Consider the following 260,390-nt stretch of genomic DNA (forward strand, 5'->3'; position numbering starts at 1 on the left):
GGCATTAGATAGGATGTGTTCAGAAAATGTTGACTTGCTGCCCTTAATATTATTGTTCTTAATGCAATGTAGGTGTTTTTTAAAGCGGGTGGAAAATCAGCGCCCAGTCTGGGCGACATAGAACGACGCAAGAGTGACAATTCAGTTTATAGTTTTTATTATACCATGGTTTATAGGTACCAGAACGGTCAAGTTGATTAAGCGGATCTTTATTCCTGACAAGCGTAAAACGAAGAGTATTATCGTTGGAGAAGGAGATTTTGAACATTGTATTTCGGAAAAATATTTAAATGTGGAGGTAAAACGAGATGGATCTAAACAGTTTCATATTATCTTGAGGGATCAAATTACTATGTACAATGTATCCGTTGATCTTGTTGTATTCTTCTAAGTAAAGCATTGAACGCCGCTAAATATGGCAGCAAGGAAAGGAGAGAGGTTGGAACTCATGGCTAAACCATAAGTTTGGATATAAAAATTATTGTTGAATTTGAAAAAATTGTTAAAACAGAAAGGTTTAGGAGGGAAGTGATGCATTCCAGTTAGAACCCAAATGGAGACACTCGGTAATCCGTACGCTAGGAAATAGGGTTATGAATCTTAGGGAGGTCATAAATCAATGAACATTTATAAGGAGATTCTTGTAATATAATTAAGTAATGGCTTTACGGTTGTTGAAGACGATAGAACGAACTTTTTTAGAGAAAGTCTGTCAGGGGTTAGTACACAATTTAACAAACCCTGGACTGTAATGAATTCTAATACTTCAGAGACGTAGTCCGTCTTGTTCAAAATAACAGTACAATTCCCTTTGTCAGCTTTAGTACAAAGCAAATTTTAATTGGGTCGATTTCCCCCAGTTTTTTGTTTTGTTTTATGGGACGCAGTTCATTCAATTTGGTTTTTTCTGGTTACAACAAAACTAACCATGATAAAAGCTTGGTTTTGCCCGGTTAAAAACAATATGGTGGAAGACGTCAAGCAAATTCATTGTTATTATAGATATTAACATTGAATAAGTAATACATAATTACTTATTCAATGATATAAATGTAATTTGCTCGTGGTATAATGAATGTAAGGAGTACCTAAATTATATCAATATTTTATTATTCTTTTTAAAGATGATGGGTGTGGTTATTGCGCCCTTCATTGGCCCTCATTATACTTTTTTAGGTATGCTATAGGTTTGGCGGGAATGCGTTTCGTAATTAACCGAGAACCAAAAGTAACTACAAGTAACCACGACCATGGTTCAATGGTTTTGATTTGTGTTACATACTATAAATTAAGAACTAACCCCTTACAGAATTTCTATCGTCTTGAACAACCGTAAAGTATTACTTCACCTAATTATACTCGTAATTACAAGAATCTCCTTAATATGAATCCCAAATGTCCATTGCTTTATTGCCTCCCTAAGATTCGTAACCCTGACATCCCTATCATGCCGGTGGACGGTGGTTAGTTCCACTGATACTCCAGTCACAAAAACCACCTATTGGTTTAACTCCTTATTTAAATGTCACTTAGAATTTTACCTCTCTTTTTCGATCAAAAATTCGTTCGACCTTAGTAATAAACTCAAGAACATCATACTTCCCGAAAATTTTTTTCTTGTCTCCTTTGATGTCTCCAACTTATTTCCTATAGCGTACCAACTATCGAGTGTGTCAATTTGGTTTCTAACTTGCTTTTTACTGACGATCAAGTAGACCTTTCGGTTCAACAATAAATTTGTTTAAATTCAACAATAATTTTTATATTAAAAGTGATGGTTTAGTCAGGGGTTCCAGCCTCTCTCCGTTCCTTACTGAGATATTTATGAACAATTTAGAATCAAACAGCATTAGCAATTTACAGTTTTTAAGGAACTTGTTACTTTTTGGGATCACTATATGGATGACATTCTTTACATCCACACAGCCTAGTCGAAATTTGGTTGACACTTTCTTGACGCATTTAAATAATGTTCATCCTAAAACTTCTTTCACTAAAAAAAGATTTTCGATTCCCTTTTTAGATATTATTCGTATAAGCCCCATAATATCAATTTTAGCATCTTTATAGAAATCCTACCACTTCTGATAATTTAATAGCTTTTGATTCCGCCTACCCTTTTGCCCATAAATTAGCGGCGCTCAATGCCTTACTTAGAAGATTGTTAAAATACCCCTAAACGACCATTTTTAAAAATCAGGAATTGAATATCATTAAACAACTTGCTGTACATAACGATTACCCTTTACAGATCATTGATGAACTTTACAACAAGATGAACAGATCCATTTTACATAATAATTTGGTCCCTCAAGTCAAGGATAATATGAAACTTTTTAGAAGCATCCCTTTTTACACCCACATTTAAATTTTTCCAAAATACAAATTCAAATCTCCTTCTCCAACGATAACACCCTTCGTTCTACGTTTGTCAGGAATAATCAACTTTAAATACGAGGTTATAATCTTTGCTCATCAGATATCTAATTTTTACTTTTGTTTTTTGTTAATTAAAATTATTCCTATTAGGTAAGTGCACTATTTAGGTTTAATTTTCCATGTTTTAGCCCGTATTGATTGTTATTGTTCCACTTGAAAAGGGAACTGGATGCAGTTCTGAAACATGCCATGTAATTTATGTAACAAACCAAGAATTTCAATTATATTTTATGGGGAGATCCTGAACTTCTCCAAATTTCTTCTGAACTTTATTCAAATTTTTCTATTTGGAGAATGAACCATATCCATGTTATGAAAAATGAATTATTTGGATACTAGATCAAAAGTTACAGCCCTTTGAATTTTTTGTCGAAATTGGTTTTTTCCCCATAACTTTTGATTGAGACGTCTAATCGAAAAAGTACGAATCGTTTTGGATTCTACGCACCAAAATTAATAAGAAAAAGTTTTTTCCCGAGAAATTTTGGTGCAGTCGATTTTTGGTAAAAAAGGAAGGTTTAACACTGCCTTTTTTTTTGGCTCGAACAAAAAATTGTCTCAGATCGACCGGAAAAAAATATTTTCTTATAGAATGTGGCCTGTAGAATCCATAATTTCAAACAGTTCCAAGATCGGGCTACTAGATCAAAAGTTACAGCCCTTTGAATTTTTTGTCGAAATTGGTTTTTTGCCCATCACTTTTGATTGAGACGTCTAATCGAAAAAGTACGAATCGTTTTGGATTCTACGCACCAAAATTAATAAGAAAAAGTTTTTTCCCGAGAAATTTTGGTGCAGTCGATTTTTGGTTATACACTGCCACATCTCGTTTTGGGAAATTTATTCTTTTTATTGATTCAACTTTTATTTATTTATAAACACAGACTTCAAATTATATTGCATTGGTCTGTGTGGTTATTCCATGTCATTTCGTTTCCAAGTGTCTTTAAGTCTAGGTCTAGGGCTGTTTAAGATACCTATAGTGGATTCAGCGAAAAAGTTAACATTTCTCATTAACGCTTAGGGGAATTCCCAATATTATTATACCGTTTCCAAATATATTTTTGAATTTGGGGGGTAGTAGTTTCTTCAGCTTGTTCTGCGTAGTTTTAAACGAACATTCTGGGTGGTAGTTTTGAACGAGAATCTTTAAATCAAACTGACATTTTATTACTATACGGCATTGAACTATATACTCGTAACTGGAAGGGAAACAAGCATATTATTAGTGAAGCCAGACGAGTGGTGGCACCTTTATCTCTCTGCCACTAGTAACATTAAATTCATTGACATAATTTTTCTATTTCACTAGAGTCGTATTTTCTGCTTCTATCAGGCGTGCTAATAAACAAACTAGGCGCGATAAGTGTGACTGAAATAGTTATAAATATTAATATCTATTAATGCATTTCCGTTTAGTTAGCTACTGGCAAGTAATGCATTTAGATCTTTCAGTAATATCATTTAACTTTTCATCCAGACATGCACTTAGAGCCTAATAAAATAGACGGTCACCGTTCCTCGGTAATACTTAACGGGTGACATACAATAAAAGGGCGGTTACTTTCTCCCTTCACTTTCGATATACGATAAGTTGCCAATACATAAAACCGCAAATGTAGAACCATTTTTATGTATCATTTTAGATTGGATCAAATTTATAACTCATACATTTTGACCATTTATTGAACAATCATGCACACATGCATATTTTCCTCTCGGAAAATGGATCAGGTGCAGGTTTCCGGTTACTTTAACTCGTTGCATAACAATCACATTCGACGTTCTTTACGTTTCCCATCATTTGAAATATTCATAAAACAATAAACATAAAGAAGGAGGTGGAAGACTGTAGTAACGGTAAAGTCGTCGCCATACATACTTTTAACGTGCTTACCTGGAGTTTCCTTCGGGAACTTAATGGCGACCTTAAGAGACGCTTCAGGATGAAGTGCACGTTAAAATTGCGCACAGCAGGCAGGTATTATAATATAATGGGTAATGAATATTTAAATTTGTCTTCACATTAATGCACTTCAACGTGTACCAGTTTGCGAATTTCATTTTGCTTCGCGACTGTTACAATCGATAAACCCTCAGAGGAGAGTAAGCTCTTTTGTGATGTCTCGCCGTTATTAAATTATAAAAGAAAAGTTTAAATGGACTCGATACTAATGTAAAAGATAAAGTTTCCATTAATATATTTCTACTATTTCACTACGGTGTGATATTTCATCTTCGGTGAAATTTCATATTTATATGGCACTACTACACAAAGGGACATTATGCCGGAAAATCCCTAGGCGGAGGGTATTAATCTGTTAGGTATCGAGGATAACAAAGTTTTGTATCAGGTGCAGCTTCGTGTTTCGTTTAATTGCAGGGGAGTGTGCATTATATAAGATGGGTATTTAATGGCACTATTTCTCGAAAACAGACGACGGTCTTAGCTCTTTAGTTACCGATATGCAAGAAATATGTATGCAAAAAATTATCGACTGTCCATCGAAAAACACTTACATTTTCTGATCATGAAGATGGAGTTTTTCCTATTGAATATTATTAAATTGGAAAGGAAAAATTTGCAAGTATCCAATAAAAACGTCTAAAAGTTTAACACAAATGTCAAATAGGGAAAGGCGAATGTCTTTTACAGCCCAATTTACTTCATAACCATTTCCCATAACGCATTATCTAGATAAACAAACAGAAGCTCATTCTTCAGTTAATTCCATGTGGTAATAACAATCTCTCCACCAATTTGGTCCATTACACTCACCCTTAGTCTGTTATTTGACGGAAGTAACAGCTGCAAAAAACCTTGTTCCATCATTGAAGTGAGTTAGTAACACTTTGGCTGCTGTAACCTTTTTATATTGTTGCCTAGAGACAACGAGTTGTGACATGAACAATCAATTTGCTACGTTTTATTATTAATTTCAAAGAAAACTCGAGACCGAGTTTTCATTATGTAATCACATTTTTATACCCGATCGAGGCTCCACATCCACAAGGACCGCCTAATTTATTCACCATTCTGTAGTTAATGGATACAACGCCATTCCCGACTGATCCCGTAAGTGGGGGATTAATAATTTATCCCGTTCCGAGTGGCCCTCATGTTTTACGTTATACAGCTGCTCCTTACCATAAATTGCCGTAAAAATGAAGCGGCGCAATTTAAAACATTTACCTGAAGCTCGTAATGTACCGATAAAAGTTTCGGGACCGCAAGAACTTTTTATGATAGTCTCGTGTAAATCAAAAACGCGGCCGTTAACGAAATTATGGTTTTTTCCCTTGATGGCAAACTGCTGTAAGAAAGGACTAAACCTTTTAAAAGATAAAATTTCCCTCCAAATAAAATTTACATTGCTGTAATTTTAAACGTGGATAATCAATTTAGGAGGAAACGTGACGTATCGGAATTTACTTAATTTAAATTACGGATTCCTAAAAACATTTTCCTTTTTCATTTTATCGACGTTATGTTGATTTAGCCAGGAAAACAAGATTAATTACCTTCCTTTGCCAAAAAAAAGGGATTCTCCTACCTCTCTATAGAATTTCAACATACTATAGTAGATAATACAGAATTACAGCGCAAAATATTATTTGTAGTAAACACGATTCCCACCCATTGCAGAGTCACACATTTATTTAGATTTCTGTGGGGTATTTCAATATTTTCCTTGTAGGACCCTTTTTAAAACTGTTTGAAAGTTTCTATTATGTGGATATCTGTTACATTATAATGCATATTGCATATCTTTTTCTTGGTATCTTTTAGTTTCTACAAGGTATAACATGTAAGTGTGTCAAAAAATTGAGTAGTGCATAATGCTTAGTTCTTTTCTCAGTAACTATAAGACATACAGAGGTAAGTATGTCGCTTTTGTTAGGATTCGCTTTTCTAGAAATTATTCCATATTTGCAACACAAAATTGCCTACGCCTAAATGGAAGTAGCAGAGAAATTTTGATTCGCTGTCGGATTTCCGGACAGGAAAGCTTATAGTGTTTGGAGCTATGAAATAAATTGTTGTTACTATGCGTGAAAAAGCAATCTTGGTTGCTTTCTTTTTTTATTGATAACAGATCCCGTTTCTTCGAATTTAGCGACCAAATCTTGAACATAGGCATCTTACATTTCTTCTGGGATGTCTCTCATTAAACGTTCTAGACTTCTAGCTGTTCTAAAAGATGATCGATTTTCGGAGCCATAAATGAATATTATTTCCACATGTTCAGTTGTACTGTAAGCGAGACTGTAAGTCAATAAAAGAAAGCAACCAAGATTGCTTAATGAAGCAGCTCAGGGTGAAGTTCTTGACCAATTTGCCATACATCCCTCAATGTCAACATTTAGTTTTTTTTGGTTAATTATTAAATTTTTGTTACATTGTTTTTTGGCACCACTGGAAAGCATTTTTCAGTATAGCTTTCCAACGATGTGTCACAAGTATTTTTGAAGAGGGGAGCTGGAGGGTTAAGGAGGGGGGGGGGTTCTCACTCAAACGGCATTCTGGTTCCCTCTTGATACCCCCGAAACGGTTTTGCGCGATTTTCACTATCTTCTTTGGGAAAATATGGCCGATTGCAAGTTTTAAAATTGGCACCCTGTATATTAAAAATGAGCAAGGTTCTTGAAGAAATTCTTGAGATCGTTCAGAAAGATATAGCAGATGGCCGACCATGTTTTAGTATATAGGCAATTTACGAAGAAATGATATGATCAAAATTTATGTGAAGTACCGCCGATGAACAGAACCAGGCTGTAAAACATAACCCTGGAAAGGTTTTCTCCTCCCTTAAAAAGGACGACAGGTTTCGAAAGAAGGTAGCTCTAATGTGCAGTATAGCTATGAAGGACGTTGTAGAATCCAAGCCCCCTTCGGATTAATCAGATAAAAAATCATCTGATTGCTTAGAATTTGAAACAATCACCAAGCTGATTGGTCGTAATAATCGGTGAAAATAATTCACGTCACGTCTCTGACGCCTCTGATTGGTCGATTATTTTTGCGGTTTCGGGGATCTAATTGAATCAATTTTATTATTTCTTCTAAATTAGACTTTGATTTTGATCAATTCATTAATTATGGCATGTGATTTACGGGAAATGATAGAGAAAAAAGAGAAAGAGCGACAGATGCCATATTGCAAACCTAAGCTATTTGTAAAAAAATGACAAATCATGCATTTCAAATTTTACAAAAAAGAAAGGGCAAAGCGTTCTAGCAAAAAAGGTTCTGTAGTTACATATAAAGTTCGAGAAACGTATTTATCCGCGAAAGGATGTACAGCTCCCTCCACCATTACGTCAATAAGCGCCTTCCGACATGTTGATTAACCTTCCCAAATGGTTAAAGCTAGAAAAAAAACTTGTTATACCTTGTAGGAAATTTAATGAGCTTTCATTTTGCAAATATGAGTGATTATGAAAAAAAAGTTAGTTTTCGAGATATTGAGGAAAAACCGAAACTAGTTAAAACGTGGTCACTCACGACCAACGAAAGCGCATTTTTCCCGCACAGAATCAGTAATAACTCGGAAAGGAAGTGAATCCAAAACATCTTTTGTCGTTATGGTCTCGGTGCTACATCATATAATAAAGAAAGCGGAGGGCTAGTAGTTACATACAATAAAAAATGGCAGCCTGTTGGCGCCCTCAAATATGGGGTTGTTGGATATGTTCAAGAAGCAGGCCCAAAGAACGTTTGCTAATAGCAAAAAAACAATCAAGTGCCAATAAAGCTTCAATTTATTGTATACGTATGACCGATTATAATGAAGGTTTCGTACCTTCAAAGTGTTTTTACAGTACTTGTTTGAGTAGGTACACTTTCCTTGTAATATAATACTTCAGTAGTTGTAATAGTGTCATTCTCAATTTAGGAACTATAAGGGCGCAATGTATCCGTTTATAATGTCAAATTTCTATTTACATTGAAGATTGATTAGAGGAAGTGTAACTGCACCCACTGGAATAGGTACCTTCGTTTTTAATTTAAAGTACATGGTCGGGATGTTAGGACTAACACAGACAAATTAAATATTCTAATAATGAACGTGAAGCTCGCACGCCGCATGTAAATTAGACAAACATTAATTAAAACGGACTCAAATATTTGCAGAAAATGCCACTTAAATGTCTCGAGGATAAAAAAGTTGGGTAACACTATGTACATATATGAAGGAAGAAAACTTAATGTAGCTCAACTCACGTACATAACATGCATTTTGCATAAATTTTGCGCCCCCATTTTCCATTGTACTGTACTTAGCATGCAGGCTTGCAAACGTACAGCTGTGTCCTCCAAGGTTAGGAAGGACATCAGTGCTGGGACCGTTATGGCCAACATGTATAACTTACAGGCTCATCCATTCCACTAATGACTTTCTGCGAGACACTTGAATACGTAATCATACGCTTTATGAGTCCGTAAAGGGCACATCAAGTGTCCATAAATTGGATTAAATAAATCGGCGCTATTAAATGGGATTATGTCCAGCTAATTCTACTTGATTAATGAATCTCCGCACTCAAATTGCAAACAACACCTCAAAAAGTCAAGCAATTCCGTTGTCGATTAGTATTTTATGGACAAATAAACCGAATAGAGCACATAAAGGGAATCAGTCCTTGATTTTTCAAGTATTCGCCGCACCCAATTTCAAATGTAGCTTTCGAGTAAATAATAACATCGTTTACCTCCCTCGCATCATTTTTTCCCGTATTGATTAAACTCGCAGTTAGGACAAGTGTTGAATAATGGGAGGCAGTTTATAAACTTGCAGACACTCGATTTGATTAAGTTTATTAGCGAAAGTTCGGGGTGACAATTTTTCATTTCAAAATTCTTATTCGCTCCATCTAACATCATTTATAATACGACAATATAACTGTCCCCGTCCCACTTTGTCATTACGTTCAAAAAGGGAGAGATAAAAAGTTTCGCAGTTTTCAAAAGTGGTTGAGAATTTCTATAGAATATACGCGATTATAATAATGGAAAAAAACTTACTCATTAAAGGCAAACTTACTGCCAACTTTGAAGTGCTTACCTAAAAAAAGAAAAGAGAAATACATTAGAAGTTTACATAAAAGATACGCCACCGGCGTATTCGTCAGATACGCCGCGTTCGCTAAATTAATGCGTTTCTGAAGACGCAAAGGTAATTACACGGAAAATCGGTAAGGAGATAAAACGAAAAAATGAAATTAAATTATCGGTATTAAATAGGAAGTATTAAACTTGCATTCTGTTCACTCATCCTGAGAGAGTACAGTGAGAATGATTAGGTAAATCATGAAGGAGGTACCTATTCAACAACTAAAATAGGCAGATATGCTGCAGCGGATCCTGAAACCTTTGACATTGAAAGCATCTCAAGGAACTGGGAATATAGGGACGCACATGTTCCTGGGAGATTTTCGTATTTCGTATCGAATTAACTGCTATTTCGAATAAGTTACAGAAGTTTTTTGGTATTTTATTCCAAATTATAGCTAATCTTGGTAAAAACTACATTGTGTAATGTTCATTATCAAAATTATTTTGGTGTGTGTTATTACGATCTCCCACCTTAAATATGCAATTAGCGCTAGTTGTTACTAGAAATCTATAATTTCGTGACAAAAGAAAAGTTAAAAAAACACCCGTAACCTTCAACCTTAGTATAAAACTCGAGATTTTAAACACTGTTTCAGATGAGAACATAATGAAGTACTGTGTATTTGCGCTACTGCTAGCAACAGTATATGGGGTAAGTTTTGGTCAAGTAAGTTTGAAAGTGATAAGACAGTCGTGCAGGTCACACCAGAGTTGGAAAGCCTAGTAAGAGCTGAAGCAATCCGCATGGGAGGCGAATGCAAAGCTGAAATGGGAGCAACTGACGGTAATTTGAATTATAAAGTGTCTAATTATTTATTTTAGCGATTTACCTCTAGACGACATTGAGCCGTTACTGGCCCATTCGCTGCCTACGACCGAGAAAGGGAAGTGCTTTATAGCTTGCATGTACAAAAAGATGGGAGTGGTAAGCATATTCTTATCATGTTTATCAAAGAAGGCACTTGCTGGGCATTTCAGCAAGATTCAGATGGAAGCATAAAATCCGCAGATGAATTTCTTGAAAAAATAAAACCCATTCACGAAAATTATTACGCTAAAGCCAAAATGATTGCTGATATATGCATAGCGTCCGGTAAGTACCCGTAGATCAGTCGCTGGTTTTATAACCCCTCTGGTTTAGATCACGACCACGACGATGAATGCGACATTGCAAGTTCCTTATACAGTTGTTGGCTGGAACAGAAAGCTAAGGTATGTCTTTGAATTTGAATATGTAGCAGTCAGTTAAGTTTACTTGCAGATGGGGCTTCCTAATATCACACTGAAGTAACTTGCACCACTGCAACGCGATGCTAATTCTAGGGGTAGCTTGATGTATAGATATCGCAAATAAAGGTTTACCATAATTCGACGTTATTCACGACTTAGCCCTAGTTGCACCAACAAAATTAAGCCTTGTTTAAAGTTAAGTTAACTTAAAATCTATGGCAACGATTATTAAGACAGTCGTTGCTATGGTATTTAACGAGGTATTTAAGTAATGCTTAACTTTAATGGATACTTAATTTTGACGGTGCAAAGGGGCGGACTGGCCCGGGGGAGCGGGTGGCGATTGCCACCTGACCTGTAGGTCATAATGGCCCGTTGGAAATTTATAAGTATATAGGGCTAGAATTTTGATGATTTTGTATCTTTTTTTCTGAAAGTCTGAGACATTGTTCTGTTATATATAAACGTGTTTCAGGATAAATTGAATCAAATGACAGCAACTTGTTGGTGCATTTTCTTGCATTCCTTGCCATTTTTGAGCAATGGGTCATTTTTTGCTAATTTTTACGGGTTTTTTAGCATTTTTTGTGTGTTTACTTTGAATTTTTTGCATTTTTCAGGAATAGCGCTAATTATGTTGATATTTTACGGTATTTCTCTTGGCGAACTTATAAACCTTTGTTAAAGTTTTATTTTTCAGGCAGTCTTATATTTCTAAAACATAATGCAATATTTTTCTTTTCTCGGTAGTTCCGGGTATCTTTACCTGTTTAGAAATGAAGCCTATAAAACCTCAATTGTAAGCTAAATGCATAGTTTTCATCCACAAACGAATGCCTACTAAAAGGGATTAAATTTCTTTGGGATGCGGTAAGTAAATCAGTACCTTACATACCTAGTTTCTACGACTGGCCTGCAGAGGGTGGAAATGAACCACCACTGAAATTCCTGTCTTATCTTACCTATAATCACTACCCTTATAAACATAATTTTGCGGTCTTATTCAGCTTCATCAATAAATTTATTTGTTATTTAAAATGTCATCTTTTTAAAATTTTTATGTCATTTTTGCGAAATTTTTAAGTCATTAATTTTATTGCATTTTTTATTTTGCATTTTCGCTGATTTTTAACGTCATTAAAATCCTAGCCCTATTTATAAGTATGTGCAAGTTTCTTGCACTATTAATAAATTATTAACACGTTTCTCTTATCAGCTGCAATTAAAAAAAACTATATTCTAATTGATTTTCGAGAAAGGAATACTTTAAAATGCAGCAAAAAAATTGACCCGTAACCTATGCAATTCCACCTGGCCCGTAAGTACTCAGTCCGCCTCTCTTACTATGGTGGGAACTGGGAAACCCAGGCTCTTGCAAGATACTTAAAGTGGGTACCTGGGGCGAAAGTAAAATTTCTCGATTATCCCAAGTAGGGAAGTCGGTCTGGTTTTACCGATGGTTCATGGAAGCGCCTCTAGACCATGTTTAAAAAGATCTTATTTTTCTTTCATTAGCAGATTACAGTATTAATGGATTCAGAACGAGGCGCCGCGAAATATATATATGAACGAATAACTGTAACAAAAGTAACCGATACAATCAATCACTCACTCGTAATTACCCAACCAGTTTTTTCCTTTCTCCATTAATTTCATCACGTTACGGCGCACAAATAAAAATAGAAGATAAAATAAATAAGTTCAACATAAATATCGTAATTCTTTCGGGATAAATGGAATTTATCGAATAAACCGCAGAAGACGTGTTTTATGTTGGTTAATAATACATTATTGAAAACGCTACGGATATGTAACCGCAGAATAGCGTATTATCATGTAAATGTTTCTGAAAAGTTATGGACTGCTTGGCGAAAAATTCTCCAGAGGATTTAATTCCACTTTTAAAGTAAAATTCGTGACATTTAATTTTGAAAATATACGAGTAGATATAGTTTTCCATTTTTGTTCCTTGAATGAACACTAATGGGGTCTCGCTATTTGAGAGTGGTGGTGGCTAGACGCCCCTAATTTGATTTGTATAACTACGATTTCTACAGTTAAAATGTTGACTTGTTTCTAATGTGAGATGTCAGAGCGACGCGACATTTTCTTTACCTCACTTTTGAGTACAATTTTAGAAAAGACCGTTTACGACTTATTGGTCGTCGATTCATTCAAAAATAAATAACCGTAATGTTTTAAATCAGACTAAGAGAATTAATGATATAAGAGAATGGACCAAAAATGATTTAGATGATATAGGTACAGGATGACCAAGGAAATAAAAAGGTTTTAGAAGCAATTATTTAAAAAGTAACTAAACTAAAATAATTATATAAATAACGAAAAACAATTATTTTTTGAAATCTCAGTTGTCGTAGAAAAAAAAGTTGCAAAATTTTTAGCTGCGCCCCCCCGGTGCTCATAGTTATATTTTTGATTTGTCCTCGCAAAAAATGACCTCAATTTGTTTAATATATTTCTAAAAAAAATTGACTAAGTAGTCTGCGTGTGTTTTATTTTACGATATGCGATATGTTTGCCGTTCCTAGAAGCATTTGGAGTTAAAATTGCAGAAAAAATATTTCCGTACATAAGAAAATTGGCATTGGACAAATTAATTGGTAAGATTTTTCTTGTGGCAGACAACCACACGAATACAAAAAGGACGAACTATATTGAAAACTGTAGGAGCCTCGGACGAACGGACAGAGAAAGTGGCTGCAATAGCTCATCTAACTTGGTTGGAAAATGCGCCAAAAGGGGGAGTTTCTGATAAAGCTTGGGTAATTACTGAGCAGCCTGTATAAATTTTTTGAATAGTGATTTCATATGCCTTATTTGTGGACACCCTGAAAATAATGCGCGCTAATCTCGTTTGACTTTTACTGAAGTGAGTGTAGGGTGCGCGGAAACGGTAGAATATCTCGGTTGTCTACGAGGTTGTCTATGAACTGATTGAAAAATTAGATTAAAACTCTAGTCATAGTCATGGTGGCAATTTTTTTTCACTTTCGATTTGGCGGAAAATAACCTCAAATTTAAACAAAGTTAGCATTTAGTAATCTTGCGCATGCGCACATTTAATGTAAGCTATACTCGATATGTTCAGTATTCAGTGAAAATCAAGTATCTAAAGATGCCAAGACCAATTTCCCACGGCTTTAAAGGCTTAATAATTCTGCTAATTTATTATTAGAGAAATCACGAAGTAGAAAATAGGAATTTCGCACTATAGGACATGTTGCACCTCGAACGGGCGGACGGACAGAGAATGTGGGTGCAATAGCGCACCCAACACGAAATAAGCTGAAGGGCGAGGAAGTGCAAACATTTCATATTTAGAGCAAAATTGGGAGTGAATTTTAATATACAGTTCTCCAAAGGTATTGGAATTGATGGGCTACAATACGTAACAACACAAATCCGTCGTGTGGCCGTCGAACTAACAAAGACACAGAAACCATAACGAAGCTTTAGAAAAACGAATGCGTTTCGGCAACAAAGCTATCATCGTCAGCGCGTTTGTAAATGATGATTTTTTGGTGTTTTATTTTCAGTTTCTGTTAATTACATAACGTAAATAAGGTTTCACAAAGGATGATTAAGGTTAATCAATGACTAAAAATACTACCTATAATGAAAAACATCGTTCCTTATAATTAAAGGTCACATTTTGTATACAAAAATAGCGGTGTTCCTTCGGGAAATTTAATGAGGGCAAACAATTTTATTGATGCAGTTAAAGTTGAGCCCAGGGTTTCATTTGAATCAAAAAGTAACGAAAGTAAGCAAAATAACGATACATAAAAAGGAGATCTACAAGCATCTCAAGTAGAAGATACTACTTAATCAGGCATTTTCTGAAAAAGAGGCTGTCAGAGTTCGAATACATGAACGAATCACACAACGAGACATCGCTTTTTCATCCTTGATCCTGATCAAACAAAGACAATTCCAAACATTTCAAATAATTTGTAATATAGGAAAGACATGGCAAGCTTCCACCTTGTTTAAATTGAAAGATAATGAAACAGAAACAAACTGTCTGCTTAAATGTTCGTTTTTGAGTAAGTGAGTAATGCCCATTTCCTTGTAATAAAGAGAGTAAGCCGATTGTGTTTGGAATTAAATTTACATAAAGCAAGCGCCGCTCTATATGTTGAGTTATTCTTTTACAGTTGCGATTTCATCTGAATATGATAATCTGCGCCAGTCTAACAAATCGATTAGAAATGTCGCTAGTTTCCTATCAAGCAGTTAATTATGCTATAAATATCCTCGAATGACTCACGCTTCGGTAATATAAACAAACAGTTTCACTTACAAACCCAGAAATTGAAATAATTACTAACTCTCCTACCTTTTTTTGCACGAATCCAGCTTCGATGAAACTGCAGTTATCTTGCATGTGCTGACGACTTTCTCCTGCTCTATCCAATTAATAGGAACTTTTATTTTTAATTTGTTCGAATCTTTCTTCTTAACACCCGAAGATTTATAACTTTGTAACGAGGGTTTATCCCACCTAGTTAATTGCGGCTTCGCCTTTAACTGTGGCTTGGCACTTTGTTTTAATAACCGGTCGTCAGGTGTGTGATTAATTATTGTTGCTTTCATAGTATCTTCTGTATTAATTTTTCGATCCGCTTTCTCTTCCGCTGCAGCAAAAGGTTTTATCACAGTAACACTTGTCTTTAAATCTGTAAGTAACGGGGCGCTTTGCTTAAACGTTCGCGCGTTGCTCTCGTTCTTATTTAAGTTATTGAAAAACATCACAGCCGATTTAACATTCGGGCTGGCCAGTTGACCATCCATGTCTCTTAAACCTAAACCGGAAAATGAAAGTTTGAAATTCGAAGCACTTCGCTTCAATGGACACGTAATCCGTTACGCGGTGGTAAGAGCGCAAAATTTTGAAAACAGCCGCACGAGCCAATGGAACGTACTCGTTCCGTTAAGTAAAGAAAGTGACTAAAGTGAAACATTAGCGTGGGTTGTTATCAAACAAATAGTTTTACTGATAAGAACAGCTTGGAAGTCATATTCAAGTGAATGCTAGATAAGAATAATCGCACTTATACCGTTTTCGTCCCTTTCTAATCCTTATTGGTCCAGAAACAATAAATGTTGCACTTTTGTAATGTAATGAACGTTGGCAGTTGTGAGAATTAATTATCCGCAATAATCTGATTAATTACGCGATTATTCGATGGCAGTGAGTCAATTGCTTTAGTCAAGACGGGTCACTGGGTTTTACCTTACGAGAAATTACTCCGTGTTTAGGAATACAATGTGGGTCAAGTAAATGAATATACCAAATATCATGGGCAGTAATCTATCACGACAGTTAGGTTTTATTATTAGTACCGTTTGTTTCCATTTAGGGGTAGGCTAGGGATATTGTTCCGTCGAGACATGATGAAGAATTTATTTTAAAATCGTCGATTCAATAGAAAGTCAATTTGCACGTAAAGCATTAGTGATTACAATGGCAAAATGTATGTCAAATCGGCAGGTGCACTAAAGATAAAATTCGAATGACATCAGAATCGGGACAAGACCTACCGTTTCGTTGAACAATTTTCAGAATTTAAATTTACTTTTGTACTTATGATCTCTAGATAAGAAATCCGCCCAGAATTACTAAATGTCTATAAAGTTTCTCATGAACCGTTTAGCGACCGACTACTTATGAGGAACTTTTTTCAGAAACCCAAATATAATACCAGCAAAAAAATTGTAAAAATCTGTAAAGCTTCTCTGAAGAAAGAAAATTGAATCACTTCTGAAAAATACCTGATCTCTGATGAACCTCTGGAAAACCCTGATTAGAACAGAGACCTCTTGGCCATAGTTGACTGCTAGACTATAAGGGCTCCATCTCCATCTTTGTGAGAATAATGAGTTTTGTGCGCTACGGAAAAAATAGCACACATTTCTTAGTCAGAAATTCGATATCGGTTTAACTTCTGGGGCTTACGAATGCTTACTAACTACGTTTTATGTAGGTACCTTTGAAAATTGAAAACGTAATATGATATAAAGAATCATGTAAGGCTGCAGAGATCAATACCAGACAACAGTTCGAATAAATGCTCGCCAAATATGAAGAAACCATTTACTCAAATCTAAATCTCTCGCCCCTCGCCTAAAGCAAAATGCAAACAGATGGATGTTATAGATCGACACCCGCCGCAATTACTCATTAAAGTTCTCAATTAACATCGGGGTTTACGCCAGAGTTCATTTACACATCGCTCGGCGAATGTTCGATTAATTAATCGTTGTATAGTCAAAAGATTACATTGAGTGAGCCCAAAATTGAACAGGAAAATGTGTAGAAAACTGTAGTTTATTTTCGTGCGTTGGACTTTGTGACAAGTAATTAAGCCAACAATTAATAATTTGTAGTAACGCGTTTGTAGTGTTTACCATTTCATAATCGATTCAATTATCTCATTCTAAAATTGTATCACAACGTACTTCAATTCAATCGGAGTTGTGAATTAACTATATTATGTCTTCTTATTGCTAGTAAAGACGGGAAAAATTGAAATGGAGGGCGCTGACGTATAGTATTTATTGATATCGACGTCTAGAGTTCGCAATAATATCAATATTAGCATAGCGTTGTAAGTAAGATAGGCACTGGTTGCTAAAGTGTAAATACGAAATGAATAAATAGTAAAAATTGCGGCATGTAAAATAAACACACCGACCTCATCATCTTTCATTTTTTAGTTAATGTTAAATACCGTCTGCTGTCCTCTTCCTCTATTGCAAACAATAGGTGTACATAAAGGTAAATGTTGGGCTAAATTTCATGGTTCGATAATATTACACTTACAATACTTGGCCGCAAATTGGTTTTCATTGGATTCAGATTGGATTGTAGGTTTATATTAGCATATTATTTTTTTTACTATAGGCAAATAATGATAAGAATTCCACCCCAACCCCTTGAAGTGTTCATGACTCCAAAATACTATAATATTTTGGAGAAGGACATCGTCAATGAGAATGGAATATTACACCATCATTGGTAGTATTTAATAGCAAGAATAATAGTTGAAGCTGGTCAGAAAGTTTGAGGCTTTTGAGTTAAATTTATCAGCGTTTATTTTTAAGTGTGGTTGGACGTATTTAAGGCTACATAATCAGTTTTGAATTGTCCAAATATAAGAATGGAAAATAACAAAATTGATCCGTTTCCTAAACCCACCTCCAATTACCTATTTAATTTACTACAAAAGAATCACAAAAAAAAGAAAACACATCCAGCTGCAGTTGGAAACTACGAAAAAATCTTCAGGAAACGAATTTAATAACCTCTGATATATTGTGAGATGCAACAACATTCAAGTTCACAGTTGTTCAAATCCTCCTTTTCTTAAATTGAAATAATAACAATTGAAGGTCATTAAGCTTAATTTGAGAATGCGTGGACAAACAGTAATTATACTTACGTTGTGATTATTTTGTAAACAATATTACTGTACAAATTTAATTGTTTGCTGCGGCGAATCGTTAGCACCTAATTGAAATTTGCAAAAGTTTGGACATTCTTGATTAAAATGTTTCTTTTTAGCGTATGTTCCCCATAGTGAAAAATCGCTGTTGGCTGCACTTTGTCTTCCGTCCGTCCGTCCGTTACACGTACTCTTTCTACACCACTGAACCGATTTGGGCGATATGGGGCTCATTTGAAAGGGCTTGGTACGAGAATTTCGTGCATACCGATATTTATTGCTTTTGCATGCGCAGTATCAAAAATGTGGATTAACACATGTGTAATGCTAACTTTTTTATTTATGAAGATATTTAAATGAAACTTTATATTTAAACACTACGAATATAAGTAAAATTAACGACGTTTTCAAAATGTTGTTTTGCGCATGCGCAATGGTAACTTTATTATTTATGGCCAGTCATTTTAAACACTAAACATTGCAAAAAATACTGTAAACTTGCATTTTTAATATGTTGTTAGGGACAACCTAGACAGTGTAAATCTAGATTTGCAACCCTCAGAAACGTGAGCCAGCCGATATACAGGGTGAAAATCGAGAAAGTTTGGAACTTTTTTCAGTTTTTCGCAAAAAAAGAAGTAAAGGATTGATCTGAAGAGGAAATGTGTTATTACCACTTTTGAAGCAGAGAAAATTACCTAAAAGACGAGCTATGTGCGAGATCTGTAACCCAATTAGTTCCAGAGATACAGCTATGTGAATATTGACAAGTTTTCCAAAAAAAAGTGAAAATAAAATAATTAATTACATTAGAAATTTTTTTTCTTCATTATAACAACTTAAAATCGAGGTGATTCCAGATTGATTTTAGCATTTTCACAACTCTTGACAAAATTGTTGTATCGATCGCATTATGCGCAGGGGATATCTCTACTTTCTCATGGCTTGCACCCGCCTGCAGAAACACTTGCAGTCTTGCAGGAGATCCGGCTTTTGTAATAAGACGGAGCAGAACTTCAATTTCCCCTGCCAAAAACTGCAGATATGGTGTCACAACCACTTAGTGCATGCAACACCAACACAACTCCACGAGGGACGTCTGGAATTTTGAATGAGAATGAGGAATACTCTGTATCCGTGTATTCTCTTCTACCACTTTTGTGAATGGCATTAATTTGTGAACCTCCGACTAAGCCACTGCTTATAGATATTAACTGTTCACTAATTGGGAAAGGAGGATGGACACCAAAGTAGTCCTTCAGTTATCAACAGTGTCTGTGACAACCAGAGCCTGCCTCGTGTCTACATGTTGCTCCGTTGTACAAGACCATACCGCACTGAAGAAGCGTTCTACTTCGTTACAGATATTCAACATCAACACCATTCGCTGTGACCAACGGGAGAGTACGCTGCTTGAAATTCCTCTTCCATGAGTCAAACCACCTTGGCTCTTCATGGACCTCATCAGCACTTGTTCCATTTGTAAGGTCAGACCACAGACCAGGCCCGAATTTATCAGAGCGACGAATGGTGAATCCTCCTTTCGAGAACATCCTGTACTCATATGGAGTCATTCGTTTCTCAAGGGTTTCCACTCGGGTTTCCATATCTTGTAAATATACTCTAGCACTTTTTGCATAATTAAAACGCCCTGCCGAATGGAAACCCATCCGCTCTGCTTGAATGAACTGTTTCAAAAGCGAGGTCATCCGGGTAGTACTGAATCCATACTTTGGAAGTTGGGCCGTTTCGTTCCAGGTTTTCTAAGACAGTACGGAATTTGGCGGTTAGAACTTGACATACGTCATTTTCTTCTACGATGAGGATATCAACACTACCACATAGAATTTTTTCCATTCCAGCTTTTTCTTCACAGGTGAATTTCAGAACTTGTCAATATTCACAGAGCTGTATCTCTGGAACTAATTGAGTTACAGATCCCGCACATAGCTCACCTTTTAGGTAATTTTCTCTACTTTAAAAGAGATAATAACACATTTCCTCTTTAGAACACTCCTTTACTTATTTTTTTGCGAAAAACTGAAAAAAGTCCAAAATTTTCTCGATTTTCACCCTGTACATCGGCTGGCTCATGTTTCTGAGGGTTGCAAATCTAGATTTATACCGTCTAGGTAGTCCCTAACAACATATTAAAAATGCAGCTTTACAGTATTTTTTGCAATGTTTGGCAAAAAAATTGTCTAATATGACTGGCCTATTATGAAAGCAGTTAAATGAAATATTATATCTATGCACTTTGAACGAAACTCGGAAGGAAACTAAAATTAATAACCGGTTTCCATTACTGTTTACGCATGTTGTATGTTTTATTTATGAAGGTATTTAATGAAATTTCTAATGTAAACAATGCGCCATGCTATTTACGAAAGCATTTAAAAAAAGTTTCATATGTAGACACTTTGAATAAAAGTAAAAGTAATACCCATTTCAAAATTTGTTTGTATTTGTATACTCTCCACTACTTTTCATTAAACTGTATAGACTTCGACCTCGACTTCGACGATAGGCGGCTCATTTGAAAGAGAATCGGGTAACCTACCTATATTGTTAGTTGCAAAAGAAAATATATGATTAAAATTAGGAATAATGTGAAGTTTGACAGTAATAACAACTGATTTTGCGTGTCCAACTACATTTTTATTAGACTGAAGCTATAAAGCAACATCTACTTGACATAGTTATCAAGATACAAAGACTCAAATTTGAGTTCTTTCTAAATTCAACAGCCTTTACCTCGAAAATGGTAAAAAAATTGCCTTAACGTAGATTCCAAAAATTAAAATACAAGGTGTCCCATTTAGAATTTCAAGTTCAGGCCTGCCAATCGCTTTTGAGACGCCCTGTATAAATAATACTACCAAAATTAAAAAATTGTGCTTAGGTCAAACATCTTTTGTATTAAACTTAGTTTTGCAAAACCTGATAGAAAATTAGGTAGAGAGGAGAGGGGGTCAAAATATATAAAATAACCCGCTTCCGCATAGAGTTTTCTTTTAGAAAGTCGGTTCAGTGGTATAAAAGGAGTACGTGTGACGGACGAACGACAAACTGCCGCCAATAGCGATTTTTCACTTTGAGGAAAATACGCTAATTAGTATCCAAATAGCCCTAATAGCTTTTTATTATACAACAGGATAAAGAGATGTTTTAACCATTGTGTGAGTTAACTTTTACGAATTGGTTAGTTTCGATTTATCGTCGTGTATAAGAAAAACCTTTATTCTATAGCAGAAGCATTATAAATCATCATAAACCCTGGGAATTTAATTTGGACGACAAAGCAAAGCTTAGGTTTTCCAGTCGTTTCCATCAAAACAATATTGTTTTTTGTTCTGAACTTTATTTTATTTCATGCTCCGCGTCCGATTTTAAATAACAATGACAGCTGTCATTATAATGAACAATCTTTTGTTTCACTGAATCTGCCCTTGCCGTTAAATTGATCACTCTCACTGCTAAAGTCAAACCTATTAAAATATAACATCTGCTATAAACACAAAAAGGGATTTATTTGATCGTCGCCATTACGTGTACTTCAGAAAAATTATGGGTATAACTTCTCTTAGCGTTACTTAAGGGTCGATATGTGTAAGCTCAAAAAATCGTAGTATAAGGGGCAGAAGGATGTAGACTCTCTCCCATTCGCGACAGGTACGCAACAATATTCCAGACAGAGATTTTTGCCGATCAGATCCTATTGAAAAGCAACCTTTATAACAATCGAATATCTATAACAATCGAAGACATGCTGCAGTAAAAAGTAGTGCTTGAGTCCATCCGAAACAAGATGGAGTAAAATAATAACGTGAAGTTGATATGTACCTACATTTGGTAATTCTGCCACTAGCCGAAGAGGTCCTCATCATTTAAAAAAATGGCATGTGAAATACTGGAAGAATATCTCTGATCAGAGACAAGCCAAGGAGAAAGAAGAAACACCTCTACATGTACTGTGATCTTGTGAGGCGTCCGCTTATATAATACTTTCCTCTGAAGAAGGCCCATGCATAATCTTTCTAATCAGGTTGTTTGGACTCGACCTTGTTGTAGGTAGAAGATCAAACCGTGGTTGAAACGTAGTAATAAAATTCTTATTAACGCATTATGACATCTTAACGCATCAAATAAGAACTCATGCACAATTTAGCTTAAAAAGTATGGCAATCATATACTTATTCACACCTGACCGCTCATAGCGTAGATTATTGTCCCTGCGAAGGTTCGCCTATTTTTAAATAGGTACGGCTTTATCGGTAAATTTAGCGCGTAGGTATATTTGGTTACGTAAAGGTTGTCTGATCATCTATTTACAAAAGGCATATTTTTAGCATCTGCATTCTACCGCATTATCATTTTTAATTGCCATGACATTTCAGATCAACTTCCATTACGATGATTTAAATTTTTTCTTTCTAGAAAAGCGACAGTTCCGTCTTTTTAAAAAATTATTCAACCAATGTTGTTTCTCCATTCAGGATTAGGCTTATGTTATTGATTTCGTAAGTAGGTATATCATTAATGCTTTTTGGTACGAGTATTCTACTGGCTATATTTTAATTTTATTGAAAAAACCAAACCTAAGGGATGCACTAAACTTCCCAAAGAAAATTAAGTATGTTCTTATTAGAAGATAAATCTCGACCATAACCCATCTAAAATCATCTACCAAATTAAAAGTTTGCAATTAACGTCTGTCGTGCTATTGGTTTCGTATTCAGGATACGTTACACAAAATTGACTTCAAAACAGCTGCGGCATATGCTTGAGGGTACCCCGTACTATTTTTTCTGTACAAAAACGACTTCCTCTATCACCTGACGTGATAGATATATTCATCGACTTTCATATAAAATTTTTGGGCGATGGTCTCGAGATAAACGAATTATGAATAAATCTAAGCTCATCAACATAAAGCAGATGTGCATTTTTTACCCTTAGATTTAATCATCTTGATTTCATTCGTGCACATGTTAATAATTAATACCATAAACGTCGCGGATTAGAAATCTTACCATTTCTTTAAGTACCTAACAAACCGTATTATTTATGTAATTTCCTCGTTTAATATCATTTCATCGTCTTTTGCGGCACCCTCGCACGCTTCCATTAATGAAATTAATCCCCCATTTTTTAATTAACCTTAAAAATCTTCGCGTATTTGAAAGGTGAGGATGACTAACGCAACTAAAACACGATTACACTCATTAGTAAACACTTTTCACAATCACAAGGTTTTAATTAGGTCGCGTCATTACATACTTATTCACTGTGTATAGAAAAGCACGTGTTGTTCGAGTTGCTGCGGAAGTCATACTGGTTACAAACCAATGATTTAATATATGTGACGGTCAAATTGGATAACTATTTCCTGTGGAATAATGTAAGCGAATGACCCATACGGGTCACGTCATGGTAATGCATTCAAAATAAAATGCAGCCTCGTCGGGAGGGCAATTTGCCAGAGGAATTTGATACGAAAATATTTTTACGAAAGAATCTCAAGAATTTAGAGACCAATTCGTTGGTATTTTGTGGTTCGCCGCAAAGATTGTGACAGTGATAATAATCGAGAAGAACTTTTGTTAGAATCGCAGGTAGGTCTCGCTGACAAAGAATTTCGTGTAATGTATATCTTCATTATGACTAATTGACGAGTATCTCCAGACTACTAATCTGAACACCCTTGAAAAACCTTCGTTGCACAAGTATAATCAGTGTAGGTGAATAAATTCAGTAACAATAGGGTAATAAAGAATGATTCATCAAAGATACGTTTCTCACAATTCTTTGTGTATTTGGAGGGTTTTGACGAATTTCAACTTTTCGGACTGTATGGGTGAGGCATCATCCAATGAAATCAATAATTAGATCCCCGGCCTGGTTTATGCAGTTGTGTCCGATGGGAATCTCGGAAATTAGCATATACAGAGCGTTAGAGGCAAGAGGTCACATCAAGAATTTTTTTATTTGGCGACCCCCAACAGCCCATAGCTGGAAAACGATGCGTGTTTTTTTTAAAATACGCTTTTTTTTTACTTTTGTTTGTGTTTATTACTAATACTTATTACTAATAATTCATTTATTAACTAAAGTCGGTAAACACAAAGCTCCTTATTTAATTCAATTGGCACGTAAGAATAAGAATGACATTTTACAACTTATCCCTTAAGTAGAGGGTACAACACCCTCATTAAGTTGTCAATGACCTTTTTTGTCGGCGATCTGGTGCAGATGTTCATGTTATTATAGATGGGTCAGGTTTTACTTTTCTTTACATTATTAATATTAACCCAGATTTCAGTATTTAAATCTGTGATATTAATTAATCATTATAAAAACTGCAGTATTTAAACATGTACACAGATATTTTAACATAGGTATTGATATTTTACCTTAACTTCTTTGCATTAAAACCCAAAAAAAATGCAACGAACTAACTTCTGCAATTAATAAACGAACACTAAGCTGCTACATAGTTTTTTCTTTGACATTTTTTTCTGCTTTTTTATAATAAAACATAGCATAATTTTCTTGTAGACTAAAAGAGAGTCTTTCGAATAATTTAATGAAAATATTGCCTTGTTATTTGAAAAAAAGTTGTATGCCGGCGTTAAAAACTAAGATATTAAAAAAAGTTTTACATCATTTATAATGCCTAATGTACATCCGCAAAATTTTAACGAAATCATAGTACCCGTTTTAGGGAAAAAATTTGTTGAGTTTTTTAAATTTGACATTTTTTTTCTCAGTTTTTTTGTAATAAAACCTGGCACAATATTTGTAGGTTGTACACAGAAAAATAAGGTCTTTCGAATAACTTAATAACAGTTTTAGCTTGCTATTTTAAAAATTTCGATGCATTTGCGGCGCTCCAAAATTTTTTTTCAAAAATCGGGCTCGTTATTTTTCGTTTCAGTATGCCTAACATACATATCCAAAGTTTGAACAAAATCCGTCGGTCCGTTACCTCAGAAAATTGCCAACGTACGCACATACATACAGACGGATAAAAATGTATTCTTTAAAAGTTGCTCGGAAACCTCGGCCCCAAAGGAGCCTCGTACTTCAATATTTCCTCGCCAGTAATGTGTCATTTTCCTAGGTAAAATATGAACTCCAGATGCTACGTGCTGATTATCCAGTTTTAAAAGGGATCCCTCGTGGTGTACGGTTTTGAGAAGAATTTTTTCAGTTCTACAGAATATTTCAGGTTCATACTTCAGACTTCAAGCGTGGCAATTTACGAATAAAATCAAGAGAAATGTCAGTAATTATTCTTCATTGGATTATTTTCATAATCTTACCAACATGACACATAAACCTTTATTTCTATGGAAAAGAGCAGAAAGAAAAGTATTTGACGAAGAACTGAAAGGCACAGCTCGTCTTCTCACCTCAGAAGACATCATTGCAGACAAGGATTTAGATACTTTCACTTCTCTCCAACAAAAACACCCTCAACCATATCGCCCTCTTAAGATCCCTCTTTACATGCATTAGCTTCTTTTCCAAATAGTTTTGCAGCTGGAATAGACGGACTTTCGCCAAGTCACATTAAGGACCTAACCGGTGCTTCACTCAGACAAGCTGGTCAAGATCTCCTTATTGCATTGTCCAAACTTTGCAATATGATGCCCCAAGGCAAAATTAACGAAGATTTCACTCCATACACTATGGAGCCTTTCTAATTGCATTAAAAAAAGAAAGGCTCAACCATTAGAAGATGCTGTTCCAAAATTGCATGTAAAAAAAATTAAACAATTACATCATTAGATGAGAAAAAATCTTCTTTCGATTGGTGTCATTATAAACACCCTATTTTAGGGAATATTTATCTGAATGTAAACTAAAATAAAGCTTTCTTAAAACGCCATTGCAAACTCAGTGAATACCATAACAACGATTTTCAACTAATGAATTTTCAAACCCCATTTGCCATTTATTCAAAACGTGAATAAAGTGCAGATATTGACAGACCGTATCAAAAAAATAAAGTTTTACATGAAATTAAAAAATGCCAAGAAATAAGTTGCCATTTTAAATAATGAAGCTACAATTTTCAAAATTGTCGCCATTTTGCAAATGTTACACCATATCAGGTTTCATAACAATCGGCAAATACAGATTAAACGACTTCCCTATAAAAGCTAAAAAAGCTCTCATAACCACCCCAAAAATGTATCTGTCCAGTCCGAGTACTTCAAGACTTTCATCACTTACATTTACACGTAAATGTTTGGAAAGTTTCCGCTATCGCCATAAAGACCTCATTTTTGAGAGATAATTTTATGTTTCTTTGGAAGTGATTTCAATTCAACAATAAACTAATAATAATTAAAAAAATAAACATATCAAACAATGCACGATTTTAAATAGTGTCATGTTGCATCATATGCAAATTTCGCATAATTTACATCGTATTTGCCCTTCCAATTTAAGTAATGAATAAAATATATGCAAAAACAGATCGTTTTCGTAGGGGCGCATTCGCTTTGATTAATTGCGTGCGTTAATAATGACGCGCGACCCTTCAATTTTAACGCGCACCTACCTACTTCAAATAAAATATTTCCGCGCTCAATTTTTTCTCTCCCCGTCCGACTTTTGCGCCGTTTAATTAATTGAACATATTTGTAAGAGTCGACGAGTCGTCTATGAGTTCCCTCCGGCTGTAAAGAACTGCACGGATCCGATGCTCCTCCGTGCGGAAGATTTATGTCCGAGATTTTTTCCTCTTTCTTTTCCACCCTCCTGATACTTCTAAGGGCAAGTTCGCGGCAGGTTCTGTCAATGTGGCGGATCTTCTCTTCTTTATTCGCCAATCTAGATTTTTCAATTCTTTGACCGGCACATTTTCAGCAGCCGGCGAACCTCAACATCCCTTGCTTTTCCTGTTGAAGTATTAGTTTTTAATAATTTAAGTCGCGTTCGCTCGATTACGCAAGGGTTTCTCCGCATATACATGTAGGCGTTGAAATATTAATTTGCCTCTTCCTTTTTTACGCCACAGGCTCCGAATGTAGATTATTAATGCGATTGATTTTCGGCACACTTACCGAGTAGTGAATATAAATGACAAAACAAAAGTGGATTGGGCTATTATGAACGGGATGTGAAAGTTGTGTACCTACTATCAATGGCAGACGTTCCATCAATCTTTGTTTTGTTATGTCATCATCCAGTGCGTTCCGATTCCTATTGGGATTATTTGGAAATTTGTAATGAATTTCATTCCCCAAACGTACAGATTTGTGGCCATATTTCTATTCGATGAATTCACGTTTGTTGCTTTCAATTGGCCGCGGTGAGGGATGAAACATTATTTATTTATTTATTGCCACCAAAGGAACGCGCTTCAAGAATCAATTTGTACCCAAGGGATTGGTAACATGTCACCCTCCGTAAGTTCTTACCTTAGAAACAATTTCTATTTCCCATTGCGTTGCGCCTTGTAATAAACCACAAGTGTTCAGTGGCGTGTTAATATCGCTTAAACCTAAAACTTCCGCTTTAAAATGTCAAAGTGGAGACAAATGGCCACAATTCCGTTACTGGCGCACTTTCAAACGTACACTCGACGGTTATTAAATGCTTTTAATCGTCGTCCATTTTTTTGCTTTTATATTTTTCTACCTCTTGCCCATTGAGAACGCCACTGTCGGTTAGATGCACTTACAATTTTAAGCACGTAGAGCACTGTGGATATTTCCAAGTGGGAAAGTATATCTGGTTACAAATGACTACAAAACATCTCTTCTAACATGTATTCATGATATAAATGAACATATCATGCTTTGTTACCTGATGATTAATCACCTCTAAAAAGTGTATAGTACTTAATTGCCATAAAGGCGTTATTTTCTACATTGCTTTGAATTCGTTTACAAACAAAGAGTTAAAGGATGTGAAATATGAATTAAAAGTGTCCAACCATTTGAGTAAATTCCAATATGAATTTCTGGTAGCGAAAAACTTCGTGCAATTAATATAGGTAATTAATAGGCAATCTTATTGAAATAGTCACTTTTCACCTTTACTGGCTCTCGGTAAATGACCCTATATGAATAAACAAATCCGCCTTGATACCGATAAGTTTAATGGATTCGAGGTAGAGAGTTTATAATTTTGCTGTGTAGCTATGTAGCTCAAAAAATCAAAAATTGAAACAGATCTCGTCTCATATATACCTGACGTTGTTTACACAATAATAGATAATGCCACTAGCCGTGGCCTACGTTAGCTTCAGGCCACCGCAATACTCGCTACGTACGGCGTGACGTCACGATCGGAGTCCTGTCAAATAATGCAAGCGCTGCGCCTTATGTGCGAATTTCGAGTCTTATTTTGTTAGTTTTGTTTATTAGGTGAATTAGTGTCGGTCACAGGTGAGTTCACTTTAGGAATAACCAATTATTTTAGCAATACCTATGTAAAATATTTGGACAGGAAAGGAAAACTTCAAAATGCAAAATTGCTCTTCTGATACTTACATCACTGTTTTCCATTTTCCAAAGGATCAAAATTTGTTACGGCAGTGGCCAAGAAACATTCATGGCGTAAATTTTGTGCCATCAAAAGATTCAGTGGTATGTATGGCACATTTTGCGGAAAGATTTGTAATCCGCGAAATGCTACAAGGGACCTTATTACTTCATTGCCTAGACAGAATCTTAAATTATCTCTCGATGCAGTGCCAACGATTTTTAAAAATCAGCCTAAATATTTCACAACACGGCTTCCTCAAAAAAGGAAACAGCCGGAGGAAAGACTGGAGGAGAAAAAAGACGTGAATTATTAAAGCTGAAAGAACTAGAAGCCATTGGCAGAATAGAACATTTTAAAGATTTTAAAGCAAAATTTAGAGAAAAATTAGATGACCACTCAGGAATTTCTATAATTGAGGAAACAAACTCTATTTATCTTTGGCAAACTGAAAACTTTACACGGTATTCCTAAAGTGGTTTGCTCTCTTTCGATCGAATCCAACTTGTTGGTGAAAATATTTCTACATGACTGTCCAATTGTAATGAACGATGTTTTTATCGACAAAGGCTGTGTTCTTAAAAAGTGGTCGGACTTTGCTAGGTTGATATAGGTAATAAAAGATTCGAATGAAACATTTAAAACTAATGCAGTGCCAAATATAAATTCAGTAATAAGTAACGTCAAGAAAGGTCTGAAGTGACTGTGATAAAATTAACGAGACTGTTAACCAAAAACTAATATTTTTATTAGAGCAAATTGAACTTGCATTTGCTAAAATACCACGATACTCTCCCCAAATGTACCTTTGGGCATTTTCTTATTCGGGGGCTTATAGAATGCTCCGCGAATGCTCTATTATCATTTATCACTATCCCTCATCCAAAACATATTCAAAAACTTTCGTTAAGTCGTTTAATGACGGACGAAGTGTATGTTCAGTCTAATGTAACTTACAAAGGAGGAAATATTGAAGGTATTTCGTCAAACAGTAAGCTAGAAGCTAAAGTACCCCACAAAGTATTTACTAAATTGGCTGATTAAAGGATACTCATGCTTTCAAATTCTAATATCTGAGAGATATGAAAAGGATTTTTTCTATTTCGGTGTCACAATGATGATTTTGTACAACTGTTTTCGGCCGAAAACAGTTGTACAAAGACAGTGATTATAGTCGTTTTTTTTTGGTAACTCATCTCTTAAGTTGACAGTTACTAGTTAGTACAAGTAGGTACTTCGTTGGGTACTTCCATGTTTGAACCATAGAACAACAAACTTAGAATGGAAACTCTAATGTAATGTAAAAATGACGCGCCATCTCGTGTATGTTCTCAGCAGCTTTTGCGTGAATGGCGCCAATTTAAATATTAAAATGTAAGCTACGTCCGCATTATACTGCATTTCTCCGGATCTGTAACAATAACATTGGATTTGACTAGCTGAAACCTAAAAGGTAAATGAATCCAGCCAGTGAAGTCCAATTTTGTTTGTTAGGGATCCAGATAAATTCAGTTTAATGCCGATGCACCTCAACAGTCAGGGGCTTCAAAGAGTACAGACCACTTTATAAGTAACAACTCCAATTAATCCAATCAAAGAGTTATATTTAATTTAATATGGATATACAAGATACAAGATCAACTTCATGGAACTCTACACTTTATGATGCTCTCAAGATCGTTCTAAAAACAAAATATGTAGCAATTTATTACAATTCAATTAGTGTTACCTGCTAAAGATAATGTGCGAACTGCCACACGCTTTAAACCTCTTCGTGTTCCAGGTTCTAAAGCGCAACCAGAAAAATGACGTTCACAAACCAAAAACTGTTGTGTAAATTTCTTCCACATTATATTCTAAACCAATTCTATAAAAACTTCGGGCTCCATTTTTGGGAAACGTCTTCACAATTTGTCACACAACATTTACGTTTTCGATTTGTATATGCATAATTCATTGTAATAATGAATAGTAATTATACTTAAAGCACAACAAGCTGTCAATCAAAATTCAAAATTCAACTGTCATAATGGCGACACGTACTAAAGTCACTAGATTTAGTAACTTTAACAAGCACGCTAAATATGCGCCATCTATTGAATGTTCTCCAAACTAATTATATTTGTACTCAGTTGTTCCCGTTTACGTTTCCCTTCTAAGTTTTTTGTTCTGGGGTTTGAACTTCAAAATGTCAGTCTTACTACGTTGCCAACCTAAAACTTAGCGGCATAAAAAGTGTTCCCAACATAAAACATGTTAGTTCTAATGATCCCTATAGTTTCTGATAATGATTTTTTTAATTAAATTAAAGCACCGAAATAGAAAAAATAGCATGAAAAACGCGTGTTACAATGCTTTATTGTAATACTCCTATCTTGCGGACACTCGTGGCTACGCTTCGCGTCGCCACTCGTGCCCCAAGGTAGTCGTATTACAATAGGTCGCATTGTAACACTTGTCTTTCAATATACTATTGTAAACGTAAATTGCCAAAAGACGTTTATAAAATTAATTCTTGAAGAGTCTTTGGAAGTTGACAGTTCCGACCCTGGTAATTTTTTTCTGAAATTTGTGATAAATGTGGTGTAAGTGAAGAGAAAATTATTCAAACATGTCTTCAATACTTTGCTAATATTTTGCTAAATAATTATTCAAAGACTAAATACCACCAAATTAGGGAGAAAGAAAAAATAATACCTAAGCGACAAGCGCCTGAAAACCAGAAACTGGATTCAAAAGACGCCAAAAAAAGAGAAAAAAGCACCAAAGGAGAAGAATTACAGACTGGAAATAGAAAAATTAAAAAATTGAAAAGTGCAATAATTTAATTTCAGTTAGATATTCATTTTTTGTTACCTCTTACCTGTTATTTTTCGTTCTTTTAGAAATGAATATCCATTATTTATTAATGAATACTTACCCTCATAGAACAAACATAATAAAATTTGTACCTGCAAATAAAATAACCGCCAGGGAAGCGTATGCGTATGAATGACTCCGACTGGCACTAGCAAGATTTAATGCGGTGGCCTGAAACTAACGTAGGCCACGCACTAGCCTACCATCTTATTTTAAAATATTGGTGTGAATTTGGAGACAGGCGATTTGGTGGTTGTATCATCTAATAATTGAGATAATTTCTTCATCGGTCCATCGAAAAGGAAATTTATATCTACATAAATTACTTAAATATGCCTACATACGGCGTTATACGGTTATCATTTCCAATGTCTCCGAAGGTTGCAAGGATTGTGAAATCTGTGAATTTTTTACTTTTAATTTTTATATTGTTTATTTAATTAACACACATAAAAAAATCCAAGTCTTCAAACCAAAACTAAAAATTTACACATACAAGGTGGCCATTTGAAAACGAAACAGAGTCTATTTTGGGGACCTCAAAACATTTACGAAAAAATCCTCGGACCCGTCAATTTTTGATTCAAGGGGGAACCATTTTTTTGCTAGTTTCGCCCCCCTGATGGTGGCAAGCGCCCCCAAAATTTTAAATCGAATGGGGGGTCGAGTGATACCTTCTTTGGAAGGTATTTTTATGTGGATTATAACCCTTAAGTGTTTAATCAAGTAAATGTTGAAAATGTTGGCCTTCGACTTCCATAGAATAATACAGGTTTTGTTCAAACATTTCCCGTACATTTTGAAAAACTTCTGGGGTGATTTGACGACATTCGTCAATTATTATTTGTCGCAAGTTGTCTAACGATGTTGGCTCACTAGCATAAATTTTAGTTTTTAAATGGCCCCATAAGAAAAATCTAACGCACTTAAATCCGGGGAACGAGAAGGCCATTCAAAATAGCACCTTTTCTTCCAATCCATTGTCCTGGAAACGTTTGGTCCAAATATTGACGAACCCTTGCAGCATAGTGGGGTGGCGCACCATCTTGCTGAAATACTAGACTATTTCCAAGCACTCGTTGTTATTTTCTAGTATCTCCACTAATTCTGGATGAATCGTCTTTTGTAATAACTCCAGGTACATCTCTCCTGTTAAAATTCCAGATAAAAAGAAGGGGCCTACGATATGGTTACCAAAATGGCAGCCCAAACATACGATGGGCCTGTCGATTCTGGTGTTGTCGATTAAAGAGCTGGGCAGTTCTATTAGCATTTTCATTGTTTGCAAAAAAAGAGAAATTATTTCAGTGAATAAACCTTTATCACTGTTCAATGTACCGATTTTGCAACGAAATATCTTTATAGCGCTATTTGTCACTACTATGATCTGACAACAGTAATTGACAATCACTATTAAACATCAAAATGCTGCTATAGTAATGCTCTCAACAATAACCAAGATTTGCGTTGCAGAAAAGGCATATGTACTTAAAAGTATTAAAAAGAAGAAAAAACAACAAAAAGTACGGTTCAGAATGTAGGAGAAGAACATTTTTTGTATTTACTGTTGTTTCTATTTTTTGTTATTTAACTAATTCATTTACAAGAATTTTTTTTCATAAGAAAATGTGTGACATATTTTTATAACTTTTATTAGCCCCTGTATCGACTAGGCAAATTAGTAGCGATTTAAAACTTAAAGGTTATAATCCACATAGAAATACCTTCAAAATCAGGTATCACTCGACCACCCATTCGATTTAAAATTTTAGGGGCGCTTGTCACCCCCGCTAGGGCTTTGCCCTCAGGGGGCCGAAACTAGCGAAAAAATGGTTCCCCCTTGAATAAAAAATTGACGGGTCCGAGTATTTTTTCGTAGATGTTTTGAGGTCCCCAAAATAGGCTCTGTTTCGTTTTCAAATGGCCACCCTGTATTAAAGAAAACTCACTCAAAAACATTAACGAAAATGCAGAATATTCCGTGGTCCAAATCTTAAAATTTCATATTTTCATACCTGAGTAATTATGAGAAAAACTACTGCACATATACCTACTCGTACTTGTTAACGTTCATGTAACCGTTTGAAATCGGGGGTTGGCCGATTGAAAACTAGTATAAACTGGAAATTTGGGAAATGCTCGTAGAGTTCTCGAGAATTTATGGGAAATATTCGCTTAAATTTCCGGTGTCGGAATATTCGTTCTTGACAAGGGGAATATTCCCGAATATTTGCGGAAACATGGTAAATTTTGCGGATCACATTCTATCATTCGATAATCAAACATATTTCGTGCAAATACTTTCTTTTGAAATAAGATCGTGTAATCATATAAATTAAAATGCTGCACTTATTCTGCACATCCGATCTATGAAATTTCGTATGGTAGTCAACTCTCTCAATTTGTAGTGTAAAAATAATTGGACGTAGGTATGATAATGATTATGCTGTATTTTAATTGGAATGTTCCTTTTTTGGGTTAAAAATGCCCTTCTTCGCCCATCATACATTCAGCGTAAATTGAAAGCTTGGGTCTGCCACTTGAATGAGTTCGTAGATGAGCCAAATTGGAAAAACGTTGCTTTCGCTCGAATCATTACTACATTTTGATTATATGCAATATTATTATAGAAATTACATATTTTATTGCAACGTAAAATACTACTTTTTCAAATCACTTCGTACATTAACATGAAAGACCCTCGCCTAAAATATAACACCGCATTTCATAATCTCAAGATATGCTCTCTATTTGATAAAGTACCGTCTGGGGTGGTTTCGGGCAGTCTAAATTAACGACTGTAAATTCGAGTGCATAAGGCGCTATATGCATGAAACAGCGTTTCCGATTACTGCACAGTGGTACAAATTTGAACTATAAAAGCAAGGCGCACCCCTCCCGCTATGCCCCAAAGCACTATTCTCATTCTCCCTTTACAAATTTAAAAGATCGCGCCGTGGAAGATTAAATTAAGAGCTGCTTTTACAAATTTCGACACCTTGATTTTTTTTAATAATTTAAAAGCGAAAGTGGCTCAAAAAGAATGTCGCCGCGAGAGCTTTATACGGCCGTCTGAGTTTCGCTATAGCGAAAATGTAAGTGACAAATCTTGAAGTTTGACGTTGACCGTTTTTCTAACGAAAGTAAATAACTGCGCGTAGTTTGAAGGTTTTCCAGGTCGTTAGGCACCCCGCTTGAAACTTGGAAGTACTGTTAAATAAGTAGTACATTAGAAGTTTAGAATAAAGAAACAAGATCCGGTCAGATTTAAATTCAGAAGCCGTAAGGAACGAAAGGTCAGTTTGTGTAAAGAGACGTCACGATCCAAAAATCCGGGGATGCTTTAAATAATGTGCCCGCAAGCTGCTAAAACGACATCAATGGGACTCGGCGCTCGACCGAAGCCTAAATAATGGCCTGCGGGTCTTGAAACCGTTCAATTGATTTTCAACTTGTACTTCTGTTAGGGGACGAAAAATTCCTTCTAATTCAACAAACTGTCTCAATACAACGTAATGAAAGTTGTCCCTTTTATCTAAGCATCCCTATAAAGAAATGTAAAAACGGAGTTCTTTCATATACATACTACCGACTACGTAGGTATATTCAGAGAAGTTTTACGTCATTCTCCAATTCTCTTCTAGATGCATTTTCTAATTCTTGTTTAGTTGGAAGTAATTGATACTTACACTATCCTAAGGTATATATGATGCCGTTTCTGAACTATGTATTTATCAATTTATGGGGAATATTCACGTTTGATAGTGTGTTTCTTATAAAATGAACATTTTATCAACAACAACATAAGGTGAATTATAAAATTGCCGAAAGTAAGCTAAGTGATGGTGATGTCAGAGGGGGTGTAAAATTGTGATTTAAGACTGCAACACCCTTGAACATTTGAAGTGCAAAGATCCGACCCCTTCACTTTCTGTTCACCATCCTACTCCACCAACTAGTCAAGATCTAGTACTTATTATCACTAAAGAAGACGTGTATAATACTATCATGTCTTTTCCAAATGGTTCATCTGCTGGAATGACCCCAATATCTCCAGGATTTGATTGGACATTCTGTTGGGGAAACTAGACAGCAATTACTATCCCGAATAACTAGTTTATGTAATTTCATGCTGTCTGGGACGGACTCACTAGTCTGACCCGAAGGACCAATTTTCAAACGAGGCTAACTTTTGTTTGAAAGTTGATTAAAAAAAAACTGTTCAACAATTTTGTTCCTTAACTCATGACAAATTTCGTGGGACTCTTTCCATTTTCATTATCCGGCCAAGAATTGCAGTAGAATGTTTTTTCAAATTTTCATTCAGATTCGTGATATTCATGTTCAAAAACCCCCAGATACCGAATTTCTTCGAAACACAGAATTTTTTTCGCACCCCCATTTAGGGGTGCGAGCTCTTTCGTGTACGAATTTTGAAAAAAATTTTGCAAAATCGGAAAAGGCATATCCCACCAAAACAAAATTGGACCAATATGGGTTCGGGAAACATCCGAATTATTAATCTACAAGCTTTTCTGAACTGGGTCAATCAGCAGAATGCGGTCCTCGAATTTTGCATACTCAGGTCCATCCAGCCTCTGCACTAGAGAAAAATTTCTTTGCTGTAGAATAGGTATGTAAAAACTGTTGGCTAGTTTTAACTAAAAATTGCGTTCATCCAAAAAATTCATAACCATGCATTTTTAACTTTTAGTTATAAAATTGTAAATATTTGACTTAACTGAGACTTCAGCTTAGTTTGACTTCACAGTCAATTTACACTACTTAAAATTGAGCTTTAGTTAATTTCAATTCGAGTGAAGTCGCGTTGAAATGAAGTTAGGTAGTGGAGCCCTAACATAAAAGATGTAGAATTGGTTGTGGTCTATTGTTTAAAAGAATATAAATAAATTGGTTTAACGTTTATTTTAAAATTTAAAATGTTACAGAATGCTTTTCACAAGACGTCCTAGAAACGTAGACATTAAAAAACACAATATCGTGTCAAATTTGTTATACGCAAGCGACATGTAAGTGTACTTCACCTTTAAAATGTCAAGAATAATACTAAGAAGAAACTTTACTAGCAAAGAGCAGTGTGTGGCGCAATTATTGTTAAATAATAATTGCGCCTTGCTATTTTCCAAGTGATTCGTTCCAAATAAGTGCAACAAATCCCTCGATGTCTGTAAACTTCGTGCACAAAAAAATTAAAACTTGATTTAGTTGGAAACCGTTTTAATATATAAGACCTAAGTTCTGAAATAAACTTTATATCTCTACTTTAGAAAATTAATGCCTTAATTCAAAGGCAAAAGAAAGCTGTTGAATAATTCAGAACGTTCACATTTGATATAAATTCATGTGGAAAAATGTATGGAAGGTATGCAAAGCGAAGCAGCTTCTCAAGGGAAATCCATATAATTGCCAAGAAAATCATTACATTACTCTAAACGTTTTCAGAATTTTACTCCGCACGACAGGTTACTTAAAACCTTATACATGCGACAATCCTATGACATTAGTACGGTTTCGGGTTCTTTTACATTTTCTAATTAATACAATTATAGGGATTGTTCTGCACTCGAAAGAAAATTTGCGTAACTAATTACGCATCGGGTGAGTAAGGTAAATTGCCGCCTTTTACGTATTAGCTTCCCCGCGACTAAATTTTAATTTAATTTTGTAATAGAACCACGTATGCTCAAAGTAAACACAACAGGCAAACGAACCGACACATGCAGGGTTTTATGTGCATAGGGTTTGGTTGAAATTTACCCTCAAAGCCCTCATATTACACCATTCTAAATTTCCCCTTTATCGGTAGGAAGGTATAGAAGTAGGTACTCTTTGATTTTTAAGATCAGATATGTGCTCGTTTCGTTTGAGAAGTCGGCAAATATTGCTAACACTTCAGCAGCGATGTCGGATTGCATTCGCTTAGTCAGTAGAATTGCTAATTACTGCATTAACCCTAAAGGCTGTAAGAAAATCTTCCGGATTACGTATCATTGATCATTAGTTGTAAATTTAATGTAACTAGCAATATGTGGGTAAGAGGTTTAAAGTGATTTTTGGCAATTAAAAACATTTGGAAATGTACGCAATTGTTGCTCCTACGAAAACTCCACTTGAAAAGGTACGAAAACAGGTGCGCATTAGAAATAGAAACACCGAGGTAAGGTTAGGATTAAGAATAAATAAGACTAAGCAAAGAAAGTTGGCAAAACGTTAATTTAATTAGAGGACGGCCGTGTCTACGACCCTTTCTCATAATAGCACGAAAATAGTTCCGAATTGTAATAGTCACAAACAAAACAAACGGCGATCTTTAAATTGTTTGACAATTTTACGTGCATTTACCTAAATTTAGAAAAAAAAGAAAATAAAAAAGTCTCTTTAAAAATAGCTTCCGATCCCCATTTAACTCAACACGTGGTGTTGTGCTGTGCGGTCGTTTCCACGATGAAATATTGATTCATTATAGAGTTCGATCTTGAAGAAACAGAAGCGCCGTTTGGATTAAATCAACGTAACTTCCTTACCTACTTTAAGTAAATAGCTTCCTTTTATTTTTAATCCCATGGAGTGCTTGTGAAAACAAACGGCGGAGGCGCCAAGTGAAATTACATACAGGAAATTGTTCTCAATAAACAATCGATTTGACAGAATATTTGAAAGTTCTCAGATTAGAATCACTAGAAAACGTTCAAAGATCGACAATTGCACTGTATGCAAGTGTATTTTTAATAATGCCCAATACTAGTCGGCATATGTGTCCGACTGTCCGTTTCATTTTGTCATAATGTTAGGTAGCAAGTTGACCACAAGGACCTTACGTATGCGACGAGAAAGATCGTGACACAACCACTTCCGCAAAAAAAATTCGATTCACATTTCGTGTCAAATAAATTTGATCAAGTTATAACCAACATTTTTAAATCAAAAATTTTTTTGAATAGAAAGAAACCTACCCTTTTTGATATATTTAATAATTAGCGTATACCAGAAATGATGTCTATCTCGGAAATCTCGACAGACTGCTGGCCACCTTTTTACAGGCTGTTCGAGATTCTTCCAGAAAGACCGTAGGTAAAATTAAAACGAGAATGGAAAAAGTTTAAGAAAAAGGTTAGGAATGGTAGGCTTTTTTATATCTGGTTGACAATGAAATGCGAGGATCTTGATATTTGAGTAGGGAATTGTTTTTGATTGTGTCTGGATGTCAAAGGTAAGTCCCGATCTATTAAAAGAAGTTCAGTTGGTATATTAACCAAAAATGGTTTTATTTTGTCTTAAAGGGGGGTGATGATGTAATTATGTTCAATTTAAGGGGGGGGGGGGTATGCCCTTTAGGTTGAAATAATGCCGACAATAAAGATATGCCTTCCTGGGTTACTAAACAATGGGGGAATGGGAAGCGGCACACACGTGATTAGGAAACCTGGTGGAATTTATTAAAAATAGCCACATAAAGTTGCGATTTATTTAATTCAAGTTGTAGTTGTAATTATTCTGTAAAAATTGTGCAATAATTTTTTAGCTTGTAATTGTTCTTTTTGTAAGACGTAGAAGTTAAGCAACATGTGGGTAAAGAATGTATTGGATTTTTACGAAAATTAGTTAACAGTTCCTTGGCAAGGGGACTTTATCCAAGTAACATTTAATTGAATGATGCAGTGTAAACAAGTGTTCGCCTTCCATCGGCCTTTACTGAAGACAAAAAACACCATGGAGGTGGTTCTGAGGACTTAAAAAGGGTTACGCGCCGTTTGCCGAGGTGGTTTCGGGTCATTTGATTTAGCATATGTAATATTCCGTTGCGTTTAAATGTTCAAATACGATTTTTCCGGTAATTAGCTTTTGAAGGTTTTGTTGTCTTTGCCAGTTAAAATTGACGAACAAAAGAGAGCTATTTTGCCGATTGCTATACAAGTTATACAAGAGGAGGATTCGTTCATGTTAAAGTTTGTACCCGAGCTTCCATTTCAACAATGTCAAACGTCATGGAACCCGTGCTGGCGATGTAGGAAAAGACAGAAGAAAGTTTATGTACAAGTTTGTGCTTTTATGTTAAAATAATTCTGTGAAAGGGTGTTGTTTTCGTTATACCGGGTGAATATTCCCAAACCGAACATGGGGAATTACCATGGGAAAAAGGTTTTTTGTAGATAGTTGCTCCCCATGTTAACTTAGAGGGTTTATAATGACACCAATCGAAAGAAGATTTTTTTCCCCGTCTAATGATATACGAATTAATTCATTTTCAGGTGTATTTCTCAATATTTTATCAAAAATTCGGCAATATATCCACTTACCAAAATTATGTTAACCCCCATGACTAGTAAGAGAAACAGCAGATTCGAACGTCGAAATCAGTTCGATTATCGATTATCAGTTTATGACAACTGGCATTAATTTTTTTGTAAAATGCGGTTCACTGAGGAAAAAGTATTTATAACAAACAACGTTTACAGCGGAAATATTTACTCTAGTACCTACGCGATATTTGTTTTCCGTGCATTTTAATGAGCGTCCCACTCCGTCTGTGTGAAAACCTATTTCAATTCTTTAGGAAATTTCCATGACTTAATATGATTTTACTAATTGGATTTATTGCCGAATTTTTGATAAAATAATGAGAAATACACCTGAAAATAAACTAATTCGTACATCATTACATAAGAAAAAAATCTTCTTTTGATTGGTGTCATTATAAATCCTCTAAGTGAGTGATAAGGAGCAAAGATCTGCAAAAAACATTTTTCCCATGTTAATTGCCTATGTTCGGTTTTAAAATATTCACCCGGTATATCGCGTCTGTACAGGCGGACTCAGACCAAAAACTTGGATTATTACAACAAAGCAATTATGCATTTCATATTTTACAATGACAATTTAACTCATGTATAAAAAATTGCATAAGCCGCAGTGCAATTGTCACCTTGACAGCGGCAAAAGTTACCTGCAACTTTTCCAGCGATTATTTTTTGACGTTTTTCGAAACCAATAGAAATGTTCAATTTCAGTCATTCATATGTTCTAGCCAATCAATACATTATTATAGTGGGAATAATCTTCCAGCGAAAATTTTTCAATGTACATTGATTTTATTGAATGACAACCACATGAGAACGTATTTTCTTGATCTGACACGAGATCTGACATGTCTGTGATAAATTTTCAAGAAGCTCGTAAAATTAATCGCAAACGTTTTAGTGAATTATCAGTCGATGAAATAAGTAATATAATCATTGTAAGTGCATTTAAGAATCTGTACCCTAATAAGCAACGCGTCTGTTTGGAAACAATTCCAATTGTTTTGCGACGAGATGAGGGACTATAAATTGGAAGAAAAAACATCAACCGCAAAACTATAATCGTTATTTTGAAGAACTAATGGATTCAATATGCGAAGAAACAGAATGGAGAAGACTATAAAGAAAATCTTAAAAGTGATTTTGATTGTAACGTCAAAAAATAATCTATCGAATAGGTACCACACAAGAGTTCGACAAATTAGATAATAATTCTCCAGGTCTTTTCTCAAACTTGTTGCCATTAGAGCTCTCGTGACTATTGCCTGGTAACAAGTTTTCTAAAACCTGTGGAATTATTTTCAATTTATTCTCACTCTCTTGTGATATTATTACAGAAAACAAGAATGGTGGCGTACAAGGTTTGAAAACGTCAAAGAACGGGTTTTCGCCAAAAGAGCTTGTTATTTATACTTAATGAAAATCAGATGGCTCACGTAGTCTTCAAGCCTCCATTTCGTTGGACTGTCTTGGATAGCGAGTTTTAACGTCAAGCAATTTATTTATTCTATTTCATAGGAGATGTAAAATTGACATTTTAATGAGTTTGAATAAGTGTCATTTTAACCGTAAGGGTAGATAAAGTGAAACAAATCATGGTGCATTCTATTGATATCTGCCATTCTTATTAAAAATAGGCCGCAATATAAAATGAAGAATAGAACAAAATACAATATTGTTTCCATAGGAACGACAGGAGAATCTCAGTTTGCTATTTTGGATGTCTAAATGAAATACCTACAAATTTTCATAAAGGCTTCTTATTCTTCTTCTTCTATGGGTTCTGCTATAAAATAAAGTTGTGAGTTATACATGACAATACACATCCCCTTATCGCCTTGTATAATCAATAACTAATATTTATTTTCGGTCTTTCTTTTTTATTTTTATTTCCCAAACTGTTTGTCGCGATGCCTGGGGCGTCGCGGCATTGTTCTCTGTCGATGCGACCATGTCGGGTGAGCGCTGTCATTGGATGTGGGCGGCGGGCCACTGGCGACCTCCCCTCACACTTCGAAAAATATTTTTGATATTCGATAATATGGAGCATTACGAATGTGTTAGAAACCCTTTCCAATCGAATGCACTCCACTCCACTCCAGCCTAACACTTCAATACGAGAAGGACAAACTGTTTGAATTTTTGAGCGCAGTTTCTCATGAACAACATGCCATCGGCACTGCTGCGTCAAAGTTCTATTACCATTTGCGACTTCGTACTTGTACGTTCTGCAGTTTCAGTAATAAAGAACAAGTACAGGTCAAAAAATAGACGTAGAGAAAGAAATGATAGTCGCCATTTCCAAACTGGAGCCCCATTTTAAGAAGCTATGTCCAGAAAAGCAAGCACATCCTTCTCGTTAGCAGAACACAGAAAAATAAATAACTCTTTTCATTTTTATGCTTATGTTTTGGTTTTGTTCATATTTTTTAATAAAAATTATAAATGGTTTTATGATATGGTGCGGTGGTGATGACCTGTTACTATAATATGCTAGTATTTTTGTCCCCTCCATTAAATTGACAGGTCCGCCTGACAAGTGTATTGAGGTTCGATCACGATAAACATCTTATCACCGCCAACTACGACGCTCATATTCTTGAATCGCTCTTTATCATTCCAAAAGCTCCAAAAATTGCGTTTATTTTCTAATTTTTTCCCGATATCCATAAAAGATAGAAGGAATGGCTATATACTTGGGTTTTGGGTATGATCTTTATCCTATTTAACGTTTTTTTTTAATTTTTCCCCGAAGCTCCCAAAATAGGACACTCCTACACCCGAGCCGAGATGCAAAGAAATTTCCGATTTCGAAGTAATTTACCACCCGGAGATCCTTGTATATGAAAATAACAAATTCAAGCGTAGTTTCATAATGACTGAACAATTACGTGTGAGTGATTTCGCTATGATTGCGAGATATTTCGTCGCGAACGAGGGCGAATTCGATGAGGTTGCCGAGGATTTCGTTAAATATCTAGAACTATTACAGGCTCGCCTGGTTTTCCTTATCACCAACGATTTCTGAGACTGTTTTATTCGTAAGGTTTATTAAAGATTGTAGAAAAATATATCAAACAAATAAAAATATGTTACAACCCCGGCAATCGAGGATTTGTAAGCGTGTAAATTCTCTAAAATATTACATAAATATCAAATGTTCAAATTCGTTAGGTAGAAGAATTAAAGTGTAAGTTCTCGTATGTCGATAAAATATTCATGTAACTTCCGTGGCAGTTCGTGTTTAAGCAATTCCCAAGATTTGAGGATTTTAAACTTTCCACCGCCATATTCAATGCATAACTTTGTAAATGGGAAACTCATTGTATATTTCCAAACCATTTAATGCAAATGGGAACGACTTAGTGAAGTTTAACGACGTTTATTATACATACCTACATACTCAAAACATAACCGAAACTCTGCAATGATGTAGATAAGAAGATTAAGGAGTTTGCAAAGCTTATGCACAAAAACAAAAAATTAATCATCATATTCCCAGATATCGAGTTATGTTTTCTCATATGATTATGGATATTTTACTATCACTCGTGCTGAAATGAACTGTGGGAATTTTTATGGTCCATAAAATTTCTATGACACTATTTCGCAGGTTCTTAAAACGCTGATCAGCAAATATAACATTATCTTTCCGAAATGAAAATATCGGTAAGGGGTAGCGAATTGAATCATATACATTTCTAAATATGATTTATTACCCGATAAATTAAATTTTGTCTGAACGAACGCAACTTTTATCCGTCCCCCTCAAAATTTTTATTACATTAATTTACCGACAATAAAATAGAATGTCAAACCGGCAAAGGACACTTTCATCAAATTTTCATGGTCGCTACTACCTGTCTAGCGAAAAAAATCGAAATGACTTTTGATCAGGATAAAGCCCCTCGGGAATAGGATTATACCCCTTAGTGCATTTTATTTCCCGATCAGGAAGAGTAAACCGAACCCCTACATTTCAAAACTGTATTAGAATTTGCGACTTTGATCGACCCTACATGTTTTCTACAAGCCGCTAAGCTTTATTCGACAAATTGATACATGTATATATCGGATACGTGAACATATTTGAGATGAAGTGTTACGGTTACAAAGAAATGGTAACTTACCTGCTATGAAGTTCGTTTTCGGTAAGGCGATCGTATGGGGGCGGCGGCGTCGTACATAACTCATTGAGCATGTGATCCAAATCATTCGCAAGACTCGATAGTAACTGTAAGTAAAATTAAAAATTAATATAGAAAGTTTATTGGGGGATAGGGTAGAACGTAAAGAATTTAGACAAAGGGGTCATTAAACCAAGTAAAGGGACTAAGCGTGAGTCATCACCATACAGAGCAGTCAAGCGTACAAACCCCTACATTTGTATGCCCCCCTTGTAAGGCTGAAATTACTAACCTTTATGTCGGCCAATTTAATCAATAAGTGATCAATAATTGTTTCATTTAATTTGTAAGAAAACTAACAGAAATTGTGAGCGCAACAATGTTTAATCGCTGGAGGTGGCGTGAATTTAAATGAAGGTATTGTTACGAGATTCAATGCATTTTACTATATCCTGCTTGGGTGCAAATTATGGATTCCCGTTGCGTACAATAGAGTTCCATAAGAATAAGGGTTACATAGTGAAAAAGTTAACACTAGTAATCTTGGGTAGCACATTTGGCTAGCACACTTACGTTTTAAAAATGTAAATTTAGTTAATGCAATACCAAAGAGCCATAACGAAACTTTAATCGGGCGCGTTCTAACAGAAAAGGTGTAATCATCAGGAATCAACTAAATGTTCAAGTATTAATCTATCCCTCTTACTGATTGGAATTTCCTGCCAAAACTGCTGAAACCACGTACGGGCCCAATGTGCTTGATAAATTCTTCGAAGCAATATTAAAATGGTTATAACCACTACAATTTTTAAGGAAAAACTCGCTCTTACATGTCAATTAGTCAGGGTTGCAAGTTTGGTGGTGGACAAAGTATTTTCCTTACGTTGATGGATTTTTTGCCATAATCCACGATATAATTACATATAAGAGTAATCCATCTTCGTTTTAGTTTCTTTAAGAAAAAAACTGGCTTCTACGGGACAGTCTCTTCTCAGGGTTGTAATTTTTATGGTGCGTCAAATATTTTTATTTCGTGTAATTATTTTGTTTACAAGGTCCAAGCTACTCTTCAACTGCAAAACGTAAACGATTTACACAAAGCGCATTTCCACATGAATTTTCTATTTAAGAACAAATTAATCACCCCAGACAAATTTGTTTCAGCCATTTAACAAAAAGGACGAATCGTTATTTGAAAAGCACCTTCTATTAAAATTTCGAAAAAATCCGCCTGCAACTAAAAAGATTGGCTTCGCGCACGCACAATCCATTTTTTGACCTGTGTTTCTAATTCATCTTCAATTTAAATATTAGAAAAAGTGGTCCACAAAAGAGAAAAATCGTAAAAAAACATAGGCATTGTATTAAAAAAATAAAAATTGCATCGATTTCCGGTTAAACCAGAAGTGGTACCATAAGTTTGGGATCATATAGATAGTAATGTCGCATATAAAATTATATATTACAAATTTTCCGTATCTCGCGAAATAAAAGAGTGAGGTGATCCTCTTATCTCAAACACACTGTATATTCCCACTTGTTATGTGACGCGCATGAGCCGCTGAAGCTAGAATTGCATTTTGTGCGCATTCATCGATCCGAATTCATTAAACAACAATCGAAATATCAAGATGTCGCCGTACATCCACCAATAATAACGTCGTTATCACCGAGCATTTATATAACACTATGAAGCCGTCGTTTATAATCACCTTCGTCGAAGCTGTCGTTTGACCAACCGCAATACTCCATTTTCGCCTTCGTTCGTGTTAATATTGAGCTACTTCGCAACAACAAGTAAGTCTTTTCATTCATTTCCTTTCGTAATTATACCACAATAAAAAACAAAAGTTGGAAACTCTGATGGTTTCAACAGGATGGTGCATCCGCGTACAGCGCCTTAATCGTGTGAGAATACCTATCACGGACCAATTTCCCGGACAAAGGACAATCTCTCCGATTGGGGCGTTGTGCAGGGGTGCGCCATCCTGTTGAAACCGAGGTTGAAACCAACAGTTTCCAACCTTTTTTTGTGTGTCGTTCTGCTCCATACAGGGTATACTTTTTACGGGTCATATAAAAAATAAAATTTATGATGATTTCTCCGAAACGAAACGTTATATTGAAAATCTCCCAGCGCCGTCTTATAGAGCTGAAAAAGTGGCAATGGGAAAGTGTTTTTTTTCAATTTTTTGTATGTGTTCAAATAACAGCAGAAAACAATTAAAACAAAATCGGCAAATTTCGGTTTTTCTGGCATATTTTCGGAAGTAATCGGAATTTTATGATTTTATTTAAAGCATGATAATAACTGTTGCGCAATTTTTCCCTAATTTGACCATCGTCGTATCTTCTATTGCTTCGGAGATCCCCATGATAGACATCCTTATCTTGGTCATAGTTAGGCGTGGATTTACCAATAGGCCGGCAAGGTCCGGGGCTAGGGGCGCATAGTTCCACAATGAGTCGGTGAGTGGCGAAAATTGAGTTCAAAGTGAGAGTACTGAACGAGTCGAAGATAGCCGAAGTAGCTCGGAAAGACTCCCCGCTCCTCTTCCAATCAGCACGTTCCGTGGTGAGGAACAAGGTTTCCAAAATTCTTTGCCGTTGTTCTGCACCGTGGCACCGTGCAGTTTAGATGTGATGCGTGTAAGAGGCAGTCGACGATTGAAGAACGATGCAGGCGATTGGTCACGGAGCGATCCTGGATAACCCCGAAGCACCGTCATTGGTGAATATATGTTTAAGTGAGTGAGTTATCACTCCCCTTTGCCCCCCCCCTGTCGCTTACAACCCTTTCCAATGAATAGAGGATACATTTTTTCGGACCTAGGGCCGCAAAAGCATTAAATCCGGCCCTGACCATAGTGTATACAGAGAAACAGACAATTTTGATTTACACAGAGCACTTCGCGGACATATGTCTAAGAATTCGTATTTTTGTTTCGTGTAATTTTTTTGTGTACGAGATTATCAAACCACCCTGATAATCCACACATAATTACAACCCCGAGAACAGTTCCCAAGAGTGTAACTATTGTGATGTAAATATTTTTGTTTTGGGAATTTATTCTGTTTAAAGACTGCACACAAAAGTTCGACCCCTTCAAGTTTTCAAATTACGATTTTTTTAAAGGAAACACTGTCTCTAAAGTAAAAATTATCTACTTTCCAGGGTTGCAACTTTCGTGGTTTCGTTAAATATGTATTTTGCGTGATATTATTTTTCTTACAAGGTCCCCGAAGATGAAGATACCCTCCTACTACTTCACACAAATGTGCAACTCCTCCCCGTTTGAAAATCAACAATTTATGACAATCATCTACTCCCGAGTCTTGCAAGCGGTACGTCAAATGTTTTCCTTAACCCCCCCCCCCATGAGAATTGTGTTTTTCCAGTGTTGTAACATTTGTGGATCATCATTGCACAACCACCTCATGCACATTCTTTTTATTTAAATCTCAAGAATGCTATTACTAATTCCATGCGCGTTGAGGAGTGCGCCATCTTAGGGTAGGGGCGAAAGTAGGGATTTTCGAAAAATCAAGAGGAGGTTGTAAGATGTACCTACATCCTAAGCATGATTGCTTGCCGTGGCTAGCACAGATGCGCGATTCTGCCCTTTTATGTCCAACAATATGTGTACCAAATTTGCTTCCAATAGGTTCAGCAATTTATCCGGAAATGAAAGTACAGACATACAGACTGATCGACCACATCGAGATTTTGTTTCATTCGGATTCCTGGTACTTCAAAACATGTATTTCCGTAAAAACTAGTGGGTGGTTACCCCAATGCAATACCTTCCTACTAACGTGCGGGTGGTAATAAGGACCAGGGGCCAATTGTTTTCAAGCTTGAGCAAGACCATGCTTGGAAGTAAATGGTGATTATATTAAAAGCCTACTACTGTAGCGAGTAGAGGCAATCACCCCGATATTGTTCCATGGGTTTTAATTGTCCCGGCAATGAATTGTCGTGGGAATTGTTGATCTAGCCTATACGGGTTTAAGTATAACTATAAAGGACCTTTCCAATACGTGACTTTAACGCATATTCTTGAAACACGTGGTAATAATTAATGATTAAATTATTAGTAATAGTTGCATTGCATGAGTGTTTTTAATATGCGATTACGTTAGGAGCAAATGTGAACTCAAAATTAGATTTTCGGCAAACTCCTCCTCTTACTAATTTCAGAGTTTGTACTAAAAATGTAACACTTAACAAGATTAGAGAAAGTTCTGTTACAAACAATAAAATAAAATGAAATATAAGAAGCATAGTAGAAACGCGCCGTCCTTGTCAGACATGCAGACACACTTTCGTTTCCCTTTGAGGAAATGGAAGCTAAAGTATCGATTACACAAACACGCACATCACAACGGGAAACGCGCTAAATCGAATCTTCTCTTTCAAAGTTCGTTTTTTGCATCTGTTGCGAAGTAAACAATACTTTTTGCACTGGTGTGCGATTGCGCGATTTTGTTTAACAACAGTTGCGATAGCCTTTTAACTTGCTTTTGTAAAAATGAAGACTGACCAATGCGATTAGGTTGAACCGATCTTTTCGTCGACGGTCAGTGCAGGTAAAAATTGTAACACAACCCCTAATTTTAATTACAAATTAAAGATACCGTTACGTACCCCGTAATAATCCCCCATTTCACTTTGTACGTTCATAAACCCTTAGTTGCAGAAACACAAACACTTCCCTTCCGACCGAGTCGCGTTCAAACAAAACGGAAAACTCAGCACATTTAATTCCTAGTTTTACAGGCATACTTTAATAATATTATTTAATCGGTTGTGTAATTATAAATATAGCATTTATAGAGTAAACAAGTTTATATTGCGTGAATCTTCGCCGGTCACCAACAACTGCAGTTGAGTTCCCTTTCATTCTGCTTTGAGCACATGTGCCCGCCAGGTTTGTTGGCACGCGATACTAATTTAATCCGGCAAATGAATATCTTCCTTACGTACACTGGCGCTACGGGCGATAATCAAATCTAGAGACTCAGGTGAAAATTTCCTGATAATACCGTACAACTACAAATGGAGTTATTCAGGAATTTCCATATAAAGTAATATCGTAAATTAACAATGGTTCTTTTGCGGTTCGTTTTGTGCGAGTATGCGGAATTATGGGCAACAGGGGGTAGGTAACGATAGGGATCCATATTTCAAAACTCCAGACTGGTAGCCAAGTATCACTTGTGGGTGCTTTACGTTGATAACATAAGTGTTCTATTTATACAATTATTTAAAATAGCTCCACTTTTATTTTTTTTTAAAGCTGTATTGACTTGCCTGCTTTATTCAGAAACAGTAAAGTTCTCACGTCAATAGATAATTGAAAATCGTTTTTAACGGTACCATATCCATTGATGCAAGAGGGCGCAGACAACCCTTTCAGAATAAAGGGCCAATTTCTCACCAATGATCATACTAAAAAGCAGTCCATTTAGGAGTCATGATTCATGAATAACCCTCTACAGCAACCAGCTTTTTAGGAATCCGCTTCGTCGCTCAAATTTAGATTTCGATTCTGTAATGAAATCGACAGGTGGGCAAAAAACATCACTTTTTTGCACAGTAATTTAATAATAATATTTATTTACGGAAAAAAATCTCCTTGTACAAAATTCGATTATTAAAAAGAATTCTCTTAATATGCATTCTAAAGGGTTCGTTAACTTAGCACCACCATTTTAAATTTCCGGTTAGAGGAAGATTGCGCTAGAATATCTATGGCTAGCGACACTTTGAGTTCAACTAGCGCCATTATAAATGTTGCAAAAAAGCCCTTGACTTTCGGAGGGAGGTGCTATGTTAGCCTTTCGGGTAAAATTTTGACGTTTTCTGTTCTGTAGTGTAGACGTAGCGCTTAAATTCACCTGGCGCAATTACAGATTTTGCAAAAAAAGCCTTTAACTTTTGGGGGTGGTATGTTAACGCTAGCACCACCATTGTGTTCCATTACTACCAAAAGCAAACGCTGCAGTGTGTTCTTTAAACCTAGCGCCACAAATTACAGAGCTGGCGCCAAATCCCAAACATTGCTGGGGGTCCTTTTCATATTACCATCGGATTGTTTTTTTTCGTGTACAATTTTGCTTCTACTGACAAATCTCCAGATAGAGTCAAAATCTTAAGAGTTGGCGCCGCATCCAAGTAGTCTGGGGCAGTTTTTACTAGCTGTGTTACTTGGCGCCACTGAAATATAACAGCAAAGTGTTTAATTGAAGCTGGAGCAACATAAAACTGGATGGGAAAAATGTACACCCAAAAAACGTCCTAGGCACTCCTATATTTAGAACCAGACGCGGAGTTGCTCCAAAGCAATTTTCGGACATAAACGTGCACGGCCAGTCAAGTGGGTCTACTAAGAAATGTATATATCAAAATTTTACACGAAAAGACAACATGGTGGTGCTAGGAAATTATTGGGGGGTGGCGCTAGCTCTACAATTTGTGGCGAACACAGAGCTTGCTTTTGGATCGGACGCAATGGTGGTGCTAGCGTTAACATAGCACTCCCTGAAAGTGAAGGGCTTTTTTGTAAAATCTATATTGACGCTGAACTTAAAGTCAGAAATTTGAAATGGTGGTGTTAAGGTAACGGACTCCATTCTAAATGAATTGAATAAAGCGATGGTGGTGAAAATCCAATACATTACAATGAAAATTACAAACATTCATGATGCGGTTTAATTGAGAATGATAAGTACAAGGGTGGTTCAAATTTGTGGCTCACCCTTGGGATATCCGTAAGGGTGAGCGAGGTATACAGTGTAGGTTAAATGGGGGCAAACTTGCCCCGTTTTGTTAACAAAAAAAGTATTTGCAATTTTTGAAAAACCTTTGAAAATGACTGATATCGAAAAACTGGAAATTTTTCCCTAGGTTAAACAGTCAGAAATGGGTGGTTCCCGTTAGTACCGTCTGTGGGCACCTTTTTTAAGAGCCCCCCCCCCCCCTTTTATGCCAGACAAACACACGCGCCCTTGACAATGATCACCGAACTACGCATAGCAGAACCGCTGGGCTAGTCCCACCATAACTGCTGCTGTTCAGAACCAAAAATCCCGTATATATTTGATCCCCCCTCGCACCCCTATTGTAATTTAACCCAGAGTTTTATATAATTTTTTGATATTATCACGCCTACGTTTTATTGCACAAAATAATGTCAAATTTGTTATTCAAAAGTTCAAATATTGAAATTCTATGTTAAAAAAGACGATTTCGCGTATATAATTTAATTCAAAACTCCTCAGTAAAGTAACACTTGACTCGGAAATTAAAGTACTCGGCCTCATATTCCAATATTTCCTGGCAAGTAATGTGGCATTTTCCTGACTTTCATGTAAATATCTATTACATAAACATACTGAAATGATATAACGTCAAAATGCGAAGCCGCGGACATCTGGAAAATGAGGTAGTTATCTCTTAAAATTCATAATATATTTTTCTACAAATGGAGAACCCGACGACCTGCAGCTGCCCGGATTTTCTTTCGTGTTTATTGTCTGATATTATATTTTCGCTAAATTTCTACTTTTTTGGAAAGTATCTATTCCTTAGACATGCGTTGTATAATTTGTTAATTTTGTTCTAATCCATTTTTTTTATAATTTCGGTTTGAAATTTGTCTTAGAATGGATCTGATGTGTGTAAATTTATTGTAACTACTGCTTTAATATTATTTTCGATGTTTAGTGCACTTTCAAAAAATTAAAAGTGCACTTTTGCGCTCTTAAAGTGTGTCTGTCTGTCTGTCTGAGTCACAAAGGCTCCGAAACTACACCACTTACAGACTTGGTATTGGTGTCATTCGATTAGAAATTAAAAAATATTTCATGTTTGTATTCTCGCTAAGGCATGAATAAATAAAATAAGTCAAACAAACCCATCGAAAAAGTGCACTCTTCGCCTCTTGCTTCTTTTTATTTGTTTATTATGTTATACCTCTTGGCTAGGTCTAAAGTATTCTACAATCTATAACGCAGTAGAGGGAATCGAAAAAGGGATAATAAATCTAACCACAGCTTGAAGTTACTCACGGCGAAATCAGAGAAACTATAGACGCCACATATTTTTATCTCGTTGATGTGCCTGAAAATTAAAGAAGAGCCTTCTGATGGTCGACAAAGCTAAGGAAAAAGGGGGAAATAGGGTTCAATACAAAATAACAGAAGGAAGATCATTTTAATTTCCTTCGGACCTTTAGGCCAGTAACGTACTAGGCAGCCTGGCTGCGGCTCTCAATCCTCCACACGATTGCCCGCACACCTGCGCATGCGCATTCTGCCCAAAAGCTTTTCAGCTCATCCTCAGAATATGTGGACCAAATTTGGTTCCAATCGGTTCAGCCGAAACTGAGAGACCGCCCGACATTATCGAGATTTTGTTTAATTCGGATTCCTGGTGCTTCAAAACGGGCATTTCGGTCAAAAAAGTGGGGGACTGTCCTTACTAACGTACGGGTGGTAATGGTAACAATACGTCTTAAGTTTAGGGAGATATTTGAAGTACGATTTAGAACTTACGTAAATGTTTTCGAGACCGATAAAAAACACTAATTCAAATCTACGGGTGGTGCAAAAAAATAGTAAACTCTTGCGGCTCCAGCGACTCAAAGTCAGAAAAACCACCACTTGGCGAATGATTGAATGGGGTTAATAAAATCTACCTCATTCACGCACAATGGGTCGACAATTATTGGATGGCTTTCGTAAAACAAAATTTAGACCATCTATCATCAAGATAAAAAATCATAAAGTAATGGACACTAAGCAGAAATGCACAAGATACGAAGAATCGCATGCGATTTTCAGTAGGGGAATTTTTTGCCACTAGGCTCGTATTCGGAAACCAGACTTTTGATCCGGCTCATATTCAATAGCACTGATCCTTGAACTTGATTCGCGAAGGTTTGACATCGCTGTCTCTTTTCGTTCTGGAGTTAGACGGGGAACAGACAGACGGCCAGACGGACAAAACCATCACATAAGGGGCATTTTTTTCTTTCAAAAAATTCCCCTAAAAAAGAAAATACAGAAAGAGCGTAGGTAGTTTGAACGCGAAAAATGACTGAAATTCGACGAAATTTTAAACAATCGTAGTGAAAAAGCACCACTAGGTCGAAAATAAATTTTAACTCTATTCTAAATTCGGAACTAAAGAATTGTAACAAATCTTTAAGCTGTCCAAATCCATGAGTGTCGTTTGTCGCTTCAATTTCATTTTGAAATTCTGTAAATAGGCTCCTCACGCCTGTTTTGTCGTTCAGGCTACCAGAAATTGAATATAACAATTAAAAGTTCTATAAGCTTTCAAAGCTTTTTTTTTTAAGGCTAGATGCCCGTTTGTTTTTATTCGAATCTTGTTTTGCGTTCAGTAACGTATATATCTCTACCTTTACTCTTGAATATTGGTGAATTTTCGTTAAAATATGATCTTTTAATAATGTTTTAATGCACCAAATTTATTTTTAGGGTTTAATCGTGTTCTACGCTCCTGAACACGTAGGAGTAGACATCTGAACCGTATACATATGACCGAAAGCAGAAAAACACTTAAATTTAGCGCTATTCAACGCCATGTCAAATAACTTACTCCCGGTTGGAATTTCGAGTTGACAAACGGCATTTTCGGATTCATTGGGATCGAATTAGGGGTTTTAAGTCAATAGTTACATGAAATGCTTCTTGCAGTGAAACGGAGAGCTTTTCTGAGATTTTAGCACCGATTATATTTGTTAAGAAGCTCATGGGCGATGACGATACTTTACTAATCACGGTAACGTAGTTTTTCTCACTTGTGACAGTTCTTCAGAAAAGTTTACTTAAGTAATTAATTATTTAATTAATGCAAGATTGTAAGATCAAGTATTCATTAGCGTAATTCTTTAGGTACAGGGATTCTCTACCTGTTTTTCTTGGAGGGGTGGAGCGAATCTTCCTTGGACTAAAGGCCGTTTTACAGTTAACAATTTTTCTTGCGTGCAATTTAACTTGCTGCAAGTTTTAGGTGCAATTAAAATTGCCAGTGGCTTTACAGTTGGCAATTTTTGTGATGCAACAATCATTGCAAGCGTAAGTACCAACCCTACCCTAGACAAGTACCAACCTTTAGGAGGTAAAAGCAAATGTCTACAAAGATGGATGAAAATATAAAGGTTAAATTATTAATTATTATTATTATTTTGTTGGGATCTGCGCTGCTTCTGCAAGATGGTACGAGAAAAAAAAGGCAGTAACACAAAATCAAATTTTTGAAAGGTTGGTACGTCGTAATATACTACAAAAGTTACTAAAATTGCATGCAAGATACAGAACTTTTGGCGCAAAACACGACATTTTTCTTGCACCATAAAAATTGCAGCAAGTCGACGCAATATTCGATTTGCGCATGCGTGCAATAAAAATTGCAGCAATTTTTCTTGCCGGAAATAAAAATTGCGAACTGTAAAGTGGCCTTAATTCACCCGGAGGAAACTTTAGAATTGAGTGTGTGACACTTATGCGTGGATGAGTTTTCTGAATCACGATCATTTTGCGTCGAGTTTTCCAGCATGGGCGAATATTTCCGTCACGAATGCTTCTTCCAGGGGCCAGTGTATAGTGGACGAAACCTCTAGGTCTTATTTTCTTACAATTTTATTATGTTCTGATCTACTAAATCGAGTTCTTAAGTTTTACTTGCTGAGGCAGCGATGTTACCACATTTGAGGGTGGTCCAATCTAAAGTAGGTACTCCGTCCGAAGAATGCAATTATCACAATGTGTAATGTTTGTTTTGCATCTATAACATGAGTTGCATTGAATATCATTGTAATTTTTTAGCATAAAATATGTTTGATGCTGCAAAAAGCTGATGCTGATATATACCTTCGTAGAATGCATTTAATTTTTCGGTTAAAACGATAATTTTCAACGTGCTTTGTACTTCAGGTTTCAACATTTGGCACCGACAATACCGACATACTCCACAACCAATACTTGTTGTAAGAAATGTACTTACTAATTTTAATTGGTTCTAGTAATTTTCTAAGTAGGTATTCACGAAGAAAGTATTCCTAAAAGCACTGATTCATCGTGGAGCTGTCCGAAGTCATAACTCATAATTTACAAACAATTCCTTGAAACTAATAGGATCTTATTTGGTGATTTATTAACGTCGGTTTGCTAAGGGATGACAAATACATAATGGAGGATTTTAACATTGAAGTTAATTTAAAATGACCGAAAATATGCGGCTGATTACACACGTACAATATACAAACGGCGGTTTCGGGAGAACAATTTGCACATTAACAAAATTGTTTCTATTTACTGCGAGGGAGGAAAGAGAGTAATTGTTTCTAATTCATATACCAACTCGGCCAGAAGATTGGTGTTTTTCAATTAAAAATGTGATTGGGAAAGTGTCGACGCACGAGTCGAATGCACGTTTATATTAAATATAGATTTTGTTTCCCTATATGTGCGTTGCTATAAATTACGTTTGCAGAACTATTTGGGGTGTATTTCATCGTAATGGTTTTGCGGACATTGATGCGATAATAAAATTTAGGGAATGCGCATTAAACCCATATGACCATAAGAGCCCGCGGTCAGAGATAGTCCGACTGATGTTTAATTATAGGGTTCACAATACCTACCCGTCGTCTCACTTCTTCGTAGGTATAGAACGAGATGAAGTCACCCTCTGTACGTGTCGCAGTGGGTTCATTGCAACATACTAGAGGTGCAATTAGGGTTAGATTATCGTAATTGTAGTTTTAAACAGTAAAACGCTTCGCGATGGACTACGTTGCGCATTATACGAGGTGAATCTATAAATTAGATATTAAACACTATTTAGTGGTTGTTTACGGGTGCGCAAATAAATTAGTTCCCGATTGTTGCCAACACAACTGTAATCAAACCGAATAAGGGAGTTTTCCTCGTTACAGGGTACCTATATTATAACAATGCCACATTTCCCATTTTGACAAAAAGGGGTTCCAATATCCCAATAGCCACCAGTTAAACCAAACAAAGGTAGCTTAAGAATAGTTGTGCGTATAATAAAACTGTAACCAAGGATTAATAGTTTTCAAATAACCACCACGATCGTTACGCTGCAGCTTTTCGACGTAGACCTGAAGTGCGAAATCTCCATTCGGGGCGCAAAAAACCTCTAGCAGCATATTTAGTATGGTGGTAAATCATACACACTCCTTGCACTGTGGACATATGTAATTATCACTTGATAATAATTCTAGAAATTATGAATTAGGCACAGATAAGGCATGTTTTGCGTTGTGCAATTCAACATCCAAAAAACACAACTTTTTGCATTATGAAAACAGAAACTTATTGCCAAAAATGTTCAGAGGCGAGTCATTTTAAAATGCTGTCGTGAAGAGTCAGATCAAACGAACCTTTTCGAATCTCAATTTGTCACAGTAAGGTGATCAGGTGGAAATACAGTTTGCATTATTGCATATTTCATCTGTTCAGATTCCAAAACTTCCATACGAAGGCACATAAAAAACTTCGTAAAAATGTTTCGGCCGTCAGTGTCATATACTGCCACAAATCTGCGATTCCGCTAAATCAATTTATCGTTTTTGATGCCAGCATTATTTTATCGTAACGCGAAATCAAGTTGCCTGTTGTTATGCAGCTTCTTATACTCTCTTGTTTGTGTTAAGTGTAAACGTACAGGATTAAAAAAAACGATTTTTTTTTTACCGAAATTAAGAAATGCATTTACTTTACCTGCATATACACACTGGAACTGGACCCTCGTCTTGCTCGACGAAACTGGATGAAATTCGCCATTGTTATCTGTAATAAGAGAATGCGTATTAGGCGCTTAGTTATTTTTCTAACATTAGGAACATGATCAAATATTTATCGAGGTAGTAATTTAATCTTCTAGGGATGTTTATTGGGGAGAAAGGCGTATTCTTCTGGCGAGTAAAAGAATTCTATAAATAGGTATAAAAGGCAAAAGTTAGTTTTACGTGTCATCAATGAATGGTGCTATTCTAAATTTGAATACGTGATATGAAAATGTATAATTACCTAGAGCGAAAACATGAACATTAACATTGTTGAAGAATTACCATTACTTCCACAGAACCTAGGTTTTTGTTATATAGTCGAGTCTTGTTTTGCGAAAATCCAAATGCAAGAAGCATTTTATTCGACCCCGCTGAATCCGAAAATGCCGTTTGTCAACACGAAATTCCAAACGAAAATGAGTTATTCGGGATGGCGTACAAAATAGCGCCAAATGTAAGAGTTTTTTTGCTTTTGGTCATATGTACGCGGTTCCTATGTTTTCGGAGGCGTAGAGCACGATTAATAAGCACTTAAAAATGAGATTAAAACACCATTAAAAAGCCATATTTTAACAAAATTCTCCAAAAATCGAAAAATTAGGTGGAAATGTGTATTAAGTGCTGTGCTATGTTTGAGGGGATTCAGACCACGTTTAAGTGCTCAAAAACATTTTAAACAGGTATTTAGGATATTCACTTAGTATAGATTAAACTGACATTAATACTTTCTTTATTCATCCTCCTCACCTGTCCCATTCGTGTACTTCGCTTTACATTTGCACAACTTGTGCAAGGGACCCATGGCTCTTTCCTGTACCCTCACTGCTTAGTTTTGCAGAAGGCTTTGCACCCACAAACGGTAAACTTTCATGGGAGCGACTCTTCCACAGAAGAAGTGAATTTTTGGGGAGAAACTTTTCGCTTTAGATATTTTTGCATACTTGTACTTATCGCGTGTAACAAACATGTAACACTCTTTATGGGAATGTTTGATCTATCCGTAACCCCCGTCCGTGTTTAACCTCACTATTTGCGGTTAACCTGGTGATGAAATATCAGGGTAAAAATCTGTATATAATAAATTTAAAAGTGAACACGCCTGACCCTTCTGAACTGTAATTTTCAAATAATTTTTTCGCGATTCACAAAATTTAAAATTTTCAGGATGCTTGTAACTAAATTTTGGTGTTCACAGTGCACCTAAAGTCTATTCGCTAGTTTGTTGTAAAGCGTTATTGTTACTTGGGATGTAAATCCCCACTTAAATTATTCAAATTATGGCAATTTTAATTGCTTCCAGGTATACAAAGGGGACGGACAGGTGGTTCGTAAACTGAGTCGATTACTACCTGGGAAATTTTCAGCTAACGTATTTTCAATTTCATACGACCTCGCTCTTACCGGAAGTATTTTTAATGGTATGCTCTAAGTTCTTTTTTTAAATCTACGCAAAGTGTGGACTACATTTGACACATTTTTTCGAAATTTTTGGAAATGATACTCCTTCAGTAAATAAATTACCTTTTATAAAGCAAACATAAAACTGACCCATTATTTTCTGGATTTAACTCCACGAAATGCTTCTTGCATTGAAACGGAAAGCTTTTTACAGATTTGAAAAAAAAATGAAACGACTTTCTCGCACTTATGGTATCCAACGACTATTTAATCTGTATTTTTGAGGACAGAAGTTGTTAATTTGCTCCCAAGGGATTAAATTTCCATCTAATCCCTTACGATTAAAATATAACACAGTTACGCATATTTCATGAAAACTTCGTTTACAATGATCGACATTAAATTTCCGATTTTTGTTATCTTGACGATATCTGAACAAGAACCCGTTTTCGCGTAGGTATGAACAACCCGCTATATGGAGAAACTCCAAACCGAAAACGAAAACTGTAGCTTCATTTAGCCGCTGATAAGGAAAATGAGGTCGTAGCTAATTGTTTAGTTTGATAATTGTTCCCGTACAGACATTTTAATTATTCGTGTAGGCTCTGGAAGCTTTGGTCCTAAATATCGGTAGCTAATCGGATGTTTTGCAGCAAACTTCGTCGAATTAACCAAGCGCGCTAATTAATCATGAATTGCTGGTCTCAGATTTTTATGATACCAGGGGACCGAGTAAGTAATGAAAGAAGTTTGCATTTTCGAACGTTATCAAAAGAATACGCCGGCGCCCGACGGGCTGGAAAACCCCGCGTTCCTTTTCCACATTTTGGGAATTCTATACATACATACATATATGGTAACAGCGTACTTTAGGAGGGGTCCCTTCTGATGTCTCTAGGTACCGTATCTTTGCTCTTTTCCGAATATTGATTGTGCGTCCGTACCGTATTTCGATTTCTTCCGTATCAATTTTAGTATTTTCACCGTGTACCTTTGGGTGAGGGAGTTTGTTTTCCTTTCTTTTCTGTATTTATTTCCCGCTTAGGGAAATTGCGATGCCGTGCACCTTAATTTTGTTTTAGCGCTTCCGCTCACTGATCGCTTGCTGTATCCGTGTGATCCTTACAGATTTCCGTTTCTTCAACCACTCTTGATAAGGAGCCAGAGTTGAATCCTCCTGGTGGCGTCTTCGATTATTAAAAAAATTCAATTACTATCGGCCTTGAAATGATTTCCATAAGAAATACATTCTACACTTCAAAGTAAACATTCAAGAATCAAGATTAATTTCCAAATAAAATATTAAGTATTTGCTATCACTGATTTTGTAATTATTTTTTTAAATATTTTTGAAAAATAAATTAAAGCCAACGCATTTTCGAAAATGACATTTTTCCTTTTTTTGACCATAACTTTGCTATTTGTAGAGATACAAGTAATTATGAATAGGATAATTAATCAGCATAAAATTCTGCTTTGTCCATTCATAAAAATTAAAGGTTCCTGAATATTTCAGGAAACCGACTTTGTACCTCTTACGGCTTACGAGATCCCTATAGTAGAGGTGAGAAACAACTCACCCAACAGGACTAAAGTGTCATATGATCCCTTATCGGGAAATAAACTTTCACACGCAGAATTAAATGATTCATCTCAGTCTCTCGGTATACGAGTATAAACATCTATTTTCCTGAAATATTCATGAAATTATATTGATGCCTACTTTATGTCAGAAAATTTGCGTTTCCATGATACGGGCTTTCCCTCACTACTTTTCTTGCCTCCTGTCACTTTACGAGAGTCACATACTGTCCTTATTTTAAAAGGTCTAATTAAAACCAACCTGGATTGTGGTGCATCAAAATTATTAAAAAGCGTCACTAGCCATGAATCATGAGCAGTAGAGGTTAAATTAGCAAAGAAAATTATTACATTTGTGCGATGAGTTTAAGGCATTAACTATTGAAAATGTGCATATAACATACAGGCCGTTTACCGCAAACCGTTACTTGAAAGTGTTCAGGCTTCCATTGATAATTTAAATCTGAAAATGTGCATACCAACATAGTTCATGATCTATCGAAAGAAAATATTATCGTATGATCGTTTCATGTGCGGTTTTACCGAATTCGGATGGCAACTTTTTTGTTTTAAATAGAACACCCTTTATTTTATTGTAATTTCGAAAGTTACGTGTTTAATACCACATTTCCCTATATACCGTAGAAAGTTAATTATTTCAAATACAGTATGCCTTATTTTTACACTTTAAAATGTAGATTCATGGAGCCACTAAACGGCTCACAAAGGTTCTCTACTGATTATATTTTCAGTCTCCGCTATTGGCCAAGGTTATGTAAACAAATTAGAAAAACAACTTTAATTATATAGACAATGTCGAAAAAATTCTACATCGATCAAGTATTACATTCCCTATGCCTATCTGTCATGCTTTCCGTTTAGATTTTGTAAAATTGTGACCATTATGCATTTATTTTTAATAATTATCATAGATCTCATTGTACCGTTCTTGGAGAAGGGGAAAACTACTGGTTTCAACTTGACGGAACGCCGGCTCATTTTATCCATAACGCTTATATGAGTGAGTGAGTTATTTAAATTGGGAACCGCAGGTGACTACTTTGGTTAAGAGAATCAGAAAACTATTAATTTATTTTATTTAAACCCATTTTAAAACAACTCTATTAAACATGGTTTATTACTCACTAACAATTGTCATTTACACCATTCGCCTAGCCATTCAGCAATTTTTTCTAAGAGCCATACTCTCCTTTCTTAAATAAACACAAATTTATTCTAATTAGCCATCATGCTACAAGAAGTAACCAACCCTAAAATCGTTCTTTATATCTTTATGTCAAGTTATATGCCATTATATTCCGTAACTATTTTCTCCTGTTAAAAAAATAAGGAGCAGATTTGTAGCTAACAGCAAAAATCACGCATTTACTTAAAAAATGGTAAGTGTAGGGACAAAAAAGCCTGACAAAAGTTTATTATTTTCCGATGTAGAACAAGAATGTGCAATAGGAAGTATCTAAACCTATAGGTTTCTATTCTAAAAATTACTTGCCTTACATTTGCCCATTAAGGGACAATTATGTAAAAATATGCATAGCATTATTAAAATGTTTTGATATCCCTGCTAGTTTTCGTAATAATTGTGACCGTCTCAAAATAAATGGAACACCCTGTATATAAATTAATTAACTGATATTTAAATGTGAGATTACGGAACTGGCAATCGCAACTCACAAAAAAATGACACACCCTTGCTTACAACCCAATTCGCCTCGCTTATGTGTAGACCCCAATAAATCATCTCATGAAACCATTGAGTAATTAAATCCTTCACTCAACGCTGAAACTCATACATCGTATACGCAAAAATGTATATATATACATCCCGCTATCATTATTGCGTCCGTACGTATTTGTACTTTATTGCGTCTCCTAGAACGGATAGGAATTCTTAAACTATTGCCGTGAATGTTGGTTTGGAATCGTATGTCGTGGCTAGAATCGTAACCAGATTTCAAAAATTCCCAGTATTTCGATATACGAATTTTCAGTCATATTGAATCATTCGTGCGTCCTTTCATATGCGCCATTGTCGCACCCGTATATGGATTTCGCCGTATATTATTGCGTCCTGCAATGTTGCCAATGTTAATGCTCAGTCATTCCTCGTCTAATCACATATTCAAGAGGACGTTGATCCGGCAGGAATTAATTTAATTATACGACTACGAGTCCAATTGCTTTTCCTTGTAAAGGTGTGGGACTTGGTATAAAATTTTGATTTTGGTTTTTGTCGACGTATGTCTCTATTGTAATTACTTGTATTGAATTTGTAAGGTAGAAGTAAATAATTATAAATAAATGAATGTTTTCTTATAAGTTATTGGTGATCGATTTCGCTTTTATTTAGCATATTCGGACCTTAGCGTCAATTAATAAAGGTCCGAAGATGCTAAATAAAAGCGAAATCGATCACGTATAAGAAAACATTCATTTATTACTATAATTACTTACTTTTACCTTATATACAAATACAAATAAAACAATTTTATTGAATAAAATCTTTTGAATTTTTACATTTTCGCAGATCAGCTCGGGGTTACGGAACAATGCAAAAAAAATAAAAGTGTACGCTTGTAGGAAAAATTTGTTTTTAAATGCTGGGAATAGTATAAGAGACGTCACGTTTCAATTGAACCTCCCCAAGTTAATATTTACAGCCATTAAAGGGGGGTCAGCTGTTAACCATCAACCAAAAATATTCAAAAGCGAAATTTAATTTGTTGATAACCAAATACAACCTTTTAGGTTAAACCATTTTAAAGAATAGAATTTTTTGAATTGTTACATTTTCGGAGATCAGCTCGGGGTTACGGAATAATGCAAAAAAATTAAAGTGTACGCCTGTAGTAAAAATTAGTTTTTAAATGCAGGGAATCGTATAAGAGACGTCACGTTTCAATTGAACCCCGCCAAGTTAATATTTACAGCCATTAAAGGGGGATCAGGCTGTTAACCATCATCCAAAAATATTCAAATGCGAAATTTAATTTGTTGGTAACCAAATACAACTTTTTAGGTTAAACCATTTTAAAGAATAGAATTTTTTGAATTGTTACATTTTCGGAGATCAGCTCGGGGTTACGGAATAATGCAAAAAAATTAAAGTGTACGCTTGTAGTAAAAATTTGTTTTTAAATGCTGGGAATAGTATAAGAGACGTCACGTTTCAATTGAACCTCGCCAAGTTAATATTTACAGCCATTAAAGGGGGGTCAGCTGTTAACTATCGACCAAAAATATTCAAAAGCGAAATTTAATTTTTTGATAACCAAATACCACCTTTTATGTTAAACAATTTTATTGAGTAGAATTTTTGAATTGTTACATTTTTGGAGATCAGCTCCAATATAATTAAACGTATCTGGACGCAACAATGTACTTTCCGAATGGAGAGTATAATAATTATCCTCATTTAAGATATAAAAAGATGATTATCTTATCGAAATGATGTCTATAAATAGCTTACAGTGTTGCCACATGTTTGACGCAATAATATACCAACTTTGTAAAACGTATACTTGAAAGCGTATACTAATTTACCGCCCCTAGCTGCAAAGTGCTGAACTAAAAATATACAACTTCGTACGAACTGCAACTATTATTGCGTCCACTAAAAATTTGTTATCTTTTAATATCTCGAAAACGGCAAGAGATGGCTCAAAGCTGGTTTGTGCTATAGGAATCTGTTAAACCGGTGCATCCTTCGTTGATAGTATTTGAATGATAAAATGGCGGGAACATGGAAATACAGGCGATGCCTTTATTGCGTCCGATATTCGGACGCAATAGTTCGAAGGACGCAATAATGTGCGTAATTGGTAAATGTATGGACGCAATAATGATAGAATGATGTAGGTATATATTTGCTTCAAAACTGTCGTATATAATGCGCTATTTATTTTCGTTCTGTTCCAAATTCCATTGTTATACTCGGACAAAAACGTAGATTATTAAATTAATAATTCTATAGTTCGCGATATTCGATAATTTTTTTATACGTTCTCTCGTAAATACTTAGGCTCCCACGTGGTGCTGTATTTCGAAAGTAATTATTATTAAGTCTCAAAAGCTAACCGTTCCAGCAGTTTCAAGAATATTGACAAATAAAAATACAATGAAACTGTCCATAAATTTCACCGTGCAAAAACTCCACATAAGGACACAATCAAATGTTAATCGAGTATATAAGGGTAAAGGATAGGCGTAGGAGAACGAATCAGATAACAAACATGGAAAATAAGAAACAAAATTACTGGCACTATACACTGCAGCTATTCCTTTCAGCAATCAGCACCTAATGATGTTTCAAATTCATAATATAATAAATCCCATTAGCAGGAACGTAAAGAATTAGAATGTATGTAACAGATAAAAGCAATATTGTAATGAGCCTGCCTGAAAGCCTTAAACCTACGCAAACAACGGATACAATCCCACGAACAATTATTATGTGTTACACTACTAATTACGTGCTAATGACTATGTTCGTTATATGTACTTATACTCATCTTGAACTTCTATGAACTCTTCACATATTTACAACGCCATAATATTAAATGATTTTATTGTCAAACTTCTTCCACGCTTTGAATGGCGCACCGGTGCATGGTAAATTAATAAAGACAATAAATATTTATACATTCTTGAGCAATTTAGACAACCGTTACGTCGGCGTGTGTTGTATTAGAGATGCTGTGATTATATAAACCATAAAGAACGATTTGATTGAAGCCGAGTCGAAGAACCGAATTAATAGTGCAAACGTGAAATGTCAACAGTATTTTAGTAATTTCGATTGCTACTGGCGGAAAATTAAGTCTTGGGTTAAGGACACCACTACCGTAAAATGTAAGCAAGCTTGATTGGAAGCTGGCACTCAATGTATCGACTAACTATAAATGAGTAGGTTGGAATTATAGGGTTCCCAATTTGTAGATGGAAATAAATTGCCCTCGCAATTTAGCAGTCAAGTACTAATACCTGTATAATATTATCTAACGTTATTTGAAGTCCCTTTGATCGGCCCCAAATGGTGAAATTCACCATATTATAAGAAGGTGGTATCTAGAGTTGTGTTTCAGCCGCCGTCGCGCCGCTACTCTAAATAACGCTACAATTAATTGACAGTTTGTAACCATTCCCGTCAAAATATTTCAATTGTCTTTGTTGCGCCTGAAGGCTCTTATCATTTAGAAGAAGAGGCAAATTACTATTTTGGAATTTCAACTTCATTAAGTAATTATTTAGATGGCTTTAGTTTCCTATGGTAAATTAAAACGAGTAAGTATTAGAACTGGCACGCATGTTTACGCCGTTATCAGCTTGATAGCGCCGACCTCGCCGGTTGATATCAACATTCCAGAGCTCTTTTAATTGATTTGAATTTTGGAACCAATTTTTAAGACGTCTGGGAAGGACGATGGTAAATCTCCGATTATTGAAGTATGCAAGAAAACATTGAGGGAGCAGAATTGGCAAAACAAGCATTTTTAATGCGCCAAAGATCTAAAATGAACCCCCGAAAGTCACAAAGTATCGTTTCTTCTTTAATTCTTAGTTCGTAACTACATTTTTGGTATGCAAAAACCTAAGTAAAGTCTGTGGAAACTTTTTTGACAAAAAAATTAAAAGAGAGTCGCTAATTTTGGGACTTTGGAGACTAGCAACCGAAACATTTATTTTAGTCTCCTCTAGCACCTCATTTCTTGTATACTAGTGACTGTGTACAAAAACTGATCAACAATAAACGTGTTTTTCGTGATTGCCAAAAACGATTCAAATGAAAATAGCACTATTTGTAAATGGTGGTTCTCATTTATAACCGAGTTTATAACAATTACAGTTCACAATAGAATAGATAATTACAATAAAAAAGGCCCAAATCCAGTTTAGGTTATAAAGTTAACATCGCCACATTATTAGAATTTTAGGAATAAAATAAGCGAGCGAATATAAGTTTGGGGGATGCGAAATAAACATTCTTTCGCAAAAAAACATACGTATGAGTTAGAGCGGGCGACAGTATTATATTATCAGGGACGAAATCCCGAGGGAGCAGCTGAAATTACCGACATTCAACTGTCGCAGTAAACACTAAACGACTGAACGACACCGCTAGGACCGTATTTTTCAGTAGCGTCACAGGGAAACGGCGCAATTTTATGTCTGGCCAAGGTAATAGCATTAAATTACGACTGCTTCGCAAATTCTCGTGCGAGGAAGATTTTTGTGCCAGTTTGCAAACAAAGAGGTAACATTGACACACAAAAAATGTAAACATCAATGTCGCGGAATTCGATCAATTAAAATTTGATTAAAGTCAATGTTAAAAGAAATCCCGGGTATTGTTAACAAAATTACCATTTAATTGTAGGCGGACTTATTTTTTTCTTTGTAAAGAAGGCGACGAGTTACTCATGCTAAACCCGGTGTATGAAAGTAGTTGTGCAAAAAGCATCGGAAAAGAACAACTGCGATGGAAATAATAACATTACCACAAACTGCACCCGCTCATATAGACTTTTTCCTTTTATTGTTAGTAAAAGTCAAATATGTTTGTATTACTGAAAATTTCTTGTGCAAAAACGAATGTACAGACATTTATTGCTAACCACTGCCATAATTCACTGCCTACAAAAACCTTGATTAAAGCTAATGTTGCATGTAGCACTGTGAAGATATATTTTACACCCCAGTGTCATAAGAAAATCCACCGATTCCTATTCTAACACATGTAAAAATATTCAGCTATTCTCTTAGCTTGGAAAAATGTAGAGATTTCTTCAAACCTTCGAACCGTAAGCAAATATTTCCAACGTTGCTTTAAAACAAATACGGCGGAGTTTAATTAAAAGCAAATGAGTTTTGCATGAGTGCAAGCATTAAAATCTCCACATTCGCGAAACTTTCTTTCCGATTTTCAATCTGAACCACTTTTCTGTTCATGTTTAGGTGTAATCTACTTTTAATTTCAAATTTGCAAAAAAAGAGTAAACATAAACACCAAACATATACATGTGACTTCCCAAAGGCCAAAAAAGAAGAGAAAAGATGCGAGATATTCCTAAGGTATATAATTTTAAGATTAAGATGTGAAATTGCCAAATGGATTTATAAGTGTCTCGGCAATTACTTGCGAAGAAATGCGTCTTCGTAACTATGACACGTAAATTTAGAATTGAGAGCAACGCATCAAAATTGCAGTATCCTAGAATTGAAGCTTTGGTACATTTCCATATAAATGAAACAATAAAAAAACTGTTGTTTATAATAACAACATGTATGCTTCGTTTCATTCAATTAAAAAATGTATTAAGATAAACGACATCATAATTACATCCAGAACAATTAAAGACATATCTCGACAAATGGTTGCAAAAGCCAAGTCGGTTTTCATGCGAGCTTATTAGCTTACACGGTACAGATAATCATCGATTATATCGTGATGCACACTTTAATCAGTTGACAACCTGTATAACGATTGTATAAACTCATTGGAGTATGACTTTTCGGTCCATATATTGCATCTACAATAGAGAAAACGTTAAATGTGGGAAATGCACTGACGCAATATTTCCCTAATATTTAATTCTTGTTAATATTGACAAACACTTAATAATTGGATTTTTTGTATAACAATTGAGTAGTTAAAAGGGGTAGGCAAGTGTCAAAAACGAATCCTCAATGTCGCAAATTAGTCACATTTTGTAAGAATCCCCATCTCTCCATAACTACTGCACATTAGGGACACATATAAAAAGATTATATTCTTTTGTTCTGAATTAGTTCAAGTTTGTGCTGAAGAGGTTTGAGATGAGTATTTGATTTCACTACGAAATATTGCAAGGATGAAGTGTGTCGTCGCGATTTATTGTTTGTTAGTGATATGGATTGTGAAGGTTAAAGGCATCTCCAATAATTTTAATAAGGTAAAAAATAGTTGTGAAAGGTGTGCGAGACCATTACCATAAGTAACGGTTAGGCCGTTCGATGCGTTTTTAATTACACCTATGCCGTTCTTTCGTTTAACTGTAAAAAATTGCCATTTAAAATTTTTTAGGCTAATTATTAATTATATACTTCGGTAATTATATTTTTGATACAAACACACGCAACCTCCGCTGTGGGAAAATAATTGATTTGCCTTTGTTCAAAATGTTAATGAAAATATAGAAAAATAGAGCAATTTAATGCAGAACAAACTCCACAAATAGTTGCAAAGTCTTTTTTTGACCCAATTAAATGACATACAATCATATCAACTGCTGATTTTAAGAATTAGCAAAATAGTGTTCGATTTTTTCTGTTTTTTTAAGCTCAACAGCAAGAAATCCTGTTAAACTGCCAAAAGCACGAGTTTTGATGGCGAGAGTGGTCAAACCTGATATTTTTACACCCAAAAATAATAATCCATTTTAAAACGTTTCAGATCCAAAAGAAAGGGATCACAATCAACATCACTTTTATAAGGTCATCTTAATTATAACTCTTTCTTGATAGTAGGCTAGGCAATTTAGGGTTTGTACGCAAAATAATTCTCGGCAAGCTGGAAATGGTTTTAATCTTTTTGTTTACATGTAAACAGAGTGTTTCAAGTTTGCACCAATTTTCTGCTATAGTGGTAACGGAGGGGTGGCTCAAAGACTTCGAAATTAGTGGCCTTTTTCAGTTTTTCATTATTAACTCTTAAATGATACTTTTTTAATCAAAAGTTTACTCCCTCACAGATTGAGGAACCTAAAATTATGCGTCGAATAAATATCCACACTTGAAATTGCGTCAAGTCGTTAAGAAGATATGTGCGATCAAAGAACGACGTCGTCGTTTGTTTGAGTCGTGATCAACTTCTTTTGGTGTATTGATGCACGACACTCCTATGCAATTGTAGCATATTGAGGAACATTTCAATCCTTCCTTTCTGCCTGCAGGCGGTGTTATTAAGTAATTCCTACGGGGCTAATTCGGCTGTTGATGGTACTGGGAGTAGCCCATGCTTTGTAAGCTTCCAACCCCATTGATATGGGTTCATGAAATGATCATTCCATTAAATTGTAGGGAGGCCCTCAGTGCGTGCAGCTTCTTCATTTGGAGGAAGAGTGGCTAAGTTGAAAGTATTGTGTATACTAGGAACTTGGTGAACAGTTTAAATCGTGTCTCATTCAAAGAGGTAGAGTGAAGGAGCGATCCCGAATACAAAGCTCTAATTACCTCTAAGTTCTACGCCGCCATCCAGCACCGATTCCCTCTGTAGTCGTAGCATGACCGTGAACGAGTGAACACGCGTATCGCACTACAGTCTCATAGAAGAAGTTTTAAAGCGTTTAATTTACAATGCCGGATTTACGAAGCAGTAGTACCAGATCTGAAGATAAAGAGGATCGTGAAGACCAACTCATAGAGCGTGTCATTCAAAAAACTCTCAAAAATAAGGATTTTGTGCAATTACTAGTTTCTTCGGTTACAGAAATCGTCAAAAAGCAGTTCGAAGGTGAAATTAATGCGTTAAGTGATAAAGTGCAATCGCTAGAACGTAAGTTGGAAGACCAAACAGAATCCCTGGAACAATATTCCCGACTTAATAATCTGCGCATTTTCGGCGTGCCCGAATCCGATTCTGAAGATACTGATAAGGTGATTGTCAAGTTGTGTAAGGAACAATTGAAAGTCGATCTGCAACTCGGTGACATTGATTGCTCCCATCGACTACCAGGTCCAGATAACCAGCCACGCCCTTTGATTGTGAAGTTCGTGAGGAGAAGTATGAAAACTTTAGTCTATAACAACAAAAAACTCTTAAAAGGAACTAAGGTAATAATAAGAGAAGATTTAACTAAAAGGCGGTTGCAGTTATTACGCGATGTGAAGGCGAAATTCAATTTGAATAACTCTGAGGTGTGGACATTTAATACAAGAATATTTGCCAAGGTAGATGGGAAAATTGTCAAAATTAACAATAAGTCAGGGTTGGATAATTACCGCCCATCAAAGTAATCTTATTAACCTAATTATCGGATCGCTTACGTATGTATGATTTAAATGTATTGAATTTTTTGATATGTGTATCGTCTGTGCCGTTGTTGTACCTAGTGATAAATATAATCTACGTTTTCCTGATTATCTATTTTTATTTACTACAATTTTATTGGTAATAGGTCGTGAACTTTGTATGTCCACGCGTATCAAATGCAATATGTACAATAGGAACAAGTTTGATCTTTTAATTGCATTGGCAATTTGAATAAATTATAATTTTTGTTGTTGCTAATTTCTATGTAAACTTATATCTGGACTGTAGTACGGTCGCGTTTTTCTGTTTTTTTTTTTTCTTGTTTGTTTTATTGTTGTTAGTTAGTTTTGTATGGAATCCATTCGAATGGCACATATAAATGCACGATCTCTCACTAGTAACTTTCTTCAATTTCATGATTATGTACAAATTAATAACTTTGATATCATTGCAGTAACTGAGACCTGGCTTAATGACGAAATAAATAGCAATCATGTTTCTATACACAATTATCAGTTTATAAGAAAAGATCGCAACACAAGAGGAGGCGGAGTTGGTTTCTATGTCAAGACGCAGTTTAAATATTCCATGATTGAGATGGAGTGCTCAGACTATTACGAAGATTTGTGGATTAAAATTTCAAGCAAAAATAAGGTACTTTGTGTGGTAGGAGTGGTCTATCGGCCTCCACAGCACAGGGTAATAAACTTTATAAATAATTTTGAGGAAGTTTTGGGTATTCTCCTCCCTATGCACGATAGGGTGTATTGTTTGGGTGATTTTAACATAGATGTACTCAATATGAACGATTCTAATACGATACAATATATTTCTATGCTGGAATCACTTAACTTGCATCAGGTGGTGCAAGATTATACACGGGTAACTGACCATGCAGCTTCTCTTATTGATCACATCCTCGTATCTGACCGTGAATCTGTACTTGCATGCGAGGTTAACAATTCACACGGATTCTCTGACCACGATTTTATTACATGTACTATATCGGTAGATCGGTACCACATTACACCTTCCACTAAAACATTTAGATGTTACAAGGGCATCGAAAATAAGTTACATTTGTTTGAACAGGATTTTATGAGTATTTATTGGGACGAACTATATATCATCCAAAACATAGATGAAAAAGTCTATTTTTTGTCATGTCACATTCTTAATCTTTTTAATCATTATTTCCCCCTGAAAACTGTCACCTTTACTAAACCTAAAATGCCATGGTTCACGGATAACATTAAGTTCATGATGAAGCTACGAGACCGCGCATATAATAGACATAAAAAATCACACAAACCAGCACATAGGGATTACTACAAATCTCTACGTAAATTGGTTACCGACTCAATCAAAAATGAAAAACGAGCTTACCTCAACTATGTCTTAACTGATAGTAATAGAAGCAATCTATGGAAAGCTATTAAAGATCTAAACGTGTACAGCAAAGGCAGTGTGCAAGTACCATCTCACTTAAGTAATCCTAACGATATTAATGCTTTCTTTTTAAATTCTATTCCCACTGTTACTCCATCTTCACTGTCAGCATCGTCTCTCATTTATAACACCTTACATACTAAAGTAACTGAGAAGTTCAAATTTCACGTTGTTGATAACATGACTATAGCAAAAATTATAAACAGTATCAAATCAAAATCGATCGGTTCAGATGGTATTGGAATTGATATGGTTAAAATTTGTTGTCCTTTCATAGTACCGTATATCACTCATATCATTAATCAGTGTTTAAGCTTTTCTGTTTTTCCGTCAGCTTGGAAAATTGCTCATGTTATTCCAATTCCCAAAAATAAAAACCCCACTCAATATAAAGATCTACGTCCTATCTCAATACTTCCTACACTCTCTAAAATTTTGGAAAAGGTGATGAAATTACAAATGTATGAGTATTTAGAAGGAAATAACTTACTGTCTACGTACCAGTCTGGGTTCAGGAAAAACCATAGCTGTACTACAGCACTGTTAAATGTTACAAACGACATTTTTCATGCTACTGATGCCGGGATGTTGACAATAATGGTAATGCTCGATTTCTCTAAAGCGTTCGATACTATTAGTCATCGACTAATGAACTCAATCCTTTTGTACTATGGTTTTGAATCGTCAGCTGTTGAACTGATTAGTTGCTATCTATCTTGTAGGAGCCAACGTGTGGTTGTAAATAATGTCAAGTCTTCTGTAAATAATCTGGTTAGTGGTGTTCCGCAAGGGTCCGTCTTAGGACCATTACTATACGTTATATATTCAAATTACATTTGCAGTACTTTAACAAAATGTAAATATCATCAATATGCGGATGATACTCAAATTTATTACTCTTTTAGGCCAGATCAACTTCATTTTGCTATGGAAATAGTAAATAGAGAACTTAATGGTCTAGTGAACGCTGCGTTTGATCATAATCTACATATCAACTCTAGCAAATCGTCTGTAATGATTTTTGGACGTGATCAGGTTCGTGCCAGTACTATACCCTTCATTAAAATAAAAATTCAAGACACGGAATTAACAATCACTGATGTTGCTAAGAATTTGGGGTTACATTTAGATTACAGATTAAAATTTAAAGAACACATAAATTGTAGTGTGGGCAAAGCTTTTGCTACCTTGAAAAGGTTATACCCAAATAGACATATTCTATCTGTTCAAACAAAAATATATCTGTCTGATGCTCTTATTCTATCGCATTTCAACTACTGTGACGCTGTATATGGTGCATGTATAGATTCGACATCGATTGCCAGAATTCAAAGGGTTCAAAATGCGTGTCTGAGATTTATATATGGCATTAGGCGTGGTGATCACATCTCACATAAGATAAGAGAAGCTGGATGGTTAAATATGTCCGAAAGGAGGTTCTTGCACACTGCAGTATTATATCGTAAAATAATAGACACAAAAACTCCCTCATACTTGTTAGATCGATTACGCTATCGTACCGACATACATAATCTCAACCTGCGCCACAGAGGCTTATTAGATATACCACTCCACGCTACAGAAAATTTCAAAAAATCGTTTTCATATAACATCGCTAACGTCGTAAACTCATTATCGCCCAATTTAACGAGCTTGAATTTAAATATGTTTAAGAAAAAATTAAAAAGTGAATTGCTGCAGTTTCGCATCTCAATCATGATGTAAGGAATTTGCAAAAACTCCTATTCTGTGTCTATTACTTTTTTTAAAATTGTTATATTGGTACTATGTATGTATTAGGAACTTAAGTGCATGTGAGGGGTCGTGCATTTGCATTTGCATATTTTCGTGTCATGTACATAATATATATATATATATGTGTTAGGTGTTTACGCTTGCTACGTGTTTAGGCCACATGGAAGAGCAGTGCTTACTCACTGAATGTGGTCCTTTTTCCACCTTTTGCTTATTTCTATTTTTGTATGTATTTTTTTTCCCTTTTCTGTTTTTTTTTTTTGGTGGAAATAAACATTATTATTATTATTATTATTATTATTATTAGTCGCGTCGCGGTTGTTGAATATTTCAACAATTCTTTGTACCTCCGCATCATTGTAGAGAAGCTTTACAAGCTTCTTCGTCCCCAGCCTGAAAATTGCTGACGATGAATCGCATTCGCTGAACGCGAATTTTGTTTTACTTTATTTGACATTTTGAAGTGTGTAGTAGAATAGAAAACGGTCCCAGACTTTCCTTTCCCAGGTTTCATCAGAAACAACTGATTGCTATCGCTGATCGTTTCTAGAATTCTTTAAGAGAATATGAATCAGTTATTGAAAAAGGTGACAGTTTGTCAAAAGTTCAAATTGTAGAAATTGAATTGCGCATTTCTATTTGTTGCATGAATTTGATGAATTACTAGATTCAAATATAGAGCGGGTGAGAATTGAGCAAGATTTGAGAAGAATTTTTGTAGTTGCATGGCTCAGGCCAAAACATTTATAAATAAACGTTGTAGTGGACCTGAAATGGTTAGCATTAATTAATTCTCGGCCTCATATTGAAACTGCACATTCATGTTCAAATCATTTAGAAAAGAGAGATAATATAAAACTCCCTAACTTAAATTGAAAGTTTTCTGGTAATTTAACACACTCGCTTGAATTTAAAGATACATTTATATCGCCTATCCACGAATATAATTCTATTACTGATATACAAAAATTTCATTAGTTGCGAGCCTCATTAGAAAGTTTTGCTTAGCAGTCTCTTTGTGAAAGGTTTGCAATAAGAAATTATTAATTTACTTTTTTAAACTTGACATCTTCCATAAAGGATTTAGTGCTAGTATAAGGAATATCATAAATGTTGTAAATAAGAATTCTACGATCATTGGTTTAGGTCAATCTACTGATCATTGGGAAAGTTTAATAATTTTTTTGATTCGCGAAAAACTAGACCCTGTAACCAAGAAAGAATGGGAAGTTAAAAATTTGTGTGATGAAATTCCAGCTCTAGCAGAAATGATTACATTTCTTCGTGGGGGATGTTTTGTATTAGATTTAATTATACAAATACGTTTTTATTTGATTCAATATGAAAAAAAATTTATGACATATCATTCGATATATTTGTTATCTGACTACTTGATAATAATGAAATTTTAATACATTACAGGGAAGCAGATATACTAAAAACACTCGAATCAAAAATAATGGAAAGTAAAAGCATTTTAAAAGATAAATGTAAACCAGTTAGTAAATTGTTCAAACAAAATGCTTCTGCGATTTCAAATTGAAATTGTTACATTAATTATTAAGGCTAAATAAACACAACACTTTATTATATGTTGATGTCAATTAAAAAAACTACAAAAATCCTTCAAGTTCAGCTAGTACCTACATCTTCTACTTGCAATGTAAGCAAAAATTGTCTAGTGTTGTTTTACGACTTTATAGTAATAAAAATGAAGCGTTGTTAGATTCAGGTAGTCAATCAAATGTTATTACTACAGAGTTTGCTAATAAATTAGGTGTGAAAATAAATAATCTGAAAACGTGTTACAGGCTGTTTACGGTCAATCTTTCAAAGTTTTAAGAATTAACTACAGAAGCTTTTAAATTCCGACGTTTTGTTGCTCGTAGAGGTAAACCTTTAAAGGCGTACAGTGATAATGGAAATTTTGTAGCAACACGTACTGAACTAACTAACTTAGATCAATTTATTAATCAAAATCCGTTATCGATTACAGAGAAAATTGTTATAGTCATAGAATGGAGTTTTATACCTTGTTATTCACCAAATTTTCGCGGTATTTGGGAAGCAGGTATAAGCAGTCAGTCAGGTGTATCATCTGAAAGTATAAATATTAAAAGTAGTGTTCCTCAGGGGAGCGTACTGGGTCCTCTACTCTTTTCGGTTTTCACCTATGATTTGCCTGCGTGTCTCCTTCACTTACAACATCATCTTTATGCAGATGACTTGCAGCTTTATACAAAGTGCAGCGTAGCAAACGTTGAAGATACTATCGATAACATAAATTCAGACCTAATTAGAGTGCAAAAGTGGTGTGAGAACAATGGTTTAAAACTTAACCCTTCAAAATCTACAGCGGTTTGCATTGGTCCAGAAACCAAATCCCATGTTGTATCCAGTTTCCAATTATCTCTGACGGATGACATTATATCTTGGTCCAGGTCAGTTAAAAATTTAGGTCTTATTTTCGACAGTAGTTTAAGTTTCAATGAGCATGTAAATAACATAGTGAGAAGATCGTACTTAAAGCTTAAGTCTATTTATCATTTAAAGTTTGTATTGAACGAAACTACCAAGCTCAAGCTTATTAAATCGTTGATTTACCCTAATATTGATTACTGTTGCATAGCGTACTATTTTTTCCTAACTAAAGGTAATCAAATAAAACTACAAAAGATTCAGAACTCGTGTATCAGATATATTTGTAATATTCCTTATAGAGAACATGTTACCCCTGCATTAATAAAACATCACGAATTTAAAATCAGCTGTCGTATTAAGTATATATATATTATATTTTTATATAAGTTGCTACAATTTAGTATACCACAGTATTTATGTAACTTCTTGATTAGAAGATCTGCTATTCATAACCTAAACTTAAGAGTAGATTCATATACTACACCGCAGCACAAAACTAAAAAATTCGAAGGTTGTTTTAGCTATATGGCACCATTGCTATTAAATTCAATTCCTGCTGAGTTTTTTAATAACAATTTCAATCATTTTTGCAGAGAAATAGGCGAATTTGTAAGTCAAACTAACTTGTAAGACGATTACAGTGTTTTTTTTACGCGATGTTAAAGGATGAATTGAAAAACGGCTTAGCCGAATTCATACCCTTTTGAGCGTTGTTACCTTATTTATTTAGTGTTTTTGCTTTCTTTATTTCATTTTGTTAAATGTAAGGCTCAATAAACTTTATTATTATTATTATTATTATAAGCAGTTTTAAACATCATTTACAAAGAGTCCTTGGAAATGAGTTACTTACTTACGAAGAATTTAACACGGTTTTAACGCAGATACACAGAGTATATTAAATTCTCGTACCACTTTATCCTCTAATCCTTGCAATTTAGAACCTCTAACTCCTTCCAATTTCCTAATTGGAAAATCAGCAGTGACTCTACTAGATCCCGATGTACAAGACATACAAATATCAAGACTTTATAGATTTCAGTACTTGCAAAAGTTAAACCAGCAATTTTGGAGTCGGTGGTCGAGTTACAGTTGCATAATAAATGGAACAATAAAAATGAAATTTCCATTAAAATTGGTGATATGGTGGCAATTAAAGGTAACAACATTTCATTTCTACTTGGAAGAATGGCAGATCTTCCTCGAGATCTTCCACCTGGCCACGATGGACAAGTACGAGTAGTTGTGAGTGTTGATACTAAAATTGGTTTTTTAAAACGTTCACTTTTAAAACTCGTGATATTACCAGTGACTTAAGAAAAAAGTGTTTAGAAATTCACGGAATTTCAACCCGGGTAGTATGCTAAAGATTATGAAAAAGTATGCTTTGGTTTTTGGTATCGATTTTTTTCTAATTTAATAAACAAACAGAATTGAAAAATGTTGGGATTCATTGCCAATTTATTAACATAATTTTGCAACATTGTGTCTCTTAACAGGGATCTTTGGCGGAGTGCGAATATCTACCACCCTATATAAGGGATAAAGACTTATCCGTAGAAGATTTCTTGGAAATTGTACAAATATTAAAATGCATGTCTTAGATAGATTTTGTTCTACTCATTTGGTATTGAAAATAAACAGATTTCGAAAAAACGGAATATAGACTACTCCTGTCCACTGCTTATTTCCAGAGATCGTTTACGCACTACCGTTGCAGGGTTTATAATTCTCTCCCACCGAGTGCCAAAGCGCTAGTCGTAGTCAAGTTATACTGTAGAAATCCAAGCTAAAACAGGTATAAATAAATTGCTGTGTTCATTTTAACTTTATCTCTGATGTATCATGTAATTCAGTTCAGGTTCAAGTTTGCAAAAAGTCTGATCAAATTGGTAGCCTATCAGTTATTAATTGCATACATTCTTTTTTTAGCGCATTTTCCAACGAAGTTCGGTGCGCTATTGCAGACACTTTCTCTGTCTGCTCGTCTGTCGTCCGTCCGTGCGAGGTCTTAATTACACCTACAAATTTCAGTATATTGGATTCGTTCTTTTGGAATTCGGTAGCTTATAGCTCTGGCACCTGAGCACGCTGCACAATATAAAATTATCAACTTTCTTATTTATTAATATATTTTGTTGGCAAGAGTTAACAAGAGATACGAAGAGATGCTTCTAGTAAGGGGGGGGTTTTATCCTTCATGGTACTCTAATGAAATCTCTCAACGAAAGGAATTAATTTCTACCAACTACAGTGCTCTTCTTCGACCCATTATCGTGATCGGATGTAATTCCTTATATCTCAAGAACAGATTATCGGAGGAGAGTATTCACACAGGGCGATTGAGACGTCTAGAAGAAATATATCCGTTCAACGGTGATATTTAAGTTTTTCAAAATTGATGAAAAATGTAGGTACTCCTGTACAAATTAAATTGCCTTTTATATAAGGCAAACGAGATAGGACTATTGTTTTCTATGTAAAAACCTTCCAAAAAGCCCTCGGTGTACCATATGGGGTCTGATATGGTGGATTTGACCCATTTTCAATAGACTTATTACATGTGGCATATAGGTCAACTGTGAAAAGTTTGAACCAAATCGGTCCAACCGTTTGACAGTTATCGTGTTCACGGACGGACAGACGGACACCATCGACTCCCCTATAAAGCTTGCATCGCTTTGCTCTGCCGATTAATAAATGTGGCGTAAAAATGGATGTTATCTTTCAAGGTATGTATTCTAATTAAAAGTCACAGCGAAAGGAATTAATTTCTACCAACCACAGTCCTCCTCCTCGACCCCTCAATGTGATTGATTATAATACATTCCTCTTATCTCAAGAGAAGAGTGTCGAAGGAGGGGAGGCAAATATCTCATACAGGGCAAGTGGAACGTCTGGACGAACCACATGTACTGGTGGTGTTAAAATATTCACTGCAAAACTGAGTGTGGGGGTGGGTACTCTGAAAGGGCGGTTGGAATGTCCTTAAGGTGAATACCTCGAAAATGGAGTGTCGGAGGAATTTCTCTGAGAGCGTGATTCTTCTTTCATTATATAACTTAGATTTTGAATGTGTGTCAGACGACCTTTAAAATATTTACGTGTAGTGCTTCGATTTTCGAATGAAAAGTTGTCTCCTAAATCTGGCTTGGGTAAAAGAATTGTTTCCTAAGATTTAGATCGTATCAAAATAATACATTCCCTTAGATTTTTTAGGGATCAGGTTTAGGTAGAAATTCCATTCTACAAAACTCTTCAGCAGAAATGAGTCAGTTTCTTAAGTCTTATATAAACAACTATTATCCTCATGGGCAACTCTAACACCACTATTGTTTTCAGTGCTTCGTTATTTTGTGTACCATATTTTTCTTGCTGTAGCAATACTTCATGGTATAATATCTAAATTTTGACAGTTATAAACAATGAACTCCATTAAAAACGACGTATAATAACTTTCTCTAAATTGAAATTGCATCATTTACAACGTAAACGGCACCATATCAAGCAACAACACGCATCGTTACTTATTTTTAGTCTACCTGCTTACTAGCGTTAACACTTTCTGTAGCAGTTTTACTCACTAGATGGATATATCCGAAGACGAACGGCGCGCTGCAGATAACGTTGTGGACACCAAAACCATCTCGCTTCATCAACCCATTCAAGTAGGGACCGGCAGAAAAATTGCCTTAGCGTCGACGTACCATAAGGAAGGGCAGATACTTGTACCGCGTAGTAAGTAGCCCATTCCTAACGCGCCCCCCAATAATCGCAGTTAAGTTGCAGCGTCTTTTATATCGAAAGAGGAAAAAGAAAAGGAAGAAAGGGAAAGGGAAGAGTACGGACAATCAAAACCGCACCACTACTATGGGGGGTACAGACCGCCGCATTATTCTGCAGGACCTCGCGTTGGGATACCCGGATTATTTGGCGGTCACCGGCCGGATCCGGGAGAAATATACGCTCACAGTGGATACGGGTCGACTGGTTTGGGATACGGCCATAGTGGAGGAGGTTATCTTTATCCAACGCCGCCGACGGGACTTGATTCGGGAGGGTTTATGAAAAAGGTGATGTGATTTTTTTCTAATCTTATTTAATAGTTACATTCCGCCACTTCAGTTACCAGTTACACCGGGTGGCTCAGGTTGCGTCTGGTTAATGAATTTTCTTTTCAATAAAGCCTTGCCTAATTACTTTATAAACTGTACCGCTAGGTTACATACACAGATTGAAGCGTTAGAAACTTCACCGTCATTTCCAATTCATTCCACAATTTTCTGGTTAGTTACCCCCATATTCTGTTCAATGTAACTCGACGAGAAGTTTTACTTCACGAAATTGGCGAACTTTTTTCCAAAACTTTACTTTTGTTTGTAAAACAGATCGAACGATTACTGTATTCCAAACCTTGTTGTAGCAGTTCGGGCTAAAGGGATTATTACTTCCACTGGCGGGAATTGCGATACTCGGAGCAGCTGCCGCATTAACGGCAAATCCTGTACTGTTACAATTAGGAACTTTACACGGACGCCGGCGACGTCGAAGGAGTGCAACAAAATTAGCTTCGAATTCGAGCGTGTACCCAGTTAATCCTCGTCTGAGACCAGATAACACATAAAATCCGTATGGTTATTTATTTTATTCTTTTTAGATGTATGTTTTTTATTTGTACGATACTTATTTAATAATAAAAAAAATGAAAAGTGTTTAACATACGCTACGATTATGACGGTATCATTATTCGTTCGTTTATTAAAATAGCCATTCCGTCAGCATCAAAGTAGATAATCACCTTCTACATTTATTTTTGGTGAAAATCTGGAAAATTAATGTAGGGGTAAAATGTGCAACTTTGCCTCCATTTAACCAACTCAATGCTAATTTCATCCAATTTGAAACACCCTGAATAGTTCCATTTGTTTTTTTTTAACGAAATTTTGCGTTTATGTATTACCGTCGCCGATTTTGGAAATTTCAGCTTTTCGATCATTCCTGACATTCTTCGACGAGAGCGCCGAGACTTACATCCAAAAAATTTAATCGAATAATCTCTGATATCTACCAGGCTTCATATGTTGTCGGAGATCGTGATATTCCTCAAAGTTTCTTCTGTTGTATTAGTTGTCGTTATGGGTGGAGTGCTACTTGCAGTTTATACCTTTTAAAAAAGGAACAGTAGTTCACTTGCAAAGTAAGTAGGTACTAGGAAGTCTTCTGACATAAAGCTTCAAAATGAACGTTGACAAGAGTTACCATTATTAATTCAGTATCAGTTCTTATATCACTAGCTATATCAAAAACAGCATTTACCTATACAGTGTGGCTCAACTAAAGTTTACACCCCGCACATGTAATCTTACTATTAAATTTCTCATCCCCTTGGGCAGTAAAGTCAACCACAACAGTTCTTAAATGACAGGAGGGGTTGTGTGATACATCATTCGAAAGTTCATCCAATTCTCTAAGCAAATCCAATATATTACTTCATTACATCTTATAGGTCACTTTGCAACCTCTGATTTTTTTGTCAATAAATAAATAGATTTTGACACCTCCGCGCTGTAGGGTAATAAACAATGGAAAACCATTACGAACGACCCTCATCGTATTTAGAGCATTGAATTTTATATTATACTTACACCGAACATTATTGTTTTCACTCGGCTGGCACGTATCCAATGAATAATTAAGAAATTGTGGGAAAATCGCGACTTCCCGCGCATTAACAATAATAAGTTTCTACAAAATGAGTCAAAGTGAAGGTTTTTACGTATAAACAAACAGCTAATTTTAGTAAATCCTTTGTTTTAATTTAAATCGACGCAACGTGTCGCGGCCAGGTTGTGCACCTGTGCAAATGCATACAAAATGTTTAAAAAATAAATATGTACGCACCTTTCTTAATTTAAGTAACCGAAATAGGTAAAGAAGAGTAGGCGCGAACACTTTTTTAGGGAATAATTAACACGTGGGCCGTTTAGTTTATTTTTAGTTCATAACCTGTTGGCAGGTATAGGTATACAAAGGCCGTTTATCTCAATACTTGCAAGTTAACCACAAGATCATTAATAACTAATTACTTACAGTAGTGTGAATTATATAATTCCAGTAATCCAAGAGGTACCGTTGTATCACACGAGGAGAAAAAAAACTCAATTCACGACCACGTCTTCGTTTTGAACAATCGCCATTTCAACAAACCGTTCTACTTCGACGATTAAAGTAAATTCCTCGAGCGCAACTTGCACTGTGTACCAAAGCGTTTGAGGCTGGAGCTGGACGGAAGCGATGACCTCTAAGATACTTGAAAGTTGAGAACTTTTACCATTATATTGTTTACCTATCGAAAAAATTCGAAAAAGGATGATTCAATCCGTTCGTATGATTCATTGGATGTAATTCGGAAAAAATATCCCGCATTCAAGTGCTTCCGACGTTTGGTGCCAAGCTGTTTTTCATTTTATTATAATTAGTGTAGTTAGTACATAGAAAAACGTATCCTACACAATGAGGAAAGTGCTGTTCCTCTATACAAATTAAGCCCTGTTAAGCCAAATTAAAACTACAATGTGCGTTTCGGCATTTACTTTTGTGTAATTAATTAATTATCAGAGCTCGAAAATGACCCGAAAATGAAATCTCTTTATTTGGGGTAGTTCCAAGTTGAGAAAGAGGGAAAGGTTTAATTAGGTTTTTGTTCTCTTTTACTTCCAAAATTCTTTCTAAAATTTAATGTATCTACCTATACAGCAAGTTGTATAGATATTTTCTAGGACATTCTAAATGGGATGGCTCGTTTAATCATTTATCTGTGGCACAGATATACGTAAATATCTGTGTCTGTGGTGGGCGGAAAACGGAAAAACAGCTAACGAGTACCTTTGAGGCAACAAAACCCTCCATTTTGATCATCGTCAAATAAAATACCAATTTAATACAATCAGAAATCATTCATTTAAATTAAATGGAATTGCAGGCAAAATTTACCACTGAAATTTGTTTAACTACAAGCACTTTACATTCGTAATAGATTTCACATTATTTAAATATATATTTCCTGGAGCGATCAGAATATCTTCTTTCTCTTCATATTTTACTAATTGATTGTTGCAAAATATCTAAGCAACTATTAAGTTATTATTAATGAGGTCTTACTTAAAACTACAAATTTAGTGAGGTAAACTACATGCTTCAGAGAAACCCCTCCTTCCTAAGAATACCGTAACAATCAGTAATTGGATAATAATTTTGATTTTGCAATTTAATAACTATTTCTGACTTCTGTAATCAAATAATTTTGGTCACGAGCTGCTATTAAGATACGATTAACTTCCTTTCATGTGAACATAGTTATTTAATTTGTACGTGTAAGGAAGCATTTGAAATTGAAAATTCCGTACTTCTAGGTGTCTTTAAAAGGGCTATACAGAAGGAATGGTTTCAGATACAATTTATTTCACCTGTTGGTCAATTTCCAAATGTATACTCGGTTCATTTCAGTATTTTTTTAGTTTTCAAATGAGCTTTAATTATTTACTGGACGGCCGGCGAGATAAAATTTTTGAGCCCGATATTAGATTTCCTTCCACCCCCCAGTTTTTTTACGTTTTACTTTTAAAAGTCCACAATGCGAGCACAAAGTTCACCCTGACCCGCGGCGCTATTTAGGGTGGCGTCCTTAATTAAATGACTTCCGCGTCGCAGACGGCCACCAGGAACATCCATCCGGTGGACGGTGCAACTGGCGCCCCACCTAAGGCAAGACTGCACACAGACACAACTAGCTCACAAGGATTTTGGTATGCGTAGTCTGGTCATTGCATCTCGGCTACGCTCCCAGGATTAGCGGCAGAGAGCGGAGTCGCTCGCCTGGCCATCGTTGCTCGGTAGTTTCCCTAAATCTCGGATTGAGATATTCCACTCTCTTGGCCTCACACGACTCCGCCTAGGAGCAGCCCGAATCCTCCCAGCACACTTGGATGTCGGCGATGACGAAATCTTTGCCTGGAAGATGGATGGCCAGATTGGGTTTGCATATAGCAGGCGGTCGGGGTAAACGCGCTGCTCCACCTCCACCACCCATCAACTTCTCCTAGAGTGTTGTGCCATATTCTTCATTACTTCGTCGTGCCTTTTGATGCGCTCAAAGTAGGTCACGTGGCACCTCTACAAACACGTGTGAGACACTTTCCACTCGAGCGCAATCTCCTCAACGACATCCCTCACCCTCCGGAATATAGGGGAGACCATTGGTTGGGAGGTTCGATGTTCTAAGGCCGCCTCCTTTAGTCCCGCACCAAAAGGCGCTACTTCCTCGGGCCAGAAGTCGTCGGGTGGGACTTCCTTGTTCGGTTTTTTCCATAAAGTGTTTTGCGGTAGCCGGGTTTTGCAAAATAGCAGTCGTCAGAGTAAAGGCCCTTAAGATTTTTGGTCGCCTTCCGGATAACGGCGTTATATAATGCTTTCAAGATATTGGGCGGGGCAGTTCGCGGGGCGGGGGGGGGGCATTTGTGGTCCGATAAGGCCTCTTTTTTTTTAACTGCGGGATAGGCGATGAAGTCGGCGAGCAAAAAATTGGCGATTGGTATTATTCGAAATTAAATTTGACTCAAAGAGATCAAATTATACTAATTAGTTGGTTAAAGGTCGTAGGGCCTATTGCATAATGGAATGCAAGCATGGAATGTTAATAGTTTGGCAACGTTTACAAGTACAGGGACCTTCCTCTGAGGATAGCTTTGAAAAGGAAGTGGCTGCCACCATGTTGGTGCTCAAGTAAAAACACCTCTATCCTAATCGTCTTCTAGAATAACCAGATCCCCCCAAAGCGAAGACATCTCTACGAGAGGGCTACCGACGATGACGTTTCAAGAACAATCCAATGATTTGCAAACGGGTCAGTCCGTAGCCTACCGATAGAACGTCAGTCCCAGGAATGAATTGAATTCGCGCGCAGGACTACTGGATCTATCAATGGTGAAGCTGGCAAGCGACTAAACTCACCAATCTTATGCTGTCTGGGAAAGTTTGCGAAAAAGTTTTGAGTATCCTTTACGGTTGAGGTGAATTTTTCATCTTTGGCAGAGATGGAAATTACCTTAGACCAGTTCCGAGCATTCTACTGGCTATTCTGAATTAGGTTTTCGTAAGGTAGGTAGTATAGAACAACTTAAGACTTTCTGCAGAGGCACATCTAAAAAGCATTATGCGGGTCACTCTGTAATTGGGCGCAAGCCTGTTGAGGGCCCAGAACCAGAGAGGGATAATAAATAAATAAATAAATAACTAAGAAAGAAAATGGAATTGCTCTAATTGCCGTGGGTTCTAGTATCGCAGTCAAAATTGCCTGTAGACACGTGGGCCCTGAAGCTGGAGAAGAACTCCGCCCCCATCAACTTGGGGTCAACACTAAAGGTGGCTGTGAAGCTGTGATACACACGACAAGCACGTTCATTAAGCTATAGAAAAATACGGATTACATTATCTTAAAAGTGAACTGTCGAAATGCATTCAACTCGATAGAAAGAGATCAAATGTTTGCAGAAGTAAAACGGAAAACACCTTTCATCTACAGCTTCCGATACATTCTTACCTTTTCTTTAGAACGGAGACAATACCTTCTCAAATAGGGGCTCAGTAAGGTAAACCATGTGTGGTTTTCCAAGATCGACTCTAATTAACCTGTCATATGACATGATGAAATTGGTTGGTATACCTCACAATGGGGTAGCTCAATCAGGAATGGTAAAACACGAAATGCGTGGGGAGATTTCGTGTTTTACCATTTCTAACCTGTCATATTACAGAGATAATTAGGAAAACGTGAACATGAAACATAAAACATATCCCGGAAATAAGAATTATTTTGTTGACACCTGTGGCCTTAGAAATTTGCTGTATAAAAACACCTCGGCTTCGTAATTACGCGAATTTGCAACATGAACGGGATTCTTTCGGTAGTTGCTCTCTTTACGTTGGCAAACGGGGTACGCATGTATATTTAGTCAGTTCATTCTACTACATCTTCTCTGCTTCAGCTCAGTGACGAATTCCGTTTAACATTCTCGGGGAAAGTGCAAGAGATTGTTTTAAGTTGTCTCGAGGAAATGGATAGTAAGGTGCATCTAATAAGAATCGATTATAGCTTTGCTTCCAGATCAGAACAGTGGTGAAGCTGAAACTGCAAGCGCGATGGCAGTGAAGTGTCTGCAGGCCTGCTTACTGACAAACTTGGGAATGGTCAGTTAAAATGGGCTTTGTGGCTTAAGATACAAGAAAAGTTTTCAGATGCAAGACGGGAGATTTTCTAGGGATGGCACCTTAGTTTTGCTGGATGAAATGAGAAGTAACGATTTGGATCTATACACTAAGCTTTCGGCTGGTGTGGACGAAGTCAACGATGAGAGTAATCGTAGCTTTTTGTCAGAATGATTGCATGTGCTTGTTTCTTTTTAGTGCAGAACATTAAGCAAAACAATGAATGTGAATATGCCCAACGCCTTGCACATACTATACAGAGGGTTGCATGGGAGGTAAAGAGTTCGTAGTTTTATCTCCTGGATTCATTTTTTGTATTGTAGCATAATATCCATCTTGAGGATTTCATGTAATTTGAGGGACTGCCTTGCCGGAGTTTATCAACAGTGTCGTATTAATTTTGGTGCAAAATATGTACTCAATTCAAAGAATAAATTACATCTAGAATATTTGCTCAATTTAAATTACAAGTGTATTAATATCGCCATCTGAAATAAATTCTGTAGGTACGTATCGCTCTCCTTTTCAGCTTGCAACCGTATTCAATGTTTAGATGGCGCAGTTGTCACTGCGCGACTTCAATTTGAGACACCAGAATAACTTGTAATTTCATTGAGCAATTAAAGTTTTATTTACATTTATATACTTTATTCAGTTGTACTAAGTATTTCACTTTTCCTGCTAACTTGGAATATACTTGAATATACTGCAATACACTCAAAGCCTAATCAAAAGATAGGACCTTTGAATATAAAATTAGGATAGGACGAACTAAATTAAATGTATTACTTCCTTTGCGGTGACAATTCGCCAATAAAAAATAAACCCACGCAAAGCTAAAATCATTGAATAACGCTAATTTTTCACTCAACGCTATAATGAAGTAGTGAGAGCATGCGTTTTGTGTTACCCCGCCACTGAGGGTTAATACAGGAAATCACTTCTTCTTTCAGTCATGGCGAATTTTGTGTACCAAATTTGAGCTTTGTACTTTAAAGCGTTTTTGAGTTGTCGTGCAATTCATTAAAAAATCTTGAGGGTCTGATCAAAGGTGAAGAGGTGTTCCCATGGCAATTGAGCGCGTTCTTTTCAGTTCTAGAAATATAAGGTTTGTTATACCTTAATAACATACCACGACATTGCAACCTCGATAATTAAACTGCTATTGTAATCCAAAACGACATAGGGAGACCTTGAAGTCGTTTGGTATAAAGCATTGTATAACACCGTAATAATGTAGAACCAAAATGAAGTGCGTAATCTCATTGCTGTTTCTCTTTACTGCGGCGTATGGTGTAAGTGCGTACCAATAAATGAAAACGTATGTGCCCAAACTTCCTTTCAGGTCTCAGACGAGTTCAAAAACGCTCTTAGAATGAAGATGGCCACTTTCGCAAGCGCTTGCATTTCGGAAGTGGGCGCGGGTGAAGGTATTATTAATCTTGTCGTGTCTTGGTGTATAATTAAGTTTTATAGCTGACATCACCGATCTCGTGCGGAAAAGGATACCATCGACCAGGGAAGGACGTTGTTTAATTTCCTGCCTTCAAAAGAAGTTTGGACTGGTACGGCGAGCGCCAGTATATGTAACCCAACCGCTCAAATATCAGCTTTTAGCAACAATCCGATGGACAACCTGACCGCCTTGGAACCATGGCGCTTCTGGAGCCTTTGCACGATGACGATCCTGAGATGTACAAGAAAGTTTTGCAGGTCGCCATAACATGCGGTCCTCTAGGTAAAACCGAACTGACTTTTTCCAGTTTTCAAATTTATTTGTTGTGTAGTTGAAAAAATGAAACTCACCGACGCTTGTGACGTGGCCGTTGAGGTCACAACATGCGCAATGAGAGAGGGAAAAAAGGTACTTGTTTCGAACTTTCGATAAAAATAATAAACATTTTGTTTTAGTTTGGCTTGGAGGATCCGTTTGGCTTAAACCGATAATGAACCGATGTTTCGTATCTAACTAGTTTTAATTGTGCAATAATGGCAGTGAAAAATCCTTTGATTTAGTTAAAATCACTAATGTGTACCGGTGTAATTTTAAACTTCGTAGTATCATTGAATAAAATGTTTTTATTCAATGGTAGTATACAACCTTCAGTGACTAAGTATAGATTAAAATTTCTACTGATTATACATGATTAATGTCTACCTCAACATAAACAATATCAATCAAAGCTTGTAATTTGTTATTTTGTACTTTTTTGCGGTAAAAAAATATGGGAGAAACCGCCACAATGTTGGCAGATTTTCTGAATTTTCAATAAAACTGAGTCATGTATTGGATTTTCCAATTAAACAACAAAGTAACACGCGTTGCAAGAACAAGATCTGCAAAAGTTGCAGATCTTTTGACAATTTCGCGGTTCCTCAAACGGTCTACATAATTTTTTGCACTTATTTAATTTCTATCTTTGGGGAAAGAAGTACAGTTACGTATATTTCATGAAAACTTCAAAGCTATTTATTATACAAGACGATAAAGAGGTATTTTAACCATTGAAAGAATTAAATTTCACGAGATGGTTAGATTCTATTTATCGTCGTGTATAATACAAAACTTTATTTTATATCAGAAGCTATATAAATCATTGTGAAGCTTCTGATAATTTTGAATTTAATTTAAATATTCTATAGAAACAGCATTGCCAAATGTTCTGAACGTCATTTCAGATCATGATCCGCGTCCCAATAACAGATGTCATTAGAATGCATAATCATCTGTTTCACTTTATCTACTCTTGCGGTTAAAGTGATCCTGATGCAAGATCTTCTTTACTAAAAGAGTTGCAGCGGGTAACTCTAAAGTTCCAATATCATCGTCATCAAATCCAAAATCTTGTTTACCATCTATACCAAAGTCCTAAAACAGTATCCTGTATACAACAATACTTCTGGCAGATGTCAAAATGATTCAATTATTTGAAGCCTTGTTGCAAAAGGCTGAGAAACGTACATGATTTGTGTTACTCTTCCTTAATTTTAGATATTTTCTGCATATCTGAACAAAATCTGTTAAGGTATTTTTTACGAAGCGTATTTTTTGTTTCTGATACTAAACAATAACCTAGTCCTATACGTTTCTATGCTTCTGCAGGTTTAGGCTACACCAAGGATAAAAAGCAACTTAAAATATTTTAGCAAGATGCCAGTGATGATGTACTACCTGAACCATTAAGAATTTTCCATGTTTTTCTTGCTTAAAAATTCATCCACCCATTCTATGAGCAAAATTTGTTATTTTTTGGATTCATAGTTCATAACTCGTTACCAAAATATGACAACAGGCAGAATAAGCATAAAGGTGGTGGGTATGAAGCAGCTCAAATGACGCGGTATAACTTCAAGGATAATTCCCACTTGCAACTGACTCATCTCGGTACGATTTTGGAAAACATTTCTCTTACTCTTCAATTTTCTACACTAAGAGGCACACTTGGTAGCCCTCATTGCAAGTTATGGCATTAACCAACTTTAATTAAATTAAATTATGGGCAATTAGATTGATTGCGTACTTATAAAGGCGAAGATTATGTAATTCACTAATTAACAGACAGAAATTACACGAAGCTTCACGGAGGATTAACTTGTTTAAATGTTTAACTTCCATTAACCATTAAAATCGCTTCATGGAACATGTCCACCATATCATTAAATGAAATTAAATATCATAATAATGCAATGGATTTAGTGACGAGCATCAATGTTTTATTAATCTGACAAATTAAAGGTAATGAATGATTCAAATTAAATGTTCATAGCAGTGTTCCGGGGGCCAAAATTCATTTTCAATTGTTTTTATAGTGAAGGCAATGTGAATTACTTGTTTGATTAAGCTCGAACAGAATACACTGTTGATAGTAACAACTAAACAGTCAAGAGGAGCTGCAAATGGAGTATTTTTTGAGCAAATTTGAATTTTACAAATGGAATGGATTCCACCTTGAAAGCCGTCGAAATTGTAATATTTATGGGGTAGTCCAAGTCTGTGACAGAAATCTGACTTACTGAAGTTAGACTGGCGCCATGGTTTTAACAGTGCTATGCAGTCCTGGCGATTTCGCTTTGTATCAATTACCTGCAACAAGAACAAGCACCTGTTTTGCACTTAAATTGATTGCGTAACGTGTAAAAGCAACCGTACCGAAATTGCAAGCATTCAACTGACGCTCACGATTTAAACAATTTATACTGTTGACCAAATCAATTCCTTCAGGAACGGATAACCATGAAAATGTTGTACAAGTATAAATTTTGTGATTTGGAACACTCCATGTGATTTGAAGTGTAAAAGATTTTTTGAGTGTAGGAATTGAATTTTTGTTTAGAAGCTGCTTGTAGTTTGAACGATTGTGCCTTTACTGTTTGCGTTGAATCTTCCTCTAATTTTTGTAATCTTCCATTTCTTAAGGTTTTTACCTTTTGCTTCAAAAATGAAAGGAAATTCTTTAAGTTGGATGAATCATTCAAAAAGTCTTTAGATTCCCACTCCCTGATTGTACTATAGTCTGTCTAAAATTGACGCCAAGTAATAAATATAGTTGATAGACAGAGACAGAGAAGTACTTCCATACAAAAATACTATTTCTATTTCACCAATTTATAATTTATTACTTCGCGTCAATTTTAGACAGACTATAGATCAAGTTTTGTAAGTACTGAATACGTGATTAAAGTATTGACTTTATCCCATTAATCATTGATGAGTTATTATGAAATAGAAGATTTCCATGCAACAATAAATCGGCATTTTTAACTTGATCAATCAGTTTTAAAGTCAATAGAGATCTTTTTTGTGATTACCCTGTTAAATTCTATTATCGAACAAACAAGGAAACTATAACATTAATACTATAACTGAAATAATGTCAAAAGGTTCATATTTCGGTTGTGGTCAGAGCATAATCATGCCTTGTCACTCCCAAAATCTGTGTAAGATTGTCATCATGAAGATTTGGAACAGCTTTTGGTTCAAGTATGCCCACAGCTGGGCCGTATTCGATTTTGTAAATACTTTTTAGTATTCAAATACTTTGTAATTAAATACTTTTATGGAAGCAGTATTTGTTTTTGTAACTCAAATACTTTCACAAATATTTAGTATTCGAATACTTCGCAAAGTATTTGGATACTTCGTAAAGTATTCGAATACATCGCATAGTATTTGAATACTTAGGTAACCTTCCTTTTTCTTATTAATTTTGGTGCGTAGAATCCAAAACAATTCGTACTTTTTCGATCGGATTTCTCAATCAAAAGTTGGACTAGAAACCAATTTCGAAAGAAAATTCAAAGGGCTGTAAGTTTTGAACCAGTAGCCCAATCTTGGAACTGTTTGAAATTATGGATTCTACAGCCCACAATCTATAAGAAAATTTTTTTCCGGTCGATCTGAGACAATTTTTTTTCGGGGCTCAAAAAAAGGCAGTGTATAACCTTCTTTTTTTACCAAAAATCGACTACACCAAAATTTCTCGGGAAAACACTGTTTCTTATTAATTTTGGTGCGTAGAATCCAAAACAATTCGTACTTTTTCGATCAGACTTCTCAATCAAAAGTTATAGACTAGAAACCAATTTTAAAAGAAAATTCAAAAGGCTGTAACTTTTGAACCAGTAGCCCAATCTTGGAACTGTTTGAAATTATGGATTCTACAGGCCACATTCTATAAGAAAATTTTTTTTCCGGGTCGATCTGAGACAATTTTTCTTGAGGGGCTCAAAAAAAAGGCAGTGTACAACCTTCCTTTTTTACCAAAAATCGACTGCACCAAAATTTCTCGGGAAAACACTTTTTCTTATTAATTTTGGTGTGTAGAATTCAAAACAATTCGTACTTTTTCGATCAGACTTCTCAATCAAAAGTTATAGACTAGAAACCAATTTCGAAAAAAAATTCAAAGGGCTGTAACTTTTGAACTAGTAGCCCAATCTTGGAATTGTTTGAAATTTTGGATTCTACAGGCGACATTCTATAAGACAATTTTTTTTCCGGGTCGATGTGAGACAATTTTTTTTTCGGGGCTCAAAAAAAGGCAGTGTATAACCTTCCTTTTTTACCAAAATTCGACTACACCAAAATTTCTCGGGAAAACACTTTTTCTTATTAATTTTGGTGCGTAGAATCCAAAACAATTCGTACTTTTTCGATCGGACTTCTCAATCAAAGGTTATAGACTAGAAACCAATTTCGAAAGAAAATTCAAAGGGCTGTAACTTTTAAACCAGTAGCCCAATCTTGGAACTGTTTGAAATTATGGATTCTACAGCCCACAATCTATAAGAAAATTTTTTTTCCGGTCGATCTGAGACAATTTTTTTTTCGGAGCTCAAAAAAAGGCAGTGTATAACCTTCCTTTTCTACCAAAAATCGACTACACCAAAATTTCTCGGGAAAACACTTTTTCTTATTAATTTTGGTGCGTAGAATCCAAAACAATTCGTACTTTTTCGATTAGACGTCTCAATCAAAAGTTATAGACTAGAAACCCATTTCGAAAGAAAATTCAAAGGGCTGTAATTTTTGAATTAGTAGCCCAATCTTGGTACTGTTGGAAATTATGGATTCTACAGGCCACATTCTATAAGAAATTTTATTTTTAAATTTTTAATATATTTGAGTGACCAGTATTTGAATACTTTTTACTGTATTCGAATACTTTTTATAGTATTCGAATACCTTTGATAGTATTAGAATACTTTTGAAAGTATTCGAATACCTTTGAAAGTATTCGAATACTTTTGAAAGTATTCGAATACATTCTAAAGTATTTGAATACTTATTTTTTAAAGTATTTGAATACTTTTCTATGTATCTGTATCTAGTATTCGCTTGTGCTGGACGTAAAAGTATTTAGTATTCAAATACCTTTGATTTGTGTAAAGTATTTACTATTTAGTATTCAAATATCTACTTTTTTAAAGTATTCTGCCCAGCTCTGAGTATGCCAAAAAAAAATGTGTTACGCGCATTGTATATTTTTAATTTTCCTTGGTATTAGGTAAATGAATTGTAAAACCTCCAGATCGTTTAAGTAGTCTTTGAACTAGAAAGAAAACATTGTAGTATTGTTACATGTAATAAGTTAGTCTACATTGTTATACGTAATTGACATCAAAATAAATGGTACATACTCATCTAATCACAAGGAGATACATTACATTTGTCGGAATCAATCTTTTACATGCATTAGAATTACGGGGTTCAAACGCACAAGTCCCATTAGACCAATATCAAAAATACCTTGTTTTAATTTGAGACGTTACCTTGACATTAATTTAGTGTCTTGTTCAACATCGCAAACATTAATTGTTATAATTACCTACATATAAAACAAAGGTGTCCTATCTAATTTGGGCAATAAATTAGCTACGCGATGACAAGGAAGCTATCCTTCAAGCTCTGCATGTATAAAATCGGAAACTTCATACTTTCAGTTGCCAGTCGAAAGAGTATCAAAATGAAGTCACTCATCATTTTACCATTTCTTTTAAGCGCAATTTTCTGTGTAAGTACTCTTCCCGTACATGGCTCGAGTAACAATCTTTTACTATAGCTCAATCCGCAAATGGAAGAGATGATAAGGACACGTGTGAAAGAGAACGGTCTAATTTGCATGTCGAAAATTGGGGCGACCGATGGTAAGCTGGTTCGTGGTATTCCCAATTTAATCCTCAGTCTTTTTAGGCGATGTCGCGCCACTGGTAAACCACCAAGTACCAACGACAGAGGCCGGCAAATGCTTCCTGGCTTGCATGTACAAAACTGAAGGATTTGTATTACACCTACTCCAATTCCCTCCGCTCATTGGTAAACGTTATGTAATTTCAGATAGGGGCCGATGGAAGTATTAACAGAGAAGGTAGTTTGGCTGCAATTGAACCCATGAAGGATATGGATCAAGATTACTACCTTAAAGTTAAACAAGTAATGGAGAATTGCTTGGACAAGAGTGAGTAAACTTTTGGGAAATATTTCCTTTCTTTAATTGACGATTTATAGTAAGTAATGGAGACAACGAGTGTGAAACCGCAGTAATCGTGCACCAATGTGTACTTGCAGAGAAAGAGAATGTACGTGTTAGCTACTTAAATTTAATTAAAATACAATAATTGTGTTTTGATTTAGGTTGGGCTCCCAGCAATTGAAATGGATTAACTTACTGACCCAATAGTAACCGTTTGGAATATATGAGAAGAGCCTACTATATTATGTATACCTAAGTGGACAGCTGTGTTATTTTGTATTTTGAGTAATTAAACACATTTCTAACAATATGTGGTTCTATACCGTTTTTAAATCGTGAAATAAAATAATGGAATATGACGCTGTAGATAAAGAATGAACATGCCATCTTCACGTCACACTACTTATCTTTCAGGAAGACAGTAACGTACGTACGTATATTGGAACGTCTAGTTTCTTGATTATATTCTCGTTCATGTAATGGGTTGAAGCCTTTAGTATCTAGGTATAGCTGGATGGGTATAAAATAAACGTTATCAAATGTTTTCTTTCAGGAAAATGCATTTGAAAACCCGATTCTTTTGGTAATATAATACTTTAAATGGAAAAATGTTCCTTGATTACAATGGGCTCGACTGCGCTGTTGGTTGTTACTGTTAATTACTTTCTGAGAACGTCTACACTACTCTGTTTGCTACTACTTAAACAATAAACCTGCAACACTGTAAGGCGGTGGCTGTTACTGTAGACAGGGCATTGTTCTTATTCAAGAACCCTCGGTTGTTAAAGCAAGGGTTTCTGGTATTGGGTGCACAAAAGGAACCGTTTTTTAACAACAACGCTGCCCTTGTTCGACGGTGGGGATGATTTTTCTTACCGCGCGAGGGAAAACGCCGTGTTAATTTTGTTGATTCTACTGCGAATTGTGTTGTCTTTTTTTCTACCAATCTTAGAAGACTTTAAAGGTCGTTAATCAATCCCATCTCTTTCCCAGAACAAGTTTACTCCTGACTCAACCATTTCCACGTTGACTTTACCTTATTATGAGTTTACTAATATCTCCATTTAAAAAAAAACTGAATTTGCAACAAATTCGATAGTTAATGTGATGGTTCTAAGTATGTAATTTCTCTGGAAATGAAAGCAGTTGCAATTATTATCGAGCTCCTAAGGAGTATGAGTATGATAACTCGTTAACGGTTTCGAATTTTCCAATTCTATTGTCAGTGATTAAATTTTCAGTGACCCAGGAGTTCCTGTCCGTCCGCCCCTCTGTAACAAATGCAATAAACGAGCTCATGGGTCTCTAAAAATTTAGCCAGTTTTTAATTGGGTCTTGATACTGAAAACACTGTACACTGAAAGAAAGAATTGATTAAATTTTCAGTCACCCAGGAGCTCGTTCGCTATATTTGTTGCAAGTTTATTGATTTCAGAGAAGTTCTCTAAACGTTTATTGGGCGAAATTGGGCGGTATGATCTTTAAAAATGGCAGCGCGACAGTTCTCATTATTGACTACAGGCATTGAATAAAATAGTACATTATATATCAAGGTAGAGAAGTCCACTATTATTGCCTGAGCACCAAGATTACATCTCGAGGCGCTTGCGCCGAGGGGTGTAAGGTGCGAAGTAATAGACTTCTCTACCGTGGTATATATACTATTTTTTTCACTACTAGCACTTGAAATCCTCTAAATTAACATATTATATTGATAAGAGAGTTAACGGTTGCACAGAATTGTTTGTTTCTTAATTTAACATGTCAATCAAGTACGTGGAAGTACAAGTCAAACAGGCCGTATTTTGTTCTGTCATTGAGATTTTTCAAAGAGTAATTTCGTTCGATTTTTTTCAAAATGTGATAATTTTAGGTATGTAATTTCTTTGGAAATTGCGAATGGTGGCAATTATTCGTTTTAGAGAACTTGTCTAAACGTTCATTGAGCGAAATTTCGGGTTGTGTTTTCTAAAAGTGACAGCGTGACATTTCTCATTATTGACTACTAGTTAATAATAAAAAATTATTAACCACTTTGAACAAATGCCGAGAAAGCCTACTTTACAAGTGGAAAAAAGGTTAATAATCATGTCATCAGACGCTAGTAGTGAAAAAACCATATTCAATGCTACAGGTTAATAATGATTTTATTATTAATCACTTTGAAAAGCTGCCGAGAGAGTCAACTTGACAAGTTAATAATCATATTTGTTGTCATCATAGGCTAGTAGTGAAAAAAACGTTATACGAATCATCGGGTTTCATACCTGAATACTGAAGCATCAACAAAAAATTGCATGTCCTCTGTGTGATTTTGAATTCGTGTAAGTATTTAAACATCAAATTAACCAAATTAATAGGAATACTCTCGAAAACAAGTAATGACATCCACATAATACAATTCAGGTTACAGGTGGCGTAACTGATGACAAAATTTTAAATATGCTTCAAAATATGTAATTATATAATATAAAAATTGTGAATTACAATTTTGTTAATTACTTCTTTTGTAAATGTATAACAATAATAAAAATCAATGCGATGTGACCTTACACTAGGAATAATATATAAAGCAGGAAATGGCAAAGCATTAGTTGTGATACTGAAAAGGCAGTAGAATGAAGCTCATAGTCGTATTTGCATGTGCTCTCTTATTTGCACAGGGGGTGAGTGTATTAAATTGAAAAGATGGGATACACTAATCGGTACGGTATTATAGGACAAGACTGATGACTTGGAGGAATGGAAGGAGGAAATAAAGCAAACGGTTGAACAATGTAGAGCGGAAATTGGAGCGACGGAAGGTAAGTGTTTCATTCGCCCAGTTCTTTCTTCCATGACTGCTGCTTTAGATGACGTTGCTTCTCTCAAGGGACCAAATCCGACCCCGACAGAGAAGGGAAAGTGTTTCGCGGCGTGTATGATGACGAAAAGAGGATATGTATGGTATAGTTTGAGAAGTAAGCGAAAATAAACGTGTCGTTTTAGTTGGATGAATCCGGAAAGTTCAACAAGGACAAGATACGCACGGAGATGGCAAAATTGAAACCCCTAGACGAAGGAAGGTTTGAAGAGCACTTGAAGATCGTGGAGACTTGCTTTGACACAGGTAACTTTTATATTTTACTTCGAGTTCTAATTTGAACAGACAGTGAGCCATGTTGTATCATAAATGCTTAACTTTTGTTAATTGCAGTGGAGGAAGGAAAGGATAAATGCGATACAGCTGCCAGACTCTCCCATTGCATCTTTAAAGGTCATCACGGAATCGAATAAGGCACTTTATTGTATTGAAGTGCTCTACAATAAAATATAGTTTTTGAAATATAGTTGTTCTATAGCATTATTATTAGAAGAATAAAAGCAGGCAATGGTGGCTATTACTATATAACTAATACCAACTTAATTAAGCTCACTCTCACATTCAGGGCCGTATCTAAAGGGGGGTTTTGGGGGTTCAACCCCCCCCCCCCCCCGAAAATAAATTCGTATAACGTAAGTAAAATAAAATAAAGTAAATATAAAAAATTAAAATAGTAATTGAATCTCTTTACTACTCAAAAAAGAAAATTCTAAACTGCAAAATCATCTTTTCATTCTTTTCTGCATTCAAGATAAAAAAATTCCTTTACTAATCACAACAGACAACACAATAGTAGTCAGTCAAGAACTGCGTGCGAGTGACTTACGTCGACTCAAGGTCGGGCTCAAGATCTGCTGAAAACCTGAAACGCTCCCCATCGCGAGTATAAAAATAGTTATATTACGGCTCTGTTAAGCATTCACAGAAATACAGTGTGTAAAGCGATGTATACAAGAGGGAATTTTTTTTTAAATATTGATATATGAAAAAAAATTATTCTTCATGATATTTTTTGCTTGCTTTGAAAGTACCAATAACCTTTCGATAATCTAAAATTTATTTATAGATATCTGGAAAAATAATAAATTTAATTTTTTTTATTGAAAGTTATCATTCTACATTATAATCAAGATAGCGTATTGCTATCAATCCACAAACAATCGAAACGTTTTTGGTACTTTCAAAGCAAGCAAAAAAATATCATGAAGAATAAATTTTTTTCATAAATCAATATTTAAAAAAAATTCCCTCTTGTATACCCCATCGCTTTACACACTGTATTAAAATTGATACCGAGGAGGTGGTAAATCGTTTTGCGAGGGAAAAGCAAAGAAATATTCAATTGCTACTATGATTACTATTTGTAAAATTTTAAATTGTTTGTTTTTTCTTTATATTTTCATATAATACACATACACCTATTAAAAAATGACAGTTTTTTTTAAATCCCTAATTTATTATCAAAATCAAATTCCATGGTTTAACCCCCCCCCCCCCCCAATTTTTGTCCAAATACGGCCCTGCTCACATTTACCACCAGAAAACCCTGTTGATGAAGCTCGCTTCAAGTTATTTTAATCGTTCTGAAAGGCTATATGAGTAAACCCATTACGCATGGATAAAAATGAATTGAATATTCCAATAAGAGGCGGTGTCAACATCGAAATCGATTTTCTTGATTTCTGCATCAAGAAAAGACCATCGATCGAATATCTGCTGGCCTACCCGTACTCAAATACCATATCCTCTCCCTGTCTCATAGGTTATAAGCAAGGCAAGGAATAATATGCACTTCAACATGTAGAAATATGCGCATATATATGTACAAAAATGGTGATAATTATGCACCAAATATGCATCATGTTCTTTTAAAATGCACAACTTCATAGTATAATTTTCAAAAAAAAATGCACAAAATATAACTAAAAACTAATTAATTTCAACTTACACTACCCTTTGATAACAACGAGAAGGAAAATGCTACTATGGAGGTACTGCTTCGTAAAACTCCAAAGAAAAACTAATAATTATGGCAGCGACTACAAATGCAGACGTAAAAGCTGCAAGCTTTTTATGCAATTGTCGGAATTTTTGACTCACAAAGATACACAAAACCCGGAAAACAGGAAAGCGCAAAAGTTTCTTGCTTTGCAATTTTATAATAGGCCAGAGACAAAAATTCTTTAGAAATAACTACACAGGAATCAAAAATGCTTGAATATGCTCTTGATAATATTTTATGCACAAGGGCACTGAAATATGCAAAAATTAATTGGGTTATTTGAACTCTATTCAAGTTGATCAGCTCAGATCCAAAAGCACACACATGGCATATTATTAATTTAAAACATGCATTTGCATAAAATCACTGCCTTGGTTATAAGGTAGCGTAAACTTATGATGCTGGTTTCTAAGGATCTTCCACACTATATCCCGTTGTATGACAGCAGGATATAATGCAAATATTCCCATTTGCTTACACACTACAAAACTAATTAGGTAGCATCATTGTATAACACTACATAACATCGTTAACGAGAATAATTGCGTACAAAAGGTGCAATTCATTGTTACTTCCTCACACCTTAAATATGTAATTATGATAGCTAATCACATCAAATCTATAATTTAATGACGATCAAGCTAATGGCACTCTATGAGACTACCAGTAACCTTCAGACAAGGTAAGTATAAAACTGAAGAGTTAAATTCGATAGATTCAGTTCAGAATCCACCAAGCGAAATGAAGTTACTCGTGCTACTCTCACTATTTCTGGTAGCTGTATACGGGGTAAGTGTTTACTCTCGCTGCTTTAAATTACATCGGTATGATAGATCTCCCCGGAATTGGAGACGTTAATGAAGACCGAATTGAAGAGAATGGGAACCGAATGCATGGCCGAGTTGAGTGTAAGCGAAGGTAGTATTTTGTAAACGTCCAAGTACTTTACTCTGATCGTTTCGTTTGCCTTAGACGACATTGAGCCTTTACTGAAACATTCCCCACCCAAAACATACGAAGCCAAATGCTTCTTGGCTTGCATAAACAAAAAATCGGGAGTGGTACGTAATTCATTTATTTCGAGATTTTTGATAGTTAAATTAAATATTCACAGCAAGATTCATCGGGAAAAGTAAAATCTGCCGATGACTTTTTGGAAAAAATAAAGCTCATGGACGAAGATTATTATACTAAGGCCAAACACATCGTGGATGTATGTATTGTTGATGGTAAGTAAGGGTGGTCTTGATCATTTTTGTTACTTTACTGAGAGTTTTAGACCACAATCAGGACGATGAATGCGAAACCGCCAACTCGTTGTACACTTGCGTACTGGAGGAGAAGTCGAAGGTATGTAGTATCTAAAGTTATTACCATTGAAAATACTATGGAGGTGTCTTTCAGCTCGGGTTACCAATGATATCCTTAGATTAACTTGTATATTAGATTACCTATATAACGTTATTGCTGTGAATAACAAGAATATATGTTTGAATTGAACAGTATTCAATTAATTACCTATATATATACTTACAACCTTAAAGCTGGGCGGTATACGTTTTTCATCATATACTGTGCTCGTATATCTAAAGACTACTTAATCCATTGTATCACGTTTAATGAAATCTGCAACAAATATGTAATTTCTGAAAAATGTTTTAAAGAAGATTGTATTTTGCCAGTCGCTCTTTGTAAGTACCTTCCGCTAAGGGGTCGAGGAGGAGAACCTTAGAAATTAATTCCATATAAGCGACCTATTGCAAAAAAATTCCAGAACACCAAGGTATCCTTCTGAAATGTAGTTCAAAACAGCAGAAGTGGGCCCAGACAAACGGACAAAATACAACCATCGAATTGATTGTTTCAACACCCTCTCCATAGCATCCCATCCTATCGAACCAATGTAACTGAAACATGAAAGTTTGATCCTTAACCTGACATCGCCAGTTTTAAAATAATTGAGGACTCTACATCTTGTATACCGATCTCAAATTTCAATATGTAGCTGCTGGAGTGTTTTAGTATATTCTCACCTAATCGAATTGTTGATATTTTTGGAAACTCTTTGTTTAGAAAAGTTTTGTATTTTATTCTAATATGCCGTCTAATTCTTTAGGTACCTAATGAATCTATACAATTCCTTTTACAATAAAACCTACAACTAAAGGTTATATGTATTCCGCAAAAAGTATCCAATAAGTGCCGTTCAAAACGAAAAATAACAATGGGAAAAATACCCTAGAAAATCTATCGATATAAATAGCTCTGTTTCGTGCCTTCTGCGCCGGTGACACCGCTGGTACGGGTCGGGGTGTGGTCGTTAACAAGAATGAGTTTTCTTTACCCGCCAGATCGAATATAGTTTCCATTTTGGGAGGTTGAGGTGGAGGTTTTGGACCATCTGAGTCACCGAGTACTATATTTACAAGGCAGTACTCCATTAACGCCATGAAGACAAATCTGGAAGCACATTTCAGTGGGATACATCGACGCGAGTTAGTTAGGTACTCACAAAGTGCAGACTGACATGAAAGCATCGACGGCTTTTAGGTAGGAGACCGGTGGTAAAGCTGCTTGACTTTTGGCATGCTGTGTTGAAAGCGTCAGGAGTGAGGTTACGCCAAGGGTAACGCGGGCGGGGGCCGCTTCGGGTTTGATCCAAAACGACACCCACTACAATAATTAGTTTTAGCAATTACTTTTCGAACTTTCTCGGTGTATTACCGACATAATTACTATCAAGCAAGTCGGGATATAGGTATGGAACAGATAGTAACCTAATCGCCGCTTGAGGACAAATACCACCTCTAAGCAAGTGAAGTTTCCTAAAAGTATGCGATTGGTAGGTAATTATCAAACATTCTTAGTGATCACCTGTAGAGTACACTTGGGTGCAATCTGCTGTGTAGTTTTTTACCAACGCCAACTGAGGTAATTCAATATTTTCATCTACCACCAAAGGAACATCGGGATCCCATTGGAATATCATATCATCGGTAGTGTGAGAAACTGAAAAATACACTTAAACTAAACGTGCTTAGTAAATATGACTTACGGCTCTCCATCTGCAGCTTACACTCCTGCGTGTCATGAGGGTAAATCATAAAGTTCATCGCACAAGAAAGCCGCAAGGTCAACCTGAAAAAAAATATCAAAGAAGCGATGATTCGTTCAACTTACTTGACCATGTACAAAATAGTCTTGTCTTTATACAACCAAAGATAGTGATTGGGGATTGTCATCGTTTGAAATGTGACAGATTTCGCATTTTTAAAGAACGAGTCGGGCCTCCACATATTCTTCAACCAGTCAACTTCGAGCAGACGATATTCCGAAGTCATGTTTTCGGGCAGTCTTAGTCTATTATCCTTCCAGGTTTGCGCAAAGAAGATATCCGCCGCGTACGTCTACAAGTTAGAGGTTGTCAATCTGAAAGTAAATCCCGACGATTTACCATCGATCCTTCATCTATACTGTCTAGGCCCATTACTGTGACGTGGAAATAAACAATGGTCGGTTTCCCGTCCTTCTTTGGTGGTCTCATTTTGTCGTAGGTTGCTCTGTCTTCGGGAAGAATGTCTTCGAACGCCAATCCAACCCTAAATTACAAATTAATAAGTTATGTCGCTTTCTTTCGCTTGTGGGAAACTAACAAATTCATATATATTTGTGTTGCATGGAAGCTCTAGGTACAACCGATGTTTCCAGTTAAAGCGCAAAAATTCAACAACCACTTCCAGAATTTCCATATGTAAAAGTCAGGGTAAAAGTCAATGCACCGGAAAGTTAAGTTGTCAAAATCTAACCTTGGTTGAATTAGTTATGGGCCAGTAACGACTGACAAAACTTGCCCATTCATAGAGAACTGGGAATTTTTCGAGAAACAGAGGGTTGGTCACCACACATTTTAGCGTTATATGTACTACTAGTTAAAAACCAGAAACAGTTCAATTTTTATTTTTTATTTAACGTTTTACAAAATAAAAATATTACAACCCTTTGCACACCCTCTGAACCTAAAGCACTCCCTCGAAAATTTTAGATTAAGAAAAGGATCGGGTGGAGAAAGATTTTGCGGCTCCTACGGATTGATGGAAAACATAAAAAAATTCAAATACAGAAGAGTAACGTGTAATTAGTTTCATTGTTATTGACTTAGCATGATTGTGTAGGGTATATAGGTAGTCATTGTGATTGGAATTGAAGTAAATAATGTAATTAGAGCCGATAATATTTTAATTATTCTTGCAGCCTCGTAAAGCTCCCGTCATTTGGAAGACGAGTTAAAATTAATATTTGATGAATTCCGTTCCGTTTATTAATTATTATTAGAAGATTATAGTTTTCCAATACCAATTTAAAGAGAATCCAAGTAACAATGGGTGTGAATACCAAAATTTAGAAATTTCAGCCCGGACATTTGAGTGAGCATGTAATTATCAGTAGCTATTTAGAGTTTAGAGTTGCAGCAGACCTCGTCTAATTAGGTTGTGTTTGATGTCAAATAAAGCGCGTTTAATCAACATGAATTTTAAGACAAGTCCAGATTTTTATCATAACACGGGATCGAGTAATTAATTAAAGAAGTTTTCATTTTTGAGCGTTATCATAAGAGTACGCTAACCGCCTAGAAAATCTTGTTTCCTTTCCCCTTTTATGCGTTTTTGGTCGATTTATATATGAAATGGAAAATTTAAAATGTGGAGCATCGAATGTATAGAGGTAGGCACTTCGACAGCAATACATGTTAGCAATAAGAGCAGTCATAGGCGTGCGCTTTGATATTTTCGTCACTTTGTGAGAATATCGTATCTGAAATGCGTTTTTGAAGTCAAAATGGCATGTATCTACGTATTTTACACATTTTATATTACATACATAACATATTTTTTACATTAGATAGTAAACAAAATTAATATTGAAATATAATTTATCTTACACGATGACAGTTTTTACTTATTAGATGGGTATAATAGAAACAATAACTAAACTCAATAAAAAACAGGTACCTAATTAACTTTTAATTTGGAAATTTCAATAAACTTGGATTAGACTATATCCTTTTAAACTTTCTTGTCTTTTGTTACTTAGAATATGATTGTTATTTTTTCACCTAACGAATTTTTGCATTTGTTACCTTTGTTGTGGGTTTATTGTATACTTTTCGAATAAGATAAATTCCTATTGTAGCGAACACCCCAAAACTCTCGATAGGCATCAAGGCGCCATGAAAGATTAATCATCGGCGATAAAGAGCGAAGGCGGATCTGATGAAATCTTTGTGCTTGCTGTATAAGCAAATCGAATTACGTTTCAGTGAGTTCTAATTTCGACGCCTATGAAATATATTGTTCGCGCTGTTATAAATTAGATGTTCGTAAGTGATAAAAACACTATGTTACTGTTGTCAAGTGTCGGGTTGTGTTTAGTGAAAAATTAGTGTCAATTTATGCGAGTAGTGACTAGATCTACGTCGAAAAAAAGGAGCAACTTCTGCAATCAATGCAAGAAATGAAAGCCGGTCAAGGTAAAATCGAATCCGATCAAGCTGAGATCAACAAAATCTAAAATCGAAGCTGGTCAACTACCAATGGAAACTAAAATCGAAGCCGTAGAAGCCGGTCAGCAAGTAATGAAAGCTACAATCGAAGCAGGTCAACAAGAAATAAGAGGTATGACTCAGGATGAGATACAGAGTGTCCAAGATAAAATTCTTACTGTACAAAATAAAATTGTTTCGACAGTACAGTCCAGGGAAAACTAGGACGGGTCAAGGAGAAGGAGCGAACAAGTTGTATCCCGGAGACTGTCATCCAAGTCGCACCATTGAAGCGTCGAATTTCACTTGTGAATGATGATTGGCCACCGCATGAACTCCGGGCGACTCAAGAAGAGGGCCGCGATTTAGGTTTAGTGATAAACTGGAAAATGGACGAGAAACGGCAAAACTGGGAAGAGGTATCTCGATACGGACCAGTTTTAAAGGCGTATTGGTCTCAGTGTCACTCGTTAAGGTTAGAAGATGGTCTTCTGAAGAGTGTTCTAGAAAATTATTATGGCACGACCACCAGGGTGCAGCTAGTGTACCCGAGAGCAAGAGATCTGAAGTACTACAAGACATGCACGATGGTATATCGGGAAGCCATTTAGGAGTGACGAAAACCCTGGTTAAGGTGCGGGAACGATTCTACTGGGTGATTTGCAAACAAGATGTGAAGGGGTGGTTCAGAACATGTGCAGTTTGTGCCACAAGCAACGGACCAATAGGAAAGTTATGAAGAATTTGGAATACGCTACACGACAACTACAGAGTCATGGCGTTACCACGCTGGCAATTCCGAAGATCGGATGTGGTCTTGATAGCTTGCATCGTGCGCAATATGTTGGAGATGGTATTCCAGAGCACCGGGGTGAGAATATTGATCTGTTGATTTAACCCCAAAGGAAGCCCGCAACCGCTTAGTAATACGATAGATGGTTTTTTATTCAAGAATGGAAGATGCACGAGGAGTTCTTCGTGCAAGTGCCGCCATCAATTTTGCGTCTGTGTCTCGGCTGCAACCATCGTCCGTGACGCAAAAGTTTTAAGAGGAGGGCAGTGTAGCGAACATTCCAGAAATCTCGATAGACATCGAAGCGTAATGAGAGATTAGTCATCCGCAATAAAGAACGAAGACGAACGTGACGTAATCTTTCCGAAAAATATGACGTGTTTGTTCGAGAAAATTCTAGAATAGTCGGATGCGTTCGAGATCTTTCGAGAAAGAGAGGGGCGAATTGCGTTTTATATAGTTCGAATGTCGACCCAAAGTAATCAATAGTTTGCGTTGTTATAAATTTTGTATTCGTGAGTGATAATCGTTATTTATGCATCAAGGGCATTAAGGCGATATTTATGCCGATGGCGACAGAGTCCGAGGGCCTCCGGCCCGAGGAATTGTAAGTCACCCGAGAGTTAAATATCGAGTAATGCCTGAGGTGCATGAAAAATTTTATTTTTCATCGTTCCAAATAATGCATGATTATTGTTTCCTATTTCCTATTTCAATTTAATAATAGAATTTTTCGGAGGCTTAATTCAAGAGGCAATTAATCGTGATGAATTCAGAATTTTTAAATTAGTAATTATTCTGCTTTCCGACATATTAACCTTTGGTCAATGGTCTTAGGTGAAATCTACACGAGAATTACCCGAGTGCCATTTTCCTCCAATTCCCATAGTCGTAGCTTAATTCCTGAGGCAATAAATAGAGACGAATTCTTTTAATAAATTTTTCAAAAACGAAAGAACGTGTAAGAAAAGACGACGGGGATTTGCATCGCAAAAAAATCACCAAAGTGTTAAATTATACGCGTCTGTACAAGTTATGATAGCGCATGTTCCTTTCTTAAATTTGCTTACATCTGCCTCCGCGACTTTACGACCCAGGAAGTGTGCAATACAGAATCGAATCCAATAAACCGCATCACAAAATCTGAAAAAAGACGGAGACGAACAGAATAAGTAAACTAATACGTTAAAATGTCGAGAGAAATGCGCAGTATTCAATCACAAGCACTATACGACCTTTTTTAAAAATGAAAAAGTAATCGATAACGGATTACTTTGTTTAAGAACGCAATCTGTCTGTAGTTTGAATGCAGTGGAACATCTCCCTCGAGTATGTGCTATCCATCTCTTAATAGTGCAAAACGTTATTAAACAATGAAATAATAATATGATTTATTGCCCAACAGAATCAAATTCCAATTATAGGACAATTACTAATCTAAGAAAGCACAATAACTAAATATACTAATGTCTTAATGAAATTAATGTCATACAATATTATACATTTGTAATCATCAGGAAATACCCAAAACTATAAAAAATACAGGGTGGTCCATTAGAGATATTGCTAACATATTTTGTTAGGCACTCCCTGTATATTGAATTCAATCGGTTACTACATTTTTAGTCAGTACAGTTAAAATACTAAAACTTTTATTTGAAATTTTTGTGTTCCCAAAATGAATTAATATCAGTGGAGGTCAAAATATACAGAGAACCTCTGTACATATAAGAACGTTAATTTAATTCTCTGTTTAGCAATATACAGCTTTTTGCTGCTATCATGGATGGAACAATATATTTTGAAGGGTTACTACTTATTTTAAATTGTCAAATTAATAATAAAAATTGTTTGTTTCAGTTTTTTCACCTTAGTGCATAATAATGCTACAAATGAATTTGTTTCATACATATGAACCGCTCTGTATGTAAATTTTTGCAGTATTTGTAGAGGCATTGAATTTATGATGTTGAATCCTTTGAAGCATCAAGTGGAAACAAGCTTTGCGAACTGCAGACCCCACAAAGCGCGAAGTGGAAGGTTCGGGGTACAGCATATGTTATTTTATGCCATTTCACAATTTATGTCCATACCGGTTAGGAAAAGTAGGAGACGCTTTGTAACGTCAATCAGTTTTGGAGATTTTATGCGTCAATATCAGAATAACACGGTTTCCAATTAAACGTGTGTAATTATGTAAATTAATGAAATAGCCACATTGAAACTGCGCGTGATGCAGTAAAAAGTACGTTATTGATGTTTCCCCAAATACAACGAGCACTTGCAAGAGCATCGTCGCAAATTCAGGCAGAATCTAAGATAAAGCAGAACTTGAAATCCCTGTCAACAGTATCATGGATTTTAAGCGTTAAGTATTAATTACTTCTTAATTCACACTTTCTCCAATCTATTACTAATTCAACACAATCGATTAATTTGAATACAGTGCCTAGTTTTTGGTAAACCTATAAATGGAAAACATTTTCGTTTTCTAACATTTAACTGCAGACTATTTTGAGTAGTTGAATACAATACTGGAAAATGAACAGGAATCAGGAAGCAGGATAGACCCTCGTTTCTAAAAGGAGTTTTACTGCTATAAAACCCGTTCAGTATAATAGGCCTAGTTTCTGCATCCCAAAAGAGTTTTCCCGGATTCGAGTATGTATAACAATTTTGCGTTTTGCCAGGCGTAGAATACACGCGAACTTATCCAAAATGTCGGTGTTGGCTTACACCATTAAAGCTCCCCGGTGACAGTAATTATTGATAGCTTAAAATCGAAATTGCTAGAAAAAAACTGCGCGATTTGCACAATGTGACGATCGAAGCTTGGTAGGTACTATGAAATTTAAAAGCCATTGAGTGGCCCTTAATCTTATGTCAACCTTCTTATTTCTGAATTGGTATTAGATAGGTAGGTATATTAAAATTTTTAGCGATCTATGCGAAATACTGCGAATAAGAATAGGTATCGAAAAAAATGCTTATTCGTATAATACCCACTGTATTGGAAATATGTCAAGGCTTTAATCATTAGCAAGAATCTGTAAACGCGGAAATTCCGATTTTTGAAGTGCTTACTCCGGTCGTAGCCAAAGTGCTCTTGTTTTAAAGATAAAAGATTTAATAGCCCTTTATCTGAAACCTTCTGTAAGAAATGCTGCGCCAAACAAAAAAACACTTCCATCTTAAAACCGAAATAGAATACAAACATAGAAATTCGCAATATACTTACTGTAAATCTGCGCTGCATCGGGGCGAGTCGTATAATAGAAGGAAAAGTGAGATCAACAACGAGCAGGTGTTTTTACACTTGGTTTTCCTATTGAGGTCCATCTTTCCATGCAAGGCGAACCTTAAAAAAATAAAAGAAGAGTTAGCGTCACTTTCATTACTCCCATTCTGATCGCTATAAATCCCAAATTTGCATCGAACGGATTCGAGGGAATATAAAACCCCCCCATAAACATTTAATGTGCAGGAATTTAAATATTGACGTAATCGTCACCCCTAATAAACTTCGTCGAGTCACAGCACATGAAAATCCGCAGTAAAAGTAATGGACATCTTATCTAAATAAACGGAGTATCAGCAAACCAGGAACGAGGTTTGTTTGATTATGATGAGACATATACTGTATAGTAAAATTTTAAGATGGGATGTGATTGCAGACAAAAATTTATGTCATGTGTGTTTTCTCGTGTGGACAAAGAACCAATGACGAGCCATTTTATCCAAAACCGAAATGGGTGTGACAATTATAAATTCAATACCTACACGATACAAATCGAAGACGTTTAGGACGAGGTTTCTTCACTAGTGGATAATTAATACTACTAAACGTAGGTATAATGACTTCTTTATTTAACGGTTTTGGATAAAAGATCAACGTCTTCTTTTTCATGTGGCATGTCAGATGCGTGTCCGCCCTTTGTAAGTCCATATGTGCACAAAAATGCTCCTCAGTTTTATAGAGCAGGTGTTCTAAAATCTATATCAAAATTGGAACCATGTACGGTGGCATTAGTAAAAAAAAGTGAATAGTAAAGGCTCAATAACGACTCTGGTTCTAAAAATGTTTGCGGTTCTGGTTCCTAATATTTGTTCGGTTCGTCAGGGTTTTTTTTGTTCTAAACTGGAGTTCAATGAAAATGACGGTTGGTTTCGTTTAAGATTTGGCATTTCTAGTTCTAAAAATGACTATTATTGGATAATGTTCTTTCATTCTTCTTATTTAGAAGCCGGAAATCGCTTTCACACAAAAAACTGTTAAAATTTGAAACCATATCAAGTCTTAAAATCAAACCTACGCAAATTTAGTAAGAAAAAATCTTCAATGATATCTTTAAACATACTGGTTAGTGGCTAAGTCACAGCCAGAAAGCTATTCATTATTGTTATTAGGTGGAACTTCCCAAAGACAGGTAGGAGCTGCTTCTCCGCTTTCCTCTATCCTAAACCTCCTACTTCATTCAAGTTTAGAATTTCGTTTCATTTTCTTTATATTATTTTGTACTCTATACCTATTAATTTGTTGTTGTCTTGTAATTGGAAAATGTTTTTTTTCTGTTGGACATTAAACATATTATTACTCATCTGGTATAGTAAGTTTTCCTTCCCAGCAGCGAGTCAGGGGTATTTTATGTCCCCGATGCAGAAAAATTATTAGAAAATGCGGTAAGGAGATTTAAAGAATTAAGGATAAACATAATAAAATATGTAACAGAAAAGGAAAGGAATACAATGAATGACGGAGATAATAATATCAGTTAGAAGGGAGTTTGGAATGAAGGTAAACATAGGCAAGACAAAAGTAATGCGGATGATTAAAGGGAGGAAGAAGTAAGGATACAGTTAGGAAAAGCGCAGGTACAGCAAATAAGAGCATTTCCTGTGGCTAGCACAGTGTAGTAGCGATTCTGCCCTTTTATGTTTAAGAATATGTGTACCAAATTTGGTTCCAATTGGTTCAGCCGTTTAGGCGGAAATGAGGTTTGACGCACTTGCGCATGCACTATTCTGCCCAAAAGCTCCTCCACCTTTTACGTCTAAGAATATATAATATACAGACAGACCGATCGACATCATCGAGATTTTGTTTGATTTCGATTCGCTGTTTCAAAACGTGTATTTCCGTCAGAAAAGTGGCGGGTCATTTCTTTACCACAATGCAATACCTCCCTTACTAACGTGCGGATGGTAAAAAGGACAGTTTACTGAGAAAAAAATAGTGCGCAAAATATATGGTCAGTTTTGGTTAAGAGTGTTGTCAGCCTGGGCAAAATACATCCACTAGTGTATTTCAAATACAAAATACTAAGTACTGGGAACAAGGTATTTGAAATACAAGATACAAAATACTTTTTATACTTTCGGATGAAAATATAAAAACAAAATACAGTATGTGAAATACCAAATACATGTAGTTTTTATATTTAAACTAAAAATGCAATATTTGAAATAAAAAATACATACCTACCTATATTGAGGGTATAGTTGAAAATCCGTTTTAAAATTTAGAAGTAAGTAAGTGCTCAAGGTTTTAAGTTATGTTATGTTAATTATGTCAATGTTTTCTTTCCTTTTTCCTTCATTTTGTGACATGTCCTAATACAATATTATATTGTCAACAGGAAACAATAAAAGTTATGAAGTTATGAAGAAAGTTATGAAAAAAAATGCCTTTTAAAAAGAAACAGTTTTGTTGTTGTGTTGTGTTGGAGGTTTGATAAATCCGGTAAAAAACTTATACCTAGGTATTGTTTGTTCAATACAAATTGTTAGAAATTGTACCTGCATAAGGAAATAGACGTTCGACGGGGACGGGAGCTGATTAACAAAGACTAGTATTGCACCTTATAAATAACTTCTTAATGTTAAGGAAATTATCTAGAGAAGCTAGCGATTTGTATTTATCACTAAAACATGATGCCAGCTTTAATTCTTTATTCGTATTTGAAATTCATTTTCTAAAATATTTGTATGTGAAATACAAACTACAAAATACTTTATCAAAATCATTTATTAGACAAAATATAAAATATAAATCTATTTCAAATACTGTATTTGAAATACATGTATTTTGATACATGCCGGCGGGCTACGGGTCAGAAACGTGGAGAAAAAAGATGCCTAGAAAGCTTTGAAATATGGCTTTAGCTGAAAATGAAACAGATAAAGTGGACGGAAAGAGTAAAGGGTGAGGATGTTTTGAGAAGAGTGAGTGAAGAAAGTAATTTTTTAAAGATCAATGCAAAGACGCAAACCGAGCAAACGAGGATAGGCCGTATTTTGAGGCAAGAGACTGTTTGATGAGAAGGACAATAAATTGAAAGAAAGATCAATGGTAAGAAGGGAAGAGTAAGACCAACAATTGGACTACTAACAGACATGCACATACGCGATTCTTCTCGTTTATGTCTAAGAATAAGAATATTACCAAGTTTGATCGTTTCGCCGGAAATGGGATTACAGATCGACAGACTAATAGACAGCATCGAGATTTTGTTTGATTAGGTTCACTGGTGCTTCAAAACGTGTATTTCCGTCAAAAAATTGGGGGGGGGGGGCATTTTGTATTACAATGTAATACCTCCACTACTTGACGCTCATTTAAATTTAGTCCGAGAAAATATAAACGGAGGAAACAAGGGGGAAACAGAAAGTATATACCAATGACAGCGTGGGCGATGCTGGGACTACCCAAATTCCTAATCAACAGAACCATACACGGGTGGCAAAGGGAGTATACTAGTATACAATGGTTTTGGAAGAAAACCGAACACCAAAAGAAAACCAGGGGGATCAAACAAGGATGTCCGTTTCCCCAAGGCTCTTCGCGATAGCACTTGACCACGCTATAGAACAAACAAGGATGGTGGTGAGGAACCTTAGCATAGGCGACCAATTACAACTACCGACATTACTGGCGTACGCGGATGATCTACTCGTAATCGCGGATAATTTATAAAGGCCATCGGGATACCAGGTACACTCGGAAATGGTGGACCTACAAATATACAACGAAAAGAGCTACATGATAACAAGAGTGCCAGGAAACAACACCTCCAGTACAAAGAAGGAGAGAAGACCATAGCCGGGAAGGAGATAACCATGAAGCACAAGATCAAATATATGGGAACGTATGTACATAAGCAGCACCTTCAGCAGGCACAACGCAGTGAAAGACAGAATAACCAACGCATTCAGAATCACACACGGAATCTGGAACTTCATACGAGCGAAGAAAATACAATGCGATCAAAAATGAGTTGCTGTCGAGTCGCCTTTGGAATTTTTGTTTACATCGGAAATCGTACTTAACTTGAACTTCCAAAGGCGACTCGACAGCAACTCATTTTTGATCGCCCGTTACCGGACAGCTTGAAATGATGATTTACAACACGATCGTAGCACCGGCAATCTTATACGGAATTAACACTTCAGCGCCAACAAACAGCAACAGACGAACATTGAGGAGGGCGGAGTGGAAGGCACTCAGGATATTAAAGAAAACAGCAACCTCACAAGAAAGCAGAGAAGAGAACTATTAGAGGAAAAGACGATTTCCAGGAGACTGAAGATGAGGCAGATGAGATACTGGGGACATACCAACAGGAGGAACAAAGACCATATCACCCGGGCTGACAAGATTCTATGTGCCTCGGAATGGAAGGTAGGCCGACCCTGCCAAACATGGAACACCACCATAAACCATGGGAAGATGGGAAGAGAATAGCAGAGACAAACATCAAATGAAGAAAGAAAGCAGAAGAATACTGGAGGTGGAGGAAGAATCAGCCACAAAGACAAGTAGCCAAGGGGAGGAGGAAAAGGGGACAGAAGTAATGCGGGGAGAGGACAACAATAAAGAGAGCCTAACACGAGGGAAAACAGGGAAGGGAACGAGACCAAAGGATAGGAACATCGGAAGCCAATGAACGCCCGGAGAAGAAGCTATCACTAGAAAGCAGAGTTCCCTCTAAGGCAGAATACCAGTGGCGAAGCTGTGGCCGTACCCGTTCGGGTCGGATAACACCCAGTTAGCCGCCCCCCCACAACCCCCCCAATCCACAAAATCCACCACATTGTTTGGCATATGTCGCGGCCCAGCGCGATGGCAACAAAGTAGTGGAGAAACGTCCCTGATAGTGTCTACCAGGGACGCATCCTCACGACAGTTGACTAAATCCTGGGAGAGGCGGCGACGCCAGGCATATGTCAAAGTTTCAAGTTTCAAGTGAGGCGCACTCAGATCAAGGTTTTGGCGCAGTCAATTGTTTTTAATAAACTTACAACATTAGCGGTGGATGCATCTTTTGATATGTTGGTCAGCAAAATTTGTACTTAAGTCCTGTGTATTTAAAGAAAAGTTGAGAAGTTTTTGTCCGGGTTTTTTTTAACTAAAAGGAATTGAAATTTAATAAATTTTGCATGTTGACAGAAAGTTTTCTCCGGGTGCGCAATTTTCTAAAGCTACACCAAACTGAGAGGGTTGAAATACATACTTCAATAGTTTTCAATGATGGGTCATGACAATTATATCATGTGCCCTGATAGGGATTTATACCTACCCAAGAGGAAAAAAAAGGTTTCCGAAACTGTACATGGACTTTAGTGCTGCAGCTGTTCAAAGGCAAACTAAATAATGTGTTCCTCTGTCCTTTGTGGGTTGCGACACGGCATTTCAACGTTTTTCTACTGCCCTCTGTCCTAATTTAAAAATAATATTCCCTATACGGTGTGTAGAATTTGCATCTAAAGAGACGTATTATTAGCGATTGAAATTTAAAATGTGTTGGCGTTAAAATTCAAACTGTATTACATCGAATTGAGCAAACGAATTTTGCAAACGAAAAATTTTAAATTAAGAAAGAAACGAATTTCATTAACGGCAGGTTACATGACAATTTGCAGGATATTTGTTCAAATTACAAAGCTAGAATTGGATATTTAATGAGTTGGGTCCTTGTCAAGGAATCACAAGCGGAAATTTTGTAATTGGCGTACAATGAATAGCTAAAGTCTGCTGTTGGACCTTTTAACTCTTACCAAACAAGACGCACGAAATTTTTCTTATTGATTCGTTGTTATACATCAGTACTGTAAATTCGGTCATGAATCATTTTTAATAAATACAAAGTGGTAATGAAAAAATTTGATAAATTTATCCCTTCTATGAGGCACTGGTTTGCTAAGTAAAACACGATTGTTCTAAATTTTTCCTGAGTATAACCAGAGGATAGTCTTTGCTAACGTACATAATAATAATAATAATTTTTATTTTATTTTATTTTTTTAAATTTTTTTTTAAGAATCCTACATAACTTCACCAGACACAGATACAAACACTAATCGTTACTTGATTTTAATCCGTGCGATTAGTTAACCAGGCTAGACCTGAGTTCTCACAAGAAACACCGACCATAATAATAATAATGACTTTATTTGGACACACTATGACAAATATATAAACAATACCAATATTATACATTCAACTTGGGGTCCAAAAGGCGAAGTTCACTAAGAGGCATGCAGCCCTTTGTGCTCTTCCACTTAACCCGTTTAATAGCAAACTAAAATTAATAAATGATGGTCTAAATTAACAAGAAAAAAAAAATACACAAATAAACTTTAGAAACAGAGTAACTTGAAAGTAGATTGGTAACTATAAGATGTTAAAAGATCGTGGTAAACTTTTTGTTTAAATTTAGATGGTGCTAATTCTTTAACGTTCGACGAAAGTGAGTTATAGATCTTGGCTATATTATATGAAAATGACTTTTTAAATAGTTCTAAGTTATGGTTAGGAATGGTAATCAAATCTTTCCGACGAACATTAATATTATGAACATCTGTTCGAAATGTAATTTTATTATATAAATAAGGTGGTGATTTAAACAAGATAATTTTGTGAAATGCAGTGGCAGAGTAGAGAAGTCGACTTTTTTCCATGTTTAGCCATGGTATACACTTTAACTTGTAAGAAACCCTTTCAAACCTCCTAATTCCATAAATCAAACGAACACATGAATTTTGAATAATCTGTATTCTTCTTTCAAGAAATTTAGAAAGACAGGGGCCATACACTGCGCTACAAAATGAAAAATGGGATAGCACGAGGGATCGACAGAGCATAATTTTTGAATTGCGAGAAAGTAAACCTTTAATTCGATGTATATATCTAAGGCCAGCAAACGCCCGTTGTGAACAATTTTTGATATGCGTTTGATAATTGAAATTCGCGTTTAAGCTTTGCCCGAGATTTTTGGCTTCCTGAACCAACTCTAATTTTTTATTTCCGATTCTTATATCTAAGAGTGAGGAAACTTCGGCACGAGTAGCTGTGTTGTGTGATGCACCAAACAATAGCAACTTACATTTACTGGGGTTAATATGTAATGAATGTTGTTCAGCGTAATTTAGGAAGGTAATTAAATCTTCGTTTATTTCACCGTTTGCATTCTCAACTTCAGTTTTAGAAAATGCATAATATAACTGCGTATCATCAGCATACAGGTGGTAATTGCTATATTTTAATTTGTTTATAATATTAGCAGTATATATTGAAAAAAGCAGAGGCCCTAAAATAGAACCCTGGGGAACACCACATCGCAAATTAATCATTGTTGAAGTCTTCCCATTAATGTCAACTAATTGGCTCCTATTTTTTAAATAATGACGGAGAAGTGTAATAGAATTCGGGTCAAAGCAAATATAATGTAGTATTGCTAATAAAATATCATGATCAATCGTATCAAACGCTTTCGAGAAATCCAATAATATTAAGACTACAAACTTGGACTCGTTGACAGCAGACAAAATGTTGTCAGTAACTTTAAGTAATGCCGTTTCGCAACTGTATCCCTTTCTAAAGCCAGATTGATGTTCGGGAAGAATACGTGATAAATCTAGGAAATTCTGAATTTGATTAAATAACACTTTTTCAAACACCTTTTCAAACATATGCCAATAGAAAAGATCGTTCATGAATCGTTCTCTATAGAGCACATTGTTCGCTTTAAGCGTCTCTGGTAAATAAATAAAAAAAATAAAATAAATCTCGAATAGTCGCACATATACGCATAAAATAATCATAGGTACCAGTTACTTACATAAGTTTCTATTTCCGAGTCAAGTAGTGTCATTTTACTGACAAGTTTTGTATTAAACTTTTCCCGAAATCGTCTTTTTTAATATAAAATTTCAGTTTTCGCATAGAACTTTTTATTAAGGTGTCAGTTGTGACAGGAGTCTGGTAAAGTGACAGGAAAAGTAGTCAGCAATAGTATTTTACATTATTAGCCAGGTAAGTGAGTTTTGCGGCTCGCCAGTCAACTTCTCCTATCGCCAGTAAAAACTATTACCTGGCGTAAAATGTACAATATTTTATTTGTTACTCATTTGTAAACAATAGTAAACGTAAATAATTAGTTCATAAATTGATCTCGAAGAAATGTCTAAAATATCATGTTATCCATGTAACAGAGACTTCGCATTAATTCTGGCCAATGAAATTACTAGATTACTAACTTGTAAAATTTTTACAGGTCAGCTGTCAGTTTTACAAGTCAGTATCGTTCAAACATGACGTTTACCCGTTTGCGTTTTGTCTTGTTAATCAACGTTTACAACTGAGTAACAAATAAAATTGTTAATGCCACTGTCATGGAACTAAAAAAAATAGGCACGAAAATGAAGGTTTCACAAAGATTTCGGGAAAATAATATTTCTTTACCTGAGTAAATAAATATTTAGGGTGAATTAGGTACATTAATATTAGGTATTGTTATGAGAGATTAGATTGTAAAAACAAACGCTCCCTAAGGGATATCGAAGTAATTGCCCATTAGTATCAAAATGATTTTTGTCTTTTCTTTTCAATTATTCGCTGACGCTGGCAGCTTTGCTGTCGAAACGCGTTCGGTTTATGAAAGTTTTATTTTGGTTTCTTGATGTTCCTGTTTCAGTTTTTTTTGCTTCATCGCCCACAAAAGTTGCAGTGTTTCCTGCTACTCGTATACTTTTGCTGTAACGACTACCTAAGTAAATGTAGAGCAATTCATAAGCTTATATTTGCCATTATAGGGGAGCGTTAGCTTAAAGCAATGAATTTTACTAAAAAAATCTGAAAATATAACAAACCAATTGGAACTTAGGTAATCTTACTGGTACAAATTAAAAGTTTGGCCAAGACATGATCGTTGGAAGCGAAAAGTTGTATAAAATATGATTTATACATACATACCTTATTGAAATAGTCCGAACACATCTCACGGATACATCTTACGTTTAATTCTTGCCAAACAAATTTACCAAAAAAACACGCGCTTTAATTTCCCAACTTCCACGTTGACAATATAAGAGATTTCGGCACGAACCTGAATATCAAGCATCGCTGACGTATGATGAGAAAAACCAATGAAAACGTGAAAGAGGAACTTTTCTGCGCGCAATTTTATATTATTGGTCAAGTTGATCGGTCATGCGTCGTGACGCCCAAAATTTCGAATGTGCAAGCATTCGTTTTGTATTCAAATACCTATTCGCGAATTTGACACTTTCGCTCGAAGAGAGGTGGCTCGATTTGGGGTGATGGTCTGGTATCATCCGAAGAAAAATTAAATTTGCTCAATGTAACTGAACGAACGATTTCATGAGTGAGATGTAAGGGTAGTAAAAGCAAAGGACAAAGTTATTGCTTGTCGTGAGGACGTACTCGAGCACGATTCTAATGCCAGCAAATCTGAAGAGTCAATTCAACGAAGCTATATTTTATATCATGATCGACTCTTCACTTAATCTCACTCTTACAGTTAGTAGTTTCTTCTTTGAATTAAACCCGAGCTAAGTTTTTTTCATCCTTACCTGAAACAAAATCTGATAAACAAACAGCTGAATTGGCTCGTTTTAAATTATTGACGTCTTTTAGAACTTCGATACGTAACTGTAGATTTTACGTGATAGCACTTTTACTCACTGACTGTAACAATTATAATATTGTTTTCCTAATAATAGTGAATTCCGACTTCAAACTCAAAATTGAAGTTCCGTTGGAGAGCTGAGAATACCATAATTCTTACTGTTGCCTGAGCGACGAATGAAAATACAGCTGTGTGCAAAATATTATACACACAATGCACTTTTTTAAACAAATATGGGTGCCATTTATGGTGTTTACGTATTCTTTGTGCACTCGTGTCTGATATGTCAATTTCTCTTTGAATATCATTCAGCGATACAGTTGGATTTGCAGCAAAATAAGCCAGTACAGTCATTTCTTGTTCTTCAGAGTCAACGACAGGTTTTTTTTGTACTTTTGTTTGAAAAATACCGTTATTCTTGTAATTTTGTAGTAATTTGCGAATTGTAGCCACTGTGGATCGCGCCTTGTCATGGTATCTTTCGGAAAAGAAACGGAAAGTCCTGGCCGCTAGTCGATTACATTCAGTTTTCGATACAGTGCTTTTGTTATGATTTATGTATTTACTTATTATTTATTCTCCGCAGAATTCAGCCCCCATTGTCCGTGGGCGCCAATTCCGTAACACCCTGTATACGTATTTACTCACAATTATACCTAATTTAATTAATATAAGTATAATCGACGTACCGTGGAACCTCCCCAAATATAATCTTCAGGGACACGATATAACAATGTCTGTCTTCTCAGTTTATAGTAACTTAACTGGTAATAGAATATTCCCTCTTCCTTAAAAAGGAATGTACACTCTTACAGGATACCCATCGATGTTATCCATGATTTCCTTTTGGCCACAAGTTGCCCTTCATCCTACATGTGTGGTTTGTGCATGATCACTGCTTTAAAATAAAAGCCCAATCCAGAAACCGATAAAAATACTTCTTACCCGTCACGATTTTATCAAGGAAACTGTGGATTAAGGAAAGGGACCTCCGATTAAAGCTTTTTTTGTACAAGCTCCAAAAAACACTCAAAAGTGTCCGTAAAATGAGTCCTTTCCGAGCTCAATTCCAAAAAGTAACCATGAAACTATTGGTGATCATCTCGGATTATCGTTTAAGTATAGGGAAATAAGATATAATAAATTGTGTGTAATGTAAAGGATACAATAATACGAATATAGTCGTATTAAGGGGTTTGTTAATGTGTTTTTTGGAGCTTTACCAAAAAAATGTTGTTTGTGGCACGTATCTAAAATGTTTTTTGGGAAATCATTATGTTTTTATCCCAAAAAACTCTGTTTTAGCTACTTGTAAGAAAAATAAGTATTCTCACTTACATTCAATATTAATATTGCTATTGCAACTACTAATAAGAACGATTAAATGTATTATGATAGAGAGATGCCACAAGGGCGTTTTTTAATTAACTCTCTACCTAACTACAAAGGTACAAAAAATGTACATAAATGTACGTGACTATACCAACCACAGCTTTACATTTAGCGCAGCGTTTTGGGGATGGTTATAGGTGAGAATTGTTTAAATATTCTGATTAGTAATAAATTTACAAGTATCATCGCCTAAAAATAATTGACAAACTTACTTCCCTTCCTGTGTAGTGGGCGAAATCTTTAATTTCGACCGTGTTCTGTCTAGTTAAGTAATTATTTCAATCTGTAAGTAAGGTTTTTCCGCCGAGATAGGTTATGTTAACATATTCTTTATTTTAGATTTGATGTGGTTGACAGTGGCGGATTTAAATTTTTTGCGCCCCTAGGCACACCGAAAGATATGCGCCCCAAAATAATCTTTAAATTGCAATAAATTTTAAGATGGTAATAAAAATCAAATTATAACTTGAAATTTTTAAAACTAATATTAAAAGAAATACAGTATACGTAAGATTAAGTTTTCACACACGTCAAAACTTGCATTGTCGATTATCGTTCTTACAGTTTGTTTAATCTATATCTACCAATCCAATTTATTTCATCATTTTCATTAAAGATTTTTTCCATTTGTATAGGGGACGTATTTTAAAACTTAAAATGTTACCTAAAATAAATGTAGTGCAAAAAATGCCGCCCTCTAAAGCTGCCGCCCCTAGGCACGTGCCTAGTGTGCCTATATGTAAATCCGCCACTGGTGGTTGACGTAGTTTTTCGGTTAGTTACTCCTTCAGGGTTTCTTGACCTTTCACTTGCTCGGTCCTCTTCCCCCCGTCTGGGCCTTTGGACCTTTTACTTGTTCGATGTCGTACCGATTGTGGGTCGACCTCTCATTGTAAGTTATAATTGCTATGTTAGAGATTATTAATCGTTAAGTTTTAGTTGTTGCTGTGTTCTTCGGTCGGTTGTTCCCTTCAGGACTCCCGATCTTTATCTTGCTCAATTCTTCGTCCCCGTCAGGGTCGATTAATTTTTAACTTGTATTATCAATATTTATAAACATCTTATAAGTTTTATCACTCTTGTGAGACAAATTTGTAATCGTACAACTTTTTAGGCCTGATGATGGCTTGTTAGCCGAAACATGTCGCATTACAATTAAAGATTATTCCAACTGTATGGGGAAGGTTTTGTGTTCACTTCCTAATAATTATCATACAACCCCATTTCGAGTTCAACAAAGATTGGACACCAAAATTACTTTCCTTCCTTAGAAAGCCGTAATACTAATGGGAACGAGGGAGACTATTATTTAAGGATGCTTAGAAGGGAATTGTTTAAATATTCTTATTGATAAAAAATTATCAAAGTCCTCGTGGGAGATCGAAGGTGTAAGTTTCCTTTGTCGGTACCCACTGCCTGGGACTATTCGCCTCGTAGGAAGTTATGGACCAATTTATGAAATGAATTTGTTCTTATGTACGCCACTAATACAGAGGACTAATATATTAGGTAAAAATACCCACTACAGTGATGCAAATTATATCACGATGTTGATAGCTATTATTCTCGAGGAATATTTACGCACCGAGCCGCGTCTGCTGTGAGGAAGTATAATTCCGAGGTAATATACTCTACTTTATCTACGACTAATTTAATTACTCGATATTTTATCCATTTTAATACAAATATACAAACAGAAACACAACCCGCTTGATATTTACACATTTGCATTTGTTTGTTTTGTTTCCATAGATGATATTAATTTAATAGTCCAGGCTAAATAGCTCTAAAATGATTTATTTTAAAAAAAAATTAGTTACCGGGCAAAACCGGGTTTTTCAGGCAGGTGAAATGAATAGAAATTGGAAAAAAATAATTAAAACAGCTGAATTTTTCCGCGGGTGAAATCACGGGGGTTGAAAGGGGTGGAAAGTGGTATTTTGCAAATTGTGGCAAAACTATTGATTTTAGACAAAAATGTTAAATGTAAAAGTTATAGAGATTAAAAAACGAGCAACTTTTGTATCTACACTATTTTCACATAATCTCCAATTTTCCTAGAAAAACCGGAAAAACTGTTTTTTTCGTTTTTTATTCTTATTTTTGCGAAAAAAAAAATCGTAGAGGTTTGAAATTTGTAGGTAACATAGCCTGTTTTATGATAAAACAGAAGGCCCATAAAGATGAACCATTTCCAAGATCTCACGATTTCTGTAAAAAATCACTTCTTTTTCAAGGGGATGAAAAATCTATTTTTTTTCATCGTACAGAGGTGCGCGGGGTAGCAAAATTTTCGTAACGACTTACATTTTAATAATCAAAAATAAAAAATATTATTTCCAATAGAAAAATTTCAAGAAAAGCGGCAAAAACGGGGGAACAGTTTTAAGATACACCGTTTTTGACAGTAGGTAAATAGGCTTTTTTGCAAATAAATTAACGTGTTGGATCCGCGCTAATAAAAAGTTTTTGAAATCTGTCTTCTCTCTCCTCTTTAATGTTGCTAAAATATTTTCTTTTGTTCCCAGTGCCCAACTGCCTTAATTAAAACATCTTTATTATTTCTTTTTTCTGCGCATTTTTACTGCAATAAAAGCAATTCGAAGTAAAATCGAATTCTTTTGCTTCCTGAACAATTTGTTTTTGTTCACTAACTCTTCTTCCTGCCTGTTTTACAGCTGATGGGATTAAGCTGGGCCTGTTGATCGTTAATTTACAGGAATTATGAATAAAATCCTCATAAAGTTTATTCCTGCAGGTTTGACATCTCAAATCATTTGCTTTGGCCGGTAAAACCAACGTTCTTATTGCAGATTTTGCAAGTTTATCAACAGGCCCAACGCAATTCAATCAGCTATAATACAAGCAGGAAGAAGAGTCAGTGAACAAAAATAAATTGTTCAAGAATCAGGAAGCAAGTTACATAATTCGATTTTATTTCGAATTGCTTTTATTGCGGTAAAAATGCAGAAAAAAGAAATAATGAAGATGTTTTAACTAAAACAGTTGAGCATAAGATAACAAAAGAGAATATTTAGGCAAACATTAAAGAGAAGGAAGAAGACAGGTTTCGAAAAAATCTTTATTAACATCCAACATGTTGATTTATCATGTCAAAAACCGTGTATATCTTAAAACTGTTTTTCAGGTTTTTGGCGATTTTCTCGAATTTTTGCTATAGGAATAATATTTTTTTATTTTTGTTTATTAAAATATAAATCTTCCCGAAAATTTTGCTACCCCGTGCACCTCTGTACGATGAAAAAAAAATAGATTTTTCATCCCCTTGAAAAAGAGGTGGTTTTTTTCAGAAATCGTGAGTTCTTGGAAACGGTTCAACTTTATGGGCCCAAACAATTATCCTCTGTTTTATCATAAAACAGGCTATGTTATCTCCAAATTTCAAACCCCTACGACATTTTTTCGCAAAAATAAGAATAAAAAACGAAAAAAACACTTTTTCCGGTTATGTGAAAATAGTGCAGATACAAAAGTTGCTCATGTTTTTAATCTCTATAACTTTTACATTTAACATTTTCGTCTAAAATCAATAGTTTTACCACAATTTGCAAAATACCACTTTCCACCCCTTCCAACCCCCGTGATTTCACTCGCGGAATAATTCAGCTGTTTTAATTATTTTTTCCCAAATTCTATTCATTCCACCTGCCTGAAAAATCCGGTTTCGCCCGGTAACTAATTTTTTTCATACAAAAATATTATATAGCCTGGACTATAAGTAACTTTTTAATTTTAGAGCTATTAATCTCTGGTCATTATTCTCTAAGGGAATGGGTATATGGCATTAACCGCCAAATCTATAAGTATAATACTCACAAGTACAGGGTGGTGTTTTTAAGTGGACCATTAGAAGTATCTCAGGAACTGTTTGGAATTTTGATTCGTGGTCCCATTACCTTTTTTGAATAATCGATCAAAAGGAATCATTTAAAAATGTTTTCAAGATGGCCGCTTTTCCGGTTGTATCAGAACGATACCGGAACTTTCTTATTTCAAATGGCACTATCTTTTCTTATGGCATTTTTGAATTCCTCACGTACAGGAGAATTTTATATATAACTCTCGCCAGGAAAGATTGCCGGTCACAGCACACCTTGAGTCGATTTACGATCTATGTTTTTCTAAAGATGCAAGCGACTTCCGGAATAGGATCGTGAAAAGTCTTTTTGTTCAACATTGACACGATACTATCCCGGAAGTCGCTCACATTTTTAGAAAAACATAGATTGTAGCCCGGGATCAAGTGTTATATGACCGGCAATCTTTCCTGGCGAGAGGTTTAGGTATAAAGATTTGCAAAAAGGCACTGAAAATCAACAAAATAAATAACAACAAACAAACAAAATAAGTTTCTAATGCCCGTTTGCACCGACAAATTTAAGCGGAGCGTAGATTAAGCAACCATTGTCTAAATAATCGTTGCCATGGATTTTAAGCTACGCTTAAGCTAAGCTCCACTTAAATTTGTCGGTGCAAACGGCCATAAGTATGTTTACTGGATTAGATGATGAACCTACATTTGACATTAATATACAAAACTGAGAAGCGTGTCTTAAAGGGAGGTACTGATAAAAATGGTAACAAGCAACGATGAAACTATTTATGTAACATACCCAAAATGAACGAGTAAAACGAGATTATTTATTGATTATTATACAATCACATTGGGATAAGTGATTTATTATAACGCTAAATTGGACAACTGGAAGTGTGCAGGGGTATAATCCAAAATGTAAGAGAATATGGCCGCATTTGGAGATAGGGATGAGCGTTAACAAGTACTGGATCTAAATCCGGCAAAGTTCCATCATTTGCAAGTGACAACTTTTCTCCATTTAGCAATATGTCTCTAAAAGTGTGGGTTTTTAGTGATGCGTACTGTAAAAATTCACCCATACTTACTTTGATACAAGAGATCCTTTACTAGTTAAACTGTACTCCCAGACGTACCCTTGGTAGCCTTGTATTTTTATCTGCATTGGCGACTTTTTTACATTTAACCCAAACACTACAAAACTTGGTTAATTGCGGTGACATTTTATTAGCAGCTTACCAACAACGAATGGTGAATAAAAACTGAAAATGCGCTTCTTAGTGCAGTGACAGTAAATCCTGACTGTAGTGGAGCTGGTAGGGTAACAAGGGATGACTCGCGAGTCTACAATTCTTTTATAGATGACGCTCACCCACCAGTCCTACAACATTACGCAAATAACAAGTACACGTCTGCTGAAACTTACGGGTAATGGTTGAAGATTTTCGTCCAGCAAGGAGTAATTACTCCCAAACAAGGTCTGTCGTACAACTACATCGAGTCCATTTCGTGCAGCAATTCCCAGCTTGTCCAGCCACATGAACGTCGCGACGAAAGAATTTGATAAACCGGGGGCACCCCCGCCGTAAGCCGACGACGTTTCCCCTATAAATATGATTGTTTCATTGCACCTTTGAACGCCACCTACCCAACCAGATCGGTTTGCTTGTAGCACCAGCGCTTTTGACAATGTCTTTGATGTACCCAATTTGGGTTTGCAATAAATTAAATACCTCCGGATCTAAAAACTGCGATATGCTCGCGTTTCGTCCATTAAAATAATATCTGAGGAACTTCGTGGAAATTAACGTTGTAGAGACTCACAAAACTTACTGGTGCCACGTCACCGCATTGATAACATTCTTGCCATGTAACAAAAATTCATGCAAATACGCCATGCTTGCGTTGCGCTTAATAATCGGTCTCGTAGTGTCCGGTCCCACCAACTCAGATTTTCGATAAATCGGGTAACGATTCAAGATACTTCGCAACTTCGCGAAATCTTTAGCCAACTGCGTGGCGTTCACCTCATAGTCGAAGACATGGCGAAACGCGTTCGGTTCTGGAAGAGGTGGAAAAGTAGCAAAACGTTGTGAATGAACGCCAAACTCACCGTTGCCCAACTGCCAAATTATACTAAAATTGCGATCGGCCGAGAATTTGATTAATTCCTCCGCATTTTTGGAATTCCACGATCCGTTCGGGAAACGAATTAAGCAATTAATGTCGAAAAGGATCGTTAGTCCTGCTTTTTTGGCTAAACTGTTTAGCTGTGTCCATTCTTTTGCTACAAAAGCAAAACGTTTCTGCATTTATTTAAACAACCAACGCATTTACCTGTCATTGTGAAGTTTGGTCTATCGTACACATCGCAGTCGATTTCTTCATTTGCACAAGCGCCTCCATCGCTTTCAATCACTTGTTGAGTTTTGGAAACAAATTTACCACTGGGATCGAACCACAATCGATCGGCCATGTTGCCACCAATTCTGAGATAACCTGGCGCTAAAGGTTTCATTAGCTTCACCAGTTTAGGATCGCTACCAGAAGACCAAGCACAGTTTGAAATACTAAACGATACCTACAGCTACTCACCTCATATTGAAATTTTGGAATCCATGGGCTATTAGTACTGAATCCAAAGCGGTACTCAAGAACATATTATTTGTCTTGCGAAATGGTATGTTTTCTTCATCGAGCTTTAAAATAACATGGACGACTTGCTCTGGCGGGGTGCCAGTTGAAACTATTGTCAGCAAAACTACCATCGTGTACAGTAATAAATTAATCGAAAACGAAAATTTTAACACTAAAAAGTGGTTATTAGAAGGTTGAAATGGACTGTATGTAAAAGGTACTAACCGGCGCCTGTGCTTGATTGATGATGATTCATTGTTTCGCCCATCAGAATGGAATCTACAAGAAAAATCATTTAGATTTTTGCCCGTTTTTGTATTCAATACAGTTTAGATGCGATGGGGTTCGAAGCTCTTGGTTTAATCTACCAGTGCCTTTGATTAAAAATTATATTCAAAGGTAGTAACTAAGAGAATCTTAACTAACAACCATTTTTTGTTAATTTGGATTGTGGATTATTAACACCCTCTCTACTCTAGTGCAATAATTAACTTGATAAATAATTATTGCTGTCCTTTTATGTTGTTTTAAAGAATCCATATAACGCGTGGGTTATGCGGATTATCAAAAGAACGGGGTTTGTTAAATTTTATGATGCTTTCAGAGGTTTTTTTCTAGTTGTCTCTTACAGTAGGTAATTTTAACTTCAACACTATGGATTCTATAAGTACGAATACGATATTTACAAATATCCTTAACAAATTTGAATTCAAAACTATCGCTTCTTTAATAATAATATGCAGAGCCAGTTTAGAAAGATTTATTTTCCTCTGCCTATGGAAAGACAATCTCCAACTGTAAGCCTTCTATCAATATAATCAAGTCTCTTCTCGTAATGTACAGTAAATAACACAAGAGAATGCACTTATTACTGTAAAATAACCTTGCCACAAATAATTAGCAAATAAATACATATAAATATAAACAATTTATTATGCTTACGAAATAAATATCGAATACAGACACACCCCACCTTAGCTGCATGCAACACACATTACACAAGCATTCAATGTTCACAGAGCATAGCAAGATTTTTGAACCGAGACTGATACAGACAAAAGATATTTTATTGAGTCACGTCCGAGCCATATCTCGACTGTTAAATGTTAAACAACACGACATAGATAGTAAAATAACCATAATAGTTACTTTGTAAAAACATGCGCACGACTTTCCATACGATATCTTTGCAGGAAAGGAAATAAATTGAACATTTGGAAATCGAGAATGCAATTATGGCCTTTTGTGTCGTGTTTTGGAGCGAAACAACAATAAAGACGTGCATTGCTTGACAATTACCCTCCCTGTATAAAATAGGTAACGTACTCGCAAAAGGTTGTTAATTTCGCCCCTAGGATAAAAAACAAAATTCCGCCACGCAGGAGTTGTGCGCGTTTACAACATCTTTTCGACGATACCAATTTGAAAACAATCGGACCAAAACTGTAGTAGAAGATAGGGAAAAACTGAAAAACCTTCACGTTAGTAAACTACGCTCGAGGATGACGCCCAGATGTAGTCAACCCCAAATCATGTAGCCCTGTCCCTAAGGTTGACAAATTACACGGCCTTGTAAATACACGTACACTCGTTGCCTTTCTACAAGAGTTCTTCTACGCGCCCACGTTTGCTGCCAGCCAGCCAGCCAAAGTGAGTTTTTACAAATAAATTTGAAAAAATGCGCTAAAAATAAAACGATTCCTTTCAAATTAAATTTAATTTAAATATTCGATGTGTGATAGGTACTATGATGCGGTTTTATTTTTTTGGATTTCGAGTGTTTGAAGCAGTCATACAGTCATCTGTTTATTTATTCTTGTTTATTTTAATTTGTTTAAGCTAATTTAAATCAACAATAATCATTAAAAATAGTGTCTCATTGTATCTCATTCGGTTAAACCAATCAGCGAAATCATAAATTGGAAAAAACATGACCGACACCATTGAATAAGTAAATTACTTCGACATGGAGTATTATGAACGCAGTCTTTATTCCTCACTGATCAGTTTCTTTTCAGTGATGTGTCTTTACAGTGACTTTATATTTTAATTTTTTTCCGGGACGATCTGAGACAATTTTTTTTTCGGGACAAAAAAAGGCAGTGTATTACCTTCCTTTTTTCCAAAAATCGACTGCACCAAAATTTCTCGGGAAAACACTTCTTCTTATTAATTTTGGTGCGTAGAATCCAAAACAATTCGTACTTTTTCGATCAGACTTCTCAATCAAAAGTTATAGACTAGAAACAAATTTCGAAAGAAAATTCAAAGGGCTGTAACTTTTGAACTAGTAGCCCAATCTTGGAACTGTTTGAAATTATGGATTCTACAGGCCACATTCTATAAGAAAATTTTTTTTCCGGGTCGATCTGAGACAATTTTTTTTTCGGGGCTCAAAAAAAGGCAGTGTATAACCTTCCTTTTTTACCAAAAATCGACTGCACCAAAATTTCTCTGGAAAACACTTTTTCTTATTAATTTTGGTGCGTAGAATCCAAAACAATTCGTACTTTTTCGATCAGACTTCTCAATCAAAGTTTATAGACTAGAAACCAATTTCGAAAGAAAATTCAAAGGGCTGTAACTTTTGAACTAGTAGCCCAATCTTGGAACTGTTTGAAATTATGGATTCTACAGGCCACATTCTATAAGAAAAATTTTTTTCCGGGTCGATCTGAGACAATTTTTTTTCGGCCTCCAAAAAAGGCAGTGTATAACCTTCCTTTTTTACCAAAAATCGACTGCACCAAAATTTCTCGGGAAAACACTTTTTCTTATTAATTTTGGTGCGTAGAATCCAAAACAATTCGTACTTTTTCGATCAGACTTCTCAATCAAAAGTTATAGACTAGAAACCAATTTCGAAAGAAAATTCAAAGGGCTGTAACTTTTGTAACCTTTGGATAAGTTTGTCGACAAGTAACAGGTGTAGTATTAGGAAAAGAAACACCTCCTCGCACATCATATGATCCCGATACAGAATGGCAAATTTTTAAATCGAAATTAAGCTTTGAAATAACTCTCATAGTGATAGAAAAAGACCTCTCCGTGAATTCTGTTCTCCTAGTAGCAAGACACTTTTACGTAAGTTTGTCTACAAAGAACAGGTGTATTTGGGACTGAAAGACCTCCTTTCACGTTATATCTTCCTGATACCTTCCAAATTTGTAAGTGTTTTTGGCAAAGTGTGAAGGACCAAGTGCTTATTGTACTGTAATCTTCCTATCAGTTTTGTTGTTGGGGAGGAAAATAAAGTACAACTTCTGTAAATAATTTTTATATTGAAAACTGTACAAACAAAATAAACGCATATTCTGTTCCGAGTGAATCTTGAGAGTAAATGCAGCCCATGGTTAGCTCAGAAATCTGATATCAGGAGAATATAATGTGCGAGGAGATCGAAGGTTAAAATAAAAACTAAGTGAGGTTAGGTTAGCGTGCTAGTTAGATTAGGTCAAAAATCTGGTATCAGGATAATATAATGTGCGAGGAGATCGAAGGTTAAAATAAAATTGTAGTGAGGTTAGGTTAGCGTGCTAGTTAGGTTAGCTCAGAAATCTGGTATCAGGAGAATATAATGTGCGAGGAGATCGAAGGTTAAAATAAAATTTAAGTGAGGTTAGGTTAGCGTGCTAGTTAGGTTAGCTCAGAAATCTGGTATCAGGAGAATATAATGTGCGAGGAGATCGAAGGTTAAAATAAAATTTAAGTGAGGTTAGGTTAGCGTGCTAGTTAGGTTAGCTCAGAAATCTGGTATCAGGAGAATATAATGTGCGAGGAGATCGAAGGTTAAAATAAAATTTAAGTGAGGTTAGGTTAGCGTGCTAGTTAGGTTAGCTCAGAAATCTGGTATCAGGAGAATATAATGTGCGAGGAGATCGAAGGTTAAAATAAAATTTAAGTGAGGTTAGGTAAGCGTGCTAGTTAGGTTAGCTCAGAAATCTGGTATCAGGAGAATATAATGTGCGAGGAGATCGAAGGTTAAAATAAAATTTAAGTGAGGTTAGGTTAGCGTGCTAGTTAGGTTAGCTCAGAAACCTGGTATCAGGAGAATATAATGTGCGAGGAGATCGAAGGTTAAAATAAAATTTAAGTGAGGTTAGGTTAGCGTGCTAGTTAGGTTAGCTCAGAAATCTGGTATCAGGAGAATATAATGTGCGAGGAGATCGAAGGTAAAAATAAAATTTAAGTGAGGTTAGGTTAGCGTGCTAGTTAGGTTAGCTCAAAATCTGGTATCAGGAGAATATAATGTGCGAGGAGATCGAAGGTTAAAATAAATTTTAGTGAGGTTAGGTTAGCGTGCTAGTTAGGTTAGCTCATAAATCTGGTATCAGGAGAATATAATGTGCGAGGAGATCGAAGGTTAAAATAAATTTAAGTGAGGTTAGGTTAGCGTGCTAGTTAGGTTAGCTCAGAAATCTGGTATCAGGAGAATATAATGTGCGAGGAGATCGAAGATTAAAATAAAATTTAAGTGAGGTTAGGTTAGCGTGCTAGTTAGGTTAGCTCAGAAATCTGGTATCAGGAGAATATAATGTGCGAGGAGATCGAAGGTTAAAATAGAATTTTAGTGAGGTTAGGTTAGCGTGCTAGTTAGGTTAGCTCAGAAATCTGGTATCAGGAGAATATATGTGCGAGGAGAACGAAGGTTAAAATAGAATTTTAGTGAGGTTAGGTTAGCGTGCTAGTTAGGTTAGCTCATAAATCTGGTATCAGGAGAATATAATGTGCGAGGAAATCGAAGGTTAAAATAAAATTTTAGTGAGGTTAGGTTAGCGTGCTAGTTAGGTTAGCTCAGAAATCTGGTATCAGGAGAATATAATGTGCGAGGAGAACGAAGGTTAAAATAAAATTTAAGTGAGGTTAGGTTAGCGTGCTAGTTAGGTTAGCTCAGAAATCTGGTATCAGGAGAATATAATGTGCGAGGAGATCGAAGGTTAAAATAAAATTTAAGTGAGGTTAGGTTAGCGTGCTAGTTAGGTTAGCTCAGAAATCTGGTATCAGGAGAATATAATGTGCGAGGAGATCGAAGGTTAAAATAAAATTTAAGTGAGGTTAGGTTAGCGTGCTAGTTAGGTTAGCTCAGAAATCTGGTATCAGGAGAATATAATGTGCGAGGAGATCGAAGGTTAAAATAAAATTTAAGTGAGGTTAGGTTAGCGTGCTAGTTAGGTTAGCTCAGAAATCTGGTATCAGGAGAATATAATGTGCGAGGAGATCGAAGGTTAAAATAAAATTTAAGTGAGGTTAGGTTAGCGTGCTAGTTAGGTTAGCTCAGAAATCTGGTATCAGGAGAATATAATGTGCGAGGAGATCGAAGGTTAAAATAAAATTTAAGTGAGGTTAGGTTAGCGTGCTAGTTAGGTTAGCTCAGAAATCTGGTATCAGGAGAATATAATGTGCGAAGAGATCGAAGGTTAAAATAAAATTTAAGTGAGGTTAGGTTAGCGTGCTAGTTAGGTTAGGTCAAAAATCTGGTATCAAGATAATGTTCAAGGAGTTGATTGAAGGTTAGGTCAGATTAGTTTGGGCGTTTTAAATTTTTACAAATCTTGTATCTAACCTAACTCACATGAAACTTAACTCTCAAGTCTTTAAAATGATCACCGATTTAAAATTCTTATTTATTGTGGCGTACTCTTATGCCGATTTAACTCGTGTATTGCGAACAGATACTTTATTAAAATCGTCAAAAATCTAGGTATAGGTATACCAAAGAGGTACCTATACGGACGGCCGTCCGTTTACCCACCCTGTCCTTTGGCATTCCAAAAACGCTATGACGCAAAGGAATAGGCTATAATACAGGAGCGAAATGTTTAATTTTCGAGTTTCGTGGTTTACTCCTTTGACAGCGAAATTCACAAATCCCAAAATGTTGATAGCCTTGCCTGAGTTTTTGGTTAATATTAAAATAATCAAAGCAGAATACATTGTGCTGACATCTGTCTTTATTATTGGGGACTAACATTTTATCGCTAAATGCAGGACACTTTATTACCACCATTATTTTAGTTGGAACTTACACCTCAAAGATGTCGTCACACTAATTTAGTGATGTACTTTATGAAACTAACGTTAGATGTCAGAGCTCTGTTTATAAAAACATAGATATATAAATACATAGATACAGCCATACACCAACATAGTTCAAAAGGACGTACCATCTATTACCATCACTTTCGGCACATTAATTACGTATAGCGCTATCCTTTATAGAGGGACCCTGAGCATGGAAGACAAGATTCGCATTATTTATTATAACTGTCAATCAAATTGTTAGCACAAATCACGCAGAAAATTTTCAGATTTGAGACTTTACAACATAAATAAACCGCCTTTTTATTTATTTAAATGGCATAGTAGCAAGAAATGTTACATTTAAAATGGAAGATGTTACTTAGAAAGCTGGCAAACGAAGAATTTGAAAAAATTACAGCTGACAACTGGAAGAAAGTGTGTGAACATATGGAAAGTGATTAATTATTGGTTGATGTTTCTGAACTTTATAATAAGTGTTAAGAACTCGGTTAAGAATGACAGTGATGATTCGGATTTGTCAATTTCATCTGACGATGATTCGGATTGTGAACTTTTACAAACGTAATGAATGTTCACTAAATGAGTATTATCACCAATTGGATATCATTGTTAAGATGTTGTATTTATTTTAAATAAATGTACACGTGTAGCTTACTTACTACAATTAGCACTATAATTTCAAAAAGAAACCCCACCAATTGGACATATGCCGAAAGGTAGGCAAGACGCGTAGCGACCAAAATTTGATATTGCACGCACACACAGTCTATAAATCTCGTTTTCCTAAGAATATTGCACGGATCCTTCTTTGTGATCATGATACAAACGCACTGCATCAACATCATATAGGCCAAAAAATGATAATTGGAAACGAATTCACTTCCTGTAACAACTCTCCGTTACCATTACGCCTAAAACCATGCAGTTAAAATTAAAATGTTGAACATAAACTTTACTTACTTACGGTTTTTTTTGATATTCTGCAAGCTAGCAATGAATTCACTGCAGCACATCATGCCAAACAAGGTAAACATAGTCGCAAATTTGAATGGCGTAGCTCTATGTAATAAAACTATTTCAGGAATAACAATTATGGACGCGTCTATCATTATGGCAAGCACTAATGTTATTCGTATTCAATTGATAACGCAATAATTACATAATATTTAGTGAAAAAACCGCCCATCATGTTTAGGGCGAATATTTTTAGTTAGATTTGATTTCGCGCGATCGTGAAATGTGTCAACTGTCACATGACTTATGAGACGCGCCAAGTTTGTTTTAAGCGTCCGATTCGCATACGACATAGTGGTTAATGCAATAAAAAGAGATAGAACATGTTTCTTCTTGGTTAGAAAGTAATGGAGAGATGTACAAATTTCTTTGATATGTTTTTTAAAAACCGAGGTACGTTTGTTAAGGATGGCTGTATCTAGGTATTTATATATCTATGTATAAAAACCATAGATATTTTTGAAGTTTTAACCTCAAATGCATAATGAATGTTTGTTTATTTATAGTCAAAAATTAAACTTTGTTATCATTCCTTTCTCGCTTACAGGTTTAAATTAGGGAACTGGCTACTGGGAGTGACAGGAAAGCGGCAGACTCAACTTTTGCGGAATATGATACTGTTTGCTCTGGGTCGTGCAATCGAAGACATGTAGTTCTCGATGGATGAGAAACGTTAGTATTGAATTCAGACAATACAAATTGAAAAGGGAAATGCTTTGTAACCAAAACAGGAGGAAACCGTGGAGATCTCGCAAAAAACCCATTCTAATACAATTCAAACTTCTCAAGGTTAAAATCGGAACGATTACATGATTGCAGCAGCTGGCGATGGTGCGAAGCTGTTCTTTAAAGAATTGAGCCTAGAGTTTATTTGATAGAACTACGGATATAGAAACGGTAGTGAAATTGGCAGCGAAATAAAGCAAAAGTGTTACGCAGTTTGCAATCATGAAAAAATGTGTTGTTTGTGCGATCTTCGTGTGAAAGTTGTTGTAAAACGGTTCAGTTTAATGTACCTGTTATTGAGATTGTTCTTCCAAGGGCTTTAAATAAATTCCTATGCATAAGAAGTTACGAATTGCAAAAATAAATGTTTTCTGTTCATTGAGCATGATGTGTTGCCTACAAACCAGGCTACACAAATATCGAGTGCCCATATTCAAATTAGGGATTTGCTTGAATCTCCACAATCTGCCGTTTTTATTGAGGGTAAGGAGGGCCTCCACGAACGAATGGCCCAGGGCCCCGAAAAACTTAAAAACGGCGCTGCATTTAAGGAATACTAAGTGCAACATTGCTATTAATCGCATAGATTCAAATAAAATTTTAAAAGGTGCGTACGTGGCGACATCTCAACTAGACTTCTAAAACTATAATTGATAGAAAGTGTATCGATTGCCATGGAGATGGCGCACTAGTACTTATTGTATTTAATCTATCTATTCAAAAACCGGGCCTTTAAACTACAATTGCTCTACAGATCTTGCAAGACTCCATTCATTTTGAACTGCTATTTAAGGAATAATAAGTGCAACGTTGCTATTAATCGCATAAATTTGAATGAAATTTTAAAAGAAGTTGCATACGTGGCGACATCTCAACTAGACTTCTAAAACTATTATTGATAGAATTATCGATTGTCAAGCAGATGGCGCACTAATACTTGTTGTATTTAATTTATCTATTCAAAAACCGGGCCTCTACAGATCTTGCAAGACTCCGTACATTTTGAACTGCCATTTATTCAGACTTCTCAATCAAAAGTTATAGACTGGAAAGCAATTTCGAAAGAAAATTCAAAGGGCTGTAACTTTTGAACTAGTAGCCCAATCTTGGAACTGTTTGAAATTATGGAAATTTATAGAAATTCGACGTGTTCTGGAGAAATTAAAAAATGCATATCGTACAAAGGTATAGCCTGAAGAAGTGAAAAAAATTAGGCTGCTTAGATTATTTAAAGGCGCTATGGCAATGGGCCGCAAGACATTAGGACACAGACATTGGGATGCAGGCATTAGGTTGTTGCACTTAAAATAAAGCAAGGAGCCATCAAATTCGGGTTTTTTCTCCACGACCCGGACCCCCCACCGAGGGGCGACGCGTCAGGGTCACGTCTGCGATCTATTCCCTTTGCGGTTTACTGTCTTGCGGCCTAATGCCCGGTCCCGTATTTAAAATGTGCAGTGAACAAACTACGAAAAATATAGCAGCCTAGTTGTGACATTTAAGACTGGCACAAAACCCCAAGTATCATCACAGAACCAAGATCATTTCCATACGACTTTTTCATTTAAGAAAAGGTAACAAGAAAAAACTTAGAATACAACAAAATCAAATAGCCATCATGATCATACCATTGCCACATTGAATCTCGTCGGTCATCTGCTTGGTCAGATAGACATCTGTAGTCTAGTAATGACAAGAACTGCTTTCTACTCTGAGAAAGAAGAGAGTCTGTAATATTTTCATTTAATAAGCAAACTTAGTATGGAATTACACTTTATTCAAGCACTTGATACCACAGAGTAACAAAAAAGATTCATGCATATAACAATGAGATCTTAAATTACAATTATCTGTCAATTATTTTCCTTTTTCATTGTACTGTGTTTACTTCTAATATGGGTAAGTAAGGAAACTTTCTGCCTAAATCCAGCCGTGCAAATGTCACAATGATAAGGTGTTTCCAGAGTGTGCTGCCTTATGTGCGTCTTTCTCGCATACGGACTGGAAAATCCTTTTCCGCAATACGAACACTCATAAGGCCTAGCCTTTTTATGTGTCATAGTGATGTGTTTATTTAAATCGTAATTGGAGAAGAACTTCTTCCCGCAAATGTCGCATTGATGATTTCTAATCCCTGTATTAGCTCAAAGTGAGAAGAGACGTTACAATTTCGACATACCTACCTAAGTGAACGTTCCTAAAATGTGTATTATAGTGATGCGTGGACTTAAATTCCTTCCCACACTCCTTGCATTTGATTTTGGCCTTTTTCTTATGTGCATAGTTCATATGACCGCGCAAACTTTCCTTGTTCTTCGCGAGTTTACCACATATTTCGCATACCTCCGGTGAATCCGTATGTATCTGAATGTGTTTTTTAAGATTGTCTCGTCTCATCACCACCTGACAAAACGGGCAACTATCAACTTTATGCTTGGCCATATGCTGCTGTAATGATTTTTTCGAGCTAAACTTCGCACCGCACTGTAAACATTCGAAATCTTCAGATTCCGACGATACTTCGCCCACTTGAGAATCGTCTAAATCGTAAATAATTTCGTCACAATTTTCCAAAATGTCTTTTGTGTTGTCTTCACTTTCATCCTTTTTGTAGTCTAACATTACAAGATCGCTTATCTCTAATGTACTGGAGGCTCGTGAGGAGTTACTGTTCAGGTCATCATCAAACCGTTCTTCGCCTGACGAAGCTTCTTCTTTAATCTCCTGCTTCATCTGCAAACCTTCAGTGTCTACGAGAAATTGTAAGTTATCAGAGGTCAAGCTCAGTAGCGTTTCATTTGCTTTGATGATGGTTTGTTGAAATTTGTAGGACGAGTAAACGTTTGCCGCACATGATTCGCAGCAGGTCTGTGGTAAGTTGTCGCCTTTGGCGATCTGAAACAGTATTTTCTTAAAAATTAAACTGTGCTTAACGTAAAAGACCTACCTTTATTGATGTTAATGATTCTATTTTATTCAAAATGCCACCTGTAAATAAGGAAACACAAAGTTCCGAGTTTTTTAAACACAAACGACAAAGTTGCATTTTGGTTTTAGTCTTCAAGGTTTATAAAATAAACAGATATTTACAAATTAAATGACACGATATGAACAACAAACGCCATCTTTCACGTTTTTGGTAATTTTTCTTTGAAAAAGCTAAATTCCCTAGAAATAAACAGAAGAATACCGCGCCTTTAACATTACAAAGTAGGCAGCATGTACACTACCATGTATGATATGTTGCATACCTGGACATTTCCTTTCACAATTTCAAACTGAGTGGGTTGGATAAATCTTCATCTTCACTCTTCTCGCAATCTACACTCGTAGCAAAGATAATACTACACTATGACCTTTGCTCGTAGCGAGTCAGAGGGGTAAACGTTTCAACCCAAGTTTGCTGCAGCGGCATCCTCCAGAACATTGTATAACATCTTTGGCTGAACTGAAATCCTACCCACTTAAAAACTATAGGTCTGCTTGGGCAGTACGATAATGCTTTTCAAAATGGCACAGTGTCGATAACGGTTCCCTTTGGATACTCCACGACCTCCGAGTGCTGTCCCCTTTCCTTTGCTTGGCAGCAAAGCCCTGGGCAACTGGCGAGACCGCATTTCCGCACTACTCCTGGTAATTCTATGGACGATTTCAAACCAATCAAGCCCTTTCTGGGCTCCTCATCACGGGGGACGAACAAGCCGGGCCTTCAAAAGAGGTCCGGTAACGGGGCAGGTTCCTCGAAAGACGCAGGCCCTTATTCAAGTACCTGGTGGTGGGCCATCCCTAATTCAAAAGAAGAATAGGACTGGCGTGAAAAAGTTGAGGGCGCCCGGAAGCCCCGGCCCGAGGTTCTAGAGTTGCGGGTACACCATGAACCTACGGGCAAGTCTCGGCGGCGGGGCTCAGGGTGGCCATTGTTCGGGTGGCACAGCCAGGAAGTGGACATCACTGAGCCTCAGTCGAGGCATGCCCGTAGCTAGGGTGTGGCCATGGGGGGCTGAACCCCACCTAGAAGTAGAACGTGGTCTTGCCCCCACTGGAAGTTACGGTTTATGGTTCGTTTACAAAAATTACAAGGGAAGTCTTTATCAAAAGCCCCTTCCAGAAAAATACCGGCCACCCCTGCAACCTCATTCTGGCTATAGGGGCCTGAGTCGAGGTGCATTATGACTGCATTGAATGCAATTGTTGATGAAAAGGGGGGGGGCTTCTTGTACTCCGGTTGCGCCAGATAAGGGAAAGGGCTCCACGGGAGCAGCGGAATTACTATACCGGCGCACTTTAGAGGTCGAGAAAGATTTCGACCAGCTTTTGGCTCCGATTAGCGGTCAGAACCGTCGGCATCACTAGAGGAAGGGGGAACCTAGTACATCAGTGATGGAGGAGGCAACCTTCTAATAGAGTAATTTGCAGCACGGTACGGGGGCGACCTGTTTAATAGGCTGTCAACTTGCGTCAAAGCGTAAGACTTCGGCTCACATGATCACGAGTTGGAGTCTGTCTGATGAGCCGTCGATTTCGAGCCACAGGTACATTCTTGTCCAACAAAAAACCTGCAGGTATCCTACTGCGGACCCTGTAGGTTTCGGAATCCCCGATCTATTGACTGGACCTGCTAAATGCCGAAACCTTTGCTCTATCGGAAACCGGGGTAGGTGAAAGAGAACACCTTGGTCGAACTCGGGCCTTGAAAATGTTCGTAAATAAGGAGGTTCGCAGGAGCTTTAATAAGACCATGCGAACAGGGCCGTATTTAGGCGGTGGTGAGATGGGCGGCCGCCAAGTGCGCAATATTGGTACTGAAGAGACATCGCAATACACGATGGTCCTCCAGGCGTCAAGCCGTGACGGCTCTTAAGAACAACTTATTATCAGTACACAACATTTTAAAGAATATGACTGACAGTAGTGTCTTGGAAATTCCCAGCTGTTGAAAAGGCTGACGATGAATCCCACTGGTTGATTGCTGAAAAATCTTTTTAGAGAGAGTGTTTCGTTGTGTTTAATAGGATTAAAAGTGAAATGGATAAAAGGGCAAACATCTACCATTCGGTTTCATCTGATTTTAATTTTTTATCCGGAAAGTCTAAGTGAGTTTTCTGATTCTCCTCTTAAAAAGTGTGCAGCTGATCTTGGTACTAAGTACGCCAAAGATTTAGATACCTACATTAGAGCTTGTGAACGAAGTAGTTATTAAGCGGCAGAGCAAAGCAATGCAAGCTTTATAGGGGAGTCAATGGTGTCCGTCTGTCCGTGAACACGATAACTGTCAAATGGTTCAAACTTTACACAGTAATAAGCCTATTGAAAATGGGTCAAATCCAATGACCCCGTGGGGTCACGTTTCTCTGTCCCTGCCAAACGCTTGAACCTATTCGGTTGAAACTTTGCACAGTAGACTTATATGCCACATGTAACAAGTCTATTGAAAATGGGTCAAATCCAATGACTCCGTGGGGTCATACCGAGGGGATCTGCCGCTTTTTTAAACGCTCTTTATGGGTTTATTTTCAAGTACCATGCTAAAGAGCTGATAAGCGACATCAATAGGCTTCTCATTTGGACGTCCTAAACAATATTTCTGATTATGACTCGCTTATCCGAATATTGAAATTGCGTTGCGGATATTTTTAACAATGCCTGTCAGTGTGGCCTATTGTGAGCGGTCATTTATCAAGTTAAACATGATAAAAAAACTATTTAAGGTCAAGCTCGAGGTCAAGTATGTCCTAAAACAGGTTGACAAACTAATATAAAATACGAAATACGACATTGCGTCTCAAATCGATTTTAATGACATCATCGACGATTTTGTCCTAGTAAAAGCACGAAAAGTACACTTTTGACTTTCTAACCTTTAAGTATACAGGGTGGTGCACGGTAAGTAGAAACATAGGGATTTAACATGGGAAATTAGTTTTATGCAAAATCCTGCCCTCCTGTACATTTTACAGAAAAAACTGTAGAGTTTAAATTTGTTCAGAATTAAAAGATGCATACAAAACTGTTCGACTACACCAAAATTTCTCGGGAAAACACTTTTTCTTATTAATTTTGGTGTGTAGAATTCAAAACAATTCGTACTTTTTCGATTAGACTTCTCAATCAAAAGTTATAGACTAGAAACCAATTTCGAAAGAAATTTCAAAGGGCTGTAACTTTTGAACCAGTAGCCCAATCTTGGAACTGTTAGAAATTGTGGATTCTACAGGCCACAATCTATAAGAAAATTTTTTTTCCGGTCGATCCGAGACAATTTTTTCTTCGGGGCTCAAAAAAAGGCAGTGTATAACCTTCCTTTTTTACAAAAAATCGACTACACCAAAATTTCTCGGGAAAACACTTTTTCTTATTAATTTTGGTGTGTAGAATCCAAAACAATTCGTACTTTTTCGATTAGACTTCTCAATCAAAAGTTATAGACTAGAAACCAATTTCGAAAGAAATTTCAAAGGGCTGTAACTTTTGAACCAGTAGCCCATTTACATGTTTCATTAAGCTTTTGGTATACCCACAAATTTAAAAATAAGTTTTTACATTTATGTTATTAGTAGCAATAGACATTTGTTGTTTTATGAATTGCCATTAATAACAGAAATGTTGAAATTTATTTTTAAATTTGCGGGTATACCAAAAGCTTAATAAAACATGTAAAAACAGTTTTGAATGCATTTTTTAATTCTGAACAACTTTAAACTCTACAGTTTTTTCTGTAAAATGTACAGGAGGGCAGGATTTTGCATAAAACTAATTTCCCTATGTTCCTACTTACCGTGCACCACCCTGTATATAGTAATCACCCAATTTATAAAACCAAATTGAAGCAATTTGTAATAAAAAACTAACAATATGTTTGATTACTGAATAATTTTTACTTGTCATTTATTGCCCTCAAATATTTAAGTGGCTTTTCGTTTAACCCCCTAGTGTCAGGGGCGGAAATTTTAGGTTTCGCCAAGGGCGCGACCATATCTAGATACGGCTCTGCATGCGAACTAACCTGCATGCAGACTGGAAAGGTCTTAAGATCGCTCGGCGCAAGTATAAGGACCATATTATTCGAAGTTCGAAGATCATGGAGGATCTTTTGTGGTAACACCCTAAATTTCAAAAACTTCATAAGCTCCGTTTGAAAGACCCTGGGTAGACATTTAGGACACTGAGGCTTCCAGTCCAATACGCGCTTATACAGGCCACGGAGACGGCTCGTCACAGCCTCGGGGGAATGTCTGATAGAACCCTGGGAGCGTTTCTAGATATCGAGGGTGCGTTTAACACCACGTTCGATTCCATTAGTGAAGCTGCTGAAGACGTAAATCGTAAGATGGATTTACGCCATGCTCGGAAGTAGGGTCATTGTATCCTCAATCTGGACCACGAAGATGAGTTCCTCGATCACTGGAGGAGGTCCGCAGGGTGTAGTGTTGTTTCCATTGCTGTGGTGCGTGGTGCTAGACACGTTCCTCCACACTTTGAACGAGGACGGAGCGTGTGCACAGGAATCCGCGATCGTCATAACCGGAAAGTTTCCAAACACTGTGAAAGAGCTAATTCAGAGGGGCAGCCTACGTTAACCCGGAAAAGACCGAGGTTGCTCCATTTACGAATAGCGAGGAGAGCGGGTCTTGATGGGCTGTCTTTTCGAGGACGTCAGGGGCCTAGCCAATTCAGTTAAATTTTTGGGAGCCATCATCGATTCCCGCCTAACCTGGAAAGGGCACATTGAGCGAATAAACAAAAAGGCTACTGCGTGACTATGGGCATGTAGGTAGAAGGGCTTTTGGCTGTACATGGGGCTTCAACCCTCGACTGGTATGTTGACTTTACACTGTAGTGATACGGCCAATACGAGTACATGCCATGCGCAAGCAACCTATATGAAGTAACTAGGTAAGGTACAAAGCCTCACCTGTCTGGGAGTCACTGGAGCCATGAAAACCATGCCAACTTTGGCCACTTCTGTCTTTCATACGGTTAAACGATTGGGCCGAGTGAAAGGATCGAGGCAGCCTTGGGCACGGGCGGATCTGGGAGGAAACCCTTAGATCCAATCTCCTCCTCGCAAGAAGGGATGTGATCCAGGCTGTCTTACTGCGAGCGAAGAGTTTTAAAGTCACTCTCCCGGAAAGGGAACAGTTGTTGAACTTAAGATTTTTCGTTTCTTAAACCTTAGGGGCTAGTGTGGTTTACAGACGGGGAACGGGCATGGGTATATAGAGTGATCGCCTGAAGGCTGACATCAGCGTCTCCCTTGGTCAGCAGTCAGGAGAATCTGCGTAGTGATTACCGTAATAAACATACAGTGTGTCCCAGGTAGAACGCACCATAGGGAAACGACAATGTATTGTAACGGAAACGCTCCAGACATGACGTCACCTTTGGCGCTCTGGAATTTTCTACGCGCGTGATAGTGGGATTTGTGTAGGAATATTCGAGACTGTACGCGAATGTTCCTGGACTTACATTGCTTGCGTGTATAAATGGTTGCGGACCGAACATCGCGGCAGTTTACTATCGAACGAGATCGAGTACATATGAAACATCGTGCGCGGAAATATAAATTGCGAAGTGTGTGATATAAATAATCGATATAAATTGTACAGTTTTTATAGTGTTTTAGTTTTGTTTAATAAATATTGATATAAATCGAACCCGAATTTATAAATCACGTTACAGTATTTTTTCGCGAAGGTTCCACGTGGCCTTTGAAATGAGCGTTCAAGGTACTACTCCAATCTCCTTCTAGCATCAAGCAAGCGCAATAACTGTACGTTGAACTTCAAATACACATCATGACCTGCTGGATCCTTTGCGAAAAATTCTGTTTGCCTATGGTACTTTCCCCCTGGGACACATATGCATATGCAGTGACAGTCAGGTGGTGCTGAAGACAGGTTCCGATCGGTTATGGCACTTGATTGCAGGCGAACTCTAGACAGATTAGTCCCTTGAAATAGCCAGTGATGTCTCTTTAATAATGGCAACATTGCACGGTTTCTCATGTTCTACTTTTTGATCGGATTTATGGCTCAGTGGTAGAGCATTGGGTTATAAATCCGGAGGTCGGGTGTTCGAACCTGGGTTGAGGTGAATTTTTCATCTGTGGCGGAGATGAAAATTACCTTAGACCAGTTCCGAGCATTCTACCGGCTACTCCGAATTAGGTTTTCCTGTAATTTTCCTAATTCGTAAGGTAAATACTGGAGTAGTATAGACCAACTTAAGACCTTCTGCAGAGGCACCTCTAAATAGCATTATGCGGGTCACTCTGTAATTGGGCGCATGCCTGTTGAGGGCCCAAAGCAAGAGAGGGATAATAATAATGATAATAATAAACAAATATGCCAAAATGCGTTTTTGATGTCTATTCGAATTCGATAGAAACCCCTTAGTCGATCACTGACATTTATGGTAACGGGTAAGGCGTGCATCTTTACACCACACCACCACAATTTTATAGGAAGACGCCCCTTCCTTATTTTTATTTGACTGTCATAGGGGGGGGGGGGTTCTGTTCAGTTTTGGAATAGCACTTTATCCTTTAAGGAAGAAATGAATCTAGAGGCAGTGGAACTCTTGAAACCAACATCCAACTGTTTAATAGGAACGCCGTTTCGTTCCCAAATTTGTCATCATCGGCAAAAGAAAAAGATCAAATGACATTAGGTAACACGCGCTTTCGCATTACATAGTTGAGATTGTTATTCATTCATCCTCGGATTTATTAAGCGAAAGCGAAAATATTGTAACATTAATTCGGATATAAATAATTGATTTAGTGCAACGGCAACATTGCACGGTTTCTCATGTTCTACTTTTAGATTTACTGTAATTTTTAGATTCAATGTCGATTTAGTAATTGGCCGCGTTATAAAAGTGTAGGTACCTAGTCGCAATTTCATATTTATGCTAGTTTCAGTTTTAGTAATTAATTTTAAAATTAAAACAGTGTAGGTAAGTTATGCAAGAAGTGGATATGATCATTATGATCCATCCTTAGAGATGGCGATACTTCGCGACATTTCTAAATTGGATTAAGTATATTTTGTGTGTTTCTCTAAGATTCAATGCAGGTTTTCCCTATTTGTATTTTATTTTTTATTTTATTTTTACTTTTTTTTAATTTTTTTTAAATTTTTATTTGTATCTTTTTGATCTAAAGTAATAATAGTAAAGTTGCAGAAAAAAACATTACAAAAACCCCACCTAGCACTTTAATTAAAGTACGGTAAATTAAATTTATGCGACTTTTGGAAACGTAGCTCCCAAAAGAAACAATGTTTACTGTTATGTCTGCAGATATTTTTTTTTCTAGATCAAAATGCAGCAATCACGTCAACGGCGACCTCATAAAAAACAAGATCCACAAATAGAAGATTTAAGGGAAAAATTGAACAGAATGAGAGTGGAACGATCGAATTCTGACCAAGGTAGTAAGTATATGCTACATTAAATAACCATACGCATAATAAGTCTTTTAGAGGAAATTAAGAAAGCACCTCCACGTGATCCACCCTACAATTTTTTAAAAGATCCCCTCCGCGATGATCCAAAACCAAAAAGACCGCAGGCTAAAAACCCGCCGAAACCAAAGCCAAATCTACAACCAAAGGATGTTAACACTTCGCCTCGTCCTACTCAAGAAAGGCATTATAGATCTGTTAGGGAAGTACAGGAGTTTTTGAAGAAACCGATAAACGTTAACGTGGAAGTGTCGACGGAATCGGGCCAACGAAAATGTGTCCTAGATGAAACCAAGGTTGTAGAAATTTCTTTTACAAATAAACAGTATCCAAAAAGACCGCAGTTTCGACGACAACCTGGCGACTTTCACAAATACCACGGTGATGACAGTAAAACGACAAAATCGGAGGGCGACAAACGAAATTGAAACTATGGAACAAGAACAAAATATATTTTATATTACGATAACTTAGTACAGAGTTTTATTCACCCATGTCCATGCTTTTTCAATTTTTTTGACAAGCTCTTCATTGACAATCTTGTTCTGAAAAGGAGGATGTTAAAACTGTGGGCGTTCAAGTGAAAAAATGGAAACCTTCTTCGTCTGTTTGTAACACAGCTCGGCTTCGCTGTATCGGGCCAGTTCCAAATTTATAAGGGCCAAGTAACCCCAAACTTCAGGCAAACGGTTATCGCAAACGTTCGCTTGCAAAAGGCACTGTTCAGCGCTGATTAGGTCCTTTTGGGAGTAGTAAATCAGACCGACGCCCAGCCACGTGTAGGGTGTAGGACTATATTTGCACGCCGACAGAAGCATCTTCTTCGCGAATTGCTTGTCGCCGGTTCTTTCGCTGATTAGTGCTAGATACACGAACACCAGGTGGATGTCGTCCGGTCTGTCGAACGACTCCAACACGCCCATATACTCGTTTTTTGCGTCCGCCAATTTGTCCAGGGCTAAGTAGCAGTGGCCGGCAAGCGCATTGACTGCATAATCCTATAACCGTTAAATTTTACGCCTGCTTTTGTTAGTCTAATGATTTTTCCTCTACGGCTAATCAACTGCATCTCGCTATTGATTTTCCCCCCTCCTAATTACCGGAATATTTTTAAAACGGCGATACCTAATTTTTATTGGTTAGAAACTTTTATTCAACCAATCTCGAGTTAATCGTTTTAAGAATTGCTGACTGATTTTTTGTTGTGCTGATCTAAGAAACTGTAACGTTAGTTATACCTACCAGTATTAAACACTTTGTAATTTAAACCCTCACCCCCCCACTCCCTGACGCGACTGACGATTAGAGACAATTAAAAGAACAAGGAAACATTGAGACCTGAATGATGCAGAAACGACGGACTTAATTTACAACACGGTTTAAAAGTTTATTAGTGAGTTTCCATCACGGTGGAATTTTTAAAATTTGACACCCCACAACTTCCCACAATATTCAAAAACCAAAACGGATCTACCCGTAAACTCAAAATCTGACATATTTGCAACGAAATTTCGAGAATAGTTATTTGTACTAGTTTTGAAAGTTATACTTTTTTTCAAGAATTTGCAGTTTGATTAATGAGGGCGAACATTCTTCAACTGTTTTTCATTCAATTACTTATCTTAATTTTCGGTATTAGTCACTAATTGTTGCCTACCCGAATCTCCGTAAGTATGGCAAAGTTTACACTTGAACCGAAACGTACCGGTTCTTTGGAACTAATAATAACGGTACCCGTACCGGTTCCGGTCTTGAACAACGGTTGCGGTTTCAAGTAAGGGGCCTGGAAATGCAATCCGTTCCGGTTCCCGTACTGGTATGAAGTGGAGAAAAGAGCGTGAAACAAAGACGTTAAGGATGGGTGCATAAGTGAGGCACCATCTTAAAGGAGACAACATTAAGGAGACGAGATGGATGTATGACGGAGATGTGATAAAAAGAGGAGATGGTGCATAAAAGACACGTGACTAAAAGAAATGCCGAGTTGCGAAAAAGAGCACCAATACCATGAATGCGTTAACAAAATAGGCGAGAGGAAGATAACATGAAAAAAACCTGATGAACGTGAAGGATCGAGGTACGAATGAAAGACTCCTTATCGCAAACGACCAGATGTGTCTTACTTCTACACCTTAAATTGAATAAATAACAAAAGCGATAAAAATTTAAACTATTAACAAAGTTTCTAAAAGGAGAAACAATAGTGAGATACAAACTCAAATGAAACGAACTGTTGTGTTTATTAAAATATTCTCATATACATCCTGTATATTAGAATATTTTAATTCCGTCATTATTTTTGGTGTTTAAACCGAAATACCGTCTACATGACGCTACGCTCTCTTCTGGCAGTAGAATATCATCTTTTTGGGTACGACTTATTTTAATTCAACTTACAGGTCCATGTAGCTGTTCCGCTTCCTTCGCATGAACTAGGGCGTGCTCGTAATTCTTGCGATAATACTGAATGACTCCTAGTAAATAGTGGTAGACTCCCCGATTGCCGTTCTTGGTATGTGTCAAAGATTTTTCTGCGAACTGAATTGATTATTAAATAACCAGGACCAGGAGTCCAGGTGTTACCTCAAAGAAATACATTTTAATTAAAAGCGCCGCGGTCCTGAAAAATAACTCATTTGGACAAATGGATGTAGTCCAGATTAAGTTATCGCGGTTAGTAAAGTAGTCGTTGGACTTAGGGGTGTTCATATACTTATGAGCCATTTCTAAGCATAAATCTGCTCCTTCCGAGTTTCCAATGTGAGAATAAAATAAATGCATTGTAACCCAACCTAATTACAATAAAAGTTTACAATCGACAATCTAATAAAAAAACAGACGTTACTATACTCTCTAGGTACTACAGAACCTTCACAATGTTTCTTCTATATACCCATTCGTTTTAAATTGATGTCTTCCTAGAGGCATATTTCAGGCATTCAACGCGTGAGACTGTAGATAAAGGAAAAATTTGGAAGAATAAGAGCCGGGAGGTCGAGTGTTCGAACCTGGGCTGAGGTGGGAATTTTTCATCCGTGGCAGAGATGGGAATTTCCTTAGATCAGTTTCGAGCATTCTGCCGCCTACTCCGAATTGCATTTTCCTGCAGTTTTCCTAATTCGTAAGGTAAATACCGGAGTAGTATAGAACAACTTAAGATCTTCTGCAGGGACACCTCTGAAAAGTACTGTCGAGGGCCCAGAACAAGGGAAGGACAATAAATAAAATAAATAAAATAAATAAAATAAATAAAATAAATAAAATAAATAAAATAAATAAAATAAATAAAATAAATAAAATAAATAAAATAAGTAAAATAAATAAATAAAATAAATAAAATTAAAAATACCGAAGCCAAAGCAACAATATTCCAATTTATGAATGTGACAGCCAGATATTTATTTGTTTTAAGAAGTTATTTTGGTTGCATAAATTGATACGTCCTTCACAAGAGATTTTGTCATTTGAAAGTAGACATAGGGAAAAATAATACACATAAACCCCTACGTTTACACTGTATATGACATGAAATAGATGTAGCATCTTTCGTTTCAGGTTTAAAAACTCTTTTACCGTATTTTTTTATCCAACCTCGTACAATATGGAATAGCTTACTGAATAGATTTTGATGAGTAGGAAATCTTAACCTTGATTGTAGGGAAATTGTCAAGAAATAGAACGACATCCTGAAGAACTTGGGGAAAATAGAAAAGAAGCCATTGGAAAATAAAAGGCCAATTTTAAGGAAATATTAACATACAATAAAATGGGGGGCACATAAGTCAATTTAAAAAAATTTGAGAAAATTAGACTTAAACTCTGGCGATATAGAAGGAACGCGATTACTGTTACTTGCAATGATTAGAAATTGGCGTCTTTTAGAATATCGATTCAAAATGAGCATCCCTTTCATACCGTGTGCGTACCTACTCGTATATCTTGTACTTACCTTCCAACCACGTAGGATGGAAGAACATTGCCGTTAGGAAACAAGTTTCTGCTTCTTCTTTTTTATTTCTGCCACAAAGAAGAAGGGCAAACATCAAGAGACTAAAAAAGGATGCAATCATGGAATCTTTCTGTACAAAAATGTTACCTACCTATATTTAAATTTCTCATTCTCCAACAAGCTACGCCTCACGCACTCGAACGCCTTTTCTTCGTCTCCGGTTTTCAAATAAAAAACGGCGTAATCAAACCACGACGTGGCCTTCTTCTTGGCCTGGCAGACCCTCTACAAGGAGGACGTTAGACGAAAGATGAACCGCTTCATTTACCTCCAGGAAGTATCGGTCGGCGAGTAAAATCGCGCCAATTTCACACGCTTCCTCCCCGTATAAAAGGAAGAGATCCTCCTCCTTTGGCATGATAGTCGTTGCTTTGGGTTCGACGCCGGACTTGCTGAGTAGATTTATCATATCGTGCGATTCTTTGGTGAGCGAAGAAAAAACTTCCCCAATGTAATTCTGCGGCAGTTTTATGAGAAACGGATCCTTCAGGACCCGTGTGAAGTTGACAATAAATAATATTTGCATATTTTTTACGAATTTTCGCTAGTTAATTAGTTCGTTATGGTCTTTCCTGCACAATTTACCAAAAATCATTTTTTTTCAATCTTCATAATTTTCAACTTTTGCCATGTGTCCATATACACGTGTGGCATTTTGATCCTCAAAAATTCAAACACGAAGCTTGCTCAGTTTAAGAGAGCTTCATTTTAGGCCACGGAAAAACAATAAATCCTGATCTAAACCACAATTTGATTGAGAAAACGGTTAAATGGTGTAATAAGGAACAATAAAATTGGCCATGGATATTATATGGGGTGTAGCCCTATTTTTGGTCCGATTTTTCTGCAATTTTAAGAGAAGGTAAGTACTGCAAAAAAAATCAAAATGAAATCACTTGTTAATAAAGTTATTCCGGCCTTTTTTTCCTAAATTTTAAATGGATGCTGTTTTTAAAACTGAACGACGCGTCAAAAAATGGATTGCGCATGAGCATTTGTTATTTATGGACGAACTTTCTCAAAAAATAAACACACATAAAAAAATAAATACTCGCAGACTAAAAGACGCAAGCAAATTATTGCGCATGCGCAAACTTACATTTCTTGTTTCTAACCCAATTCTTCCAAAACCCAGCAAATTCCAGTCAAAAAATAAATTGCGCATGCGCTTTTGTCTGAAACTAACTAGAGATGTCCCCTACAAATCAAATTAAAAAAACACGTCAACTAGTATAGACGTGGTCAATCGACAAAAGCGCATTTTTCCCACACAGAATCAGTAATAACTCGGGAAGGAACTGGCTCATCCAAAAACTCTTTTGTCGTTCTGGTCTCGGGACTGTACTACACCGAACAAGAAAGAAACCATAACGAAAAATCTTAAACTGGAAGACTAGTAGTGGTACAGACGGACGGACAAAATGCGGACATCAGCATTCATTTTTCTATTGGAAAATGCGATTCTTTTTTTCGGAAAACAGACTATTCATGTGGAAATGCGCTTTTTTAAATATGTAGTGCATCAATTTTAAGGGGAATTTTACGAGGAACACGAGGAGCACGTAAAAGTGCTCGAACGGTTTATCGCGAGCGCTCGGGAAAAGTACTTTTTCCGCTTGGAGCGCTTTTTCGAGCGAAACGCTCGCGAGCACTACCCAGCTCTGCTAGTGACGAGATTTGGGTGCACCAGTAGGACCCAGAAATCAACTTGGAATCCAGACAACGGATCCACCAAGGTTCTCCTCTAAACAGAAGGCTGTTGAGGACTTTTTGCAGACAATGAAGGCATGTTTTATTCAACGGTATTAGACAAATAGAAGACTATACTGCATTCATTATAAGAAGGTAGTAGATGGCGCTGTGTTTGAAGATAAACACACATAGGAAAAATATAAAACAGCACCAAATTATTGTAAAGTAGAAATATTCAGCACTGCGAACAGAAATAAACCTTTGACAATAACAGCTAATGACCACCTTACAAAATTCACCAGTCGTTTTATGTTTCATTGTAATACTAGTAGTAATATATGGCAGATTCTAAATCTCACTAGCCGAAAATCCCTACAAAAGTCACTAGAATTGAGTGGTTCTGAACTGCGGTAGCGAGGTTTGCGCCTGTGCTAACGTCAAGGGGTCGAGGTTTGCGCTCCAGATAAAGTATCGGAGGTTTGCGCCTGTGCTAACGTCAAGGTCAAGGGGTCGAGGTTTGCGCTCCAGATAAAGTATCGGAGGTTTGCGCCTGTGCTAACGTCAAGGTCAAGGAGGTCGAGGTTTGCGCTCAAGATAAAGTATCGGAGGTTTGCGTCCGAGCTAAAGTAATTTGGTTTGCGCCTGAGCCGAGGGGTCTTGTCGATGGTAGTGTACGGCCGATTCTAAATCACACTATATTCTAAATATGACTGGTGGTGGGGATTGACGCTTATATAAGCCTCTATATGTTCGTTACAAGGTGTACATGTATTAAAGATGTCGTGGATGGTATATGCTGAGGAATCATGGACCAAATCTGTCGATTTCGTGACGGCCGTGAGACGCCTTAAGCAGCACGTCAAGGTCAAGGGGGTCGAGGTTTGCGCTCGAGATAAATTATCGGAGGTTTGCGTCCGAGCTAAAGTAATTTGGTTTGCGCCTGAGTCGAGAGTAATATATGACCGATTCTAAATCTCACTAGATGAAAATCCCTAGAAAAGTCACTAGAATTGAGTGGTTCTGAACTGTGGTAGCGAGGTTTGCGCCTGTGCTAACGTCAAGGTCAAGGGGGTCGAGGTTTGCGCTCCAGATAAAGTATCGGAGGTTTGCGTCCGAGCTAAAGTAATTTGGTTTGGTTTGACTCATGTTTTAACCAATCACAGTGAGGGTCAAAGCTACCCTATGCTTTCTACCCGCTACCTTCTTAAAATGAATACAGTATACATTGAAAAATAAAATAATCAAAACAGTCGTATGCCTTTTGTTTCATGCTAAGGTAGATTTCTTTTCTAATGTCCCTCGTAGTACGTGCCTATTTTAATACCATTCGTATGCATATTGTTGCACATTTATTGCTAACTTCGCTAGAAATACGCAAAATCTATTATTGGCTGGTTATTGCTAACGTTACACGGGTCGCTTTAACAGCTCGTCGTACCTGATAATCTTTATTATTGGGATTGGTTTCCTCAACGTACGGAAATTTCTCCTTAATTGCCACACATGCGATTTTCGTAAACGACGATAGATACGTTTGATAAATGCCATTCTTTTGCAGAAAGGTCAGGAAGGCGTTTTTGGTATCGCGTATGCCAAATTGCACACCTATTGGTGAATTCTCACATTTGCGTGCAAGCGCAGGTACCTACTTACAAGGGCAGGCCGCCATATCCACCAGAAATTTATCATGCTGACTCAAAATATCTTCCGTTAATTGCTTAATCCCATCTCTGTATTGCTTAACAGCCAAACGCGCAGATATGACATGCTTGGAGAGCATGGGGCGTGGTGGTAATAAATTTATCAAACTGAAATGAACATTGAACACGAAACAAATTATCTGATATTTACTCGACGGTCAGATCTTCAATTGGTCTTTGCATTTCCAGCGGCTTCTGTAGTTCGATTTCAACCACAATAAACGTCCTTTCACCTTGTTGATTACCGTAAACGAGAACGCTCGGTGGTTCTTCGACCACTACAGGTGAAGGGAGCAGCTAAAATAATGGCCTTTAATTATGGTTTCACAGAACCCAACTGACCTGTTTTAAATCCTGTACTTTTGAACTGGCCCCCTTGTCACTTTTCGAAGCTTTGGACTTATCGTCTTTCGCTTTCCCGCCCTTCTTATCCACCACGGGCGTCGCACATTTTCCAACATTAACATCCGGCGCAAAGTACGACGATTGAAGTCCGGTCCTCTGTAATATTTCCTTCTTGTGAAAAGTGCGCAGGCCGCAGGAAGCGCGACATCTCGACACTAAAATTCTGAATCAGTCGAAGACAATCGTATAAAGAACTACCCCCAGGATAAAGTAATGTGGATAAGTCTACGTTCGCCATCAAATGTAAGGAGTTTGCGGCATCCTTAGGCATGCCGGGCCTGGAGATGAAGACTTCGAGGGGCAGATGGCGGTAGTCTTTCAAATTTTTCCGGAACAATCGCGAGGCTTGCTCCATGAGGTAATTTCTCTTTATGACGTTGAACTCCACCCTGGGATCACTACCAGGATTAGCTACTTTTTCCAAATTTGCGTTTATCTTGTTATGGATCGTATCAACTGTATCAGCCATTCTAAAGGATAAGGTTAAAGTTTTCAGTAAAGGCACTAGCTAACCTGTAGCAAGTCTCTCTATTGACTTCGGGATCGTGCCCTTTGGGCCATAGCTTCATATTGCACATATTTGTACCAGTTTTCCACGTACCACCATGAATTACAACATGTTCCTGTTCCTGTACGCACTGGCCATGAGCAAAATTAGAGAATAATGAAATTGAAACTGACCGAATGCGCGTTTGGTATATTAACACTGACTGAGTAGTCCATATCGGCAGACATTACATTAGGAAGATTGTAAATGGACTCAATTGTTACACTAAGAATGTTCGTGTACTTTCGAGGAAGCCAACCATCTCCTTCTATATTTACTTCAACCATTAAACACGGCATCAGATTCACGGGAACCATATCATCGTCATAAGGCTGTTCACTTTTATGAATTAGCAAGCTTTGGGTAAATATTTCCCTGCCTGTAATACAAGCGTAGTCAAAAGTTCGCGAGGCTTTCAAGCTCACCTTGAAATAGTGGCAAAAAGTCTAACTGTGCACTTCCTAACAGAATTGGTCCAGCTGGGAATGGGGTCTCAGATTTTTCACTTTTACTGCCTGGAAATATATGGCAATTTACGCCTCCGCCACTAGAATAATTACCTCTAGGTGATTGGTAACATTCAGGTGTAACAAAAGCGCTCCTATCGAAGGTCCTTTTCGCAAACACCTCTATCAAATTAATGGTGGTTTCGGACGATGTCGCCAAAGCGTCTTGCGATAAACGCGCAGGAAGTTGGTCCATTATTTTTTTATCTCCCCTACCGGGGTGTTCATAAACTTTAACTGGAAAGACAAACTGTTAGTACGAGAGAAGCGTGAATTTCAATTAAGGACATTGTAGCGGGTTAGAGATCAGATCATCCAAACTCTTCGCGGAGTTCACGTCGCACGGTATGACAAAATCAAAACTTGTGGCACAGTACTCGTCGTCGGTTAAAGCGGCTTTTGTAGAAGTGCCCAAATCCGTGCCCAAGAAGTGGGCCTGCACGTTTACGTCGGCAATTGAATACGTTGGCACCTGCGGGGAGGTATGTGCAATTGAATCTTTTAAAAGGTCGATTTGCGGTACTCACGATGCCTTTGTAACCACACAAAGTGATTCGTACGTGTTTTATATCGCTCATTGTGCGAATTACTAGAAATAGCTAAAAAATTGCTTCAGATTGTCACTGACAACAATTATTGCAATGCTTACTTCAAAATTACTTCATTGTCTCTATAGTCTAGTAATCTAGCATGTCTGATTGCATGAAAATGCGTGATCTTGTTATTGTACACAGAATTCGGTTATGCTAAGTTATTTTCAGTACAAGTGAGCAATGGCATTGCTTACTCTTGAGCTCTACATTTGAACACACAACCGAGCATCTACAGCGAGAGAGAGTACAAGCGCCGTTGTTCATGCGTGCTAAACATAAAATTATTCCACAATCATATTCATTATTTACGTATTTCAAGCTTATTTCTTTTCATTTAACATTTATTAATTGAATTGAATTGAATACATAATAATTTGCACGTAGCCTTTAATATAATTCACAAACCTTGAATATGTTCTATTTGCCTCGAAATAAATGCATAAGTACAGACACTGCGGTGCGTGACTATATGAATTTTTTAATATTACGCATCATTGCGAAATTTTTGGCATAATTTTACGCGAACAGTTACTTACTATCTCAGTTGTTGTAGAAAATTTAACAATTAGAACCAAACTTACCTCAACAACCATGGTATAAAAATATCTCCAGCAGGCCTTTTATTGCAACCATTTGTCGATTGAGAGCCAATCATGGCAGATTCCCTACACATCTACATAAAATAAAATTAGCAGACACTCCAATATGTTTGTGTGGTAGTGAAGGTTCAATGCAACACCTTATGTTGGAGTGTAGCAATCACTCGACTTTTAGAAATGAATTCTACACAAATCTACAAAAATGTAATGTCACTTTCCCTACAACATTGTTTCTTCTTTTAGAATCCAAAAATATTTCGATATATTTATACATATACCAGTTTCTACAACAAAATAAAATTGAAATTTGAAATTTAATAGAAATCTTACTTATAAACTAGGCTGGCTTATTGGTACCGCCAAAGCCAAAAACACAAAAAAAAAGTCGCAGAAAAGTGTTACCGGTTTTCATTTTGAGTGTCAGTTTCAAACCAAGGACGTCGCTGCTATTTATTTTTTACCAATCGTGTGTTTAAGAACGCGCTGTTAAGAAACGCTCTGTGATTAAATTGGTGAAGAAGTGAAGTTGTTTAATATTTGTAATAAGATCATTCGTTTGCAAGTGATAAAAATTTACATAAGGGAACATTTTCGAATTGCAAATACGCGAAAAAGTGTTTTCTCGAGAAATTTTGGTGCAATCGATTTTTGGTAAAAAAGGAAGGTTATACACTGCCTTTTTTTGAGGCCCGTCTAAAAAATTGTCTCAGATCGACTCGGAAAAAATCTTCTTATAGAATGTGGCCTGTAGAATCCATAATTTCAAACAGTTCCAGAAATGTAAAAACTTATTTTTAAATTTTTGGGTATACCAAAAGGTTAATAAAACATGTAAATGGGCTACTGGTTCAAAAGTTACAGCCCTTTGAATTTTCTTTCGGAATTGGTTTCTAGTCTATAACTTTTGATTGAGAAGTCTAATCCAAAAAGTACGAATTGTTTTGGATTCTACGCACCAAAATTAATAAGAAAAAGTGTTTTCCTGAGAAATTTTGGTGTAGTCGATTTTTCGTAAAAAAGGAAGGTTATACACTGCCTTTTTTTGAGCCCCGAAAAAAAATTGTCTCAGATCGACCCGGAAAAAGAATTTTCTTATAGAATGTGGCCTGTAGAATTCATAATTTCAAACAGTTCCAAGATTGGGCTACTAGTTCAAAAGTTACAGCCCTTTGAATTTTCTTTCGAAATTGGTTTCTAGTCTATAACTTTTGATTGAGAAGTCTGATCGAAAAAGTACGAATTGTTTTGGATTCTACGCACCAAAATTAATAAGAAAAAGTGTTTTCCCGAGAAATTTTGGTGCAGTCGATTTTTGGTAAAAAAGGAAGGTTATACACTGCCTTTTTTTGAGACCCGAAAAAAAAATTGTCTCAGATCGACCCGGAAAAAAAATTTTCTTATAGAATGTGGCCTGTAGAATCCATAATTTCAAACAGTTCCAAGATTGGGCTACTAGTTCAAAAGTTACAGCCCTTTGAATTTTCTTTCAAAATTGGTTTCTAGTCTATAACTTTTGATTGAGAAGTCTGATTGAAAAAGTACAATTTGTTTTGGATTCTACGCACCAAACTTAATAAGAAAAAGTGTTTTCCCGAGAAATTTTGTGCAATCGATTTTTGGTAAAAAAGGAAGGATACACACTGCCTTTTTTTGAGGCCCGCAAAAAAAATTGTCTCAGATCGACCCGGAAAAAAAATTTCTTATAGAATGTGGCCTGTAGAATCCATAATTTCAAACGAGCCGAGCTCTGGTTGAAAGCAATTTTTGTATTCCTGAAAAAATCGGCCTACGAGAACCATTTGTATAAAGATTCATTGAAACGAATCAGATTCAAGAAAAGGATTTTGGTAAAGTTTTGGAGGAAAAACTACACAGAAAGGAAAAATATAAGGTGCCTCATAATAAAATTCTATAGTTCATGGTTATTGTATATTCTATATAAACATAAAAAAAAACTATCATGTATCGACGACAGGACTGGAATTGGATCCCTCTAATTTCCTCCTTTTGATAAAATGCTGTATTCTATTCTCCAAGCTCTCTAAAACTCAGAATCAGGCATGTTTTGGAGCATACGATTGTTACTTACCACATTTCTGCCGTTGCACCAATGGAACATACTTCTTAGCCCTCACTCCATTCAATAAATAATTGCTTTGACACAGAGACAAGTCAACAGTACTACCTGACCGTTTCCTAAGGTCAAGTAACATACTTTCAACCATATTGGCTCTAAAAATTCAGAGTTATCAATAGCTTTTACTTAATTTAGCCAACTTTATCGCATGAAATGTCCAAAAGCTCTGGAGCTTTTTAATAAGATCAGTCAAATTGTTATCATCATATCTCCAATTACTCTCCAGTTCGTACTCGCAATCGTACAAATTTAGAGGAATATCACTGGCCATGTTATAATCCGGTTTTCTGCTGTGCTTTTCGACATCCAATAGATCTTTAACAATGGAGGGGTCCTCCTTTTCTTGTCCAATTAAGAGCAGTACCCCCATTATACATCTAATCTGATGCCAGAGGAATGCTTGCCCTTGTATGACGAGCACAAACATGCTGTACTCTATAAGACCATGATGGAGAATGCGTTATAGGTGAACTATCGAATACCTTCATTTTCCTTGTTTAAACTATAAGGAAGAATGTCTACGTGAGTGATTGTCCGATTATATTTTACTACACCATTTCCGACATCCATCTTGCAAAAATTTCGGAAATCATGGGATCCTACGAGGAATTGTGTTCCCTCGACCATTTTCTACAAAATTGGACAAATTTAATTTGATAGCACTGGTGACAGTTCAACACTTTTCTAACTTATAAACGGTCATGCTAGAACAATAGAACCATAGCCAAGTACTACCAACACATTTATTGAAGGTGTTTCAAATGATGTAACTTACCTGAATATTTAAGAAACCTTTCGGGAAAAAATATTTGTACTTCCTGAGAGTGCAATTGAACCGTGCACTGAAGTTGTCACTAACAGGACACCATGCGACACAGCGTATAGCAGGTGGTAATACCTTATTCAAAATTATGCAATAATTAATTTCTCGATCGAGATCATGATTATTGCTTCGTAAATCTAACGAAATTACCTAAACTGAATTTAATAATCCCGAAACTTTGCCTTATACGTACTTGACCGAACGCGCTCACACCCTTATCTGTCCTGCCACAGCGGTGATAGTTTGACGACTGGCGGTCCTTGATCAGGCAGGTTTTTAGTAAGGCTTCGAATAGGAAGTGCTCAATTGTATTAAGACTGTCCTCCTGGCAAGCGTAGCCTTGGTAATCCCAACCTAAGTATAAAACCTGGAGGAGAACGTGCCGAAACTTACACCTGGAAAATGTCGTAGAATCAAAAGCACATTTGACTTACACTAACCTCGTAAAGTCGAAAGGTTTCTGTGGCGGATACGATCTCTTTTGATTCCTTTGCTGTGATTTGGCAATTATGTTTTTCAGTTCAACGTTATGGCATTGTAATGCAATAATTTTATCAATTAGATCCTGAAATAGGTACACATGATACCAAGATTGTAACATTTGCGGTTATACCTCTTTGCTGAAGGTGCTAAGCTGGGTAATGTCCAGGTGCCCGTGAATTTTTTTCCTACCAATTTTTTCCATTTCTACTTCGTTCAAGCGCCTCGGACAATAAAATATAAACATTAATACAAAAGTAAATATGTGAGGTTATAATTTTGACACTTTAGACACGTCGGATGTGTCTGGTTGCCGTGTGACGGGGATTTACGATTTATGTCCAGTGGCGGCGAAAAATTAAAAAAGGGGAAATTGTCGACTAATCTTTTCTGTAATTTTAATGCATTTAATTTTAAGTACTAAATAATTGAATAGGCTGCTGCTCGTTTTGCAATTGAAGATCTTCCACACCAAAAAAAAACCCCAAGCTATTGCGTCTTAATACATTTTATCTACTTATGAGTTTATTGGCTACAGATAACAGGACAGTAAACCTAGTATTACACTATCCTCTATAAATAACAGTAGTATATACAGCATGATTATGTACATTGTTCTGCTGATTCAAAATTACGTACAATAGTGTTGACTAAAATAATTGTGTGGGAGTAGCTTCCCATCTACAGTGTTGATCTGTTACAGAGCCTTGAATTCAAAAAAACAATTCATGTCGCACTACTATCCTAATTACGAGCCATTTACAGAATCGTCCGTCTTCGTCTCCTCCCGTTTTGCCTCTTCCTGCCTCTCTAGCTTATCGGCGTGTTTCGACTTTAAGTGCGTCCTCAGAGAAACTTTCTGTGGAAATGCGCAAGGACAAAACTCGCACGCGTACGGTTTCTCGTTTGTGTGCTGCCGCACATGCGTATTTCTCGCGTTACTGCTCGAGAACCCCTTCTTGCAGTAGGGGCAGGGGTAAGGTCTTTCGCCCGTGTGGCTACGGATGTGTTTCTTCAACGTTCGATGATCGTAGAAGAGCTTCGCGCAAATGCTGCACTCAACGGTCTTCTTATCGCCCACTAAAACTGGTACGTGAGAAATATGCAGAGAAAAATGTGGTTTGGGATGGAAAGCTGTGAAAAGGAAATAGAGAATCTGAATGGTAGAGTGTTCAAAGACAAAAAAAAGGAATACATGCAAGATCTGTAGAAAGCAAGTGAAAAGCCACCAGAAATGGAGGGCGGAGAAGACGTTGATACTATTGAGAAACAGTGTGTAGGATACTCAAAAGCAGGATGGGTATAGAAAAGAGGAAGACACTGGAGTCTGGGGCGTAATGCTATATGGTTGTGAAGCATGGATAATAATGAAGAAGGCCGTCAAAAAAATAGAAGCTTATATAGATTACATATTTGAAGATTAATGGCAAGGATAGGGTGAGGTCGAGTTGAAGAAAGATGAATATAATAAACTTACGTAAATGTCTCTTTAGATGAGCAGCATAAGCTGCACGGTGTCGATATACGTTACCGCAGGTAGTACACTGTAATTTATTATTTTTGTGGGCAAGTAAGTGTCCTCTTAAAGATTCGGTATTTTTACACGTTTTTCCACATATTTGACACTGAACTGGGGGTTCTGTATGCGTCATGATATGCTTTCTCATATTATCTTTACGTATACACTTTCCGCACATGCTACATATCGATTTAACAGATTTAATGTGCGTGCGTTTGTGTTCTTTCCATTGGAAATAATTAACGCAGGTAAAATCACAGGTACTGCATTTAAAGTTACTGGTGGAATTTAAACGATGTTCCGTATTTGATTGGTCATTAGCTACCACTTCGTTCTTGATGATAGTGATATCCGTTGTTTGAAGCTGTTCTTCTTTTGGCGTTTCCTGTTCGATACGTTGCCTCAACAGCAAGTCGCTCTTAATGATTATTCGTCTGAAATCGTAGAGTAGGTGAATGTTTCTGGTGCACATGTCGCACACTTTGTTCGGTAAATTATCACCAATTGACACCTGGAAGTAACGAATTTCGTGAAAACAGAAACAAAGCTTCACCTAACCTGTATTGAAGATATACTTTCGATTTTGAGGGGAAGGCTGGAATCGTCGAATATGTTGCTTAGTCTTGGAGAAACTTTCAGGCAAGTTCTACACATGTTTTCCATTATTTATTTATTTCTAATGTTTTTATTATTTAAAATTGGTTAGCAACAGGAACCAGAGAACTACCACAACCAGCTACGCCACTGATATCAATTAGATACGATACCCGCTGTTGCCAAATTTCAAATTTACCAAGCAGTCATACTGGAAATATAAAACCATAGCCAACTACTACCAAAACAATTATTGAAGGTGTTTCAAATGATGCAACTTACCTGGATATTTCGGGAAAAAATATTTATACTTCCTGAGTGCAGTTGAACCGTGCGCTGAAGTTGTCATTAACAGGAAACCATGCGACACAGCGTACGAGTATAGCAGGTGGTAATACCTTATTTAAAATTATGCAATAATTAATTTCTCGATCGAGATTATGATTATTGCTTCGTAATTCTAAAAAAATTGAATTATAGATTTATAGGAGATAATAGCCACGAATATGTAATAATAATAATAATAATAATAAAGCCAAACAAACACTTACACAATAATAAACGCCACTTAATTAAAATGCTAAACTTATAGGAAATGTGTAAAGGGAGGAAATGTGGATGAGCAAAGGAATAAAAACAATCGATATCAGGGTTCGTAACTGATTTTAGCAAAAAAAATAGAGACTTGGTTTCTAATTACATATTTAAAAATAGAGACCTTCGAGAATCAATTTCCATACAAAATTAAGCAAAAAATATTTATTTTGTAATAGATGAGATACATAAACGGCAATATATCTAAACAAGTATAAATTGTGCACAACTCTTGTGCGGATAAAACGCATTTTTTTTTAACCCAAATAGCTTTTTTTGACATCACCAATGGATATATTTCTTGCAGACGTCCCAATCGCCCTTTGTGAGTACCCTCTTCCGACAATCCGTTCTCTTATATGTATATGGGAATATACCCGATCGCGATGAGGGGTATGGTTGGTAGAAATTAATTCCTTTCGTTGAGACCTTTCATTAGAGTACCATGAAAGATAAAACTAGTTCCACCCCCCCTGCCCCTCCGCCCCGTACTTTGATATGAAGACAGAAAGAACGGCAGTAGTTGGTAGAAAACGGTTCCTTTCGTTGAGACCAATTGGTTGTCGTATGTAAAAGTTACGCACGTTTTACTTTCAAAAACAGCATCTCAGGAAATAATTCGGGGGGGGGGGCCTTTTGGACAGCGAAATTTGGTGGCCATCTGGCACACCTAAGACCATTCTATAGAAGTAGTTCGAAACGGCAAAAGTGGGCTCGGACGGATAAAACGCATTTTTTTTAATTCTTAAAAAATTCGCTGAAAATGTACAGTCAAATTTCTGCGGTTTATCAATTATGAACTTATACTATATACTTTTTTAACATGCAAAATTTAGAGACTTTAGAGACCAAATATGAAAAATGGTGACTTTTAGAGACCAGCATTGAAAAAGGAGACCAATGTCTAAAAAAGAGACCATTTGCGAACCCTGCGATATGGAGGGAGAGGAGGGCACGGAAAAAGAATGCATAAAGTTGCATCAGGTGTAAATCCGGCGCCAAGGTGTTCGCAAGTGTAAATAATAAAGCACAACTTGGGCGTAGAGAATCCTTGTTACAGCTAGGGCATAGAGTAGGATGTGAATGGAGCGTTATGGAAATACACTTGAAGAAAGAGAATGGAAGAAGACAAGAACAAAGCAAATGAAAAATGATTAAAATTTTATGAATAATTGAAAATGCAAAAATGCCCGTTAATATAACACAAAAAATTATAAAAATCAAATAAACTGAAGGTTAAGAGCGCTTTATTGAAACATTTTCCTGTTACAAACGGTCGAATACAGAAAAAAATTAGTCTCAAAAGTACTCGCTACTAATCCAACGCCTGTACAGATGCGATAAGCGAAGACAGCAACACACATCTCACAGAATCACGCACAACCGTGTACACAAACTCTCTTTTTTCTTCTCTTAACATCACCAGCACTGGTTCCATGACGATTGGAATAGTCGAAAATGGCAGCTCGGGTACTAACTTTTAATATTGACGAAAACTCTTCTTCTATAACGTACTCGCCGACTCTGTACAGCAATCGGAAAACTAACTCTTCTTCAATTGTAACTGACAAACGAAAAAAACTTTAAAACATCGGCCGACCGCCGGAAAAATCGTATTTGAAAATTTACACGCAACCGAAACGCACGCCAATTCAAATGACCCGAAACCACGTTCATCTGTATTTTTATTTAATTTCCAGTAAAGGCAGACGAAAATTAGCGAACACTTGTTTAAACCGCATTTCCTTATCTCTAAACCTCACGCCTGTGCCATTGCTTGTTTCATTCAATTAAATTTTACTTTGATAAAAGCCCCTATCAAACATTTGTTAACTAATTTTCGTAAAATGTGTTGGCTAACTTCTACGTCTTAAATTACAATAAAACTCAACAATTATGTGCCTATTTGTAATAAATTTCAATAAAGTTAAATACAGAGTGTGCCACTTGTCATTCCTATATCTTTAAACGCATTCTTTAGCAACCAAGGAAGGCATAACCTTAATGTCGGCATTATTTCAACCTAAACAGCATACCACCGTGGTTTACATAGCATTTTGTGTAAGTGAAGCATAAAACACGAGTTTTAGGTTGTGAAAAATAAAAGAAAGAAACTTGAAACACTAAGAGAAATAATGTGTTTATTTCCACCAAATGAGGCACCAAGCGTTTAGGAATAAGATGGCGCCAAGAGAGAATGAGAAGCACTACCAAACAGTTAGGGGGGGAAATAGGTATTTTTTCGAATTTTTAATTTATTAGGAAACATAACCCAGAGCATGATGTATCCAATACTTCATCACTGTAATATTAACGAAACCCAGATTTTCAATATTTAGAAGATCTCCATAATTTACAAACTTTTATTTTTGTAAAACAGGCCTCTCCTATATTTGAGTACCTACTTAATTACTACTATTGAGCTTTGTCACAGACACTGCAATATAGTAAATTAATTCAGTTGGGTTAAGTGGTATTGAGGATCAACCAAGTTGCATGGATAAAGTACAAAACATGTTAAGTCATGTAAAAATGTTTAAATTATATTTTCCCATTAAAAGTGGATTAATACTTAACAAAAAAGGATATCCCAAAACTAGCAGTACATGGAGAGTAATACATTTTTCTCAACAGGTCCTATAAGCCTAAGAAGCAAGAGAGAAATGTTAAATGGATTGAAGACAGAAAATAATCCAAGCAAGTAAAAAATTTGTGTTAACAAGCAAACGCAAAAATTTCACCAACCTATTATTTTATTACTGTCACTTTTTAGAAAAGGAAGTATAGATTTAGACAACAATTTTCACAAGAAGTAGGAGCACTTGTGCCGAAGATATTCGTACCTAATTCCTTAAATAACTTTATAAAAGCATACATCTTTGTGTAAAATTATATTAACTATAAATATGGAAATTTACTACAAGTATATATTGTTTCTTGTGTTTATTAAAGCAAAAGCATCAACAGTTATTGCAACCAACTCATTAATAAAAGAAGACCTTCCACGAACGATGTTATTTTAATATACTTACACTAAAATATCTCAAAATGAACATCGTCTCTCTAACCCTTAATTATAGAATGCTTATAAATATTCTTTTTTTCATATAATATATTACTATACATCTCACAGTTATACTATTAAAGTGTGCAACACTACACAAAAACAATTACAAATGCAGAATAAAAAGGAAATAAAAAAAGTAGACATCTGTCTGAAGATGGGTAACAGGATTAACTGTAAAATTAAAAAGTATTTATTATAATAATAAAACCGAATAGTTTAAAATAATTACTTTTTCTTAAGAGTGAAAAAGCTGCGCCGTTTTGCGTCTTCCTTTTGTGCAGAAGCAGGAAGGGTTTGTGACCTCGAAGGACCAGACGAATCGGTTTCCACCTGGGCAGTGATACGAGAGATCCAGTTGTTCATATCTCCATCATCGTGTGCTTGCAGTAAAAATTCAGCTCCACCATCCAATCTAAAAGTAATGGTAGTTTTTAAATAATTCAAGTACAATACATCTATTAAGTGCCTCCCCCTCCCAAAAAAATTAGTATCTGTTGGTGGGGGGAGAAGCAACTGAATGGACTGATACGTACTTTAACCTAAACACATGTTTTTTCTTTTTGTAATCGTTTGCGATGGAAGCCTTTGCATGGCGTAACGAGAAGGGTCCTTCGTTTTTAAATGTTTGCTCGGGCGTGCTCTTCGCCACCTTCGCATCCTTATAAAAGGCGATGTGAAAGCCGCGAACGACCGCATAGACTTTATCCCACGACCGGTTGCTAGCCTTGACCGTCGTATTTTCCCACTCGTGTTTTCGCACCAACTGCCCCTCGACCACATCTTCGTCCGGCGACGGACTTTGTTCTATGAAGGGAAAGCGTTTAAATAACGGAATCGGTGGAACACAATGACAGAGACTGTCAGGCAAACACTACATCGAAAGGGAACATCAAAACGGCTTGTACCTGATGTGACCGCCTCGTCGTCACTTATGGTCCCCGACGCCTTGGGACTTTTCTTCCAGCGGAAACTTCTGAACGGCGATTTACTACGGGAACGATCCTTACGTCTGCTTTCCTTTTCCATTTGAGACACTTAGAACACCACAAATCAAGCAAAACGAAACAAATAAAAGACGTGCCACAATAAAATTTGCGGCGCTTACGAAGCGAATATTATTTACAAAAAAGCGTTTTCGTAACATATTTTAACTTACTAGTCGGAGTCTTAGGTGTAATCTGTCCAACCACCTGCGGTTTGGAAGAGGGGACGGGTTCAATCGTCTTCTTTCCATGCACTACCGAAATAAGCCATGCAAAATTATTCAACGGCGACATGCAACACATCAAAATTGTATCATTTTCAAATTTGGCACTTCTTTTAAAGATGGATATACACATTGCGAAATTGATATTATAATGTTAATAAAACTGTTAGTAGTTTTATTGCTATGACTTGAAGGACTTCTATAGAAAGGGTTACATTAAAATTATTGCGTTTGCTCAAGAACAGTGTCAATATACAATGCTCAAAGATGAGTATGACAGAATAGACATTTGTTATATTTGTAATTGAGAAAGAGATTTGTCGATTCAGAACCATTGTTGAAATCAAAATGGCATAAAAAATGGTGTTCGAAAATCCCATAACTATTAATGAATGACCTGCTTTCAACATGAATGAATAAAGTATGGCGTAGGCGTACTCATTCGTAACCAGCTCAGTAATTACCGTAGACTGCACAATGAATGAGTAATTGAAGACAAATGAGAGAGTATTTCATTATCTCAATTAATAAAACACGCCTCTGAAAATATGAGGATTTCCGCCTACTCAGTCTGACTTCTTTTACGAGTAGAAAAACATTGGACTATTTTTATTTCGTCTATTAATAATAATAGGCAGAGTGTTCCACCCTGTATATACAACTTACGACGCAATTTTTAGGAGGGAAAGCTGTTTGGGCCATCTGCTGAACAACGTTTGGCATCTTGTTTTTATTTTATTTTTATTTTGCCTTTTTTTTTTACGACGGTCACGAACGCGTCGCTGTCTGTCGCTCTGTAAATGTTATTTTTGTGTTATTTGATCCAGGTAGTGCATTTCTTTATATCGTATTCATATTTTGTACCAGCATTTTGTTTTTTTTATAGGTTGCAATAATTGTTTTTGAAATTGACTTGATTTAACCATAATGCAGGATCACATATTTGATACCTTTATCCTTTTGTTTGAAATCGTTTACGTTTTTGGTGTAACGTTTTGATTACATGATCTTAACCGGAAGTACTATTCATATAAATGTTGATCATTCCATGGTTGGCAAAACGAAAAACCCATTTAAAAAACTCATAGGGTTTTTGTGTCAAAAACCCACCCAACGACCTATACAAAAAGCCAACACAAAAACCCATACAAAAGCCCAAAGAATTTGAGACACATTTTTATTATTTTATTTTAATTTACATATCAAAAAGAAACACACTAAAACACTCCTATTTTATTACAACACTTAACCAAAAACAACCAGTCTAAGTTCAAAGTTAATGTTATTTTTCTATAATTTGAGGTTAAGAGTTCCGGAAATTCGACAAATACCCAAAAATTACCCAAATACCCAAGAAGAAGACAAAAACCCAACACAAATACCCAAAACCCCACTCAAAGCATGCAAAAACCCAAATTTTTGCCAACCCTGGATCATTCCTTTAAACTTGTGGAAATTATCGAATTGTTTAGTTGTACGCGTACTGACTTGTTATTTGTAACCTTACATTTTCGCCGTGAATGGAGCACTCATGGGAGTGGCAAAAAAAATGTAATCAAATGAGTTGCGACACCTAATTCCGTGATTATGCGTGACATTCAACTGTAGGCTCAAAACCCCGAAACTAGGGGCCAGTTACATATCTTGGGGGCAAGATTATGTTAATAAAAACTCTTCGGTTTAGAACCTATTTGCGATAAACGAGTTGCGATTCGGTAGTTTCCGCATATTTTGCCGATAGTTGAATTTGCCTACAAGGCCATGTAATTTTCCATCTTCCTCTTAGCAAAAGGACTTGATTGCACCAAAGATGAGTCACATCCTGCACCCTTTCTCAAAATTTAGGTACATGCTTACCTGACCCATTGTTTTTAATCTTGAGTGTAGCCACCTTTGTATACAGGGTGTTCATTTGAAAACTTCCCATGAGGGATTTGTTGCGAATGATATGTAGTAATTATTAAAGTAAACTTCTTGAATGTTTTATTTTATCAAATTATTGATTGACAAAATCATAATAACAAAATGCAACTATCCAGGTAACTAACTTTTTAATAATTATTTAGACAATATGCAGTAGGCATAGATTTATCGAAAACCACTGATTAAAGGAAAAAAACCGAGACTTCACCCCATTTCACTCTTTGGCCCCAAGGTCATTCAAAATAGTCCAATAAAATACAGAATAGAATAAAAAAAGGTTTACAATGAGACTACACCACAGTGTTCTGGAAAAAGAATGTTAGAAGTGAATACTCTTTTTTGTGTGAACGAAAAATGTTAGAAAGTAACATTGTCATTTCTGTCCTTTTAATTGAGGTGCACGGTAATGGTGTAGACACAATATTGTACAACGTTTACCTTTGATCTTTGCTCCGTAATTTAATGATGCCATAAAATATTGGTTATAATAATACACTAGTTTCTTAATGATGATCCTTGACAAACCAACTATTATTATTACTAAGTTATGAGGAGTGAAGTGCTTATGACGTGCCATTACTGAAATCTGAGCTTATTTAAACAGATCTTGACATAAAATTTGCGCATTTTTTGATAATCAAAAAGGAGGCTATTCAGGGTTGGCAAAACGAAAAACCCACTAAAAAACCCACAGGGTTTTTGTGTCAAAAACCCACCCAACGACCTATACAAAAACCCATACAAAAGCCCAAAGAATTTGAGACACAAAATGAGTCAAAATCGAGATAATTTTTATATAGTATTTAATAACACAATATAATGTAGTTTACTTGGAAACAGACAGGTACTGACAGATCAGTCTTTATATTCTTATTCCTAGTTTCAAAAAAAATTTACATTAAAATATAAAATACGAAACGGCTTATTTATTAGGAACAAAATAAAATAAAAATAATAATTAAAAACCTAAAACAACTTTTTCTCTTTCATAAAGTGGCTCATTTTTATTATTTTTACAAGCTTTTCTACTTTATCGGGCAGTCTAAGTTCAAAATTAATGTTATTTTTCTATAATTTGAGGTTAGAGTTTCGGAAATTCGACAAATACCTAAAAATTACCCAAATACCCAACCCTGCAGGCTATTGTTTCAATAACTGTCTGCTGTTCAGGCGATTGAGATCTCGACAACTGAATATCGTAGACCTTTCTGGTTTTCGGCACTATATTCGTGCTATCGTGTTATTCCCGCATCGATTAGTCTGAAAGCCATTTCTGAAGATGATGATTTATGAATTTCCTTTAAGTGTGTTAAAATAAGAAAATCATAATGTGTGTACGAATGTCGGGTTTCTCGTTTAATAGGATCTTATGTAATTCACGAGTACGAAATTATTTACTCTGCCAATTACGCAATTATGTGCGTATTGGACTGGCAGGAAATGAATCTGAAGTTGTATTGGCTGCTTAAACGAAACAAAAGAAGGTAAGATGCTACAATTGCAACGAATTTGGGCATTTCTCTAGGGACTGCAAATCGCCAAAGAAATCCTACGAAAAGTTTGCTTCTGCTAAGTTACTTACATTTATTTCAAACCAATTAGTTTACTTTTGTTGTATAACAATTTAGTTCTTTTTTTTTCTTTGCACAGTATTTTTACAATTTTGTTTTTGCTTTCTAATGGAACTTGGATTACTGTTTGATGGCAAGTTCAGTATTCGGGTTGCTTAAGGTATCAAACGCGAATTTTATTCTCGCTCTTAGATGCCTTGCTAATCCCCTCTCTTTTTGTTTATATCTGATTGCAAATTATAGTCACTAGATATAGAAAGTACCGCAATCATCCGCCATTTTTGGGCAAATTTGCTGCCAACTTAAAAAAATTGACAAATAAAATCTGAATAGCTGTAATTTTTTATAACCTAACTTCATAGTACTGTCATGTTTTATAAAAATATATACAGATATCTCCAAACAGGTGGAACAATCCCTAACATTAAAGTTACTAGAATCTGGTAACTTCCGCCATTTTTGGGCAGAAATCATGCGTTCTCTCTCTAACACACGAGCCCAATGGATTGCGATACTTTCTATATTTAGTGACTTTAGCAAATTATTGGCCGAGAGCACCCTTCTGAGCTCGAAAAGTCTGCGACTACGACTCAAAAGAATTCAATTTTCTTGAAAATATGTACTAAAAATTCCTGGGAACTGCTATAATTTGTTTAAAAGAAAAGATAAGTGTCACGTAGTTGATCAAATCTCTGTCTCGACACAAAAAATACCTACCCCATTTACAATTTAAAAGAGAAGATGGAATTTGTGCCTTCTTAATAAAAATTGTAGAAGTGCTTAATAATGACATGACGAACTAAATCATATCACAATCCGGTATCTGCGAATGAAAAGCAGGCAAAAATGTAGAAGCATGCAACATATAACAACAGAGCAATAAGAAGTGAATAGATTACCTTCACCAGGAGATACAATAGCCTTCACAGAGCTCCTATGTCCACTTAAAGCTGCGTTTATTAACCACAAATGATTTCATTTAATAAAAGGGTTAGAGGGTGATCAAGAAAAAAGTTTACCTGGTTGGTCGTCGGCAACGGCCACGGCCGCGTCCGGTCGGTCCGTCATTTGCGCGACTTGCGTTGCCGCGGCCTGCGCTGCCGCCGCCGCTCTCCTCTCCGACTCCTCCCTCTCTTTCCTCTCGCGCTCCTCCGCCTCCGCAGCCTCTTGGCGACGCTTCATTTCCCTCAGTTCAAACTGCAACAAGTTCGTTAACACTTTCGACTCGTGTAGACTAAAGCTTACCGTCGTAAGTCTCTCCAGGGCGCCAAATCGTTCTTCCTGCGCCGCGGCCGATTTCTCAAACGCCTCATGCTTCTTGATCAAATTCTCGACGTCGTCGATACTGTGGCCCAGTTCGGTGCTCATGAGGTACGGTTCTTGCGCGATCAGCCAGGCTTCCGCAACGGCGGCGTCGCGAGCGAATTGGTACACCTCCAGGATAAGTTGTAGATTCTCCCATCTGTTAAAATGTAAATTTAATCATTTGGCTAGTAATCACGAGTCCGCATATGATTCATTCTTTGTGTCCTTTATTTTTAGTGATATTGTGTTAAATTATTGATTCTGAAACGCTGCTTTGGCGGCTTCGCGGTGTTTCAAACCTAAAATTGTGTGTATTATACCTGTTATTACATTAACTGTGTCACGAAAGTACCATACTGCGACGAGGCACCTGTTCTCTGGAAATTGCCAGTTTTAGTGATCACTCAGTATATGAAGATCTGGTATTAAGAAGCGTTTAATTTGGGCGCTTCGTTACGAAAATTGTCGCTCCAAAAATAGTTATTTCTGGCAAATATCAACGAGATAGGATACCTGGCAGTTTGACCTCACATCCCAAGGAACAAAAGGGAGATTTCATTCCGACTATTTAATAAGTATAATTGACTGTAATTGGACACCGAAAACTTCTGGTGGTGCCAGAGACACTCCCGTTCCGCCGCTGCCGCATATTTGTAATTTATACCCATTAGTTTTTTTGTAAAGGAGAACCAAAGTTACCATTGGTGCTAATAGATGATCAATGCATGTTCTGGACCAGAAAGTGACGTCACAACCAATCAGCGAAGAGCACGCCCTCGTACGCTCCTCCCTTTCAGGTTCGTAAAGCGGTCCAACAGCTTTTACAATTGGTCCAACAGGTTCGTGAAGTGGTCCAAGAGCTTTTTCTACTGATCCAACAGCTTTTCCACACGTTTCAACAGCTGTGTGAACTCGTACCGATTCTAAAATATGTTAGAACGCTTCACGAGCTGTTCGACCGCTTTGCGAACCTGAAAGGGAGAGGCGTACGAGGGCGTGCTCTTCTCTGATTGACTGTGACGTCACTTCCTGGTCCAGAACATACATTGGTCATCTACTGGTGGGCGAGCTTTCGGCGAAAGTTCGTCGCAGTACATGGATCACAGCTACCAGTTTTATTGAACATCTGGTATCTAGAGACACTTCGTTATGAAAAGTGTTGATGCGTAACTATTTATATGCTTTAGGAATTGGCCACAAAACGTAGAAGTATCGGCTTTAATTTCTAGTTCCGTGATTAGCCGTCGATCAGGAACCCCCAACTACCAATAGATCAGTATACTAATTGTTCCCGTAGAGATATGTAAACTACCAAATTTGGAAATTTTAATCTGGCAAATTAGGCAAGTGTAATTAACAGTAGCTAATTGAATGAGTTGCAGTAAATCGCATCCGAACCAGTAGCCTAAATTTTACGACCAATTACAGATGCAGGCCGCACAATTAAACCAGTTTGAAATTTTTGGATGTAAATAATCAGCTGGAAAAACTATCGATTCCTCCATGAATGGCCTAATTTTATAAAAGAAGTTTAAAAAGCCGTTGTTTAGAGGGGTCTTTTTCCTTTGCTGTTTTAACCGAAACGTAAGATTACTTTTGGCAATTTTTCACTGTTCTCAAGTATCTTTTAAGATTTTATCACGCACCGTTCCGTTAACTTTAAAGGCAAGTACCTTTCCTGTATCTCTAAAAATGAAGTGGTGGGGGGTATTCAAAGGTTTCCGTAAAGAACACCCTGTATCTTCGAAACGGCTGAACCGATTTAAACAAACTCAGGTTAGTTCAAAAGAGCTATTCTTCAGCTACAACTATTATACTATTTGAAGTTTTGTTAGTTTCACATATCACCGCTTGAGGGCTTTTTTCGACATTCCGACAGAAATGGTTCATTTTCTCAAAATAATTAAATGCATTGGTTCGATTTTTTTTTCATGAAAAAGTAGCTAAATGATGCCTAAACAAGTTCGCGAAAATCGTGATGGCCAGCATTTCGAGCATTTACGGCGGCATTAAAAGCTTCCTTTTTTAAATCGATCCACCTTAGAGCAACAAATTATATAAGAAAAATAATTCCGGAAAAAGTAGCTTAAAAAAATAAAATTTTGAGGGTATAAAATTTTTTTTGGCCTAAATTTTAGGTTAGGAACAAGATATCGAGATGCGCTTTTCGCGAGCTTGTTTAGGCATCATTTAGCTCCTTTTTCATGAAAAAAAAAATCAAACCAACGCATTTAATTTTTTTGAGAAAATTAGCCATTTCTGTCGGAATGTCGAAAAACGCCCTCAAGCGGCGATATGTGAAACTAACAAAACTTCAAATATAATATTTGTAGCTGAAGAATAACTCTTTTCAATTAACCCGAGTTTGTTAAAATCGGCTCAGTCGTTTCGAAGATACAGGGTGTTCTTTACGGAAACCTTTGAATACTCCCCACCACTTTATTTTTAGAGATACAGGAAAAATTTTCAAACAAAAAAGGTTCAGATTATCGTCAGCATCAAAGACGGGCATTTTGTGTTAGGTTAATATGGCGGAATTCACAGAAAAATCACTTTTTTAGATTCCAGATTGCAGTTACGCCCCCTAGCGGCCATTGCAAAAACTTAAAAATATTTTTCAGGTTTTTCACGTGGCCGTTTTAGTAATAAATTTTTTTACCGCAAACCTCTACGATGGACAGGTTCCCAGTACCTCGCATTCTTATTTGGCCACCCTATACATAAAATTTGAAGCGGATTTTTCAAGTTAGCGAGGTTCTCATGAAATAATCTGAGATTCAGACACACCCGTCAGTCAGGGTAAACTGCGCGAGAGGTATATTGAGGAATTCATTGGGAAAAAATGTAATGTAAGACCATCAAATTATAGCAATGGACATTACTGTTTAAAAGGTCTAAAACCATATCCTTGTTTTGATATCAGTTGACAATAAAAATGCGTTAACGTGAAAGAATGAATCGTATGGAAGACCGAAATTGCTTAAACTTCCACTTACCTTTCTTCCCATCGTTGTAATACTGAATTCCGATGATTGCTTAACGCCAACAATTTATCGCGGATTTCGGCACTAGCATAATGATTGCGCGCTAGTAGCTCCCTCCCCAATGATATGCATGCGCCGAAATTATCCTCTCGTGCGTCAATTTCGGCTTTGAGACTTTGGTGATTGTTCATGAGCAGCTCGACGCCGCTGACGTCGCGTGGCTTTTCGCTGGTATTCATTTGACGGACGACGTCGTCCATCCATTGCATCAGTGTACGGACCATGTTGAAGAATTTGAAGAGGTCACCGGTATCCGCCAATTTGTGGCGACGATTGTCGCAAGCTGCCTGTAAGGCCATCCAAGCGGCGACAACTTCGCCTTCGCGATTTGTAATTTCGCGAACTTTATCGCCGGCGTACGACGTTTGGAGTTTCGCCGATTCCTCCTGAATCTGGGACACCTGACTTTGTAAAGTTTGCAGATCCTGCAGGAAATTTATGTGTTTGCGCTGTAAAGTAGAAACGGAACCGGCGTCCCGTCCCAATTCATCGGACATGGCCACTTGCTTTTCGAGAATGCGCCCAAGTACGTCCTTGCAATCGTGGAAGAATTTGTGCAGCTCCCTGGAGGCGGCCAACATTTGAGTGCGGGTATCGATCAATTCCAAAAGATCCTGCCATGCTTCGTTCAATCCGTCCTTCCATTCTGCAATGGTGGCCGAGTCAGAGTGGCCGACCGCAATCAATTGATCAGCGATGTCGTTGACGTTCGCGACGCGTTCCGAACCGATAGACTCGGTATCACGCGCGAATTCCCTGAATCGTTCCCACAGCAAGGTGACATGATCGTAATCCTGTCCGAGCTCATGTGAGGAAGCCACAACTTCCCTATCGGCAATCCACTGTTCTAAGTCGCCCACATCGCGATTTAGTAAGAATAATTGCAACGCCTCGTCCAATTTCCCGCGCCTTTCTCCCGACAAGTCCCTGAGACCCGCATATAATTTGTCCAGCTGCGATTGTTTAACTGCGACCTGCTCGGCCATAGGATGACCTTCGGCGGCAAGCGCGCGGACCGTCTCCCCCAACGCCCGAATATTGTTCGCGTAGTCTTCCACCGCCGCCTCTAAGCTTTCGTGTTTTTTCATAAGATTGCGGGCGGACGTTTCCTCCTTGCCGCGATCTTCAACCATCATGTACAGTTCTTGTTCGCTCATCCAACTTTCCGCCTCGTTAGCGTCGAACAGATACTGCTGCGCCTGTTCGTTGCGTAAAAGATACGCGCGTCTCGCTTCGACCGCATCTTTCAACTCCTGCCACGCTTTCAACAGTTCGTTTATCAAACGACCAAACTCTGAGGAATCCTCGTGTCCTTTAAAAAATCACGGCAAATATTCAACAATATTGTTTAAATGAATTTCAACAGTCAAAAATTACTCACAAGCAGATCTAGCTAAATTATATCAATTTCCAGGAAGATCCCTCGATTTCCCGTTGAAATAGAAAAATTCAAAAATGTATCAAAAAAATTTTGGTTAACTGCTAACAATCGCATTGAAATGCGTAAATTGAATTTTGAACTGCTCTTAAACATCCCTTGATTGCCATAGAAATTCCAAATAAATTTTTAAAATTTTTTGATAATAGCTCACAAGCGTGTTGAAATGCGTTTTTGAATTTGAACTACTATCAGAAATACCTTGACCTCCATAGAAGGCCAAAAAAATTTAAAAAAATCAAATTTCAAATAATTTTTTTAAATGCGCAAGTTAAATTTTGAATTACTCAGAAATCTCTTGATTACCATAGAAATTCCATGTCCAAATGAATTACAAAATTTAAAATTTCAAAAAATGTTTGAAGACGGCCCACAATCGTGTGAAAATCCGTATTTTGAATTTGGATTCCTTCCAGAAATCTGTTGATTTCTATAGAAATTCTGAGTCCAGATCAATTTAAAAAATGTCAATTTTCAAAAAAAATTTGATAATACAATCGTGTTAAAATTCCGAGTTCCGACGAATTAAAAAAATGTGAAATTTAAAAAAAATTGATAAATTCAAATTTCAAAAAATTTTCGATTAATTGCTCACCATCGTGTTGAAATGCGTAATATGATTTTCGAAATCTGCTCTTAGACATCCGTTGATTTCCATAGAAATTTCAAATTTAAAAAAATCAAATTTCAAATAATTTTTTTAAATGCGCAAGTTAAATTTTGAATTACTCAGAAATTTTTTTGATAACTCACAATCGTCTTGAAATGTGTTTTTTTTAATTTTAACTACTCTCAGAAATCCAAAAAATTTTCGATTAATTGCTCACCATCGTGTTGAAATGCGTAATATGATTTTCGATCTGCTCTTAGACATCCGTTGATTTCCATAGAAATTTCAAATAAATTTAAAAAAATCAAATTTCAAAATTTTTTTGATAACTCACAATCGTCTTGAAATGTGTTTTTTTTAATTTTAACTACTCTCAGAAATCCCTTGATCTCCATAGATATAAAAAAAAAATTTAAAAATTATATTTCATACCATTTTTGACAATAGCTCACTATCGTGTTGAAAATGCGTAGTTTGAATTCTCTCAGAAATCCCTTGATTTCCATAGAAATTCCAAGTCCGAATGAATTAAAAAATTTCAAATTTCAAAAATTTTTGAAGACAGCTCACAATTGTGTCAAAATGCGTATTTTGAATTTGGACTGCTCCCAGAAATTTGTTGATTTCCATAGAAATTCCGCGTTCAGATGAATTAAAAAATGTCAAATTCCGCGTTCAGATGAATTAAAAAATGTCAATTTTCAAAAAAAATTGTTAATAGCTCACAATCATTTTGAAATGCGTAATTTGAATTTTGAACTGCTCTCAGAACTCCCTTGATTTTCATAGGAATCCCGAGTCTAGATGAATTAAAAAAATGTCAAATTTCAAAAAATATTTGATAATAGCTCACAGTCGAGTTTGTAATTTAAACTTTTAAATGCGCTCAGGAATCCCTTTATGTTCATAGGAATTCCGAGTTCAGATCCAATCCGATTTGTGCGTAGTGTCTATTTATGAGTAATTTTTGTGAATAAAAATTTAAAAAATAAACTTACCTTCATCAACAAGTTTTTGGCCATTATTGCATACAGAGTTTATTCTTGGCTCGTGATTATCGACCTCGGTGCGAAGCGATTGATTTTTCTTCTCCAACATATGCACCTGGAACAAGCTGGTGCCGTAATCCGTCGACAGAGCTAGAGGCATCTTGTCGGCGATCCAAAGCAGTTCGTCCTCCACGTCCCTTCGAAACTGGAAAGCCTCCTTCTTCTTCTCCAGCTGCCTTTGTCGTTCGACTAAAGGTTGCTTCAGTTGTTGGAATCGATTTTCTACCTTTGTCTTCTTTACCTTGATCTCGTCCATGTCTTTGTCCGGCACAGTTCTCTGCAGATGGACGGTTTGCGGGCCGAGACTTTCGACTTGTCTGGCCTTGACTGCCATTTGCGTTTCGATCGTCTGGTGTTTTTGCATTAGGATGTTGACGGAGGCCAAGTCGGATCCGGTATCGTCGCTCTCGATTTGTTTCTCCAAGTCGTTCATCCACGAGTCGATATCGTCGCAGGTCTGATGGATGAGAACCTCTCGGTTCGCGTCGAATAGACGTTCGCCCTTGTCGTGCGTCGTCTTTTCCAAAATTTCGAATTGTTCTGCGAGCTCGTCGATTTTCGGTTGAATTTCGGCGGCGTACTCGGGCTTTTCGCGGGCCAGGTCCTCTCCCGCCTTCTGTAGGTTTTGTAGGCGCTCCTTGTTCGCGGCGATCTCGGCCTCGAACGCTTGATGTCGCGTCCATTTCGAGTGCACGGTTTTCGCCGAGCGGTACGTTTCGTCTTGCGCGACGATGAACTTCTCCTGAATCCATTCGCCGAGTTCGTCGCAGTCGCGGAGGAACTGTTGCAGCTCGGTCATATCTCGCAGTCTTTCCATTAGAGCGATTGCCCGATCGCGATTCGCTATACGCCGCTCGTCGATCGCGTCGGCGCGTTTGGCGATTTTGTCGGAGGCGAAGTGGCCTTCGTCTCCGAGACGGCGAGAGAATTGCACGACGCCGTTGATTTTATCGTCGTTAGCTTCCATGGTCGTTAGGAAGGCCTCGTGACGCTTCAGCATCTTCTCGGCCTGCTCCAAATTTGTGGGCGTCTCATCTTTGGCCAACGCGTGCTCTTGCTGACTCAAAATTACCTCGACTTGTCGCGCGTCTCGGTTGAGCAATTGCAGAGAGAGCGATTGAGAAAGCAATTGCTGCCGGTTCTCCCACATTTGTTGCAGTTCTGCCCAGCCGTCTTTCAGCGCCTTTAACCTTTCGCGTAGGAACATGTACTGTGGGTCGTCCTGAGTCGAAGGTTCGGCCGTGATTTTCTCCCCGTACTCCATCATCTTGCTATAATCGTCCGTGTAATTGTCGATTTCCTCGCGTATGCTCTGGTGCTGAGACAGTAACTTCTCGGCTTCGGCAAGAGAGCCCGGTGTATCTTCCGATGCGACATCTGTCTGCGTTTTCGTCAACCACACCTGGAAGTGATCCAAATCGCGCAGGAACCGGTGGAGATCACCGGCCTCTTCGAGCTTGGCATCGCGTTCTTTCAACATTTGGGTCAATTCCTCCCACACAATTTGTATTTGAGTGATACGCTCGCGAATTAAGGCGGCTTCTTCGGGATGTTCGGCTTCGATCTGTTTCGCCTCATTCTCGAGTGCAGTCAATTTCGCTTGGATCGCCGCCAAATCGCGTTCCATACCCGAGAGACGTCGCTGTAAGGTCATAATGCCGGTAAGGTCCATTTCCAAACTGTCCGTGCTTTGCAAAATACGCTTCTTGTCTTCGATCCACGATACAGTTTCGCGACATTCGATGTGATAAGTTTGCACGCCGTGCGCGGAGTTGAGCTTATCGCGCTTGTTTTCGGCCTTCTCGCGAAGCTCCGCCCATTTTTGGTTGAGTTCATTTTGACGGCCGATAACTTGTTCGGAGTTGGGATGCTCAACGTGCAGCAACTGTCGCGCTAATTGGTTTACGACGGCGACACGAGACGCGTTCGAGTTCATCTCTTTTTCGAAGCCGTCGTAGCGGTGTTTCATAATTTCGACGTCTTCGATGTCTTTGGCGGGTACCATCGTTTGTATCATGCGATCCTTTTCGCTGATCCACTGCTCGACTCCGTCACTCTCGGAGAACAATTTGTACAATGACAAGGTATCTAGCAACCTTTGTTTGCGCAATTTGGCTAGCTCTAACAGCTCCTTGTAACGATTGTCAATCGAAGCCAGTCGATCGAGCACTTCGGGTGATTGTGCATCTTTTGGTCCCAATTGCGAAGCTTGTTGGTGTAACGCATCGATTACCGATGAATAATTCTTCAATTCATCCGTGACATCTTTGTGTTTCTTCAAAAGTGACTGAACATTAGCCTCATCGCGTCCGACATCTTCACTTGAAACCAAGCGTAAAGTATCCAACATCCAGATATCTACATCATCGGCATCGGCGAAGAACTGATGGAAATCGACAGCTTCTTCCAAACGCTTGCGACGCGCCGAGGCCAAATTCAACAAGTGATTCCACATGCCCTGTATTTCTTTGAGCCGTTCTTGCACTCTCTCCGCTCCAAAATGACCCGATCCGATCAGTTCCTCTCCAACGGCCACACCCTGCGCCAACTGTGGCTCGTGTCCGCTGATCTCATTCTCCAAAGCCTTATGTTTCGAGAGTAATAAATTGACAGTGGTGAGATCGTGCCCAATATCGCTAGTCGACACAATTTGCTCCTTTTCCTTAATCCAATTCTCCTCGTCGGCCATATCCCAATAAAACTGCCAGAGTTTCCGGCTCTCCTCAAGACGGCATCGCCTTTCGACGGCCAACCGCACCAATTCGGCGTACGCGTCTTCCAGCTGTTGCACTCGGTCCAAAACGAGAATAGGATCGCAAGGCCTATAGCCCTCGGCGCTGCCGCCGTCTCCGCTATCAACGAACCTCTGCGACTGATGCGCGACTCCCTTGACGCGCTCTCCCAGTATATTAATGTCGGCTTCTAGCAAGTTGTGCTTCTGCAACAAGTCTTCGACGCCCATCAAGTGTTTGCCGTAATCGTCGGTGAGCAGGCGCACTTTGAGCTCTTCCATCGAGTCCAAAATATGCAGCATTTCCTGGAAGCACTGCTGCAGTTGAAGCGATAATTCCAATCGATGCCTTCGTGCCCTAAGTAATTCTAGTAGATAATTCCACAGCCGCAAAACGTTGTCTTTGCGCGCATTGATACGTTCCATGTCGTGATAGTTTTCGGTCTGTAATTCCTCGGCGACGGCAACCACTGCCTGGACGCGCTCTTCGTACGCCAAAATGTCAGTTTCGATGGCCTCGTGCTTTTTGGCTGCGGCTTCGACCGCGGCCAGGTCCTGGCCGAAGTTATCCTGAGAGACGAGCCGCTGATTTTCGCTGAGCCACGTTTCGCGCATTCCGGCTTTTCGATTGAACCGCGCTGCCAACTGCTCCAGCTTCTCCTGGCGAATCAACTCCTCGCGCAGTGCAAGTTCGCGCTCGTGCTCGGCCTTCTCTAGCCGCTCCCACGCCTTGTTAATGTCGGATATCATCTTACCCTCGCGAGGTGTGTACGGTCGCTGGTTATTCGCACGCATTTTCGACTGTAGCGTAAACAGCAAAATTTCGAGATTACCCTTTTCAACGAACTTAGGTGGCTTTTCTACCGTGCGATAATTGTTAAATTGTCCTAATTGCTGTTGGACGCCGATTAGCGAATTGGCGAAGTGACGATCGCCGAGCGCGTCAATTGTCGATTGTATCCACGCGAGCAAATCGCTCGTAAGTGACTCATATTCGCGAATCATTCGATCGTTTTCCATGGCAATGCCGACGACTTTTCCGATTCGTTTACCCTGCACCGTTTCTTGTTTCATTTTACTGAAGTAGTGGTAATAGGTGACTACGTACGTAATTATGGATTTCTCGTCGGGTTGTTCTACAAACACATCTTCGGCGTCTAATAACTTAGTAAGCCCTAATTTATCTTCGGCTACGTTAAAAGCGTTATTGAGATTATAAATAGGATTCGATTTTGATAGTTTTTCGTAGTTAAGTAAGTCAGGACGATGTTTGTGTATGAGAGCGTTGAATGCGAGCCCATCCCTCCATGACGTGGTGAAATTTCTAACGTTAACATTGTGATAGCCGGCAGTTTTCATTTGGCACCAAAGCAGCAAAGCGTCTTTGGCCGATTTCGTTTCTTGATTATCCGTCTCTTCGATTGTGATATCTTGGATTTGGAAGCGCAAAATGATGGTCCATATGAGACCTAACGATAGACGTGGGTTACCGTCGACTATATCGTGTGAACCCATATTTTCTAAATGGACGCGTTGCTCACGTAAAAACTGTAAAGCCTTATCTACATTCTCTAAGCAGTGAATTCTCATTTTTCCTTTCGTTGGACGCGGTAAACGTTCACCCGATAACACTTCTAGTAATTTAATTAAATTTTTACCATCTCGCATATCCAGATACAGATCGGATATGCGAGTATTTACGCGGACTAGGTGAGAATTTACCCATTTTTGGAAGGTCTTCTTTTGTACACTCTCTCGCTCATCTGTAACAAATAAATTGCGTTTGATACAAGAGTATCGAAAACGAAATTCAAACACATTTCAATTTCATAAATACAGAGTGTTCGAGATAAGGTCAACTTAATAGCTCGAGAAAAAATTCAAATATAATTTCTCTTTTTGAAAAGAACTCACTGTATGACAAAATAGAATTGGCATGTGTTGGATACTCATTAAAAAATTATGCCGTGTGCTGTCGGGATGCGCGGTGTCTGTTATGTTACACGGGAAGATCTATCGCGCACAAGTAAATCTTCAAAACGGAACATTAAACAAGTTGATGTAGGTCTACAACAGACACCACGCATCATGACAGCACACGGTATGCTAGGTTTCATAAGTTTTCTAAATTTTTTTATATACAGTGTGTTCCAGATCGGGTGGGATTGCATGGGTAACTTTCTCATTATTAAAGATAGAGAATTGGTTAAATGGGCAATGTTTTGCAGTTTTAGATGCTTATTTAAAATTTCTTTGTGGAAATTCAAAATGTCGAATAGGTTCGACGTAAATTCAAAAAAAACTAAAATTGGTCATTTCCTTTAATGTCTTATAGTATCGAAAGTATAAGAGATATAAAAAAAAGTATTAGATAAAAGTTACTAACTTTAATACGCCTAATTTAGAATTGATGTCAAAAAAAAGTTCAAGATGGCTACCAACTTCCTAAAGTTAAATAGGCGCCATATTGGATTTTTAGATTATTTGATAGATTTTTTAATTCTCTTTTCAACGGGCTATCATAGCATAAGATTGAAAATAAGATACCAGTGTTATATCAACGGTTTTTATATTTTAATCAAGTAGGCTATGATGAATTAAAAAAAAACAGAACAAAATCTATTCTAGGTAACAAAACGATGAAAGTAATTACATCAGAGGTTTAAAATATCAGGGGCGCACTCATGGGAGGAGGGTTTGGGAGTTACAACTCCCTCCAAAATTTTATATAAGTAGGCGTAGAAATTTTTTGACTTTTATGACGTCACTTATTGACCATCATATTATCCATACTTACATACCTACAAAATGCTGGTATAACTACAAACTATCCCCTCGAAAAAATGCCATGCCATTATCCAGTTAAACACATTTAAAGACACTTTACGATTTACTTTATACAATGTATTACCACCATTGATGCATTGTCCCAGGCCACATTTTGTAGGTGGTTTATCCGTAAGAATATCGAAACTAGCAGTTTTACCAGTTCGAGTATATGGACAGATAAATCTTATTTTTCTGTGGAGTGTTCAAATCGACATAATGAACACTGCTCGTCACAGACCTAGATGAGTTTCACGCCGAAATCATTTAAGATTTTTTTAAATTAATGTATTTTATGGCATAATGGGAAGTCATGTAATTAGACCGGTAATCTTCGTTGGATCTTTAACTGCTCACCATTATTTACAAATTCTCCAATAAACTTCCTTAAAGGATTTTCTAGACAACGTATGTTTCGCAGAAAGGGTTGGTTTATGGTACCTACCAACAATTGAGCTCGCTGCCCAGGTCACAATTCACGAATTGTGTACATTGTACATTAAAGAATAAAGTATATGGAAGTAGCTACTACACTAATAGGTAATAATAACACAACTGCGCGAAGTCGTTCTAAAGGCGTGTTATAGTATCAATGGCAACACGTTCCCTAAAGTAAACTGTCTTGAAGTGTGTTTCACTAATAATGGCCAGTATTTTAAACATGTGATATAATTATTTTCATTGTTGTGTTGTCTCGAATAGATTTTGTTTTGTTTTTTTTTTAATTCATCATAGCCTACTTGATTAAAATATAAAAACCGTTGATATAACTGGTATCGTATTTTCAATCTTATGCTATGATAGCTCGTTGAAAAAAGAATTAAAAAATCTATCAAATAATCTAAAAATCCAATATGGCGCCTATTTAACTTTAGGAAGTTGATAAATGTTCCTCGAAGGTAGCCATCTTGAATTTTTTTGACATCAATTCTAAATTTGGCGTATTAAACACAGTAACTTTTATATAAAACTTTATTGTTATATCTCTTATACTTTCGATGATATAAGACATTAAAGGAAATGATCTATTTTTTTTAAATTTACGTCCAACCTATTCGACATTTTAAATTTCCACAAGGAAATTTTAAATAAGCATCTAAAACTGCAAAACATTGTCCATTTAACAAATTCTCTATCTTTAATAATAAGAAAGTTACCCATGCAATCCCACCCGATCTGGGACACACTGTATATTTCCAGTTAAACCGAAAGTGATACCTGAAGTTTCAATATGTGACCGGATAGATCGTAATGTCCCATATAAAATTATGACTCGCCAAATAAAAATGTTATTTAGGAGACTGTCTCATCTGGAACACACTGTACAGGGTGTGCACGCCCACTTGGAATTTTGTGATCAGAGCCAAAGATCATCCGATCTTTAATAGAGCAGACATTGAAACAAAAGATGGGCTAAATAATAAGCGAGTTACATTAATCTTTATTTTGTGTATTGCTTTAATTACCTTGTGCGCTACCAACCCGCAATTATCTTCTATTCACTGTACATGACCGATCTTTCAACCGGAGAAGTTTTAATTATCCAAGGAATTTATCTCTTACTTTTGTTATTTAAAATTAGTCTCTATCAGTAGTGATAAGTGAATAATTAGAACTATTAATATTTTTTTATGTTCATTAATCATTAATGGAGTAAGGACAACTATTTTTGATAGATTTTTTATAAACAAAAACAAAACGAGCTATTAATACATTGATATAGTTGCTATTGAATTGAATCGAATAGCTCATCAAGCCTAAACGAATGAACGTGCATGGTTACACCTTACTCGCTCCCCAGATACGTCCATTATCTAAACCCTTACCTGCTCTTTATTCTGATGTTCATTCCACTTGACCAACCACCCTATCGACATACATTCCACCCCATTTAAACAATACTTTGAAAGCAGAATCTTCCAAACTAAAACCTGCTTAAGCTATTGCTAAGTAGGGATCGACCGATGGCCGATATTTGGCCCCACTACATTAATATAATTGCGGGGTGGAGACAAAGCAGGGTAATCGGAAAAACCTGGAATCATAGTTCGCGCCTCAAGGACGAAAGGGAATGCGGTGCCTATTCCGCAATCCGGTAAGGGATCCGCCATTATTCGAGCCCGGCGACAAATGACCGATTCAGAACTGGCACGAGCAAGGAGAATCTGACTAATTAAAACAAAGCATTGCGATGGCACCAGAGGATGTAAACGCAATGTTATTTCTGCCCAGTGCTCTGAATGTCAAAGTGAAGAAATTTAAAAAAGAGCCGATAAACGGCGGGAGTAACTGTGACTCTCTTCGTTTTTGTATCGCTCATCCTGGAGGCGCGAGAGATATGGTGACACCCAGACGACCAAACCTCTACGCATACCACCAGCTCAGAAAATTTTGGATTGATCTTCGCCAAATGTTATATTTTTTGATTTCAAATGGCATTTGCGTAAACATATTACTTATAGCTCTGGATAGCCGAAACTATAACATTTCCACTAATACAAAGAAAACCACACATTCCAATACAAAAATTTCAGAAAAAAAACGAATCGAAACGCCGTTCCTATCCAAATCCTAGTCTGCCATGATGAAGCAAAAGATGCAATAAAATATGGAGTGTTCCATTAAAAAAAAAGGTATGATACGCCACTGGAATACAGCACCACTGGTGATGAGGACTATTTTAGAAACATGGCGACGGTAGTTGTTCACAATTTTGCTCCAACACTTTTCCGGTATGATTTATGGTAAAGGTATTATGATCCGAGGGGTCTTAGATGCTACACCCTGTATATGTATATTCTGTTTTGCATTTAATCTCAGATAATCGTTCAAATGTCATCTCAATATGTTGATATGTAACGTCGCTTTTCTTTAATATTTATGCCCCTTTGATGCCGCCTTTATTTCACCATTCGCCAGCTTGAATCTTATTCATATCTTTACATCCGTTACCCTAAGCGCGTTCTTCATTCCGTCACGCTCCTTGCAGCCTCGTTCGGGCGTTCTTCAGACTTTCTGTGCGACTCTCTCGTGGCGTATTTGATTTATTCGGGATCTCTTTTTGACTCCCTAGTCTTGTACCTTTAAACCGCTTTTCTCCTTGTCTTCTATCTCCGACTTTTTTACACCACTTTCTCCCCTTTATGACCCTTTCAGTTCTCCTTCCTCCATACTGTTCCGTTCTACGCCATGCGAACGTTTTGTTTGCTTTCCGTACATACAGTAATGTTGGGTCACCCTGTATGTGTCAAATTTCAGTAACTTTGAACGGTAAATGTAGTTATAATTTCAAAATGAACAAAATTTCGATCATGGTATTTAACTTTGAAGACAATGTGAAGATTAAGTTTATTCTCCGGTCGTTGTGATAAGAAGTTCCGTTATCGCTGCGTGACCTAATTAACTTTGTCGATGAGTGGTGTTTCAATGTTACGGAGATGGTTCAGAAAATGCTTTAAATAGCAGATGAAAACGAGAATCGTGGCTTTTTTGGTGGCGAACGTTAATCCTTTTTTGTGTGAAACCGCTTACTGAATTGTATGTGTTTGGCAGTTTTACAGTTATCGAAGTTTATTGAAAAGACAGTCAGTCTTGTTTGATTGTAAAGTTTTGTGGAAGAAAGATAGTGTTCGTGATAAAAGTAAGCCTGTTTCGAATTAACTTCAGTGGTGCATCACGTATTCAAAGAAGTTTGTTTTTCTTGTCGTTAGTGTGTTTATTGCTTAATTGAAAATCTTTTTTTTATTTTGTCCAAGTTACCTGTTAGAGTTTTTTTTTCTATCATCAAAGAGCCAACGCACCTAATGCTCTCTAAATTGAGTCCAGTGCCGTCAAAGAAATGAAGTTCCAGAAACATCAGAAAATTTGTTGTGTTTGTTTGTGCATTCTGTTTGTTGAAAATCGAAGTTACGACCGGATATTTTGGATTGTTAACACGTAATTTAGATTACTTTAATTAATTGTTTCAATCGATCGCTTGTTGGGCGATATGTGTACTCTGGCCCTGAGTGCCTATTTTTATTTAAGCCTTATTTGATTTGTAATGTAATGTATTTTTCCTGCTTCCTCATTCCTATTTCACGTCTGCTTTATGAATCTTTCATCTGCAGTTTCCACTCTCTCGCTCCAAGCGCTTGATGCTCAGGTTTTCACAGCTACATAACGCGAAGCGCACACTCAAAGACCTTTAAAATCCAGTAAAATGAGAGCAAACCTTACATAATCGACTACATCCCTCACCCAGGTGGACGAACAGACGATGACGCATTCAACAATTATTACTTTACCATGCGAAAATGTGTTATTGTATGCTAACGTTTTCTTTGCAAAATAATAACCGAGCTATAATTTAATTCCATTTTCAAACATACAATTATACCAGTCGAATGCCATTCAACCGAACAACAATTACTTGTTTTCGTGTGTATTCCCACTACTTATTATTTTCTACTTTAATTATTCAGTCATCTCTGGTTAATTTCTATCAACTGTCACAATCACTTTTCCCACAAGAATTTCAAGGTAATAAAAACGAGGTGCATTTGCTTGAGACAATGTTAATTAATAGAATACTAGTCACACTTGTCAATTCTTTTTTGAATTTTGCATAAGGATTGACCTATGTAATAAAAAAATTTATTTGCTTGGACACTGAGAGAAATGATAAGTCGAGACAACACATATTTATTGGTGGGGTCAAAACAGTAAGTGCAAATCTCACCAGAACGGAGTGTTGGTGGAGGATACTCACAAAGAGCCATTGGAACGTCTGAACGAGATATATCCATTGGTGATATCTTGAAAGTGGAGTGTCAGAGGAAAGTATTTACAATTTGTAACCTTGTATTTTTTATTCTTGAATGCACAATAAAAAACCACGTTCAAAAATACTAGAAACAATGTTTTTATCTTTAATGGAAAACACAGAAAAATAATTCATCTAAAAAATTAAAACATCACATTGGCATTGAAAAACTTTTGAAATTATTCACTTAAATATCAATAAAATAATAATAACACTATGTCACTGGGATCTAACTTAATATTTTTCAAAAATTCAAAAAATATTTAAAAAAAGAGGGTTCAAAAAATTAAAAAAATCAAAAAAGCTCTTTTTTGAATTTTGTTTGTGTTATATTTTTAGAATTGAATATACATACCATATTTTTTACTAAAATCTACAGGTTGTATCACTTAAAAAAATGAGGTTAGGTACCATGGTTTTTTTACCTGACCGTGTACGTATACTTACTCACAATCATTATAAAGAAACAGACAGTCAGGTAGGAAAACAAAACTGGATTTTGTGGTCAGATGACCAGGGTCCAAAAACGCTCACCAAAACCACAAAAAATCGGTATATTTCATTCCTTTTAGATCAAGTATCGAATACAGACTTTCATTGAATTATTCCCAATGAATGATCCTTGGATGTGTACTGATTAAATCTCGGATTTAATATGCAGTATCACATGAACCTGAGATCTGGTTCGATTGTATCGCCGGCAGAGACAATACGGGCTGTCCCCAATATTACAGACAGCTTGGGAACGATCGTCTACAGTCGTTGTGAGCAGTGCAATTTTGGTCGCCTCTATATGTGAGACAGAAAGACCCCGAGAAACATTTAGAATGCGGTGCAAGCGACACCACAACAGTGCCCTTTCGCAGAATCACATATTACAATATTCTGTATATATCTCAAGGCCAACAAAAAAAAAAAGAAAGTGAACAGAATATACACTAAATTTCAAGAGAAGTGTGTTCAGTTGTATTGCGTTTATAAGTCATAATAAGAGGCATTGACATAAAGAGCTATCCAATCACCAGTTTCATATTTTCGACTCTACAGCCCATTGGTCCTCTCTGCATTTGGCATGTGTAAAACTTGAACATTCCGTTACATGAACAGCACTGCACAAGGCTCTAATTGCACAACATGAACATTTATCCACCTACTTTTACTACAATTGAAATTTGGTAGTACGCTCACCTGCAAGTGCCTTAATACGGGATCTCTCAAAGAGTCGTGACGATGAATTTCCTCCATCGTATTCGTAATCTTCAACAATCTCCTGCTGTAAGGTGGGATCCCACCGAACTATGGAAATGTCGGTCGTCATTCTTCTCTAATTCACCAGCTGCGCCGAGCCGGATCTAGCTACCTGGAAATAATTCACATGTAACAGCAGAAATGCCGGTAATTGCGATTTTTTTAAGTTGGGGAATTAAAAATCGATTTTGGGGAGAATCGGCGGGGTTGGGGGAACTGGCGCCCAGCGGTCCTGACCTTCCCCACCAAAGCGCTACTCTGTCTGCTGTGTGCCAATGCTGCAGAAAACGACGCAAACGCATATCTTCCCCGTGGAAACGTAATTAGGTCAAATCATGGCAAATTTTGTACGAATTGAATTATTGTAAACGACAAAAAATGGAGCTTCCTTTGGTCAGGCGAATTTGAGGTGCAATTTTCGTAAACGAGGTCGATTGCCGGCGAAGGACGATGACACGTCGCTGATGTAATCGAGAAAACTTAATTGAGTGAAATTATTATGACAAGGTGCAAGGGCAAGGGGTTAACCTTTTCGTCATTATCTAATCTACCCTCTCGAAATTTTCTCACGCCTCGATAACCGACTAGAAACAAAAGTTCCGTTAGTCTTTTTAAAACGTGCAGTGCATTACATAACGTGTGGAATCTAATTACCCCCACCTTCACAAAAACAATGACTCAGATGTACATCACTTGTATTTATAGAATTTTTTAATGCACCGACACCGAAGTTGAACATTGTCGTCGGCAGTCATCACAAAAAATAACCTAACAACAAAAACCGCACTTATCAATAAGGATTTCCTGTGCCAGTTATTAATCGAAGTGAATTAAAAAAGCATGGGAAAACAGGTGCGAATTTTCACGACGCATAAATTGCACACCAAAGGCCACTAAAAATAAGCCGATCGATAAAACAAAATCAAGTTAGGCGGTGAAATTAAATTAAAATAATTCGGGGTTACGCCTATTGGTCCGCCATGTTTATAGGCTTATACCTATGCACATCAATAAAATAGTCGAAAATTCCCAATGAAACCGCAATTAATTACCTTAATAAGTCAATGAAAATATAAATAATAACAACACACACTCCCTACGAAACTAAAAACACACTCCTTCGTTCACATTTAACTCTACACATAAACGAAAGAGCACCATCGCTAAAAAACCCGACTGCTCCGATCCGGTGAATACACTGGAAACTGTACGCAATGCGCATACTCTACAAACGTCATTAAACAATCCGGACTGCCAAATTACGTAATATTTAATTTTTTCTAGTGGCACAATTTGAATTATTCAAAAAAATACAGATAATGCAAGCAAAAACGAATACGACGTTGCCATGCGCTGCGCTGTTATCGCAAGTAACCATCCACGAAATTTTTGATTCTATTTTCTCGCCCGGTGGTTTACTTTGTGTAGCCTACCAATTAAGTACCCCGCCTCAAATATTTGTCTTAATTACTAATTATGATAATTAAGAAGACAAGTGTCTCGCCGGTCACGTGATTGTTTTACTTAAGGAAATTGAAATTATGATTTTGGTTCTTCGCTAATATTGTAGGATGCGTTTTGAAAAAAAAATGAACGTATTTATGGCCCCTTAGGATTTAGCTACATAGGCAGCAAATCATACTGACCATTCAATGATAATACATATCACTAGGGATGCCTGTCTTGAATTGATTTTACAGCACAAAGAATCGATTTTTTATAGATACAGCGTTTTTTTTTAAATTGGCTCCATTTCCAAAGTTTCCTTGAAGTTATTCAACATTTTCTCTTCCTTCCTCAACGTTACTCTCAAATTCCATCATCCTTAGGTAACCCAGTTTTGATCCCAATTTCTAACAAAATAATTAACAGTGTATTTATTTAAAATCTGATTTTATTTCCTAAACTAGTTCCATGTTTCTTCAAAATTTCCGACAAGTTGCTCCTATCTCCAGAATTTAAGTCTAATTTTCCCAAATTTTCTTGAATTGACTACCGACCCCCAATTTTATTGTACCTAAGTATAGCAACGGGACGTTTCCTTAACAATTTTCTATTTGCCTGCAGTTTCTCCTCAATTGGATCAATATTGACAAGGTATTTTTCTCTGAAACTAGGTAACTTGTGAGGAAAGTAAAACAATTGCTTCGTGAATCCTATCCACATATCCAATCCAGTGGCGTATTTACGGGGGGGGGGGGGATATATCCCCCCCCAGAAGAATTGAGTTATCATCATAGCTATTAGGTATTTAGGTAATACTCCGCTATCCGCTCCGTCCACTTTAAAATAAAAGCAATAATATATATAGGTATATATGTAGAGAGCAATTTTGGTTTTGGTTAAAGTCTAAAGTCACCAAAATCTAAATATTCTGTAGTATTCAGTATTCACTATTCAGTGAGTGATCAGTGTTGGCAGTCAACGATTTGGCTATTCGGCATCGATCGGCAATTCGCTACATTGATGCCCAAAATAACAAATGGGTATCAGGTACTTAGTACTGCTACTGAGGTGAGGTACCTGCGTCCTGCCTTTCACGAAATGACGAAAATAAGAATTTTAAATTTTAAAAACAGGAATTTTTTTTGCCCATAACTTTTGATTGAGACGTCTAATCGAAAAAGTACGAATCGTTTTGGATTCTACGCACCAAATTAATAAGAAAAAGTTTTTTCCCGAGAAATTTTGGTGCAGTCGATTTTTGGGAAAAAAGGAAGGTAATACACTGCCTTTTTTTGCCCAGAAAAAAAATTGTCTCAGATCGACCGGAAAAAAATATTTTCTTATAGAATGTGGCCTGTAGAATCCATAATTCCAAACAGTTCCAAGATCGGACTACTAGATCAAAAGTTACAGCCCTTTGAATTTTTTGTCGAAATTGGTTTTTTGCCCATAAATATACCTATTATTCAAAGTTTTCGTTGACTAATTAAAGCAAAAGCAATAAAGGGGCCTGTCAGCAATAAGAAATAAAATACCGTTCTAATCTAATTTTTTCGCCTGTGCAACCCAATTTCTATTTCTTACCCCCCCCCCCCCCCTTCTAGTACGCACTGGGTGACTGTATGTGCCACGAACTTGTCTAATCCCCCCCCCCCCCCCCCCCCCGAAATAAATTTCTACGTACGCCACTGATCCAATCTAGATTGCTATGTGTCAATCTTCATTATTGCATATTATGATAATTTTTCAATTTTGATAACTATTTCAATGTAGGGAATGTATTGGTAATCTACTGACCAAGACTGGACCAATGATGGGCTGTCATGTTTTGGCCAATATTTGTTCATGCAAGACTGGCCCAATATAAGGAGTACCTATCTATACAGTAACAAGATTGTTTCAGCGCATTGGGTGAAATGGTAAAATGTTGGTGATAGGTCGTTCACCCCATATTAAATTCGCAACATTGGGATAGTCTTGGCATTTCAATAATATTCATGTTTGCTTTAATTAATGTTTAATGTATTTCAATTAACATAAATTCCAATTTCTAAATGACGTACCTATAGGTATTTTCTTAACCAATTATTTTCTGTCACTTTTATTTCCTCAAACTTTCGTTCCATTTCGGCATAAATTTCTGAGAATATCTTCGTCTTCGTCTCACATAATTCCCTCTTGTTCCTCTAAAATTCTAAAACACATTGTTATTACTCCCCCTAGGGCCTAGAGTCTACGTCCTTTCTGAACATGAGGTCAGAACGTACGTGTAATTTAGAGGCGCATAGTGTACTATTTTTCTACTCACCTGTAATACGCACTATTACCAGAGACATCCATGTCTCTGACTATTACAACCTTATGACGTAATATACTATTTCCCTCCTCCACAAAGACTTTAAATTTCCACGATTTTCACACATTAGTAAGTAATGAGAATTTTTGTTCCAAAATGGACAACCTATATTTTCTAAAATTTTCTCAAAATTACCCCAGAATTCCTTATTGTTTTTTCGAAATGCCCACTAATTTCGTAATAGGTGTCTTTTATAATTCGCTATAATTTCCCCAATTTATATGGGAAATGAAATAGAAGTTTTCTATCAGGTGAAGTCAAGCTAAGCCACCTCAATTTTTTTGGAATCTTACATGTCACATGTGCCCCCCTTTTTTTCTACTGCTTCTGTCAACACGACTAAGAGTAAGTAGGTTTTCTATTCAGTGAACCCCTTCTAAAGCGAATGTACCCTTCAAACCCCTTTTGGTACCTTTCGTATATTATAAATACAAATTATGGTACGACCAAAATATGTATCTTTTCAGTTTTTTGTTGCAAAAATAGGCAACCCACCAAACACTTGTACAGAAAGTTGCTCCCACAACAGGCGTTTTTTTTTGTGAAAGGTAATTTTGCCTAAATGTTTTCCATAACTTTCTGGAAAATATTTAAATAAATTGTATCCAGATAGTTTACCTTGCTCCCTTTCTCGGGCGGAGTTCAAGTTAACAGAGAAGAGTAATAAACTTGAAGTTCGGTGAACCAAAACATAACCCCATGCAATAGGTAAATTCACATTCTCCCAAAAATTGGCTGTTAAACCGAATGAATGGATAACATTTGTAGAACATGTCTAAAAGTGAGTGATAACTTAACAAGCATCTTTGAAGACGCTTTGCTCTCGTACAAAATTGGAATTATATCATCAGTAAAGGTACATTGATCTTTTTGCGAAAAAGTACCCATTAACATCCGTGTTATCTTTAGGTTTCCGCCGATGACGATTTACCATCAACAATATGCGAGTTATGTATTCGCAACGTGCACCTCCTTTACGATTTCCGAAATGTAATAATCACGAGTAACGCGACGCTACTGAAACGTAGAGGTAGTCTCCCGGAACGCAATAATGAAGTTGTGATTAAATGCGAGTCCAATGTGTTGGAGCAGACAACCGATGAGTATATCAAACTTGATTGCATCGATTCCGAGTTTGATGATGAAATGCCCGAGTTACAAAAACCCTATGTTCAAAAGGCGATTATGAAGGCGGAGGAGCGAAAATTATCTGGGCAGAAAATTAAAGAAAGTAGGAAAAAAAGACCTGTCAAAAAACCAGTACCACACTCCGTTTGTAATGTTTGTGGTGTTACTATTCGCAGTGATAATTTAAATAAACACATTCTTATTCACATAGAAGACCCAGTAAACTGCACTGTATGTGGTAAAACGTGTAAAAATTCCGAATCTCTTCGATCACACATGATAATGCATAGGGGTATCACTTACTCGTGTAAAATTTGTACAAAAGTTTACAAGCATAGAGGAGGGTTAATTGCTCACAGAAAAAGGCATGCAGGTAAGAGTACCCGTTGCTTTCAAGAAACTAAATCACTTTGCTCTAGCTGGCGGCGCTAAGACAGTTCCTTGTTCAATTTGCGGGAAATTATTTTACGATAAGCAAGTACTGCAGAAACACATACGCAGTCATACCGGTGAACGACCGTACCCCTGTAAGTATTGCAACAAGGGATTTTCAAGCCTTTATGCGCGTAATACTCACACTCGTCAACATACCAACGAAAGGCCGTATGCCTGCCAGTTTTGTGGTGCGGCCTTTCATCAGAAGGTCTCTCTAAAAACACATTTTCAGTCTAAACATCCAACAGAGGTTGATGCTTTAAATTCGTTATGAAAATGTAACTTAATCTCGATTTAGGAAATTTTTTTTAATAAAGGCTTAAAGGAAGTGTCTACTTTTTTTGTCTATTCTATTTATAAGGGGAGCCCAACCAGGTTGTACTTCTGCCTCTTGAAGGAAGCTTATTATGTGGGCTCTCTTACAAACTAGTGTTGTGCAGGTGATAGTTAACCATCCAGTGCCCCGTGTGGACAAGGGTGATGTTCCTAATCTGGCTACTCAGTTTTAGAAGATCACTCAGTCTGTAATATTGGCTCTGACAACAGAGGGAGCAATTCCTATAGTAAGCTCGAGTCCGACAAAGACCACCACCACTGCCTTCGCAAGCCAAGAGTACACTGCCACCCAGATCAAGCTTAACTGTCACTGCATACAGACAGTTTTTCTTAAATGTATACATATGGGCAATGTATATTTTTAAAAAAAGCGAATTACACGCATTGAACTTACTATAGGCAACCAACATTACACGGGACAAACTGGAGCCGTTTTCACAGTTCTTAAACTGTTACCTGGTTACCACCCTCCTACAGAGTGTTAATATTTCAAACTTATCGTCTGTAAAAATCACAATTTGCTGCGAATAATAAAAGTAAAGACTAATTGCTAATTTGTCATTGATAATCAAGTTACTGTTTCCATAGCAGACGTCGATTAAATCATTTAAAACAAAATTGTGTAGACTTGGTTGCCTATTATAGCCCTCTACTCCATGCGTTTGATCGAGGCCTACGATACTTATGGGGATTTACGATAATTCAACCGGTTTAACCGGGTTGGTAGAAATCACCATAGAAACAATTGTCTCAATAATTGTAACCATAGCAAAATCTACCAACCCGGTTAAACCGGTTGAATTATCGTAAATCCCCTATTATATTAATTCCCGTTTGCACCGACAAATTTAAGCCGAGCTTAGCTTAAGCGTAGCTTAAAATCCATGGCAACGATTATTGAGACAATGGTTGCCATGGATTTTAAGCTACGCTTAAGCTAAGTTCGGCTTAAATTTGTTGGTGCAAACGGCGATAAGTATCGTAGGCCTCGGTTTGATCCGTTTGTACCACCCGCACGTCAATAAGGGAAGTATTGCATTGGGGTAAAAAATGACCCCACCAGTTTTTTAAGCACCAGGAATCTGATTCAAACAAAATCTAAAAATCATGTCTGTACTCTCACTTTCGGCTAAACCGATTGGAACCAAATTTGGTATTCAAATTCTTAGACATAAAAGGGCAGAATTGCGCATGCGCAGGTGTGCGAGTGGAATCTGTGCTAGTCACAGCAAATTTTTTTAAAAAGTATACATAGCCTATATGTCTAAAAGAGAGTGACTTTATAACTCTTTGGTCTTAGTAAGTCCGGATCACATCCCTTCTTGCAAGGAGGGGATCGGACCTGAAGGTTTTCTCCCAGGTCCGCCCGTGGCCAAGGCTGCTTCGATCCTTCCATTCGTTCCAATCATTTATTTTAGCCATATGGAAACCTTCCGGGCCTCTGCTTCCACAGCTAAGTGTAAAGCTAATCTCCAAAGTGCCTCCATGGCCAAAGTTGGCATAGTCTTCATGGTTCTAGTGACTGCCAGACGGGAAAGTCTCTGAATCTTTTCTAGCATGTTATCTGTAGGTTGCCCTGCACGTGGTAGGCTACCATACAGTATTATTGGCCTTATATATATACTACAGAGTAAAGCCAATATACCAGTCGAAGGTTCAACCTCTTCTGCATGGAGCCCATAGACATGCAGTGACCTTTTTGCATATTGGGTCAATGTGCGCTTTCCTGGTCCAAGTAGACATAAGGATTTATATGTATTGTTTTTCCCTCTGTCTACTTTTCAATGACAAAATCTCTTCTGAAGGGCGCCTAATTCTACGCAACCAAAATGCTTAAAACATGTGATTTATTAGATAACAATAATGAGCCTTTTTTCGTATTCCAAGTACCAAAGTAATGATCGTGGCAGTTTTTGGCGAAAATTTTGAATTCTGATTGTAGTTCAGAATATCCTCCGTTCTGAAAGTTTCTCAATAAATAAATTAACAAAAACATTTTCTCGTGGAGAGTTCTGGACAATCCCTCGATAGTTTTAAAACTTTTCTGCAATGGGGTTCTGTGACAAACCTTATAAAAATTTTAAAAAAAGTTTTTTAAATATTCCAAATGCCAATGGAATTTTTGGCACCATCTTTTGGCAAAAAAGTGTCGTCTAAAAAAGTTTTTACATTTAGTTTTGAGAAATACAATTTAGCTGAGGGTAGTTCTGAAACCTCCGTTAATGGAGTTGTTATGGTAACCCTTATAACAAACGAATCAAACGGATTTCTGGTATTCTAAGTGTTAGGTTTGATGTGGAAATTAGCCAGGAAGCAATAACTCGGTTAATTACATTTATATATTGAAAACGAACATTGAGAAAAAGAACTTAATACAAAACACATGGTACAGCTAAAACGACATTCATACACTCCTGCCTTACATCTGCAGTGTTGCCACTACTACTTAATTGTTATAGGTTTGTAAACTAAAATGTGTATACAACACTAAGTGCCATCAGAAAATTCTTGATCATTTTTGGTACATTTTTCAACTCTAGTTGGAAGGCCCTATTATGGCCACTTTCTCCGTCCGTCCGTCCCTGCGAGGACTTGACTAATCCTACAGTTTTCAAGATCTTTAGTTAGTTCTTTTTGCATTCTATAGCTCTTGAAAATCTTGTCGATTCATCTTAGCGTATAAACCTAAGCACAATAAACGGCAAAAGTGTAAAATTATGGTAGGTACATGAAAAAAATTGATCTTTTACTATAACTTTTTTTAGTAATAAACGCAGAAATTCCTTCCTTGTCGCAGGTCTCGAACAAATCAAGGGACGGCCAGACGGACGAACAGACGCGTTTTTTTTTTAATCTTTGTGGACGCGCTAAAAAGGCATTTTTCTGGAAATTACTTTGAAATCTGACTTTATAATTGCAAAAACGTTCAGAATAAATGGAATTCATTGTTTGGGGGTAATTGGTAAAGGAGGTGTAGATATCCTTTTACGAGAATGAATTTTTATAATATTAATAATATTTAAGTACCTAGCAAAAAAATGCCTGCGATTTTTCGCCCGTAAATGTGTACAAATTTCAGTTTCCCATGTAGTAATAACCTACGTAGCTCCTCTGTACCAATTGATAGATATATATATAGAGATAATTAAGATACCTAATCGTTCAATAGCTTTTTCGTCCCACTTACAAATTAAATTGCCAAAACTTTTGACTAGGATAACGTGGATAAATGGAAATAAAATTGATTTGGACTAAAATTAGACCAATAAACACTTACCTACCTAAATTTATGCCAAATACAACACTTCGACAAAATAATTCAAAATTGATATGATATTACCTGGAAGCACTACAAACCTAAGTAAAGTAAAAACATCAATAAACCACAATAATATATTAAAATATCGAACGCGGTTCGTCAGTAAAGCATCCGTTAATTCACACCTACATAATTTTGTATCTCTGTTAAAATTTGATTTTTCCTGGGAAAGAACCCATAATTTTTGGGCCAGAATGGAGCTTTTTCTGCATAAGAAGTCACTTTTTGTACATCAAATTACGACTAGTTCGGACCAGTTTGGAGCTAACATTAGCACCCCCTAAAGATTGAGATGCATGAACATGTCAAATTTGTGTCAAATTTAATCTCACTTTCAGCAAATACGTTAAATTTTATTTTAAATTTTATCCCCTGAGATGATACGTGGGCAGCTCTTGAAAAAAATGTGATTGGATAGATCGTAATGTCACATATAAAATTATATTTGACAAATTTGACGTAGGTATATTGAGGTAACCCTCTTATCGCGAACGCACTGTATAAGGGAACAACGTGTTTTAGAAGAGGTATTTTTCCATTTGCTCCTGCTCCTCCTTTTATGTCTAAGAGTATGTGTACCAAATTTAGTTGCAATCGGTTCAGTCGTTTAGCCGGAAATGAGAGTATACAGAGGGGGATGGAGCTAATTTTATCCATCATGGTACCATTGAATAAGTTACTGGTACTCTAATGAAAGGTCTCAACGAAAAGAATTAATTTCTATGAACCATAGTCTTCCTCCTCAATCCCTTATCCAGATCGGATATATTTCCTTATACCTCCAGAACGAATTGTCGGAAGAGGGTAATAATAATGATGTCAAAACTTTAGGAGCGCATATCTCGAAAACGGTCGGAGGAAAGTACACTCAAAGGCAAAATGAATCGCCTGGACGAGACAAATATCTTGACAACAAAGTGTCGGAAGAGGCCAAGAGGGTACTCATAAAAGGCAAGTGGAACGTCAGGACGACACATTCTATTGGTGATGTCAAAGCTTTCAGTACAAGTATCTGCAGAATAGTGTGTCGGAGGATTTTGAATGTATCACTCCTACACAAAGTTTCGCCCGGTTCGTCGTCTCAATACTCATTGGAGCGCGTTGAACTAGATTTCTTCTTACTTCTGCCAGCTCTCCAGGCTATAACCTTTCAGAAATTCCAATGGCAACACTAATGGATCTAATTTAAAAAAAGCATTTTTACAACTGCTTCACATTACTATCTATCGATATCGTAAGTGTCTGGATTATACCATGAATAAAATATCTCCAGTGATATGATACTGATTTTTTTTAAATGCTATCTTCTTTGGAATTCTTATATCTTCTTCTCTCTCATTTACCTTCCACTCTAATGCTTATCTTTCCTTACATCCAAACTTACCTTTAATTCAACAGTCAGAAGATGGTGGATTGGTGGATTAAAGGACATGAATTCAGGATAAGTAAATGTTTACCCAACCACAATTCGTTCGAGTGGTTTATTTAAGCAAATCCCTTGAAAACACTTGTTCCTACGTCCTTTTATCAAATAATTCAACATTTGATACTTGATAACGATAGGAAAACCATATAAATAGAGATCTAAAACCAAATGTCTCCCTCAGCCATGTTGTTTAAAGGACTTATTATTATATTAGCTACCGTCTCCTTCTCTCGGCAAGAGGAGGTGAGGTACGGCGATCTCGTGACGAACTTCGTAGTGCCAGAAGATGCGAAGCTACTAGTGGTAAGTATTAAGATTTGCAAACACGTGCGTTGGTAATTTATTGGTGAACCAGCCTGAACTGATCAGAAAATATGGTTATCCGTGTGAAGTGCACACGGTGGTGTCCAAAGACGGGTACGTCTTGGAAATGCATCGCATACCCTTCGGAAAAAGTGGCCCCTCCGAAAATCGACCGGCAGTTTATCTACAGCATGGAATCCTGGCGTCTTCAGCGGATTGGGTTCTTAAGCAAGACACTGGCCTAGGTAAGTTGATTTTTGTGTCGTTGAGTCAGGCTGATGTGTTGACTGCAACAGGATATGTACTGGCTGACGCAGGATATGATGTCTGGATGCCAAATGTACGTGGCACCAGGTACTCCCGCAAACATATAACTTTGGATCCAGATAATGACGCCAGCAAATTTTGGGATTTCTCCTGGCACGAAATCGCAGTTGACGATGTGCCTACAATGGTCGATTATGTCATAGATACGGTGAAGCAAGAACAAATTTTTTACATAGGCCACTCTCAGGGAACAACTATTTTCTATGTAATGTGTTCGGAGTTACCAGAATACAACGGGAAAATTCGAGCCATGTTCAGTTTTTCACCTGTGGCATGGATGGGTCATATGACGAGTCCCTTACTGCGAATTGTTGCAATGGCGAACTGGTTTGTGGGGGTAAGAAATCTGGTAATTCTTTAGAGCGAAACTTATAGTTAACCATTCAGCCGTTCCTGAACCTCATCGGCGTGCACGAGCTCCTTCCTCAGCACTCATTTTTTGCAGAAATAGGGGACAAGTTGTGCGGAGACAACTCATTTCTTCAACCCCTTTGCACTAACGCCCTATTTGCGATATGCGGATTTAACCCTAAACAAATGAACGCCTCGCTAATACCTACAATCATGGGACATACACCAGCGGGTGCTGCCACGAAACAATTGCTACATTTCGCTCAAGAAGTTAACTCAGGTAATATCGAAGCCATTTCTAATGTTAGTATTCTGACGGTGTGGACGCGTAGGACATTTTAGGAAGTACGACTACGGCTTCTTCCGCAACATCGCTAAATACGGATCCATTTCTCCTCCCAAATACAAACTGAAGAAAGTCACAGCTCCGGTCTACCTGCATTACAGCAGAAACGATTGGATTTCGAATGAGAAGGACGTAATTAAGCTATCTCGGGAACTTGGAAATGTGAAAGGCAAATTTTTAATACTGGACGATCGATTCAATCATGTCGATTTTGTATATGGGATCGACGCCTATCAATTACTTTATCTCAGAGTACTTGGCCTAATGAAACGGCACTAGTATAGTTGTAACGAATTTTTCTCAGGGAAACTTCTGGTACCAAGTTCTAAGGCACGAGGGTAACGTGTGCGAAGTTTGGAGAGGATAAGCGAAAAAAATGGTACCTATATAGAATAGTTTCTTTACCTTTACCGTTAAAGAAGCATATTAGAAATACATTACAATATGTGTTCCTTATTGTTCAATTTATGTGTTTTAGAATCAATATATCAATAAGTATCTACTTAAGTACGATTATAAATTATATTCTTATATTCTCCTTGAGAAATCGTTTTTTTAATGATAGTGCGGTTGTTACACATCATATTTTGATCGAAAGCGGCATTGGCGTATAAATGTCAAAAATTGTTGACGTATTGTAAACGTGTCCTAATAAATGATTCCACCCAAAGTTTTCTTCGGAAATGTCCAACCCACTCCCCAGAGGTTGATTCAGCGACTTTCCGGTGAGACTTGTGCCTCAAAACGACACTTTTTCCTCGACGCTTTCCAAACATATCATGGTGTTAAGGATGAATAATACTAAACTGGGGGGTTTGGGGGTATGGAATACCACCCAGTATCCAACGGTGTTATGACAATTGCAGGACATTTGTTCTTTTTTCCTGGAGGGTGTTCAATATCCCTCCAGACTGTACGGTCGATGATACGTTCTGACTCAAAACGTCCGGCCCTAAGGACTCTGTCTTCGAGTATTTCTAAAGTACATGGTGTTAAGGATGAGCAATTAAACTAAACGCGGGGTTCTAGAGAATATGGAATACACCCCCTCCCCCCCCTGTATACGAAAGTCTTATGGCAGTTGCAGGAAAATTTGTTCTTTTTTTCTGGACCCCCGTTGATACGTTCTGCTTCAAAACGACTCTTTCCTCGATTCTTTCCAAAAATCATGGTGTTATGATCAGCAATACTAAACCGGAGGTTCCGTGAGGAGGGGGGGGATTATGGAATACCCCCCCCCCCAGTACGAAGGTCTTAAGACAGTTCCAGGCAAATGTGTTTCTTGTCCCGGGAGGGTGTTCCATACCCCCCGAAACCGGGAGGTGTGGGGGGTATCCATACCCTCCCCAATAAACTCGAAGGTCTGACAATTCCAGGAAAATTTGTTCTTTTTACGTGGAGGGTGTTCCATACCCCTCAGATCCCTCCCCCTCCCTCCTTCGATACGTTCTGCCTCAAAAGGTTCATCGCTAAGGACTCTTTCCTCGATTTTGGTATCAATTCAAAAAGTTAACAAAAATCAAAGAATTAGAAGAAGTGGGAAGAATCACGAAACTGCCAGGGTTTTAAAAAAATGTGCTACAATTTAAATCAATTGTACAGTGTCACGAGGGGTCCTGAAGTGCCAAAGGATCTGGAAAAATGTAAAAAATACAAAGAAATTGAAGAATCGAAAGCGCTTTAAGACGTTAGAAGAATTTTAATGAGCCTTTACGGAAGAAGAGGAAGAGATGGAGGAATTCAATTAATATACACGGTGTCCATTTTTCGAGTGCCACTATGGGGATCTCGCATATCTTAAGAGATAGACATTTGGTTAAATGATGGCAAAGTTGCGAATTTTCGTGTTGAATAATAATCTGAAAAGAAATTTAAAATATCTTCAATAGTTTTGAAAATATTGCAAAAAAAAAGAAAATTTCTGATTTTCGTTTTTCATTTTTTCATAGTAAACTAATCGTTCTAGGCATTTCTAATTAACACATTATTCAGACACTTTTTAATGGAGATTTCGAATATGGCATCTCATTTTCAATAACTTTTAAGATGACGGAGAAACACGTGGCAACTTTAATTTTTCTTCTGGGCGTCTTTTTGGATTTTGACATTTTGAGATTACGTCTTTTTTTCTCTTTACAACGTTATATCACACATGGTATGGGTTCAGTAGCACATTTTTCCTAAAATTGCAATTTTCATTTTCTGCGAAGAGTGCTTTGGAAAAACAAAACGTTCTTTTGTTGTGAACAAAAGGTTGACTTATTTCAAGTAGTGTAATTTACGTTTGTGCTAGAATTATTGCGAAAATATTATTTATTCTCAAGTATTTTGTTCTAATTTGAATTATAATTTTCTTGCAAAACGAAGGTTCAATTCTATTCAGATGAAAATCTCAACACAACTAGTTCCCTGCCAACGCTCCAACCAGACAGATGGATCAAACTGTCAAACTTTTGTTCACGATAAAAGAACGTTTTGTTTTTCCAAAGCACTCTTCCCGAAAAATTAAAAAGTGTCTGAATGATGTTTTTTTGCGATATTTTCAAAACTAAAGATATTCTTAATTTCTTTTCAGATTATTATTCTGCACGAAAATTCGCAGCTTTGCCCCCATTTAACCAACTCTCTATATCTTCAGGTAAACGAGATTCCCATAGTGGCACTCGAAAAATGAACACCGTGTATACCTAGTTATAAGAATGTGAAGATCTTAAAGGAATTGGAAGAATTTGAAGATACGCGAAAATCTAAAGATTTTATTAAAAATTAAAGAATAAAAAGAGTCCGGTTTCGGGTAGCCGAAGAAACTGAAAAAATTGGCGATGAGCGCTGAAGAAGATGTAAGAGCAGCGCCTGTAAAAGGTGAGGTGAGGATGGCGTTTAGAAATCGTAAAGAACACGAGGTGGGAAGCGCGAATGAAAATGAAAAATGGGAAGAATCCGGAAAACTGAAGAGGAGACTGAAAATATGGAAGAATTTGTAATATCCGAAAAACGGAAGGATTCTACAAAAAAAAGATTAAAAAAATTTTAGTCCAAGTGAATTTTATGAAATTGAAAGGTTTGAATTTCGAAAAAATCGGAGGATTTGAAAAAAAATTTGAAAATTTGAAGGGTTTCAATCTAAAATTGAACAAGATATTTTTTAGCAGAAATATAAGCATTGCTTTATTAATGGGTTTCAGAAATCTCGGCGACTAGTTATGGGAAATTCAGATCATGTACAGGGTGTTCCATTTGTATAGTGTTATAACTAATTTTTTTAAATAGAACATCCTGTATATTTTTACTTGTTTCAATGTCATTTGTTAACCTCTACATGGAAACCTATTCACTTTTTGTATTCTTGTCAACGTTGCCATTTTATTAATTTTTTTCCGAATAATTCCTCATAAGCAAACGTCACTTTGATAAATCGTAGCCACATTGATTTTAAAGTTAAAAAATACATTTGATCAATAATGTTAATCCGAGTAACACGTTGATAATGAGAAAGTTGGATTTAGTAATACAGGGTGTTTACAATGAAATGGTAAAATTTCCAAACTGTGCGATAACTATTCTTTTTCAAATGGAGCTACCACTATTTTATTTTCATAGTCACCTTAATTATGGCCTATTTGGGTACAATAGGACGGTAATTAAGCAACGAATTAAAGTAACGATTAATGATGGTCGTTCGAGTTAACAGTTCGCCATTTTGTAGGGGGTGATTAATTAAGTAAGATATATATTTGCAATGGTAAGATTAAGGGGGGGTGATCTTTGGCATTAATTCGGGTGTTTACTAACAGCACAATCCGCGTGTAGTTCGAAAATTAAAGTTGTTAATTAAATCGGGTTACACTTGCTATCAAAAATCCACAAATTTTACATCCACCGGGAAATCCTTTTTGTTATTAATTTTGCCCTCTATGGGCAAAAAGCAGAATAATAAAAAAAGAAGTAGTAGGTAGTGTTAGCTCTAAAATTGTGAATATATTATTCTAAATAAAACTTTTGTTTCAATGATCAAAATAAAATAAATATTTTTTTAAATTTATACAAAATAGCGTTGAATAATTAACTTTAAATTACTTATTCAATGATAATAGTGTGTTTTACCTACATCATGGTTTAATCCAGAATTTGTAAATGCAGGTATGATCATACGTTTCTCCAGGGTACAGTGAAGCTTTTGGGAAGTTTTTCTGAAAATCTACTGTTATTTAGGCTTTTGAAAGTGATGTATTAGCGTACATGATTGATGGCGTCAGGCCAATTCTGCGTTTCAAAACAAAAGGCGCCATGTTTGTGGTAAACGCATTCTCCTTTACCTATCAGCCGTTTACTTTGATCCTGCAACAAATTTTATTAAACGTTTCAAGAATCTTTAAAAGAGACTTTTTTGTATTTCTTACGTGTGTGAGGGCATTGTAAATTCTGGTACAGCGGTTATCCAAAAATTTTGAATATTATAGGGAGGTAAAAATGAAAAAAGCATATCAATCATTTAAGCTTTTCCATTTTTTCAAAAATGTTTTGGAAGTAGAAAGGTTGAAACAAAAAAGCTTAAATAAACTGATCCAAATTATTCCCATAGGAACCTACTTATACATAAATCAGTATTTCGCTGAGAAGTTACTGATTTCTTTTGGAGACAAAATAAGTTAATTAGGTATAGGTACGTACCCCTTTATCGTCTTTAGGATCACCTGGAATGGAGTTGGACGTGTAAAATTGAACACCAGGCTGATTGCTATATACTTCTAATACTCTTCCACTCGGCGGGTGTAAAGCTCTAAAATAAAACAGTTATAATTTATTATCCCTCTTTTGGTCTGGGTCCTCAACAGGCTTGCGCCCATTACAGAGTGACCCGCATAATGCTTTTTTAGAGGTGACTCTGGAGAAGGTTTTCGTTTATACGTCAGTACCAAAACTTGTTCCTCTCAGGGTTTAGGTGCTCAGAATAAATTCAAAATATATCGGTTAATGTTACCCGCAAAATAGATACTTACTAACAACACACTGTATACGTTTAGATTCAACATTCAACTTTTTGGTTCAGTAATTGATCAGTTTTTCACTTTCACACCACAAGAATTGCGCCCCATTAACGAAATTGATGTAGGTTGAATTAATTTTATGAATTAGTCTTGATGTTTTTGTTCTTTCAAAGACCACAAGAGTAACAGTGTAGATTGATTAAAAAAAACATTTACCTACCTTGCAATAAAAGCAATACCCTGATCGGTCCCTTTATTGATGCAAAAATTGTGATCATACCCATCGTAATTTGGAATAGTGTGTATAACGTCGCCTAACACTTTCGGAATTTGTAAATCCAGCGGAGTGTCGACTACCGACAACAATCTACCTAAAGAAGGTATAAGAAGTGCATTTGCAAATATCACGAACTTACCACTTGGAATGGAATTTTCATCAACCTCAGTCGTTTCATTGGCGTTAATGGTTATAAGGTGCCTGTACACCTCTGTCGCGCCCATTTCGTGACCGGCCAAATTAAAATATGAGTGGTTCGTCAAATTTACGTACGTCGGCTTGGTAGAAGTTGCTTTGAAATTTACCAAAAATTCGTTTTGATCGTTCAAGTGAAACGTGATATTAACTAAGACATCTCCTGGAAACCCCTCCTCTCCATCAGGGGAGGTGTAACTCATAATCACTTTCGTACCATTGACGTAATAATCCCAGTTCACCTTCGATGAAATAGTCAGATTGCTACTTTGCACAATGAGATTACCTTATCAAATCCTCTCAGGCCTCCGTGCAGGGTGTGATTTCCTAAATTCGCGGTGACACGGTACTGAACCCCATCTATTCTGATCGTGGCGTTGCCAATACGATTGGCTACTCGACCGACGGTAGCTCCAAAATATGGATTTAGCGGGTTGAGGTATCCTATGAAAAAATAGCTTTTGTTAACATTGTTTACTTAGAGACCACTTCAAAAAATTGGGATATACTTCTTCCTCACGCATATAAACGTTTTTACTGCTTACATCTTCTCACTTTTTAGCATCAGAGGCACAATGTTCTCCGGTGTTTGATCAATTCACCGGCCAAATGCCACCTCGGCTCATCCTATATGGGACACTCGAATGCTGCAAGTCAGCAGTCGGCATCCCTCTTGTTTGTATAGTGAAGATACGCGCCCACATCTCCACGATCGTGTCCATCCTGCGGACTTACGGTTTCCAATCTGGCACAAAGTGGGTTTTTTCATTCTCTCTCTCTCTCTCTCTCTCTCTCTCTCTCTCTCTCTCTCCCCCTCTCCCTCTCCCTCTCCCTCTCCCAGAACTAACTCGTGAGGGACCCCTCCACACTGTTTTTTTTCAGGGCACCACGTGAGGTCCGACAGAAGTGAGAACAATAATCTATAAATTACCTAGACAGGTATTAGCCCGGAGCCGAAAAGAACCGGTACCGAAAGCGATTTAAGTCCCTCACTTGAAACCGTTAGTCAAGTTATATACTAAGTTATGATAACCGGAACCGATACCGGTACTGTTATTATTAGTGCCAAAGAATCGGTATTTTTGGGTTCTTTCTCTCTAGTAAGGAAACACGCACCGCTTTGTGAGAGAAAAATGAGTTTTATATTTTTGGTTTTAAAATTCGGGTCATGATATAGATTTTGTTTGATTCGAATTCCTGGTGCTTGAAAACGCGTATTTCAGTCAAAAAAGTGGGGGGTCATTTTTTACCCCACTTTACTAACGCGCGTGTTGTAAAAAGTCGATGTCTCAATGCATACCTACTTTGCCATACTGATATAAAATATCGCTAATACCGAAAATAAAGATAGTAAGAGGGAGAAGAATATGTGTGAAGAAAGCAATCGTTGAAACTATTGCTGAAGAAAAGAAAAGTAGAAAAACACAGGCAATTGACAGAAGTGAAACGAACGTGTAAGATAATAATTTTCAAAAATTATTGAAGTCGCAGAACCGGAACCGGTACCCTTCAAAAATTATTTTACCGAAGTAGTGCGGAACTAGATATCATTCCCGAAATAAAAATATGAAATTTGGCACACTACATATGCTCTTCAAGAGTAATAGCATTGACTGGAGGGTATTATAGTCAATGGTGTAATAGTCATAAAAAAGTTAGGGTTGCCGTTTGACGTAACATCTCAAATTTGGAACACCCTGTATAAAATTTTATTACATAAAGAAAAAATTTGGAACACCCTGTATAAAATTTTATTACATAAAGAAAAGGGCAGTTTAAAATACTAATCGAAGTGTCCGAGCATATTTTCGAAAAAAAAAAAACTTCTTTGATTTAGTGAATTGATTCAAATTTCACCACATAACGACGCGGTGCTGAATTTTTTATACAGGATGTAGTAGGGACAAAATATACAAAAGAAGATTTTAAAAGTTGTACGCAATCTGAGCATTCGTATTATTTACATTATAACGTTTATAATAAAACTCAGGTAAGTACACTAAGGTAAAGATTGTAAAAATTACCTTCACGATAAACTACTTCAGTATAATAAATGAAGCTTATCAGCGTACTTAGATAATAATAATAATAATAATAATAATAATAAGAATAGTCCTAGCACAGTTAAAAAACACATAACTCCTTCTTCACAGAAACACACCACATTTTCACAACCCACTCGTATTCAACCGCAACGCAAAAACCTTAACAGAACTACAGGCTCACAACATACTAAAATATCTCCACCAAAAACCCAAGCAACTTCACAAACACAACCTCAAGAACAAAGAAACATCATAAATAGAAGTAACGCAACATGCACTACAAAGACAGGTCCACCCAATAAAGTTACACGCCCTAGCACAATTAAAAAACACATAACTCCTTCTTCACCGAAGCACACCACGTTATCACAACCCACTCTTATTCAACCCAAACGCAAAAACCTATACAGAACTACAGGCTCACAACATACTAAAATATCTCCACCAAAAACCCAAGCAACTTCACAAATACAACCTCAAGAACAAAGAAACATCATAAACACAAGTAACGCAACATGCACTACAAAGACATGTCCACCCAATAAAGTTACACGCCCTAGCACAGTTAAAAAACACAATACTCCTTCTTCTCAGAAACAACCCACTCGTATACAACCGAAACGCAAAAACCTTAACAGCACCACAGGCTCACAAAATACTGCAATATCTCCACCAAAAACCCAAGCAACCTCACAAAAACGACCTCAGGAACAAAGAAACACCATAAATACAATTAAAAAACACAAAACTCCTTCTTCACAGAAACACACCACGTTATCACAACCCACTCGTATTCAACCCAAACGCAAAGCTAAAGAAACACTTACACAATAAACTCCATTTAATAAAATTACAGGAATTATTATAATGATTTTTTTTTGTTTTGTTTTCCTCTTTCCTGATAGCGTTGGCTATTGTGCCCATCAATAGGTATGTTGGTAAGTACGAATTACATACTATCCCTAGATGTCCAATGTACGTGTGTGATTTTTATTATTTTTTATTTTTTTTAAAGGACCCTACATAACTTCACCAGACACAGACACAGATACTAATCGTACTTGATTTTAATCCGTGCGATTAGTTAACCAGGCTAGACCTGAGTTCTCACAAGAAACACCGACCATATAATAATAATAATAATAATAATATATATTTGTGTTTCTGCGTGGTTACACTTACACTCGTCAAAATTACATGTAAACAGATAAAACAAAAATACGGTTATTAAAAGTACAAACATGAGCATTACACTAAACTAAACTAAATTACGAACAATGTCAATACCTAATTCACAGATTTACAACTGTTCACGAATTCTTGATGGGAATAGAAAGGATTGACTAGAAGAAAGTTTTTAACATTGGTCTTAAAAGTTGAAGAATCTAAATTTTTAAATTTCGTGGGGAGGCAATTAAATAAAAATTGAGACTGATATAAGGCTCCATGTTGAGATTTGGACAGTCTACATAACTCGGTGCGTATATTGTTCTTGGAGCGTGTATTATAGTCATGTAAGTCGGATTGGTATATATTACTACCCTCATTTTTTTTTGCAAAAGACACAGCTTCAAGTATATAGATGTTAGGGAGTGTTAAGATGCTTAATTTGGTAAAAGTTGAACGACAATCATAATAGATAGAATAGATAATATAATTAAACGTACAGATGGATATGCAGTTGACAATAATTGCAAAGAATATAATATATTACGTATACAATAAGTACTCGAATATTTTTTTTCTATATCGTCCGATAAATGTAAGTATTAGGTAATCAAGTTTTCACAAACCAAGTTTGGATTTGGTCGTATCGGAAGGAGCAACCCAAAAACCTAGATAAGAAGTTGAACTAAAGAATTGAAGAATTTTTTAATTTTAACCATTTAAAATTTCAAATTCTGGCAGTTCAATTGAACCGCAAATGTTGTTACAAATACCATGACCTGAATAATTAATGTGTAATACTCTAGAAACCAATGTATTATAGCGAATATTCCAGAAACCCCGATAGACATCGAGGCGCCATAAAATTAGTCATCAGAGATAAAAATCGAAGGCAGATGTGGCGTAATATTTCCGGAAAATATGGTGTGTTTTGTTCTAGAACGTTCGAGCACATTCGAAAGCACTCGAGAAAATGGGAGAAAAGTCTAGAATAATTGAAATCTCAATAGTTATAATAAGCAGACAAGACAAACGTGTCGTATTAGAACAAACAAGTGCATTGTTCATCGGCACCCCTTGCGCCCACCACTTATTCCATGGGATTGTTTAATATATCATGTCGTTTATTGCGGATTATTTTCATTTTTAAATTTAATAATTGGCGATTTTAGCGCCCCTTGTTGAACGGCACCCAAGACACGTTCCCTGCCTCCCCATCCTAGATGCGCCCCTATTCCTGATACAAAAGACAATAATTGTTTTCAAACATTCTAAAGAAATGATTTAGCTGTAGTAGTAACAAACAATGGATAATTATAGTACGCTCCGCCAATTAGAATAGAGAATTTATTTATAGAATTTTAAATTTATTATAATCTCATGTTAATCTTAATATCATTTTTGTGGGGGATTATGCTATAAATAGCTTAATAATTAATTATTTACATAGGTATCTACGTAGAATTCTTTACTACCCCAACAAATTTACTACAATTTTCTCTTAGTTCCATTAAAAGCACAACCATAGGACTGCTGGGAGGGGTAGCCCCCCCCCTCCCACTGAAACAGTTTAAACCCATGGTTTATATGAAAATATATTGGTTTAGGACCACTCCATGACTCGCATCACGAAATTTCTTGGGAATATTTACCTGTTACGTCCTGTATGTCTAACATTTTTCAAGTAAATATCTTGTCTCTATCACCTATGCAAGAAAGGTTGCAGAAAGGTAAGAATAGTGTAAGGACAGTTGCCTATAGTTCATTATGATAATGCAAGATAAAAAGGATCGATAGCCTATAATTTGCGGACAGATTTAGTGCTTCCTCTCTACAATACCTGCATTACATAATACAACAAAAAAATAAGGAATATATAAGGTGCGTGAAAATTAAAGCCAACTTGGCAACATTGTAAAAACAAAAGAAAGCTTGTGTATTGTCGCGATTGGTTCACGTAACGCACCAAATTGATCGATTTCTCTCGGATCTAATCTCCGGCGTGAATAATTTACCTTTCATATCGTCGAATCCCATGACAATGTCGTCGATCGCCCCATTTTTGTCGGGAACTTTAATTGATGTAATAGTCGCTCCGTAGGTAATCACTTGGACGGTCACACGATTTTTATTTCTCCACGTAAACCTTCGGACGGGTGTCGACTTTCCGCTTGTTTTGTCAGTGAATAAACCAAACTCGTCTTCCTCCAGTATAATTTTTGCAGTGTTCATTTTTGCAATAGTTATCGGCAAATGGTAAGGTGCGAGTAGACCTAAGATGACTAAGTGTAGACATGTTTATGGCTTCTATTTATTGTCCTTGTGGAAAGATAAGGGCGATAACAAGTTGAGAAAAAACTGTTTTATTTTTATTTACGTGTAAATTGCGGCTTTGAAATGAAGCGATTTGGCTGGCGCTGTTGCCAGATGCGCGCCAATGTTTACCGCCAAACATTGAATTCTAAAAACAAGGTGGAGTTCACTGCCGCCAAATGTGCTTCCCTATCTACCACTTTTTTCCGGTGTTTGCTTACTTCGTTCAACTATTTTTTTATCACTTTACTCCATGGGTATAGGCAACACATCATACAAATATTTGAATATAAATTCTATTTATCTTACTGACTGCGCAGACACGATTGTCGAGTAATAAATTCAAATTGATCTGCTACTTTAACTGCTTTTCATCTATTTATCTCACAGACTGCAACATAGAAAACCTAAACCACGCGAATTAATATGATGTAACTTAGGGTTTAGTGCTTGGTCCACTGCTATTATACATATACCTTTCTCTACCCACATTGAAACCATAGTTGCGTTATTTCCAAAAACAGTCTACAACGTTTTCGAAATTGAACATAATGAAATAGTTCATTGCACCCATACTTTTTCTTCTATGCTATCACTTTGACGGTCGTAATAATACTGTTATCATTATCCATTTTTGAACCTAAATAAATTTCTTAGAAGTGTTAACGATGCTAGAAAGTGTTCTCTTAGTACGTAATCAACTTTAAATATTATATCTATAACAAATTATATATAATTATATATAAATTACAGGATCAACATGGAAGCAAAACAAATCAACCATGACTGAAAAGGTCCCAGAAAATGTAAAGTGGTACGATAAGTTCACATACAAAATAGTGACCTGCACTGAACATTTATTTTACAAGTAAGTTACCATCATCATCGATTTTAATTAGTAGAACCATTTATCTCAGTTTAGGATTCAAAATCGCGTCAAGACCATGGACCACAATCGGAATTTGTTGGCTGGTAGTTGCGCTGTCTGCCTTTGGATTCTTTCGATTTCATCAGGAGAAAAATCCACTCAAATTGTGGGTGCCGGCACAGTCGACCTTTTACCACGATACCAATTGGTTAATGAGTAAATTTCAAAATGGGTTTCGGATGGAGAGCGTCCTCTTCGAGGCGCCGGACATTTTAACCCCAGGCGCGCTGAGAGAGGTACCTACACAACAACATTCTTCAATTTTTTACACTAAATTGCAGATGCTAAACATTGATCGGCAGATAAAAAAAATCGTTACCTCGACGAGGGTGACATGGGAAGACGTCTGCTTCAAGTAATTACCTCCATAAATTGTACTTGGCATAATCGAACTACTTACAGGATTCCAGAAGTCGACTCCAGCTTAGACTTTCTATACAAATCGAAATCACAGGATGGCACCATCGAAATCTACGATCCAAGCGTTCTGCTGGGTTCTTCGGCTTACTGCAGAATGCTGCAGAGCTTCGACAAGGTATGTTTCGAAAGGAATCTTCTTCAACTTTGGGATTTTGACGAAGGCCAACTGGCCCAATTAACCAAACAGGATATTGTAGATAAAATTGACGAGTTTAAAATAGAGTGAGTTCGCGGACGAACACCCCTTATCAAGCGTTCATCTTCAGTCCAATTTTAGGAAATTTAAAGAACTACGAAGATTTGCTCGGAGGGATTGTGCGTAACGAAAGCGGGCACGTTATTAGCGCTAGTAGTTTGCACACCTTTTATATGGTGTATGTAAACTTTTCGTCCGTCGACATGGATCAAGTTGGAAATATGGCAGGTACAGCCGATTGGGTAAATCTCCAACATGAGACTGTTTCTTTAATTCTAGCGGTTGCTACTTTAGGCTTCCTTGGACGCGCTAGAATGGGAGAACGGCTTTAATGCGCTACTTGCAAACATTTCGAAAAATGGCACCGAGCTCGGAATTTATTATTCGGCCGCGAGAAGCTTTGGGGATCTGACGGCCGAGTCCATGTTTCAAGATATGGATATTTTGGTGGTGGGAGTAGCCATCATGATTTTTTATGTACAGTTTGTGATATCGAAATTTAATTGCGTGGAAGCCAGAGTAAGATCATTTCACGTGACTTCAGTAATCGTATATGCCTTTCCAGATTGTTTTGGGGTATATGGGTTTATTATCAGTTGGAATGGCTTGCATTGTGGCTTGTGGTTTATGCTCACTTGTAGGGATCTCATATGGCCCTGTTCATACCTCTTTGCCGTTTCTTTTAATGGGCTTGGGTATGATAACAAGGTCCTCGACTTTTGCCTAACATTTACTTTTCACCCAGGGGTGGACGATATGTTTGTGATAACAGCCTGCTGGGAGGAGTTGGCATCTGAAACGAAACTCTCATTGGAGCAACGAATCGGTTACATGTTAAAGCATGCGGGTGTGTCGATAACAGTGACAACAGTTACAGATGTGATGGCATTTTTAATCGGTTCATCTACCGTTAGTAACACTTCTGCTAGTAACAGCTCCTTAACAGTTCCTCTTCGCAGATTTTACCGAGTTTACAGTCGTACTGTCTGTTTGCAGCAGCTGGCATCCTGATGACATTCGTGTTTGTGGTCACATTCTTCATTGCCTGCTTTACCTTGGATCAAAAGCGAATATACGCCAACCGTAACGGGGCGTTATTCTGTTACACTCACAAAGATCACACCAAAAATCAGTGTAGCCAACGTCAAATATCAAAGAGCGTATTCAAATTCATATACTCAAAAATCATATTTACGCTGCCCGGAAAGGTACAAACACTAAAGTAATTTCAACACTAATTCCACAATTTATAGATTCTCGTCATGCTAATAACAGTAATATGCCTGGGCTTCAGTATCGAGAGTGCTATAAGATTAGAGCAACGGTTCGACCCCGAGTGGTTTCTTCCACAATCGAGTCACTTGACTGCCTATCTGAAGAAAAAGGCCGAGCACTATCCGACAGTAGGGCACGAAGCGGGAGTTTACTTTGGCTCCTTGAACTACACCAGTGAAATTCGTAACATCAAAAACATAGTTCGACAATTGGAGGAGAGTCCCGAAATCGTTGAAAATATCCACTCGTGGGTGGATCCGTTTAGAGACTATGTCAAGATGAATTTCAAAAAAGGTACCATTCACTTGGATTAATCTTAAATTAATAGACTTATTGCAGACATGCTTGAAGAAGCTCTCGGTGCAGACGAGTTCAACTTATATTTATCCAAATTTCTGTTCAGCCCAAACGGCGCAAGGTTCCAGGCGAACTTTAGGTTTACGCACGATCCCGAATGCGGTACGCCCGCTAGTGACATTACTGTAAGTCCGACTGCCACGCTCGAAAGAGTAGTTGACTTGTTTCTAGATGTCCAGTATCAATTTTCGATTGCGACACTTTGACGGACCGAAACAGTATTTACCAGCAATGCACGAAACAATAGCAATTGCGAAGAATAACAATTTCACTTCGGGCGATCGTTTCGCAACAGTTTGGTCGAAAATATTCTCAACATGGGTTACTGATGAGGTAGGCAACCGACAGTACCCAAGTACTTAAGATTCATTTGCAGCTAATAGACGTGGAGGTAATGAGAAACTTACAACTCGCGCTGTTGTGCGTAATGGTGTGCACGATTCTTCTAGTTGCGAATTTGCAAATGTGCTTTTGGATTTTTATATGCGTCCTCGTGACTATGGTTAACGTATGCGGATTTATGCAACGCTGGGGGATTACATTGGATACGGTTTCGTGTATCGCATTAGAGTTGGCCATCGGATTATGTGTTGATTACGCAACCCATATTGGCCATACCTTCCTTACCATTCAAGAAGGAACTCCACAAGAGCGCTCCCTCAGAACAGTTGTCTCAATCGGTGCTGCCGTCTTGTACGGCGGGTTATCAACGTTTATTGGTCTCTCTATGTTGGCGTTATCGCAATCGTACATCTTTCAAGTATTTTTTAAGGTTTGTCGATAACACTCGATTTTGACGCAAGTGAATAGTTATATTTGCAGATATTTGCGTTGGTGGTCGCATTTGGTATGTTCCATGGCGTTGTATTACTACCTGTGATATTAAGTTTTGTTGGCCCCAATCCTTACTTTGCGCATAAACTTGTTCCTCAAAGTAATGACGTGATTTAAATTAAATAAAATTAGTATTTTGTTTACTTTTACATACGTCTGTATACCCTACTATGTTTAGTCACTTTTCACAACCCCCACCTTACTTTTGTTGAGCGTGAAAACCATGTTAACACTTTGATTTTGACGACTAAGTAGATAACTGCATATTTAAAATGTGTATTATTCGTCTCAAAATTGTTTTACATTATGCAATTATTGTATTGTCGAAATTTTTGAGGGTGTTAGTGTTTCAGAAATTAAAATTTTTAGATACACTTCCTCTCAAAGAGGAACTGGATTTATATGACTTCAGGTTTCCCTATGTCAAGGTGCGTCTTTGTTGATAATGAATTAATTTCTTCAGAAATAAAAGTTCATCAGCTTCGGTGCGGCTTGGATTCACGCGTAAAACATTTTATTTCGTTCGAATACCTTTTGTAAGTTTAATTTGTGCAATGGTAATGGGAAATATTATTTTGCCGTCGCCTAAGTTTGCAATAAAAAAAACCACGCACATATATCGCGTGTTCCCCTCCGGTATTCCCGCATCGGTTTGAGTGTATCTTAAGGGAGTGGCGCCTCGTATTCGTCATTTAACTTACTCGCGATTACTATGAAGCATTACACACTTTTACACATATACAAATTCCAAGAAATTTAAACGCCCTAGCGCGCTCCCGTTACAAGCTAAAGTGCATATTTATTTCGTTGACACGGATGGTAAATATCCCGTAACCGGGCGTTAGTCTGATAGGGGCCCGAACGGCCAGGAGACGACCGCAGCAATTGTTTTTAGCGCATTTCCACAAAAATAAAAAAAAAATGCGCTATTGTAGCCACTTTGTCCGTCCGTCCGCTCGTTTTGCGACGCTACTAGTTCTTTATCTTAAGAGCTATTGTTCTACTTTTTTCGCTATTTGGTTCGTTATGGTGTCGAGGCTTGCACCAAGGAAGGAATTTTTTCTGCGTTTATTGCTAAAAAAGTTATTGTAAAAAAACCAACAAACCGTTTTTTACATGTTCCATAATTTTCAACTTTTGCCGTTTATTAACCATCCTAGAGATCATTTATAATTTTGTATTGTTGTCTGTCGTCTGTCTGTTCCTTTGCCTGTCTGTCCCTCTATCTGTCCGTGTGAACGATAATTTTGTTTAGAAATGTCCGATCGCTTTTACATCTCCGTTAGTTATGAACTGAATTGCATGAAATTCAACATTAGCCATATAATACGCAATGCCAAAAGTTGAGTCGAATCGATTCAAAATTCACAGTGCCCTTTTCGCATCTCGACCATTTATAAACCGAATTGCAAACTTTTTTTGTTATAAAAGTATTTGAATTAAATTTGATACATAGGCACTTGGAATAAAGGAAAATCTCTAACGCCAGTTTCAAAATTTGGTTTTGCGCATGCGCAGTGCCAACTTTTTTATTTATGGAAGAATTTAAACGAAATTTGATACATAGGCGCTTGGAATAAAAGAAAATCAAATGCCAGTTTCAAAATTTGTTTTTGCGCATGCACAGTGCCAACTTTTGTATTTATGGAAGAATTTAAATGAAATGTGATACTTAGGCACTTGGAATAAAGGAAAATCTAGCGCCAGTTTAAAAATTTTATTTTGCCCATGCGCAGTGCCAACTTTTTTCATCTATGGAAGCATTTAAGTGAAATTTGATACTTTGGCGCTTGGAACAAAGGAAAATCTAACATTAGTTTCAAAATTTAGGTTTGCGCATGCGCAGTTCCAACTTTCTTATTTAGAAAAGCATTGAAATGAAATTCTTCTTATAAACTGAAATTGAAATAGCATGTCAAAAATGGATTGCTCATGTGCAACGCTATCTTTCATATTTGGGGCCGGATTTTTACGATTTTAACAGAAGTTGCATCTTACAAATGGGAAATGAATGCAAGTGGAAATGCGCTTTATGTAAATCGTTTACGATTACTTTTTAACTTGTTTGAATAATGATCCCAAAGCTTGAACAGTAACAGTTATTTAATCAAGTTATATGATAAACTTCTGCGAATAAAACAAACACCCGCAGAGAGGGGGGGGGGGGGCTTTAATGAGTTTGCATGCAACCATAATTTGGTACACAAAAATACAAACTTTGTAATGACCCCAAGGCGAACTGCAATCTTAACTTACCCTATAAATCGGTGGTGTTTATTAGGGTAAATTAGGCCACGCTGAACGTAATTCAAACATTTATTTTGAAGTCCACATATTTCGAGTGCTTATCGCGACTTTTCCTCAGTGGAACCACTGTGTAAAACATATAATTTAAGCAATTATAATAAAATTAGAGAGTACTTACAATGTGAGATGAAAAAAAGTCCCGATTCCCTAACGAAGGCCGATTACTTCCCGTCAATTAGTTACCCTATATTTACACGATACGTTCTACATTGAGTTCTTTTTATGTGTTGGGACGTGAGACATAATCGGGAAGAGAATTGAATAATATGCAAGATAAGAACAAACAAAATATACTACACACACAACAAGGTGATACCAGGGAAACCTTCTTCGGGACAAAAACCCCGGCATAGCTCACACAAATACATGAAATAATTCACGGAAAACGCGATAAATCAGATCAAGTACAAAACACATCTACGGTTCAATTTATGCAAAACAACTCGTATAATGGTAAATTGCAGGTACAAAGGATTAAATTATCAAGTCATTTAACACCGAAAGTGACAAATGCCAGCAGTACCTATTCATGTTAAAATTTATCATCGCACATAAGTGGGAGACATGTTAAATAATACGACCCCCCTTTCTCATTTTACCAATGACAGTGACCTTTCCTTGATCTCTTCGATATCTGACGATGTAGATCGCAATTTAATCCGCTAATTAAATTGAGAATTGAGAAAAAAACCTCTCGGGCGAGGGTTGTGTAAAGTCGCGGAGCACGTTATAAAATTAAATCCTGAGGTAAAGCCTATCATTTTTGTGTCGATTATATACAAATAAGTTTTTGCACAAAAAAAGACGCATACCCCCTCCCATATATTTCTTAAATACTAGATCAATTGAGAGATAATAATGTGTAGAGCTGTAGACATTAAATCCGCGTATATCTGGCAGAATTAAACCAAATCACGAGAATGCCGTTTGGGCTTACAAATGCCACCGCTACGAATTTGAATAATTCTACACATTAGTTAGGGAAGTTTATTTAAATAACTAGCTTAAAACATACAAATACAATAAAAAGCCTATAAATCCTATTTAGGTATCATCTTCGTGGGCCAATTCGGAAGAAACATCACCTTGATCTGCGGGTACCTCTGCACGTTCTTCGGTTTCATTAATGATGTTATTATTGTCTTCGCCCTCGATAATAATTTCTTCGGGATCAGGTGCACGTGGAAGAAATTCCGCATTGCTATAAATGCGTTCGAAGATTTCCTTAGCCTTAAAATGCCTCGTTAATATCTGACGGCAAGCTTCAGAGCGTATACCCTTTCTATCGCCGGATCGTAATCCAAATCAAGATCCGGACCGGGACAAACGTACGTATTCAACAGCTTCTCGCATTCTAATTTTTGCGAAAATGTATTCGGCGCCGAAAAATAAAATGACCACAATATGCTCGGGGAGGAGTTCGATTCTCCCTCCCTTTTACAAAACAATTTCTCGACGCAATGCTTCAGGTCGTCTTCCGGATTTACAGTTTGTTTGGTAAAAACGTGAACAATATCTACAAATAGAATTTGTACAACCTGAAAGGCGCGGTTTAGTGACGTATACGTAGGCCCTTCGGACATGTTCCGGTCAAAGACCCAAGTTCGAGAACTACGCACGCAGCCTTTCGGTCGACTGGAGGAAAAAGTAATAATGTTAAATGCTCCCTTTCGTCTTCAAGTATCGATCTAGAAGAATAAATTGCTAAGAACTGTACGTCGGCTGCTTAGTCTTACTTGTCGGTAATAAAGATTGCGCGCGAAATGTATTCTGTAGTCGAAAAATCGACTATTTCTTTGGGTAGCTTTTCAAGGCTCATTACCAAGTGTGTTGCATTAATACGTTGCTTTCCACAAATAATTCCCTTAAAAGTATTGTCGTTATCGTATATAAAGCCGTTAAGAGACTGATTTAGAGCGTAAATTCCGCCAAAAACAGCGCTCAGTCTGAAAAATTGTGGATAGAACAAAGTGTTTTTAAATTTCGATGTTATTGTAGGGTATCTACTTTAAGGATCCGTTACCGCCTTCTTGTAAGTACTAAGTAATAGTGTTTTGACCAACTTTTGATTTATGATGATTAAATGAGGATTAATCAATCATTAATTACTATCTTTGTCCATTGACGTCCATGATTTATAACATTTCTGGTCACAACATTCATTGTTTGACATGAAGATTGAAGATACCAAATAAATCAGGTCCTAAAATGCATCCTTGTGAAACACCGCCATTGATATCCAAATACTTCGATATTTTTGTAAGTGACGACTTAAGTCTGTACCAAAATTACATTTACCTAATGGTCATGTTTAACAAACAAATTACAAAAGGTTCCATTTTTAAGTAAGTATGCCATGGTTTAGGCGTAAAAATAAAGCGCGGTGTGAGAATTCTTATTTTCCACAGCACGCTTAAAACTTTTGAAAATGCACTTTACATTTTTTTCAATTATAATGAACTGTAAATAATGATTCCTTTCGGTCCATTCCTTAACTTTAACAATCCTGAAATTCCGAATGCGCACATGCGCTCGTGTCACCTAAAAGTGGACGCGCATGCGTACAAAGTAGAGCTATGACATTTTTTTTAAGTATAGGTAACACGTTACTATACATTTGGTTTGCCTTTTAATTAGGAATGTGGACCTACTGAAAATAATGGTTCCAGTTCTAACACTTCCATGGCAAAATTATTTATAATGGATTCGGTTCGGGTTCCAGTTCTCTAGAAATAATTGTAAAATTCCAGTTCCGAGTTTTTCAGATTTGTAACAGTCTTTTATCTGTTCCAAACAAGGGTCAGAAAGTAATAGTGTTCCCTTTCATAGTTATAACAGTTCCAGTTATTATGAGCACTATTAGATGATGTTTATCCTGTTCTTATTCGGAATGGTTTTTTCAATTTTTTCAATTTTTGAAAAGTGCTATCACAAGAAAAGAGCACAAGGTACCCTCTAGCCATTTTTATTAATTTCATGATCGTACAGGGGGGTTTATTAGCGTCATTTACCCCACTCCTCTTGTAATTTACTCTCTTTAAGTTGGTATTAAAACATCAAAGCTAAACTTGGTTTTTGAAAATGTCCATTTTAGTTGTCGAGCCAGGAATTGTAGTTGGACATTTTTTTTGAATTTTTAAAATGTGCCCAGCTGAGATCTCAAATCTTCGGACAGATAGACAGAGTTTAGCTATATGTTGTTGAATAACTATGCTAAAAACACTACTTTCGTGTGTCAAAACTCTACCACATTGATAGAATGCAATTTTAGTTCAATTCTACAACCTTCCTCCGAGATCGCCTACAATAACATCAAAAATGAATCTCATTCGAGGAACTACCTGCAAAAAGCCTGCGTGATTTCCCCACTGCCATACATCGAATACAAAAATGGAGTTTTACCAAATCGGCCCAAACTTCCAAGAAAGCGCTTAGTCTTTTCCACGCCCTCCAAGCATAAAGTATCGTCAGTACACATCGCAATCGCATACAACACATAATGAATTAAATTCTCAGTTAACTTCCGATCTTTTAAGTAACTTTGGAATGTTTTACCCTCGTAACCTTTGAACTCATTTTCGTCACCATCGACGCACGAAGTCAGCAACTTCATCAACATGCGCTTCTCGATGACCGACACTCTGTTACTCGAAAATACATCGGACCTCGAGCACGGCACTATCTCTAGGCTCCCATTTAACCACGTCAGAATGCGGCTGACACTCCGAAATTCGGAATAACGTGCGATATTTGACGAGATCAACAACTCCACGAAATCGCCCTTGGCAAAGTGCAACTGCAAAATTGTTTGTAAATATATCGCAACAGATTTCGAGTTTTAGACAGCTTAAACGTGTATTAAGAGCCATAGAAAGTATCTAAGATACTCTGGAAAGAACTAAATAGCACCTCAGAGTGGAAACGTTAGTTTTTCAAAAATAAAATACAATAAGCCCCTTTTACACAAATTCCACCCACCTTAGGCGCAAGATCGATGTTGAATTTTCGAGAGATCTTCAGCAATTTCTCCTGCGTCCACTCGTGCTCCTCTTGTGCGACCGCACTATCCGATTCATCCACATCTTTTTCAGGATTCGACCTGCAATTTAACAATGAATCTGCTTTGATTAAGTGCACAATCAATTACTCGGGAATGTGCCATTTCTGCGAGTGAATCCTTAAATCGAAAACATCATTCCCAACCGGATATACTATCTCGTTCTCCTTATTCTCCACTACTGGCTGAGAACGATTACCTTCGGGGATTTTGCTGATGGAGTCCAAATTGAATGACGCCCACAATCCACCGTAGTAAGAGTTGCTGCACAAAGCAAAGTTAGACTTGGTAGATCGGAATGTAAGATTACCTGTCGATGTGAAGAACGCGTTTTCCAATTCGGCTGGCGGCAGCTGACACGATTGACTCGACCATTCCTAAAGAAACCGATGAGTAATTGTTAGTAACTGGCAGGGGAAAATTACCTGTCCCAACGACTATTATATCAAAATCGGAGGGCAAGTCGTACTCCATTTTGACGTCTTTTGCGCGGTTCAGTCAGTAGAACACAATTTGAATTGATCCTTTCACAAGTAAAAAACAAAAAGTTTGAGGTTAGGTTTATGACAAGCACCGCGAGCTAAAGGTGGAGGATGTGCTAAACCGCGAGCTCGCCGCTCATCATTGATTATATACATTTATGAACAACGCGCTTTTCTACAAAACTCTAGACCCTATTTTTAAATTTTTCCATTTATAAAGAATGCAACATTTGTTTACATCTTTAATTAAAACTTTACACAAAATATTACTCAATTAGGTCAAATGATTTAACGTAGTTCAAAACGATCGTAAGCGTAGTTCCAACGGTGGTAGAAAAAACAATCAGCTGTTGGAGATGTTTTCAAAGAAAAAAATACAATAAATCCTTTTTAAAAAATGGAAGAAGTAGACAATATCATTATAGACGCCTTACGAAATCTGTCTTGGTAAGAAGGACCTTGTGTTACGCTAAAATAACTTCATGTTACAGTAATATCGATGAAAATGTCAAAAGTCTGAAAGAGTTCACCACCGAAATGGTGTTTTCATCGATGTCGCACTGTCTCGAAACAATCTTACCTGATATCAGCTTGCCAGGTAGCCTTCCGCAGTCGATGAGTCTACGTCTAAAGCATGCCACAGCGATAGCGGAGCACATTAAGGGCTTGGGATACAGAGGTGATATGGGGTATCAGACGATTTTGTACTGCAACGAGATTGAAGTACGTAGAGTACTCATGTTTTTGGTGGAAAGACTTCCACGTGAGACACACAAAACTGTCACAGACGAGCTTGGTACATCGTCCTCGTGTCCTGAGCATCACTAATGTTAAGTTGTAGGATACGTGCCACGGCTCGTGAAAAAGATCGAAGAAACCATTCGTCTGAACCTTGAAAAGCCATGGGTACCATGTGATCTGTTGAGGCAGGGAGTGCGCGATTGTGGAAGTGTCGACCTAAAGCTAGATTTTGGACACAGCCCAAGGTTGCTAAGCGAAAGAATTCAAGTGCCAAACTTACAGGACGAAGCAGTTACAGAAGGTTGTAATGATTATCTCTTAATCTACTGACACTTCACTTTTAGCATTAAAGCATTACTGGATTCATCATCTTCCTGACGTTTCGCGCCAATGTGCCCCACACAATTTAATTCCCAGTCTTCTCTACAACGATAGCAAGTTTGTAGGCACAGTTGATTTTATCAAATCGCCTGAGAACAAGGAGACAAGTTTAAATGTGGTGGATGGCGTTGAAGAGGTTCCAAATGCAATTGTAGCACCTTTAGTTGTAAATGAAGTTGTTGGACACGGGGAGGAGGACCATTTTAGGGATTTACATAATGAACTCGAAGATTATAAACGCAAACACGAAGGGTTGGTGAAAGTTTATAATGATTTGGAGCAAGAGTCTAATAAGGTAGGAGAAGGGAGGGCATACATTTGCCTCCAAAATTTTGTGGATTGTGTTAATTACCTCGAAAGTTCATTATACAGTGTGTCTCCTAATTGCTTGTCTTTTGTAAAAGCAAAAAAAATGCCAATTGAATTTCTGGGGATCCGCCCTGTTTGGTTGGAAACTAATTTGTGACAATTTTAGTTTCGAAAAATCAAGGGTGCCTTTGAAATTTTCAAAAAACGTTTTTGGTATACAAGACGGGGACGAGATATGCACAAATGTTATTAAGAAAAGTTGTTTAGATTGAAAAACTGAGTAAACATGCAAAATTCAAAGTCCTAGGCCTATTTTGATTTTTTTTATGTTTTTGTAACTGAATTTTTTTAGGGAATCTGAAAAAATGTAACTCAAAAATAGTGTTCAAAACAGAATGTAATGACTGTGTAGCAAATTTGAAGCCGTTAGGAACATTTTTTCAGACTCCCTCAAAAAACCGAGTTAAAAGATAAAAACATAAAAAAAAACAAAGTAGGTCTTGAACTAGAAGTTTTTCCAAAAGATTTCCCTACAAGTAAATTCAAGTAGATTTTTACTAATGTAACTTTTCCTGGTTTTTAGATTCTAAAAATTGAAACCTGTATTTAAAAGTCATAAGAAGTTCAAACTAAGAATCCTAAGATGCAAAAATCTTGGAATTCTTCAATTTGAATTTTCCACAATATACTCATTTAAAACCTTTTTTTTACCAAGAGGTGATCAAATAAAAATTCACCTATCAAGCTTTTTGAAATTTCAATTGAAACCTTAAATTGTTAGTATCAAACTTAAAATTTTGGATTTAAACCTAGAAATAAATTTTGAAGTGTGAGTCAATACTTCGACCATTCCAGTTACTTTGAGTAAAATTCCCTCTTTTCCAGACTAAGGAAATGCGTAACAAAAAAGAGCAAGTATTGAAAGAATCGGTTGCGAAAATAAAAACCAGATCAAAAACAATGGCGGTATTAAAAAATGACGATAATCTAATCAAACTAAAGAGTCTGGTAGAGAATGGTAACAAACGGTTAGTCGAACTGGCCAACCATTGGAACGATATACAGACGCCATTATTAAAGGAATATGAACAACTGCAGCAACAAATGAATACGCAAAAGGTAGGAAAACACCTCCTTTGCACATTCACAATTTGCCATCTTTCAGGCTAAACTTCTCGGTGAAGAACAAAAACTGCAGAATGTGAAAACAAAAAAGGCAGAGTTGTTGAAGGAGTTGGCGGATAAGGAGAAGCTGGAACGACAGTTACTGCAAGAGTGCGAAACGCTCCACAAGAACACGAATCGGTAGGTATGACCAGATCAAAGCTGCTTAGTACGTGGGGCGTTGTAGGTCGGCCTATACCAGAAGAATTTTGGAAATAATCGGAAATATCAAGAAGCAAAATGATGACATAGACAAAATTTTGTATGACACTAAAATCGTACAGAAAGACATCAATAACCTAAACGGACAGTTAGATCGTTCATTTACGCTGTCAGACGAGCTAATATTTAGAGTAAGTTAAGTCGATACGGTAACCAATTCATGATCGCTGGCTCTAGGATGCAAAGCGCGATGAAATGTCACGTAAAGCCTACAAACTGCTGGCAACGTTACACGGCGACTGTGGGGAGGTGGTGCAGGCCGTGACCAATCTGGGTTTGGTCGAGCGCGAGTGTAGAAACTTGCAAGAGCAAATTGACGCTGAGCTGCTTAGGGAAACTGGTAGCAAGCTCGAGCGGTTAAATGCGGATATCGCAGCAATTAAGAAAGAGAATGCCGAATTGGAAAATAAAGAACATTAAACTATTATTGTCTCCCTTTATTTTCGGGCTTCTCTTTTCCAAAAAATAAACAATAAGTGAATTTTTGGACTACAACGCAAAATGTGCCAAATTCTTGACACACAGTTTCCTAGGTCAAACGAAAAATTGCGTTTTTGGAAGACTGTCTTCAAAAAATGGTACGTAAGTGTAGGGAAACATGTTTCCCACGAAAGTTTATTATTTTCCGATGTAGAAACTATTATAGCGTGGTCAAAGTACACATAGAGCTTCACAAAAATAAAAACCTCTTGAAATTTCAAATTTGAGTATTCAAAAGGGTTGTGCTTAATATGAAAAATTCTTTACGAAGATAGGTATGCAATTTTCCGGAAAATTGTCGAGTGAAAAATGTTGTTTTTGTTTTTTCACTCTAATTGTTTAAATATTAAATATAAGGAAAAAAGTTTCAATTAAAATTTGTAGCTGATGCATTTATCTACAAATTTTGTCTGAAAAGTTTTTCTGTAAATTGGAAAGTGTACGAGATATAATTGATTTCAGCGGAAGTCGATTCGTGGGTGCGCGCGAACGTTCCGTGAGCCGAATTTATTAAAGGCTTGATTTTAAAATTAATAATTTGAAGGTTGTAATGCACTGAAAAATGAAACAAGACGCTGCTCCCCTTGAAATTTTAAATATGATCTTTTGTAACTGCAAGACTGGTTGTAAAAAGGCTTGCGCCGGCTGTAGAAAAGCTGGGCTACCTTGTTCACCTGCATGTGGTCACTATCAAACGGGAAATTGTACTAATTTAGAAAAAAACAACGTAGATATTGACGAAGATGCAAATAATGATGACTTAACGACGATCAAACAACTATAAATGGTGATAATCAAAGGCACTCAAGGTTCACATTTTGGGTATAACTTCAGTGAAGATGAAAATGATATTGAGTTATATTTGAGCTCGGAAGATGAATGATACTGATTGATTTCGATATGATTAATAAATGAAAACTCTACATTTCTACGTGTCATTGTTTATTTACTATCTTAAAATTAAAAACTTGAAAATCGATGTTGTTTAAAAATACTCTGTGGAAAATTTGGTAGGTATATTTCAAAAACTAATGAAGATATCAGAAAACTTTTCAGACAAATTTTGTAGGTATTGGCTATAATTTTTGATTTGAACATTTTTCTGTATTTTCATTATTTAAACAATTAGAGTGAAAAAATAAATAAAAAAATTTTCAACCAGTTCTTCCGCAAAATTGCTTACCTAAATTGGTAAAGATTTTCTCATATTAAGCACATTTGAATTTCCAAAAGGTTTATTTTTTTGCTGCATTTTACGAATATTTTGTGTACTTTGACCAGGCTATTAAGTTTCCTAACAATTAAGGGTCTACCGTACTAAAATCAAGTTGCTGTGATCGGATTAATTTTAAGTTATATTACAGCAGTTACTTCTATGAAGGCATCCTAAAAAGGAAATTTGAATTGGAGGTGTACTTTTTTGAAAAGCAGTCAAAAGTCAAAAATTTTGAAAAATCTTGAAAATCTTTGATGCTGGGTATAGAAAAATGTGGTATCAAACGACGTAGACTTTCATGTAGATTTCGAAAATGCAATAAAATACAGGGTGTTCTATTTAAAATAAGAAAGTTGTGGTCCAAATCCGGTAAAACCGAAAGTGAAACGATCATGATACCTAATATTTTCCTTCGATAGATAATAAAAAACTAAAAACGGTGTGCGTGAAACAGCCTGTATAAAGTAAAGCACTGCAAAAACGTAATTCCTTATTTGGTTTATATAGGGTGTACATTTGTACAAGTAAGTAAAAGTTCCTATGCATCAAATCAAGATCTATATCTGTCTCCCATAGCAAGGAGTAAACACGAAACGAAACTGGAGCACCATAAATTATTAGTCCTCGTGTGATATCGAAGGGACTTTTTGCATTTTTGTGTGGCAGATCAGTATTCTAGTAGCCAGTTTTGACTTCACCATCAATAAAATCTTGTACAAGGCTATACCCACATTCTCTTTGTTGGTACCCACTTCCTACGTCCCGTTCATTCTCAATTCGCGTTTGAAGTTTTGAAAGTTAAGAAACTTGAAACCGCGTACAAAATTCTCAGCGGGAGTTACGTTTTGGGCGCCCGAAATCGATTACCCCACGAAGACGCTCGCCTTGTATAAGGTGGTTAATTTTGTCCCTATAGGAAAAAAAAAACAAAATTCCGTCACGCAGTGGTTGTGCGTGTTCAGAAGATCTTTCCGACGACACCAATTTGAAAACAATCAGACTAAAACTGCAGTAGAAGAAGATAGAAAAAAAATGAAAAATCTCCAGGTTAGTACACCACACTCGGGGATGGCGTCCAGACGGTGCCGGCCCCCCATCTTGTAGCCCCGTCCCTAAAGTTGTTAATTACATGACCCCAGTATGTACATGTACACTCCTCGTCTTCCTACAAGCGTTGTTCTACTGGCCCGCAGTTGCCGCCAGCCAGCGGACCAAAGGTGCCTTTTTACAAATAAATTTGCAAAAATGCGCTAGACATTACCTCATCCGTATAGTTTCATTCAAAACCGTCTAATAAACAAGTCATCAGTCATTACACTTTTACTTTTAGTGAAACAAATTACACAAATGACAAATATCAAACAAATAAACAGTACAACTCCATGGAACCTCGTCCCAAGCGTCTTCGGTTTGTTGCGTATAGGTACAAGCGAGGCCTACGATACTTACAGGCCGGAGCGCTCGAAAAAGTCACGTGACGTTAGGAGTCATATGAAATACATTACGGCTTATGGAAAATCCGTGCGCGGCTCCACTATTTATTTTTTTACTCCGGATCCGTTCAACATAGAGCCACGAAATTTCAATGAGAGCTTGTCAATAGTACACACAATCAAATTATGGTGTTCGTTAATTTTTAATAACACTAAAAATAATTAATTTTTAGGTTTAAAGTATTGAAGATAAAACGATGTTAGTAAATCCGCGTTTTTCTATTTTTACATCATCATATTTCTTTTTCTAGGAACCTCCAATTATGCGTATATGATGCCTAATCTGATATTGGTATAGTTTTATAAGGCCCTACAAAATCGCGCATTTATTATCCGCGCAGAGAAAAATTCAACATGCGAGAAATTTTTTTGTTATTGCTATAATTGTATCACATATATCGAATGAATTGTGACCAAAGGACACAAAAATGTTCTTCAGAAGGAATTTTTAAGAAATGGTCTCTTGTTTCCTTTTTTTCAGCAGCTGAAGTGGAAAATCTCTGCCCCATCTTGAGAGTAGGAACGTAGTAGGTTACGTTTGGCATCTTGTTTTTAATGGCGGTCACGAACGCGTCGCTCCGTAAATGTTTTGTTGTGTTATTATAATAATAATAATTTATTGGCTTTCATACATTTCATGCGGATAGTAATTTTGCCTGGCAAAAACTGTAACCAAATGAGTTACGACACTTAATACCAGGGCTGATGACATTCAACTGAACGAACGAGGGGCGAGTTACATATCTCGGGGGCGAGATTCTGCTAATAAAAACTTCGGTTTAGAATCTATGGTTTCCCGGTACAGAACTGGCACGCCAGTTTAAGTATATCGAAATCAACACCCAGCGGATGATCTGGTACGACCTAACGGGCGATGGCAATAGCTGCCTCGAGCACGTAGGAACAGTTGTCCGGTTGAAGAACTCTCGGATGATCTTCTGACGAAGCCGACCTTCTTTTGGAGTTTCTACGCCAGAGGGCGAGCACGTGCGATATTGCGTGACGTCACACACACATACAGACGGAAATAAATTTTATTCTTTAAATGTTGCTTAAAAAATACGATCTAAAACGTCGACATTTGATGAAATTTTAGCATATATCCATAAAACGGTGATCGCAAAATACCTATATCTAGCTCAAGCTGGGGCTGAAGGGCCATAAGACTGATTGGTTACATTTTTACCACTCGCACGTTATGGGTAGGACGCATGCGCGAGTGTGGGGTTAACTGTGGTACCACAGCAAATTGTGAATGTTGAGTACATTTTTTTATTTTGCTCAGAAGCATAGATTGATAAGGGGACATGAATAGTCACTTGGAGGAGCAGAATACACTTCAACGTTATGCTTATAAAAATGTCGAATTAAAACAGGAGACCAATAAAAAACATACTATTTACAATTTAATATGCTAAACACTTTTCCGTTTGTACACTTCAGGAGGAATGTACTCCTCCTCGTCCTCCTTCATTTTTGGACCTCTCCTCAGCATCTTGCTTGCCTCTATCTCCTTTTTCTTCGCCTCGATTTCCAACTCGATCTTCTCCTCGTTCTCAAAGAACCAAAGCAACATTTCCTTCTCCTTCATATCCTTTTGCAGCTTTTCAATGTTTGACAACCTCTGCATTGCTAATAATCGTTTGTGCTGGTTCTCCAATGCTTCTTTCCTTTCCTTCTCCCACCGTACGTACGCCTCACATTGTACCGCTATGTCTTTCTCCGACATTTTATTAACCGCAGTCCGTACATTATCTTCGAGTATCCCGAGCTCTACACTTTCCATTTGAAGTTTGTCTACGCTAAACGTACCGAGCGCTTCCTCGGGTACCACGCTTAATACATTTTTGTAAACCACGACATTGTCCTTAACAAATTTGTCTATGACGCCGACAGCTTTATCGGGTTTGTAGAGCATTACGCCCAATAAATAAAAGGAGCGATTTAAAGAATCCTGAAACGGTCTGGCAATTTCTATGAGCGTTTTACCGACGATCCTATGAGGGTCTTTTAAGTCGAAATGCTCGTCGTCGTGAGGGTTCCGTACATATTTAACACGTACTCGCACTTCTTCCTCTGGCTCCTCTGGTTTAGGCGGCTGAGGCCATTCCGACGGATTCTGCAGGAATTTGAAGCAGTGCAGCAGGGACAAACTTGAAGATATCGGATGATTAAAGTCTTCCTGCAGCATTAATTGGCTAGCTACGCGAGCGCCCGATCTGTAATCCTTGCTCTTCCAAAAGGTATCCAGTAAAAGATTGGCCGTGTAGTGATCGAGAAATACTCCGTAGTTCAGCCGGTCGTCCAGAGTTTGAAGTAACTGATCCGTTTTGGCGAAGTTAGTAAAGTCTCGAATAACAGCATGCGAGGTGGAATTAAGCGTGTTGCAGGTGTCTGCGCTCATACGTAACTTATATAATAAATCTAGCAGCTCTTCAATGTAGCTTTCATCTCTAACGCTGTGAGCGAACACATCCACATCGACTGCATTTATGTTCCTCGTTCTCTGATACTGCTGTTCCAACTCATTGTAGAGCTCGTCCAAATTGACTTTTTCAAGTATCGAATCTTGGAAGCGTTGGTCCCATACTTCATTACAGTAATAAGCGTGGGATAAAAAGGTTCGGACTTTTAGCACGTTGACAACTTGCACCTTTAAAGTCTGCTTAAACACTTTGAACATTTTTGTTGAGATGACATAACATAACCTCAATCTCCCCGCTGCGATTGTGAGGTTATAAAGATGATAAACAACTTGGTTTTTCGTAAATTATTAAATTATCCGTTATTGGAACAAATAAATCATCTACACACTACGCGAATATTATCGGCTTGGTCACCGTTGGGAGATGGACCGCAGAAATGGTTGGCGTACAACAAAAAGATTTATCCTCCTCAAGAACCGCACGAGGAACGGAGACCGGCCGTAAGTATACCCTACAGTTAGACTTAATCCTATGTTTACGTAGTTTGTATGCCATCAACGCACAAACATAAAGTACAGCCCGTGGAAAATGTGGTACATTGCGAGTATGATACGAGGCATGTCAGTCGACGAGGCGATCAAGCAACTGAAGTTCGTCTTAAAAAAGGGCGCTAAAGACGTCAGAGAAACGCTAGAGGAAGCTAAAGAAATGGCAGTCAAAGAGCATAACGTCGAGTTTCCCAGTAATATGTGGGTTGGTATGTGCTGAACTACTCGAGGGTAGGAAAATTAAAAGTATTTCCGTAGCCGAGTCGCTAGTAGGAAAGGGAATTGTTTTTAAAGGGATGCGACGGCATGCTCGCAGAAGAATGGGAAAAGTGGAATATTTTCATTGCCACTACTTCGTCAGGCTTGAGGAAGGTTCTCCTCCTAAACATTATTATCAAAATGTACCGAAAGAACCAAGTGAAAAACTTGAGGAGTGGCTTCAGCAAATGAGAAGCCGAAAGATTATTAATTCTTTGTAAATCACGTTCCATTCTGTAACTAATTGGCGTATTTTTAATATATTAGAAGGGTTGCAAAATTGTTTTATTTATATAGGTCAGCGCCTAGTGTTACGCAACCAGCATAACAGTTTAAAAAATTATGTTCAAAGCCCAAGTAGCTTTGCCAAAGCTCATGATGCTAAATCTTACAATTTGGAGCGTATATACCTATTGTTCCTGTTTAGATCCGAGGTATTTAGACAGGAGCATGGGCAGTTACTAAATTGGAGAGGTCTCACATTAGCACTCCTCTTTATACTATCTTGTTATGACCAAAGACCAGACTAATTTTAGTGTGAATTGTGAAAGATCCTATTTGTAATGCATTGCTGTGGAAATCAATTATGCTTACGATACACATTAAAGTGCACATTTTAAAAGGACAAATGCACCATTTCTTGTTTTGCAAACACTCGCAGTCAAGTGTATGACAAGAGTATCATTTCCATAGACCCACTTTAAACACGACACAAGCGCAATTCTACATCATAGTCGCATTTGAACATTTTGTGACGAGTGTTGCGTACGAAGTCATAGAAAAACAGGCCACAAAACCAATTCAACTTAAGATAATTTAATTCCATTCTGTATGGTGTGAATAAACAATCTAAATCAATCATAAAGGTGTAATAAACAAAAATCCATTTACATCTTTCAAGTTGTATTGAAATATAAAGGGAATGTTTACAACTTCAATTTTGTTCTTCTCCAATGACGCCTTTTGGCATTGTACCTATAATTTAACAATTAAATTGGTGTAAACGACGAAATTAACACCGTTACCCACCTAATGGTATTGCCTGTACGTAGACGAACCCATTGCGGAATTGGTCTGTTTTGCTTTAGCTTTTTCGCTAATTTCCTTTTAATAATGAACGTTTTGTGTGCAGACTACAACAAAAGAGTACAATTTAATAAGTTTTTTAAGGGATGATTAATAAATTTATGGATAATTTATTTACCATTTTCGTGCCTTCACGATGAACGATAAAAAGACTAATACCAACAACCGGCTTTTAAGGTTACTAAATGGTTTTGCAAATGCAAAATCCCTAAATATTATGAAAATGTGTGCAACGTTGCCGCGTGTAATTAAAACCAGCATCTTGCATGTTTTGTGAAACTAAATTTCAGTAACTCGTAGGCGCTGGATGAAATAAATATGTGGAAATGCGGAAATAACATGCTTTAGTTGGGCGTTGTTACTGAGGGGAAAGGGGGAGAGCAATGTTAAACCTGTTGGCTCGAGAACAGAAAGAATATCCGCAGATGCCAAAGCCCTTCTTATAAGGTCGTTTAAAGCTGCGTGACAACCAAATCTTCCTGCACTCATATGGCCATTCGCTCCGGTACGGTCAACGTTGTGTCCACATTTGCATTGATGAGGGACATATATGTCGCATCCTAATCGGAGAACCACAACTGTGTAACATCATACCTATTGTCCTTAATGGAAAGGCAGTAAGCTTCTGATGGTGTTCTTAAAGCAAGAAATTTTGCTTTGTCCGATAGTAACCTTAAAGGAGACCTGGAAATAACAGATTGAGGGAAGGCCTTAGGGTCCATTGGGTCTCCTTATTGCGCGCCAACTTTCGGAAGTAGAGCACCTTTTCTATAAAACAGTAGGAGATATATAGGATTGCCATAAGAGAGGAAAGAGTTTCACAAAGGCACAAATGTTCTCGGTCCATTGAATTTGTTTATATAAAAAGAAATATAGTTTTAATAACGGTTGACAGGTTCTATTCAATCCACTTTTTTTAATGATGTCAATAGTGGAAAAAAGGAAATATTGCAACAGTGTCCCATGAAGTTTTAAAACTAACCTCAAATGTCAAAAATTCAAAAATCTTCATTTGACGTTTAAAACACGCGCTTCTTGGAAGTCCGGTAATTAAAGCAATAATTAATAATCAGAATGGAATCGGCGTTCGAGGTTTACAAAAAAAGATTTAAACAAAATGGCTCTGACAAGACTACCATGAAGAAGGCATCTTCCATAAAAAAGAAGAAAGATGTAATACAAAAACTGAAAGTTAACCCAAAAACCAAGGAATTCCTGATGGATTACGTTCAATCTTCCTCGCGGGTACTCGAATTGCAAGGTAGTAATGAAAAACCGGAGGCCGAGTCAACACCACTACCTCAACAGCCAACCGTCTCCGCAAACAAAGTCCGTAAAATAAAATCGAAAAAGAAGAAAGCCAAACTCGACGACTTCTCCTCGCAAAACATCGAACACCTAATAAACTCGTCTGCCGAATCCAACTCACCAAATCCCAGTGAGTCGCCCGATAAGGTCTTCGAGTGGCTAATTTCGCCGATACTTCCCCGAGAGTTTTTCACAACGAAATGGGAAAAAGTTCCCGTTCATATTAAGCGTAATCACGAAAACGTCTATGCCGAATTACTATCGACTAAAAAACTTCAAAGCATCTTTCTCGATAACGTACTTTTTTACACCCGGAACGTAGATGTCGTCTCGTACACCAATCACCAGCGGGAAACTCACAATGTGGAAGGCAGAGCCGTACCCGCAGCTTTATGGGATTATTATAAAAATGGGTGCAGCATACGAATCTTAAACCCGCATACGTATTGCAGCCAGTTGCATTCACTGTTGGCGACGCTGCAGGAGTTTTTCGGTTGTATGGTCGGCGTTAACGCGTATCTAACTCCACCTGGAAGTCAAGGTTTCGCCCCACATTATGACGATATTGAGGCCTTTGTGTTGCAGCTTGAAGGACGCAAGCACTGGAAGCTATATGCGCCATTGTAAGTATGGACCTTTAGCCCATTAACCGACTGACTCTGTGTTTCATACTTTATGGCACCTTTTATATCACTGGAATAAACTGGACATAAATTATTTACTTTCAGAACACCTTCAAAAGTTTTGCCGAGGTATTCAAGTCAAAACTTCAACAGAGACGAGCTCAGCAACAAACCTGTAAGGGAATTGACGTTGGAAGCGGGCGATTTACTATATTTCCCTCGAGGTACGATTCACGAGGGTTTCACCGATCCAGAAACGCATTCTCTACACGTCACAGTTTCTGTATACCAGAAGACATCGTATGTCGATTTAATGGAGCACGTCTTGAAGTACACATTGAGCACAGCAGCATCTGATGATGTCGAGTTCAGGTAGTAACGCAGTAGCTAATTGTAATTTCGCTCAAGTGTAAAAATTTGCAGAGAAGGCCTGCCCCTCCAATTCCTACAACATTCCGGGTTTGCGAACGACGACCGCGATAGCGAAGTACGGACGACGATGAAGAAGAAGGTGAAGAACTTGTTAATGAAAATGATCGATCATCTTGACATTGATTCCGCCGCGGACGAGCTGGGCAAGCAGTTTATGTGGGATTCCATGCCGCCGATTCCTACCAAAAGTGAGAAGGAGCGCATGATGATTTTAAATAGCGAAAAAATGGATAACGGGAAAATTTACGATAAAGTCGACATTAATTTAAATGTGGAGGTCCGGTTGTTACGCTATCATTGTATGCGGTTGGTTAAAGAGGCGGGTGAGGAGAATTTGCGAATTTATTACAACACTGACAATGCAAAGTATTATCACGGCGAGGAGATGCAATTTTTAGTTATTGATTATATGTATGAAGATGCGGTTAAATGTCTCATTCAGACGTATCCTAACTATGTCCAAATTGGCAAGTTGCCATTGGCTAATGATAATGATAAAATACAGATTGTGTCAGATTTATGGGAAAAAGGACTTATAGTTACAAAGACTCCCTTAAGTTATAATGGCGAAGAACCGTAGAATAAAAATTTGTTATGTTGATATAGTCACATTGTGTGATATTTGTTTAAATATTATTATTAATAAATCTTTGAAATTTTTATTTGTATTGTTTATATTTAAAGCCTTCTAAATATTCAAAATAACTGTGAATCCAACACTTCTGGTTATCGTATTAGTGCTATGCATAATGAAGTAACAGTTGCAAATCAGTGTGGTTTTCGGCGGTTATAAAAAAAAGGTTTGAGAAAACATTCTAAACATACTAGGTACAGGGTGATTAACTAAATTTTTGCATCCCCCTCTTTGGACATCGTGGAGAACTCGCAAAAAAACCCATTCTATTGCAATTCAAACTTCTCAACGTTAAAATCGGAACGATTACATGATTGCAGCAGCTGGCGATGGTGCGAAGCTATTCTTTAAAGAATTGAGCCTAGAGTTTATTTGATAGAACTACGGTTATAGAAACGGTAGTGAAATTGGCAGCGAAATAAGGCAAAAGTGTTACGCAGTTTGCAATCACGAAAAAATGTGTTGTTTGTGCGATCTTCGTGTGAAAGTTGTTGTAAAACGGTTCAGTTTAATGTACCTGTTATTGAAATTGTTCTTCCAAGGGCTTTAAATAAATTCCTATGCATAAGAAGTTACGAATTGCAAAAATAAATGTTTTCTGTTCATTGAGCATGATGTGTTGCCTACAAACCAGGCTACACAAATATCGAGTGCCCATATTCAAATTAGGGATTTGCATGAATCTCCCCAATCTGCCGTTTTTATTGAGGGTAAGGAGGGCCTCCACGAACGAAAGGCCCAGGGCTCCGAAAAACGGCACTGCATTTAAGGAATAATAAGTGCGACGTTGTTATTAATCGCATAAATTCAAATGAAATTTTAAAAGAAGTTGCGTACGTGGCGACATCTCAACTAGACTTCTAAAACTATATTTGATAGAAAGTGTATCGATTGCCATGGAGATGGCGCACTAGTACTTATTCTATTTAGGGCCGGTATTTCCATCTTCGGATAAAGTACTAGATTCGTACCTGCCAAATAACTTATACCGCCCGATATCTTCCGTTTATCTATCTGCGAGTATTTCCATCAGCGTGCGGTATAAATATATCCCGTAGATAGCTACCTAACCATAGCCAATGTTGCCGATTTTAGAAGTATGTAATAGAAAAAGATAGCGAACGGCAGGGCCATATATTAGAGCAAGATAGCTTACTACCTGACAATTTGAACGAATGCTTTTGTTTTGGAAAGAAATTCAGTGACTTGTAATATACTTGTCAAACGTAAATTACAGAATAAGCTTTACTTATGAGTACTCTGAACATGAACCAAAATCGTGATGTAAATGCACCGCGTAGAAAGAAAAGGCTAATTTCAGCACATCTGAAAATCGTGTGCTTGTGTCAAGAAAATCTTGATTCATTTGGAATCTAAAATAGGTTACCTATATCCTTCAAGAAAACATAGTATGTATTTGCGTACTTCTACTTCCATACTTCAATTTCTTTCTTCCTATTTAGTATAGGTACGGTTGGTAATTTCGCAAATTTTTGAAACGTCACCAGTTTACTGGAAATTTGACGCAATATCCTGGGGTTATGTTGATAACTGCAGAAAATCTACCCAATAACTTTATCTAGAACTTATCCTGCCGATAATATTTAAACGAGGTTCGAAATACCCGAAGCGACGCTAACTGTCGGTTTACCTGGAAGATATCTTATACTTGACTTTATCCCGAGATGGAAATACCGGCCCTTAATCTATCTATTCAAAAACCGGGCCTTTAAACTACAATTGCTCTACAGATCTTGCAAGACTCCGTACACTGCCATTTAAGGAATGAATGGAATGAACAAGAAAATTCAAAGGGCTGTAACTTTTGAACTAGTAGCCCAATCTTGGGACTGTTTGAAATTGTGGATTCTACAGGCCACATTCTATAAGAAAATTTTTTTCCGGGTCGATCTAAGAGAATTTTTTTTGAGGCCCGAAAAAAAGGCAGTGTATAACCTTCCTTTTTTACCAAAAATCGACTACACCAAAAGTTCTCGGGAAAACACTTTTTCTTATTAATTTTGGTGCGTAGAATCCAAAACAATTCGTACTTTTTCGATTAGACTTCTCAATCAAAAGTTTAGACTAGAAACAAATTTCGAAAGAAAATTCAAAGGGCTGTAACTTTTGAACTAGTAGCCCAATCTTGGGACTGTTTGAAATTGTGGATTCTACAGGTCACATTCTATGAGAAAATTTTTTTTCCGGGTCGATCTGAGACAATTTTTTTTTCGGGGGTCAAAAAAAGGCAGTGTATAACCTTCCTATTTTACCAAAAATCGACTGCACCAAAATTTCTCGGGAAAACACTTTTTCTTATTAATTTTGGTGCGTAGAATCCAAAACAATTCGTACTTTTTCGATTAGACTTCTCAATCAAAAGTTTAGACTAGAAACAAATTTCGAAAGAAAATTCAAAGGGCTGTAACTTTTGAACTAGTAGCCCAATCTTGGGACTGTTTGAAATTGTGGATTCTACAGGCCACATTCTAAAGGAAAATTTTTTTTCCCGGTCGATCTGAGACAATTTTTTTTTCGGGCCTCAAAAAAAGGCAGTGTATAACCTTCCTTTTTTACCAAAAATCGACTGCACCAAAATTTCTCGGGAAAACACTTTTTCTTATTAATTTTGGTGCGTAGAATCCAAAAGAATTCGTACTTTTTCGATTAGACTTCTCAATCAAAAGTTTAGACTAGAAACAAATTTCGAAAGAAAATTCAAAGGGCTGTCACTTTTGAACTAGTAGCCCAATCTTGGGACTGTTTGAAATTGTGGATTCTCCAGGCCACATTCTATAAGAAAATTTTTTTCCGGGTCGATCTAAGAGAATTTTTTTGAGGCCCTAAAAAAAGGCAGTGTATAACCTTCCTTTTTTACCAAAAATCGACTACACCAAAAGTTCTCGGGAAAACACTGTTTCTTATTAATTTTGGTGCGTAGAATCCAAAACAATTCGTACTTTTTCGATTAGACTTCTCAAACAAAAGTTATAGACTAGAAACAAATTTCGAAAGAAAATTCAAAGGGCTGTAACTTTTGAACTAGTACCCCAATCTTGGAACTGTTTGAAATTGTGGATTCTACAGGCCACATTCTATGAGAAAATTTTTTTCCGGGCCTCAAAAAAAGGCAGTGAAAAAAAAATTGTCTCAGGCCGACCCGGAAAAAAAATTTTCTTATAGAAAGTGCACTAAAAACCGTAATATCAAAAATTAACGATTTTTTATTACTAAGTATGCTTTTTTTGCAAACTGGATAAGCTCTAGACCCTAGAGCGTTCTCAATTTTTAGCGCATTTTTGAAAAAAATACGCTATTATATTCGTTATGGCTGGCCGGCCGGCTGTCCGCGTGAGATCTCAACAACTACAATAGCTAGAGAATTCAAATTTTCACTACAAGCTTTCTGCTATAGTGTAGATGTGCAGGCACTACTTAGTCTATTTTGAGTTAGATTACTTGTGAGATCAATAATTGAAGAAAATAATTTCGATATGGTTTTCGGAGGTGCTATAATTTTACCGTTAGATAGCGCTACCAGTATAAAAACTTATTATTTACTTTGTGATTTGTTTTACAAAATGAAGACGTACCGTCAATTGAAATTAAATAAAATTAATTATTTAAATTTAACGCAGCCAACATTACTCGTGAGATCGATAATTTTAAACTTCGCTAATAAAATACTGACCTGCATTACCAAAAATGCGCTTTAATCATGCATATGCTGATTTTCAACTTGTTTTCTTTCACATAGTGGAACCCTAGAACAATCTTTTCCAAAGTTTATCTACATTATTTTTGCAAATCGACCCAACCAAAACAGTGTTCATGCGTCGACGTTATGATTAAACGGGGGTTGGTTCTAGACCAATAGAATGGTGGGCATTTGGTCTATTGAAAATGCCCTTATTCCTCATCATAATCTCACCAGACCATATTATTTGATAAGTAAAATTCATACTCTCTTGGTCTTGGTATTTTCTTGTGTACGATTCGCAGAATGAGCGATGTCTTTCTAAATCGCCTGGTCTAGGTCCTTGAGAAATTCGGTATTTGTACGGATGTTTTTTTTGTAAAATACAATGTGGATTTGATTTTGGTATACACCAGCGTTTTGTTCAATCCGTCAGACTGATGTAACGGGATTCTCAGTGACGGCCAACAAAATATTTTGTACTGCATGTTGTAATTAGCAGATTCCAAACAAAAATGCAGTAGAATTGGTAGAATATCGAGGCTTCTTTAATTCAAAGTTAATAAGGAGATTCAGTTCCAATTCTAATATTTTTCTATTGTCAAAAAATTACAAGTCAACAACAATTTCTATAACAACCAACACAGTTTTTACAGCTACTATATGATGAGGCCTAGTACGCTTCGCTGCTCTATCTTGTGCATTTCACAATACTCTCAACACTGCAGGCTTTTGAAAGGTACTACATATATGTTTTAAGGTTTGCCACTAATTTGCTAAAAGTTGTTTTATTTGACTGTCTCTTTTCAGGATACTTATGCAAATACGAGTACATACGGCTGAAATTAAACATGTCACCATATCAAACTTCTCTCTTCGTTACAAAACATAATTAATCGAAAAAATACTAATTATTATATTGTAACGATATTTAATTATTGATATTTATTTGCAATTAACTAACAATTATTTTATAATAGTCTTAAAAAGGATTAATTTGTTAATTATTATTTATCACTCACTTATACACAATTTACAACAGTTGAAAAATCCACCCCCGCATATTATTTCGAGAACGGCACATAGTACCACGATCAAATTTACGTGAGAGCTTGATTAGAATTCCACAATTAATATTCAAGAGAAACATCCTGGTGTACGAGCGTCTTAGGGGTTGAAAAACTCACCCCCGTATATTACAAATTACAAAATTCGGAATTCAATAGGTATTCCTAAAGACCAACAAAGCCTCTAACAGGCGCTTAAGGTTCCTTAAATACTTTTACGACTTAAAAAGCTCTAACTGAAGTCTCATACAGATTCCACTATGGGAGGAACAACTTTCTTGGTCTGTTTTTGAGATATTAATGCCCGTTTGCACCGACAAATTTAAGAGGAGTTTAACTTAAGCGTAGCTTAAAATCGATGGTAAATTATGGTAACCATGTCTCAATAATCGTTGCCATGTATTTTAATTTGTTGGTGCAAATGGCCATTAGTCGCAAATATGTCAATGTATCCTTTCTTAATCTATTACTACGCAGTTACTACCTACATATTGTCCTTTATGCTGTTGTATTTAGGCTACTAAGTTCAGGGTCACGTAGATTATATCACCTATAGGGAGGATTCGGACCCTCGTCAAAACAAAATTGTCATTTTTGTTAACGTTCCCGAACCTGATTTATTAAAGTAGGTGCAAGTTTGTGTTTGAGCACAATCAGAGTCATAGATGAATGCAATATTAATGTGTAGCACAAAGCAGGTAGCTATTGTGAATGACCATAAACGATAGCGAAATATGTGCAGTATTGATGATAAAATTGATTTAAACAATTATCAAGAATAACACTCACAAACAGTAACAAACATTAATTACAAATAGAAATTAAGATCCTTTCTAAAATGAAAGCGAAATAGGGAAAGGACTTTTTTCCGTAGCAACTAAGACCAACACAGAAAACCGTTTCTCAGGTAAAATCGGATTATCGAATATTTTTGGTTGGCTTTTGACAGGGCTCATGGTCTTCTATGACAACAAAATATGTGTGAATGGCAGTGTGAAACGTTTCGAGAGACACCCCGGCCTAAATTTTAATAATGCAATATATTTGTAAGAAATATTACCCACAGAAGCCACGTTTGTCCCTAAATATGTCGTAAAAAATGAGACGGCAAGACAGGTGGGTAGGCAATCTAAGAAAGAAACTGGTATAAACAGTAACTAATAAGAATCTGAATATAAGTGCAGTAAACTACAATTAACTTAAAAAAATACTTTGAAGACAAGACGTAAATGCAATAAATCCACCATGTAAACCAATTAAGAAAACACAACGCAACATTCCGCAAAGCACTGAACGTTTTCTGTATTCTTCCTGAATAGCCGGTGGTTAACCACTCATAAAGAATTCTGTATTTTTTATATCGTGCGTCTTTAGAGGCCGAAAGAGGTTAAGACTACACCGCGCCTGCTACAGTTTCATAAACCACCTTTACTATAACCTTTTAGGGATGCAATTTAGAATATAACGGTTTATTAGTGTCTAGTTAGCTAACTAAAGATCGAGATTGATTATTTACCTACTAACGTAGTCCAACTCCATTCTTATATTTCTGACAACGGAAGAGACCCCTATTTAGTTTCTTTTGTTCTATTTAAATCGTCGTTCACTGTAAGGCAGCACTTTTGAATTCGTCTACATTATTTCTAGTCGAGCATTCACGCCGCCAGGGATGGATTTACGCACATAACGATTAACAATTACAAAAATCTAGAAAATCCCTTCCGTCAGGAATAGGTTGATTCATTACCTACCTTTGTTCTTATTCAAAAGGAATAAAATAGCCTACTTCGAAAAAAGTCATTGCTGCAGGTTCTGCCCCCCCCCCCCGGGTTATTGAACAAAAAACTGCAACTTCCTATATATAGTATCCCAAACCCTTAGATGACCGAGTATAATTCACCCAAGTAGATATTTTTCATTATAAACTTTCATATTTCAAATCCTCTAGAAATCATCCTCTGAATATTTCTAAATTCTTTTAGAACCCCAATCTTTAAGAATCTTCTGATCCCCAGAATGTTCTTAGAACCATCCTAAAGTTTTATTCACAGTAGAATTATCTTAGAATTTTGATAAAAACGTTAGAATCATAGATTCTTCCTACGATCTTCTTAAAGCAGTCTCTGAATCTTCTTAAAATCTTGCTATGCTACAATATCTTTGTGATCTTCTTGAAAAAAGAATCGCCTGAATCTTGTTAGAGTATTAATAGAACCTTCATGGGGCAATAGGATTTTCTTAGAATCTCGAGTAGAATCTGCTCCAAATTTCCTTAGAAGCTCTTATTAAAATAGAATCATTAGAATATTGTTAGAAAATAATTAGAAGCCTTTTTAGAAATTTTACAGAATCCACAGAACTCGAGAGCATTAATATTCAAAAAATAAGATTAAAATTATTCGCCGAATGGGAGTGCACCATCCCAGCAGCATTTGGTCCCGGGGGAAACATCCCGCTAGCCCCCTCTCCTTCAGTTCGAGCCTAGTTTGTAGGTAAGAACTTTTAAACTTTTAAATTTCAAATTTCAATTTTATTTTGTTGTAGAAAGTGGAACCTCGTATGGTTTAAAATTTGCAAATGAGTTTTTTTAAATGCCAAATAACGTTATTTAAAAAAATGAATCAGTTAAAATAAATAGCTAAGTAAGAGAATGCCATTTTAAAACCTCGAACGGGCCTGACAATTAAAGCTAATTTTGATGTTACTTAACGATTTTGCTGAAAAAAAGGACTAAGCACTTTGTGTACCAAGGGGGGAAAGTGGATGTTTTCCGGGTCGAAGGAAGATATGAGATCCTGAGACTCGGAAAACAACTTTCGTGTCGTGGTTCACAGAATATTTTTTATGCTATACACTTACCTTTAAACTTAAAGTGATACCCATATGCTCATATTCAGGGTGTTGCATATACGTATGTAAAAAATTGGGTGTTAGAGCGGATCAAAATAAACACATTTCCAAATAAACCGAGCCACCCCTAAAAAAGTGGTGATATTTGCGTTTTGTCTTTAATTTTTTTCTCAGTAACCATGATAGTCACAAAAACTGGTAGCACGCCATTCTATAAGTTTTGGGGGCAAAAAACCTTTAAATTCACTCACTAGTAGGCGGGGGACACTCTCTGACCCGAAGGACCAATTTTCGAATGAATATAACTTTTATTTGAAAAGTGATTTTTAAAAACCTGTTCGACGATTTTGTGCCTTAAGTCATTAAGTATGTACACAACAAATTTCGTTGTCCGGCCAAGAATTGCAGTGGAATATTCAAAAAATAATTTCAGATTTGTGCTTTTTATGTTTAAAAATCCCGAGATGCCAAATCTCGTCGAATCAGAATTTTTTTCGCACCCCCATTGAGGGGCGCTCACCTTCGTAGTAGGAATTTTGAAAAAAGAAAAACGAATTACGCATATAAAGTGTTTGTGTCCAATGACAATAAAGAACTAACCGTGTGTAATGTGAAAGGAATTTGTTTAAACAAACAGTGAAGTGATAAACGCTAAAGACACTGTCCTCAACAAGGCACCCGAACCTTTTGTAGAGAGCGACAGCCTTATAGCCCGCAAGTGTACTGAGCGGAAGCGGTATCCTGTCCAGTATACGAAGCGACGACGGATATACGGTAATTACAATACCTTGCCATACGGTCATAGTTGTAAAATAATTGTAAATACTTTAAGTATTGTAGTTTATCATAAATAGAATTTTCCTAATGTAGATTAGGCCTACAGGGGATACCACGTTAAAAAAAGCGCGCCAGTAACTCTACCTCCTGGGTGGTGTGGAAACGAGTTCGTATTGCATACTTTAAATTGTAATCTTCGATTGTACTTTGTTCATTTATTTCTATGAGTTGTACATTTGACAATAAATATAATTAAAACGTTCATTTTAATTTCCAAAGTCTAGTTCAGAATAGTGGAGTGAGAAACCGATATGTGCAATGAGTGGCGTCACATAAGATTTCTAAGTTACACGTCCTATTTTTGAATTTTCCGCCGTTGGTGGCCATTTTTCAGCCATCTTGTTTTTTGATTAGTGCAAGTTTAATTAAAATGTAATTTACACGTGTGTAATTATTTATTACAGATGTGTAATTCTAATTATGTTTATTATACCGCGAATTAAATTAATCGGTCGCGAATTAAATTAATTAGATCAACCAAACCGCAAATCAAGTTGATTAAGTATAAGAAATTCCCAGAAATCGAACTGAGAATTAATTAGAGGAAATTCCGAGAAATCGTACCCCAAACTAGATTAATTGGACCGCGAATTAAATTGATTAAGTTGATTCATTTAACCGAAATTCCTGGAAATCATACCACTAATTTTAATCGACCCGAGAAATAATCTAATTAGGTAGTAATCAATTTAATTGATTAATTAAATCAAATGTCAATAAAACTCAAAATGTGTCTGTCTTCTACTACTAATAATTGTGACGGCGTTTCGACAGCAAAGCTGTACCTAATCATTAACACATGTTGTTAATAATAATTTTTTACAAAAATTTAGCCTACGCGCAGCAAAAAGTTAGAATCGCCTCAGTACCCCGGTTTGGTTGACAATGAAACTAGAGAATGAACCGTATTTTGGGACATGCCATTTAATTTTTCTACTGCATAAGAGAGTAATAGGGAAATTCCTCCCGGAGAATTCGCTCACCTGTGGAAGATACGCCTCCATAGCATTCACGACCTGTTAATTCACCGCCGCTCTCAATATTCCTACCCCAAAGGAGTGCCAAAAAACTCCGGCTCTCACTCAAAGAATTTTGGTATCTGAGGAGTTTTCATTATGAAAATAGTGATCTAAAATTAGGTAGTTTCTAATAATTTGAAAAAAAGTGTATGACTTTTTATAAAAAGTCAAACTCGCTTAAAAAGGGCTGCCTATTGCGCAAATCGGGAGCATCCCTGCGTAGGGCCCTAGACAGATTAGTTACTACGAGCGGGCAAATAAATCTACAGAACGGACAGGCGAAATATTAATAATTTGCTGTGTTCTGCTGAAGGAATTCGTTTTTAGCGCAATCCCACGAAAGTGGAGTGCTAATGACTTTACATTTTCGTCCGTCTGCGTGTCGTTCCGTACTACAGCTCAGTCCCTAGAGCTCGTATCGACTATCAAAAACTAACTTTGACATTCATCACCGTGTTATAGCTTTAAATGAGTTAAAATTACTATTTATGCACCAATTTTGTTGGGAAAAAGATCAATCTCGATTGCTCGATGACCAAGAAATGATACATGTCTATTTTTGGTGGCCAACAAAGGATATCAAAATCGTTATTTATGCATCGATTTTCTTGGGAAATTCAATTGCGGAATGCCCAAGAAGTGGTCCATGTGTATTTTTGTTCACAAAAAATGTCAAAATCGTTATTTATGTACCGATTTTCCTGATGGGAAGAAGAACTCGTATCGACGCTTATGGTTCCAGATGGACAACTATCAGGAATTAATTTTGGTATCCATCACTTTATTGCCCAATATCGATCTAAATCCTTATTTATTCACCAATTTTGTTGGGAAAAAGACCAAACTCGATTGTTAGATGCCCAAGAAATGTGTGTATCGTATCTACTTAAAATGTTGGAGGTCATTTGTAGATCTCTCCTCGGATCTCTCTTATGCCTGTATTACGTATTGCAGGTGGTAAAAAAGATAATAAAATGATAATACTACAGGGTGAGTTTTTTTTCATTGTCACCATGGGGATCTTGTACGAGATGTAAAGTCGCTTAAATGGGCAAAGTTACTCACACTTTCATACTGATTAATTTTCCCTTCCAAAGTTTCTTGTAGTTCTACAAGTAGCGAAATTCTGGCCAAAAAAACCGAAAAATGTCGTTTTCGAAGGAGCGCTAGAGTTATTTAATAATAGAAAACTATTAAATTAAATTTTTTAAGAAATTTTGATTATTAATAATGAGCATGATACATTGTGTTATTTTAAGCAAAATTTAAGGGAGGGCAAAGTGGGTCACAAGAGCGGGCTAAGCCCTCTTGCCCCCCTCTAGCTACGGCCCTGTTTCTGTGACAGCGTTTCACCAGCATTGAATATTGGAGTGAATTATTTAAGTGTCTTATGTGTTCTGTGCGGAATAATTCAAAATTTAACAATTTTTTTCGCTGCCGTACCCAATGTTTTGCATCCCGTTCAGGGGTACGCCATCTAGGCGATAGGAATTTTGGATAAATTTTCCAAAACCAGATTGGACATACCCAAAAATCTGAGGACCGCCTTTAATTCTCTCTTCCTATATTCTATGGATGCTGAACCAAAAATTAAGGCGAAACTAATTATTCCACACTGTATAAATTACACTACACAGGTAATTTATACACACAAACTATGCAATGTTTACAAGAATAGGAGATTTTATCATGACGAATTATTCGCTAAGTTCAGTAGCCCATTCATTTGCTTCAAATTTGAATTTTGCATACCAACTATCTTTGGAATTTTTCACTGCTTCACATTTGATAGCGAAGTCTCTTAGTCCGACTGTGTATATCACCTCTAAACCTCTTATCGGGTGTCGAAAATGTTTATCAGTTTTAGCCTTTTTGGCCAAGTCCGAAAATGTGCGCGTGTTGTCCCCAAGGCGCATTATTAAATTCTGGGGATTAACTTTCCGGGGGAGTCTTTATCTATGCTAAAAACAAAATCATTTGGTGTAATTTCAATTCTGTACTATTATGATTCAAATTTGAATTATGTAATCCTACGAGCACCATAAAACTGCCCTATGCAAACAGACTTTGGGCTTCTTTAATGCAGTTTTAGGAATTGGTGACTTGATGTAAACTTTTTGCAAAATTCGGAAATAAAACCAACTTCGTAATCGTCGTTTGACCGACGCTATAGTCCTGAATTCTAATTCTTCGGATGTTAATCTTGATCTCTCCGAGAAATCTGGTGGTGTAATTAATTTCTAGATGTTTTAATGTTATGTATACGTATTGTAGGTATACATTGCACAGACGATTAAGCGTTAGAACAACTTCTTCTAAAATGTTACGTTTCGAGATTTGAGCAATTGATTACACAAGAAATTTAAGTCCCAACACCTTTATCGTTTACTCTTTTGGAAATGTCCATAAAATATATGAAAGACTTACAACTAAATTCTATATCTTACACTTAAGTATCAGGTTTTCATTATAAATATATACGAAAAAAAAGATTAAATAAGAAAATTATACGTTAGCTATAATTTAGAATTGTTCTACAAGACCGCAAGGCGTTGTATGGAGCAATAAAATAATGTGTACTGATCTTATGTTTGATTACCGATATCTAAATAGAGCAGTATTCGATTTTCTGCATACAGTACCCAATACTGCAAACATTTTTGGCTGCTCTTGATTTGCAGAGAGCATCAAACACCTAAGTCATTCACTTAGGCCTAGCTTCAACGGAAGAATAGTTGTAAAAATGACGAAATTAATTTAAAATCATCTTCATTCTTCAAGTTTCCGTCGCCGAAGGTTCGAAACAATAAACAATTTGTTTCAAAATGTACAAAAAATCAGGCAAAAACGCATTATTTACACACCTGCTAAGGAAAAGTTCTGCGCCATTTAAAATTAAAGTTCAATAATAGTCCAGTCAAATTACGGGTTGGGCTGGATGTTGTCACTTCACTCAACGACACCAAGCGTATTCTATGTAAAAAAAATCCGCTGAATCCGAAAATCATAGTCCCCCTGGCCGGAAACGCCCGGAACATATTGTTATAAACAAAAAACCAAGAAAAAATGGGAAAATGTGTTTTTTCACATTTGACTTCGAATATCTCGTTAACTATTGCTCGGAGGGAAAAAATGAATAGAAATGAACTTGTTTAGAATAAAATTTTCTATAAGATACAGTTTGTCCCGAACGCTCATTTTCAACTGTTATTGTTATTTATGGAAAATTGTAAAAAGGTAATCTCGAAAATTAACACTTTGTTATTACTAAGTAAAATTCATCCGATCTTTTTGAAAATCCGTATTTTCGAGATCCATTTCGATTAATTCTAACAACTGCAGAACTGTATCTTTCGTCAAACGAAAGCGCTTAAAGAATGTTAAGTTATCCATCTCCTCGAAATGATTTTTCCTAGTATAAACTTTACGTGGGAAACCAAACTCTACTATATCCAATATGTCTAAATCATCTTCTATGAAAAATTCTTCAACAACATCCATAATTTATCAAAATTTATGACACCACAGAAAGAAAATCAAAATAAAGATACTGGTAGTATTTACTATAACCTACAAATTATGGCATACTCGTACTAATCAGACCTTTAAACGCCCAAAATTGGATGTTTAGATTAAACATAGGTTACACCTTTCTAAACGTTGCTTAATGTACGGTGCAAACCCTGTCTATTGCTAAACAGTGTTTACGACTTTAAACGATGTTTAGTAAAACGGTGCAAAAAACACGAAAAGTCACTAAAAATGCATGGAGTACAATTCTTTCAATTTAATTCAAATGCTCTGAAAATTGGCACGAATAAATGCGCTCTTCAATCATAAGAACCTAAGTGAGTCTTTCACTTTAAACAAAAAATCGACAGGCGTACCCATACAGTGTCCCGTGACTATCTATAGTTTAGCACCATATTCCTTGCTCAATTTTAAGTCCAAATTTCCGTATACACTTTGTCCAAAACTCAATAGTTAAGAAATCAATAAATCATTCTAGTAAGCCATGTAATTGTTTTGTCATATTATTATGGTGACCTTGTGTATTCTTTGACGTTGTAATTTTAAAATCCATGGCTACGTTTTCAAATCAAGGATATGCTGATATTCACTTTATTTACGGATACTGGTGACGGAAATGCAAGAGCGGCAGTGAGGGAATATCAACGAAGGTTTCCTGATCGAAGAATACCTAATAGACCATATTAATTTAAAATTACAACGTCAAAGAATTAACAATGTCACCATAACAATATGACAAAAGACAAAACAATTACATGGCCTACTAAATTGATTTATTGTTAAATTCAATATTGCCCATAACTTCTTGACTATTGGGTTTTGACAAAGTGTATAAGGAAAATTGAGCAAGGGATATCAGGGGACACCCTGTATAAGTTAAGGTTGAACATTAAATGTTAATCAAACTTTTACTGCGATTTGAAAATTATTACCTTTTGCGAATCCCCATGCACCAATTTGTGCCCAAATTGGTCTCTATGTTGTTTGAACGTATGGGCCGATATGATGAGGTGGTATCATTAGATTGCTTTCAAGAATATTTTCGCGTGCATTTACACTCAGCGGTTACCTGTGATCCTGTGTTGTATGCTGAGCCTAGGATTCTTGATGAACGTTTTGATTTTTGCGATTTGGAGGTGGATATTCTTTGAAGTCTGTGTTGTATGAGAAGGCTGTGGTACCGAAATACTTCGGGAGGATCATAATTTTTTTCTTCGCTTTATAAAAATAAGGGCTGCGCAACAGGGTTACGGCATGGGAGGTTGAAGTGAGGGCGTTGCAGGAATCCCAAGTCGGTTATAAAGGGTGGCGCAAAAAGCGCATGGATTTTAGTAGCGTAGTGTAATCTGGGTTGCGTAATAAAGTTAAGGAGGGTGGTGTTATTTTATAGAATTAGACCAAGTTAAAGCGTCCACTTTCGGTAACAATGCCGCAGTGGACCTGCAGCTTCGCATCTTTGCTGCTGAGCAATTTTTCAAAATCAGTTAGGGCCCGAGCGTTCACCAGATCTATTGCTTTGCGCCTTCTTTTTATGGGGTTATTTGAAATCGAACGTTTACTGTTACAATACTCATTCACTCTATCTAAAGGTTGCAATAAGGGAATAAGATATTTGTTTATCATCGCCCAAGGATGAACTGATTAAATGTTCAGTGACCCAGTAGCTCGTTTGCTATATTTGTTACAAGTTTAGTTAGGAATTTATTAAGAAGAAAGTGGATTTCTGATTCTGATTCATCTGCGTACAGCGATCATGTAAACACGTAAAGTTGATTAAGAATTAATCTTTCCTAGACTCAACATATTCTTCAGGCTTGGTAACTATGCGTGGTCTGCAGCGGAAGGGGGGGGGGGGTTAAAATAAGCATGGAGTTCCAGTCCACGATCTTCCTTCCACAAAGTTACAGAAGTAATGCAGTAAATGCAATAAAAAAATTTAAAAAAAAAATTGGTGCGTGTAATTTAAGGTTTAGATTTATTGAACCCGTCTCAGTAATCTATAGGACGTTACTAAAATTTTTTCGAAGGTTTTCAAGAGATGTACCAAGTTTTCTTAAGTATGTAATCGAAGAAAAGTTTTTAGGTTTGCACCTCAGGTCTGACGAGGCATTTGCTACATAAATCTTAAGGAAGACTGCGAAATGATCTTCCTAACGAAAACGACTAGGAAATTGTCTACCAAGTAGACGTCTATAAGAAGGTTCTTGAACATAATTGCAAGAAAATTTCTGTGAATTTTTCATTGAAGAAGTTTTCTAAACGTACGTCTATAATTTTCTGAAAAACTTTTCAAAATGGGTTTCTAGGAAGATTCTTTACAAGGTTTGCGAAAGTGTCTCAATTGCTAGGAAGGGGGAAATGTTTAATGGTAAAGAATGGAGGGTGGCTCTGCCTCGGTGGACGCTACTTTTACCCTTATCTTAGGTCTACTCCGCGCGTAAAGAAGAATACCCCGTTCTAGACAAAAAAAATCTTGTCACGTCACTGTCTCCATTGTTCGTAATCGCCAAGAAAATTATTATTAAGTTCATAATTTTGCAGTGTCTGTCCGTTTGTCCATTGGCACGATATCTCGAAAACGATGAAATTCTGCAGATCCATGCAGATCTACGCTTCAAAGATCACATATCAAAATGCGTGCAGCATGGTTATGCGAATTTAAAACTTATTTACCGTAAGAGGCACTTGTTGGACATCAAACAAAAAACAATTCTATGTAATTCTTTGGTACTATCTAAACTAAATTATTGTGACTCAGTCTACAACGCCTGCCTTGATTCAGTCGATGAAAGGAAAATACAAAAACTGCAGAATGCGTGCTTGAGGCTTATTTTTGGAATTAAAAAGTATGAGCACATTAGTGATAAGCTAAGTGTTTGCGGTTGGCTTAATATGAAGCAAAGGCGTTTCTTGCATACGGCTGCACTGTATCACAGCATCATAGTTACCAAGTCACCAACGTACCTATATCGGAAAATCTCCTTCAGAACTGATGTACATAACCTCAATTTAAGGTTTAAAAGACTACTAACGCCACCAGTGCATAGAACGCAATTTTTCAAAAGATCATTTTCATATAGCATCACAAAGGTCTATAATAATCTTCCTGCAAACCTTAAGTTGCTATCGCTTAAATCATTCAAGCTTAAGTTGCGCAAATTGCTGCTCGAACATCAAATCCAAATTTAACATACCTAGTTATTTCATCGCGGTTTTATTGGAAGGTTCTAAGGAAAGTATTTTTTTTTTATTTTTTTTATATTGTAGTTTGTTTAATTTTTCAATGTAAGTAACAGTCGGAATAGTTCCAAGGTTAAGTGGAAGAACAGACGGCGGTAGTCTCCGCCGAACTGAACTTCGCCTTGTAAAAGTATATTTTTATTTCTGTTTTGCTTTTGGGGATAAATAAAGGCAATATTATTATTATTATACTTTTAGAAACAATAATGTAGCACCTATTGATCAGTTGTTAGCAGCGCAGCAGGTTTTATGCAAGTGCCGGACATTTAAGTACAGTGACTGATTTTATCGTCATGGATATCTCCACAGCATCACGGTTAGTTGCAAAGGTTACACATGCTATTGGTAGACTGTATCCACAGTTTGTTAAAATGCCAGGTCCAAATGAATTAATTCAAGCGCAGAGAGAATTTTATCGTTTATCATCTTTTCCCAGAGTTATTGGTTGTGTTGATGGTACGCATGTCAAAATACAATCACCAGGTACTTAAGTAGTTTCTCATAATACCTGATGAGGTCAATATACATTTTCCAGGTGGAGAAGATCCGGAGGTTTTTAGAAACCGAAAGGGATATTTTTCTATAAATGTTCAGGGTACTTGTGATGCAAATCTGAAACTGTTAGATGTTGTTGCTCGCTGGCCAGGGTCTACAAATGACTCCACCATTTTTAATAACTCGAGGCTTAGAAGGCGATTTGAAAACAATGAGTTCCCAAACTGTTTATCGCTAGGTGTGTTGGCTATTGACAGCAGAACATACAAAACAGTAATTTTCTAGGCGATAGTGGCTATGTTGTTAGAAATTACTTTTTAACACCTCTTCTGAATCCACTAGCAAGAGGTGAAAGACTGTACAATGAAGCACATATTCGCACCAGAAATGTTATTGAAAGATGTTTCGGTGTGTGGAAAAGAAGATTTCCAGTTTTAGCGTACGGAATGAGATTGAAGTTGAATACTGTATTGCATGTTATAGTTGCTACAGCAGTTCTCCACAATTTAGCAAAACAAATGAATGAAGAGGAACCTCCATTACCTGATGATCTTAATCATGAAGAAGTAAATTATTTGATCAATATTGGCAATGTTGGCGATATTCCTAATATAAATGAAAACGTTCATGTGAATCACTTTCGGGGTCATTTAATAAGGGAGTATTTTACAAGACTGTAAATTGTTAATAAAATTCACAATATCAAAATCACATTTACAAAAAGTACCAACTTAAAATAATAATGATTTTTTTATAATCTTAATTGCAACTGCTTTAATTTTTTCTTTTCTACTTGAATCTGTAATTTAAGTAATTCCACTTTTAGTTCTCTTTCACGTTCTATACTTTTTAGTTCTTCTTCCATTTTCTTATTTTGATAATTGACCATATCGATTCTTTTGTCAAGGAGCAAATCGTACTTCTCTGCCAATTCTGATCTTGATAATGCTTTAATTTGGGTTGTTGGACGACGCCTTGAGGTAGACAATGTGTGCCTTCTTTTTGGTGTAGGTGTACTGTCTAAGCAAATGAAAAGGCTATTTTACTTACAATGCATATGAGACTAAATACCTACCTTCCACATTACTTTTTCTTTTCCCACTTAAATTAGAAGTAATTGGTTTCTGTAAATCGGATGGTATGTGTCTCCTCCATGTTATATTCTGAAAACAAGTAAGTAGTTTATAATAAATAATTTAGAGAAATTACAAACATAACAATAAGAGAAAATAGGTCAATACTTACGTCCTCATCGTCGCTTAAATGTAATGATTCATACACAACATCTATATTATTATCTTGTACGTCTTCTGAAATATCTAAATCCACAGGCTACCAATCACAATACAGTTCTATAAAAATGTAATGATTTTATATAGAAACTACCTCTACATTTTCATCTACATCTACATCACCATCGAGATCATTTTCCAATCCATACACAGTTTTCGTATTCATAATCGAAAGGATAATGTCAAGGTTCTTTTTTTGGTATGTTGATTTGGCCTCCTCCTGTCGCAAATACTTCCTTTTTAGCGCATTTCCACAAAAATAAAAAAAAAATGCGCTATTGTGGCCACTTTGTCCGTCCGTCCGTCCGTCCGCTAACTTTGCGACGCTACTAGTTTTTTTATCTTAAGAGCTATTGTTCTACTTTTTTCGCTATTTGGTTCGTTATGGTGTCGAGTCTTGTACCAAGGAAGGAATTTTTTCTGTACCGCTTAAAAAAAAAGTTATTGTAAAAAAAACAAAAAACCGTTTTTTACATGTTCCATAATTTTACACTTTTGCCGTTTATTAACGATCCTAGAGATCGTTTATAATTTTGCATTGCTATCTGTCGTCTGCCTGTTGGTCTGTCCGTCTGTTCCTTTGTCTGTCTGTCCATCTATCTGTCCGTGTGAACGATAACTTTGTTTAGAAATGTTCGATCGCTTTTACATCTCCGTTAGTTATGAACTGAATTGCATGAAATTCAATATGGGCATAGCTTTAGCCATATAATACGCAATGCCAAAAGTTGGATCGAATCGATTCAAAATTCACAGTGCCCTTTTCGCATCTCGACCATTTATAAACCGAATTGCAAACTTTTTTACTTACAAAAGTATTTGAATGAAATTTGATACATAGGCACTTGGAATAAAGGAAAATCAAACGCCAATTTCAAAATTTGGTTTTGCGCATGCGCAGTGCCAACTTTTTTATTTATGGAAGAATTTAAACGAAATTTGATACATAGGCACTTGGGATAAAGGAAAATCAAACGCCAATTTCAAAATTTGGTTTTGCGCATGCGCAGTGCCAACTTTTTTATTTATGGAAGAATTTAAACGAAATTTGATACATAGGTACTTGGGATAAAGGAAAATCAAACGCCAATTTCAAAATTTGGTTTTGCGCATGCGCAGTGCCAACTTTTTTATTTATGGAAGAATTTAAACGAAATTTGATACATAGGCACTTGGGATAAAGGAAAATCAAACGCCAATTTCAAAATTTGGTTTTGCGCATGCGCAGTGCCAACTTTTTTATTTATGGAAGAATTTAAACGAAATTTGATACATAGGCACTTGGGATAAAGGAAAATCAAACGCCAATTTCAAAATTTGGTTTTGCGCATGCGCAGTGCCAACTTTTTTATTTATGGAAGAATTTAAACGAAATTTGATACATAGCACTTGGGATAAAGGAAAATCAAACGCCAATTTCAAAATTTGGTTTTGCGCATGCGCAGTGCCAACTTTTTTATTTATGGAAGAATTTAAATGAAATGTGATACATAGGCACTTGGAATAAAGGAAAATCTAGCGCCAGTTTCAAAATTTTATTTTGCGCATGCGCCGTGCCAACTTTTTTATCTATGGAACTATTTAAGTGAAATTTGATACTTAGGCGCTTGGAACAAAGGAAAATCTAACATTAGTTTTAAAATTGAGGTTTGCGCATGCGCAGTTCCAACTTTCTTATTTAGAAAAGCATTGAAATGAAATTCTTCTCATAAACTGAAATTGAAGTAGCACGTCAACAATGGATTGCCCATGTGCAATGCTATCTTTCATATTTGTGGCCGGATTTCTACGATTTTAACAGAAGTTGCATCTTACAAATGGGAAATGAATGCAAGTGGAAATGCGCTTTATGTAAATCGTTTACGATTACTTTTTAACTTGTTATCATTGACTGATGGTTAATGTAGGTGTGCGCAATACGCCAATACCTACCTGTTGATCGCGCAAATTAAGGGCAGTAATAAGTTACCATATTTTTCGCATATAAATCAACCCTTACAACGACCTAAGTAATGCTTTCATATAGGCACCTATATTAACAATAGAAACGGAATGAAAATTTAAGGAGTCGAGAGAAAACGTTTTCATGTAGAGGGTGGGAGAGGAAAATCAATAAAGGCAAGCCATGAATGAACAGTTCCAAGATGGTTGACATTTGACAGGGTTTTCAAAATAGCACTAAAATTCAACGTAAGTAGCAAGCAAGCAACGTCTAGCATTTAAAAAAATGACGCTCCAAACATAATGGCAACTTTCAATCGCTCGCCAAACGACATACCTAAGTGGAAACTGGCAAGGGAAGGTATACAACTGCTAATAAACAACAAGGCAAGCGATGCGGAAGCTTTATTTAAAGAATACCCCGATTCCATTCACCTTTACGCTGGTTACTCGTTCGCAATTTTTATGGTAAGTACGCATTACTTGAAGCAATTTAATTGTATGTTTCGCAACCCTCAGGATGCGATTACGACACTGGAAGATGACAAATTGACGACGGCTTTAAGTGCGTTAAAAGAAACTGAACGTCGGTGTTACTCGGATAATGGCTGGATGAAGGTGATGAAATCGAAAGTATTTGGGGCCGAAACCTCGTTATCTGATACCGAATACCTCGAACATCAAATCATACTGGCGGATGCTCAAGTATGCATGGCAATTTTGATATTTCTACAGCAGGACGTGTCGGGAATGTTTAAGGGGGGTTGGATTTTGAGGAAATCTTGGAAGATATACCAACATACGTATAACACCATTCGATCTTTGTACAAGGAGATCGTTGGCGAGCTTCCAGGTAAAAGCTTGTTTGTGCTCCATTAAATTTACGTAGACTTGTAGATGCGGCAACACAAAATATAGCCCCCTTAAATGAACGTGATGAAGAGGAAGATGTAGAAAATGTAGAGAAGCAGTGGGAATATCTATACCAGGGAGCCCCTCCTCAATCACCACCGTCCAATGGGTATTTACCATCCCGTCCTTTTTCTTTACAAAAAATGTCACGCTCTTACACGACCGATAATAGTTTGTCTAGTTACGCCACTAATGTTAACAATAACAGCAAAAGCTCAAGTAGGTGTAACTCCAGTGATTGTTTAAAAAATAATTGTTACGATATTAGTAGTAAAGTTCATTTAAGTAACGGGTACCATGCCAAAGGTTCGCTTAAAAAGTCATTTACTGTCGGTCTCGGCGACACCCTTTCCAAACCACTCTCCTTCAACGGCCTTTCGTATTTCACTTCACTCAACTTCTTCTCCTCAGAAAAACAGTAAGCCTTCAACGCGGAAAATGTAAGTTTGATGTGCAACTAATTTTTAGGAAACCGTGCGACATTGACAAGGAAACGATAACGCGACTTATGGGCGCGATATCGTTCGGATACGGACTTTTTCACTTGGGTGTGTCTCTGCTTCCACCCTCACTGCTGAGAGTGACGAGTTTCTTGGGATTTGGTGGCAATCGCAATTTGGGCATCAGTAATTTAATGTACTCGAGGGAAGGTTCGGATATGCACGCGCCATTAGCGACGTGCGTACGCAAAATTGTAATGGACAATCGCCTTTAATCAAAACGGTCGATTTTAGATTGGCGCTTTTGTGGTATCATACCATCGTAAGGCCGTTTTACGCGTTGGATGGTAGTAATGTGAGAGCCGGGGTTGAAGCAGCCATGCAGCTTTTGGACGAATCGCAAAAGGAATACAGAGACTCAGCTCTATTTCTTTTTTTTCTAGGAAGAATCCATAGACTAAACGTAAGAGGTACTTCCACCATGGTGTTGGGTGATATCCATTGTTACAACATTGTGGTGGAAGGATTTGTGTATACCTACAAGCGTATATCTTTTTAGTCTAACATTCCCGAAGCGTTAAATGCGTTTCAAGCGTCAGTCGAGAATTCCATCCAAAGGGAGATAAAAATGCTCTCGCTGCACGAGGTTGGTTGGTGCTACTTGATACAGCTCGATTACCGGTCGGCCGAACTCACGTTTGAAAAACTGAGAGTTGCAAGTAGATGGTCACGTGAATTTTACACTTACCTTTCTATTATCTGCGCGGGTGCGTGTAATAGTATCAAAAATGTAAATACACTAAGTCAAATGAAAACTGTATACGAAAACTCTCCAAAACTCAACCAGCTAGGGATGTTTCTTTCGAAAAGGTTCGCCTTGTGCCCCACTGCTGACAAAACGAAACTTAACGATAGAACGTTTTGGATATTCCTCATCTATGACATACTGTACTTGTGGAATGCATTGCCCAGTTGCACCTTTGACAATATTCGCCGAATAATCTCAGGTACATAACCGCTTTCGACGCTTTTATTAGCTTTCACTATCAACAGATTGTGAAAATGTCACCGTCGAACCCATGCTGGGCCTTGCGCTGCTCATTCGAGGCACCTGTCACTGCATCCTGAAAGAGTACGAGGTTGGGATCGAGTGTCTACGGCAGTGTTTGGAAATTCGAAAGGAGCTACCCCACAACGCCGATGACGCTCACGTCTCGGCCTTCGCGCAGTACGAGCTGGGGCACATTTTAATGAAGAAGCTGGGGGTAACGCATCTAAGATGTAATAATTATTGACTAAGTTTCATATTTTTAGAAAAAGAAAGAAGGAAAGGCGATGCTAGCTGACGTCGAGCGTTACAAGGATTACGATTTCGAGCAAAGGCTGAATGTACGTGTCCATTCGCTGATTAAACTCAGTTAGGATCGTAATTCGTCGATAAATTTGAATATTTTTGCACAAAATTTACTAGAAACAAATTATTCCCTAGAACCACAATAATTGTAATGTTACTTATAGTGCAGATGAGATGGGAAAGACGAATAGGTTGTCGTCATTGTTGCTTTTTCATATTTTAAGAAAGTTGCGTCCAATAAAAATAGAAATAAACGAAAAGCATTTTTTGTGACAACCCTCATCTCTCGTCCTCACAGGTTTTCTACAGTCCCCTAGGAAAACCAAGCAATAACAACTCAAAATGAAGAGTCAATGCATGATAAAAGCGCATTTTTGGTAATGCAGATCAGTATTTTATATTAGCAAATTTTAAAATTATCGATCTCACGAGTAATCTAACTCAAAATAGACTAGAGCCTGCACATCTACACTATAACAGAAAGCTTTTAGTGAAAATTTAAAGTCTCTAGCAATTGTAATTGCTGAGATCTCATCCGGACAGCCAGCCAGCCAGCCATAACCAATATAATAGCATATTTTTTCCAAAAATCCGTTAAAAAGTCATGGAGAATACAGAGGAAGAAAATTGAAGCAGATTAGTTCAAGACCTACAACAAGTTATGAGATACAATGAAGGAGCAATACAGAGCCGGGGTAAATCGATCGATAAATTTCGGAGGGGGTAGATCAACAAACTGAAAAAGTCAATATCTGGCAGAAAGGAGTAGAAGAGTTAGAAGAAAATTCAGTTAAAGCACCTAAGTCAAACTCTCAGAAGAAACGAGCGATATTTTAGAAAAGCAATACATATTTGAATATGCAAAAGGACTCATTTTTACTACAAGATATGAATAAAAAATTAGAAGAATTAAAAAACAAAGAAGATCAGGTTAAGTTGCAAGAAGAAAGAAATGGCTGACATTCAAGAGAAGTTAGAATAGGCCGAACAGAAATCACAGGCCCTGAATCGGATGTAAGTCTAGTGGAACCTTGCCAAGTCTAGAATATATTACAGTCATGCTATTTATTAGGAAGTAGACATAGGGATTTACGTGTATTGGTTTTCCCTATGTCTACTTTTAAATGACAAAATCCTTCTGACAGTCAGAATTTGATCTTTATTTGTTTTAAGAAATTATTTTGATTGCGTAAAATTAGGCGCCCTTAAGAAGAGATTTATATTATATTATTAAATCCCTATGTCTACTTCTTAATAAATAGCACTGTATAAGGTAGTACTTTGAGAAAAGTTTTAAGAATAAGAATCAATTCAAAGAGAACCAAGTAAAGGAATGAGGAAAAGGAACCAAAGAGATTGGAAAAAGAGAAAGAAAAAGATACATAATAGCAGAAAAACGCAATAGTACTAAACTTAAATATTTTTTCGCTTATGTTTTTGTAAATAATTTTGAATTCAACCGCACGTTTCTAAGGGAGGTAATTGCGTTGGGGTCCGAAAGTACCCCCCCACTTTTTGCTAACGTTTGACGTACTAGGAATCTGATCAAACAAATTTTTCGATTATGTCGGTCCTCTCGATCTACCTTGTACTCTCTTTTCCGGCAAACGGCTGAACTTTGAACAAATTTGGTATCATTCTTGTTATTATTATTATTCCTCTCTTGTTTTGGGCCCTCAACAGGCATGCGCCCAATTACAGAGTGACCCGCATAATGCTATTTAGAGGTGCCTCTGCAGAAGGTCTTAAGTTGGTCTATACTACTCCGGTATTTACCTTACGAATTAGAAAAACTGCAGGAAAACCTAATTCGGAGTAGCCGGTAGAATGCTCGGAACTGGTCTAAGGTAATTTCCATCTCCGCCACAGATAAAAAATTCACCTCAACCCAGGCTCGAACACCCGACCTCCGGATTTATAACCCCAACTCTACCGCTGAGCCCATAAATCCGATCAAAACCTGTTACACCTGTACATATTGCCACAGAGGACCCCTGATGAGTGATATTACATACTGTTATGGGAGAAAAAAAAGTACTTACAGGTATGATTTTACTCGATGGAATTGAATTTATTATGAATACGATCGTTTTAAGTAAATAGAAAGTGGTAAATTATTTACATCTATGCAATATCGTAGCATAATTTGGTGACAACAAGACTGTATATCTTTTCTTCTGATCTTTAAGTAAGAGGGAACAGCTTCATAGATCCTTGACCTAGGATATAGCCATTCTCAGTTATTATGTAATCGCACATATTTAACACATCTATCGTCACAAGCGTGGTGTAGAATTTACACTCACTTTCAAGAAATTTCCAGTTAAAATATTAGGGGGTCATTAGAATAGTTTTCTGCTCCATTATAGCGAGCATTTCAATAGATAATGGGTCTTCCCGGTAGGCGATATGCTGTTCTTACTTTTTAATCGGTGAGTTTCCATTCAAAGCTAATGTGTGTTTTAAGTTTCGTCTGTAATGAACACAAAATAAAAATGTAAACGGAACTCCAGTGTAATTAATCTCTCAACAAGCATCAAATTCTAAACAAATTTTCAACGCAGTTATTGAAAAACGAATCAACAATTATTTTTAATTACAATTACATCCTGTTATTAATACATTATACTATACAGATATATAAAAAAAAATTGTAATTAAAATTTATTATATGATAATTAATATTTTAACAAATAATTGTATCTTCTAATGTGACGCCCCAAAAATGGACCTCCATTATTTATTTATTCTTATTTGATACACGTCATGGAATTACCTGATCATGTTCCATTAAAGCAAAAACTGAAGCAGCGTTTTATCTAAAAATGTACATGAAACACCATCAATCATCTCTTAGTACTTCACAAAAGGTTACCCGAATACTGCGTTTTCCTTTCCTCAGTATTGACCAGCCAAGACTCGGTCCTTTATTTCCTGTGCTCTTTCCCTACATAAAAAGGTGGTCTGATTTTAATTTTCCGTAGTACTGGTCACTTCCCTAATGGTTTTCTATGATACTTCTCTACAACAGACATTTCTTGCTACCCATATCGCCCGATACAGTTAAAGGACAGCCTCCAATGCTTTCAATGCATTGATATAAACCCTGCAATAAACCTGGTGTCACTAGATGTTTGTCTGCGTTAAGCCAAATTATATGGCGCGAAAAACCGTCGATGCATCCGTTTAATGTTGATACCGTATGGCTTTAACTTATTATAGGAGTCCATATGCCATAAAAAATTTAGGCCCGCTCATCTATAATATTGACGGCGCCTTAATCTTTTTCTTCGGCGTTGATCAACCCCGACGGTCTAAAAACACTCAGTATATTTCTCACTATAATACCTGTGTTACTGTCAAATATATTTTGGATACATTATTATGCATCCATGCTGCTATCCGTGCATATCTTCCGATGCGTTCAATTTTGCCGTATATTGTGACCAGACGTCATCTATTTTTGAATAAGCTTTCTGCAATACAAACGATACTTAATAAGGTTTCAGGCCTTTGACTTAGTTGTATATCTCCGTGAATGTTTTTAAAAAAAATTAATATTTCATTGTGACGTAAACCAGGGAAAAGTATTTTTTAATTAAAACTTCTGTGTCGTCCGACATATAATTGATTACCTAAAAAAAAAAATATTGTAAATTCACAAAATGAAACTGATATATATATAATATAATATATAAGGGTTGGGTCAAATATATATATATAGCTGAGTTCAGAGTTTAA

General features: G+C 36.7%; 26 protein-coding genes across 51 annotated transcripts in view; 14 read left to right on the top strand and 12 right to left on the bottom strand.

Moving 5' to 3' along the window:
* The window catches only part of LOC116169584 (protein sprint), a 189,340-nt gene extending 107,555 nt beyond the window's left edge, over window positions 1-81,785 (bottom strand). Inside the window, exons 1-3 of one of the 5 annotated variants that reach the window (XM_031485717.1) lie at window positions 81,638-81,785; window positions 56,846-56,914; window positions 44,069-44,172 (exon numbers count right to left, since the gene is read on the bottom strand). In XM_031485717.1, coding sequence (XP_031341577.1) covers window positions 44,069-44,172; window positions 56,846-56,908 — 167 coding nt within the window. In that variant the 5' untranslated portion in view covers window positions 56,909-56,914; window positions 81,638-81,785. Of the gene's footprint in view, window positions 1-15,149; window positions 15,756-23,291; window positions 23,583-44,068; window positions 44,173-48,713; window positions 48,950-56,845; window positions 56,915-81,637 lie in introns of those variants that run through there. The other 4 variants (XM_031485718.1, XM_031485709.1, XM_031485716.1 and 1 more) reach the window with 4 other exon arrangements.
* LOC116169585 (general odorant-binding protein 19d-like) lies at window positions 10,157-10,904 on the top strand. The gene is made up of 6 exons (XM_031485722.1): window positions 10,157-10,208; window positions 10,256-10,340; window positions 10,393-10,481; window positions 10,535-10,649; window positions 10,698-10,768; window positions 10,818-10,904. The coding sequence occupies exons 1-6, from the start codon at window positions 10,164-10,166 to the stop codon at window positions 10,845-10,847; spliced, it is 435 nt and encodes a 144-aa protein (XP_031341582.1). The 5' UTR covers window positions 10,157-10,163; the 3' UTR covers window positions 10,848-10,904.
* Window positions 81,786-85,464: 3,679 nt separating the features above from the next.
* Window positions 85,465-86,274, top strand: LOC116169337. Its single transcript, XM_031485410.1, has 6 exons — window positions 85,465-85,539; window positions 85,591-85,666; window positions 85,710-85,792; window positions 85,841-85,958; window positions 86,009-86,085; window positions 86,134-86,274. Exons 1-6 carry the CDS (start codon window positions 85,492-85,494, stop codon window positions 86,161-86,163), a joined length of 432 nt encoding a protein of 143 aa, XP_031341270.1. The 5' UTR covers window positions 85,465-85,491; the 3' UTR covers window positions 86,164-86,274.
* A 326-nt stretch (window positions 86,275-86,600) lies between these two features.
* On the top strand, window positions 86,601-88,033 carry LOC116169335 (general odorant-binding protein 28a-like). Of its 2 annotated transcripts, XR_004144935.1 has the most exons (7): window positions 86,601-87,105; window positions 87,156-87,240; window positions 87,287-87,375; window positions 87,428-87,548; window positions 87,598-87,674; window positions 87,722-87,865; window positions 87,900-88,010. XR_004144935.1 is itself a non-coding variant. In XM_031485408.1 (6 exons), exons 1-6 carry the CDS (start codon window positions 87,058-87,060, stop codon window positions 87,755-87,757), a joined length of 456 nt encoding a protein of 151 aa, XP_031341268.1. In that variant the 5' UTR covers window positions 86,601-87,057; the 3' UTR covers window positions 87,758-88,033. The 2 variants fall into 2 exon arrangements, 1 of the variants encoding a protein (XP_031341268.1); XM_031485408.1 differs by having other exon boundaries at window positions 87,722-88,033.
* A 5,215-nt stretch (window positions 88,034-93,248) lies between these two features.
* LOC116169336 (general odorant-binding protein 19d-like) lies at window positions 93,249-94,087 on the top strand. The gene is made up of 6 exons (XM_031485409.1): window positions 93,249-93,324; window positions 93,373-93,457; window positions 93,504-93,592; window positions 93,648-93,768; window positions 93,819-93,889; window positions 93,945-94,087. The coding sequence occupies exons 1-6, from the start codon at window positions 93,277-93,279 to the stop codon at window positions 93,972-93,974; spliced, it is 444 nt and encodes a 147-aa protein (XP_031341269.1). The 5' UTR covers window positions 93,249-93,276; the 3' UTR covers window positions 93,975-94,087.
* Window positions 94,088-96,325: 2,238 nt separating this feature from the next.
* Window positions 96,326-97,163, top strand: LOC116169338 (general odorant-binding protein 19d-like). Its single transcript, XM_031485411.1, has 5 exons — window positions 96,326-96,449; window positions 96,503-96,587; window positions 96,636-96,724; window positions 96,772-96,892; window positions 96,980-97,163. The coding sequence occupies exons 1-5, from the start codon at window positions 96,402-96,404 to the stop codon at window positions 97,057-97,059; spliced, it is 423 nt and encodes a 140-aa protein (XP_031341271.1). The 5' UTR covers window positions 96,326-96,401; the 3' UTR covers window positions 97,060-97,163.
* Window positions 97,164-99,290: 2,127 nt separating this feature from the next.
* On the top strand, window positions 99,291-100,148 carry LOC116169334 (general odorant-binding protein 19d-like). The gene is made up of 6 exons (XM_031485407.1): window positions 99,291-99,437; window positions 99,482-99,566; window positions 99,621-99,709; window positions 99,763-99,877; window positions 99,928-99,998; window positions 100,053-100,148. Exons 1-6 carry the CDS (start codon window positions 99,303-99,305, stop codon window positions 100,080-100,082), a joined length of 525 nt encoding a protein of 174 aa, XP_031341267.1. The 5' UTR covers window positions 99,291-99,302; the 3' UTR covers window positions 100,083-100,148.
* A 662-nt stretch (window positions 100,149-100,810) lies between these two features.
* Window positions 100,811-117,399, bottom strand: LOC116169333 (glycine receptor subunit alpha-2). The gene is made up of 9 exons (XM_031485406.1): window positions 117,231-117,399; window positions 108,219-108,338; window positions 102,103-102,247; window positions 101,829-102,055; window positions 101,704-101,786; window positions 101,523-101,657; window positions 101,373-101,473; window positions 101,161-101,321; window positions 100,811-101,108 (listed from the first exon to the last, which is right to left on the bottom strand). Exons 2-9 carry the CDS (start codon window positions 108,317-108,319, stop codon window positions 100,817-100,819), a joined length of 1,245 nt encoding a protein of 414 aa, XP_031341266.1. The 5' UTR covers window positions 108,320-108,338; window positions 117,231-117,399; the 3' UTR covers window positions 100,811-100,816.
* Window positions 117,400-123,938: 6,539 nt separating this feature from the next.
* LOC116169945 (heparanase-like) lies at window positions 123,939-126,846 on the bottom strand. 2 transcript variants are annotated; one of them, XM_031486157.1, is made up of 11 exons: window positions 126,713-126,846; window positions 125,996-126,049; window positions 125,729-125,942; window positions 125,471-125,673; window positions 125,247-125,420; window positions 124,967-125,195; window positions 124,782-124,918; window positions 124,560-124,738; window positions 124,373-124,514; window positions 124,222-124,327; window positions 123,939-124,168 (listed from the first exon to the last, which is right to left on the bottom strand). In XM_031486157.1, exons 2-11 carry the CDS (start codon window positions 126,036-126,038, stop codon window positions 124,009-124,011), a joined length of 1,587 nt encoding a protein of 528 aa, XP_031342017.1. In that variant the 5' UTR covers window positions 126,039-126,049; window positions 126,713-126,846; the 3' UTR covers window positions 123,939-124,008. The 2 variants fall into 2 exon arrangements, with proteins under 2 accessions (XP_031342017.1, XP_031342018.1); XM_031486158.1 differs by having other exon boundaries at window positions 126,744-126,826.
* An 8,462-nt stretch (window positions 126,847-135,308) lies between these two features.
* LOC116169613 (gastrula zinc finger protein XlCGF8.2DB-like) lies at window positions 135,309-136,709 on the bottom strand. Its single transcript, XM_031485755.1, has 3 exons — window positions 136,500-136,709; window positions 135,736-136,447; window positions 135,309-135,686 (listed from the first exon to the last, which is right to left on the bottom strand). Exons 1-3 carry the CDS (start codon window positions 136,596-136,598, stop codon window positions 135,406-135,408), a joined length of 1,092 nt encoding a protein of 363 aa, XP_031341615.1. The 5' UTR covers window positions 136,599-136,709; the 3' UTR covers window positions 135,309-135,405.
* A 6,612-nt stretch (window positions 136,710-143,321) lies between these two features.
* LOC116167857 lies at window positions 143,322-144,491 on the top strand. 8 transcript variants are annotated; one of them, XM_031483429.1, is made up of 3 exons: window positions 143,322-143,433; window positions 143,871-143,988; window positions 144,037-144,491. In XM_031483429.1, exons 2-3 carry the CDS (start codon window positions 143,877-143,879, stop codon window positions 144,444-144,446), a joined length of 522 nt encoding a protein of 173 aa, XP_031339289.1. In that variant the 5' UTR covers window positions 143,322-143,433; window positions 143,871-143,876; the 3' UTR covers window positions 144,447-144,491. The 8 variants fall into 8 exon arrangements, with proteins under 8 accessions (XP_031339289.1, XP_031339292.1, XP_031339290.1 ...); XM_031483432.1 differs by having other exon boundaries at window positions 143,323-143,433; window positions 143,871-143,985; XM_031483430.1 differs by having other exon boundaries at window positions 143,331-143,437.
* Window positions 144,457-154,699, bottom strand: LOC116167854 (cilia- and flagella-associated protein 70-like). Of its 4 annotated transcripts, XM_031483419.1 has the most exons (18): window positions 153,405-154,699; window positions 153,166-153,349; window positions 152,932-153,114; window positions 152,797-152,886; window positions 152,506-152,750; window positions 152,338-152,453; window positions 152,023-152,294; window positions 151,762-151,979; window positions 151,571-151,716; window positions 151,373-151,527; window positions 151,158-151,324; window positions 148,296-148,484; window positions 148,119-148,252; window positions 147,968-148,068; window positions 146,602-146,810; window positions 146,416-146,556; window positions 144,615-145,016; window positions 144,457-144,563 (listed from the first exon to the last, which is right to left on the bottom strand). In XM_031483419.1, exons 1-18 carry the CDS (start codon window positions 153,453-153,455, stop codon window positions 144,489-144,491), a joined length of 3,078 nt encoding a protein of 1,025 aa, XP_031339279.1. In that variant the 5' UTR covers window positions 153,456-154,699; the 3' UTR covers window positions 144,457-144,488. The 4 variants fall into 4 exon arrangements, 3 of the variants coding, with proteins under 3 accessions (XP_031339279.1, XP_031339280.1, XP_031339281.1); XM_031483420.1 differs by lacking the exon at window positions 153,166-153,349 and having other exon boundaries at window positions 154,052-154,699; XR_004144662.1 differs by lacking the exon at window positions 144,457-144,563 and having other exon boundaries at window positions 144,880-145,016; window positions 146,416-146,549.
* Window positions 154,700-155,984: 1,285 nt separating this feature from the next.
* Window positions 155,985-157,858, bottom strand: LOC116167855 (tRNA pseudouridine(38/39) synthase). Its single transcript, XM_031483423.1, has 8 exons — window positions 157,643-157,858; window positions 157,470-157,594; window positions 157,223-157,424; window positions 156,982-157,179; window positions 156,689-156,836; window positions 156,347-156,641; window positions 156,159-156,301; window positions 155,985-156,110 (listed from the first exon to the last, which is right to left on the bottom strand). The coding sequence occupies exons 1-8, from the start codon at window positions 157,754-157,756 to the stop codon at window positions 156,028-156,030; spliced, it is 1,308 nt and encodes a 435-aa protein (XP_031339283.1). The 5' UTR covers window positions 157,757-157,858; the 3' UTR covers window positions 155,985-156,027.
* Window positions 157,859-158,001: 143 nt separating this feature from the next.
* Window positions 158,002-159,806, bottom strand: LOC116167856 (zinc finger protein 37 homolog). Of its 2 annotated transcripts, none has more exons than XM_031483425.1 (3): window positions 159,604-159,806; window positions 158,987-159,539; window positions 158,002-158,589 (listed from the first exon to the last, which is right to left on the bottom strand). In XM_031483425.1, exons 2-3 carry the CDS (start codon window positions 159,498-159,500, stop codon window positions 158,258-158,260), a joined length of 846 nt encoding a protein of 281 aa, XP_031339285.1. In that variant the 5' UTR covers window positions 159,501-159,539; window positions 159,604-159,806; the 3' UTR covers window positions 158,002-158,257. The 2 variants fall into 2 exon arrangements, with proteins under 2 accessions (XP_031339285.1, XP_031339284.1); XM_031483424.1 differs by having other exon boundaries at window positions 159,587-159,797.
* A 3,145-nt stretch (window positions 159,807-162,951) lies between these two features.
* LOC116168549 (spectrin beta chain) lies at window positions 162,952-188,388 on the bottom strand. 7 transcript variants are annotated; one of them, XM_031484450.1, is made up of 12 exons: window positions 188,092-188,386; window positions 186,980-187,151; window positions 175,380-179,924; window positions 172,286-173,645; window positions 169,230-169,446; window positions 169,004-169,181; window positions 168,884-168,934; window positions 164,440-164,520; window positions 164,189-164,317; window positions 163,817-164,087; window positions 163,513-163,695; window positions 162,952-163,454 (listed from the first exon to the last, which is right to left on the bottom strand). In XM_031484450.1, the coding sequence occupies exons 2-12, from the start codon at window positions 187,107-187,109 to the stop codon at window positions 163,451-163,453; spliced, it is 7,149 nt and encodes a 2,382-aa protein (XP_031340310.1). In that variant the 5' UTR covers window positions 187,110-187,151; window positions 188,092-188,386; the 3' UTR covers window positions 162,952-163,450. The 7 variants fall into 7 exon arrangements, with proteins under 7 accessions (XP_031340310.1, XP_031340312.1, XP_031340311.1 ...); XM_031484452.1 differs by lacking the exon at window positions 164,189-164,317 and having other exon boundaries at window positions 188,092-188,388; XM_031484451.1 differs by lacking the exon at window positions 168,884-168,934 and having other exon boundaries at window positions 188,092-188,384.
* A 2,954-nt stretch (window positions 188,389-191,342) lies between these two features.
* LOC116169808 (zinc finger protein 69 homolog) lies at window positions 191,343-192,732 on the top strand. The gene is made up of 4 exons (XM_031485985.1): window positions 191,343-191,389; window positions 191,451-191,697; window positions 191,751-192,342; window positions 192,389-192,732. The coding sequence occupies exons 2-4, from the start codon at window positions 191,593-191,595 to the stop codon at window positions 192,676-192,678; spliced, it is 987 nt and encodes a 328-aa protein (XP_031341845.1). The 5' UTR covers window positions 191,343-191,389; window positions 191,451-191,592; the 3' UTR covers window positions 192,679-192,732.
* Window positions 192,733-197,556: 4,824 nt separating this feature from the next.
* On the top strand, window positions 197,557-199,353 carry LOC116169760 (lipase 3-like). Its single transcript, XM_031485925.1, has 5 exons — window positions 197,557-197,788; window positions 197,841-198,033; window positions 198,085-198,452; window positions 198,503-198,746; window positions 198,799-199,353. Exons 1-5 carry the CDS (start codon window positions 197,654-197,656, stop codon window positions 199,089-199,091), a joined length of 1,233 nt encoding a protein of 410 aa, XP_031341785.1. The 5' UTR covers window positions 197,557-197,653; the 3' UTR covers window positions 199,092-199,353.
* A 3,425-nt stretch (window positions 199,354-202,778) lies between these two features.
* LOC116168232 (aldose 1-epimerase) lies at window positions 202,779-210,365 on the bottom strand. The gene is made up of 7 exons (XM_031483937.1): window positions 209,500-210,365; window positions 204,559-204,716; window positions 204,217-204,514; window positions 204,021-204,171; window positions 203,484-203,592; window positions 203,052-203,150; window positions 202,779-203,002 (listed from the first exon to the last, which is right to left on the bottom strand). The coding sequence occupies exons 1-7, from the start codon at window positions 209,714-209,716 to the stop codon at window positions 202,922-202,924; spliced, it is 1,113 nt and encodes a 370-aa protein (XP_031339797.1). The 5' UTR covers window positions 209,717-210,365; the 3' UTR covers window positions 202,779-202,921.
* Window positions 209,603-213,956, top strand: LOC116168231 (protein patched homolog 3-like). 2 transcript variants are annotated; one of them, XM_031483935.1, is made up of 15 exons: window positions 209,603-209,740; window positions 210,551-210,665; window positions 210,715-210,961; window positions 211,007-211,080; window positions 211,128-211,367; window positions 211,412-211,583; window positions 211,636-211,860; window positions 211,907-212,036; window positions 212,087-212,250; window positions 212,301-212,549; window positions 212,595-212,910; window positions 212,956-213,098; window positions 213,145-213,306; window positions 213,350-213,745; window positions 213,796-213,956. In XM_031483935.1, exons 2-15 carry the CDS (start codon window positions 210,580-210,582, stop codon window positions 213,922-213,924), a joined length of 2,733 nt encoding a protein of 910 aa, XP_031339795.1. In that variant the 5' UTR covers window positions 209,603-209,740; window positions 210,551-210,579; the 3' UTR covers window positions 213,925-213,956. The 2 variants fall into 2 exon arrangements, with proteins under 2 accessions (XP_031339795.1, XP_031339796.1); XM_031483936.1 differs by lacking the exon at window positions 209,603-209,740 and having other exon boundaries at window positions 210,604-210,665; window positions 210,720-210,961.
* A 3,131-nt stretch (window positions 213,957-217,087) lies between these two features.
* Window positions 217,088-220,755, bottom strand: LOC116168235 (rab proteins geranylgeranyltransferase component A 1). Its single transcript, XM_031483939.1, has 9 exons — window positions 220,597-220,755; window positions 220,482-220,548; window positions 220,262-220,435; window positions 220,093-220,213; window positions 219,456-219,910; window positions 217,851-218,060; window positions 217,681-217,802; window positions 217,392-217,630; window positions 217,088-217,344 (listed from the first exon to the last, which is right to left on the bottom strand). The coding sequence occupies exons 1-9, from the start codon at window positions 220,643-220,645 to the stop codon at window positions 217,159-217,161; spliced, it is 1,623 nt and encodes a 540-aa protein (XP_031339799.1). The 5' UTR covers window positions 220,646-220,755; the 3' UTR covers window positions 217,088-217,158.
* Window positions 220,756-220,946: 191 nt separating this feature from the next.
* LOC116168234 (coiled-coil domain-containing protein 22 homolog) lies at window positions 220,947-223,897 on the top strand. The gene is made up of 8 exons (XM_031483938.1): window positions 220,947-221,100; window positions 221,145-221,449; window positions 221,495-221,695; window positions 221,739-222,070; window positions 222,970-223,203; window positions 223,250-223,389; window positions 223,436-223,601; window positions 223,648-223,897. The coding sequence occupies exons 1-8, from the start codon at window positions 221,051-221,053 to the stop codon at window positions 223,888-223,890; spliced, it is 1,671 nt and encodes a 556-aa protein (XP_031339798.1). The 5' UTR covers window positions 220,947-221,050; the 3' UTR covers window positions 223,891-223,897.
* Window positions 223,898-227,917: 4,020 nt separating this feature from the next.
* LOC116168634 lies at window positions 227,918-229,363 on the bottom strand. The gene has a single exon (XM_031484566.1). It carries the CDS (start codon window positions 229,340-229,342, stop codon window positions 228,074-228,076), a length of 1,269 nt encoding a protein of 422 aa, XP_031340426.1. The 5' UTR covers window positions 229,343-229,363; the 3' UTR covers window positions 227,918-228,073.
* A 20-nt stretch (window positions 229,364-229,383) lies between these two features.
* On the top strand, window positions 229,384-230,171 carry LOC116168635 (39S ribosomal protein L22, mitochondrial). Its single transcript, XM_031484567.1, has 3 exons — window positions 229,384-229,585; window positions 229,629-229,842; window positions 229,892-230,171. The coding sequence occupies exons 1-3, from the start codon at window positions 229,403-229,405 to the stop codon at window positions 230,110-230,112; spliced, it is 618 nt and encodes a 205-aa protein (XP_031340427.1). The 5' UTR covers window positions 229,384-229,402; the 3' UTR covers window positions 230,113-230,171.
* A 1,791-nt stretch (window positions 230,172-231,962) lies between these two features.
* On the top strand, window positions 231,963-234,002 carry LOC116169446 (ribosomal oxygenase 1). The gene is made up of 3 exons (XM_031485536.1): window positions 231,963-232,908; window positions 233,014-233,280; window positions 233,332-234,002. Exons 1-3 carry the CDS (start codon window positions 232,052-232,054, stop codon window positions 233,918-233,920), a joined length of 1,713 nt encoding a protein of 570 aa, XP_031341396.1. The 5' UTR covers window positions 231,963-232,051; the 3' UTR covers window positions 233,921-234,002.
* Window positions 234,003-251,441: 17,439 nt separating this feature from the next.
* LOC116169110 lies at window positions 251,442-252,168 on the bottom strand. Its single transcript, XM_031485137.1, has 5 exons — window positions 252,097-252,168; window positions 251,956-252,042; window positions 251,786-251,873; window positions 251,557-251,730; window positions 251,442-251,509 (listed from the first exon to the last, which is right to left on the bottom strand). The coding sequence occupies exons 1-5, from the start codon at window positions 252,166-252,168 to the stop codon at window positions 251,442-251,444; spliced, it is 489 nt and encodes a 162-aa protein (XP_031340997.1).
* Window positions 252,169-253,982: 1,814 nt separating this feature from the next.
* Window positions 253,983-256,909, top strand: LOC116169908 (tetratricopeptide repeat protein 39C-like). Of its 2 annotated transcripts, none has more exons than XM_031486114.1 (8): window positions 253,983-254,411; window positions 254,463-254,796; window positions 254,841-255,273; window positions 255,324-255,533; window positions 255,590-255,758; window positions 255,855-256,302; window positions 256,349-256,560; window positions 256,610-256,909. In XM_031486114.1, the coding sequence occupies exons 1-8, from the start codon at window positions 254,247-254,249 to the stop codon at window positions 256,715-256,717; spliced, it is 2,079 nt and encodes a 692-aa protein (XP_031341974.1). In that variant the 5' UTR covers window positions 253,983-254,246; the 3' UTR covers window positions 256,718-256,909. The 2 variants fall into 2 exon arrangements, with proteins under 2 accessions (XP_031341974.1, XP_031341975.1); XM_031486115.1 differs by having other exon boundaries at window positions 253,985-254,411; window positions 254,841-254,964.
* The last annotated feature ends 3,481 nt before the right edge of the window (window positions 256,910-260,390 follow it).

Source organism: Photinus pyralis, unplaced genomic scaffold (assembly GCF_008802855.1).
Source record: "Photinus pyralis isolate 1611_PpyrPB1 unplaced genomic scaffold, Ppyr1.3 Ppyr1.4_LG4, whole genome shotgun sequence".
In the NCBI taxonomy this organism is placed as follows: domain Eukaryota; kingdom Metazoa; phylum Arthropoda; class Insecta; order Coleoptera; family Lampyridae; genus Photinus; species Photinus pyralis.

Excerpts from the sequence above, each read along its gene's own strand:
- LOC116168231 (XM_031483935.1), top strand. The coding sequence starts at position 210,580 with ATGACTGAAAAGGTCCCAGAAAATGTAAAGTGGTACGATAAGTTCACA. Across the intron at positions 211,584-211,635 it reads TGGCAGGTACAGCCGATTGG|GCTTCCTTGGACGCGCTAGA; the intron begins GTAAATCTCCAA and ends TTGCTACTTTAG. Across the intron at positions 213,746-213,795 it reads TCTTTCAAGTATTTTTTAAG|ATATTTGCGTTGGTGGTCGC; the intron begins GTTTGTCGATAA and ends TTATATTTGCAG.
- LOC116167857 (XM_031483426.1), top strand. Across the intron at positions 143,989-144,036 it reads ATCGAATTCTGACCAAGGTA|AGGAAATTAAGAAAGCACCT; the intron begins GTAAGTATATGC and ends TAAGTCTTTTAG.
- LOC116169334 (XM_031485407.1), top strand. The coding sequence starts at position 99,303 with ATGAGACTACCAGTAACCTTCAGACAAGGTAAGTATAAAACTGAAGAG. Across the intron at positions 99,438-99,481 it reads TTCTGGTAGCTGTATACGGG|ATCTCCCCGGAATTGGAGAC; the intron begins GTAAGTGTTTAC and ends TCGGTATGATAG. Across the intron at positions 99,710-99,762 it reads TAAACAAAAAATCGGGAGTG|CAAGATTCATCGGGAAAAGT; the intron begins GTACGTAATTCA and ends AAATATTCACAG.
- LOC116167854 (XM_031483419.1), bottom strand. The coding sequence starts at position 153,455 with ATGAGCGATATAAAACACGTACGAATCACTTTGTGTGGTTACAAAGGC. Across the intron at positions 152,295-152,337 it reads AATAGAGAGACTTGCTACAG|AATGGCTGATACAGTTGATA; the intron begins GTTAGCTAGTGC and ends CTTATCCTTTAG. Across the intron at positions 151,528-151,570 it reads ATTGAAGATCTGACCGTCGA|TTTGATAAATTTATTACCAC; the intron begins GTAAATATCAGA and ends TGTTCATTTCAG.
- LOC116169945 (XM_031486157.1), bottom strand. The coding sequence starts at position 126,038 with ATGGGCGAAACAATGAATCATCATCAATCAAGCACAGGCGCCG. Across the intron at positions 125,943-125,995 it reads TCAATCAAGCACAGGCGCCG|TGTTAAAATTTTCGTTTTCG; the intron begins GTTAGTACCTTT and ends ACCACTTTTTAG. Across the intron at positions 125,196-125,246 it reads AATTTGGCAGTTGGGCAACG|AACCGAACGCGTTTCGCCAT; the intron begins GTGAGTTTGGCG and ends CACCTCTTCCAG.
- LOC116169336 (XM_031485409.1), top strand. The coding sequence starts at position 93,277 with ATGAAGTCACTCATCATTTTACCATTTCTTTTAAGCGCAATTTTCTGT. Across the intron at positions 93,593-93,647 it reads TGTACAAAACTGAAGGATTT|ATAGGGGCCGATGGAAGTAT; the intron begins GTATTACACCTA and ends ATGTAATTTCAG. Across the intron at positions 93,890-93,944 it reads TACTTGCAGAGAAAGAGAAT|GTTGGGCTCCCAGCAATTGA; the intron begins GTACGTGTTAGC and ends GTTTTGATTTAG.
- LOC116167855 (XM_031483423.1), bottom strand. The coding sequence starts at position 157,756 with ATGTTTATATTTTATTGTCCGAGGCGCTTGAACGAAGTAGAAATGGAA. Across the intron at positions 157,595-157,642 it reads TTAGCACCTTCAGCAAAGAG|GATCTAATTGATAAAATTAT; the intron begins GTATAACCGCAA and ends TACCTATTTCAG. Across the intron at positions 156,302-156,346 it reads TGGACATTTCATGCGATAAA|AGCCAATATGGTTGAAAGTA; the intron begins GTTGGCTAAATT and ends CTGAATTTTTAG.
- LOC116168635 (XM_031484567.1), top strand. The coding sequence starts at position 229,403 with ATGATAAACAACTTGGTTTTTCGTAAATTATTAAATTATCCGTTATTG. Across the intron at positions 229,586-229,628 it reads ACGAGGAACGGAGACCGGCC|TTTGTATGCCATCAACGCAC; the intron begins GTAAGTATACCC and ends ATGTTTACGTAG. Across the intron at positions 229,843-229,891 it reads TCCCAGTAATATGTGGGTTG|CCGAGTCGCTAGTAGGAAAG; the intron begins GTATGTGCTGAA and ends GTATTTCCGTAG.
- LOC116168235 (XM_031483939.1), bottom strand. The coding sequence starts at position 220,645 with ATGGAGTACGACTTGCCCTCCGATTTTGATATAATAGTCGTTGGGACA. Across the intron at positions 218,061-219,455 it reads ATCACGCAGGCTTTTTGCAG|ACTGAGCGCTGTTTTTGGCG; the intron begins GTAGTTCCTCGA and ends ACAATTTTTCAG. Across the intron at positions 217,803-217,850 it reads GCAATCTTTATTACCGACAA|ATCGATACTTGAAGACGAAA; the intron begins GTAAGACTAAGC and ends TTATTCTTCTAG.
- LOC116169808 (XM_031485985.1), top strand. The coding sequence starts at position 191,593 with ATGGATAACATTTGTAGAACATGTCTAAAAGTGAGTGATAACTTAACA. Across the intron at positions 191,698-191,750 it reads GAATTATATCATCAGTAAAG|GTTTCCGCCGATGACGATTT; the intron begins GTACATTGATCT and ends TGTTATCTTTAG. Across the intron at positions 192,343-192,388 it reads TCACAGAAAAAGGCATGCAG|CTGGCGGCGCTAAGACAGTT; the intron begins GTAAGAGTACCC and ends ACTTTGCTCTAG.
- LOC116168549 (XM_031484450.1), bottom strand. The coding sequence starts at position 187,109 with ATGACGACCGACATTTCCATAGTTCGGTGGGATCCCACCTTACAGCAG. Across the intron at positions 173,646-175,379 it reads CCAAAAACTTGTTGATGAAG|GACACGAGGATTCCTCAGAG; the intron begins GTAAGTTTATTT and ends GATTTTTTAAAG. Across the intron at positions 163,696-163,816 it reads AAACATGTGTTTAGGTTAAA|ATTGGATGGTGGAGCTGAAT; the intron begins GTACGTATCAGT and ends CATTACTTTTAG.
- LOC116169335 (XM_031485408.1), top strand. The coding sequence starts at position 87,058 with ATGAAGTGCGTAATCTCATTGCTGTTTCTCTTTACTGCGGCGTATGGT. Across the intron at positions 87,241-87,286 it reads GGAAGTGGGCGCGGGTGAAG|CTGACATCACCGATCTCGTG; the intron begins GTATTATTAATC and ends TAAGTTTTATAG. Across the intron at positions 87,376-87,427 it reads TTCAAAAGAAGTTTGGACTG|CAACAATCCGATGGACAACC; the intron begins GTACGGCGAGCG and ends ATCAGCTTTTAG.
- LOC116168634 (XM_031484566.1), bottom strand. The coding sequence starts at position 229,342 with ATGTTCAAAGTGTTTAAGCAGACTTTAAAGGTGCAAGTTGTCAACGTG.
- LOC116167856 (XM_031483424.1), bottom strand. The coding sequence starts at position 159,691 with ATGGAAAACATGTGTAGAACTTGCCTGAAAGTTTCTCCAAGACTAAGC. Across the intron at positions 159,540-159,586 it reads AAAGTATATCTTCAATACAG|GTGTCAATTGGTGATAATTT; the intron begins GTTAGGTGAAGC and ends CGTTACTTCCAG. Across the intron at positions 158,590-158,986 it reads TCATCTAAAGAGACATTTAC|TGGGCGATAAGAAGACCGTT; the intron begins GTAAGTTTATTA and ends TACCAGTTTTAG.
- LOC116169908 (XM_031486114.1), top strand. The coding sequence starts at position 254,247 with ATGGCAACTTTCAATCGCTCGCCAAACGACATACCTAAGTGGAAACTG. Across the intron at positions 255,534-255,589 it reads ATGCACGCGCCATTAGCGAC|ATTGGCGCTTTTGTGGTATC; the intron begins GTGCGTACGCAA and ends GGTCGATTTTAG. Across the intron at positions 255,759-255,854 it reads GAAGAATCCATAGACTAAAC|TCTAACATTCCCGAAGCGTT; the intron begins GTAAGAGGTACT and ends ATATCTTTTTAG.
- LOC116168232 (XM_031483937.1), bottom strand. The coding sequence starts at position 209,716 with ATGAACACTGCAAAAATTATACTGGAGGAAGACGAGTTTGGTTTATTC. Across the intron at positions 204,717-209,499 it reads GGGATTCGACGATATGAAAG|GATACCTCAACCCGCTAAAT; the intron begins GTAAATTATTCA and ends ATTTTTTCATAG. Across the intron at positions 204,172-204,216 it reads TGAAAATTCCATTCCAAGTG|GTAGATTGTTGTCGGTAGTC; the intron begins GTAAGTTCGTGA and ends TACCTTCTTTAG.
- LOC116169110 (XM_031485137.1), bottom strand. The coding sequence starts at position 252,168 with ATGAATACGAAAACTGTGTATGGATTGGAAAATGATCTCGATGGTGAT. Across the intron at positions 252,043-252,096 it reads ATGTAGATGAAAATGTAGAG|CCTGTGGATTTAGATATTTC; the intron begins GTAGTTTCTATA and ends TGTGATTGGTAG. Across the intron at positions 251,731-251,785 it reads AAGAAAAAGTAATGTGGAAG|ACAGTACACCTACACCAAAA; the intron begins GTAGGTATTTAG and ends TCATTTGCTTAG.
- LOC116169613 (XM_031485755.1), bottom strand. The coding sequence starts at position 136,598 with ATGCAACTTTGTCGTTTGTGTTTAAAAAACTCGGAACTTTGTGTTTCC. Across the intron at positions 136,448-136,499 it reads AATCATTAACATCAATAAAG|ATCGCCAAAGGCGACAACTT; the intron begins GTAGGTCTTTTA and ends ATACTGTTTCAG. Across the intron at positions 135,687-135,735 it reads TTTTAGGAACGTTCACTTAG|GGATTAGAAATCATCAATGC; the intron begins GTAGGTATGTCG and ends GAGCTAATACAG.
- LOC116169446 (XM_031485536.1), top strand. The coding sequence starts at position 232,052 with ATGGAATCGGCGTTCGAGGTTTACAAAAAAAGATTTAAACAAAATGGC. Across the intron at positions 232,909-233,013 it reads TGGAAGCTATATGCGCCATT|AACACCTTCAAAAGTTTTGC; the intron begins GTAAGTATGGAC and ends ATTTACTTTCAG. Across the intron at positions 233,281-233,331 it reads TCTGATGATGTCGAGTTCAG|AGAAGGCCTGCCCCTCCAAT; the intron begins GTAGTAACGCAG and ends AAAAATTTGCAG.
- LOC116169338 (XM_031485411.1), top strand. The coding sequence starts at position 96,402 with ATGAAGCTCATAGTCGTATTTGCATGTGCTCTCTTATTTGCACAGGGG. Across the intron at positions 96,588-96,635 it reads GGAAATTGGAGCGACGGAAG|ATGACGTTGCTTCTCTCAAG; the intron begins GTAAGTGTTTCA and ends CTGCTGCTTTAG. Across the intron at positions 96,725-96,771 it reads TGATGACGAAAAGAGGATAT|TTGGATGAATCCGGAAAGTT; the intron begins GTATGGTATAGT and ends GTGTCGTTTTAG.
- LOC116169585 (XM_031485722.1), top strand. The coding sequence starts at position 10,164 with ATGAAGTACTGTGTATTTGCGCTACTGCTAGCAACAGTATATGGG. Across the intron at positions 10,341-10,392 it reads TGAAATGGGAGCAACTGACG|ACGACATTGAGCCGTTACTG; the intron begins GTAATTTGAATT and ends ATTTACCTCTAG. Across the intron at positions 10,650-10,697 it reads TGATATATGCATAGCGTCCG|ATCACGACCACGACGATGAA; the intron begins GTAAGTACCCGT and ends CCTCTGGTTTAG.
- LOC116168234 (XM_031483938.1), top strand. The coding sequence starts at position 221,051 with ATGGAAGAAGTAGACAATATCATTATAGACGCCTTACGAAATCTGTCT. Across the intron at positions 221,696-221,738 it reads GGACGAAGCAGTTACAGAAG|CATTAAAGCATTACTGGATT; the intron begins GTTGTAATGATT and ends CTTCACTTTTAG. Across the intron at positions 223,390-223,435 it reads CTCCACAAGAACACGAATCG|GTCGGCCTATACCAGAAGAA; the intron begins GTAGGTATGACC and ends GGGGCGTTGTAG.
- LOC116169333 (XM_031485406.1), bottom strand. The coding sequence starts at position 108,319 with ATGGACCTCAATAGGAAAACCAAGTGTAAAAACACCTGCTCGTTGTTG. Across the intron at positions 102,248-108,218 it reads CGATGCAGCGCAGATTTACA|GGTTGGATTGGCGTTCGAAG; the intron begins GTAAGTATATTG and ends TTTGTAATTTAG. Across the intron at positions 101,787-101,828 it reads ACTATTTTGTACATGGTCAA|GTTGACCTTGCGGCTTTCTT; the intron begins GTAAGTTGAACG and ends ATTTTTTTTCAG.
- LOC116169337 (XM_031485410.1), top strand. The coding sequence starts at position 85,492 with ATGAACGGGATTCTTTCGGTAGTTGCTCTCTTTACGTTGGCAAACGGG. Across the intron at positions 85,667-85,709 it reads TTGTCTCGAGGAAATGGATA|ATCAGAACAGTGGTGAAGCT; the intron begins GTAAGGTGCATC and ends CTTTGCTTCCAG. Across the intron at positions 86,086-86,133 it reads TACAGAGGGTTGCATGGGAG|CATAATATCCATCTTGAGGA; the intron begins GTAAAGAGTTCG and ends TTTGTATTGTAG.
- LOC116169760 (XM_031485925.1), top strand. The coding sequence starts at position 197,654 with ATGTCTCCCTCAGCCATGTTGTTTAAAGGACTTATTATTATATTAGCT. Across the intron at positions 197,789-197,840 it reads AAGATGCGAAGCTACTAGTG|CCTGAACTGATCAGAAAATA; the intron begins GTAAGTATTAAG and ends TTGGTGAACCAG. Across the intron at positions 198,034-198,084 it reads TAAGCAAGACACTGGCCTAG|GATATGTACTGGCTGACGCA; the intron begins GTAAGTTGATTT and ends TGACTGCAACAG.